Source organism: Podarcis pityusensis (assembly GCF_964106645.2).
Source record: "Podarcis pityusensis genome assembly, chromosome: 8".
NCBI lineage: Eukaryota > Metazoa > Chordata > Lepidosauria > Squamata > Lacertidae > Podarcis > Podarcis pityusensis.
In genome coordinates this window covers 70,078,655-70,323,736 of record NC_138033.1, presented here as the reverse complement: position 1 = coordinate 70,323,736, position 245,082 = coordinate 70,078,655, and the positions used below count along the sequence as shown (strand labels likewise).

The 245,082-nt window shown below is 45.1% G+C and overlaps 1 protein-coding gene and 2 long non-coding RNA genes across 5 annotated transcripts; 2 read left to right on the top strand and 1 right to left on the bottom strand.

Moving 5' to 3' along the window:
- Positions 1 to 1,568: 1,568 nt before the first annotated feature.
- On the top strand, positions 1,569 to 233,970 carry LOC308482783 (uncharacterized protein). The gene is made up of 12 exons (XM_081016291.1): positions 1,569 to 1,661; positions 3,179 to 3,289; positions 5,664 to 5,787; positions 8,661 to 8,851; positions 32,004 to 32,122; positions 33,256 to 33,332; positions 70,694 to 70,770; positions 161,620 to 161,654; positions 194,562 to 194,736; positions 199,143 to 199,341; positions 199,525 to 199,678; positions 233,794 to 233,970. The coding sequence occupies exons 2-11, from the start codon at positions 3,202 to 3,204 to the stop codon at positions 199,628 to 199,630; spliced, it is 1,191 nt and encodes a 396-aa protein (XP_080872417.1). The 5' UTR covers positions 1,569 to 1,661; positions 3,179 to 3,201; the 3' UTR covers positions 199,631 to 199,678; positions 233,794 to 233,970.
- LOC308482822 lies at positions 37,329 to 47,399 on the bottom strand. Of its 3 annotated transcripts, XR_013989426.1 has the most exons (5): positions 46,658 to 47,399; positions 45,003 to 45,349; positions 42,471 to 42,615; positions 42,266 to 42,306; positions 37,329 to 37,504 (listed from the first exon to the last, which is right to left on the bottom strand). It is a non-coding gene; the product is annotated as an uncharacterized lncRNA (long non-coding RNA). The 3 variants fall into 3 exon arrangements; XR_013989424.1 differs by having other exon boundaries at positions 45,003 to 47,399; XR_013989425.1 differs by lacking the exon at positions 42,266 to 42,306 and having other exon boundaries at positions 45,003 to 47,399.
- Positions 91,631 to 100,032, top strand: LOC308482862. Its single transcript, XR_013989471.1, has 2 exons — positions 91,631 to 93,614; positions 99,901 to 100,032. It is a non-coding gene; the product is annotated as an uncharacterized lncRNA (long non-coding RNA).
- Positions 233,971 to 245,082: the final 11,112 nt, after the last annotated feature.

Below are 245,082 nucleotides of genomic sequence, written 5' to 3'. Positions count from 1 at the left end.
TCACAGATTGGCAGATGCCTTGTTACCTCCCTTGTTACTACCTTTGTAAGCCAACCTCCCATTTCAGTTTGGCCCTGGTTGTTTTTTCTTTATTTTTGTATGCCAGCATTATGTCGCCTGACATTCTCTCATTGGCACACCTGTCTCCCGCTTGCAAGGACTTTGCACAGTTTGCCATTGTTGACTCTCTTGCCACTGGCCCACCAATTGTAAGATCTTGGTCAGCAACTAATTGTTAACAGAGGCTGCATTTGTATGGTCTGGCACCAAAGAAGCCCTTCAAGGCTGCTTCCGAGCGTCTTAACCTTCCCGCTTTTACTGATAAAATAGTATCAATAAATAAAATGGATCAAAAAGCAGTGTGGTGGACAGTCTAATAGAGCATAATAGCATTCAGCTATTACACAATCTGGAATTCATTTTAAAAAAGTTTTTGCCAACTATCTATAAGCCGCACAATAAGTTTTGTTTCTTGGGCATCTGTAGGCAGAAGTAGCCTACTCTGATAACACCATCACCATAAAAGCCATGCTTTTTTGTTGTGTTTTTTTTCTGGTCTCCCCTTTTTTATTTATAGCATTTATATCTTGCCCTTTAGCTGAAAAGGCTCTCAGGATGACTTACAAACATGAGTACCCAGATGGCCCCTGTTCTCAGGCTCACAATCTAGAAAGACATGTTGCATGAGGAAAAAGGAAGGGGAGAGAGGAGGAAAGAGCACAGGCTCAAGTACTCAAAATTGCAGCCAAAGTCAGCGGTGTCTTGCTTCTCCCTCCCATTCTCCCTCATCTTCCTTCAGAGGCTGCCAGCCAAAGGAACCATGACATTTACAGGATTTCAGCAGGAAGTTACAGAGCATGCAGTGATTGGAATGAAAGCAATATGCCCACCCCAAAACTTTTGCAGGTGCAGGTGGTATTGAATGTGGGAATCACAAATAACCATCCCAGTCCCAGCATAAGCACAAATCATCATGAATGCATTTAAAAAAAGGATATTGGGGGGAGGGGGAAGTTTATGCTATCAGAGGTGTCTATAACTCTCAACTCTCCCCAAACTATTCTATTTACAGGCCATTTTTGTTTATTTAAAAGCATTTATAAACTAATTATTAAAAAATTTCTAAGCAGTGCACAGCACATGAAAACAAAACAGAAATTCAAACACATAAATCAGGGTTCAATCCTACGGGTCATGGAGAGGCTGGGTAAAAGGATACATGTGATGCTACTGGTGGTTGCAGAAGGAAGGGCATTCCATAGTACAGGGGCAATAGCAAAAAATGGCCGTTTTCAGGTCACTGGTATAATGGCGTAATCCTGGGCTGCTGTTCTGACTCCCCTTTGCCCTCCCCCAGTCCTCGCTGCCTTGCTTCTCCCGCTCCACACATTCACATCAGTTTTGGAATAGTGTTTCTAAAGACGCCCCCAAGGGCCACCCGCTCTGCTATTGCGCCTGGTTTAATCCCTTCTTTCTGTAGTCACCCATGTTGCAGTCTAAAATTGAAACCAATATATATCCCCCCCCCCCTCTCTCTGTTTTCTTTTTCTCCTTCTATTTGAAGGGACAGTGGAGAAATGACACATTCAACGGACAGGGCTCTATAATCCATTGTTCAGGTGTCATCTATGATGGACTGTGGCTCAATGGCTACCCTGTTGGTATGTACTTTGATTATGCAACCAGGTTCATAATGAGACTTCTGCATAATGCCCTTCCTTTCAGCCTATTGATGCATACAGTTGGGCCTCAGTGCTGGCATCGTTTTTATCCCTGGGACGTGTCACTCATAAAGAGCAAAAACACTAGTGAGCCCTTTGCATGGAGGGATCTGGCAGAGGGGTAGAAATCCATTAATGGAACGGAATGAGAAGCCACAATATGAAAATGCTGCGCGGGGTGTGTGTATTTTTTTTAAATTATGTTTCTGAAAAAATCTTCCTTGTTTCCCTGCTGCATAATTTGTGTGCTGAGCATGGGGAAAGCTTTTGTAACTTTGACAACAATTGGTGTTGGGCCCAGTGGTGGCTTGTCCATTATGGCAAATGGAGCGTTGCCTCACCAACCTCAGCCTACCTTCAGTTGGCTCCCACCTGCCTGCCTTCTTCCTTACAACCAATCAAGAGGCGACACTGCCTCTGTCATTGGCTCTGGCTCCACCTACTGTTGGTCTCCCTGTCTTCTGCTCCACCAGCACGTGTGGAAAAAGTGCTGGCTTCCAAGTGGGTGTGAATAATGTGTGCCCATATTTAAATTCAAGAGAGAGGTGAGTGAAAGTATTGGTTCCAGTATTGTATAAATGTCAGGGATTCTGGAGCTTGGATTGGGAACTACAGGGTTTCAGATTGGAGCTGCCATGGCTTCTTAGGATCAGGTCTTCTTCAGGTGCAGAAGGCCAGTGTCAGCTCTTATAGTGTGAAATCTCCAGAATGGTCTGGTGTGATATGCATTGCCTGGCATTCTCCCTTTGCAGAGCAGCACATTCCCATCGCCTTGGAGGCCTTGAGCCAGAGAACACAACCTGGATTCTGGCACAGCTGATGGGGAGGCTAAGCGGGGGGTTCAGGTAACCATCTCTCCAGATGGCGCTGGTCTGTTGAATGAACTTCTACTCAGGTTTGAAGGGCTCACTGAACCTAGGTCTGAATCCTAAGTGATCCTGAAATCATCCCCACCACTCAGGGAGAGGTGGTAGCTCGCTGGTAGATCTCATGCTTTGTATGCAGAAGGTTCCCAGTTCAATCCTTGGCATTTCCAGGTAGGGTGGCAGTAGACCTCTGTCTGAGACCCTCTAGAGCTGCCACCGATCAGAAGAGCCAATACTGACCTCAATGTACCAAGGGTCTAGGGGTTGTATCAAATTATGTTATACTCATTGACCCAGTGAAATGAATGAACCTACGTTAGTCACATCTGCTAACTTTGAGGGATCTACTCTGAGCTGGACTAGAATTGGATACAACACACTGATCTGATTTCATCTTCCTATGCATATGTGTGTTGCAGGGTAGTAGTTAACTAAATTTTACTCAGAGTAGACTCATTGAAATTAATAAATATGACTAAGTTAGGTCCATTAATTTCAGTAAGTCTACTTTGAATAAAAGGTAAGTTGAACACCACTCCCAGTTTGGTTTTTCAGCAAACTGACTAACCAAGATATGTTGAATGTTTGCAGGACAAGCAAAGAAGATTGTGATTATGGGACCAGAGGTTACTGAGATAGTGCAAGGGTCTTCCCATACATTTCAAGTCCAGCTGGAAAACGAGAAAGGAGAGGTTTGTGAAAGTAAGAACTTTTTTATTTAACTAAGTTCTACTCAGAGTAGACCTGTTGAAATTAATGGACCTAGCTCAGTCATTAACTTCAGTGGGTCTGCTCTGAGTACACCTAGCATGGGATACAACCCAATGTTGTGCTGTGGAAAAGACTTCTCACAATCTTGAAGAGAAATCAAAAAACCAAGGACCCAGCATTCTTTTCTTAAAAAAAAGAATTATGGGGATATTTAATCATTTATGTACACCTTAATGCCAAAATAGGCTTCTAAGCAGTTTATAAAGTATAGTATGTGTACTGAAATACATACTAGTACATAACAATTGTGTTAAATTTTGTTATCGGGCTTTTAAAGGGCCTTGGATCAAAAGGCAGTTTGCGTACTGTTTCTTTTGCATCAACTGTAGTCACGCACACACAAACATACCAGAAAGCAGGTTGAGACTGGGTAGATATCTAAAAATACAAATGTGTAAGCTGAAAAACTTTGGAAGCGTAGATTCTGCCAAAATTTGTCTTGGGGCATATCTACACTACAAATGTGGACAAATATCAACTGGTTTAATTGCCGTGACTTTCAACCTTGGAACCCTGAAAATTGTTGTTTTGTGCTGGTCTTCATGAGCCCCAATCCCTCCCGGAAACTACAGTTCCTGGGGTTACTTTGCTGGGATTTATGACCACAGCAGATGGTGGAGATGATCTAACCCTTCTGCTCAGTGGATGAATTCAGTATGGGTTGTAATGTCCATACACAGACACACTTGTTAAGTGTTAGGTGGTTCAGGGCCAAGATAACCCTTATGAGACTGTGTACACATTACAGGTAGGTAGCCGTGTTGGTCTGCTGTAGTCAAAACAAAATAAAAAAATTCCTTCCAGTAGCACCTTAGAGACCAACTAAGTTTGTTACTGCTATGAGCTTTCGTGTGCATGCACACTTCTTCAGATACACATTGTACATTTAAAGCTCTTGACTTCTCAAAAAGAATCCTAGGAACTGTAGTTTGTTAAGTTTGCTGGAAACTGTAGCCCTGCAAGGGGTAAGCCACAGTTCCCAGGATTCTTTGGTGGAAGCAATGTACTTTAAACGTATGGTGTGTGTGCAGGCTAAGTCCCTTTTTATGAATACTGGTTCCCATTTCTCGCTTTTCTTAGAGGCTTATGGTGATGATGTCTACTGTCTGTCAGCAAAAATACACCTCCCTTTATTAAAAACTCCTCTTCCCCCTCCTCCCCCCCTTTTTTTGTTCCAGTTGCTTTTGTTCTTTGGCCTCTCCAGCCAAGCTTCATGTTATCATTTGCCTCTTACTCCCAGAAAACCATGTTTAGTTCTGATTCACATAGTTCTCTTTCGTTTTTATTGGCATCTTAGCTCTTTGTATGTTCTCATTTATTGCTTCAGACTATTACAAAGGCAAAACTTTTCAATACGAACCTCTGACCAGAAAGAAAAAGGGGGGGGGGGAGAAGGAGGGAGGCTTTCTGTTAACAACAGAAAAATCATTTGTGCTTTGTATCCTTCCGATTCGGATTACTCTGAAGAAGTAAAGGTCACCTGCAGAACATTGTAATTAAATGAATATGACTAAGTACATTTTCCAGAAACGATGACAATTCTGTTGACGGTGGGCTTGTGTGTGTGTGTTTTCAGAGCTGGAAGGATGCTAAGTTACAATGCATTGTCTGGAATGTATGCCCACCTTCGTGCCTGGCATCACAGTTTGAATTAAAACACCTACTTCTTTCTTCTTAATGGGCAATCTGAAGTAACAGGACAATTACTACAATAGCGCAGCCTTCGCCCGCCTGATTCCCGGCAGTGCTGAATGGGGTTGATGAAAGTGCTAGTCCAAAGCCATCTGGAGGGCATGAGGCTGGCAAAGGCTTCAGCAGCGGAACATCTACAAATAGAATTGGAGTATTGGAAGGGATCCAGAAGGTCATCTAACCCACCCACCCCCCGAAATGCAGGAATCTCAACACATGGTCCTCCATTCAGTTTGAAACCATACTGGACCTTGCTACCATCCTCTGCCACGTGAACCTGCCCAAACTTTGGGGTCACATTCGGACTCTCTGTATTCCTCATGCCATCTGAAGTTGGGTGAAAGGTGACTGGGTTTAAATACAAATGTTCATGCAGATTTAAAATAATGATTCCTAGGTAAATGCGGAAAGAGGACAGAACCACCAAATGAAACACATGCAAAATTGACATGGACCATATCTAGCCTCTTTGTTGAAATCTGGATTTCACCTCAGGTCTCACCCCTGTCTCACTTTGTTCTGTGTGCAGATCAACAGTTAACACTGCAGCTGCCTGCAGAGAAAATAACTAAATAATGGTTTTATTTGCCCTCTGCTCTTTTTTGCTTGATAGATGAGAGTGGTCGACTGCTGGAGATCAGTGCTGGTATCCAAGCAGGCCAGCTTTCTGAAAGTTTAAAAACCATTTCATATGAGTTCCTTGAGCAAACTGGGAGGCAGCCAATCAAAAGCTCTTTGTAAGTAACATGGGGAAGAATTCATTCCGTTCATTCTTGTGACCCTAGACTCGTGTTATGGAGAAGCAACACGCTGAACAGCTCAAAGTGCTTCCTCGACGTGCTTTGGCTTCTCTTGAGCACATTCCAGGTCCTAAGTAATCCTCAACAACTAGCTGGATCTGGTTAAAATTCATGGGATAAGGCATGTGGAACACTGATAGGAATGGATGAATTTGTCAGTTTCGTTTCTCACAGTTTCTCATTTTTCCAGTCCTAAGTTTGGTATGCCACATTTCTGCATCGGTTTGTGGTGTTTTTGTTTTGTTTTGTTTAAACTCATTAAAATTTCTCAGCAGTTCAGTCTGCATTTCTCATAATTCCCCCCCAAACATGCATTCTTTATGTTAATTTTATTAATGTATACACATTTATCTGCATCACCCTCTTATATACACAGTCTAGGATGCTTTTTTTTTTTTTTTTTTTTTGGTTGGAGAACTGCATTTCAAAATTAGGAGAAGTGTAAATTTTGAAAGATGACTATGTTTTAGTTCCCATGTTGTTTTGGGAAATGTGAATTAGGAAGGATAGCGTAAAAATGAATGTCTCCCCCATCCTTAGTGAGCTGCTGAGGAAGCCTGAGGCCTGGGCTGTGAGCAGCTGTTTGGAGCCAGGCACCAGGAGTTGGAACTGAAGAGGGCAAATCAGCCAGGAATTAGGAGTGGGGAACAAGACTGGGAACACAGGGCATGTCAGGACTCCTTGGCATCTGGTGCTCTTTTGGTGTTTTGATTTCCTTTGATGGGCCACTTGGCATCTCAGCCATGTCATGGTAGGCTGGGCAAAGTTGGACCCTCCATTGCCAGAGGCCTCTAAGCAGAGACTGGACTGCCATTGGGGATGCTCTAACTCTAGATTGCCTACATCAGGGGTTCCCAAACTATGGTCCCTGGACCACCAGTGGTCCAAAACGTTCAGGTGGTATTATTGTACTACAGTTTGAAATCCACATAAATTGTAATGCAGTGCAGGGACGCGGGTGGCACTGTGCTCTAAACCACCAAGCCTCTTGGGCTTGCCTTTCGTAAGGTCGGCCATTCAAATCTGCATGACAGGATGAGCTCCCGTTGCTTTGTTCCAGCTCCTGCCAACCTAGCACTTTGAAAGCATACTGCCACAAGTAGATAAATAGGTACCACTGCAGTGGGAAGTTAATGGCATTTCTCTGTGCTCTGGCCTCCGTCACTCCGTGTTTACATGCGCCAGAAGTGGTTTAGTCATGCTGGCCGTATGACCTGGAAAAGCTGTCTGTGGACAAATGCCAGCTCTCTGCCTGAAAGCATAGATGAGCACTGTACCCCATAGTTGAATTCAACTGGACTTAACTGTCCAGGGATCCTTTACTTTCACCTTTACCTGCAATGCAGTACAGTATGCATTGTAATACCATAAAATACAGTATAAGGTATAAAGAAAGCAATAAAAATACAATTAAAGTTCATACATCATATAGCACAGTGCATTACAGCAGGGGTTGGCAAAGTTTTTGTGACTTGGGCCAGTTCATGGTCCCGCAGACGCCGCAGTGGGCCGGAGTGCGCACACATGCGCGCATGCATCCACAAATGCTATTTCTGGCATGGAGGAGGCGTGTGCAGCTTCCCATTGGCTGCAGGAGCTTCCTGCAACCAATGGGAAGCTGACCAGCATCGTGGAAGGCGGTCCCTGCTCTGCTCCTCACTGGTTTAGCACGGCGCACGGGAGCCAGCCGAGTGGGCAGCGGGGGTCCATGGGCCAGTTAAACGACCCCCATGAGCTGCTTGTGGTCCATGGGCCTTAGGTTGCCGACCCCTGCACTACAACAGGCAGAAAAATCATTGAGTGGCCCACCAACATGCTCATCAGTTTTCATGTGGTCCATGAGGGGAAAGGTTTAGGAACAACTGGCTTGCATCAAGCAGGGAAGTTGGACTAGAGGGCCTTCAAGATACCCTACAACTTTACGATTCTCTGATTCTAATGTGTACTTGCCCACCAGACAACACCTGAATATCCTTTATAAATTAGGATCACCTTAGATTGGTATGTTCTTTCCCTCTGTTGAGTGTGTATAACACTTTTCTGCCACTATACAGATTCTGTGAGTTGTAGCACTCTTTAATATTGGGGCACTCAAACAGAGTTGGGTTGCTAAGCTGTGAAAGCCTGGCACATAGTTTAGATTGAGAAAGGTATTTTCCACTCTTTCCCACCCTGTAAGAATAACAGCAGGCCATCAGCTTGGAATGCACTTTAAAAACACTGGCTAAAAAGGCTGTACTCCAGCCGATTTAAGTAGAATCCACCATCAAAATGAAACGAAGAATTTGTGCAACTGCTGGGGGGGATTTAACAAGGCTGTTGCAGTTGTTGGCTTATACTGCAGGTCACCAAGACCTAAGAAGCAAGAAGCAGGTCATCCCAACAACCTTGATGTACAGAGCTAGGGCCAAATGCCATCTTTTCCAAATCTGACGGACAAACTGCAGAGAGAGAGAGAAAGAGGGAGTGTTGGGTCTGTAACTTTCGTTTATTTTAACCCAAAAGAGCCACAGATGAGTCATAAAGCCCTTCTGCTTGGCATGCAGAAGGTCTTGAGTTCAGTTCCTGGCATCTCCCATATGAAAAGGATCTCAAAATGACAGTGTGCTGAGAAAGACTTTTGCCTGAGTCTTTGTGGAGAGCCACGGCTTGTCAGAATGGTTGGCCAGCATGGGCCAGCGATCTGATTCTGTACGAACTTCACATGTTCAGCCCTCCTAGTGTATCTCACATCAATTCTGAATCGCTTACTTTTAAGGTTTATGAAGCTTATCAGTGCAAAATAACGCCAATCCTGTTTCCTTTGGCAGCGGATTTGAGTATATTCCGTATCCTTTGATGACTGTCACGTCTGGAAGCCAGAAGCCGCAAGCTGCCCTGCCTGCTGTTGGTGAAAATCAACTTGCCCTGCTTGAACTGCTAATACCCCCAAGTGCCTTAGAACCAGAATCTGGATCAAAACCCCTGGGTGGTGCAGGAGATGCCCTTAGCAACCACTATGGTAAGTAGAGATCATAGATTTAGCTTGAGTGCTTGGCTTTTGCAGTTAAGAGAGAAACAAAAGGTATCTTCTACCCCCTCAGTGAAACAACTTGAGACGGCTTTTGTCATGCTAATGGGCAGCTTTAAAAGCATTTTGCAGGCTGTAGGAGATTTGTCATTGACATTCCTCATAATAATTTGAATAGATTTATTTTTAAAAATACGTTCCCCCCCCCCCCCCCGCATTAGACAGAATAGCCTTTGCTTGTTATGCAGCTTCTTTGGGTGGGTTTTTCCTTCTCTGATCAGTCAAAACATGCTGTTAAAAATGAATTAGGCAGGAAGTGTTCAGCGGTAACACCATATCGGCATTCTCATGTTGCTTTTGCTTGGGAACTATGCCAGTGTTGCAGGGAGAAGGAGGAGGAGGCATGTCGTGAAAGCACCAGTTTGCCTTTTGGAGTGGAGGCATGTATTGCTTTGTCTCTGAGGCCAAGGTGGAGATTCTGCTTAAAGCCCCTTTTTGTGCACATAAGGAAGCAAGAAGATCATTAACAAATAGAGCAGTTTTCCTTTGGGTTATAGTTAAGTCCTACTCAGAATAGGCCCATTAAAATGAATGGTCCTAAGTGGACCCATCACTTTCGCTGGGTCTGCTGTTGAGTAGGACTAGGAGACAGCCCTTTGATTCTCCTGCTCCTCTGTATGTCATCCATACATCTTTGCAAGCTTTAAGGGGAAAAAACAGCTATTTTGTCACCTGTTCCATGAAAGAAAAGAGGGGGATAGAATGAACATTTAAAGCAGTCTTTCTCAAATATTTTTAATTCATTCAGCTCCCCACCTTCCCACTTTAAAACTTATTCCACTTTCTAGGCCTTGCTGCCCAGGTAAACCTCAGTTCCGCGAGTGAGCATCTGGGAAAGAGCACATGTTCTGCAAGGATAAAAGTCACCTGTTTAATCCCTGCCCTCTCCAGATTAGCAGGTGATGGGGAAAGGCCTCTGCACTGGGTGGACTAACAGTCTGACTCAGATGAGTCAGTGTTAGAGCACCTGCTTTTCCTGCAGAAGGCCCCAGGTCTACCTAGCATATCCAGTTTTGAAAACCTCAGGTAGCAGATGATGGGAAAGATCCCTGCCTGAGATTCCAGATTGCTGCTGCCAGTCAGAGCAGCCAATACTAGATTAAGAGTTTGACTTGGTATAAGGAAGTTTCCTACAGTCATACCTGTTCTGGTGTTCAGCTGAGTGTCCACAGCCTGCTATGGCTGCATACAAAGATCTGTGGATTAGGGACACTAATCCCAACACTTGTATCAGAAAAGAAATAAAAACAGGAGACATCCGCTTCACACACAGCGTCAAGTACAAAACAGAAGCTCTTTCTGAACACCAGTATCAGTATAGTCATGCTGAGATGATGTGGCAATACAGGCTCCAGTATGGATCAGTGCAGATCTTTCAGGCACTCATCATTATCCATTTTAATTTTTAATTTATTTCTTTATTTTCTGCTTTGTGTAAGGAGCTCAGGATAGGATGCTTGGCTTTTCCATTCCTCCCTCCCATGCACTGTACCATGTGCAAATCAAATTTATTTAAGAAAATGTGTAAGACCCCTCCTCCACACCCTCCCTCTGTGCTTGTGTCACTAAGGGTAGCATACAAATAAAATAAATAAATTACAGAATACATTAGAAACTCACAAGTTTCACTGCCTGAAATTCGGTGGGGAGTTCTGTAGCAACCTCAGAGATAGCCTTCTCCTGTGTCCCAACCAGCCATGCCTCTACCATGGTTTGGATGGCTGCCAGTCACAATGGCTACCTCCATTGTCAATATGCCTCTGATTACCAGTTGCTGTGAGTCACAATTGGGGAGGGTGCTGTTGCGCCCAGGTCCCGCTTTCAGGATTCCCATTGGGGTACCTGGTTGGTCAATGGGAGAACAGGATGATGGGCCTTTGGTGGGCCTTTGGCCTGATCCACCAGGGCTATTCTAATGTTATTTCTGGGAAGACAGAACAGCTGTTGTAAATAAGGATGTCAAGTGCTTCCATGGTTGAGCACCCACCAATGCTCTCGTTGCCACAAACTGTCTCAGCTAAAGTTTCCAGAGACTCATGCATATTTGCCCCACGGTGAATGCAGTGCAATAATTTGGTTTGTATGTTACTAAGGCACATGTAGCCATTGCAAGACCTGGCTTTGTTAGGAATGGATGTGGTTTGCCTATCAGGCTAGACTGGGAGAAGTAGTCTTGTCACAGCCACTCCTGCAGCTGCTGGAGGAGCAAAACCTGGTCTATCTATGCCCCCCCCCCCCGATGTCCTTTATATTATGCATTTGTGATGATTTGTGTTCATGATGGCATCAGTCCAATTATATATGATCCAGCTTTCAGCACTGCTTGTACCTCCGAAAGTTTGTGGGTTGATATACCGCTCTCTTTCCAATCAGTGCATGCCCATTAATTGACTCCCGAAATCCTGTAACTTCTTATACCACAAATGTCTCGGTTTATTTTTTGTCCCGCTTTTGTTGTGCTGTAGTGCAAGAGTTGCCTTTCTGGGTAGTTGTAATGCAGTAACATTGGGGCAGCCTCACAGAACAGCTAACAAAGCAGAATGATGTGTGAATGGTCCATTATAAATTCATCACTAATCCACTTTTATTGCATTTGCAAAAAAAAACAACCACCAGTCTGGAGGGTCCCTGTTACATTTGTATCTTATCCTTCCTCTAAGATGCTTAGGGCAGTGTGCATAGGATGTATCTCATGTTATTCTCACAACAGCCCTGCGAAGTAGGTTAAACTAAGAGAGGCTGACCAGCCTAGAGAGCTTAGTGACTGACCAGGGATTTTAACCCAGGTTTCTCAACAGTCCTAGCCAGACCTTCAAGCATCCTGCATCTCACTCTGCCCATGCGATGCATAATTTCATCTGAATTGCACCTCCAGTTTTGCCTCCATATACATTAAAGTGAATTGGTGTGAAATACCCAAACAATTTCAAGGGGGGGGCCAAATAGCTTTGCTAACTTTCTCTGGGTAAGGTGGGGAGGGGGGTCTGCACATCCGTGGTCTATTTATTTACCACCCCACGAGGGCCCCTTTTTCTTTCTACCTAAAATCCACCCACTCAGAGCTGTGTCTCAAGGTTTATTATAGTCCCAGTGAGTCAAACCTGCCTACTCATCTTATACATATATACATTCACAGCCTATATTGTTGTTTTGGTTTCCTAGAGGACATGAAGTAACAGATGAGCTAACACTTTTCTTTATAAATATGCCAGTATTATTTTACAGGCCAGTTATTCCTGGAATTATTCATGGGAGCCTGAATGCTGAGATCTTGGGAGTTGAATCAAAGTTTAATCACTTTGGTTTATTGTGAACTGTAATATTAAATCCACCCCATATAACTTGATACATTGTAAATACACGATTTGCATCTTAATACACTCAACTTGCTAACAAAGTGGAGAGAAACTGAGTGGTAGTTAAAATTGCATCTATCTTTGGACTCTGGAGAGTTTATTTTGATAGCCCCAACATGTGTGATATGCTCCGCTGGCCCCTCTTGCCAGCTTTGTTTTCGTCATACTGAATTCAGTTGGCTTTTGCTTCCCCCCGCTACCAAAATAAATGTTTATAAGAGCCCTTATTTAACACCTGACCCCCACTATTAAATTACCAGAAGATTTGGGTTATTAAATAAACGTGCCCTCTCTTGGTTTGATTCTCCCCTCCAGCGTGTTTTGTTAGGAACGTTTCAGATCAGGGATTAAAATGTATTTTCTTTGTGGGGAGAAGTACTGAAGCAGAGAGATTTAGGGTGTGCAAGACAGTAGGGATACTCTGCCCTGATACATGTAAATGTCACTTTGTGGGGGAACCATGGGATTGCTTTCTAGATTCGGAGGTGGTTTAAAAGGGACTTTGCACCTTGGATTTAACAGATCCAGGTGCAGCTCCCTGAGCTCCCCAAAATCACTCTTTGAGTGGACTCTTAGAAGCTGTTTTTTATGGGCTCTTCTACAGAATGAAATGTGCCTCCTGTCCAGGTAGGAGAAGGGTAGGAGTCAGGGGTGTCTGCAGGGTTTTTTTCCGTGGGGTTGGTTTTAGGTAAAGGTAAAGGGACCCCTGACCACTAGGTCCAGTCGTGACCGACTCTGGGGTTGCGGCGCTCATCTCACTTTAATGGGCGAGGGAGCCGGCATACAGCTTCCGGGTCATGTGGCCAGCGTGACTAAGCAGCTTCTGGCGAACCAGAGCAGCTCACGGAAATGCCGTTTACCTTCCCGCCGGAGCGGTACCTATTTATCTGTTACAATACTACAAATAATACTATACTACAAATAAGCATACATACGTACATCACTGAAATGTGGGAGCAAGGAAGTTTCTCACAAAACAAATGAGGAGAACAGTGCCAGCACACTTTGCCTCTTATATCTACAAATTATAGAAACTTTTAAAAATGGAATCTGGGAATCTGGGGTTAAGGTTCATGCGGTGGGGGAGGGGAAACTGAGCGCCTCCTTGCCTTCCGCCCCATGGATGCCCATGGTAAGAGCAATGAAGGGCTGTTTCTTCAGGGCTTTTAAACAGTGATCATAAACTTTGGATCCCACATATGTTCTTGGACTACAACTCCCATCATCCCTGGCCATTGGCTAAATTAGCTGGGGAGGACCTTAAACTTGGTGCCCTTGGGTAAGATGCTCTCAGTGGACATATAAAGCCTGTTGGTCCATCCAGCTTGATATTATATACATTTATTTATTAATTAAAATGTTTATATACTGCTATATCATAAAATATATAAAAAGTAAAAAAAAAAAAAAAAAGCATACAATATAAGCATAAAAAGTTAAACACAAAGATTGGTAAACCGTTGTGAGGGATGTACTCTTAATTTCCTGCATGAGCTTAGTGGAATAGAGAAGTTTTCAGCAGACATTTAAAAGTTGGCCCAAGAGGCGTCCGTTGAATCTTCATTCTCTTCTCTTGCACTCTGCCACCGCTCCTTCCCTATACTGCCTTGGTTTGCCTTGACTTGTTGCTAATATCACCTCCTGTAGAACCCCAGGAAAAGGGAGATAGAGAAGGCTGGAAGCAGCTGGCCCTTATCAGACTGCTTGGCCTATATCATTACAAAAGATGCATCTCCAAGGCCCCTTTAGGGAGCAACAAGGGCATGGGTGCTGTTCTCTGAGATTTTGGAGGGATTGGGTCTCTCTTGAGAGAGGTTCATCTGTAACCAGGGCGTGTATGTGTGTTCCAACTCAGCCTTCAGGGTCCATGTGGGATAGGCTGGATATGGGAAGGATGGAACTGATGGTCAGACCACTATATCGTAAAATTGGGGCTCCCAATGGAGCCTCCCCCCTCCCTGCTCCATAGGGATGCTGTGGATGCTTGAATGCAAACGAAACCTACCATTCATCTATTTGGATTTCAATTTCTTCCTCTATTAGCTTGTAAGCTCTGGCAGTAGTAGATTATTTCTTTCAACCAACTTGATTTGCACTTCAGTTCTTTTTCCAGCAAAGGCTTCATGGCTCGCTTTTGAGCAAAATGTTGGCACAATCTCAAAACACCTCAGGAATAACTTCTGCTGATGGGTAAATTATGAGGTCCTTGAGGCTTTCGTTCTCCCTGTTCTTTTAGTATGGTGGTAATAACACAGTAATGGAAAGGCATCCAGCCCCATGCACTATTGATGAACTGTCAGCAAAATGGAATTCTGAAAGGTTCTGAGAAACGGCACGGAGCTTTTGCTTTCAGAAATGGATGTGCTCGCCTGTTAGACGTTTCTAGTTTGGTAATGAAATCCAAGGCTGAATTAAAAGCCGCTCTGCTGCTGGAGGGGCCTCCTTGGTAACATTTACCAGTTACCTTGACTAAACTGGTTTTGTCCTGTGTGGTGGATGATCGGTTGGTTGTGTCCATCAGGAAGGGCAGTGCAGAAGGCAGAGAAGCCAACAGTAGATGGAGCCAGAGCTAATGACAGGCAGAGCCAACCAATTCTAGTTTTGCCCCATCTTCCTCCCTGCTGAGTTCCACAAGGGCAATACTGAGATGAAGGAAGCTGACAGGCAGGGCCACAACCTAGAATGGATGTAAGGCAGGTGGGTGGTGGGCTGGCTGAGGGCAGACTGAAGTTAGTGCATCAATGCCCTGTTTGCCCTAATAGATCAGCCTTCCCTGATAGCAATATAGGAAACTGCCTGGTACTAAGTTAGAGCTCAAGTTCATGTAACCCAATATTGTCTGCTCTGACTGGCAGCTGTAAAATGTTTTGGAACATTGTTTGTCTGGTCACCTCTTAAGAAATCATAACCAAATTTTGTGTGGTGGTTCCAAGGAGCAGGATTTTGTCTACCTCTGGATACAATTGGACACCATTTTGAATCAAGGTGGCATACAAAACCTTTTAAACTGCCCTGATTTTAACCACAGATTTCAAAATTGCAGTGGTTTTTTGTTTTTTCTTAGAATTCCTGAGCACTGCTGGGTATGAGGCTGTTAATTCTGAGTAAACTTTAAGCCAGCCATTCCTTGTTTTTTTTTTTACTTTCATGATCCTGCAACATATTAGTTGGGTTTTTCTACTGTCATCTGAATATTTTGTTCCCTTCAGCTTTTAAATGATAATAAATTTTTGTTTAAAGTGACTCCACCCCATTAACAAATGCACTCCAAGCAACGGCGGTGATCTGTTTGTTTTAGTCTTACATAGTACTAGTGGAATGATACACGCATACTGAGGGAGAATATTCCCCTTGCGGTCTTTGTGTTTTATAAAACAAAGTGCAACAGTACAGCCCGTTTCCAGGCACTGACAATAGCAACATGATTTTGCTGGCTGTCCAGTTCCTCTTAATCCATCTGTTTTAAAGTTTGGTTTATATCATTGTGTTTTCTGCTGCATCAGCTAAAATACTTCTCATACTTCTGGACCGAAGATGGCTGTTTTGTTACATGTCTTAAATTGTGTGGAATTTACGAGACTGAGAAATGAACGGTCAGTGGAAACCAGGGCTCCTAAACATGCTCCCCCCCCCCAAGTTCATGCCAACTTTGGGGTACATTTGGTGGGTGGTTTCAAAGGCAGCAGTTCTTAGAAATACTAAGTCAACAAGGCTATAAGAAATGCCAGAGAGGATCAGACCTGTGAGTCTTAGTTCTTGTTCTGCTTTCTTTGCAGCCTGCAAAGAAGTGCTTTAAGGCAGCTTTCAAAAAAGGGGGCAGGGAATGGCTGCATTCAAATTCAGGCTTAATAAACCAGAATACTCAGGAGTACTGTAGCCCTTTTCCTCCTGTATCAGTCCTCCCTACATGTGCGAACAAGAAGACAAGTCAGGAAACCACCATAAACCATAGCTTTCCATTACATCTGAACCAGAAAACTAAGCTAGTGGCTCCTACAAAAGTTATAATATGAAACCATGGTTTCAAGTTGGCTTACAAATCCTGGCTTGTTTGAAAGCCATGAACTATAGTAATGGAAAACCACAGTTAAGGCTGGGTGAATTTGTAAATTTCATTTTTTTCCAATTTTAAATTCAGTTCTCCACATTTCCACATCAGTTTGGATTTATTTGTTTTCTTCATGTGAAAATTCATCCCCATTTTAGTGGGAATTTCACCTGAACATAATGCCTTTTTTGGCGTGTTATTTTCACCAATGTCTGCATATTTCTACATGTTACTTGGCTGGGGAAGTGCATTGCCAAATTTGGGAAAAGTTCATATTTCCAAGGATGGCTGTATTACAGTTTGTGTATTGTTTCAGAAAGATGTGAATTAGGTAAGTCCACCTTTAAATGGGAGCCGATTCAAATGTCTCGCTCATCTCTATGTAGTTAACTATGGCTTCCTGGTTCTCTGCGCCTCCCTCCACCCCATGGCAGGGGTGAAAGAGGTGCCATGCCACGGCACCCAGTTTGTGTACATGGTGCCCCATCCATTTCTTTACTCTTTATAACATGAGGTAGGTTTGGTTGCAAGGCAGTGCGTGGCATACAGTTCCTGCTATAAGTTTTGTGTCTCAGGAAGGATTTTGAACCTGGGCCTTCCTGGTGCTAGTTTGACGCACTGACTTAGGGATTGCCAACCTTTTTTGGGCCAATGAGCATTTTTGCAAAAGGCGGGGTGGGAAATGCCATGGGCATCACACACCCACAAACGCACCCACCCACCAACTGCACTATCACACATGACAACTGTAGGATGTTTCTTCCAAGCCCAAGGGAGGGCCTCTGTAGGTGCCTGCCTATCTGTGGGCACTATGTTGGCGATCTCTCCTCTCCTGCTCTAACCACTGCACTACATCTTGGCCTGCATAGTTTCAGTTAATAGGATCTGTGGCATTGAATGTTGCTGTCCAGCAACTCTTGATGTGGCAAGTCTGAGTGAATTCAGGAGTTCTGGTACACAGAGAGTTGCACAGAGGATAAAGCTAACAGGAAACTAATAAATGCAGTGAATAAATGTTCAAAAAAATATATACGAATGGCTCTTCCAGGCATTCATGTCATTTTGGAGGTGACAATAGCTTGCCCCCTGTACCACTCACTGAATGTGTGAAGTTCCCTTCCTCTTCCTCTCCCCCCCCCCCCCCCCGCAATCCTACTTGACCTCCAGGTTTGAAGTAAAGGGGGAAATCCTATAATGCTGAAACTCTCACAGAGCTTTGGTTCCAAGCGTATTTTATTAAGCAGGGGAAATAGCTGGGGCTTCTCACATTTTGTGTTTTCTCTTTAAGGTTCTAGCTTTGAATCTCCTACTTTTATAGCAAATGGGTTCTCATAGATGGTACAAAAATAAAGTTCAAGTGCTATAAATCATAGGTACCAAAATATTAACCTGCGGCTCTGGGGTCATCTTTCTGGGCCCAACCATGTTCATTTTTGAAGTCAGTTTTAATTCCTCTGTGTTTGTGCCCCCCCCCCCCAGCACACACAGACACAGACTTATTTTCTGCCAATACCCTCTGGCCAGCATCAAAGCCCAGTGCACTCTCAAGTCCCTAGCGTTAAAATTATAAAATTGCCAATGTACGCTGCCTGAGGATAATCAGAGATTTTTCTGAAGGCTAAGCCTTCAGTTTTGACTACAGGCAAATGTAGAATGTTTGTGGCACCTCACCCTTTCCTTTTTGTCTTTGGGAATCATGAAAAGCAAATTCCATACAAATCGGCTTATTTCCTGTCATTGCTCATCTTCTGTGAAGACGCGCCAAACGTAGCTCATGACACTTCACCAACAATCCTCCTTCCATCTCTCTCCTAGCAATGGGAAATGTTTCTGATTTGGAGCACCTCCAGATGACCTATTTATTGAGCATCCATTGTGATTTGCTTGTGCAAAGCTTACACCGGGGTTAGACTATATCTGGTATTCACTGAGTACTCCTTCTGATTTTTGTGCAGAGCAAATGTATGACAATGAGCATTCAGCCTATATTCAGTTTGATTTGTTTGTGAGGTATTTATATGTCTTCCTGTTAATCATCTCGTTTATCCCACACTTTTCAATGCATGTCCCTATCACTTCCAACTGCAAAAAGTCAATTTCTTTTTTAAAGTGGATTTGTTGCACCAGGGCGCCAGAGCTCTTTAACCCACTTTAATTGTGCCAGCCTAAATTTACAGTGTGCACTTGAATTCCTCGCTCAAAATAGTGGCAGTCCGAATGCACCATTGAACTTTACAAAAAACCACTACTTATTCTTCACTACCCACACAAGTTGTTCACAGTTATTGGGTTAGATTGAAAGATCCCGCTAGCAAAGTTTGTTTTCCACCCACAAAAGGGCTGCTTCAGGCTCCATTGCAGAAATGTTGTGTGAGCTAAGTGGGGCAGGAAACTGCCAGATGGTGTCCAGGGCCATAGCTCATTGGTAGAGCATCTGATTTTTCATGCAGAAGGTCCCAGGTTTAATCCCCAGCACCTCCAGATAAGGCTGGGAATTGTCCCCTGTCTGAAACCCTGGACAGCTGCTGCCTGTCCATGTAGACCAGGGGTAGGCAACCTAAGGCCCATAGGCCACAAGCGGCCCACGGGGGTTGTTTAACCGGCCCAGGAGCCACCCCCGAAATGAGCTGCCTGCTCAGCGAGTCCCCACGCACTGCGCTAAACCAGCACAGCTCGCGGACTTGCTTCCATGGCTCCGGAAATCGCGTATGCGCATGCGCAGATGCCGGAAATCATGTCTGCGCAGACCCAGACATCGGAATTCATGGGCGCATGCGCTCACGTGCATGTGCAGTCTGGCCCACTGAGGGATCTCCTCTGGAGTGAACTGGCCCAGGAGAGGTAAACCTTGCCGACCCCTGATAGACTGAGCTAGGTGGACCAGTGATCTGACTCCATCTCAGACAGTTTCCTAAGTAATCCTAAATCCAGAGAACCTCCTCTATTTGTGCAAGGCTATGAAGAAGCTCCCACAAGAGCTTTTTAAAATTTATCACCCAAAGAAGTTATATGTGACAGCCTGGGGGTTTCCTTTCCTTATTAACTGTTACTCTCCAGGGTTTCTTGAGATGCCAGAGATTGAATTTGGGACCTTCAACATGCAAAGCATGGACTGTACAACTGAGCTGTGGTTCCTCCTCAGATAGAACAAGAGGCGGGTCTGAATGTTAGCTTCCCCAAAGGCATCTGGCTAACCGCACTTGGAAATCAACACTGAACTCCATGGATCCTTTGATCCCATAGGGATTTTCTTAATCTGGTGTCCTTCTGGCAATATAGCCAAAGATTGAACTGACCCTTGGGGACGGCCAGTTGAATAAACCCACTCCTGAACATTCTCGCTCCATCTCCTTGCAAAATGTCTAAAGATGGGGAAGGGCTGCAATATTGAGAAAATCTTTTGTGCTCAGGCTTTGCTTCTTTTTTTTGGTGGGTTCTAAAACCAGGAGGGGTCCTGTATGAATCACATGAGTGTTCTGTCCTCCTACAACAGATTAATCTTCTATCAGAAAGTAAAGTTGTGCCATATGCTTTTCTCTGTACGTTTCATTTGGCACGTGGAGTCGTCCACTTACCCATCATCAGTCCAGCTGCTGCATGTTGCTTTACTCCTTGTGCTTTAGGAGGTTTCCCGTCCCTCGTTTTCTCTCTTTTCATATATTTTTTTAAAAATTAAATATTTGTGTAATCCATCTTGGGAATAGGATGGGCTATAAATCTCTAAGAAACTCCATGCCTAGTACAAATTATCTTCAGGAATGTCTAGAAATACATTTAGCCTACTGGAAAGGATTGTAGGCTTGGAGAACACAGGGTGATTACACAGTGCTTGCACTGAAGGAAACAAAACAAAGCAAAATGTGAGCGCTTTGAGACTGTTGCTGTTTTGTGGAAGGAATTCAAACACACCACAGAACTTTAGGTTTTGTGCAATTAAAGTTGATTAAAGTCTTTTGTCACCCTAGCACAACGAATCTCCTTTTTGTAATTTACAAAAAATGCTAGTGGTTGGAGGGTCCCGAAGCAGAGGTGGGCAGAGCGATTAATGTAAACTTTGCCGCTGTAATGTAGGCCAGTTTCTGCAGAAACACACAGCCCTCTCTGCCCTCCTTCCAGGCAAGCAGGAAGCATTATCAGAGTTCAAGGACACATTCCAGTCAGGCAAAAACACTCAAGGGAGGTACAAAGTAGGGCCTATGAGGGGCAAGGCCTGGCAAGAGTGTCATGGGAAGACAGACGTCTGGATGGTTACATTTAGCTCCCAGGCCTGAGGGTCCCTATCACCGAGTTAAACATAGCAGCCCATCAAATAAACCTCCTTAGTATGTTGCCAGTCTGGGACTGCAAAAACAGATGTTGTCAAACAGCCAGCAGGCTGAGTTACATAGCTAGTAGTCTGCAATCAGCTTGGCAGTTCAAAAGTTGTGCAGACCTGCCATAGAGCTCTGACTACATGGCAGCTGTTTATGCTCCTGCTTGAGTACTCTGGGCCTGATTCAAGCATGTAGATTCATCACTCAGTTGCTCAGGCATGTAGATTCATAGCCGAACCATGATCTCACATGCCTCAAACAGTCATTACTAGCACAAATCTCCCACATCATCTTCTGTCGCCGCTTTTTATCGCAAGCTGTTTGAAAATTGTCATCTTCTTGTGAATCACCCACTATGGACACTGGGTTATATATCAAGTGTTAGCCCTACTCCAAATAGGCCCATTGAAATGAATGGACATAACTAACCTGGGTTGATTAATTTCAGTGGGTCTACTCTGAGAAGGACTTAGTTGGAGACAGCCCATTGGAAATATCCTGGAATGGGTAGAGGACCATGGAAGAGTAATACAGTAGTACCTCGGGTTAAGTACTTTATTCGTTCTGGAGGTCTGTTCTTAACCTGAAGCACCACTTTAGCTAATGGGGCCGCTGCGCTGCCAGAGCACAATTTCTTTTCTCATCCTGAAGCAAAGTTCTTAACCCAAGGTACTATTTCTGGGTTAGCGGAGTCTGTAACCTGAAGCGTATGTAACCTGAAGCGTATGTAACCCGAGGTACCACTGTAGAGCATGATACCAAAAAAAAGAAAGAAAAAGAGATAGAGAGAGAGAGTTAAGGGCATGAATGCAGGAATAAATCAAAGAGAAAAGGTGCCCCAAGCGCCCAAAATCTTTTATTACTGTCCAATGCATTTTGGAAAGAAAAACTTCCTTAGGGAATTTTATTAACAACCTGCAAAAATATATTACTGCAGCTTCCCCCTTTTGCCAAATGGAACTGCCCCATAGACTTGGTCTATGAAACCTCTTGTCTTGTATTTATAGGTAGATAACACATTTACACTTATAGAAGCTTTTAAAAAAAAATTGCCCACTCCCAGCCCCCCCTGCAAATGTGCAATGTGTGTCCGCATGCCAAATTGGGTCTTTGACCCGGGTGAAATGAAGCTGAATTTTGCCCCTGCCTTGTGACACTCCCTCCTATGAATCCCATCACATTTGGGGATATTAGGCTGATGCATCCTTCATTTGCACCTTTGAAGGGTTAACACTTATAAAATTCTTTCTCAATCTCTATTCTCCGCCCCCGCTTCTGTTTCCTTTCCTTAAGATTTTTCAAGGGTTAAGGAGTTCACCTTCCATCTGTGGTTTACTTGGTCATAATATTTGTTTAAATAAGTATAGGGCAATGCTGGGGAATCTTTGTAGCAGGCAGAGAGGAAGGGTGAAGTCCAGTGTGCAAGTTTCTATCTGGAAAGCCCAGAAATCTCCATGATCTGGCCCTGCTGCTGCACAGATCTGTCTGAAAGGATTAAGCATGTCGAGGCCTGGAGTGCCTTTTACAATAACGTCGTTGCGCCTACATTTATTTCTCCTTTGTTTGACTATATGTCCAAACAAGCTTGCGAGAGTTCCCCTGTCTGCGACCTTTTTGTACACTTTGGTAATCTCCTTTTCTCCACTGAAACAAAGCTAAAAAGTGATGATTAATCTGTTTGCTGATTTTCGCAATTGGAGGAACAACAACTCAGGAGTAATTCTTTGCTTCACTCTGTTAACAGAGGAATGGGGAATGGCAGAAAGCATGCTGATGATGGTGATAAAAAAGTGTGGGATGTGTCTGAAGCAAACCCCCCGCCCCCCAATTACCTCTATTTAATGAAGCATTGTTTTTGGAGACAGATCATTCAAATCACTGCTTTACATGTTTGAATGGTGCTTTTAAAAATATTCATAGTGTAGAGAAAGCGGATAGGGTAAAATTAATCTCCCCGTGATACTAGAACTCATGTCAGCCCAGTGAAGCAAAATGTTGGACAGACAGAAGAAAGTACCGTATTTTTTGCTCTATAAGACTCACTTTTTCCCTCCTAAAAAGTAAGGGGAAATGTGTGTGCGTCTTATGGAGCGAATGCAGGCTGCACAGCTATCCCAGAAGCCAGAACAGCAAGAGGGATTGCTGCTTTCGGTGCGCAGCGTTCCCTCTTGCTGTTCTGGCTTCTGGGATTCAGAATATTTTTTTTCTTGTTTTCCTCCTCCAAAAACTAGGTGCGTCTTGTGGTGTGGTGCGTCTTATAGAGTGAAAAATACTAGGTGCGTGTTGTGGTCTGGTGCGTCTTATAGAGCGAAAAATACGGTACTTTTTCACATAGCACAGAGTTAAACCATGGAATTTGCTCCCGCGGCATATATTGATGGCCAACAACCTGTGTGGCTTTAAAACAGTTAGGAGGAACATTTAGTCCTCCAGTTGTTGCTGAATCACAACATCCATCACCCCTTGCCATTGGACATGCTTCCTGTGGCTGATGTGGGTTCAGCAACATCTGGAGGGCTACAGGCTCCCCACACCTGCTTTAAAAGATGATTGGATGAAGTCAAGGAGGATTAGGCTATCAGTGCCAACTAGCCACAATGGCTATGTTTTACCTTCACTGCTTGAGGCAGTAACCTCTGAATACCAGTTGATGGGAATCACAAGTGGGGAGAGCAGTGTTGCGTTCAGGTCCTGCTTGCAGGTTTCTTGTTGTCATCTGTCTGGCTACTTAGAGAACAGGATGCTGAGTTAGCTGTGCCTTTCACCTGATCTATCCAGGTTATATTCTTATATCTTAAGACATCTACTTCCCCTCCCCACTTGAATACTTCTGCAACATATGGTCAATGGGAGGATGGATTTAACTCTGGAAGCTTTCAGCTGCTTTTTCTGGAGCTGGTTTATACTTTGTCGCAAAGCGTGACTCCCCACTGCATAGGCATTAAACTTTTTATCCTCTGTTCACCAAGAGAGACTGGCACGCTTTTTGCTCCATAGTGATATCTCCCAAAAGAGATGGTGCAGAAAAGGGGAACCAAATTGATCGGAAAAAAGAGCAAATCCCCCTCTGGGAAAGGCTACAACATTTGGGACTTCTTTTAGTTTGGGGAAAGGCTGGTAAACTTGGGAATAAGTTTTTCTGCCTCCTAACAATGGAACCCAGATTGTAATTGCAGTCAGAGAAGAAATTGGGGAAGTTGCAATGCTCACCTCTTCTTCTGGGTGAACATTGCAAGCACCCAGCGTTCACACCTGGACCCTAAGAGCTTTGCAAGCATCCCTGTGAATCAACCCCAGCTCCCTTAAGAGTGTATCAGCATCTGGCCTATAATCTGCTGCAACTTTCAAGGGTGAATTGAGGAACTGATGAACGCCTAATATTTTGGCCCTGAGCTGTCATACCCACATGAGCATAAGAAGTTAAGAAGAGACTGCTGGTTCAGGCCAAAGGCCCATCTAGTCCCGCATCCTGTTCTCACTGTGGCCTGTGGGAAGCCCACCAACAGGATTTTTGTATCCAATGTTAATGCTACCCAGAGTAGACACACTGAAGCTAATGGACTGTTGATTTCAATTGGGGTGTGTGTGTATATCTCTATCTCTATCTCTATCTCTATCTCTATATCTCTATCTCTATCTCTATCTCTAATCTATCTTTATTGCGGTCCATAGACCCACAAAACAGTTTCTAAACAAGATACAGTTAAGACAACCAAACAACAACAGGCAAAAGAGACTGAGGTAGTCATTTTGTTATGTCTAGAGCATGATGTTCTTTGTTTCTTGCGACCTCTGAAAGAAACTTTGCCATGGTCAGTATAATATCATTTGACCTATCCTCCAGAAGGTATTTAATATGGGAGGCTTCAGATTTTCCCGGCAAATTTGCTAGTAAGGGTTTGATCAGTTGATTCCTTTCTTCCTCATACTGCCCACAATGCAGTAGGATATGGTTCATGCAACCGACGTCCTGAGAACATAAACAAAGCCTATTCTGATAGGGGATGCCTCTCAGCCTACTATTTAGAACTTCTGATGGAAATAAATTTAATCTAGTTTTGGTAAATAAACGCTGATAGGTGGGTACGGACAAATTCCTAAGATATGAGGCTAACTGAAAGTCGTGCTTGTATTGGATTCCAGCTGCATTCAGGCAACAGGTTACATTGGATCTGGATCGGTCTACTCTGAGTTGGACTTAGTTGGCTACAATTCAGAGTCTGAAAGGACCCCTTTCAGCATCCCTAATGGCCATCGAACCTTTGCCTAAAAACCTGTAATAAAGGAAAGTCTACTATCTTCCAAGGCAGTCTGTTCCATTGCTGACTAGCTCATACTGCCAGGGAGTTCTTTTTGATGTTTCATCTAAATCCTCCCTGCCCCCTCTTATAATTTGAATCTTTGGTTCAGGTCCTACCTTCTGGATATGTTGAATAATATTGGATGTATAATGTGTACAGCATTGGAAGAATCTCAGCTCAATAGTTCCGAGTAGACAGGACTTAACTGTTTTGTGGGGTTTTGTTTTTTTAAATAGCTTTCCCTGCTCCTTTTTCTTTTCCCCCTTCCCTCCCAACCTCCTGCCTGGCAGAAACTCTCCAATTGGTTGCTCTGCATTTCCTTTCAAATGGGAAAGAAGAAGAAAAACATCTCTCTTGCATCTGGAACCACGCCAGATACTCTAAACCCTATTTTGGTTAAATTACAGTACCCAGATTTTTAGCAACAAAACGCATTGATTTTATATTCAAAAAGATTTTTATATTTAGTCTGTTAACCTTTTGTAATTCCCACCCACTGCTTTTAAACTGCAGAATGTTTTTTTTTTTTTTTTAATGCTAATTGTTGTCAGTAGGGTATCAGCCACAGCCCCTTAGCAATTTAAACTCATTGAATTGTAATGCAGGTGCTGATAATTGGAGGACTGCTATTGTTTTCCTGGCAATGGGGAATATGTTTCAAACAATTCCTTGCAAATTGGATTTGAGACCATGAAAAAAAACATAGTTTAAAGATAACTTTAGCTTCCAATTTAGAAAGTGCAGGGGGGTAGGGACAGGGAGCAGCTGCACAAGCTAGTGTGGTCCTCTGAGGCTTTGTCTCTCTTGTTCAGGCTGAGCACACCAAATGGGGTAGCCAATATGGTACCCTCCAGATGACTCGTCAGGCTGGCTGGGGCTGATGAGAGTCGGAGTCCAATAACATCTGGAGGGCACTGTGTTGGCTGTCTCTTTGTTAAGCCCATTAATGTGTGTGGGAGACAAAAGAAGTCTTTTGAAAGAGGATTGTCCCCACTTTACAGGAGCTATACTTAGGAAGCTTCGTTACACTGAGCAAAATCAGCTAGCTCAGTCACGTCTACACATAATGGCAGTGGCTCTCCTGGATTGCAGGCAAGGGGGTCTCTTCCAGCCTTTACTGGGAGATGCCAAGCGTTTAAGCTGGGACCTCTTGCATGCATATCAGATGGTCTAACTGTCAACCGTTGTGCTTCTGTTAGGACTTTGGGTTATCTCCAGCTATGTCCCACTCGAAGCAGAGCCATTAACATTAATGAACCTAAGTTAGTCATGCCCATTCATTTCAGTGGGTCTACACTTAGTAGAACTAACATTGGGTACCACCCACAGGGGCACAGAAAGCTGCCTTATATTGCACCAGATCTCTCTGATATTGTAGATCCATCTTGCTGAGTATTGTCTGCACCATTCATGTCCAACCAGTCGATCACGATCTACCGGTCGATCGCGGGGCGTCCCTGGTCAATCACATGATCCTGATCAATCACCCCCCCCCCAAGTCTTGCAGTCTCTTGGGAGTTGGACATGCCTAGTCTACACTGAGTGGCAGTGGCTGTCCAAGATTTCAGGAAGGGAATATTCCTAGCCCTCCTAGACCTTCTGCATGCAAAAGCAGATGCTGTCCCACTAAGCTGTAAGAAGAGCCAAATCTCTGTGCTTAACCTCCACACTGACATGCTCGCTTTCTGTGGGCAGGGAGCTTTTTTGTGTGTGTGGCTGAACAGTGAGTAATTTTTCCGACAAGCAGACCTGCAATCTGAAGTAGTGAAGTCCAGGCAAAGCTTCACCACTCAGTTCTACTGGTTGTATAAACTTGCACTGGCACCTGTAGCAGTTTCCCCCTTCTTTTACTGTTCTTGGTTTTCATATGTTAGATAAGATCCACACAGACCAAACATTATGAGGATGGAATGGTAACTTTGGCCCCCTTCATTTCCTTGCTTTCATCAAATAAAGTTACACCCTTGCTTTGACGTACCATTGAGGTTTCTTTTGTGTGTTAATTGACGTTGGCTTTGTAAGACTCGGTGGAATGTAATTTTATAGGGAGATGTTTGATTGAAATCTCAGCCTTCGTTGTTTTGTGCTTTTTCAGCCAATGCTCAAAAGCCAACTATTTGTTAAATCTTTTGCCTGTGTTTTACATTAAGGGAAAGCTGGGGTTTCCTATTGGAAACATGAAGTGTACTTTCTCTATGGAAAACCTAACAATTTGACTTCGGTTCATTTGTAATATAGCTGTAGCTCAGTGGCAAAACATCTGCCTGGCATGCAGAAAGCCCCAGGTTCATTCCCCAGCATCTCTTGGCAGGACTGGGATTGTCCCTTGCCTGAAATCCCAGAGAGCTGCTGCCAGTCAGTGCAGAGCTAGGTGGCTCAGTGGTCTGGCTCAGTATAAGGCAGTTTTCTATGACAGAATATTGTACTGCACCCTGACATTCAAAAATGAGAGCTTCCTTCATGGTTTCCAGCTAGCCATAACCTTTTCCAGGCAGGATAACCAATTCTATCTACCACCACCTTCAGTTTATATTTGTATTTTTTCCAACCAACCTGAAACATTTTGTGCTTGTGAAGCATGTTCATGCTGCATGGAGCTGTGAGGGGAGGGGGCTGCCTGCTTCAATTGTTTTTTAGGAAGATTTTTGTATGTCTGCAAACTTCAGGGTTTTCCTGACCATACTGATACTAGTAGTTGCAGCAGCAGCATTAACAAACTGCCTTTCATTTTAAGATGAGATATATTTTTCTAGTTTCTCTAGAGAGAGCGTTAGGTCCTCCAAGAAACTGGAGGACAAATTTTGACACAGGACTAGAAATTTTGAGTGGACTCATTTCGTTTCCCAACTGGTAGGCACAGGGCCGCTCAAGTTTGGTTTTAGAGGGGGGAAGTAGGGCCTGTAACAAAAGGTTGCAGTTGGCGTGTTCTGGCTCTGGGTTCCAGGCAGCCATGCTGTATTCTAGAATACTCTTTTCCATTCCCTTTCTCCTCTAGTTTTCTGTCCCTCCCGCCTCACATTTCTCAGTGGTTCGGTTGTGGCTCCACCTCTGCCAGCTCTCAGCAGCTTAGCTCACTACAGTGGTACCTTGGTTGTCAAACGTAATCCGTTCTGGAAGTCCGTTCGACTTCCAAAATGTTCGACAACCAAGGTGCAAAGGGCAGTCGGCAAAGTCAATGGAGAAAAAAGGGGGGGGGGACGCAACGGAAGCTGTTCAACTTCCGAGGCCCGCTTGAAACCGGAATCAATTACTTCTGGGTTTTCGGAGTTCAGGTTCCGAAACGTTCAGCTTCCAAGATGCTCAAAAACAGAGGTACCACTCTATTAGAAGGAGTGATTATTGTGATGATTTAATACCAAGGATATCATAACTGAAACGACCTGGCATGAGCTTCACTGACATGCAAAACGCTTCAATGAACCATGAGTTGCACCCATGCTTCTTTTGTAACATGGGCCCCGTGGATGGGTTATGCCTTGCAGGAAATACTATTCTCCCAAGGCAACCTTCCCCAACATGGTGCCACCAAAGGAGGTTGGTGACGGCTGCTCCATAGCTTTTGGTTGTGTGTCCATGCTTCTCACTCCTTTCCCCACCTTCCTCATTAGTTAGCTGACATTTATTGGTAATTGAATCAAGCATTAAAGGCTAATGCACTGTGTCTGGTCACCTTTAAATAAGACACAACTGCCGCTCCCAAGGACCAGTCACCCTAACTCACCCCCTCGCACCCTTTTTAAGGAAGAAAGTATTACAACATTCAGACCAGCCCATCAACAGCCAATAATTCTTTATGCTCCATTATTAGAAGGTGTGCCTACCGTTTAACAATAATGACTCTAACGCCCTAAGTTATAGATGTTTATAGCTATTTCTCCTTTCACGCCATCCCTTTTTCCTCTCTTCCTCCTCCTAGTTTTATGCCCTACACAGGTTATTAGCATGTTGTAATTGAGTTGGTCATAAAAAAAAGATAATTAATTGACATTTCACTCCCAGAGAGGTCAAACTGCCCCATCTTCTGCAGTCATTATGAGACTAGTCATTCTGCTCCTGCTTCCTCCACTCCATTCCACCCCCCCCCCCAAGGTGATGGAATGACCTTTATCTTGCTGATCAAGACATAATTGTTGTAATAAAAATAGACACAGAGGGTGGATTTCAGGAGTGGCACTCCTGAGATGGGAGTCTCCAATTAAACTGGGTTTTATCGTGAGCTGCGGGCAGCTGTCAGATGGGAGGCAGGAGCTGGGAAGAGAGAGTTACGTGAAGGATGCAGATCTGACACACTGCAACCAGGGAGGCATTGTTTCTCAGGCAGAGTCCCAGTCTAGCCTTTCATACCCTTCCTGTCTGAGAGGATCCAATGTCTAGCCTGCACAGCTGAGCCTAGTTCAGAACCTGAGAGTACGTCACTGCCCAGGGAAAGGCTCCAATCTATAGCTCTGGTTGCAACCCTGGTGGCTCTTTGCACACAGCACATGTAAACAGATCCAAGAGTGGACAATCACTACAGGGCAGAATTAGGGAGGCTAGAAAGCAGTGGTTTCTGTTCTGACCTGACTTCATCACAATCAGTGCTGTTTCTGTTCTGCTGAAGTTCAGTTTCCATCTATACTATGCTATACTATATAATACTATGCTATTCTTCTTCTTGTCTGCTATTTAACATTATTTACGTAACTTACAAATTCAATGTAATTAATGATGCAATTCTTTCCACACCGTTCATTTCAATGCCAGGGAAGCACAATTTAAAGGGGGGAGTGGTCATCAACTACATATTATTTGCAGACTAAAAACAACAACAACTGATCGGTATTCACTGGATTTATTTCCATTCCAAACATGAGACCGAATGAGCAAACCCCAGCAATTTCCTCTTCCATTTCTATGTTCATCAGAATTCTCTGACAATCCCGGAGAGCATGAAGTTGAGGGCTTTGGTAGCAACCCAGAGAGCAACTGAACATGTTGCTCAGACTAATAGGGAAGACAGCAGGATCTGAGAGTTTATATTGGACAGTAGCATATGATTGGCCTTTGGGGGCATGTAGCAGATTCTGGGATATTAATGCAAAATGTCCCAGCTTTCGTTCCCAGTGACAGAAGGGATCTGATTCAAAAGGCCACTGGTTTGAGCCTGCATGCCACTTGCCACCTGTGCCAGCATACAGCCATCCTCTTAAGCCAGCTCATGTACTAGTGGTGGACCTTGGGGTCTCAAATTTCAGCAGTGCCCTGTGCAACACTAAAATCCAGCACCCTCACCTCCCATGTTCCAATCAAAATCATAATTGCGCCACCCCCGAGGCTTGGCACCCAGTGCAACCAAACTGGTTGCGCTGCCCTAAATCCACCTCTGCATGTACACAAATCAGTTCCCTGGGTGACATCTTGTTGATGCTGGCAGAACATTACTCTTTGTCCTGTCCATTCTCTCACTTCATTGGCCAAAAGAAAGGTTACTTTTCCTGCACCCAGCATAGTGAAATTTCACATTGTTAAGTTCTGCACAACTTTCCATGGTGTCTCCACCTGATCGTTTTAAAAGTTCGCCTTTCCACTTTTGCAAGGACGTTCTTTTAACACCTCTCTCTTCATTAGCTTTCGCTGTACTAGCAGTATTTATGTTCTGAGCAATGAATGGGAACCATATTGCTTACAGCATAATTTCCAATTTCTTAATGCACTAATAGTTTTCAATAAAGATTTCGCAGCTGCTAACTCCTGATTTGCCTTGTCTAATGGTGGTGCGATATGCTTTTAAAGAAAGTATCAAACTAATACTGTGCAGTTGGGGGGAGGGGGAGGAAATCAAGGTTACCCAGGTGTGGCATGGTGTCAGGGTTCAGACCTGTCCAACCCCAAAGGGAGCTGTTAAGGGCCCCGACCTTCACAGATGCATTATTTAGGCAGTATTGATAACGATATAACAAGCATGGGAAGCTGTGGTCCTTCCAAGTGTTGCTGAACTACAACTTCCAGCAGCTCCAATAAGCACAGCCAATGTCCAAGGATTATGGGAGCTGCAGCTCAGCAACACCTGGAGAGCCACAGTTTCCTCACACCTGTGATAAAGTATCCTATGTCGCTGGAAGTTCCAGCTTCACTCTCTCTTGGAGCTGGGTGACTGTTAGTGGCACTGTGGTGAACCTAGGTCTTGTATATATTTGTTCACTAGAATGGGTTCATGGAATCTATAGAATTGAAACTATTGTGCAGCAACTGAAGCTACCATTCCACATTACAAGTACCCAACTGGCAACCAGTACCACCCAAACATAACATGGCTTCCATGTCAGCCTGAACCCAATTGTGAATGTTTCTGGGTTGCTTGGAAGGACCATGCAAAAGCTCCATTGCTACAGATGGTCACACTCTTTATGCAGAGGCCGGAGTGCATCACCTTGCCCATGAGGAACATATGAGTGTTGACACATACATAGGGCTTCAATCTCTACCTTGCAAGATAGTTGCTAAGAAAACTGGGGGGGGGGGGAGAGAAGAGAACCAGGCATGGTGCCTTTTGCGCTTTGGGGGAATACTCGGGTTAAATATGCTTCAGGTTGAGCACTTTTGGGTTGTGCTCCGCGGCAACCCAGAAGTAACAGAACACGTTACTTCTGGGTTTCGCCGCATGCGCAGACAGTCAGAATGATGTCACGCGCATGCACGGAAGCGGCGAATTGCGACCCGCGGATGCGGGTTGCGTTTGCTTCAGGATGCGAACAGAGATCCGGAACAGATCCCATTCGTATCCAGAGGTACCACTGTACTGAATTTTATAAATACTGTTGGAGATATTGCTGGAGTAAATCACAGCTGCTGAGAGCTTAGATACAACATGCTAATTTTCCATTCCACTGTTATATTCAAGGTGACTTTTATAAAGGGACCCAAAGCTTGCAGTAGAGAGCCACAAGCATTTCTTGTGTCTTGTTTCATTTACCTTCCCCTGCAACAGACTTAATATTATTTATTTAAGTTTTGATCACTCATTAAACACAACAGGAAAATAGATAGATGCTTCCCTTGACTATACATTGTTCTTTGTTTATATAGAAAATGAAAGTGGCTGTTTCCGAAGAGTTGAGCGCGGCTGTGCCATTTTCAGTAGCATCACCCTTGCACCTCTTCCAGGAGATCCTCGACCTGCTGTGCAGTCAGATGAGCCAAATGAAGTAAGGAAAGCCAGCTACACTTGTGGACACAACAGTTCACATCCACATTTCATTGCCATTTCATTATCTGGCAGTAGTCCAGATTGGAAGCTCCTCCTCCCTAACACCCAGAAGGAAGAATGTCTTACCCAGAAGTGGCTTGCTGAGCAGGGCAAAAAAACCCTGCTACCCTAACTTCCTGGCAGGAAGGTCACCGTTGCTTATCAGGAGGGGTGAAGCAGTTATTGAGCCAGATTGGTTTTGCTGGTGTGTTTGCACTGCAGTGACCTCCTCACCAGCTCCCCCACCTTCAGGTAAGCTACAGCGACTCACCTCCCAGGAAACTAGAGTATTGGCTCCACGAAACCTGCCTCAAAGAGTGCATAGCAGGTTCCAGTGATGGCACCTGCAGCCCCACCCCCTTCAAAACATTCTGGTGTGGTCCTTCATACAATGCAGAGTTCTCGCAGTTCCCACCGATACTCTAGGCGACTGTGTGAAATTAAATGACTACCAGACCCAGTGTCCTGGTGTTTGTCCAAATGTTTGTCAGACCACTGCTTGTTGCCGCTGCCCCCAAATAAGTCAAAAGAGGAGGGGACCCACAAAAGAGCTCTTACCCCATGGCCTCTCAGAATTGAAGCCAACCTCACCAGATGCATACATACATACATACATAGCAACTTTATTTGCATTAGCCATTAACCATAGCAATAAAATAAAATACAGTGTACTGAGGATAGAGCTAAATGCTTAGCTATACAAAAGACATTCTAGAGCAGTGGTTCTCAACCTGTGGGTCCCCAGATGTTGTTGGACTACAACTCCCATCACGCCTCAGCTCTGGCATTGCTAGCTAGGGGTGATGGGAGTTGTAGTTCAACAACATCTGGGGACCCACAGGTTGAGAAAGGCTGTTCTAGAGGTTTACATCAGTACCAATGGGGTCCAGTATCTTATAGCATGTGCAATCCCTTATGCTTGCCCTAAGAAGACATGTTCTGTAGAGCCAGCATAGTGCGTGGGTAGACGGCGGAACTTGGGAACATGAGTTCGGAACCCTGGTTAGTCATAAAGCTCACTGGGTGACCTTGAACCAGATCTTGATCTCTCCTATATTTAGAATTTATTATCTAAACCTCTTACTCATGCAGAAAGGGAGCAAAAAGGCAAGTGTCAAGACCATTGCAGAGAAAATTACTGCTTCCCAGGAGACGGTTGGAGATAGCAGGTATGTTCCCATCTCCCACTTCTCAGATGGATGCTTTTTCATTCATGTCTGTGACCCTGCTTTCTCAACAAACTACATCAAACTGCCTTTTGTATTTCAAGTAAAACATTTTCAGATTGTTAAAAGATTGAAACCAAGGTGTCATCTTGCCTAGTGGTGAGTGAGCTGCACTCCCAACCTACTGCCTTAAAAAAAAAAAAAGATCCCCTATGGACTCATTGTTGTGTTTTGAATTTGTGAAGCAAGAATGTGTACTCAGGATCACATCATCATTAAGTCAGAACTAATCACTAACAGTAAACTTGTGCTGTTTCTTAAACACATAAGAAATCCTTTCCTGAGCCAAAGTTAACTTAGTCTGGGATTCTTTTCAGTAATTCCAACAACCACTGGGTGGTCGACCAGAAATTGGCCAATAGGATCGCTCTGATTCATTATCTCTCTTCTGTCCATCAATTCCCTGCCTCTGCCCCTGCCCCATCCCCACGCCATAAGTATTCATTTATTTCTAAGCCTCCTTAGATGTCTTTCCAGTTATATGGTGCTCAGTGCCACTTTCAGGGTAATGCATTAATTGCCTTATAGACTGAAGGATCCCATGGTGATTGCAAACTGAACACGAGTCAGTTGTGTGATGCGGCTTCAGAAAAATCTAATGCAGTTTTAGGTTGCATTAATAGAACCATAATTTCCAAGTGGCAGGCAGTAAGAATGCCACTTTATTGTTGAAGGAGGTTGAAGGAAATCATGAACATCCACAGAGGTGCGAAAGCAGCTGAATGAGCCATAATCTCTAGATTCCCAGTTTTCAGTTCCTGCCTTCCTATCTATCTAATCTATATCTATCTATCTATCTATCTATCTATCTATCTATCATCTATCATCTATCTATCTATCTATCTATCTATCTAAAAAGTTTCTATCCTTTGTAGAACCTGAGATATGAGGCAATCCATACAGGTCATGGTCTCCTCATTTGTTTTATGAGAAATTAGCCTACACTTAGCTTTCAGTGTTCTTAGCAGGGAGGCTGGTCAGCTTCTTCAACCCATGAATTTCAGAACCCCCACAACAGCATCCCCCACAGCTATCCTAACCCCATATGCATATGCATTGATTTTCACTTAATCAGACTGCCACTAACCAGTCCCTCTTCTGCTAACCATTCTGCTGTTCACAACAGAGCCAATCATCACCCATCACTATGTGTGGCCAGCAGGTCCCACACATGTCTCCAGGGGGTGGGGATGGGAATGAACTTTAAGGGGGGCAATGACATACACTCTTCCATAGAAAAGGCTAAGGTAGGGTGTCAGGACTCTACACTCCTCCTTCTCCCCCCCCCTTCTGATTGGTCAGTCAACATCTATCAAAGGACATTGTGAATGGCCCCAACCTGCAAGCTGTAGGTGATTGAGGTATTTACATCTTTCCCTGGAAGTCATCACACAGATGGAGTTACTGCAGTCAGTGAAAGAGCAGATGAGGGAGAGAAACTCAACCGACACCAGGCAGGACTTGTTCTGGCTATTGTATTTCAGTCCAGTTTATTTCAGCAAGTCATGGAGGCTTGGGATCCAGTGGAGGTGGGATGAAAAGAGGAAGAATGTCAATGGCAACCACAGAGTAGAGTGGGGTGGCATTCTATCCTTCCTCCCCTTAGTTACATTTAAGAGGTAGCTGCCCAGAGCGGCTGGGGCAACTCAGTTAGGTGGGCAAAGTAAAAATAATAAATTTATTTAATTATTATAGTTGAGGGGTTTTTATTCTCGTTCTGGCACACTAGAAAAAGAGACATAGCTCCCTTAAGCTTTGTCAGCTTGGTGAGTTGTTGTTGTTTTCCCCCTCCCTTGGGTTGTATTGTGGCTTCAAAGCATTGCTGGTGTGTTTGTGTTCTTATTAAAAATGAGCCTTGCGATTCTCCGTAGCATTTCCTGGAGTGGAGGTTTCCATGGAGACTCTACTCCAGGAAATGCCTTGGTTTGCATTTTCAAAGAACCCTTGTCGCTCCCCAGCCTTGCCCGACAGATGTTTGTGTTCTTAAGAAAGAGTCTTGGAGTTGTGATTTTCCGTACTGGGTTTCCCTGGAGTCTAAACTAGTATGCAAAACTAGCAACTGTAGTCAAAGCCCACCTGCATAACTCTACAATTTCCTGTATCTGTCTATCTTTGAAACAGATACATTCTGATGCTAGTTAAACATTGAAGAGCTGGCTTGCCTCCTTGCCACGGGCATGTGAAGAGGTATGTGTGCGTTGCAACCATGTAGAACACAAAGACCCCAATTGTTTATTTCAGGAAGCATTCTAACAGAACATAGATGTGTCAGAAGCTGCCTTATATTGAGTCAGACCATTGTCCATCTGGGTCCCCATTTTCTACACTGACTGGCCATGGCTGGCCAGGATTTCAATCAGGGTACAATTCTTAGCCGTATGTGGACATGCCAGGAACCTTTTGCATACAAAACAGATGCTCTACTGAACTATGGTCCCATTTACTTTGCTGTAAATGATGCTGGGGAAGAGATTCATACGTGTGGTACAAAACTGTTCATCAGAATGGAAATGACATCAAATACTGTCTGGCACAGCCCCTGGTAACCTAGATGTAATGGGTTTAGGGGTTGCTCGTGCGTAAGTTGCCGCCACTCCTGGCTAGGTTACCTGGTTGAACCCTTTCTGACCGGACAGCCTCTAGCTTCGTGGCTGTCTCAGTCGCTGGCAGAATCTGTCAGTGGGCGTTTCTTGAACTTCTTCCAGCACAAAAGTTCCTTGACGCCTAGTCTCCGCCTAGTCTCCCTGCGCGGAAGCCTTCTGCGCAGGGAGGGTGTGGGCAGCGGAGGACCCGTACTCTCTCCGCTGGTCTCCGGCGAGGAGTCTTGGAGCCTCCTCTCTGATTCCCCCATCTGCCCCCCTTCTCCACTGGTGTTACGCTGATTTCCTTCCCCAGCGGACAGGCTGCCTCTCTCCCTACTGAGACCCTCTCCGGCATCCCTCTGGAGCCTTCCCTCCGCCTCTAGCTCCGATGGCAGTTCCCTGACACTAGATTTCTCCATTTATTAAGAAAATTATGAATCAGTTTATCTAGCAAGATATACTGTTACCCACAGAGAACTGTGTTATTTTTCCAGAAATGTTGGTATCATTCTAATGTGTAAGAAAGGAGATGTTTAAGTGCTCAAATCGGGAGAAATGCCCCTTCTCAAATGACAAACTGTTTCCAATAAACCTATGCCAGTTCATTCAAGTTCTCAAGCATACTTTTGATTTTCACAGAGTTACTGTTGGGTGGTTTGGAGCACCCCAAAATCATGTGCCTGATAAATGAAGATTCTGTGTATGTGTGTGTGATAGAGAGAGAGAGAGAGAGAGAGAGAGAGAGAAGAATGACTTAAGACAACTTCACACATTGCAGTATAACATACACTATCATATTTGAAGCTATTTCTCTTTCCTCTTTTTTTGCATCAATTTCTTATCCGAGGGACAGGCAACATATTGCCCTCCAGATATCGCTGAACTACAGGTCCCATCATCCTTCACCATTGGCCATGCTGGCTGTGGTTAATGGGAGTTGAAGTCCAACCATATCTGGAGGGCACCACATTGATTAGTGCTTCCTTAGCCATACATTAAGTTCTGTAGGGGAGCCCTACTAATAGTTCCATCCTTTACCTGAGTCACAATAGGGTCTTCTCAGTCATGGCTCCTTGATTTGTGGGATTCCCTCCAGCTGGAAATGCTCTCACTCGCCTCATTGACGTAATGTTCTGTTCAACTTATGAGGGTTGACGAATTGATTGTGGTGTTTCTTACGTATTGTGGTGGTGCTGATTTTCCCTATGACATGCTTTCAGTTTGCGGTTTTATTTCTGATGTTTTATTTTTATTATTTTATTGTCAATTGTTCACTGCTCCAAGAACTTTTGTGGAAGGGCGGTCTGCAAATACAGTAAATAATAATTTCTCTTTCTCATATCTTCTTGCTTTCCAGCTCCTGCTTTCTCTTTTCTTTGATTGCAGGTTTGGTTGGGACTTTCTGTTTCTTTTTGTGTCTCTCAAAACAGAAGCAACTACAGCAACATGAAAATGGATTGTTTAAAGCATCTTTATTGTCCTCTTCCTCTGTGCACTTCAGGATGTGGTCTCCCTTTTATCCTTAAAATAACCCTGCAAAATAGTTAGGCAGAGAGTGAGAGAGCGCACCAAAGCATCACCTACTAAGCTTTGTGGCTTGAACCCAGGAATCTGCACTCTAAATCTAACCACTGGACCACACTCAACCCTTCGCTTTACTACTTCTTTCTGATATGGCTGCAGTAGCATTCCCTTCCGTTTTGGCTGCAGAAAATATGGTATATCAGTGCCGTTAATTACTGTCAGAAGCACAGGCAACTTCCTAAGATTATGAGGCACGTATTGCTGATAAGAACAGTTCAACAGTGGCACCAATTACTTTGCTGGGGGCTGAGGTCTTCAAGCAAAGTATGGACTGCTATCTCTTCAGGTGCTCTAGCTCTGAATTTCCTGCATCAAGCAAAGAGCCAGACTTTATTAGTCTTCTTCAACTTGGTGCCCTATAGATATTTTGAACTAGAATGACCATCATCCTTGACCATTGGCCATGCTGGCTGGGATTGATGAGAGTTTGGGTCCAAAATATGGAGGAGGGTTGGGGAATGTTTGACTAGATGTCCTAAAAGGTTCCCCCCAACTCTTTGGTTACCACCTAGTCCAGCATTCCCCAAACCCATATCCTCCATGACTCTCTGCAAGGGCCTAATGAGCTGCTTGCCATGTATGTTTGTGAAAATTTTCTATCTTTTTACTACCTGGCCATCTCTCTGCAACAGTCCTCTCTGCAACAGCCACCCAATTTAAGATCCTTTGTTTGCATGTTAAATAGAAAGCTCAGCTTTCAGATGCGAGGTGTAACCTCAAACTTCCCATAGTTTTTTACACAGCCTTAGCTGCATTTGCTGAAATTTGCTGCACTGTGTGGCTGGAACATGGATCAAGTGTGTGGGAGGGGTTGAAAAATGTAGAGATGAAAAAATTGATCAAGCTTAAAGTGTGGCTTTTAACAAACAAGGGACACTTCAGATCACAGTGATTGGCAGTAGAGAAATTAATTCCTGGAGTGGGGACACACAAGCATCACATTTATGCCTACTGTGGTAAATACCTCTATGCACCTACTGAAATTCCAAGAATCTTAAAGAAGTGATCACAGCTCAAGAACACCATCTCCCCCTCCCCGCCCCCCCAAATACCCAAATATTAGCTTGCTTGTGGCTAAAAAGGAAGCCAGTTCCATGAAAGAAATGGAAACTAAGATTTTGCAGTTTGAATTACATCTTTTAGAAGCCGGCCAGCAGCATTATTTCGGACATCCCAGAGGTTTCTAATTCCCACTAACAGAGAGGGTCCTCTGGAGTACTTGAGGACACACTGTGACCAGCTGGCTACACACTCTGTTGATAAAGTTTCTCAACTTTGGAGTAACCTTGACTCCACAGTTCTTGTAGTTTCAGATTTACCCAGTGCCAGAGTTGGTGGTGTGTTGTGGGATCAGTTTCAACTTTTGCAGTCAGCTGATGTGGACAAGGTGCTGCAGGTATGCAGTCTGGGGTTTCCCCCCAGATTTAGATTTGTCCTACTGAAGGCCCAGGTAGACACTCTGGCAAGAAGCGCCTTTTAGCAACTGCACATGCTACAACAGCTATGGCCGTTCCTGGGCGGGGAGAGCTTGACCACGGTAGTTCATGCATTGGTGCCTTAAATATTAGATCACAGCAATGTGCTTTACGTGAAGCTTCCCTTCCATTTGATCCAGAAGCTGCAGTTAGTGTATAATGCTGCAGCATAACTACCGACAGGAGTGAGACCTTGTCAGCATATAGCACCTCTACTCAGAGATCTGCACTGGTTGCTGATTTGCTACTGGGCCAAGTTTAAGTTGTTAATATTAGTATATAAAGGCATCAATTGCTTGAAGCCAGTTTACTCGTGGGATTGCCTTTCTTCGTATGTGCCCACTCAACGGCTTTGATCTGTGGAACTTACACTGTTACAAGTGCCACACAATATTCATTATGCACTTGTAAGAAATGTATATTTTAGTGTGGCAGCCCCTATACTTCAGGAACTACCTGCATATTGACATCAGGCAAATGCCTCACTGTATTCTTTCTGGCAACTGTTTATAACATTTTTGTTTAGGCAAGCCTAGCTAGGCACATAGAAATTGATGTGTTTTCATATTTTTTAGTTTACAGCTGATTTTAATCGCTTTTTAAAAAATTACATGTTTTTAATTGATCATTTAAAAACTTATTGTCAGCCACTTATTGTTTCATTCAAGTGGTATATAATTTTTGTTACATAAATAAGATTTTCTAGCCACAACATTATCTGTCACAGTCAGGTTCTCGTGTAGGGATGCTCTAGAAATTTGTTCTTTGCAAATTTTTATAATTGCCTTGAACTGATACACACATCCCAATCTAGATCTCTGAATGCAGTTCTCCAGATTTCACCTATGACTTTTGCAATGCTGTTCTCATATTTTTCTTTAAAAAATGAACCCAAAATGCATATAAAAATGCGCACTTTAGGATAAATTATTTGAAACTGCATTCTTTGAGAGTACATTTAAAAATGGGTACTTTGTAATAATAATAACCATATTTTGCGCAAAATATGGTCTGAAGCTCAACATCAAAAAAACGAAGATCATGGCCACTAGGCCCATCACCTCCTGGCAAATAGAAGGGGAAGAAATGGAGGCAGTGAGAGATTTTACTTTCTTGGGCTCCATGATCACTGCAGATGGTGACAGCAGCCACGAAATTAAAAGACGCCTGCTCCTTGGGAGAAAGGCGATGGCAAACCTAGACAACATCTTAAAAAGCAGAGACATCACCTTGCCAACAAAGGTCCGTATAGTAAAAGCCATGGTTTTCCCAGTAGTGATGTATGGAAGTGAGAGCTGGACCATAAAGAAGGCTGATCGCCGAAGAATTGATGCTTTTGAACTGTGGTGCTGGAGGAGACTCTTGAGAGTCCCATGGACTGCAAGAAGATCAAACCTATCCATTCTTAAGGAAATCAGCCCTGAGTGCTCACTGGAAGGACAGATCGTGAAGCTGAGGCTCCAATACTTTGGCCACCTCATGAGAAGAGAAGACTCCCTGGAAAAGACCCTGATGTTGGGAAAGATGGAGGGCACAAGAAGAAGGGGACGACAGAGGACAAGATAGTTAGACAGTGTTCTCGAAGCTACAAACATGAGTTTGACCAAACTGGGGGAGGCGGTGGAAGATAGGAGTGCCTGGCGTGCTCTGGTCCATGGAGTCATGAAGAGTCGGACACAACTAAACGACTAAACAACAACAATAATAATAACAATAAAGTTCAATAATACTTAAAATACCAACTTTTGTGTGGCACTCAGCAGGGAGGAGGATGGGGACAAAACTAGTATTAGAGACATCACCTTGCCAACAAAGGTCCGTATAGTTAAAGCTATACTTTTCCCAGTAGTGATGTACGGAAGTGAGAGCTGGACCATAAAGAAGGCTGATCACCGAAGAATTGATGCTTTTGAATTATGGTGCTGGAGGAGACTCTTGAGAGTCCCATGGACTGCAAGAAGATCAAACGTATCCATTCTTAAGGAAATGAGCCCTGAGTGCTCACTGGAAGGACAGATCCTGAAGCTGAGGCTCCAATAATTTGGCCACGTCATGAGAAGAGAAGACTCCCTGGAAAAGACCCTGATGTTGGGAAAGATGGAGGGCACAAGGAGAAGGGGACGACAGAGGACAAGATGGTTGGATAGTGTTCTCGAAGCTACCAGCATGAGTTTGACTAAACTGCGGGAGGCAGTGGAAGACAGAAGTGCCTGGCGTGCTCTGGTCCATGGGGTCACGAAGAGTCGGACATGACTAAACAACTAAACAACATTCTGCAATGCCAGTCTCAATGGGCATCAGCCCCCAGTGGACTACATCAGTTCTGTAGCCACATCAAGTCCACCAGTCCTCTCTAAACAGCTTGCCAAGTCTTGTCAAGTTGTTGCTGAAGGGATCAACATATTTTTTCTAATATCCTCCTTCAGATCGCAAACAGGGACTCACATGACTGAATGCTCTGACATAAACAAGCAAAAAGCTGAGGCTTGAACCTTTCACCCTGATATACTTCATATCTAGGTGGAGGGAAGTTTTCTATGGAGAAGCATTCTATCGTGCATTGCATGGGGTTTGGACTAGATGATCCTTGTGGTCCCTTCCAGCTCTACAATTCTATGTGTTTCCCTGTATACAGTTTGGTAGACACTGGTACAGTAGGCGTTAACTTTGAGGCAGCTAGGCTGGAGCTGACTCCTCTAAACTTTCAAGTAGCACTGTTGTACACTGCTCCTAAGCCTTTGACAGGGTTAAGAACTTAGGAAGCTGCCTTACAATGAGTCTGGCCAATGGTTCTTCTAGTTTTATATATGTTAAAGGTAATATAAGTTGAGTGGTGAACATGCGCAACAACCAGAAGAGGGAATTGGGCACACTTTCCAGCCAATATGCATACTCTCCAACAGGCCTTGGGGAATGTGCACATCTCAATGGCACTTTGGAGGAATGTGCATGACTCCCTCTTCATGAACAGATTATCTGCATATTCTCCATGAAGCCTGGTAAATGTGCACAGGGAGCAGCTGCTATGCATATTAACTATTCAACTTACATTGCGCCTAAGATATACAGTGACAAGCAGCAGCTCTGCAGGTTTTCAGATGGATGCCAGGATTGAACGTGGGACTTTGTTCATGCAAAAGTAGATCATTTACGACTGATCTATGGTCCTTCCGAAAGGGTTAAAACTGTGCCATTTTCTTGTGCTGAAAGAAATCCCTTCCCCCATACACCTTACCTCCAGAATAGACCCAAAATATGAAGAATCAGCTCACAGATCTACAGAAACACAAGCAAATATTAGGAGTAATTGCAGTTTTTTGATTCAGAGCAGGACAGCAGCAGAACGATTAGTCATTACAGTTCACTTCACAAGAAGAATGAATGGCTGATGCAGCTACAATTATATTCCCTGCTCAGTGTGCGCACAAAAGGAAACTCACCAGGAAGATCTAATTAGTATCTCTTTAGCAGACACTACTTCTGTAGTAGCAGAAGTGAATGAAGAAGCCTCATTTTGGAGCAGGTGTCCAACTGGCTTTCCCTCTGTCTGTAAGGTGTACACAGGTACTTGGAGCTCTTGGTTTGCTTAATTAGGGAGACAAAGTAGTAATTTCCCTGATTTGTTTTACAGCAGTCTTACATCTGAAGGATCTCTGCTATTTATCACATCTAGCACTTTTTCTCTCTGTAAGGTTACCTGCATTCATCATCTCAACAGCCCCATTAAGAAGATAATCATCATTTCCATTTGAGGAAAGATGGGCCATTATGCTGCACAGCATCCATGGGCACCCACCTCAGTGAGAATTGCACTGTTGGTTTTTTTAGCTTTCAGACAGTTGGAGGAGTACTATAGGCTGCATTTTCACAGACTGATGCTATGTATTGATTTCACTTGCAGCAGGGGATGGGGAACCTTCTACAGCTACTGGTGGGCAGGACCCTAATGGAAAAGTGGGTGGAGCAGTGAATGAAGATTTTACCATCATACAGAAGGCTAGTTTCTATACACAATCACACACCCCTTTCTATCCTCCACCCAGGCAAGCAAGAAGCAGTATCAGACTTCAAGGACACTTTCCAGCCAGACTAAAATAGGGAAGGTGCAAAGCAGAGTCAATGAGGGGTGTAGCCTGGGAACATTCTAAGGACCAGATAGAGAGGCCTGGAGGGCTGCATATGCTCCCCCCTCCAGACATTCCCTTCGGGGCACCCATAGAACTCTAGGTTAACCCTATACTTACCAAATATGCTGACAGTTAAAATGAAAATAAAGAATATCCCTATTTTATATACAATCAGTCCAGGACAGTAAAATCCAATTCCTTTGTGACTGACATAGGGGTACCTCTTTGACGTACTGTACCCTGAGAATGTTTTGGACTGAACATGACTGAATGCCGTCTTGTAGTAGACCATACTATTCTGGATGTATGAGTGTATGATTTGTGGGATCCCAAAGCTTATTTTGGGGTGCATATTCCTAGGTCTTTATTTGCTATCATCAGATGTCTTCACACATTCCTGAATGTTGCACACACACAAAAATGACTGGAGAAAAGAATTGCATACCTTGAAAGGTATGGTAATATGATATAGGGTATTCAGAAGCTTACTTTGGAGTTTGGGGACATATAAACCTTAGTTCTTTAAAAATGTTTTGATTGAGCTGCATTTTGAACTTTTGTGCAAATAAGGAACTATTAATCAACTTCAGTACTGTGTGAAATTCACACTTCTAGACCCCCACAAAAGGAACAGCAACATTTTATGTGTAGTACTCTCCTGAGTTCTTTACAGTATGGCTGTGGAATGTCTTCTAGAGAGGTGTTTGGAAACAGAAAAAGAAAAAAAAGGGGGGGGGGAGACACCAGCAGTATCCTAAGAAGCAGAGCTGCCAAAATACTTCAGTTTTGCATAAACTGTTGTCCTTCTTCCCAATATTATAAATGAACCATGAGGATTCAGGCAAAATGTAGGGCTGCAAATGTGCTTAGTTGAGATAATACTCAACAGACGGAGGAGGCACAGAGAAGGAACATAGTGGAGAGAGTGAAAGAATCCATCCGCCCTAGACAGTAATAGAGGGGAAGGAATCAGGTTGCAATGGAATGTGGTTGGGAAGATAAAAATCATTGGAAGAGCTGTCACCTACTTAAAAAACCTACATGTAGATTAGCTAGGCAATGCAATGTGGCAATGGAAGCATCTGTCACCATAGAAAATGGATCAGGAATACAAAATACTTTTTTTAAAAGCACACCCACATTTGGAGAGATAAATGAGAAGTCAATAAATAAATGAGAAAGGGAGAAATGTAAATAATAGCATAAGTGCTATCTAGAAATCAAAAGAAGGAATGTAGAATATCAGGAAGTTTAGACAGGCTCCAGCCAACCTTCTTTCTATCAATATTTCTTTTTCTTCCCTCTGACGTGCTTCAGGGCACATCAAGATTGCATAGGCTTGCGTGCTTCCAGTCTTCAGGTCAAAGAGCATTCTTAAGCATCCACCCTTACAGACTACCATTTAGAAACATCATTTTCTGTTGCTTGAAGTCCCTGATCATTCAGAGGTATGTCAGCTGACTACCTTTGATTTCCCAAACCTGCCAACTCATCAGAATCTCATTTCTAACAATTGTAAAATGAAAAGTTGGGCTGCTGTAGACTGCTGGCTTTGGGGCCATCTGCAGCCATAGCTGAATCCCGATCTGGAGGCTGTATTCCTTGGAAATAAAATTCTATTGATTAGACAGTGGGTGAAGATCAGGCTCCACACCTGGCCAACCCAGAGGCTTCATTTGTGCCTGCCAGTCACAGCAGCTGATGCTGCGTAAGAACATAAGAACAACTATGCTGGATCAGGCCAAAGGACCATCTAGTTCAGCATCCTAATCTCTCAGTGGCCAACCAGGAGCCCCAATGGGAATACCAACAAGCCAGACATGAATGCAACAGCACGCTTCTTACTTATGATTCTCTATCCAGCGGTATTCAGAGGCCTCCAACAATGCAGGGAGAACATAGCCATTGTGGCCAGCAGCCATTAATGGCCTCACCTTCCATGAATTTGCCCAGTCCTCTTAAAGCTGTCCAAGTTGGTGGCCATCACTACCTCCCATGGAAGCAAACTCCACTGCTTAACCATGTGCATTGTGAAGAAGTGTCCTGAATCTTCCCACATTCATTGTTGTTGGATGCTCCTGGGTTTTTTGTATTATGAGAGGGAGAGAAACATTTCCCTGTCCACTTTCTCCACACCATGTATGATGTTTTACATTTCTATCATGTCCCCTCTTACTTGCCTTTTCTCTAAACTAAAAAAGAAGAAGCCCCGAATGAGTATATCTTCATCTAAAAGGCTGTGGGCCTAGGAGGTGAGGGGACTGGGAGTTGCTATCCCTCTCCATTACATTTGTGTCTGAAACACTACACCCTCAGTATGTTCATTTGGTTCTCATTACTTTCCAGCTAAGGATGGAGTAAGCAGCCTACTCCTGTCACATTTCAGTTTTGCTAGAGTTCAGTCACAGGTCTGCCTTGTCCCATTTTCTGTAGACTTTTTTTGTTTGTTTGTAAGAAAGCACAAAAAAAATGTGTTTAGATTTTACACATTTTGTACCTCCTCCATAAAAAAACACATTTGGGGGGGGGGTTCAACTAAGTTCTACTCAGAGTAGACCTATTGAAATAATAGACTTAATCTAGTCATGTCCATTAATATTAATGGGTCTACTTTGAGTAGGATTAACATTGAATACAGCCCTTTGGATGTATTTTTTATGGGGAAGGCTTTTTAAATAATAATTATTATTATTTATGTAATAAAGTGCAAGGTTTCCAAGAAGAACAAAGAGAACCAAACCAGAGACAATTACAACTTAATTCATATAAACATTTAGTATGTGTACAATTACTACTCCCAGCTCAATATATATATTGAGATATATATAAAAATGTATATTTATACATTTTTTATCAAAACTTTGTGAGCCCATAACATATATTGAGAAATAATCCTTTTTTTTCTACAGTGTTCTATAAAAACACACCATCTTGAACAAAAACTGTCCTGCCTTTGACTTTGTTCTCTAGATGTAGCAAAGTACGTTGACTTTGCCATCAAAGCGTAATCTAATATTTTGTCATTTTGCCATAAGTTTAAGGGTGTTGTTACCACCTATTAAAGTCCAACTTTTTTTTAATTTGCCATAAACAGCATCCAAAACTCCAGTGAAGTTGGGGTTTGCCTTCCAATCCACAAGGAAGTTATTCTGACTGGTTCAGTCCCATGTGAAAAGCAAACTAAACCCATTCTTCTTCCAGCCCTAATTCCAGCCCTGCGCCTCAAAAGTGAAGGGAGAGCAGCTTGCTCACAAGAGGAGAGAATGAGGGCTGCCATTTCTCTCCAGGGTACCTGCTCTGGCTCTGTGAAGGCAAAAACGCAGGCAAGAGCAACATCACAGGGCTGAGATAAAAAAAAAGGCGGGAAAACTGAGACCTCATGGAACCATTTTAAGGTTTGACTAACAATTTCTTCGCTGCTCTCTTGGTATCCATGAATTCTAGTTGCTGCAGGGTCATTGTTGTTGTTAATTAGGTAATTAATTACCTAATTTACATACCACTTATTTGCCAGTTGGTGGCTGCTGGAAAAGCAATGGACTAGTGGCTGTGAAACTGTGGTCGAAGAAGGCCGCAGGCCCTCGTGGCATTCAAAATGGCGTCTGCTTGTGGTGAAGGGTTGCAGAGTGCCATAAACTGGCCTAACCATGCCAAGGATGGGCTTCTGCAGCTGAGAAGCTGCTATGTCCCTCTCTGGGGGCAAGGAAAAGGAGGTGAGGAGAGATGTGGAGCTGTCTGATTTCCCACTCCAAGCATGGGAAAGGGAGAAAGCTATGCACAGGATACTGCGCCAGAAGAGAGGAAAGACTTGACTCCTCAGGGATGCTGTTTTTGCTTGGGATTCAGCTCACCGCCAAACCATGGCCCCAAGTCCCTGACTAAAATGGCGCTCCTCTCTCCACAAACAAACAAGCACCTGAAGCAAAATTTGAATTGTTTCGCAGTAGCTCCGGATGCCAGAACCCAGCCGACTGTTAAATCATTGGGGGCCGGCCTGGGAGCCGAGGGGAAATGTCGCCACTAGGTGTTGTTCTTGCAATATGATGCATTTCCCAGAAGTAAAGACTGTCATAGGAACGTGGGAAGCTGCCTGATACTGAATCAGACAGTTGGTCCATCTTGCTCAGTCCTGCCTACACGGGCTGGCAGCATCTCTCCAGGATTTCAGACAGGGAATCTTTCCTAGCCCTGCCTGGAAGTGCCAGGAACTGAACCCAGCACCTCCTGCAAGCAAAGTACTTGTTCTGCTGAAGCCTTATTTACCTAGGGATCCATCAGCCACGCCATCCCCGGACCTTGGAGGGAACAAAAGTACCAGGAAAGCAAAATCTTCTTTGGAGAAAAAGTTTATTGAAATCTGTGCACAGAGACAATATCTGTACACAGAGACAACCAGCTGGATAGCTCCTGAAAATATACTGGCTGTAAAGCAAGACACTTCAGCAAACTTTCTTATACTCTCTGAGCACTCTTCCCCCCTCCCATACCTTCTCAAATTATTCCCTTACATGGCACATCTATATTGCTTGCTAAACACATTTTATTGCTTGCTAAACATTCCTGTCTTTCTATTTTGCTTGCTAAACACATTTTATTGCTTGCTAAACATTCCTCCCCTCTCCTTTGTACACGTGTCTTTTCTCATCTTTGCATTAGTAAGCATAAGACAGGAAAAGGGGCCTCTTTAGCAGGCCTGGTTAAATCTGCACTTTTGACCCGCCAGCCAAATTTAGTAGGTCTGGTTAGTTATTGCTAACAGCAGCGGTTTCTTGCTAGCTGGCTAGGCAGGAAACGAACTTTTGACCTGTCAGCCAAATTTTGCAAGCAGTCACTGGCGGTGTGCTAACTGTCTGGCCAAAATTTGCAGAAGTAAGATTAGCACAGGATTAGCACAGGAATTTACTGCAGATAGTATTTGAGAGCAACCTTTCTTAGGTACAGAGTTCTAAGCACAGAAAATATTGAGAGAAACCTTTTCCCATCTCCCTTTACTCCCTCCTCTTCTTTTGAACAATCTATTACTTAGATTCGTTCTGGGGTAGGGGTCTATATTCTCTCATTACAGCAATCACGCGAGGTCCCATCATGCGAGACATCATCTTTCCCATCATATTCTGCAAGCAGTGCATCAAGCAGGGAATACAAAAGCAAAAAAGCAATAGAAGCATTATTGGGCCTATCACCATACTAAATATCCTCCCCATCCATCCACCATCGGGCAACCAAGAATATAACCAATTCCATGGATCACCTTCTGTAGTTTTTAGCGGGTTTTCAGCTATCATTGTTTCCATGTGGTCAATTGTGGCCGAAATGCTGACATTATTATCTGGGATAAACATACAGCAATGAAAATGAACTAGCACACAAACTCCTCTCTATGTTGAAGATGTTACCAATGGGAATTCCATGTAGCATCAAACCTGGCCATTTAGCATAAGGTGGCATGTGCATACACAGCCAATAATTGGAAAGATTTAGCATTGTGGTGAACTTCCTCAAGGGTGAGAGCCTACCGGTGAGCTGATGCTCCCACTATGTGGGTCAACTTTTCTACTAACCCTGTTGGGTGGATTGAACTCTCGTGCTGCCTCCCTACTGACCAGAGCATATGGAAGCTGAAATCCTGGGGTGGCAATTCTTACTGGCACTTGTTTAGCAATTTCAATGCACACCTGGTTAAGGCTCCCACCCCTGCAATACTTGCATTAAGATAGGTTCCGTCCCATCTAACGCCTGGATTAAGATTAGAACCTGGTCCATCAGATGAGGTTGGTATAGTAACCTCATCAAACCCCTGTTTCCAGTAGTCAATGAGCACGCCATCTCTTACCACCGGCAAGACGAACCAGTCGTAGCAGAGGCCAGCAGGCCAGTAAGGGCGGTATGGCTCGGTAGGGTCAGGGCTGTGGGGCATAGAGCAAATCAATACAGAATATAACAGAAAAAAAAGGAAAAGAGAAAGTCCTTATGAAAGTATTAAATGTCCTGGTGGACTTCCTGGATCAGTCCCGGCACGGGTTTTCACGTTGGGGACGCTGCCCGCGGGCGTCCCTCCCATCCATTTCTTCAGCTGTGCGTTGAGATATATCAGCAGAGCGGTCATCAGCGGAGGGTCTGGAGATGGTCAGCCGAAGGGGTTAATCAGGATTTAACTGCACAGTTCAATCTATAGTGGTCACTCTGGTGTGGTGGACCCAAGGGGTGATGCCGGCGAATTTCACGGCGGTGGGTGTGGAGAGCAGGACGGTATAAGGTTCCAGCACGGTTGTTGCTGCGTCCGTGCCCAATCGTTTACCCACACTTCATCACCTGGCTCGAACTGATGCAGCCAACACACAGGGGTTGCGAGCCTGGGTCCACCTGTCGAGACAAAAGAAAACTCGGAAGAATATCTGGACTTAATTATTCAATTGCATATCCTGACCAGCATGTGGGGACAACATTCTGACATATGGGACCGGTCTCCCAAGCACAATTTCAAAGGGTGACAGGTGGGTTCACTTTGACGGGAGACTGCGGACCCTGAGTAATGCCAAGGGCAACATGGTCACCCAATTAGACCCGGTTTCCTGTGTCAGCTTGGACAGCTGATTCTTTAGAGTCCTGTTCATTCTCTCTACCTTTCCAGAACTCTGGGGTCTATAAGCAGTATGCAGCTTCCAGTTGATCTGGAGCGCTTTTGCCAGTCCCTGTAGGACTGCATGAACAAATGCTGGTCCATTGTCAGATCCTATGGACCTTGGCAATCCATAGCGAGGGATGATTTCCCTAAGCAGGCACCTGGTTACTTCAAATGCCTTTTCAGTCTTTGTTGGCCATGCTTCGGCCCATCTGGTGTAGGTGCACACTGCCACCAGCAGGTAGCGGTGTAGTCCACAACGGGGTAATTCAGTAAAGTCCACGACAAGATCTTCCATAGGTGCAGTTCCACTATGCTGAATCCCTGGGGGAGCCAGTGGTCCGGCTCTGGGATTATTCTTTTGACACAGCAGGCATTTCCTGGAAATCTGGGCTGCCAGTTGGTAGAGGTGGGCTATATAGAAGCATTTCTCCAGCTGCTTGGTTGTAGCATCTGGTCCTATGTGGGTTGAATCATGGTATCTCTGAGTAACCTGCCGAGAAAGGGACTCTGGAATCCATATCCTGTCATCAGGGGTAAGGTACCATCCTTCTTTGGACAATGTCAGCTCCTGAGCGTCTGCAGTGTCCCTTTCCTGCTTCGTATAAGCTGGCTTGTCAGTGGTGCTTAAAATTTCTTCTGGGACCAGTGCTCCAATAACTGAGGCGGGGGCCAGTTCTTGGGCTGCTTCCTTGGCCACTCTGTCTGCCAATCGGTTTCCTCTGGCCACTTCTCCTGGTCCAGTCTTGTGTCCATAACAATGGATAACTGCCACTGCCTCGGGCTCCCATACAGCATCCAGAAGGTTCAACAAGGCTTGTGGGTGGGCCACCTGGCTTCCTCTGGAGGTAAGCAAACCTCTTTCTTTCCATAAGGCTCCATGGGCATGTAAAGTCAGGAATGCATACTTAGAATCTGTATAAAAGTTTATCTTCTGTCCCTTTGCCAGGCTCAGGGCTCTGGTAAGCGCAGTTAGCTCTGCCAGCTGGGCCGATGTTCCAGGCGGGAGTGACTTTGCTTCGATCACCTGGTCTTCCAGGGCTACCACTGCATAACCTGCCTTCCGGTGTCCAGCCTCAATGAAGCTGCTTCCATCCATAAACCATGATGGCCACTGGGGGTCTGCTTCATCTTTAAGGTCAGGCCTGCTAGAATACACTTCATCCATTACTTCAATGCAATCATGCGTGGGCTCCTCACCTACTCCTACCGGTAATAGGGCAGCTGGGTTGAGGGTTGTGGTGACTTGGAATTTCTAACGCGGATGTAGTAGCATCTGACATTTCCTCATTTTAGCCTGGGAGAGGAAATAGGTGCCTTTTGGCAGATGGCACGCTGACTCTTTCCTAAGCGGCCTCGCCCTCCTCTTCTTCTTCTAATGGTGGACCTCCCGTCTTCAGGGCCATCAACTTCTTTGCCTGGTACTTCTCCTTTTTTCTTCTGGGCCTCTTCCTCTCTCTGATTATAAGTGGTTTGGGCTATTTTCTAACATCCATTTCAGGGTGTGGCCCATCTGGATTTTTCGGCAAATATCGGGCGCTGCTTGGGCTACAAAGGCAGTTTTTATGATAGGGGCATGGATATACTGGCGGTAGGCTTCCTTCAGCTTCTTTAAGTAGGCTCCAGGGGCCTCCTCTGTTCCTTGCACTATTTCTCTGGCCTCCACAAAGTTGGTGGGTTTTCTGGCTGCCCTCCTCATGCCATTTAAGACATTCTGGCGATAAGTGGTGAGGGTATTTTGCCCTTCAATGGTCTGATAATCCCAATTCAGTGTAGTTTCAGGATATCCTGTTGCAACAGCTTGATCTCCTGCCCCCTGCGTTCTCATGTGTGCTCGGGCTTCAGCATGAATTCGCCTATCCTCCTCTGTAGCTAGCAGGGCATCCATCAAATATTGCACATCATAAAAAGTGGGGTAGTATGTTTTAAAAAAAATTCCCTCAAACAGCTTAATGATTTTGGCAGGGTTTTCTTCAAATGAAGGGTTTTGGTTCCTCCAATTACAAACATCTGCACTAGAGAAGGGGACATGTTGAACTGTATAAGTTCTATTGGGCACCACCCCGTTAGGTCCCGTGGGGGCCGGAGGGTCATACACTCTATGGAGAGGCATCACTCTGGCCGCGCCCTTTTCCTGTGCTTCATGTGCCCTATGGAGGGTCACTCTTTTCACTGCCTTCCCCACTCTTTCTGCCACTTTCTTCTCTGTTCCCCTACACATCCCGCTGTTTTTAACATATGGGGACTGACGTCCACTTCTCCTGCATAAGGTTCCACATACTTTCTCAAACGTTCTGCCTGTTCTTATTATCACCTATCAACTTAACTAATCTTTTTACAAATTCCTCATCCTCACCATCCTCTTCTCGTTCCTCCCTTTCTCCATCCTCGCCCAGGTCTACCAATGCATTGTCCACGGGATTGGGGGCTGGGCCATCTGTTCCCTGTGGCGGGGGTGGTGCCAGGGCTGTTGCCGGGGCATGAGGTGGTGGGGCATCAAAACTTTTATCTTCTTCCCTCTCTGAATCCTGGAGGACTGGGGGGTTGTCCTCCTGTCTTCCTGACTGAGCAGATACGGCTGCCTGAGACTTTTTGGCAGCATGACTTCAGCCAGGAGGGGGGGGGGGTTCTGTTCCACATTGGTCTTCCATGTGGAAATGTAGGGGATTTGATCAGGGTGGACATTCAAAATGTTCTGATATAATGGATTAATGAGTTGCAAATCAAGGGTCCTGATGGACGGCCAATTTGTTATTTTGGGGTGGGCCAATCTAATTTACACAATGTCCTCATCCTCCCCTCTCATCAGCTTGAATCCCCAAAAGCATTTCAAAGGGGTACTTTTACTTTGGCCAGAACCCATTTCTTCCAGATACTTCACACACAACAGACCTACAATCGCTCGGCCAAGGGGACACTAAGCCCTGGCCCACACTTGACAATTCAGCCACTAGAGTATCTTGACATGCAACATACAACATACAAAACACACCAATATAATTTCAACATGTAACACACTAAACACACCAAAATAATTTCAGCATGCAATACACAAAACACACCAAAATAATTTTCCCTCCTTCTTCTGTTCCAAATTTTTGCTGGTGGCACTCTCCTGCACAACCAATCCCCTTATTCCTGGTGGCTGGCACTCTACTGCGCAACCAATCCCCTTATTCCTGGTGGCTGGCACTCTACTGCCCAACCAGGTGAGGCTGATCAGACCTCGCCCCCCTTTTCCTTGGGGGCCCACGCCCTTTCCCTTGGGCTTACCTTTTTCCGCTGCGGACCTGTCCCCTCGGCGCCGTCCTCTTTGTTTTTCTCCCTCAACAAGATGTCTCCACTGCAGGACAGTGTGGCTGGCTCCCCCCACGAAACAGGTGGGGTGCGCACGGGAGCCTGCAAACGCTGCTGAGCTGTTCACCTTGGTTGAGCCTGGCCCTCCGGTCCGTATTGGGGAGAGGGCTTATCCCGGACGAGCCCCCAAAGAAATGAAGCCTTATTTACCTAGGGATCCATCAGCCACGCCATCCCCGGACCTTGGAGGGAACAAAAGTACCAGGAAAGCAAAATCTTCTTTGGAGAAAAAGTTTATTGAAATCTGTGCACAGAGACAATATCTGTACACAGAGACAACCAGCTGGATAGCTCCTGAAAATATACTGGCTGTAAAGCAAGACACTTCAGCAAACTTTCTTATACTCTCTGAGCACTCTTCCCCCCTCCCATACCTTCTCAAATTATTCCCTTACATGGCACATCTATATTGCTTGCTAAACACATTTTATTGCTTGCTAAACATTCCTGTCTTTCTATTTTGCTTGCTAAACACATTTTATTGCTTGCTAAACATTCCTCCCCTCTCCTTTGTACACGTGTCTTTTCTCATCTTTGCATTAGTAAGCATAAGACAGGAAAAGGGGCCTCTTTAGCAGGCCTGGTTAAATCTGCACTTTTGACCCGCCAGCCAAATTTAGTAGGTCTGGTTAGTTATTGCTAACAGCAGCGGTTTCTTGCTAGCTGGCTAGGCAGGAAACGAACTTTTGACCTGTCAGCCAAATTTTGCAAGCAGTCACTGGCGGTGTGCTAACTGTCTGGCCAAAATTTGCAGAAGTAAGATTAGCACAGGATTAGCACAGGAATTTACTGCAGATAGTATTTGAGAGCAACCTTTCTTAGGTACAGAGTTCTAAGCACAGAAAATATTGAGAGAAACCTTTTCCCATCTCCCTTTACTGCCACAGAGCATGTGTGAGAACATCCCACTCCAGAACCCCTAAGAAGCAAAATTTATGGTAAGTTCACATTTTCCTGTTCCCTTGTGCGTCTGAAGATGGCACTGTGACCTTTGCACACACTGGGTTCAAGCCTGAGAGTAGCTGTGGGGAACCTTTTTGGCCCTCTAAATGTTGCTGAACTACAGCTCCCATCAGCTCCAGCAAGCATGGCCGATTTATATTATTATTTATTAAATTTGTATGCCGCCCTTCATCCAAAGATAAGTGGGCAGATTACAACATAAAAAACCCATCTATCTATCTATCTATCTATCTATCTAAACATAACAGCAAAGTGATGACAGTCATTCTGTGTTGTTTGTTTCCAGCACTCGGTATTCTGACATTTCCACTGAGCTATCACAGTTGATAGATCTGTATCCCACAATATTTGCCAAATCCCCAGCTCAGCCTTCTAAGTGCCCATCGTAAGTGTGGAGTTGATGCCAGAGTCTAAATTTGATTGTGAGTTTAATTCATTTTGAACTGGCAGCTTGAATGAGAAACCTCTATAATCAATGCTAGTTCAATGTCTGGGCCAAAGTTTAAGGCACGGAGGTCGCCTTGTGCACTTGTAGCTGTCTCTTGCATTGATCTTCTTCCTTTATAACCTACAGTAAGCATGCCGTTTGGCTCATTTATTAACCTCACCTACATATCAATCTTCGCCTGCGATGGCAGTTCTTCCGTTATCATCTGGTAGATTTCAGACAATGGAAGTGATTGAAACAGGAACTCCCACATTCCTAGGAAGATTAAGAGTGACACATCACCCTGTAATTTTGGGAGTTGTGCAATGGTTGTTCATTTGCATCAGAAGGGTAGGTGTGGATTGTGTTGCATTGTTCCATGTTATATATATATATTTAAAAAGAGAAGAAAAATAACTTCTGAAATATCTTCTTTGACTCATAGATATTACATATTCCTAATAAGTTATGGTGGCATAATTTTAGAAGCAATAAGTTCTTTTCCCCAAACTAAAATGGAATGTCATTGCTATCTGCAAGGTTAACGTTATGATGCCTTGTAAGACTGTAGCTGCTGTACAGGAGGGGCCATAGAGCATCTGCTTTGCATTCAGAAAGTGCCAGGTTCAATTCTTGACATCTCCAGATAGAACTGAGAGAATCCACTCCTTGAAACTGGAGAGTTGCTGCCAGTCAGTGTCAGCAATATTGGGCTAGGTGGATGCAGATTAAGGCGGCTTCCTATGTTCTGAAAAGTTACTAGCCCCTGTGTTAATCTATTTTGGCCTTGTATTAGCAAAACTGATTTTCTTTTTAAAGTCCGTGGCTGTTGTCCAGAAGCTCACATGAATGTGTTTTATTCTCCCTTTTAGTCTCTTTTTTTCCAGCCTCCAAGTGAAATCCCTCCCCATACATATTGACATAAGCCACTCTATATACCAGGGGTAGCCGACATGGTACATTCCAGATGTTGTGAACTACAACTCCCGTCATCTCTGACCCTAGGCCACGCTGGCTGGGGCTAATGGCAGTTGGAGTTCAGCAACATCAGGAGAGTCCACATTGTCCTATAAGATGGTATTATGGTATGAATCCACATTTCAGGATTTTCCGTGCTTTTCAGATCTGAGCTTCCAATTAAAATATTGTAAAGTAAGTTCAACACGTCCACAAACCATAACTCTGGTATCTACAGTCAGAATCAATAAGAGTGTTGGCAGCTGGCTTTCTGTCAGGGTAGGCTATCATGACCCCAAGCCTCTTAGGGTTTTCCATGTTCAGGAAATCAAATGTACAGAGAGAGAGAGACAAGCAGAGAGCCTGCAAGCATAGCTGCATGCTCTAGCAGGAACGAGGTTTTATTGACAGAGTGACATTCCCAGTGAATTGAGATGTAAAATGCAGTTCCAAATGGACCATATTTATATCCTGGCACAAAGCCATTGCTCGATTGGTGTTACAATTTTGTTCTATGCAGCATGAGATATGGCCTCATAGAAGTCTGTTTCTGGTTGAACAGATGCACATGCCTTCTCCTTAAGACAGCCTTCTGAGCCTGATGCCCTCCAGATGTTGCTGGAATCCAGGTCTCATCAGACCCCAGACAGCAGGGCCAGTGGTCAGGGATGACAGGAATTGTAGTTCTGGTGGGCACCAGGTTGAGGATGATAACAGTATTTCCTGCAGGGAATAACCCACCCATGGGCCCCATGCTGCAAGGAATCATGGTTAAATGAAGGTGGGTTGTAGTTGTTTGCATGTTCAGTGTGACATTACATTACCTGGAAAGTTCCATTTCTGAAAAGCACTCAACTGTTTTGGTAACAGGCCAGTGAGGTCCATTTTGGTGATGCCTATGCCAAACCTCTTACAATTATACAATTTTAAACTTTTTGAGTCCACGGCTCAAAATGCGCATGGGACATGACTTAGCTGATGATCTAGATAAGCCCTGCGATGTCCCAATGGGATATATGGAAGAAAGCAGCCTCTTAAGAATGCAGACGCCAATCCATGTAGTCATGACTAAGTTTCTTTTGGCATGGCAACGGCATTTTCCTAGGCTGCACACACCATTTGAAAAGCATGCATGTTTAAGACACGAGTCACAGCCGAATGGAAAATTGGCACGTGCAGTCCCCAAGACATACCTTTTTTTTGCCCCCTCCTTTGAAATATATTTTAGAAAAGAAAAAAGATTGCCATCCTTATTTTCATATATTGTTTTAAGTAAATTGAACTCAGCTGTGGCAGCTGAGGGCATTTGTTGTTTTTCCATAGCAAAGATTGCTAAGCATCAGAGCAAAATGTGGAGCCAATAAAAGAAAAAGTCATCTCAGTGAGTTTCATGCTGCCATCTTACTTTACTTTTAAAAATGTGATCGCCCCCTGCCTCACTCTTTCACACACACATAGAGCTAAGCCATCTGATTCAGGCGGAGAAATGCTTTGTGCCTATGGAATTTCTGTAATGTGGTCAAAAACATAGCAAGTTCCCAAATTATTTTATTCTGGCAGCTGCTGCCTCTGATGAAAGTTGATTTAGTGAGCATAGGGTGGGAAGGGGAAAGCCTTGCAGGGCCAGTGTGGTGTAGTGCAGACTTTTCCAACCTTGGATCCTATGGCTTTTTTGGACTGCAACTCTCATCAGCCCCAGCCAGCACACTCTGAAACAACCCCAGGGTCCTAGGATAGGAAAGGCTGGTGTTGCAGATAAGTTGTCAGGCAAAAACAGTGAGGCCTGTGCTCCTCTATTCACCACTCAGCCACAAAGCTGTGTTATGTTGGGCCAGTTGCTGTCTCTTAGCCTAACCTACCTCACTGGGTTGTTGTGAGGATAAAATGCAATAATCTCTTTTGCCTTGAGCTTCTTGAAGGAAGGGGAGGATACAGTTGTGATAAATATCTCTGTGAGTTTTGGAAATGGAAGTGGGATGAAAGGAGGCAGGTGTTGGAGTCTTGGGCTTGAACAGCTGCAGCTTAGCATAGCTGAGACTATGTGTGCTCGGGCTTCAGCACTGCCCGACTTCCAGCACAGAAGGGAAAGGCTGTAGCTCATTGGCAGAGCATCCATTTTGCGTACAAGTTCCCATGTTCACTCTCCGGCATCTCCAGGTAGGCATGGGAGATGCTCTTGCCTGAAGCCCTGGAGAGTTGCTGCCAGTCAGTGTGGACAAAAGTGTGATAAAAGGACCAATGTTCTGACTCCATATAAGGCAGCTTCCCGTGTTCTTAAGGATTGCATAATCGGTATCTGTGTGGACCCGCAACACAAGTTAGCATTTTGCAGCATTTGCTGAGGCCCACATCACAGCAGGGCCCCCAGTGCTGACCTCAGAGCATCCCTGATCCTGCCTCTGCTTGCCTGGAGAGCCACTGCCAGTCAGTGTAGGCAACACTGAGCTAGATGGATCAATAGCCTGACTTCATATTAGGCAGGCTCCTGTGTTCCTTGGTCTGGCCCCAGCCCCAAGGATTTCGGGTACAGCTGTCCACAATCCCAGCCCAGCTCTTAACAGCGACAGAGGAAATATTGTCTCTTCAACATGCTTATTCTCAGCAGCCTTTAATTACCTGTTTTGTCTTGGGGAAAATGCTGCCACTTGCAGAACCCAGTCGAGCACCAAAGCCTAATCCAATCAGCTTGATGATGTATGCAAAAAAGAAAAAAAAAATCCCTGGAAAATGACCTTGTGCATAATTACTCATTTGACGACTGTTAGCGAATGACACAAACGGAATCCGACACACATTGTAAGGCATTAATGAGTGCTTTCCTCCTCTTTCTCCCCCTCTCCCATGCTCTTCTTGCACGGAAAAAAAATGTTTTAATTAAGACTTCCTTGATTAGTCATTTAATCAGTCATTAGGCCAATACAGATGGAGTCAATTATTTTTTTAACACTTGAATAGATACTTGATGCTACTGCAAAACGATGCACACATTTATTTATTTTATTTTATGTTGGATCCTCAGCAATTGTGTTGCAGTAGATGGGACAGTAACAATATCTGTTCTAGAAAGCTGAGCTCCAATCTACTGTTGTTATCAGTGATGTGGCTGCAAGTCACCCAAACACGGCTTCACTTCCAAACCCAGGAGTGTTGTTGTTGTTGTTGTTGTTGTTGTCAGTAGTAGTAGTAGTAGTAGAAGAAGAAGAAGAAGTAGAATAAGGGCTGGAGTCAGGCATAGGTCAGCAACAAAAACAATAAATCACTAGAGGCCAGTGCAGTTAAATCTTTATTCATGGAAACACACCACAGCTCAGGCCTAGTGGTCTCAGCAACTCTTTCTAGGAGTTGCCCCACTGAAGCAGTTGCGGGGAGAGCATTCTACAACAGGGAACTGCCACTGTGAAGGCCCTATCATGGGTCAACACCAACCAGGCAGACCACAGTGGTGGCACCACCAAGGCTCACCTGCTGATAGTAAGGTCCAATAAAGGACTCTTTTCAATACCTGGGTCCCAAGCCATTTAGGTATGTTAGTACTTATACATTGAATTAGGCCTGGTAGCTCACTGGCAGCAGCGTAGCACTTTCAGGACCAATGACTCACAGTCCTATCAAGCTGCCCAGCTAACAAGCCTAGCAGCCACTTTAGATACACCAGGTTCAGACGCCCGGCCATCTCCAAGGGCAGCTCCACATACAGTGCATTACAGTAGTCCAGAAAAATGACTCATTGCCAATCATCTTCTATCATAGAATATTTGGATTGGAAATAACCTTAGAGATAATCTAGCCCAATCAGTTACTCAGCATGGGATGCAAATACAGCATCCCTGATTGATGGCCATCCAGCTGCTGCTTAAATACCTCCAGCGAGGAGAGCTCACCCCTCCTCAAGGCAATCTGTTCCACTGTCATGCAACTCTAGCTGAAATATGCTTCCCTGCAGTTTCCATCCATTTTTTCCACCTAGTTCTGCCCTCTGGAGCAACAAACAACAAGTCTTCCCCATCCTTCTGCATGGCAACCCTTCAGATACTGTTAATCTGCAAGATATAGAGACTAAGAGGACCACTCTACTTAAACATTGGCTCACTTCAGCCGTAGTATTTTGTTCAGAACTGTGGAGTGTCTTCTGGCATATGTAAAGACTAACAGGTTCATGGCTGATGCTATCATGAGTCTTTCTGAGGCAGTCATCTCAAGCGACACTCTGGGAGGAGTAGCAGATTTGGATCTGGGTTCCCCACCTGCCTCCCTGCCTCCTCCCTGCTTACTTGCAGTGGTGACACTCCCTCTGCGGGCAGGGAGCAGTTTCTTCATCCCTTTCTATCCTCCATTCAGCAAGTACTCACCTTATCCCCAAGGCCCTTGGAGTCCCTTCCAACCCTACAGTTCTATGATTCTATGATTATATGCCTCTTCCATTCTGCCAGCCTCTCCCTCTCTCCTTGCACTATGGCTTACTAGCTGGAGACTGAAGCTGCTCACTTACAAAGCCAAGAGCAGCATGGGATTTGAGCAGGACTCTGTGAGTTAGTGGTTTGATGGAGGTACAGAAAGGAAGGGAAAGGAAGGTACCATGAAATGAGGAAGAGAAATGCTGTTGTGTGCAGTGTGCAAGGTTTCTGCTTCTAATCTATCTTAACAGGGTGCCAGAAGAGCAAATTGTAAAGTACTTTGTACACACAGGAAAAAAAGCTACTAAGAGAAATGTTAGTGGACAGTACCAGATGCCACAGAGGAAGTGTACAAAAAAGTAGCCAATAATTCATCTCCCCATTTGCTCACCCATGAGCGGCACTTGTTGTTTGCAGATGCCCATCTGCTGTGTTCTTGTTTCTGAACAAAAATACAAAAAAAAGTTGCATTTTTAGTTGTCTGTTGATTCTGGATTCTTATCCCTCCCCTCTCTTTTCCATCTTTCTGGGCATATGTGGCATTTTAAAAAGAATTCAGAAACAAAATTGTAGATCGATCCCCACATCTTTTTCATACACACATCTCCTCACCAGTGGTTTTTCCAGCAGTTTTAAATTCTTTTAAATGAAGATTCTGTTGCCTGAATCTGGTCCTTCTGCATACAAAGCATTACCACACTGAACTATTTTACCTTATTTTGTTATTTAAGGTATTTTTATACTGCCCTTCCAACAAATATTCCCATAGTGGTTTATTTAATTCTACCCAGAGAACATTCTTCCCCAAATTTGTGCCCTCTAGATGTTTTGAACTACAGCTTCTACATACTCCAGCCAGTCTGAGTGGTGGTCAGGATTGTTAGGACCAACGCACCTGAAAGGTGCCTGGGTGAGAAAGACCACCACAGATTATGTAGCCTTCCACTTTTTCCTAGGTTATATACTGTAAGTGGATGTATGAGGTACAGGTGGTCTTGCATTCTGGCAGGGAGCTAGCCAAAATGGCCTTTTCGTCTCTTCCAAACACATGATTAAGGTACTGCAGGTATCCCCCCCTAAACTTGTGCACAATCGACTCAGGTGTGATCTCGTATATTGTGCGGTGCCTGGAAATAAATAAATAATATAATTCATACCAGGAATGCAGGGAGAGAGCTGGAGAATCGTGGCTCACGAGGTGACCCTGCCCAGATCCTGAAGAGTGAGGGCGGAGAAGAGACTGGAGGAACAATGGGGTTTGTTTAGGCTGCTCCGCCTAACAGCTGATGCGTGCGGTAGTGCAGCAGGAGCAGCCGCTTTTCTGCACATCTTCCAGCCTCCAGCCAGCCACAGAGCTTCAATTCCCGTTGTGGATATTTTTGGTATAATATTTTTGAGATGGATTGGAGAGAAAGTGGGAGAGAGGGCATTTAAAGGGTGTTTAGAGGGTGCTGCCGACTTACAGGATTTTCACTTATGTGCGCAGGGCACACATAAATGGGTATTTTCGACTAGGGCTACACACAGCACCCCTCCCCTCCTTCACTGGACCTTCATCCCCACCAAAAGGTATAGGAATAATTTCTGTGACTTTCATGGGCTCCCTCTTTCAGGTGGGTGTGATACTTACAATTTGAGAAGGTGGCCGGATGGTCTTCCCACCTTTTTTTCTTACAACATTGAGCAAAATAATGCCACTATGTGATGGTCCCCTAGAGGAACCTATCTTTTTTCTCTGTGCATTGCTGCTGGGAAGCACATTACACCATCCCATAATGACATTCCCAGGGTCAATGTGGCGTTTGCCACAGTCATTCTTAAGAGATGCCTAACCCAACCAACAGTTGGCTTACCTTTGTTTAACCAAGTTAATGACTGCTGTGGACCTTGAAATGCTAAGTATTACTATCACCAAAGCTGTCATTGCTGTTTTTTCCATTAGATGAAAAGTAGCTTTGATTATTAGGAAACATTTATAAGATCAGCATCTTTATGCACCCGTTCTAGATAGGGACATTCTGAATGAGAGGCATTGCGCTGGGCTTAGAGCAGAGCTTTCCAAATTTTTCATGTTGGTGACACACTTTTAAACATGCATCATTTTGCGACACAGTAATTCAGTTTTACTAGCAAACTGGAGGTTAAACTAACCCTTTTCCAGCCCCGGTAGGAGCTTGGGGAGTGTTTGCACAACACACTTATGCGCTGCAGCCAACACACTAACATGTCATGACACACAGGTTGGAAAGTTCTGGTTTAGAGTGTTGAACTAAGACATGGGAGACTAGGGTTCAAATCCCTGCTTATCCATTAAGTTCACTTGGTGGAATTTGGGCCAGACACAGTCTCTCAGCCTTGTCTACTTGCTGTGTATGCCACCTTGAACTGCTTGCAGGAAAGGTGCAATATAAATGTCATAAATACATAAATGAACATTCTCAAGTCTTGGATCTCCATAAATTCAAAAAGCCTGATGGAAAGAGAATTCAAGACTGGTCTTCATTCAGACAGGGCTTCCTTGGGCTAGGAGTGAGCAGAGAGCTGTTTTGTGGCTGGATGTTGAAAAAGAAAAGCATTTAAGTGTGTAGTGCTACACATGTCTTCTCAAAAGTAATTGCGTATAGAAATCAGCCTAACAATGATGTCCTACGTGTGTTTTCTCTGAAGTAAGGCACATTAAATTCATGGTGGCTTACTCCCAGTATAGGATTTCAGCCTAAAGTTTGCAAACACACCCACACATAACCCCTGCAAATACTCACCCAAAATAATCTGCCTTTAGCAATGGAAGCTTAATGGAAGCAACTTCTGCTTTGTTGCAGTGACTTTGCCCACTCTGAAGAAGTACTTTAAGGAGCTGTCCAACTTTTAAGATTTCCCTGGCCTACCACGACATCCAAGACCCTGCCATGTCGTAATTTTTCCCCCCTTGGGCGTGTCATTTTCATAGTAGTTTGAAGGAAGGAGGAATAATAGAATGTGTGTGCGTGTATCTCCTGCCTTTATATACTTTTCTTAAGAAAAAAAGGTTTTAAGATTTGAAAAATGAGCCCTGTCTTGTCTGAGCAAGGAATAATAAATAAAAGCAGGTGTGAAGGGTTGGAATCGAAAACAGATGGATATGAAGGATGTGATCCGACTTCCCTACGGCTTCAGTCTTTAATCCCTGTGGCTTAGTGTGAATACTTCCCCCCTGATGCAATGCAGAAATAATAAATGGAGCAGAGCATATGGAGTGTGGGGGGGTCTCTTAATGGCTAAACAAGGGGGCAGGGATTGGGAGGGGTGGTGAACGAAGTTAACCCTTTCAGAGGCAGCTGCTCTGATTCCCTCCTCTATGCAGCCCCCTTCCTGGTGTGCCCCTGGCCATAATTATATAACACAAAAGCTGTAGAGTGAGAAAAGAGGAAGAACCTTCATGAGGAAAACAGGCCTTGGAAGCAACAGAAGCACTGTAATACTTCACTTCCTTATTGTTTATATTTCATGGACTGAACACTAGTGCACAAGCATGAAGGTTCTCCTACCTTGATCTTGAGAGCCAGTGTGGTGTAGTTGTTAGACTAGAATCAGTGAGACCCAGATTCAAATCCCCTACTCAGTCACGAAGCTCAGTGGGAGACTTTAAGCTAGTCACCATCTTTCAGACTAACCTTCTTTATAGCACTGTCAGGAGGATAAATTATATTGGTCTCTACAGCCACAGCAGGTGCTGTGGTTTGACTTCATCGCTGAAGGTACACTCTTCCATTATGTCCTTTATGTCCCAAGAAAGACAGATGCCACCCAGCCTTGCATCTTCCTTTTGAAGGAAGTGGCTGGAGTCCTGGGACAGGGCAGAGAAACAGGCACTTCTGAGAATGTGGTGGGCCTGTGAAGTTTGCTTTTCCTGTCTTCTCCATGTCCATAGAGACTGAGATAGAGTAGGCACCAGCTCAGCATCTGACTTATTCTCAATCGCCTCCCCAGAAAGAGAAAACTCTTTACTATCAGGAGTATGTGCCAGAAGCAGCTCCAGAGTAAGAGGTGTCTGACTAGAGGGATCCACGGGGGCAGAACTTCTGTCAACCCATTTGATTCCTCCCCTGGATTTCCTTACTTATAGATCACCAGCCCTTGCCTCATGGATTAAATGAGGAGGGGGAGAACATACACACCACTGTGAACTCCTTGGAGAAAAAGGTGGGATATAAATGCAATAAAATAAAAAGAAAGAAAGAAAATAAAAAATTGAACCCACAACTTCCAACACATTTGGCATTCTCCTAATCACTACATTCTTGTCTAACACCCTTGGGTCCACAATGATTTCACTAATGGGAAAAGGAATATATATATATGGTAAGGAGTTGGCCAAATGTATGAAATGAAAGCAGTTTCATTTCTTGAAAGCTCCCCCTCCCCCCAGCAGTTTAAGAGAGAGAGAGAGAGAGAGAGAGAGAGAGAGAGAGAGAGAGAGAGAGAGGTGTAATGTCATAAAGTCCTACATTAATCCAGAGTTTAAATATGATTTAGGCAACTAATATTCTTGCTTCCATCTTCCGTGCCTTGAAGGGACCACTCCTTTGCAAATGCAATCTATGCTAATGGATGGTTAAGCTCTTCTAGAGGAAAATTAATCTGGAGGAACTAAAAATGCAGCATTACACTGAAGAAGGCAGAATATATTCAGCAGCTAGGAATGTACCCAGCCCTAGTAGTAAACTAAGTTGATTTCTGGGTGGCTTTGCTATAAGGAGGTACAAAAGTCAGTGGCGGCTGGTAGGGTGGAAGTCAGTGATACCAACAGTATGCCAGTGATAGCTCAAGGATGGTCTAGGGCAGACTGATGTTGGTGGGGCAAAGTTCACTGAATTATAATGCTGGAAGGAACAACCAAGAGCACTGATAGTCAACTCAGTGTTTTGTGGTAGACTTCACTAAATCTAAGCCATATTGAATGGATATCTGTGCAACACCCTCAGGAATAAAAGTCTCCAATTACTTACTTACTTACTTACTTACCTGCCTACCTACCTACCTACCTACGTACTCGTATTTTTAGCCTTTTCCACTACCTCAGGCATCAGGCAAGTACGGTAACTGCCCTTCAGAAACCTAAAAATCTTTTTGCATTGTCAGTGCCAGTTTTGGATAACCTGTTAGGGCACTCACAGCCATCATAGAGAGCTGAATGAGGGATCAAATCAAAGTACCAAACACATAGATTTGTGGAACAGTTGTAGTTTGGGCAATTCACCTCAAATCTGGCAACCTTAATAAATCCTAAGGTAAACACAGGCCTGCAGTCTAGGGAATACTCATAAATATTGAAGTGAGACCTCCCCAGCAGTTCCTAAACTAGGGATAGTGAATTTGTGGCCCTCAAGATGTTGTTTGGCTACGACTTTCTCTAGTCCCAGCCAGCATGGTCTGTGGGTATGGATGATGGGTTGTTGTTGTTTAGTCGTTTAGTCGTGTCCGACTCTTCGTGACCCCATGGACCAGAGCACGCCAGGCACTCCTGTCTTCCACTGCCTCCCGCAGTTTGGTCAAACTCATGCTGGTACTTCAACAACACTGTCCAACCATCTTGTCCTCTGTCGTCCCCTTCTCCTTGTGCCCTCCATCTTTCCCAACATCAGGGTCTTTTCCAGGGAGTCTTCTCTTCTCATGAGGTGGCCAAAGTATTGGAGCCTCAGCTTCACGATCTGTCCTTCCAGTGAGCATTCAGGACTGATTTCCTTAAGAATGGATAGGTTTGATCTTCTTGCAGTCCATGGGACTCTCAAGAGTCTCCTCCAGCACCATCATTCAAAAGCATCAATTCTTCGGCGATCAGCCTTCTTTATGGTCCAGCTCTCACTTGGGAGTTGTAGTCTAATAACACCCGGAGGACCATGACTTTCTCATATCTGTCTTAAAGTAGTATGAAATAGATATGAACATATTGGCTTGGTTCACACATCATGGAAAGCCAAACTATGTTAACCAGGACCATGCAAACTTCTGGAATCCTGAGAGGGGCTTGCAGCTGCTTTGCTGCTCACCTGTCTTTTTTTTCTCCCTCACTGTGCTGAACTAAGCCAAGGTTTGACATAAGAAGTCCGGAGTTGAATAAGGGTTTGGGGAAAAATACATTTTGCCTTGGCTATTTGAAAATGCGGCAAATGTAAATACGTTGAGAACTTACAAATGAGTATTCACTTTCACTTACAAACTTCACTGACAAAGAATGGACTTGATGAGTCATTGCCTTATCCTGTAACAGCAGCAATAAATAAAAATATATACTTCCCTAAATTTTGTTCATCCTGTTGCCTTTTTCTGTTGTTTTCTCTTGTTTTCAATGACTTTTCTTGCGGAACTTAGTGACTCATGGAATTGCAGTTGTTTTGCATGCTGCTGTGGATTAAAGGTTTGAGAGTGTGAAGCAGAAAGTTGCTGCTTCAAATTTCACCGCTGCCATGAACCTAACTAGGCAGACTTAAGCAAGCCACCATTTTCTTAGCCTTAGCTTTCCTACCTGTAACATTGAGATGGTGATCTGTCTTACTATGCATCGTGCATCAAGGATGGAGAATCAGTGGCCCTCTAGACGTTGCTGGATTACAGTTCCCATCATTTCTGACCTTTGGCCATGCCAGCTGAGACTGATGGGAATTGGAGTTTAGGGCCACTGGTTCTCCATCCTATTCTCCATAAACATTGGCTACTCATGACTACTCTGGGGTATCTTGGCTCCTTTAACACGTGAATAGATAATATGAAGCTGCCTTTATATTTAGTCCATCTAGCCCAGGATTGTCTGCTCTGCTAACAGAGCAGGAACTGTCTCCATTACTTCTTACCCAATCCATTGTAACTGGGAGATTCCATTTATGATGGACCTCAAAATGAACATAGATTATGTTTGAAATTAACTCGGTACCAAAGTTGAAGGATTCAATATAGACAGAATGAATGGCAAAACAAACAGACTTTTGGATCAACATGGAACAAGATATTTTTTCATTGGAAACGAGCACGCCTTTTCCAGGCAGTTCGTGACACTGGAGAGATTCCTCCCTGGAGAGGTTCCAGCTGGTTAGAAAAAGAGTTTTTTCACTAAGATGTGTGAGAGGCATGAGTAGGATTATCACCTTTGGATGTGTTGGTGTAATTTGTTCTATGTACATCAGCCTTCCCCATCCTGGTGCCCTCCAGATGTTGAGGACTACAGCGCCCATCAGTTCCAGACATCATGGTTGCTTAAGTTGTAGCCTAGAACACAAACTGTATGTATTTTCGCATGAGTGTAGAATCAGTCTTATCCTATCTCTGTAAAATTATACATCAGCAGGACTTCCAGCTGTTCTAGCTGGTGCAGAGCTAGTGTAACATAGGTTTAAAGACTGGCCAGTCTCTGGTTAAAATCTCTTCTCTGTATGAATTCACCACATGGCCTTAGGCAACTTACTGTCTCTAGCTCTCTTTTAACTTCCCAAATCGTGGACAGTTCAACCATTTGCTGGAGCAAATTGAGTAGGACCATCAAGGACTTTATTGAGACAATAATGAAACCCCATCCTGTGGTGTTCACAGTCACTAACACCTGCACAACTGTATGAATGAAGTCCCTCCACAATAACTTTGCCTCCCAAATTACTAATAATGTAGAACTAAGCCACAACTTGGAGGGGGATAGGAGGCAGGAGATTTATGAAAAACTTCACAGCCCATGAAACCCCACCTGCCTGGGCCAGACTTGGATGTCTTTTTGTGGGTTGTCAAGACATTTTCATTCCACCAAGTTTTTATTTTACAGTGGTACCTTGGGTCAAGAACTTAATTCATTCTGGAGGTCCGTTCTTAACCTGAAACTGTTCTTAACCTGAAGCACCACTTTAGCTAATCGGGCCTCCTGCTGCTGCTGCGCTGCCGGAGCATGATTTCTGTTCTCATCTTGAAGCAAAGTTCTTAACCCGAGGTACTCTTTCTGGGTTAGCGGAGTCTGTAACCTGAAGCGTCTGTAACCTAAAGCATTTGTAACCTGAAGCGTCTGTAACCCAAGGTACCACTGTACTTACCAATCTTTTATTAATCCTGTTTCTGGATTTGTTTTATTTGTTTAATCTTGTTTTAATGCTCTGATTTTAATAGTGAAGATATAGTAATTGTTGTAAGCCACTTTTTGGGCGGGGGTGTGTGGGCCAAAAGGTGGTATATAGTTTGTGTGTATGTACATATATAGTGTTGGACTTGGGAGCAAAGAGACCAAGGTTTGCATCCAGTTAATCCTTCTCAGAGTGGACCCCACTGAAGTTAACAAGCAAGTCCATGACTAAATCAGGGTGATGGAGTTCTATGGGGTGGTGCCCCCACAATGCCCTGCTTGCCTGTCCCTGTCACTGCCACCAGGGTTCAGTAAGCAAAGCTTTAGCCGGGGGTGGAGGCAGTAATGGGACAGGCCACCCCTCCAGCCACTATGTCTCCATCAGCCAAACCTCATACAGCTGCTTTGAGGGTTTTGTTTTTTTTTTTTTGTTTGTTTTGCTTTGCTTTGCTTTGTTTTTTAAACAAAACATCCCATCTAGTCCACCCTGAGTACTTTGGAGAAAAGGTAGGATACCAGTATGATAGACAGATATAAATAATATTGAAGAATGCAGGGCAGCTTGATTTTTAGCTCAGGGAATTCATGCATGCTATTGTTTTCACATTTTAATCCTTCCCTTCAAAATCTACTTATGCACATTACTTTTGAACTCTTTTCTTGTTCTCTATTTATTTGTTCAGCCCTCCAGAGGCTCTATAAAAAAAATAAAAAATTGTCAGATTCTTGTAAACTCTTTTATTTCTTCTAATGCTGGCAAACTATCAGGCTTCAGTTATTCTTAGTGCTAAATTATTTATCTTCTTTCCCCTCCAAGCTGTGATTTCTGAATCTTTTACTTGTCCTCTGGGAGATAAGCAAAGCCTATTTCTTGCCCCTTTACCTTCACCCCCCTTTTAAAAATCAAGCAGGAGTGTGTCTCTCTTTATGTAAGGAAAAGCAGAATAAATTATTCCTACTAAGTAGGCTACCAACGTTTATAGAACAGTTTATTCAGATGTAAGCCCCATTGGGTTAAATGGGACTTACTCCCTGGTAAGTGATTGTAGGATTGCAGCCTAAGTCTGTTATTCTGTAAACACTAGCCTGGGAGTAAGCCCCATGGAGAAAATGGATCGAGAAAACTTTCTCCCTTTCTCATAGCGCTGGAAATCTGGGACATCCAATGAGGTTGAATTTTGGAAGATTTGGGACAGACAAAATATCTTCTTTACACTGCACATAGTTAAACCTAGGTGGCTTTAAAAGAGGAGTACACAAATTCATGGAGGATAAGGTTATCAGACTGACTACAAACCATAACAGCTATGTTCTACCTGTGCCATCGAAGGCTGTATGCTTCTGAACACCAGTTGCTAGCAACCACAAGATGAGAGAGTGTTGTTGTGCTCAGGTCCTGCTTGTGGGCTTCCCATAAAGGCATCTGACTGCAAATGTGAGAATGGAATGCTGGACTAGATATGGCCCCTTTGGCCTGATCCATCAGGCTCTTTTTATGTTCTTGCATGTATAGTATCACACTGTACACCAGTTAATCAGTCAGGTGAACCATCCTGTCTCTTCCACTCTTCCTTCACATTATGAGATTAATTACTTAAAACTCATAAAAGGGTTTGCAGGGCACTGCCAATCAGCTGATTGACAACACCTGCAAACCCTTCTGCATAGCACTCTCTGAGCTGTGCAATCCCAACAAGCAGCTGATCATCAGGCTGACTGCTAGGCTGTCTCATCCCTGACCCCGGCCTGTGTGCAAGCAGAGAGGAAGAATGCGTGGGTGCACTGGCAAAGGAAGAGGCTGCGGGGGAAGCGCACCGCCCCTGGCAGCTCAATCCCGGTGGGGTGCCATCACGGCTGTCCCCCCGCCCATGCTGGGCGCCATGCCCCCAGGACAAGTGCCATGTCCCTATGGGCGGTGCGCAGTTCCCCCAGGACACGTTCCACGCACCCAGGACACGCGCCAGGCCCATCCCTGCCTGCTCTCTGCCCCCAGTGCCGGAGCATGAAGCTCTGCCACTGCATGGGTGGGATGCCCAGTGGCCACCGCCGGCTACAGGCCAGGGACAGCCGGGTGGCCACTCACCTGCTACTGCTCATGATCCTGCACCGCAGGTTCTGCTGCTGGACAGGCCTCAAATGGCAGCTGCCGAGCTGTGTGGCAGCCGAGTCCTAGCTAGCGCCATTACTTCAAATGCTGGGACTGGACAGGTGGGATTGTGAGGGAGGCACAAGCGCTTCATGCTTTCGCTGTTCACCATCTGTCCCACTGACCTGCACTCCAGACACATGCGGCGGACATGCAGCGGACCTGGGGACGTGGCCCTGCATACAAGCAGAGGCCTCTGCATACCTAGAGATGGAAGCATGATGGGCGGCATATATTGCGAAATAGTTAAATAATATGCTGCACCATCCCAAAAGAAAGTGGTGCCCAGTGCAGACCGCCCTGCCCACCCTCAGCTAGCTCTGCTACTGCACTGCCACCTGGGTGCAGAAAAACAGGGGGAAAAAGAAAACGGGTTGCCATATGTCCTCAAAATTCCTGACATCTCTTAAAATTCAAAAAAAACCCTTCCCCCCCCCCCCGCCGTTTTAGGCGTCCAATTTCCTGGCATGTCCAGAGTTTTCTGGACATATGGCAAGCCTATGTGCCACAGTATGCAGCGCAGTTGATAAGCAGTTGGCTATTGGCAGCACAGCTGAGACACTATCACCTCACTTTTTCTCCATCATCTTCTGCAGGTCTGAAGGGGAAGCTGAAGGATGGAAGGGTTCTAGAGCAAGCCATAATCATCAGAAAGTCACTGCAGCACCACCAGGTATAATTTCTCATTCTCAAGCTCTCTCGTCTCTTCCATATTTTGTGCAAATCACTGCTCCCCCCTCAAAAAAAAGTTGTTAATTTCAGGAGCAAAGTCACAGAGGTCAGGATGATGCAAGGGTGAAAAACTTGTTTTCATCAGTTCTGCACTTGAATGGTCCTGAGGGGATTTTGTTTCAAAGCATCTTTATTTCGGTGTCTTCGCAAGGTGATTCATTCATCATTCCATGACAATTTAGGCTCCTCTGTTAAGAATCGTGATTCCCTCCATTCCTGAATTGCTGTTTGTTTGGTGGGTGCTAGCTGTAACATTATTTTTCCTGTTTGATCCAATTGTAAGGAAGGTTATGGGAGCCTTTTAAATTCCCAGTCCCTGCAACACCAATAAGTAAGCCAAGCAGTATGGGAAAGAGTTCAAAGAAACTGCAAGGTGGACTTTGATTTGCAAATTTCTAGGGCTTCCATATCCAAGGTTTATAAGCCAAGACTGGGTTCTCATAAGCAAGCATAAACAGCATTGGGTACCTCTGAAACGGCTTTGAGCTTCCTATTCTACTGTGCAGTCCTAATCTTGTCTACTGAGAGGTAAGTCCTAATGAAGTCAATGAAGCTTACTCCCAGATCAGTGGACTTAGGATTGCAGCCACATATCTTGTAAACAAGAGAGTGCCTTTGCCTACTGCCCCTGACTTGCAGTATTTATTTAAAAGCATTTATAAGGAAGGGCATTGCACTATACAGGGGCAATAGCAGAAAATGCCTGTTTTTGAGTCATTGCCCTAGGTATTCTATAGGGTGCAGTGCCACAGGCAGAATTTCCACATATTATCTAAAGTCATGTTCTGAGTGCAAAATGGTAGCCAAAGTTAATGCCGTTAACTTTTAATTAAGCACATTTTGAAGATGGTAGATGAGAAGCCAGATAGCAGCCTGTTCAGAGGCTTGGTGAGGGCAGCAGGCTAGGCAGAAGAATGTCCTTGCACTGTGCCTGTAAAGTAAAGGGCACTTGGCCACCAAATATTTCTGGTGGTAGCTGTAAAGAGAAAACCAGGCAAGCAACATTAGCCAGAAACAACCAGCAGGATTTTTGTATAACAATTTTGGATGAGAATAGTCTTCCTGAGCAGTAAAAGGGGATGTTAGAATAGCCTTCAGCCATTCTTTTCTCTCCCCCAGGGTGCCCAGAAAAATCATGTTAGCCGCCCTGCCAGCAATACTACTGTGGTAACAAGTGGCTGAGTAAGGCAAGAATGGTACTGGGGCTGGCTGATGATATTCTGCTTGCAAGGGGAGGGGGAACAACACATCAGAAAAACAGTCAATCCTGCACAGATTCTGCCCAAACTTGTTCATGCATTTGGAGCCTTGTTCTTCTAGCATGTTATATGCGACATACAGTTCTTTGCTTTTTGTCCCTTGCACTGATCTTGGCAAGTGTTTTTAAAAAGTCATATTGTCCTGCTTTTGCGAGTGCTGGTTCCTATATAGACGCTGAGCCCAGATTCCATATTGATAGCTGCAACATGACGTTCTTTTCTCCCTGTTTTTTAAATGTCAGCCTGTTTTTGGAACAGATGGGAGGGGAAGCGAGAGAGAGGAAGGCTCGTGTACACAAAATCCTAACTGCAACCTTCTCAAAGTGTGGGGCGGAACAGCTCACACATACGCACATGATAAGTGAGCTGGTGGGGAGGGTTTTTTCCTATTATTATCTTTCTGTCCCGGCTCTTGTTCCTGGAGCAGGTTTGGCCATATAAGAGAAAAGGACCATGCATGGGAGATTGGTAGAAATGTCTTTTAATCATGAGAGCTTAATGGAACCATCCCATGTTCCGAGGCAGTAAACCACTAAATAGCACCTGTTGCCTTCGTGCCCTGCTTTTAGACTTCCCAGAAGCCATATGGCCAGCCATTGCTGCAAACAGGAAGCCAGAGTAGATGGAGCCTCAGTCTGATCCAGCAAACTGTTACTATAATTTCAAAAAAAGGTTGTTAGGTAAATGTATGGAAGGTGGAGGTATCAACCACTATTTTTCCATGGCAGCTACGTAAATGGAACCTTCATATACAGAGGCAGTCTGGCTTTGAACTGAAGCTGCTGTGGGGTCAAGCAGTGTTTGGCAAGGGGTGGGGGCTGCTTTCATTCCATGTTTATGGGCTTCCCAGAAGTATTAGGGCTGGCTGTTACCGAGAAGAGGAGGCTGGGTCAGAGGGACCCTTGATCTGATTCAGCAGAGTTCTCCTTGTATTCTTATTTGGGCCAAGGGGATTATCCTGTGTTTTCATTCATTTTATTTTTATTTAGATCACTGACCATTTATTTGAAGGATTGAGAGAAACACACGCACAAGCTTCACCCCCCCCCCAATGCTCCCAAAGTAGCTTACAAGGGTCAGTACTACAATCCCTGTCTTTAGGCTTACAATCTGGAAGACATGACACAGAAAGAAAAAAGAATGGGGAGGGAGGAGGAATGCAATGGTAATGGTTCTTAACAGTAAAATTCTTATAACAGCAGTTGTAATGGGAAGCAATTCAAGGAAAGGAGGAGCCAGAAAATTGCTAGTCTCTCAGCTGAAGGAAAGCCCTGCTTTCCTTTGCTGCTTCTGTTAAATCGATGTAATGATTGCTTCTGGGTGGCAGGTAATGGAGGGAGGAGCCTGATGTCAATGGCTTCTCAGCAGAGTTAATAGTGACCCTGCCTGGAGTCACTTATTCCATGCTTGTGCAATGGAACTCTATCAGAATCAGAACCCCCGCCGCCCCGCCTGAAAACCTCAGTTTTCAGCGAAAAAGAAAGAGGAGGGGAGTATCATAATCAACAACAACAATAACTTTCTAGCCTTTTATACCTGCAAAGATGGGTAGGCTATGCCTGGTGAAATATCAGAAGCTGAAAAGAGAGATGAGCTGGTTCTCCATCAGTCAAGAGGCATAGGTTCAATTCACATACAATTCCTTGCGAGCAAGCCTGCAAACCCTGTGGTTAGCAGAAGCTAAATAAACTATTCAAATTGTATGCAAATATACACATGCCACGTCGCATAATTTTTCAGGTCACAGAATTCACCTCTTTTGTTTCTTGGCACAAAATGTAGATTCCCCCCCCCCCCCTTCTCTTAGCAAATAGTATGTGCAACATCTTAGAATAATGAATGAAGGGGCTATCTGCCCAGATGCCAGTTCACGATTTCTTAAGCTCTTTTATGGAATGACCATGATTTTTTTTCACTTATGCCTGACTGTTGCCCACAAATGTTTCAGAGGGGCTTGCATATGGCTCCTTCCACTACCACATCTTTAAGATAAGGTTTTGGTGGTGGTTGAGACCAAGCCAAGGGCTTAATGAATATGCAGCACTGGCAAGGAAATTTATTTATTCTTTATTTACTGCATTTGTATCCCACTCCCCCCCCCCCACAAGGAGCTAGGAGGTGGGAAACATGGTTCCCCTCTCCTCATTTAATCCCTACAACAACCCTATGAGAGGCTGAGAAGCAGTGACTGGCTTAAGGTCACCCAGTAAGCCTCACAGTCGAGTGAGGATGTGAACCTTGGTCTCCCAGATATTAGTCTGATACTCTAACCATTACACCACACTGACTCATATGGTTTTCATGGGCTACGTCTATTGCCTGCCAGCTCCACACAAGTTTAGATTGTAGGGAATGAAACCATCTGGCCTGGTGCTCGCTCTCTCTCTCTCTCTCTCTCTCTCTCTCTCTCTCTCTCTTAGCTCTGAGGAATGTCTTCCATATAAGCTGAATGCCCAAACTTGCTTCTCAAATGTTATACTCTTTGTGATCGACATCTTCTATTTGGCAGAATCTTAGGTGGTTCCCTTAAGGTACTGTGCTCGCTGGGGATTGAACAGCATGAGCAAATGGATTTCCTTCCCCCACAAGGCCAACAAAAGATTGAGGGGGCAGGGGAACCACTGAGGACATGTCTGCAAATTTAAAGCTACCCACACATACTTCTCAATACCTTTCTATAAGTACAGTTCCTTAACAGAAGCACTGACAATTAAACCACTTCAAAACCGGTTTGTTATGTTATAGGTTTAATGTGGGGTGCCTCTTGCTCACAGCAAGGAATTATGGAGGGATAAGACCTGAGAAACCTCTGAGGCCCCCTCAGCTTACATATTGTTAGTTCTGAGTAGGCATTTTTTGAGACTATTTATGGGCATCAGGAAGGTGGCCAACAGAAGAAAATATCAGAGTAGATCTGTGCATGTAAGTAATTAAGGGGGAAATAATGGATTGTTCAAATGGATATGTGGAAGCAATCTCTTAATACAATCAGGAATGATCTCATAGCTCCTTTAACACAGGAATTGGAGGGGGGGGAGATGCATTCCTGAGCTCATTTCTCTGTTTTTTCCAATTCATACCATGGCAAAAGAAAGAAAGAAAGAAAGAAAAAATCTGGAAAAACAATGTTGTTGATGATTGACTCTTTGGCAGCAACATACAATTTCTCTCTCTAGGGATGGGAGAGAAATTCAGTTCAGATTTTTAATGCAAACCTATCTAATCTGCATTTCCCCCCAAAATATACGTGAACAAAATCCCTTATTAAGGAACATCACTGAGATATGGGCGAAAGATAAAGGAAAAATATACCAGTAAATTCCCCACCAGCTCTGTTGGTGATGATAGAAGATTTCCCAGTAAATTTTAAAAAGGAAATTGAAAAAAGAAGCGAAAGAAGAAAATACTTAAAATAAAGGAATGAGTGGAGAAAAGGAGAAGCAAATAACAAATAAAAGAAGCTCTAACAGGAAGTAAAATAACTTGGTTTAACAGTGTACAACTGATGCAATGGACAAAGAAGTGGTTATGGGGAAATAAATGCAAAGAATAGACAAAATTTGAAAAAATGATAATAAAAAGGGAAGATAAAGAAGAAAATAAAGTTTTTTATAAAAGGGGAAACCAGTGAAATTTATAAAATATTAGTAGAAATGGGGGATCAACAAGATCAATTAAAAGAGGTGGGGAGGAAGGAGAAAATAGGGCAGATAAATAGTCAAAGCTAGGGGAAAATATGGTAGAATACGTGCAAACTTTTTGGCAAAGGGTGTTTAAGGAGATAACAAAAATCACAGGGTTAAAGTTGACTGAAACTCCAGAGGTAGCATTGTTATCAGTTTATGAAGGGGTGGAAAGTTTGCAGGCTAGGAAGGACTTGCTCACAAAATTATTGACAGCTGCACTAGCTATTGTAGCTAGGGAGTGGAAGGGGCAAGCTGAATATAAAATAGAAGAATGGTATAAAGAGGTGTGGAATATAGCTATTAATGATAAATTAACATGTGCTATTAAGGTAAATCAGGGAATATACAGAAGAAATTATTTTGAGGAGATATGGAAGGTATTTGTAGAATTTGTACTGTTAACGGAAAGGGGTCAAACCATCGCAAGAGGTGTTAAAATTTTGGGAGGTTGGATAGTTATAATGGAATGGTCTCGGGGGTGGGGTGCACATTTTTATTTTTATTTATTATAAATAAATACATAAATAAATACATAAAAATATGTGAACCGAAAACACAGGTATCATTGGAAATTTGTTCTTCTCTGAATTTTGTGACACAGTTCTCAAACCGCATAATGTGCATAAATATGTATATAGTATGAGAAAGCAGACATAAAAGTACCTACTTTAGCAAAAATACATAGTATTAGGGAAACCTTTTTTAAAAAATGTGCATATCAAGATGAAATGGCAAACAAAGCTGTATATAAGAAAAATTTGCACTAGAATGCTGGTGAATTTTCAGGATGACTTAAAAATAGTAATTCTCAAATTGATGCAGAAATGTGAAGAGCTGAACTTAAAACTGGGAAAATGACAAACTTAGACAAATTGAAATTGACAGATTCATCTGTCCCTTCTAGTCTTACTACACAAGAGTTGGAGGGACATGAAGGTTTTGACACTCTAATGTTTACATGGAATTCAGGGTTGCGCTATTCTTTTTCATGATGTTCTTGTTAGGCCTGTTAGCTTCACTTCTAAAAGCTTGAACATTTATAGTAATTAGACAATCGGAAATGTTTACTGAAGTAATAATTGCATTGCAGTTAGGAATTAAACAGAGAGAAAAAGTGGCAAAAACCTCCCGTACACCTGACACTGTTTCTGCAGATAGTTTCTCATCAATGTGACCCAGTTCCAGTAAAACTCAATGGAAGTGCATTGACTTCAATAGGCAGCAGATTGCAGCATCCAATTAAGTCCTGCTTTGAGTAGACCCATTGAAATGAATTGGTTTACGTTTGCTTAAACAATTTATATACTTCTTAACTACAATAGTCTCTTAAGTGGTGTGCATAGAAATACAACACAGAAAAGGTAAAGGTTAAGAAAACTTTAACAATAATACTTCTATTAAAATGCTGCAGTAGGTGCTGGAAGTTGAACAGGGAAGGGGCTTCTGACTTTAACTGGAAGGGAGTTCCATAAAATTGAGCCCACAATACTGAACACAGAAAGGCCCCTGGTGGATCCAAGCCATGGAGGACCACTAAGAGTCGTGTCCATGAATTGCATGACTAACATTGGATACAGTCCAAAGCACTCACTCTGTAATAAACCCTCTTTAGATGGGGCAGTGCTAATTTTACTCCACCCCCTCAGTATGGAGATGCAAACTGTGTAACAGTCCAAAATGCCTCTATAACAGGCAGTATAAAACATAATATAATATGCACATATTTATTAATATTCATTTATTTTTTATTATTTATTTCTATACCACTCTTCATCCAAAGATCACAGGGTGGTTTACAATATAAAAACACAAAAATACATAGCATAGCAACAAACAAACAAAATTAACACACACAAACCCAGTTTGAAAGGCCATAGATGCTTTAATTAGTCAAAGGCCTGGCTATAGATGAATATTTTTGCTTGGTATCTTAAGATGTATAATGATGGCACCAGGTAATCCTCTATGGGGCGAGCATTTCACAAACAGGGAGCCACCACAGAAAAGGCCCGTTCTTGTGTTGCTGTTCTCCAGACCTCTTGCAGAGGAGGCACACGAAGAAAGGCTTCAGATGATGATTGCAGGGTTCGGACCAGCACATATGGGGAGAGGCAATTCTTGAGGTATCGAACCATTCAAGGCTTTATAGTACAAAACCAACACTTTGAATTGGGTCCAGAAACTGATTGGCAGCCAATGCAGTTGGGCCGGGATTGATGCTATATGCTCAAACCATGGAGAGCAATCTGGCAGCTGAATTTTGCACCAGCTGTAGTTTCTGAACCATCTTCAGAAGCAGCCCCACATGCAACGTATTGCAGTAATCTAGCCAAAAGGTTACCAGAGCATAGAGCATAAGGTTGTTGTTGTTTTTAAGTACGATGGGGGGAGACAGAGGAGGAATGAGGGGCAGCAGAGGGAGGCGGAGAAGGAGGACAGCAGTGCTACCACCATCACGAAGCGAATGAAGGAGACTGCAACAGAGCCACAGTCCTGTCTTGGACAGCACAGTCCCTTGCCCCGTTCCTGCATTTCTGACTGTTGCTACAGTTGCAGAGGTGTTAACTCTCATCTAAAATAAGACAAAATCTCATTGCATATTTTCCCTCCGAGTTAGGGGGCTCCTAGCCCAGGTGTCCTGGCCCCCGTCCAGCTCTTGGAATAACATATTCCTTCCTTTTAATCCCCATGTAATATGGATTGCGTGCAGTATTCTTTACTGCCAGGCTGGAGAACCTTCTGTAATGTTGCATTTCACACCAGAGGAAGCCCTATTTGAGCTCTGCTTCGCCCCGTACTTTAAGCCATTTGTAAAATGCTTTGACAGCCCTCAGCAGAACAGCCATTGATATCGCAAGGGTTATCGTTCCTCCTCCCCCCCCCCAGCTGCTGGCAGCACTTTCTAAGACCTGTAAGCTTTATTTGACAAAGCACCTGGCAGTTTTCATCCTAGTGTGACTTCAACAGAATGGCCTATATAGGCTGCTGGAGACCAAATGAACAATGCTGTCTTGTGAATAACATAGCATTAACAGGGTGGTATATTAACATTATGTAATCTCTTAACATTTAAAAAAAAGCTGTTCTAAGAGCTGGCGTAGCTTAGAGCAGTAGTCTTAAACCTTTTCAGACCAGGGACCTACCTTTAACCCAGACATGCATTCGGCAACACAGTTCTTAATTTTTTAAAACCCATATGTTTATATGGTGTTGGTTCTGCTGTTGTGGTCCATATTGGATCAGGCTACCACCCAGTAGTGCAGGGCGGGATGTCAAAGCAGGAGTCGGGAGCAGGGCAGCAAAAACTCACAGCAAGGTGTAAGTGAAGTTAACTATTTATTCAAAGGAACAAAACAGCTCAGGCTTAGCAAACACAGTAACTCATCCCAGTAGGTCTTGCCCCAATGAGGCAGTTGCGAGGACTGAAGGACCTTGCCTTCCCACAGCTCTCTAAGTCTCCTCCTGCCCAGGGTCCTTCTCAAGCAGCCTGAGACTTCTTCGTCTTGTTTGTCTTTGCCCTTCCCTCTTCATACCACTTGGGGTTCTGGGAGACCAGGGCATGGGGGGGGGGGAGCTGGTTGCAGCAGGAGGGGAGGACACCCTGGCTTCTTCAGCACCCTGTCTGATATCTGCCTCTTGCCTGCCCCCCTCTTCTCCAGCCTCTGCTTCTACCTCCGCTTCTAGGCAGCTGTCTGCAGGAGCCTCCTGCTGCTCACTAAGCCTTGTTACCTCTTCAGCTTCCGACACCTCCTCCTCCTCCCAATCTCCCCCCTCTTCTCCCTCTGGCCACTCAGTCATCCCAACACCAATCCACTGCCTCTGACCTTTCTTCCCTTGGGAGTTGCCCAGCTGGTGCCTCCCTCCAGACTTCTCTATGTCATAGAATCATAGAAGTTTAGAGTTGGAAGTGGGTAGAGGAACTAATTTAATTTTCCTCTTACAGTAGGCTACTATCAAGACACACTCATACACACACACCCATCTCTCTCCTCCATCTGAACAAGCAAGATGCATTATCAGAGTTCAAGGACACATTGCAGCCAGGCGAAAACACCCACTGAGGATGTGATGCACAGCCAGTGAGGGGTGTGGTCCGTGGAGAAGTGATGTGACTAGTGGAGAGTTCTGAGGGCCAAATAGAGAGGCCTGGAGTGTCGCATTTGGCCCATGTGCCTAATGATCCCCACCCCTGTCCTTCAAGCTTAAAGTATCCAGGAGAAGGGCCAGATTGGCAGGGTTGGAACACTGAACAGCAACAACTTCTGCTAAAGGATGGGAGTGTGCTGTGGTAGTTTGTTGCAGACTCCACCTGTGTTAAACATATTTTGGAAAGCACATTGGAAATCGGGCAACAGGACTGCAGTGGGGAGGCTAGAGATCTCTTTTATAACGAAGGGCTCTCAAGTCATAGCCCTCAGGAGACCTGGCAACAGCAGTGGCCTCTGTCAGTTATCGGCCAGGGAGGTAACCCTTTCCAATTGAAAGGATTTTCCACATGCTGTGAAATTCCAGGTTTGTAGGAGCTTTCTTACATATTCTGGCACCAAAATATGTAGAAGATTAATGGGTCACAAAGGAGCGGTAACAGGAACTGAGCTGTTTCTAGGGCAACAAAACATTCCCCCCACCACCACTTTTTGTTCCTTATTCACTTTTATATTGTAATGATACCTGTCGCTTTGAAATTCTCCAGCCATTTTGCAGCCAATAAATGGGGCAAACAAATTTCTTTCCTGAAGGTCCTTTGTTCGTAAGCCTTCGTATTTAAACCAAGAAGGCAGCACTCCTTTGAACTAGACCTTGAATCAAATTTTGCTGCAGAGTGTTAGTGGATCTAAACTTGTCTCTCAGAGCATGTGCAAAGGGGAGCTGAATGGAAGCAGTATTCAGGCACTGCTGGAAAACTGGTTAGGTTGTCAGGAGAGCTATGGTTTTGCTTCGAGACTAGTTCTGCCTCCTGAGTGCTTGTTTCTTAGCCTGTACATTTGAAAATGAACAGATTGTTGCAAAGACAGCAGAAGCGTTGTGTGTCCTATCCTCAATGTAACATTTCTTAAATTAAAATGTATTGCTTTTTAATAACCATTTAGAGCGTATGGTAGTTTGTGCATGATAGCTTGCAAGTTCAGATATAGAAACTTGTTACAATAGTCATTGGCCGCAGAAAGACAGGTGACACTTGCTGCTTATGTGTGAGATGACTAATTCATTCATAGTTTAAAAGCATGATCGTCTCTATGTAGTTTTCCAGGTAATTGCACTCCAGGGTCCTACTCTACAGCAAACATAGTGTAACAGTTAATCCATCCCTGCACATTAATTCCCAGCTTTTCTTTATATATTTCAGGAGAGTATGTAATTATGGTCCATGAAGTGACTTCACCTCCATTCCTAGGCCAGCATCTCCCACCTGCATTCAAGCTCTTGAGGGTTATGCCAAAGAGAGGCAAAAGTGCAGGTTCTGAAAAGGAAACAAAAAAAGATGTTGTCAATTGAAGAAAAGAAATTGAAAGATGTGACCACGACTATGCCTAGCTGGACACAGGTGAACTATTTCCCCTTTATAGCTGTGACAATTGATTATTACTATAATATCCCCACCCTCAACACCAATAGTTAAAATTTGATCCCCATAAAACTGGCTATAAAATGAGAAATTCGAAGCAAAGAAACAGAAAACTTCTGGTTCTATTGGATATTCTTTCAGATGAACTGTAGTTAATTCATACTGTTATTATAGGCCAGTGATTCTTATTCTTGCAAGCCAATTGCTACTTTTTACCATTATGTAAGCTGTGCATTTGAAAAACAAAAACAAAAAAAATGATGCATGTGTGCAACAGTTTGGTCACATAACCATGGACCATAAAGCCCAGCAAAGCAGATGGTCAACCAACAGCCAAAAACGTACATCGCAGATTACATTTATGACTGCTGCACTTGCGCCCTAATTGCATGTTTGCAGAGAGATAGCTTTGCTCTTTAAAAAAGAGCTCTTGATCACCCAGTACATTTTTCTTTAAAAAAATAATAATAATCGCCCACTACAAGATGGCAAGCAGAAAACTGCCAACAATCTTGAAAAGTGTCTCCTGTCATCATCAAAAGAGGATCTGAAACTGGTTTAATTATTCAAAAAATAAAGCCCCAGCTGAACAGGCCAGAAATGTATCTGAGCAATTATGGTGGAGGAGGAATGGTGAGTAGATCTGTTTGGAACATATTTGTGTCTGGCAGCAGCCGGTGTTGGAGACGCAACGTGCTCAGCCGTGTTGGATGAGCAGTTCAAGACTCAACAGTGCGTCATGGCAAAGATAGCCAAGTGAGAGTTGAGCTGCATGCAACAGTGAAGTCCTTTGGTACTGTATCACTTCAGTGTGTGTGTTAACCCATGTTTAAAAGGTTCTTGCATTGTAGGGTTGAGAAAGACCCTTGCCAGGGACCCTGGAGCATTGCTATCAGATGGAATGGGCTATACTGGGCCCATGGGCTGACTCATAATAAGACAGCCTCATATGATGAAAGGAGGCATGGCTTAGTGGTAAGAGTGTTTGCCTTAAATGCAAAAAATATCCCTGATTCAATTTCCAAGCATCTCCAGTGAAAAAGTGACAGGGTATTCTTTTTGAGGTGAGGCGCCTCAAATGTAAACAGTATTCCAGATCTGCATGACTTGGAAAACTGTGTACAGTTCTACTCAGTACTATTTTTCTAGAAAAAAAGAGGTGCTGAAACTCACCATGAGCGCCTCCCTCATTATCTTAGAGTGGCACCTACCTGAGAGGTGCTGGAACTGAGTTCCTTTGAGTTCCAACTGGGGGGAAAAGCCCTGGTTCTACTTGTTTCACTTCAAAAAGGGATCTCTTACAGCTGGAAAAGGTTCAGATAAGGGAAACTGAAAAGATCAAGGGGGTTGGAGCTGGTCGCCCATGAAGAAATGTTACAACATTGGGGGCTTTTTAGAAAAATGGTGAGTAAGGGAGGATGTGATAGAGATGTGTAAGATTATGCATAGTGTAGGGGAAAAATGAGTAGGGAGACTTTCCCCCTCCTTTATTAATACTAGAACTTGGGGCCATTCAGTGAATCTGAATGTTGGAAGTTTCAGGACAGACTTCACACAGTTCATAGTTAACTATGGAGTTTGTTTCTACAAAATGTAACGATGGCTACCACCTTGGGTGACTCTAGCAAAGGATTAGACAAATTCACGGAGGATAAGGCTTCCAATGGCTACTAGCCATGTTGGCTATGTTCTATCTCCAGTGTAGGAAGTCTCTGAATACCACTTGATGGGAATCACAAATAGGGGGAGTTGCTGTTATGCTCAGGTCCTGCTTGTGGGCTTCCCATATGCATTTGGTTGGCCACTGTGAGAAAAGGAATGCTGAGTTAATGGTGCATTTTGGTCTGGGCCCTTCTTGTGTTGTATCATGTTTGAAGGTACCACTGTCTCCCCCCAAGAAGACAGTCTTTTACTAATCCACAACCTCTAAATACATATTTCCTTTTGTGTTTGAGAGATTTTGATTTTTAGCAATGAAAGACCTGCCAATTTTACAGGGCTTCTGTAGGATTAAAGAATGCAGAAACGAAGCCCGATGAATCCACACCAATGAGCATACACAAAAGAATAACTGGTAAAACAGCAAACCACACTTGGCAAGGGAAGAGTTTATTCCACCACCCTGAAGTGCTTGTGGCAGCCCACAAGTTGTGAGCAATAACATCTGTGTTTGTCATTATCATTGTCCCCCTGCTGCCAGTGTTTTGTGAGGAAGGGAGTGCAGTTAAGAGAGATGAATGGTGATATATATTAACTTGATGGATAGCAATACAGATTTACTCAAAACTTCCTGGCAGCTAATATTGTGTGGCTCCTGTTAATTTAACGTAAGAAGAGCTGTGTTGGATCAGGCCAAAGGCCCATCTAATCCAGCATCCTATTCTCACAGTGGCCTGTCAGATGCCCCAGTCGGAAGTCCGCAAACAGGACCTGAGTGCAACAACAACTCTCCCCACTCATCATTCCCATCAGGTGGTATTCAGAGGCGTACTGTCCCTGACAGTGGAGGAATAACGTAGCCATTGTGTCTAGTGGCCCCAATGCCTTATAAACACCAGTTACACCTATGGAGAAGAAAGTATAGTTAAAAAGCAAATACAGAACTACAAGATAGAGGCTGGGTGACAACGTGGTGCTGCAAAGAATTTTGGGGCAGGCAAAAGGTCCAGAGAAGAGGCAGCTGCCAAAACTTATTGCTTATGACAAGGCAAGGTCATATAATCTGTGATATTCTGGTCATTTATTTGTTCATTGTAACTGGGGCCATGGTCATCTCACAAAACAGAAAACTCTGGATTTTTCTTCCACATACACAAATGTCCATGGTACAAATTACATATCGCTTTACGTACAGTAAAAATTATAGTGTACTTAAATATGACAAACATGGGATTATTAACACATAAATTTTCTATATAGGTACATGTGGGATTTGCAACACAATGTTGCAGTGTGGAGTGGTACTGTCCAGGATTCCAACCATCTGTATCGTCTATCAAGTGTATTCCATTTCCCCTTCTGCATTCCACAGTGCTCTGTTTCCCCCTCACCTCCAACAAGCAGTCAGCTTTCCATACTACAGATCATGTTCAGTCCTCACTGAACTGTTTTGTGTGGGTTGGCCCCCTTTTAAACTTCTTTTAAAAATAATTTTTCTGCAAACATAGGGGTTGCCCTAAACCAGCTGATATCCTCCATTTGTGGTGCCATTTTGCCTACATAAGAATTGTCCCTTCAAAAATGTGTTCAATATGCTATATAAGATGCTGCTCATCAGGGACATGTGATTGTCTAACTCCCTATTCAGTGTGCCAAGCTTTGCCTTCATAGTGTGTGAAGCGGTCTGTTGTGCACCCTCATTTTGGCATTTTTCAGGACAACCTTTGACATCCTAGTTCAAAAGACTTCATATAGTATACGAGCATCCTCCTAGCCAACTTTGCTCAGGAATTCTAAGAAACAAAACAAAACAAAAAAACCAAAACAAAACTAGTGCAGTTTTTAAATTGGTGGTTAAAATCAGTGCAGTTTTGAAAGGTTCAGCCTGCCACTATAATTCCAAATGGCATCCAGTTGTACCCAAACATAGAGGAGGACCTGCTCCTTAATCTCAGGAACCATCATGCAAAATTTGGTTACAGTATTTTAAGATGTGTCCAAATGCATAGCAAAAAAGACAAATGACTATCCAAAATACAAATATAGATCACACATGAGAAAGATGAGGAAGAGAGTAGGAAGGGTCAACGTTTAGCATACAGGTTTTTCCTAATGGGGAAAATAGCAGCCTCAGGGAGGGTGATTGTCATCAAGAGTTCTCCCTGTGCTGCATTCATAAGTCTGGATCTCCCCTCCCTGGGGCTGATGTTTTCAGAGGCTTATTCACACATCTCCATCAGTACATCTAGTCCGGGTTTCCATGAATACACACAAACTAATGTGATGCTAATTAACATTAGGTGCATTCAGAATCTGGAGTATAAATCTAATAAATAAATGCTGATGATTATGATAATGATTAATCAGTGAAACAGGCATATGTACTAGGGATGCATAGCTAGCCTTCTGCTTTTAAATATCTGCTTTTGCAGTTTTTTGCAATTTAATCTAACCTTAAATAATATATCCAACATTGTACTGGAAAATACTAAGAGATAGCATTGCAGGGTTGTGTGGTTGGTCAGACGCTCTGTGTGTATCTTAGTTTCTCTTATCTTAGTACACAGAGAGAGACTGACAGCCCAAATGATGTACAATGCCATCTCTTAGCATTTTCCAGTACATACAGAACCTTCAAAAAGTATGCAATAGATTCTGCAAGACTAAGCAGTCAATATATTATCCAAAGAGGAGATTAATTTGGGAAGGACACTGGTTAGAAGGTTGACAGAAGCTAGGTTTAGCACTCCTGGTTTTATCTGTCTGTAATATGACGGTGCTTTCTCTCACAGGCATGCACACGCACACAAGCGCATATATCCCGGAATGCTCTGCACACTTTCTGGAGACTAGAAACAGCTGCTCTTCATTGCAGACCCCTTGCTCCTTTTTTCCTGATCTTTTAGAAGACCAAATCTGAGAAGTGTGATGGAAACCTGACATACATTACTGGCGTTTACTACAGGATGGACTTAGTAGTGATCTGTTGCTTTTTTGCCAAAGGCTGTTAAAATGCATTCTTCAAGAGGAGACCGATTAAGTTAAAAACACATTATTAGTAAATGTTAAAAGTAAACAAAGTAAGCAATAGTTTACACCAGTCTTTGGTCTGAATAACTGCCCCTGTCCTCTGTCAGCTCCTATCAGCTTTCTGACTCCCCACCCCTCACCCCCACAGCTGAGCAGCTGTCTCTGATAAAGATGCATTCTGGGCCTTGCTTGACCACACTCAGAGGCCACAAGGCAGGATGGACTCAAGACCAGCAAACAAATGCTTAAAAAACCCCAAAAGCTTTCAGGATTATGATTACAGATGGCTGTATAGTTCACAATTCCATCAGAGCATGCATTTGCATGTGTGAACACACACAAACAAATCTCCAAAATGTGGCATAAGGTACAGAATCCAAGTCAGGAAGGTATCATAGCATTGGGGTAGAGTAGTGCAATTTGCATTTGTCTGGAACATACACAACCCTGCTTTAGACATGAACAGGTCAAGTGAAATAACCAGGATTTCAGGGTGTGCTGGAAGAGCACTTTTTGATTTAATGTGAAAATCAATTCTGACTCAAATTCAGCCAATCACCATGTAGAACAGAAAGTGCTCTAGGCAAAGGCTGGTGAAAACTAAGTGGTTTTAGCCTACATATTTTGTTCAAATATTCTATGCAGACTTGTCCTAAAACTTTTTGGGGGACGTTTAACCCAGGCATGGGAAAATATCGTTTTTTGTAGCATAAAAGAGAGAAAATGAAGATCAAAAACACCACAAAGAAAGAAAACACACTCATGAAAATGTTTTCAAGTTACTTTATGTTACTCTTACTATGCCCAGCCTTCCTTAACATTATTATCCTTCTCACTTTTATTTCTCATTAGATCCCCTCCTTTATCTCTCCATTTCTCCCCTCAAAAAAATAATAGTATTGCAAATCTTGGCTTAAATCTGCATTCTCAGCACAATGAGAGCTCTGTCAGCCCATGATGAGGTCTGGCATCACCCTGGATGCTATCCAGACTAATCCATCCCAGATCCCAGGGAACTGCTCCTTTCCAGCATAGTTAGACCCATGGCAATAATAGGACTCTGCTGTGAGAGATAACAGCAGTTCTCTTCTCATTGGGGTTAGAACGTGGATCTGTTGACAGCATTTAACTGGTACAACACAGCTGGGATCTGTCTGATATTTTGAAGCATTGCAGCCTTCATTAAAAATGCAATTACATTTTCCCTGCACCCCACATCCTTGCTAGGGGCAGGGCATAGTTTCCTCCATACTTTCCAAAAGAAGTGGAGGCAAGTTGATGCAAGCCTTCTATTCTTCACTTCAGCACACACACGGTCCCTACTAATGTGGTCCTGTCAAGCGTTGTTGTTGTTGTTCTTAAAATATCTATACTGCCCTTCATCTGAGATTCACAGGATGTCTTACAATATAAAAACACAAAAATACACACCATAGTAACAAACAAAAATAATACCATCACCACCCTGACCACAGTTTAAAAGGCCATAAATTGTTTAATTAGCCAATGGAACTGGAGAAACTAGTGGGTGGGTATGCTCATCAGGGGCAGCCAATCCTGCAAGCCAGGTCTGAGCAGAAGGTAAATTGGTATCTACAGGTAGGGATGTCAAAGAATTTGAACAAAAATGGAAATGAGAGCAGAAATTGCCCAAATTCTCTTATTTGTCCCATGTCTGGAATGGAAATTAATGCAGTGAATACAATCAGAATTTGCTGCTGTTGTTGCTGCTTTCAGTCTGCAAACAGTGTGTAACTAAAAGAATTTTGTTCCCACTAGCATAGTGTTTTGTTCGCACTTAAATGAATGGGCTGGAATAACGTAATGACAATATAATTGCATAATTCATGTGATTAATAACATAAATTATGCAAGTTACATATTTTAGTACAGTGGCCAGTGAAACAAACAGCGTATTTTTTGACTGGTGAAGGTGAACTGCAGCAAAACGGAAACAGTGCTGCATGTGATCAATGCAGGGCAGAAGGAAAATGATGGCTTCCTATATTGTTAAAGCAATTCACTGTATAATCTGCTGGAAATTAGCAAAGGTTTCTAATTCCCACTCGTTTATCAATAGCAAGAGTGAAATGCCTTTTCTTCTGTCTAAATTTGGCTTTTAGAATCCCCAATCTGCTGCAACTTGAATGTGATTTGTACACATTTCAGTATAAGGCATGTGAGGTGCAGTCAGAAGCTGGCTCCTTCCCCCATGCCACCATTTTGCAGCTGGCTTTCACTGGTGGGTTTTGGGGTTCTATTGGGAAAAAACAAAGTTGACCCCACCAGCCTAAAGCTTGGCCCCACACCCAGTGCACACAAACTATCAAAGCACTGAACATCAAAAGACAACATCTAAACCCAGCTGGAAGTTCCAGAAGATCCTCCAAATTGGGCTTTAGTAAGTCGGGGGAAGGTGTTCCACAGGTTTACTGCTCTGCACAAAATCTGGCATACACATGTTGCCTTGGGGGACCTTTGTCCCCCCCCCCCCCCCAACTTCAGCGTGATTTGTAGTGATGCCCATAATTTCCTTTTGGTTATGCTAAAGTGAATGTAAAATGCTACCAACACACATTCAACAGAGCTGTTTTTGCTCCCACCCTATTTTTCAAAAGTCCTGTGTTGTTTTTTTTAAAACAAAACCCCTATTGATGTCAGAAATGGTACATCAGACTGGGTTGATTTGTGTCCCAAGTGTATGCCTGCTTCCCCGCTGCATTTTCAAGATCTTGTAGACACACACTAAAAAGGGGAAAATAAAGGTTTATTGCAGAGAGAACAGATAAATAGTGTGCCATGATTGAGCAAAAGTGGAGGGGGGGCGCATGCAGGGTGCTTGGAAACTAGAAAACAAATTGTTCCAAAAGCTGGAGTTGACATCACTTGTGTTGTGTGTGTTTTGTTCCTACAAGGCAAAGCTTTTTGTCTCTTAGGTAGCGCATGGACACTGTGGTTGCCATGGTAAGGTACATGGCTTGGTTTTTAAAAAAATTATGAACACTATAAATAGTCATCTTGTTTGTTGGCCAAGACCGTAAGTGAGAGATACTCTAGTCAGACAGGTGCTCCAGTCAAAGCCATGAAAGGAAAGGTTACACGGATGTTTACCAAAAGCAAGTGATGTTGGATGATGCTTTGCTGGGTGATATTTCAGTGGTTGTTTCTGTGTGTGGCTGTTCACAGAGGAACACCATCTACTTATCTACTTGTTACTCTGGAAGACTTCTAATTCCACATATCTATATGCGAACAAGTTCCCCGTTTGTTGTTTGTGCTATATTACATTCATAGAGTAACGGGGCCAAATGAAGACATTTTGCTGCCTGACAGAAAGGGCAGGACCCCATTCTATCTACATAAACCAACCAGACTAGCAGTTGAATCTCCAATACTGGCAATGGGACAGCATCTTCCACCACATCTAAGGGCTCATCCAGACTTCCTTTTGCACTGTGCTTTCCAGGCACAGGCTTGTGCTTTAAATCTCTGCTTCCGAATGGTGTGTGTGTGTGTTTCCCTGTGCTTTCCTCAAGAAAACCCATGTTTTACCACTGAATCAGAGCAAATGGCAATCTGACTTGAACCCCTTGGTTTGCCAAGTCCTTGGTGAATCACTTTGGATCCCACTTCCTGCCCCCATTTGGCTGCATCTTTACCCCTAGCCCATGCCTTTATTAACATTCAGATCCCTCACTCCTGGACTTATATCCTAGTCTTGGGGGTGAGCTAAGGGAGCCTGATGTTGCTACAGAGCACTGGCCTTAGCCCAGCGAATGAAATCTGATGTGGTTGCGTTCTGGAGATCATCATCAGCTAATTGAGACCTCAGCACGATGGACAAGGGGCTGTGAAGTCCAAGTGTGAATTTAATCCCCAGAGTCAGAATTTTGGATTAGAACGGCATTGCATCAATCAATTAAAGGAAAAGAAAAGTCTACTACCCGCAATCCTGGCATCCATTCCAGTACCCAAGCAGAGATTTTGGAATGTTAACCTCCCAGTGTCACTCTAAGACTGTTTCAGACTTGTCTCTCTGTAAATCACATCCGAGCTGCAGCAACATCTGTAGGAAATTTAACAAAACTATTTGCTGAGAAACATTGGCCTAAATCATTCTCTCCCCCACCCCTCCCCCTCTCTCTCAGAAGTTTGTGAAAACTGCTTGCTGCTTCTTTCATGCATGACACTGCAGGACAGGCAAGAGGATATAGAAAATGCACCGTCTTTGAGATGGGAAAATATGCTCAAACCATCTTGCCCCAGTGAGCAACCTGCTTGCTGAATTCTGTATCAGCTGAAGTTTCCAAACCATCCTCAGAGGCAGCCCTACATATAGCGTGTTGCAGCAATCAAACCTAGAGGTTACCAGAGCATAGACAACAGAAGTTAGGCTATCCCTGTTCAGATTGGGGAGGAGTGCTGGGCCACCAGCCAAAGGTGATGAAAGGCACTCCGTGCCACTGAGGCCACCTGAGCATCAAGTGACATCAGTGGATCCAGAACTAATGGATCCCCAAGCTATGTACCCGCTACTTCAGAGGGAGTGCAACCCCATCAAGAGCAGGCAACCTCCCATCAATCCAGTTGAGGGAACCACCCACTAACCGTGTCTGTCTTATCTGAATTGAGCTTTAGTTTGTTGACTCTCATCTAGTCCATTACCAAGGCAAGACAACAGTCCAGAACATCCACTGCAGCATCTGCAGCATCTGCAGATGCAAAAGAGAAGTAGAACTGTGTGTCATTAGCATATTGCTGAAAATCCACTCCAAAGCTCTAGATGACCCCACTTGGCAGTTTCATGTAGACATTAAACACCTTCTCCAAGACCAGCTCTATCAGCTCTGGAACGCCAGGAACATACACACTAGATTCCCCCCAACCCCAACTGGATCTCTATAGACTATAGCAGCTCCCCCTGCCTGACCCTCAAGTCTGCCCTGATGCTGCCCTGAGTACCAAGGTGGGCACAGCTGGGTGAGACCATCTCCACCCCACTCACTAACCCAGGTCTCACTCAGCCTCCTCATCCATAATCAGATCATGTATGAGAGAGGTCTTACTCAGAGCTGATCTGGCATTCAGCAATAGTAGCTGCAAACCCAAGGACCGGCTGATAGGACAACTGCAATTCTGCAGGTTTGAGGATGGGCTGTCACATGGTTGTTGGGATATTACGGAGAGTGGGAGAGCTAGGTATGCCTCTTGAATTCACTGGAGGAAATGTGGGGTTTAAATGCAATAATATGGAAATAAGTTAGGAGAAAAACATGCCTCTGAGCAAAGCAGCAGTTTTTCTGACCCTCTTTTATTCTGGCTCTGAACTAATAGCATCAACTGCACCATTGGGTCATAGTTTTCCTCTCCCAGTGTGTTCTTGGAAATGCTGGCAACAAGCATTTCCTTTCTTCTTACTTGTTGATAACTGTTCTGGCTCCGATCACCAAGAAATGCTAATACAGAGAGGTGGGGTTTTTTCATTATTATTATTATTAGCATCATTATTAATTTTTAGCGTGTGTGTGTGTGCGCGCACACACACACACACACACACACTGGAGAACACCTGCAGAAGATGACGGCTTGAGAAAAGCTTTGGAACCTATTTCCACTTTGGAACAAATACTTTGAAAAATATGAGAGGGGGAAAAAACCCATAGCTGTGGTTTCCTAGGAGCCATAAATTTGATTTCACAAGCCATCCCTTTCCTTGTCTACCCTCCAGCTTTTGTCTGTGCTAAGCTTTTCAAGGCGGGAAAAGACTAATGCTTTCATTCTGGCTTCGTGTGCACTTGCCTCGTTTTTAACAATGGAATTTTGCAGTCACCAATGAAGCTTGCCAAAGTCAACCTTCTGATGTGCGCAATTTAATTTGGAGAGGATGAAGGGGGTGGGGTGGGGGGTTCTGACATCCATTCCCATGGTTGGAGGGCTCCTTTCCCATGAATGCACTGGACAAAAAAAGAGAGAGAGAGAGAGAGACCTGATGGAACAGAAACAACATCTTTACCAGAGAGCTCAAAGGTGTGACTTTTATTGCGATACAAGAAGGAAAGAAAAGTCAAGGGTTAGTTGCAAAAAATATGGGGACTGGGGGAGGAAAGCCTATGAAGTCATCCTACCAGTTGTCTTGCCAGTGCTTACTTGATCCTGCAGAGTATTCTCTATTTGCTGGTCTAAGCTTTAGTAATGATGCTCTTATAACGATGTTCTTGTAAGAGAATTGGACAAATTCATGAAGGATAAGGCTATCAATAGCTGCTAGCCATGATGGTTATGCTCTGCCTCCACTGTCAGAGGCAGCATTGCTTCTGAATACCAGTTGCTGGGAAAACATGGTTGGAGAGAAGGGTCTTGCTCCTATGTCCTGCTTGCGAGTTTTATACAGGCATCCAGATGGCCACTATGAGAAACGGATGTTGGGCTAGATAGATAGAGCACTGACCTCATCCAGCAGCCTCTTCTTAGGTTCTTGTTTTTAACTAGATGTTGGAGAAATTCATGGAGAACAAGATTGTTTCCAGTTGCAGTGCCAAGTTGACTTTTATAGAGACTGATCAATGCAGTTTCCCAGTAAAGCATCAAGCCTAGCATCTAGCAGGCTAACATCTAGTGATGTCTATGTTCTGTCTCCATGGTTGGCAGCAGTATGCCTCTGAATACCAGTTCCTGGGATTCACAAGTGAGGAGAATTGCAGGCTTTCTATAGGCATCTGGTTGGCCACTATGAGAACAAGACACTGGACTAAATGGACTATACTGCCTGGCAGTGGCTCTCTAAGGTGCTTGGCATTCCTTTCTTAGCCCTCTAACCTGGAGATGCCAGGTATTGAGTGTGGGACCTTCGGCAGCCAAAGGAGATGCTCTACTGCTGAGCTAAGGCCCTTCTCAAAGGACCTTACTTCTTGGAGTCAGAATTCCCCCTCAGTCAGTCCATGAGAACATTTTACCTGCTCTAAAGACCTCACTATTTAGCCTTGTCACCATGGAAACCTGGCACAACCCACTGTGTTCTGCTTACTGACTTCTGCTCCAGACCAGACCTCTCCTGTTCCCATGTGCTTCCTCTACATAGCTGGGCTTATAGTATTCCGCAACAGCACCTTGAACACACTGAGCGCAAGTGATTTGAATGGGTTAACATTGGGAATCTGTCATTGGCAGCCCTGTGGGACTAGAGATGAAGGGGAGGTGTGTGTGGTTGTGGGAGAGCTTCTGAGAAGATGGAAGGCTTCCAGCTCCAAGAGGCTGCAAGGTTCAGCCTGAGGCAGATGAAGCCACCTCCAAAGCCCTCCCTTCTCCGTTCCCCACAAGTTGCTTCCAGCACCACATAGCTAAACATCTGGAGCTGAGAGTGATCAGCACTGTTTCCTTAGCAAAAGAAAAAAATAGAAAACCAACCCAGAACATTTCTGATGGCGGGGGAATTCCTGCAGTTCAGCTTCAGCCAAGAAAACAGCCGAAGGAACTTTAGATTCGGCATTGCTCCCTCTTTGCTTTTTTCAAGAAGAGGAGACAAGAGTCTAGCATCCTGGTCTCCCCTCCACCACTGGAGGCATGTCTACCCATGCAAGAGAATGAGGTGGGGGAACAGATCACACCATTTCCAGATGCAGTTGAAGGGTTCCAGTTCTGAAGGGTTCTCCACATTTCTTAAATGGCTCCCACAAAGAAAAACCAGCAAAACAGGGAGAAAATTGCTATCCCAGGTCATTACTAGTGTGATCGTCTGCAGGGTTTTTTAAAAAAACAACAACAGGGAAATATACAACTGTAATCCCTCAGCTGTAGCCTGAAGCAGTATAGCCTATCATTACCTCTCTTGATACTCTACTCTGTGTACTCAGGCCAGTGCTGAAAGGTGAAGGGCCTAATGTCACATTTCATTAGACAGGGGCCAGCAAACTTTTTCAGCAGGGGACCGGTCCACTGTCCCTCAGACCTTGTGGGGCCCAGACTGTATGGGGGGGGGGTGAATTCCTCTGCCCCACAAATAACCCAGAGATGCATTTTAAATAAAAGCACACATTCTACTCATGTAAAAACACGCTGATTCCTGGACCATCCGTGGGCCGGATTTAGAAGGCGATCAGGCCGGATCTGGCCCCCGGGCCTTGGTTTGCCTACCCATGCATATATTAGAACATAAGAATGTATGAAGAGCATGCTGGATCAAGCCAATGGCACATCTAGTCCAGCCTCCTGTTCTGAAATTCTGAACCAAAAACAAAAACAAGCAAAGGGCCTTTGGTTAGAAATAGATGTTACTCTGATTGTCACCTAAATCCAGGAGTAAGGGAGCTGCCTTAGGTGGCAGATGGTGCTGAAGGATCGAAGCTGTGTGTGCCACTTGGCCTGCCATGCATCTCCTAATTTGCCCTCAGGTACGTTGGTGGACACAGTCACTTCACCAGCGTGGACCACCAGTTGAAATAAGATTTAGCTGCCAGTTCAGTTGGCTTCTCTGCATGGTGTGTGGAGATTAAGCAGCCATCCTGTCCTTTGCTTCAAGGAGGAAAATTGTTTTGGGACAGTTGTAGTACCAGCAGCATCACTTTCTTGGAGGTACCATTGGAAGTGCTACAATAGATATATTTTGATAGGATGTTGGTGTAATATTTATTTATTTACTTACTTACTTACCACCCATCTGATTGGGTTCACCCAGACACTCTGGGTGGCTTCTAACAAATTAAAACACAATACTGTAGTGTATAGTACGATGCTTGTCCTTTTTGAGCAGGCACAGATTTGTTAAGTGTCAAGCCCAGTAGCAACTAATGAAGGGCTATAGCTCAGTGGTAGAGCATCTGCTTTGCATACAAGAGGTCCCAGGTCCAATCCCTGGCATTTCCATATAGGGCTGGAAGGAAACCCTGTCTGAAACCTTGGGAAGCTGTTGTCAGAGTAGACAATACTGAACTAAGGCCGTATGCTAAGGCAGCTTCCTGTGTTTAGAGGATAGGTGACCACAACTAGGCCCTATGTTTAAACCCTGTCTGAAACTTCAGAGAGCCACTGCCTGTCAGTGTAGACAGTACAGAGCAAGATGGGCCAATGATCTGATGCAGTATAAGGCAGCTTCCTATGAACCCAACTCTGTGTCAAGCTTTTCATCTTCAGTGGGGGGGGGGGGGGAGATCACTGAAATTTAGGCACAAAACTATGGAGTCCAGCTGTCTACATGGATCCCAGTTGCACTCAAATCAAGCCCATTTGGCGAGTCACTTTGCATTATGCTTGTAGCATTCATAGGTTTGGACCATTGCTTGCAATCCTAGTTACAAAGATCATTGAGACTTAACACTTTGCCACAAGGCAGGAACTTCGACACCAACATATGCAACGTACTGCAGCTGGGGAAGAGACAGGCTACATTGGGTAATGGTTTTAGCAGAGCAATAAGCTGTAGATGACTCAGACAAGCTAAGCCACTCACTATAAGATGGTCTTATAGGAGAACAATATTTTATTTGGATGCAGGCAGAGATGAATTTTTTTGGCCCTGATCTTTTTCCGATGCTTGCAGAACCAGCACTCAGTGTTTCCACCTTACTGCAAGAAAGCTGAGTTGTTAACAGCTTCCAGGTCAAATAGCAGCTGCAGAAGTGGGCAGTTTTCATCCAGAAAATGCCTGTCAGGGAAAGAGTTAACTTTCCCACCCACCTTGCACTGCAGCCCCAGTGGAGGAGAGGAGGGGAAAGGATGTGGGACAAATGCTTTAAAGCAGGGGTGGGAAAATGCCTGCAGGCTTTGGGCCTTATTTCCTTATGGGCAACCTCTCAAGGGCCACGTGTCAATGGTGGGTGGGGCCACATGCAAAATATGAGTGGAGCAATAGATGTAAGACTTAACCTTTCAACAGTAGGCAAAGTCAGATGTTTCTCACACTTCTCCATCCAACAGAGCAAGAGGCATTGTCACAGTTCAAGGAGACATTCTGGCCAGTAACAGACTCAAGGAGGGCATAGAGTAGGTCTGGTGTAGGGTGTGCCTGGAGGAAAGGAATTTAGCCAGGGGAGAGGGTTGAGGGCCGGATAGAAAGGGTTGGAGGGTTGCATTTGGCCACTGGGCCTGATCTTTGCAAACCCTGTTTTAAAGTTGATTGGGGTTTGGTTTTTTTACCCTGAGAGGGCAGGTATCAAGTGGCTTAAAACCAAATACCTATGCAGTTCTTTCTTATTCTTTCTTTCCTTCACAGTAGGTTTTTTGCATTCAAGAAGTATCTGTTGGGAGGAGACATGTGATTGCAGCAATGTTATTTGCTAGTCACATTGAAATGGAAAAGCAGTATTTCTCACTTGAGAAAAGTCATTTGCCATTTCTTGTCTCATATTTTTATTTTTGGGGGTAGTGCATGTATTACTCCAACAATTGGGGGATTTTTGAGCGACTGCCAAGCATTTTAAAACGCACTGCGTAGGATTGGTGATAACTTAGGCTAGAGGAGCACATCTGTTAGTTAGAGTGTGTAAGATTCTATCTGCATCAACCCATTTCTGCATAATCCAGAGGTGCTGTTTCACATTACAGTGGTGGATTGGTGGCAGGGAGGTCAAGAAGTTTCCATTCTGTGAACAAGAGCTAGTACAGTAGTAGAGAGAGCTAATGCTGCAGAGTGGATAAGATCCTGAGCTAGGAATAAAAATACCCCCAACTGCCTGACACGGCTGTTACAAGGATTACAGAGTTCATGAATGTGAAATGCATTGAACCCTACAGCAAAGCACTACATCACGGTTTGGGAAACGTCTTTTTTTTTTTAGCCCCAAGAGCCACATTCCCTTGTAGGCAACCTTCCAGGGTTTGTATACTAGTAGTGGGTAGAGCCAGAGGCAAAAAAAAAAATGGATGGAAAAATTTATGTGACTCTTACCATTCCACAGTAGGCTACATTTCAACCACACACACACACAGAGAGAGGGGGGGGGGGGCAAATGAGAGATACTAACACAGCTCAAGGGCAAATTCCAGCCAAGGAAAAGCACTTGAGGAGGGTTCAAGAAACCAAACTGGTGAAGGGTGTAGCCTGGGAAGAACCCTAAGGATGTGTAACATTAAGATGGGAGAATTTGTTATCACTGGAGTAGTCCCTTCCAGTTAAATGCCTTTATTAAACAAGAATAGAGTTTGGACTTTATTAGGAAGGTAGGCAATTACAGTGGTGCCTCGCAAGACGAAAAGAATCCATTCCGCGAGTCTCTTCGTCTTGCGGGTTTTTTCGTCTTGCGAAGCAAGCCCATTAGAGGTTTAGCGGCTTAGCGCTACAGTATTAGCGGCTTAGCCGGCTTAAAGATCAGATGATAAGCGGCTTAACGATCAGCTGATAAGCGGCTTAGCATCAGCTGTTAAGCGGTTTAAAGATCAGCTGATAAGCGGCTTAGCATCAGCTGTTAAGCGGCTTAAAGATCAGCTGATAAGCGGCTTAGCCATCAGCTGATAAGCGGCTTAGCATCAGCTGTTAAGCGGCTTAAAGATCAGCTGATAAGCGGCTTAGCATCAGCTGTTAAGCGGTTTAGCGGCTTGGGAAAAAGGGGGGGGGGAACCCCGCAGGAACTCGCAAGACATTTTCGTCTTGCGAAGCAAGCACATAGGAAATTTGTTTTGCGAAGCACCTCCAAAACGGAAAACCCTTTCGTCTAGCGGGTTTTCTGTCTTGCGAGGCATTCGTCTTGCGGGTCACCACTGTATCTGGTATCACTGAAGAAGAAAAAGTGGTGTTGCTATTATCTTACAAAATAAATACTTGGTTGTCCAAGAGGAAATATGAAATCATGAGGAATGGTATATTATTGTAAAAATAGCAAGGCAAGGCAGGATATGACGTTGGGTGATTTATGTGCCCCAAATTCTGATCAAGAAGTACAGTGGTACCTCAGGTTACATACGCTTCAGGTTACATATGCTTCAGGTTATAGACTCCACTAACCCAGAAATAGTGCTCCAGGTTAAGAACTTTGCTTCAGGATGAGAACAGAAATTGTGCTTTGGCGGCGCGGCGGCAGCAGGAGGCTCCATTAGCTAAAGTGGTGCTTCAGGTTAAGAACAGTTTCAGGTTAAGAACGGACCTCCGGAACGAATTAAGTACTTAACACGAGGTACCACTGTAGTTTAACATCCCTTTATCAGGAAACTTGAAGAACTTTCTTAAAGAAAAATGATTGTGTGTTGAGACCCCGAAACCACCCCCTCGTTGAAGAATAACACACACAAGGACACAGATATTGAGTTAATGTTATTGGGCAAAATTTGGCCACAACTTTATTGATTGATTACAGAATGTGAGCGGTATTGGCTTAGGCACTGAATGGATCCGACTATATCTGACTCCTACCCGTTGTGCACGGAGTCCAGTAAGGGTAAATCATCAGTAGGGGGAGCCCTGTCGATGCATACCAATTCAAGCTCCCCCGGGTGTTCCCATCAGGGTTGTGTCATGGCCCTAGCCCCGCCCCGGGCTTCAGACAAGATCCACACCCCCGGATTCCTTTAACAGAATACCCTTAAGCTCGGAGGGGCAGGTGATGGCCACACCTCCCCTCCCCCCTCATAAGGTCATACAATGCCTAACCACCACCCTAACAAAGTTGTGATGATTGCTACGAGGTAGGCGAAAACCAAATGGCCTGTGCCAATTTGCCAAGTGGAAAAATTCCTACCAGGCCCCTCAACGGCGACCAACCAAGGTCCATAGCAAGGCCAATGACTAAAACCAGCAAAATAGGGAGGGAGGGCAGGAGACTGAGGAAGCGAGCCAAGAGGAAGCCCCTGGCTCGCACCTCAGCTTAAATGTTCCCGGCCACACCCCCACCAGCCAGCGGATTGGCTGGCTGGTCGCTGATGCGGCCGGGATCCCCCAGGCAACGCGGGACTTCGTCCCCTCCCCTGGAGGAGAGTGGGTGGCCATGAGGTCCACCTCAACTCCTCCCCACGTTGAAGTGGAGTGGATTTACTTTAATGGAATCCAGTATAAAAGTTAGGAAAGAACTTCAACAACCATCTAATTGTTGCATGAATATTCTTTAATGCTAATGTTAAACTTTGACTTTTTATTATTGAGCAAGTAACTCTTACAAGGATAATGTGTTATTTTTGTTGTTGTTATTCCACCCATTTTAGTTTTAAAGATTTCAAAGAATGAAATTTACCTAATGACTTTTTTGGTCACATCCCAATCTGATGTTTTCTCAGAAAATACTACTTAAACAGCGGATGCATAAAGCAATTATTGTAGAGTTCTCTACAATTTTTTTTCTCAAATGAATGTCACCCCTGATGTAAACTGTTCAAATATACGGGATGTAAATAAAGCAGTTATCAGAGTTGTTCTAAAAGGACACCTTAAATTTTAAAACAACTGAGGGTTGTGCTTGAAGAACAATTAATTTCATAAATAAATAAGAAAGCAATGAATTCAGGATTACAGGGGCAATTAATGGGACTTCGGATGTAATTATACATTAGAAGAATGTGTGAAATAGCTTTTGTTATAATTTTTAAGTAGAAAAATCTACTTAAAGTTTTTAAAAGGCAATAAACTGGGAAAACGTTTAGCAAGAGTATCTGGGTTGCAACAGGAAAGATTAATTCCATTTATGAAATATGGTGGTAAAATTTAAAATACCCCAGAAAGTTAAGTAGTTTCATTTTATTACTGGAATTTGAATTTATCGCTTCACTGTGATTAAAAAATTGAGAATTGTATTCAACCAAGGTTTGCTCAAGGGTAGACCCATTAGAATTAATGGATCTAAGTTAGCCAGTGACCACTAATTTAAATGTGTCTAGTCTGAGTAGAACTAACACTGGATTTAATGCTAATCAATCTTATTTTTTTCTCTATCACTTTCTATTCTTAAATTTTCTAGTGATGATTTTCAGTTTCTAGAATCCCGTTTCTTCAGATGAAGTTAAACAGACTGCCAAGAAAACTAGAATTAACAAATCACCAAGCCCAGATGGATTTCCTCCTCAATATTATAAAATATTTGAAGACGCGGTGTCTGAACCATTACTTTACTTAATAATCTAAATAAGTGTAGGTCAGCCAAAATCTTGAAATGAGACAAGGGCATTATTAATCCCAGGTCAGAATCCAAATAGACCTAGTTCATACATACCAACTGCAATATTAAATCAGATACTTCAAATTTGGGCAGTTATATTTGGTAGGAGATGGGTACATTTAATAATAAAACAGATAAGATTACAGCCTAGGTGCTACTACCAATAAAGCCTTGCCATGTGCCATTGCCAGCCACAGTTCTGATTTTATGGAAGGACACATAAAACAAATGTTGGACATCTCCACAAGTGGTCAGGTTTGTAGGGGGTATCCTAGTGTATATGATTTTGCTGTATACTCAAAACCGTCAGCAGCTCTTGTAGGATATCCACCAGAGAAAGGTTTTCCCATCATCTGCTGCCTGATCCTTTTAACTGGAGATGCCGAGAATTTAACCTGGGACATCTTCTGCATGCAATTTAGGTGCTCTACCATTGAGCTACTGATTCTTCCCTGCCATGTGCCATTGCTTCTAGGGAGCCTGCTCAGTTCATGTTGGGGCAACGGCAAGGCTCAGCAAGATTGACCAGCAGGTCCTACAAACCAGGCGACGTACAAGCAGTGCAGCAGCAGGCTTTAGGGCAGACATCCAAGGGTCTAGAGAGTAAGCAACAGAATTGGGGTGGGAGGAGCCACTCTAGGCAACTTCATTGGAGCCATGTGTGAGTGGCTAGCATGACTAGAAGCAAAAGTAGGCGGAGCAATGGTTGTAATTTTGTTTTAGTCCTTCCCCTTCTGGGCCAGTTAAGTACCAAAAAAAAAAGATAGGTGGATAGATAGAACCATGGCTGTGGCTGAACTCTTGTTTTAAGGCTTGGTAGAGATTCAGATTCCCTAATCTTACTAATTTGCTTATTTCAAATATTTCTATACCACTGTTCATCAGAAAAGATTGCAAAAAAAATTAAAGTAAAATAATAAAAAATTAAATGCAGTAGGTTGTATCCAATGCTAGTCCTACTTAGAGTAGACCAATTGAAGTTAGTGGACATGACTACCTTATAGGCCCATGGATTTCAGTGAGCCTACTGTGGGTAGGATTTAGCTGGACACAACACAGCATCGAAAACAAAATTCATAAATAATGCAATACATACATTTTCAAAATCTATAAAATAGGATTCTGCTTTTAGAAGATCCATACAATTACACCTCTGCTAACACACCCATGCTTAAATCAACCTACACCTGTGCACATCTTCCTGCACACCCTTTCACTCTCAGCAATTACCTTTTTAAAAAATAAAATTTTTATTTATTTTCACACTTAAACGTTTTAAATTTGAAGCAGTAAATAAACCACCAAAAATAAAATGAAAATGAAAATAGAAAATAAAATATTCACTCTCTCAACGATTACCGATCCAAACAATCCCAATGGTACCTGTGCACAAGAGAATCACACTACAGCGCAGCCCAACACTACCAGGCTAAAATCAAAATCTAATCTAGGACTCCACAAACCCCAATAAAAACCTCATGCCATTCTCCCAAACACTCATTCGCTTGCACAAAAGGGTATTTATTGCCTGTGGCCAAGGAACCCATCTCCTGCTGTCGTATTCAGCCACCAATCCTGAGCTCCCATGTGTTTCCAACACCTCCTTCAGCTGTCCCACGCATACACCCTGGGACAGCCCATGTGCTCCTGTAACTCATCATCCCCAGCCTGAAGCAGAGAGAAAAGTCTTCCCTCCCTTTTATTTCATTATCAGTGATTTTATTATTGCTACAAAACAGCATTTTAAGTGCATTTGCTCTTGACTGCAGGATTCTTAAAACAAGGTTTAAGCATAAAGTAGCAAATAATCTGTGCTTTGTAGTTGATTAAAAAAAGGGGGGGAGTCTCCTGTTGCTTAAGTAACTGGATTCCTCCAAAACAATTCACAAAACAACCATTTTGACTTAAGCCAGTATTTATTTTCTTAGATACATGGGAGGGGGAGGGAGTCTGTTTAGGGACTATAATTGGTGGCTGACCATCAACATTTTGACTCCTATTTGTAAACTAAAAGGAACATTGCTTGATTTTTAAGTTTATACACTTCTTCCTGATTTAAAAATAAAATTGTCCCCAGAAGGCACAGTAGGGATAAAAGCAAGATTTCCCAGTGACAGATATCAGAAAACCGGGGATAAACCCAGACAAGTGGAGTGTATGCAATGGTAGAGTTTTCCGTGACTAAATGCAGTATCAAGTATTAATGTGCTCCAAACACAGTGTACTGGTTTTCTTCTCCTTGGAAAGCTTCTTCGTTCCTCTTCTTACCAATCTAAACCCTGAAAGCCTCCTCTACATTCCTTGAGTTGCCATGGATATTAATGGGTTTCTTGCATGTGGGTACATCTTTAAAAATGAAACTCAGCGGTAGCAAAAGAAAAAAGAAAAAGAAAACCCCAATTGCCACTGTTCTTTCTCCTCATACAACCTTGTCTTGGCTGGGTATTTATTTTTCCTCTTTTTCTGCTTTCTACTGGCAGCAGTATGTGTGTGTGTGTGTGTGTGTGTGTGTGTGTGTAGAACGTTTGGAGTTTGTTGAGAAAATATCTCCTTCACATCCGGCCTAGCTTTTTCCTTCCGCCAGTTGGTCCCACCGTTATATAAGCTCAGACATGGAAAAGCAGCTCTCTTGCCATCACTAGCTGACATCCTTTAACCTTTCATTCTCTGAGAGGGGAGGCGCAGAGACGTGTTCCATCATGTTTCAAATATCTTCGGATTCTTCCCATGTACCACTCTGACGAAGCTTGTCCTGGTTTTCATTAGAAACAGATTTGCTTACGAATCATTGTTTTGGAGGGTTGTGTCTCTCTCTGTGTGTTGTGTTTTAGTCCTCTAGGTTGCTGTTTATGCTTTTCAAAGTTTGCTCCTTCTCGTTTTCTTGTTCCTTTTGCGGTGGTGTGCACTGAAGCCAGAGGGGACCCTTCCAAAAAAGGAATAAGTCACCTTTCTCTTAATCAGCAGGTGATGTCTCAATGGGTGGCTGAAATTCCATGAAACCGACAAAAAAACATGGTTCTGCCCACCCCACCCCCTTTCCCTGGAACATTTCTCCCCTTTTTAATTGAAACCATTCTCTTCTTAAAGTCTTTGTAGGTTGGGAAAGGGGAGGAGGGAAGACAGAGAGATATCTTATTCTCTTGAAATAAATGGAAAGCCCGTGCTCTGCAAACAATGAAGAATTTTGGCTGCAAATGACTCTTTCGGTCTTTTTCTGTACAAAACGTACATGGGAGAAATTACCAGAGCAGGCAGAGGCTTGCTGCTTGCCTGTAGTCAACTTCCCACCATGGAAATGTTGCCAATGCTGGTCCTACTCAGAGTAGACCTACTAAAGTTAACAGACTTAACCTATTTAGGTCTTTTAATTTCAATGGGTCTGTGCTGAGTCAAACTTAGTTTGATACAACCCTTGGAACTAGTTTACACGAATGCATTTTCAGCCACAGTGCCTTAAGGGGCAGCGTCAGCACAAGCACCAGGGACCCAGTGTCCCAGCAGGACTCTTTCCTGATGCCAGCCCTGAGTAGCATGTCCATGTTACTGTTTTACCAAGGACAGTCCTCTGCTTGAAGAGCTCTCCAGTCCAAGTCTAGTTTAAAGAGAATGAACCTAAGAAGGGAGAAGGGCAGGAGGGTAGCTTTGAAGTTACCCACCAAATAGTTATCAGCAACAAACAGCAGACCAAGCAGGTGTGCAGGCCACCTGGTCACTGTTGTTGCACTATGGTGAGATACTGGGTGGCCTCCAACCCTAGTTCTACTCAGAGTAGGCCCATTGAAGCTAATGAACATGACTAACTTGGATCCATTAATTTCAATGGTTAGTACGTAACTAAATCCAATGCATTAAGTTAGTCACGTCCATGCAGATCAGTATCCTCTTTTGTGAGTGATATGTTTCCTCTTCTGAGTCCCAATCTGACCTGGGACTCAAGAGAAAAAGAAAGCACCCTGGCCTCTGCCATCGACTAAGGGAGGAGTGGGAATCCTCCTTCAGGACAGCCTTTTAGAAGCTGCATTCCAGTGGTGGGCAGGGCCAGCAGTAAAAGTGGGCAGAGCAATTAAAGTAAAATTTACCTCTGCGTGTTCAGCGCAGGTTGGGCACCCTCTGGGTCCTATATCTCACCCTCTTATTTATTTGGGGTTTTCCCCCTTCTGGAACATGTCCTACATTTGCACCTATACATATAAATTAACACATGAATATGAATGCCCTGAGCCTTTTAACATCACTCCTGCCTCAGGATATTCCACAGTGAACTTGGAAATGTGGATAGTTGTTTTTTGTTTTTTTTTAAAGCATCAATTCTAACCCGCCCTTCAAGCCTAAGTAATCTTCAGGATAGCTGACAATTAAAGAAATGAATTAAAACAACAGTCATCAATATTAAAATATAAAACAACAAAATGTTAAAAATAGAAGTAGTTCGTGAAGAACATGAACTCGAAGCCAGGAGGGTAAAAACAAATAATAACTTCAACTTGCTTCAGTGCTGGAATGTGAGTTCTAACCTGGGACACCAAAGCAGAATGTGGAGTAAAGGCATGTCATGCCTTGCCTCTGCTTAGCTTTGAATACAGTTGGCTGCTTTGCAGGCTGTAGCAACAGTAACACTCAAGTTGAAACTGGTTTTTAAAACAACATACACAGAGAAAATGCATATATATCTAAAGGTGTACGAGATGGATGTGACTCTAGACAGAGAAGTTCTAACCATCAGAAAAACATGTTTCCAATCGACAAGCTGTTAAACATTCACATTGGTGTCACTGTGCTTTTTCAGAGAGAGCTGCGGGGGGCTCAGTCTGTACCAAGGGTACAGCATTAAGTGAGATTTAGCCTTTCCTCCCATACAGGCTCCCCACAAAATTAATCTCCCCTGAAGGTGTTGTTGGAAATGGAACCAGCATGGAAGTCTGAAGCTGCTCACCTGATGCAAAAAAAGAATAAATAATAACCAGCATTTTAGTGTATTCCTAATATAATGCATTTGTGTACACATTCTACCATAGGAAATACCGTATTTTTTGCCCTATAGGACACACTTTTCCCCCTCCAAAAATGAAGGGGAAATGTGTATGCGTCCTATGGGGCGAATGCAGGCTTTCGCTGAAGCCTGGAGAGCAAGAGGGGTCAGTGTGCACCGACCCCTCTCGCTCTCCAGGCTTCGCGCAGCTCTCCGCAAAGCGCGGGAGCCCGGCGCTGGGCTCCCGCGGCTTGCGGAGAGTTGCCTGCATGCTGAAGCCTGGGCACGCTGAGCTCAGTGCGCCCAGACTTCGTGCAGCTCTCTGCAAGGTGCGGGAGCACGGTGCTGGGCTCCCACGCCTTGCAGAGAGTTGCCTGTTCTGGGGGCTGGGGTCGGGGGAAGCTCGGGCTTCCCCCCCCCCAGCCCCGTGCCTGGGGGGGAAATAAAATTTTTTCCCTTTATTCCCCCCCCCAAAAAAAACCTAGGTGCGTCTTATGGGACGGTGCGTCCTATAGGGCGAAAAATACGGTAATTTTTAGTACACATAATGTGGGAGGAGAACTGCATTGTAAAATTCAGAGAAGTGAGAATCTCAAAGGAGAGCTGTGTTTTGGTTTGCATATTGTTTCAGGAAATGTGAATGAGGAAAATTTGCCTTTAAAAGCGAACTGAGGTTAATGTTTTCCCCATCCCTCCTGATGCACTTGGAAGGAGGAGGTAGTGTCAGTTCTGCAAGGCTAAACCAGCTGGAGTGTCAGATGGACTCTGCCAGTGCATCCATACATAGCCCTGACCTCACCGCTGCTTTGCCCTTCTTCTTCCAAGTGTGCCACAGCAATAAGATGGACAGGAAGCTATTGTTGCTGTTTTGCCCCACTAGGCAAGCTGCTCCAGGTGGGAACCATTCACCCCATGGTAGCCACTCAGCCATTGCCCCCCAAAAGTGGAAATGCATCACTAAAAAAAAAAGTGGACAAAAGAGAGCACAGATTTGGGTAACATTTGCATATGCTCAGATATCTGAAGCGCTTGAAGAAGCTGGGTATGTTTAGCCTGGAAAAGAGGAGACTGAGAGGAGATATTATAGTCATTTACAAATATCTTAAGGACTGCCACATGGAAAAGGGAACAAGCTTGTTTTCTCCTGCTGTGGAGGGTAAGGCTGGAACACAAGTTACAAGAAAGGAGATTCTGACTGAACGTCAGAAAAAACTTTCTGACAATAAGAGCTGTTCGGCAGTGGAACAGACTCCCACAAGAGGTGGTGGACCTTCCTTGGAGGTTTTTATGCAGAGGTTGGAAGGCCATCTGTCATGGATGCTTTAGCTGAGATTCCTGCACTGCAGGGGTTTGGACTAGATGACCCTTGGGTTTCTTCCAACTCTACAATGCTGTGATCTGTATCTGTTATACAAAAAGATGCAAGTTCAGAAATAATTACTACAATTTAAATAGAAATACAGTAGATCATATGAGCATAGTGAGGGAACCTGACCAGGTGACCTATGTACCTGCTCAGACTACTACCCAGGTGCCGGTTATTGATACATACAGTGGCGGACCATTGGGTCTCACATTTCAGCGGCACTTTGTGCGATGCCAGAATTCAGCTTCCTGCCCGCCTCTCACTTTCCATTCTTCATCATAGTTGTGGCACCCACAAGGCTCTGCACCCAGTGCAAACCAGTCACACTCTCCTAAATCTGCCACCGATGTACAACATCAAAGTTAACCCTGCTTTCCCTTCTTGGGGTTCTTTGTCTTTAACCCAAACCTGAACAGCAAAGCACAGACAATGCCTTCAAATACCCACAAATAACTCTTCAAAGGGTAGGAGGGATGCGAGAGCACCCTTCATTTGTCTTATCCTGTTATAATAGTTTTATTGCTTTTACATGTTGCAAATCATCAATGAACAGTAAAACAAACAAAAACAAACCCTTGCCCTCTCCGGGAGATGAGATTACAGATTACAGTGAGGCCAGCAACCCTTAGAACAATACAATTTAAGTCATTTGTCCAAATGCATAAACAAATTATAGTTTAAAATTACAATACTTCCCTTCATTCTTCTAGCTGAGCTTTTTAAAAAATAAAATAAAAATTCAATGCTCAGGCCCCTAACTCATATGTACAGTTAGTGAGAGCACCTTTAAAACCTACGAGTTTGAGAGGGCTTTATTTGGGGCCCCCTATGTTGTGATCTTTTGTTATTTTATATGGTTTTATTTCCTGATTTCTTCATGGCATTTTATTGTAGATTTTGTTTTAATAAGCCGTTCACCACTTCTGAAGCCTCTGAGCGGCATATTTTAACAAGTTGGTACGGGTGATGATAATGATGATAATGGTGGTGCTGATACTATCCTCTGACGGCTCCTCATATGGAAGAACATTCAGGACAGATAAAATAAGATCCTTTGCACAGCGCATAGCTAAACTATGGAACTCGCTTCCACAGGAGGCTGTGACGGCCACCAACCTAGATGGCTTTAAAAGGAAAGGGTCATCAGTGGCTACTAGCCATGACGGCTCTGCTCTTCCTCCACTGTCAGAGGCAGTACTCATCCTGCAACTTCCTGCTAAATACCATAACTCTTTATACCACAAATGATCTGGTTTATTTTTTCTCTCCCACTTTTGGTTGTGCTATAGCAACTATAATGTGGTAGCATTGGGGAAGCATCACAGAACAAAACTAAACCAGGATAAATTCACTGGCAATGCACTGTTACTGTGTCAAGAACATGTTGCAGAAGGCACTGCTGTTGTTCTTCAGAACTACCTCCCTAGCCAATCGTTCATCAAAAGACTTTTGGTTTCTACTATTTTTAAACACCCACCATAGCAGTCTCAGGATTTGCCTTGCAAATTGAATGGGAGGCATTGACTGCCCATGCCATAGGAATGCAATTTGGAGTCAAGTCATCTTGGGGGTGCCCTTATAAACTAATGGATTTGGACTTTTCATTGCAGAAATCATTACCATGAAAATATATTTTTGACATTACTGGCTTGTGAATCAATAGGGTGTTGTTTTGGAGTATTTCTGCAATTAACCGGTGCATGCACGTGTTTAGGGGGACACTTGATTGAGATTTGTCTTTTATTTGAGCCATCACGGTTCTGGGGTGTCCTTTCATTTTTGGAACTTTGAGCTGGCTAGCAACCCTACACTGCAAGTTCCCATTAGCGTCAGCAATCTGCATCTCCAGGCTTCTTGGGTTTCAGCTCCATGCTTCATCCTCCATTTGTCCTGATTAGTGAAATAATGCTCATGTGGTGAGCTCCAGAGCCATAAAGCACTACAGAACTGCTAACTGCTGGTCTTATTATTGTTATCAATGGGGCGTCTCACACTCTATAACAGCTCATAAGAAAGAAACTGCTCATAGGCAGAAGGCAATGAAGGCTGAATTCAGTCTCCTGAGTGACTCAAGTAGTTGTGCTTTGCTCGATGCAGTGCTGGGGAGGTAATTAGCTAGAAGGGATCTGAAGATTTGCCTTTACCTTGTTGACTTATTATTAATTATTAAATTTGTTGGTCATAATTTTACCAAAGTAACTGAAAGTAAACTGAAAGTAAACATATACATGAAAACTGACATAAAAGCAAACAAAGAAAATAAAAAAGACAATTCTGATTCTAAAATATGGCTTAAAACATCCCACCCACTCAAGGAGGCCATAAAAGTCAAAGGCCTGGGGGGGGGCGGGGAAGGTTTCCCTGGCGCCTACAGGTGTATCTATATTAATGGCACCAGGTAAGCCTCCCTGAGGAAAGCATTCTGCAAACAGGGATCCGTCACCGAAAAGGCCTGTCTTATTTCATATACCGATTTAGGCCCTTGATCCATTTAAGTCAGTATTGTCTACACTGATTTGAAGCAGCTCTCTTAGATTGGGAACATTCCCAGCCCTAGCTGGAGCTGTTGGGACTTGAACCTGGTACCTTCTGTCTACAAAGCTTGCAACCTACGTCTGAGTTTCAACCAGGCCCATGTAGAGTTTGTCTGAGGCCTGGGGCGGGAATCTTGTTAGAATAAAGTTATAAACTTAAACAAAAAAGCATTCAGTGCCTTGTGCCTCCCCCTGGCCAGCTTAGCCCTCCAAAGCCCTGGGCAAGGGTACCTGGCTGTCTACCGGCTTGGCTTCAACTCTCCTTCTGCCACCATCCAATTGTATTTATTGTCTGGGCCTAATGAAATGTAATTCTGGGTGTACTGGATCCCACAGTTTCTGCTTCCTTGAAGGGCTGTAGTGGTAGAGCATCAGCTTTGCATGCAGAAGTTCTCCAAGTAGGGCCAGGGGAGAACCCTCTCTAAAATACTGGAGGGCTGCTGCCAGTATAAGGCATCTTCCTATGTTTCTCGCTCCCAGGAACCATCCAAGTACCAAGTTGTCCAATGCACTGCTCTACCAGAGTTACAATCCTTTCAGGTTCACAGTCCGTTGTGATGCTGAGTCCTGAGATCTAGGATTCCTCAACAATAGCTGGAATGTGTTAAGGGGCTTCAGGCATATTCATGTAGACCAAAGAAATGGTGAGACTTAAGAGTGTTATTCAGAATCAACCATAGGAGTCTCAGGGGGGCATTTGGCTCTTGGCATTTCTTTAGGGAAAGGACTGTGGCTTAGTGAAGAGCACCTGCTTTGCATGCAGAAGGATCAGTTCTCGCCATCTTCAGGAAGGATTGGAAGAGACTCCTGCCTGAAACTCTGGAGACCCACTGTCATTCAAAACTGGCAGTACTGTATGATGTGTTATACTGCAGCCTCCTTTGTTTGTTAGGAGCAATTGCAGCACAGTGGTAGAGCATTTGCTTTATATGCATAAAGACACAGGGTCTGATTTCTATAATCTCCAAGTATGGCTGGGAAAATTCCTTGCCAAAGCCCTAGACAGCTTCTTCTGCCAGTCAGTGTAGACAATACTGAACTAGGTGGACCCATGCTCTGACTCTGCATAAGACAGCTTCTTTAAAATTTGGGGGAAGATGGTAGCTCCATGTAGTCATAGCAAATGGTCCCAGGTTCTGATATCTTCAGGTAGGGCTGGGAAAGATTGTTCATGCCTGAAACCTGGAGAGCTGCTGCCAGTTGGTGTAGACATTACTGAGTGAGATTGGCCAAGGGTCTGACTTGGTATAAGGCAGCTTCCTTGCGTCATAAGGGAAGGCCTGCAGCTCAGTTGCACAGCATCTTCCTTGCATGCCTAAGGTCCCAGGCTCAATACACACACCTCCGGGTGGACTGGAAAAGGCTCCCTGAAGAGCTGCTTCCAATCAGAGTGAGCTAGATAGTCCCAAGTGTTTGGTTCAGTATAAGGCACCTTCCTTATGGTGTAGTGGTTAAGAGCGGTAGTCTCGTAATCTGGGGAGCCGGGTTCGCGTCTCCGCTCCTCCACATGCATCTGCTGGGTGACCTTGGGCCAGTCACACTTCTTTGAAGTCTCTCAGCCCCACTCACCTCACAGAGTGTTTGTTGTGGGGGAGGAAGGGAAAGGAGAATGTTAGCTGCTTTGAGACTCCTTCAGGTAGTGATAAAGCGGGATATCAAATCCAAACTCCTCTTCTTCTTCTTCTTCTTCTTCTTCCTCCTTCTTTGTCCTGAATGCACCATGCCCAGCGATACTGCTAAGGGAAGGGGGGGAAATGTCTTCATTTCCTCTCTTCCTTCTATTTACCAATTAAAAATAGTTCCACCAGAGAGGCTTCCCAAGAATTTTTTTTTTAAACCCAACCAACATCTGGCTGGCAGAAGCACTGTGTCAGCAGACAGCACCAATTATGCTCAGGCTGAACAACAACTTAATTACTGATGAGGCGGCTCCTCTGACAAAAGGGAGCCACTCTCAGCCGTATAAATTCTCTGACTGAACTCATCCCTTTGTGTGTGTGTTGGGGGGGGGGAGCGGATTTTAAAACCATTTCCGAAATAAAGCAACAACCAGCCTTCTCGCTTCAAGACCATAGGAAGCTGAGCCAAAATAAAGACAAAGCTCCTAACACTCTCAAGTGGGCCTCCCTGCCTGACTCTTGGCTTTGGGACAGTTGGAAGAGCAAGGACACAGGAAGCAGACCTTAGAAATACACAGAGTAACCTTGGGCCAGTTAACTATCACTCACCCCGACCTACTTTTTCAGGATTGTTCAAAGAATAAAATGGAAGCAAGCATTCCACCAGGATGCAGCAGAAGGAGAGGTGGGGAGCAGGGCCACCCAGTCGACCCTGTTTTATCAGGCACCTCCCTCCCTGGAACTGCCATGAAGTTAGAGCAGAGGGAAATGGGCTGTTTTGTTATCTCTGCCAAAAGTCTGCCTGCCTTTAGCTTTTCTTCTGCCTTAGCTGTAACATGGCAGTTACAGCTTCCACCCCTGCCCTCCTGCGAGGGCTCTGCGTGTTTAGCAACCAACACACCTCACATTTAAGCAAAGATACAAAGACCTGCTGCAAGTAAACAGGCCTGGAGACCAGCAGGCTAACAACGAATACCCTAATACGGAGCTGAACCATAATAAAGTGATGGTGCAGGAAACTGCGGAAGCAGGGATGAGAGAGACAGCAGTCTCAAGGGACGTAGAGAAGGAACGGACATTTCCACTAGCCATCTTGCTAGAAATGAACTCTCCCAAGAGATGAGTTGTTGTGGGCATCATTGTTGTTTGCTGGGAGGGAGAACCCTGCCACCAGGAGTAGTGTTAATTAGTGTTATGTCAATTCAAGAGAACAGGGAAGGATTGATACACATCTGCTCTTTGGCCTATCTTGAAAAAGAAAAATAATAAACCTGCAAAGACTCTGAATGAGGGAACATTGGAGAATTTGGAAAACTTTGCCTTACCCCCAGCTTTAAACAGTTCTTAGCTGTCACAGCTGGGTTAGCATTACAAAACATCTGGTGACAGCAAATAAAAAGGCCAGCCACTGTGCAGTGTTGCCTCTGCCACTCCATGAATGCTGCATTGAGATGGAGCACTCTTCCCACTTTGGATGCAAGACAAATGTATCATCTCTAGGTAACATGAGCAACCATTGCAGAAAATGGGTTTTTGACATAACTTTGGAGTGTTTTTCTAACATGGAGAGGCCCCCAGAGGCAATTAACAATAAACACAACATCCATTTCCAAGTTTTGTTCCACGTCACCAGTAGGAAGAGTAGAGGCATGGCAAGTAATCTATTAGTTTGTTTTCTTACATGTCATGGAACCCGGCATGGCATGCATGTTGCTCCCAGGTGGTTACCCACCCAGGTACCGACCAGATGCACAACTGCTTAGTTTCAGCAAAGTGGTGAACTTTTCATTCTTCAGACAATACTCTAGCAGATATGTATCAGGCAAAATAACAATGCAAATTCAACCTCATGTTCAGTGAGGTGGTAAAATTGTGCCTGGGGTGTGCCATTTCCCAAAATGGGAAGAAACAGAGAAATCCCTGCACAAAAGTGATGACACAAATATGTTTGTGTGTATTTATAGGCAAACTTACCTAACTGCACTTTCTGAAATAATATGCGAACCAGAATGTAGCCATCCTTCAAAATTTGCTCTTCTATTAATTTTGTAATGCAGTCCTCCAGCCAACACAAATCTCTGAAAAACATACCTGTACCTTTAATAGTTATGTAGGGGGTGTTTCAGTAGATATGCCTTGCATGGCTAAAAACTATGATGGACATATTAGTTTGTTTTTGGTTCATGTCAGTTTCATGTGCATTCATCCCTAATTCCTTCCCTTTCCTCCTTTATCTGCAAAATAAATAAATAAATAAAAATCTGTACAAAGATTTGTCTTGAAATATTTAGTTCAGTGATAAAATGTATAATTAAATACACATTTCAATCCATTCAATTTATTACAGTCAATCGACCATGAAATGCATATTTAAATACTTGTTTTATCTTAATGTACATATTTCTAAATGTATATCATCCTAAAAATCACGTTTTAATGCATTTTTCTACCTTCTTTGAGCCAATAGCTCTGAAGAAATTTAAAATCTGCAGTATAATTACTTCGTGATCCACACATTAGTCCAGGAGGTATGGATCAGGGTCAAGAATGACTCCTTCAGCACCTTCAGAATCAGATCCAGGATGGAAGGCTCTGGTGGAAGATGACGAAGAATAGGAGGATGAGTCAGAAACAGATGGAAGCCCTTCCCTCTCCCTGAACACATCTGGCCCCAATGTCGAGTCCCACTTGCTCCCTCCCATATGTGGGGGAGAGCACTGTCAAAGTTTGGGGAGAGCTCTGAGCGCCAGCCTCGTGTCACCAAGCAGGATGCAGAGGGGGAAGCAGGTCTCACATTCTCTCAGGACAAGGAAGGAGATGCCCCCCACCCAGACGTAGCACCCGCTTGTAGGCCATATATTTCCACAGGGATAGAGACTCAAGGAACTAAGGGGTGTGCCCCACCTCAGCTTTAAAGCTTGGTGGGAGGGGCATGGAAAACTTCTTGTAACAACTTCTCACCTCCCATGCACTGTTCCTGCACTCATGAACCTTGTCCACTGCTCCTAGGCCAGGAGCATCCCCACCAACCCTTCACCCTGTGAGGGCTCTGGGAATGGATTAGCTCCTGCTGCTGAGTCTGTACCATTACTCTGCTTTAATGAAGATCGCTTCTTTGCTTACAAGTAAGAGTACCTGCTGCTTCATTTGGGGGGCGGAAGCCAGGACAGTTCACTTCCGAATTCACGGAAATCAAATTCCTCAAGCATCTCTAATCAGCCACACCTTCTGAAATTCCCAGAGCCCTGACGCCTTTTGCATCCGGCCACCTTGGTAGCTTGTTGTCTTTCTTCTTCTTTACGGAAAGCCAAGCAACCTCAGTGCATGCCAAGCTGTGGTTTGCAGATTTTGGAGCAGGAAGGGAACAGTCACAGCCCAGTGGCTCAAGGACTCCCAGAATCAAGGCCTATTCTTCCCTGCAAAGAAGCTAATTGTCCACAAATGCCGCTGCTGCTACCAGGGCCACACAGGCCAATTATCTCATAAGTAGCAGCAATAAAGACGACTCAAACAGCTGGCAAGCAGCCTGGTTTCCGGATTCCGGCATCTGAGCCATTAACGTTACGGATGAAGCACTATGATGGGGGGCGGGGGGAGGCAGGGCAGCCATTAGCCATTCTGAGAAGCCCATCCAGCTGGGAGAGGAGAGAAAAGGGAGGGGGAACCATCATGAAACACAGAAGGAGGAGGGAGGGAGACTTGGCAAGTCCCAAGTCACTGTTTCATTTGCTTTCTCCAACCCAAGAGGTCAACTTCCCTCCACAATGAACCAGCAAAGAGATTCTGTGCCTTTTGATGTTTCCAAGTAAGGAGTCGGAGCAGGAGGGGTTTGGTTTTCCAAATGTGGAAACGGCTGCAGAGGAAAGTTTCAGCCGTGCTCAAAAATTGAGGGAGGAGGCAGGCAATCAGCCGCGTGCTGACTTCCGTAAATGACAAGAGAATCTTGTCAGAGGCTGTCACTGTCAGAAGCAGAATGCCTCTAAATGCCATTCGCTGGGAATTGCAAGTGGGGAGATTATATACTGTTGCACCCAGGTCCTGCTTGCTTCCCAGAAGCATCTGTTGGGTCCCTATAAGAACAGGATGTTGGACTAGATGGGCCTTTGGCCTGATGCAGCAGAACTTCTGTTAAAATCAGTGCCCTGGAAAAGATACAGGATTTGGGGAGATGGATCACAGCCCAGTGGCAGAGCACTTGCTTTGCATACTGAAGGTCTCCACTTAAAGAATGAACCAGGCAGCAGGACTCGGAAATACCTCTGCCCAAAGCCCTGGAGGGTTGAAAAACCCTTGCACACAGCAAGAGAATGCTGCATACTTCATTCAGTAAGCGAAGATAGGGTGGGCTACTTGGGAATGCAAGCCCTTTTTAAAAAAAAAAAGAAAAAGCTTGAGAAACACTAAAGGTAAAGGGTAAAGGGGACCCCTGACCATTAGGTCCAGTCGTGACCGACTCTGGGGTTGCGGTGCTCATCTCGCTTTATTGGCCGAGGGAGCCGGCGTACAGCTTCCGGGTCATGTGGCCAGCATGACTAAGCCGCTTCTGGCGAACCAGAGCAGCGCACAAAAACGCCATTTACCTTCCTGCTGGAACGGTACCTATTTATTTACTTGCACTTTGATGTGCTTTCGAACTGCTAGGTTGGCAGGAGCAGGGACCGAGCAACAGTTGCTCACCCCGTCGCGGGGATTCGAACCGCCGACCTTCTGATCAGCAAGTCCTAGGCTCTGTGGCTTAACCCACAGCGCCACCTGCGTCCCTGGGAAACACTGGTTTGAGTTAAATCATACAGCCAGCAGGGTGAGAAGCTTCCTTTGGTTGTAGCTCATTGGTAGACCACACGTCTGGCATGCAGAATGTCCCAAGTTCAGTCCTTGGCATCTCCACTTAAGGGAAAGGATCAGAGATCAGGTGATGGGAAAGACCTCTGCTTGCAAACTTGGAGATCCATGGCCAGTCAGACTAGACAGTACTGGACCATTAAGCAAAACATGACTGTCCTGAGTGTTCCGTCTGACTGCACATGCTTGATGTGATGCCCTAATGCTGTTCAAAGAACAATGCTGTTTGTGGGGATGGATGAATTGCCAATTTAGGTTTCTCTCAGTTTCTTATTTTTCCAGTCTTAAGGTTCAGTTCACCAAATTTGCATATTAGTTTGCTTTTAAAAAAACCACCTCACAAAAATTTTCCAGCTTTTTAATGAACATTTCTTCTAATAGCCACAGTTTGGTATACTGTTTTGAATTTTTGCAAGCTTTTTTTTTTGCAACATAATGCATTTTTGAATGCCATTTCCACTAATACGTGCATTTTAATATCAACGTTTATGCTGACATTTTTGGTTTGGCGAACTACACTGCAAAATTAAAAATTGAATCATCATGAAAATCCATCAGCATTTTTGTGTGCATTTCTGCTAATACACACATTTTTGAAGCATTTCCCCTCTATTGGAGAACTGCATTGCAAGAATCATAGAAGGGCAAATTTTGAAAGACAGATGGTTTCTATTCATATATTGTTTTGGGAAGTGCAAATTAAGTGGGGTCTGCTTGCAAATGCAAGCTAAATCAGCTCCCCCCCTTCCTTAGCTGTTAGAATTTACAATAAGATATAAGGAAACATAATAGAGTATTGACACTATGTATTATGGAAAATGATAATGGCACAGAGAAACTGGTTTCACTTGGTTGGTTTCTACTCAGAGTAGACCCATAGAAACAAATGCATTTAATTGGCTTGTGTCCATTAACTTCAGGGCTTGATCAAGACATTTTGGCACCTGAGATGGACCCCAAAATGGTGCCCCCTCTCCCTGCCAGGGAAGAAGGGGCGACAGAAGTTCTACACCAGGAAAAATGGGGGAAGATCGACATTGGGATCTGCTGCCCCTGTGGATCCTGCCGCCTGAGGCAGTTGCCTCAACTGGCCTCACAGGTGGGCCTGCTCTGATTAATTTCATTGAGTCAACTCTGAGTAGCCCTAGCATTGGCTGGAACCCATTGTAATTTATGTTAGACTGTTAGAAATCTATTAAGAGTATTTTTAGATTCAAACCGGCAGGTTCCCCTGCTGTTCCTCCATTCCTACCTTGCCTCCTCTTTCCCTCTACCGCATGTGGAAGACCCAAACTATGATTGCTCCACCTTCAAAATGCCTAGTGAGATGTTGGGATAAACACTTGCTGAGTATACCTGCTCAAACTTGATGTGGAGAAATGGCAACAAACAGGCTTAAGCAAGGCCTTGGTTGTTCCTGCTGTTGTTGCCTGCTTATTCTTTGTTTTTCTTTCATTCCCCTCCCCCATCCCTTTTAAACAATGCAAACCGCACTGGCTTTGTACACAACACACATGTGTGTGTCTGTTTTCGTTCCAAGTGTCACGGGGTGCGGGCCACAAGGCAAACCCAAAGCAGATGCCCTTGTGGAACAAACCAAATGCCAAGTATGAATTATTGTTAACATATGTACCTACACTGTAATAGTAAATGGTAGAAGTGGGGAATGCTAAGAGCCTCCTCTGTCCATCAAACAGAACACTATGGCAAAGAAAGCCCACCAGTTGCATTTGTATTCCAAAGCAGGCCACAAGCAAAAAATTCATAATTTGGACATTCTGTGAGGGGGTTGTACGGGGGTGGGGTGGGGCAGACGGGACAGGACAGGACCAAATTTTATTTCCTTCCCTCGTATTCCTGGCTTGCTTTCAGAATAGCAATGCATAAAATTGCATGTTAGGACCAGAATGCATCTCTGTTTATAAAGCTTTGCCAGTGGGAACTCCCAACAAAATGTTGTGGCGGGGAGGGCTCAGTGTTATGGATTCCAGATACTCTGCTCCATTTTGCTGGACTTACAATATCATTCGAAGCCGTTGGCCATACCGGCTGGGACTTTTGGAAGTTGGGAGTCCAACAACCTCCAGCGGGCAGAAGAGGCACCTCGCAATACATGACACAAATTTATTTATGAAATTTGTTTGTCATAAGCAATCTAATGTTGTTGTTTTTTTCGGTATGTAATACCAAATGAAAAGAGTGCAAAACATTATTAATTAATAGTGTTTATTCTGTAATATCATAAAAAGGACACTGTTCTGGATTATCCAATAGGCAGATTAAGTGCATGCTTAGGGCACCAGCAAAGCAGGGGCACAAAAAATAAGAGATATTTTATTTTTTAAAAAAAGAATTAGACACTTGATATTTCAAAGAAAAGCACATCATAGAAAAAATCAGAACTTTGCTAGATTTCCTTACTCTTTTGTGGTTTAGCATTGTTTTTGTTTTGAATACTACACAAGGAGCACTAGAATCTTTTCAGTGCTTAGTGCCCCTAAAGGTCTTGCTCTAGCCTTGATGCAACTTTCCCCATCTATCTGAAAGGTGAACACCAATTGAGGGTGAAATGCCTAGGTAAGAAGAAGGAGGAGGAGGAGGAGCACTGATGAGGCCCAACCTTGTCTTCCTGCCTTCTGCATTTCCAGTGGAGGCGGGACACACAAAGAAGGGTCTCAGGTGACGGACCTACTAAATTCACGTGGGGACAGGCAGTGTGATGGCCTGAGAATCTGATTCAGAGGCTGAATCGGAGGAATCCCAGCCTGCACAGGAGTCCCCGCCTCCAGGGCCGGCTGAGCGATGGGCAGGGCCTTGAATCTGAAGGGCCTGCACCTGTGCCGGATCCTCAGGAGCAGACACCAGATGAATCCACTCTGGCTCCGGGGGTGATTGAGGACCCATTGCCTGCAGGTGCTCCTCTCCCAGCCCGGTCAGGGGAAGGTGAGGCTGCCTCTGGGTCCAGTAACCCTCCAGCCTCTCCTGAGCTGCAGAGGCTCAGGGCAGAGAGGCGGAGGGAACTAAGTTCTATCAGGAGGAGTGCTCGCCTTAAGGCCGGGAGAGGCGGGTCACCTGTGGGCCAGGACCGCCCTATGCCTCAGAGGAGATAAAGGCCAGTCAGCCCAGTCCCAGGTTGTGGGAGCAACATCGCTGGAAACCTGTTCCTGCCAGCACCCTGACCTGCTCTTCTGGAGTTCCTGACCACGCCCGGCTCCTTGCTTTGGACCCCGCTTCACCCTTGACAGACAGCCTCCAGACCCTCGACCCAGGACCGGACTCAGACCACGCCACATGGTAACCCCCCCGGGACCAGCACAGGCAGTCATGAAGCTATTGTCGTACAGATCCGCATAGAGCTTTACAGTTTAAAGCCAATGCTTGAATTGATCCTGGAGACTTAACACTTCACACTTCTTTGAATTTTACAACACAGTTCTCCAACATAAGAACATAAGAAGAGCCTGCTGGATCAGGCCAATGGCCCATCTAGTCCAGCCTCCTCTTCTCACAGTAGCCAACCAGATACCTTTGGGAAACTCACAAGCAGGATCTGAGCACATGAGCACTCTCTCCTCCTGTGGTCTCTAGCAAATGGTATTCGGAAGTATTACTTCCTGACTGTGGAAACAGAGCTTAGCTATCATGGCTTGTAGCCATTGATAGCCTTCTCCTCCATGATTTTTCCCACTCTTCTTTTAAAACCATTCAAAGGGGTGGGCCCTCATTGCCTCCTGTGGAAGCAAGTTCCATAGTTTTGACTATGCGCTGTGTGCAGTGGCGGAGGAAGCTGCTCGGGTGCCCAGGGTGATGCACCCAGGGGCAAGCCGCCCATAGGGGTGGGGCCTCCAGAGTCTGCCTGCCTCCTCCCACTCAGCTGCCCTACAGCTGGGCAGGGGGAGGTAGCAGGCGGACCGTTTGGGCAGCGCGGAGTCTGTGTGCTCCCAAGCCACTGCGTCTCTCCCAGGAGAGACATGGCTCTGGTGCACTGCAAGCCCCACGGTGAGTGTCGCCTGGCATTTTGTCACCCCCCTTAGTGGTAATACCCAGGTCGGACAGCACCCACCGCACCCCCCTTTCTCTGCCCCTGACTGTGTGAAGAAGTGCTTTCTTTTGTCTGTCCTGAATCTTCAATGTTCTTCAATCTTCACTAGATATGGACTCATGGATGTTCTAGTGTTATGCGAAAGTGGGGAGGGTTCACTATCCACTTTCTCAGTGCCATGCATAGTTTTATAAACTTATATTGGTTGGCCTCTGACTCGCTTTTTTTCTAAACTAAAGAGTCCCAAACGCTGCAATCTTTGCTCATGCGGGAATTGTTCCATCTCCTCAATCATCTGGGTTGCCCTTTTATGAATCTTTTCCAACTCTACAACAAAAAGCATACATACAGAATGTATGTTAGGGGGAAGTGTGCAGAAAAAAAATGTGTATATTAGTGAAACCAATGAACAAAAGATGCATGATATCCGGGGAATTCACTTGCAATGATATGTATCTCAGGAAAAGTTACAAGCAAAAGTGCATAGGAGAGATGTGCACAAAAATTCACAACCTCATGCAGAAACAGAGCAAACTGAATTTAAGTTTGGGGGAAATGGGATTTGAATTGACTGATTTGCCCATCCCTAGTTGTGAGATGTATAAGCGTCATCTAAAAACAAAGAAATTAATGCATTCCAATGCAACCGTGTGCAGATTAGTCTTTCAATTGGTTAAACCTTGTAGGTTTACTCAAGTTAAGATTTCTTTCGGTTGGGTGACAAAAACACTCAAAGCATAATAAAGATGAGTGCCCATCTGAGCATGTGTTACATTGCCCTCGTCACCGAGATGCATCAAGTACTTGGCATGAGGCGTGAAGGTTTCTTGGTTTCATGTCGGAGGATGTGGCTTTCACCTCCCTTTTGCCTGCCTTTCCCTTTTCTGGTTTTAGAAATAAATCACTGCATTAGAGCTATAATCTGGGGCCTGATGGCATTCCCATGAATCATGCGATGAGATTTGCTGAGCATCACAAGGAATTTCAGACACGGGATATACAACAGTTGTTTTCCTTATGTGACACTTCTAAACATCTTGGCTTTGTTTGTAGGGCCACCAGTTGATATGTTCAGCCTGTTCAGAATAGTTTTCCTCTTGCCTGTAACTAGTAGGTCATATTTCAAAGTGGAATCCAATATAATGACAACTCTGAACTGCTCTTTATTTGTTCTGGTTTCCTCTCTTTTACCACATCAACTCCATGTTAAAAACAACAACATAAAAAACATAAGAGCCGCGCCAGATCTGGCTGAAGGCCCACCCTAGTCCAGCATCCTGTTCCCAACATCTAGCTCCTAACTCTGCTGATCACTGGCCCCCTTTTCCAGCTCAGGCATTTCTTGGGTCCCTGATTTTGCCTTCCTCACCCTGCTTGGGTCATCAAGCTCCAAATCCCTGATCTCTTATTCCCCTCCTCAGGATCCCCCCATCACCTCCATGACATCTTGGTGGGGCTCATAGACACAGGTATAAGAACAAGGTTAAGAACATTATTAGAGCCAAGGCTAGGCTTCTTTTGGGGTCTGCCTGGACCCAACTATCAAATACTACAAACACAGAAAGAAATGATAAAATGAAAGCAACTGAGCTTTGTAGTTAGGGAACATACCCAAATGCCAGCAAGACATATAGCACGATATAACAATATGGGTCAGGTTAAGAAAGATGTAGCATATTTTTTTTTCCCCAGGAAGATTTTGGATCAGGAAATGAGCAACATGTATGGTGAAATTGTGAGAAAATGAAAGATTTGTTTTTAATTGGGGGGCGGGGAGAGAAAGTGACTGCAGTCATAAATATCAGTACTGTATCCATCCCAGGAAATCCACTTGCATTCTCATTAGGATGCAAAAAGAATATGGTGCTAATAACCTGTTCTGGAAAAGTTGTAATTTACCAATTGCTGACAGAATGAAATTACTATCAAACAGGAAAATGCTGATGGTCTGTAAATATCAAACTGGTTAAACAGGTAGAGAATAATCTTTATTTGGTTATGCTAACACACTCATTAGGCCCCATCCTCACTATACACTTAAAGCTCTATTATACCTCTTTAAAAACAGTCCTGTCTTCCCGCAAGGAATCTTGGGAATGGTAGAGTTGTTAAGAGTGCTGAGAGTTCTTAAGAGACCCCTATTCCCCTCACAGAACCAATCCCTGTTCCCAGGGAACTCTGGGAATTGCAGCCATGACTGTTAAGAGTGGTATCATAGTGCTTCAAATGTGTTGAGTGGATGTGGCCTTAACAAGAAGCCCGGGGAAGGAATAATAGAAACATAAAATTGTTGGAAGGGGCCATGAGGGTCATCTATAGTCCAACCCCCCTACAGTGTAGAGATCTTTTGCTCAACGTGGGGCTCAAACCCACAACCCTGAGATTAAAAGTCTCGTGCTCTACCGATTGAGCTATCCCAGGTCTGAGTTTGCTTAATCGTTTAGATCGGGATCTTGTTGTTAAAACTTGCAATGAAGATTACCATAAAAATATTCCTTTGATGATTTTGGATCAAGAATGATGCAACATGAGATCATATCTTGGTGCATGATGAGTGATGGTTTTCAGCTATTTGTTTATTTATTGCATTTATATATTGCCTTCCTGCCAAGGCACCCAGGATAGGTTTTTTTTACAATTTAAATTCTAAAACAAGTACATAATATAAAACAAAGGCTGGCAGAGTCCTATCATTCCAACTGGGAGCTGGTGATACAGTGGTACCTCGGGTTAAGTACTTAATTCGTTCCAGAGGTCTATACTTAACCTGAAACTGTTCTTAACCTGAAGCACCACTTTAGCTAATGGGGCCTCCTGCTGCTGCCACACCACCGGAGCACGATTTCTGTTCTCAACCTGAAGCAAACTTTTTAACCTGAAGCACTATTTCTGGGTTAGCGGAGTCTGTAACCTGAAGCGTATGTAACCTGAAGCGTATGTAACCCGAGGTACCACTGTATTTGTGCTCCTTGGTCTGGGCTCTCTTGTGCTATGTCATATAACAAAGGGTTTTTTATTTTATTTTATTTTTAAGAAGTTACTAGAAAGCTGAGACTTCCCCTGGAACATATGCTATCTTTCAATCTGCACATTCACTTCCCCAATCTCCTTCCTTCCTATTCCTGTCTCTCTCTCCTAGGCAGAGCCCTGTTCTAGTGCTGTTGTCCAAGAGGGAGGGGGGAGAAGAGAGAAACTGATCAGTGGCTGTCTCCCTGTGACCCTTTAAATCTGAGCCTTGTGGGACAAGGAAGAGTGGAGGGGGGCAGCTTCCTGTAGCCAACAGCTGCTAGGATTTCAGGGTTGAGGATCTGATTTCTCCCCCCATGAAAAGTTCCATTGTCTCCAGCATGGGCTGTGAAATATTTCCTTGCTGAGTGACAGTGAGTGGACAGGCAGGTGGATGAATGGAGATGGGGGTCTCACATGGAATCATACACACCAGTGGCAAGTTTGGAAGGGTAAGTGTGAGTATTGGAGAAGGCTCTTCTGTATCTGGAAGGAAGGCTTCTCTGTTGAGAAGGGAGGCTGTGCGTTTCACACGATCCCCTCTAACAGGAGCACTAGGTTTGCCTGCATTGCAGTCCTCTGTTTGAACAGCTATTAGAGGACCATTCCCTATATGCATAGCGTAAAGATCGCAAACGCAGGCCAGATTAGCATCGGAAGATAGGAGTGTTGTCCATGGCAAAAACAGGTGTGTGCACAAGCATTCATATGAAAGTGTGTACACATGTAGACTTGTACTGCTCAGCTATTATGTACATAGGCTGTGCACTTGTTGAACATTATATGTGAATAACTGTACAAGTGTGCATCTCAACGATTTGTGTGTGCAGGTACACAGCTTGTACACTTGTTGAACGTAAAATGTGTGAATTCCTGCTGGGTGACTGCTTTTCCTTGCAAAGTGTGTTACATGGCCGGTTGCTCATTCACAATTTCACATTGGCAGATAACATAAGAGCCCATAGTGTTGCAGCAGTCAGAGGGTTGTGTAAAGGTAAAGGTACCCCTGACCATTAGGTCCAGTCGTGGCTGACTCTGGGGTTGCAGCGCTCATCTTGCTTTATTGGCCGAGAGAGCCAGCGTACAGCTTCCGGGTCATGTGGCCAGCATAACTAAGCCGCTTCTGGTGAACCAGAGCAGCGCACGGAAACGCTGTTTATCTTCCTGCCGGAGCGGTACCTTTTTATCTACTTGCACTTTGATGTGCTTTCGAACTGCTAGGTTGGCAGGAGCAGGGACTGAGCAACAGGAGCTCACCCCGTCGCGGGGATTTGAACTGCCGACCTTCCGATCAGCAAGTCCTAGGCTCTGTGGTTTAACCCACAGCGCCACCCGCATCCCTAGAGGGTTGTGTAGTTTCTGTAAATTCAAAAGAAGAAGTTAGAGTGCCAAGCTAGGACCTGGGAGCATAGGATTCAAATACCTTCTCATCCATAAAACTCCCGGAATGTGACCTTGGGGCCAGTCACTGCCTCTCAGCCTAACCTACCTCACAGGGTTGTTGTGAGGCTAAAATGAAGAGGCGGGGAGAACCACTTATGCCACCTTAAGCTCCTTGGAGGAAGTGAAATAAATAAACTGAACCCAACAACAGGAGAGCTTCCCAAATCCATGGCACCTCTGTTTCCACTTCCGGTCGCAATAAAAACCAGTACAAGGGGAGAGCAATAAGAGCAACAAAAAAAGTGAATCACGAAACAAATAATACCCTTAACGATGAAAACAAATTGACTACACACACAAAAAAATACCTGCTTGCTCACCCAAGTTCCCTCCCTACACTGGCAATTTCAGCCCCTTAATGTTGGAACTCAGAGACCATATTTTGCTTTGTTTTTGTCCTGGAAAGCTGCAGCAGAGATCAAGTTATTTGCAAGTTCCAGCAGGTAGGCAAGAGAGAAAGTGGGAAGGGAACAAAACTGCTGAGTGAGGAAATTTCCCTCTCTCTCTCTCCTTCTCTCTGTCCCTGTCCCCCCCCCCCCTTCTTTCTATTTCAGGGTACTTCAAAGGTTTCCTCTCAATTGTCCTGGGTTATGATGAGCTCAGGGCAAACTTAATTAACATAATGAGTGGCAATGAAGCTGCTTAATTGATTGGCACGCTGGTGCCCCTGTATTCCTTTGCGGAAATAGGCATGGAGCAGCAATTATAAAAGGAAGGCACTGTGCCACGGTATCTAACCCATCCAGGAGCCAAACAACCAAAGCACTCATTATCTTACACACCCTGCTTTGGCATGCACACACAGACACACACAAGCACAGCTCGCTGCCCTCCACAATATTTTTTTAAAAAACAACAACACAATTTCCCTTTGTCAAATTATATCTCCTTTGGCTTCAAGATGCAAATAATCACTGCATCCATCACCACCTCAATAATATACATAAATGAACATGAATATCCTTCAGAAATACTGATATCCTTCAGAAACACCATAAAAACAAACAATAAAGACATCATTAAGAAATGGAGTAACCGTAGAACTATTTAGCACAGGGATAGCCAACATATCCTCTAGATGTTCTTGGACTACGGCTCTAATCAGCCAGCACAGTCAGTCACCAGAAATGATGGGATTTGTAGTCCGAGAACATCTACAAGGCACCACATTGTCTACGCCTGGATTTTAGCAAATGCAATAGGCTAAGAAGAGTTTCTGTTTATATGTACAAGGACTGCTAGACTAGACTGGGAGCTATTCAGGGCCTAAGCTCCTCTCAACCCGGGTACAGCATTCTTTCTTTGTTTTGTTTTGTTTTGTTTAGCTAATTTATGCATCACTTCTTATTTATATTGGACTTGAAACACTTTGTGTGTGTTTGTACAATGTTGATGTGACTGTGCTGGATGCGGCTGATGGGGGTTGTGATCTAAACTATCTGGAGGGCACCAGGTTGGGGAAGGCTGGCCAGGGAATTGCAGCCCTGTGCTAGGTGGTCCACTATGGCCTGTCCAGAGAGATCTGTAGTGAACCGTAGTTCACCTCCCAATACAACACATCCCAGCACTGAGTCTGGGGGTGCAAAACGTTGAGCACTTTGCAGAAAGACTCCCCCTTTTTCATTTCCCTGTCTCAGTGTGCACATTTTAAGATAAAGGTTCTCAAGATAAAGGTTGGGGGTGGGGGGGCATGAGAAACTCAACCCATCTTCATGAGGCGTCTGTCTCTGCCTTTTCATGTGGCTAATTGCTTTATTAAGTCAGCCTTCCAAAGAGAAGACAGAGGACGAAAGAAGCGGGATTAGCTTTTATTCAAACTCCCCATAGGTAAGTCTGTCGGGATATATTGTGGCACAAAACGAGGAACTGCCTCTCACTCTGGATTTGTTTGAAGCCATAATCCATTAATCTTTATCATGCTTCACTTCTTCAGCCTCCTGCTAAGCTCTCTCCCTCCCAGGTGGGTCTGGGAATACATAGGCTTGCCAACTACACCTCTTTGTGTGGCAGACCACTCATATAAGGCAGCTCTTTCTTCCCACCATTCCTATGCCTTATCTATGCCCCACCCCACAAGTTTGTGTTTGTGTAGGTATAGTTAATCTAAAGCACTACCGTAGGGCTTTCAACACTGACGTTGCGTAACAGAATTCCCTGGATGTACAGTTCTGATTTGTTATCTGTTTTTAAGGGACCAGGTAACAAGCACTGCAACACATAGGAACATGCTGAATCAGATCCTTGGTCCATCTAGTTCAGTATTGTCTCCACTGACTGGCAGCAGCTCTCCAGGGTTTCAGGCGAGGGGCATTCCCAGACCTACCTGGAGATGTGAGGATTGGACCTAGGACCTTCTGCATGAGAATCAGGTGCTCTGCCACTGAGCTGTGGCCCTTCAGTCTTGTTTTCTTGTTTGATATTTATGTATATTGGGTAGTAGCCAACAGAGCTACACAGCTGCACTCAGCTCTCACCTGTGGCTCCCAGAATCTGTCAGCATGCAACAGGGGCACACCCTGGGAATGGCTTCGATCAGCTGGTTAAACCAGGCTAGGGTAGCTGATGGCTCTCAAACCCTCGGTGAGTCAGGGACTTCTGCATGCAAAGACAGGCTCCAGTGGATTGAGTGGATGAGACCAATAGTAGACACAACGGTCAAGAAGGCGGTTTCTGCACATGCTGTAAGAGGAAATTTAGGGGCAGATTAGGCTCAGCAACCTGGGAAGGTAGGAGAAGAAAGGTCCAGGAGAAGAAAAACTCTGATCCCTAAACCAATACCTAAAAGCAATCAATTCACTTAGATGATGGAATGAAAAAAGAGAAAGGGCTCATAACTCTGTGTCAGACCATGTGCTTTGCATGTAGAAAGTCCCAAGTGCAATCTTGGATGTCAAGTGGAATGGTGACGGGAAAGACCTTTCCCTGCCTGAGACCCTGGGGAGCCACTGCCAGTTAGAGACAATTCTGGATCAGATGGACAAATAGAATAATTGACTCGTAGAATCACAGAGTTGGAATAATAGTGCGGCAGAATAGCCAGTGGCAGAATGGATGAACATGTGGTGATTGGGGTTGATGGGTGTCCAAAATGGCCATGCTGGCTGAGGCCAATACAAATTGGAGTCCAAAAACATTTGGAGCGTAGTGAAGGCTGCCCTATTTCAACAGAAGGGAGGGGGTGGAGTTGGGCTACACTTTAAATTAATTTAGTGTGTTAGTTTATAAGCTGCTTAATAGCCAGATAGCTTCTAAGTGGTTTGGTAAAACATAAAAACCCATTGCACAACATTGTTGAAATGCAGGTGTGTGTGTGTGTTTAACAAAGCCATGATCAAAATACACAAGAGGAGAGTGCACTGTTAATTCACCAAGCATGAGTGCAACGTGCCAGGCAGTTAAGATAAGCAGGATATTATGGAACAAACGAAGCAGAGACAAAAGATAGTTAATTGAACTTTTCTTGTTTTTAGGACAAGCCTGTGGCTCTCCAGATGCTGTTGGATTCCAACTTCATTCAACCCCAGCCAGCATGGTCAATGGCCAAGGGTGATTGAAGTCAGAGTTCAGCTACATCTGGAGAAGGGCCACAGGTTCGTCTTCCCTGTTGTGGGATAATTTGGCAGAAACCTCCTGATTAGGCTACAGAAGTTTCAGACCTTTGCAAGAACCCTGGCTTATGTATGCCTTGCAGACACAGAGGCTGTATCCAGTGCTAGTTGTACTCAGAGTAGACTCATTGAAGTTAATGGACACCACTAACTTATTAACTTCATTGGTTCTTCTCTGGGTAGAACCTAGTTGGCTACAAACCATAACCCACCCACCCCCGATACACTCTAGTGTTCCAACAGTATCTTCACTGGCACATGTTTATTACATCATACCTGTTGAACACTACGGTAATCTCTTTGCAGTGACATCACACACACACAAATTCTCCCACCAAAAGCCTTTGTTGGCTAGGCTCCATCTACGAGCCTGTTCCCACTGAGAGAGCATGCATAAGGTGACCATAAAGAAAGGGGTCTTTCTTCAATGTTTGGTTTTGTGGTGGGAAAAAGAGCATAGTTTTGTTCAAATGGGACCTAATAACTCCTAAAGTGCCCCATAAAAGAGCAGCAACTTGAGTCTCAGCTTGGCAATAATTTTGGCAAGCAGAGGGGAATGAGGAAACCTTTATAAAAAATGGCAACTGCTCAAGGCGGTATATCCCCAACCAGCAGTGACAAGCTGAAACAATACCAAGGAATTTCGATAATGAAGAGCACATGCTTGAACATTTGAAAGGGGGGGGGGAGAGAGAGAGAAAGTAGTTGCTTTCTGCTACGCTTGGCATTTAGAGTAAGAAACCAAGTTTGCAAATATCCCAAGGAGCGGCTAAGGAATGACCAAACCGGTCAATTTCAGTTTCTCTTCATTTCCCAATCTTAAATTCAGCTTCTCTGCATTTTGGGAGCAATTTGTGATTTAAAAAAAAAATCCTTAAGAAAATCCATCAACATTGCTTACTTGCTTTTTTATTCCTAAACTGCTTAATATTTAAAAAAATCTCTAAGCAGTGTACACTATGTACCATGTAAAAAACATCCATTAAAACAAAAATATACAGCCTAAAATCAATAAAACAGTATATTAAAAAGCAGCATATAAAAGCAAACATAACAGATCCAAGGAGTGCAAACACATATAACAGGGTGCAGTCTTATGTGTAAAAAGATGTTGTTGTTTAGTCGTTTAGTCGTGTCCGACTCTTCGTGACTCCATGGACCAGAGCACACCAGGCACTCCTATCTTCCACTGCCTCCCGCAGTTTGGTCAAACTCATGCTGGTAGCTTCGAGAATACTATCCAACCCTCTCGTCCTCTGCCGTCCCCTTCTCCTTGTGCCCTCCATCTTTCCCAACATCAGGGTCTTTTCCAGGGAGTCTTCTCTTCTCATGACGTGGCCAAAGTATTGGAGCCTCAGCTTCAGGATCTGTCCTTCCAGTGAGCACTCAGGGCTGATTTCCTTAAGAATGGATAGGTTTGATCTTCTTGCAGTCCATGGGAGTCTCAAGAGTCTCCTCCAGCACCATAACTCAAAAGCATCAATTCTTCGGCGATCAGCCTTCTTTATGGTCCAGCTCTCACTTCCATACATCACTACGGGGAAAACCATGGCTTTTACTATACGGACCTTTGTTGGCAAGGTGATGTCTCTGCTTTTTAAGATGCTGTCTAGGTTTGTCACCCGGGCAAAAAGATACGTCTTTATAAGATGTCTTAAGCACCTGATGGTTGCTGCTTCATGTATGTCAGAGAGAACGGCATCCTATACTACGGGGCAACAGCAGAAAATGCCCATTTTCAGGTCATTACCAGCCTATGACGTTCTGTGGTGCCAGAAGTTCCGAAACTGATCTAAGCCAGAAGTTCCGAAACTGTTGTTTGTGAACTGAACTTCATTCAGGTGGTACACAACATAGCTGTGGTTGAAGACAGGAGATGGGACATCCGTCGCATCAAATATATTCTATTTTCTTGTTTTACGATTTGAATCCTATTGAATGCAGATGGTCATACAATGCATGAGACATTTAAAAAGCACAGAAATACAGTGCAATCAAACATCATATAGCACCTAGCACAATTGCTACAACAGACAGAAAAGCCATTAAGTGGTCCACCAAGGCCCTCAGCAATTTTCCAGTGGTCTGTGGGAAAAGCAGCTTAGAAACCACTTAAAAGTTTAACAGGTCTATGCAGGGGGGCAGAAGTTTCTCTTGTTGAACTGGGGCCTGTGTTGTACTGCTTCAGGAAATGAGGTAGAGGAGGAAGGGATTGCATAAAGGAATAATGCTCTGCATGTATATAGAAAATGAGCATGTCAGGGAGAAAAGCTTAGCCATTCATGAGCAGAAATGTTTTCATCAGGGGGTGGTTTCTCGGTTTCTAATATAAATAGTTCTGTACACATTGGGTGGAGAACTTCATCACAAAATCCAGATACTATAGGTATAAATTTCAAAGGATAACTGTATGTAGAAATGCCATGATGCACCTGTAGCAGCAAAATTGGACATCTTCATTTGCCCCAGCTGCAACAAAACATGTCTCTCCTGAATCAGTCTTTACAGCCACAGCAGGCGATGTAACTCTCCAATGGTTTGACTTCACCCCCAAAGGCACACTCCTTCATTGTCTCCCGAGACAAGCAGATGCCAAAAACAACAAAACTGTTTGGTGTGAATGTAGCCATGAGGGAACAGGGAATTTTATCCAGGGCAACTGCCACCTGTTGAGATTTCCTCTTCTGCATATCTATTAAAAGGTGCAGCAACCATGCCCTGTTTTTCACCTGGTCACTCTACTTGTGTCCTACTGGAGTTTTAAAGTAGGGTTAGGGAAACTATTTCAGCTCAAGGGCCATGTTTCCTTCTGGGCAACATTCCCGGGTTCACATTCCAATGGTGGGTGGAGCCAGAAGCCAAAAGTGGGCAGAGCCACAAATGTAAAGATTACCTTTGTACTGTAAGCTAATTTATGCACACCCTTCTCCGTCTTTCATCCAGGCAAGCAAAAAGCATTATTAGAGTTCAAGGACATATACCAGCCAGGCAAAAAAAACCAAGCCAGCCTCTGTTGTGTTTCTGCATGGAACTTTTTTTTTTTTTTAAGCTTAACTTGGAGGAAAAACAAAAAACACAGTTTGTCCACATGCAAAGGGAGATGCAGCTGAAAAGGTTATTCTTGTAGCTTTCCCCACCACTTCAGAACTAGCTACACTGGCAAAAATTATTCAGTTATTAAATACAGTGGTACCTCATGTTAAGTACTTAATTCGTTCCGGAGGTCCGTTCTTAACCTGAAACTGTTCTTAACCTGAAGCACCACTTTAGCTAATGGGGCCTCCCGCTGCCGCCATGCCGCCAGAGCACGATTTCTGTTCTCATCCTGAAGCAAAGTTCTTAACCTGAGGTACAATTTCTGGGTTTGCGGAGTCTGTAACCTGAAGCGTATGTAACCTGAAGCGTATGTAACCCGAAGTACCACTGTATACAGGTGGGTTTTCCTCCTTGCCTTATGATTCCCCTACCAAATGCCAGACACCAGGATTCCACAGGCAATACAAATCTGCGTCAGAACATTCATGAGTGGCTTGTTTTCACATGAGCCCTTTTGAATTGAAGGAGCTCCATCGACTAGTGAAGCAGCCTGGCTTCCAGGAGAGACCATACAAGGTATTGAGGGGAGGTGGAATCTCTCTCTCCCCTTTTGTCTCTTGCCTGGGATATGATCCAAAGGGTTGGCTGGTAGGTATAGGGTTTGGAGTGGCGGGGAAGCCTCTTAATTGCTAAACCCAAACTTTAAGAATGTTTCTGGACATTTTGACTCGGATAGCGGGGGGTGAACACACACACTGTCTCCACAACTGGTAGCTAATGTTTCCCAGGCCCTTAGAGTATGCCTACACCAGAAGCGTAAGACCTGTTTTACACTAATATAACTGTTATAACTTCCCTCAAAGAATTCTGGGGGTTGGTGTTTGGTGAAGATAGTGAAATACTTCTTGGTTTCAGGACAGGGAACCTACCGACCTCCAGAAGTTGCTGGACTGCAGCCCCCACCATGCCTGACTACTGGCCATGCTGACTGTGGCTGGTGGGAGTTCAAGTCCAACAGCATAGTTTCTCCATCCTTGGTTACAGTTTGTAGTAAGACAGATCAGGAATGGAAAGCCTTTATTCTTACAGGATCTACTTTGCGTTTACTGGAACCCCAAGGTCCACCTGGTGCAAAATAGTAGCTGGAACGTAGCTTGGTACAACATTTAAGGGTGTGGGGAAATGTATCTGGCCAGCGAAGTGGATCCTGACTTCTACATGCCCCCTGCAGCATACTTTACAGGTGGGAAAGGCCACCCAACTATCAATCAGGATAGTCAGGTGAAGCAATTCCCTTTGCAGACCATCTCTGCTCCTCTGATGAGTTCTGACTGGGATCTTACCATTGGAGCTGATGTCAGCAGGTTCTGAATTTAAAAGGCACCAAACATAAGCCCGCTTGCAGAAGAACCATCAGGAGCTCCTGATAGTTCCTTCGCAGGCACCCGACAGCTGGCATCATGTGATGTGAGCAAGGGATGGCTGGGGGAAAATGGCAAGGCAAATTAACTTCCATCCAGGCAACAAAGAGGCAGTGTCAGATTTCAAGGATGCATATCAACCGGACAGAAACACGGGGTGTGGAGCAGGGTCAGTGAGGGTTGTGTGGTGCCAGGGGTCAGAGAGAAGAGAGCGGCTTGGAGGGCCACATTTGGCCCCCAGGTCTTTGCTTCCCCTGGCCCGGTGTACAGAGCTGCTGCAACCTAAGGCAATAATAATGAATTATCCAGGAAGCTGATTTTGAAATCCCCTTAAATACCACTGGGGGTGGTGGGGAGAGAAGAGGAAACAGATTGGGAAAAAGTCACCCTGCTTGTTATTATGTTCAGGAGCCATCCTGCAGCAATCTCTCTGTGTCCCTCTGTTTCACTTTATCTTCTCCCTCTCAAGTTAGCAGAGTAAAACAAAAACAAAAAACCAACAGGCTTTAAATGTTGGCCTCCTCAGTAGGGCGAGGGCAACCACATGTTCCCTGCTCATTAAAAAGGGATTCGCAGAGTGTGCGGCTTTGCAGGGGGCTGGCGTATTAGGCTAATCGTTATTGCAGCGAGCCAAGTAGATGGCTGGGTTTGTTCCTTTTTAGGATTGCCTGATTATGCTCCCGCAGAGCTTATTATATCCAGGGCTATAAAAGCTTGAGCTGGGCTTCCTTAGGGTGGGCACAGATGGTTGCCAAGGTTGGCACAAGTCGATATAAGTAGGACTGTGTGTGTTCTGCCCCAGATATGGAATTCCACATCTTAAAATGGCTGAATTCCACCACCACCCTTCTGCATATATTAGGCAAATGGTGCACCACACGCAGTCGGGTGTGTTGCTCGGGCGCATTGGATGCTGGGAGATTAATGTGAGTTGGCCACAACTTTGTTGGTTACAGCTTATCAGAGGTTGGCACAGCAATCTCCTGTCAAGTGTCACTCCCACTACTGCTTGCAGCCACAACCTTCAGAGAGTTATCTGTGGCATGGACCACTCTTGGGTGCGTAGTGGTGGCAAAACTGCCTTCCCAGCTCAGATTGAAACCTTGGTGCGGCACCCAAAGCCTTCACTAATGCTTGCGTTCACTGGACTTCACAGTGCCTTCCCCACCTGCCGTGAAGATGTTGCAGTGAGCGCCACTGTGGTGTAGTGGTTAAGAGAGTTGGACTGGAACCCAAGAAACCAAGGTTCAAATCTCCAATTCAGCCATGAAGCTCACTGGGTGACCTTGGGCCAACCTCAGCCTAGCCTAACTCACAGGGTGTTGTGGGGATGGAATGAGGAGGTGAAGAACCATGTACAACACATTCAGCTCCTTAGAGAAAAAGGTGGGATATGAACAAGAACATAAGAAGAGACTGATTGATCAGGCCAATGGCCCATTTAGACCAGCATCCTGTTCTGACAGGGGCCAGCCAGAAGCCTCTGGGAAACCACAAGCAGGCTTCAAGCTCAAGAACACTCTCCCCTCCTGTGGTTTCTAGCAACTGGTACAGTGGTACCTCGGGTTACATATGCTTCAGGTTACATACGCTTCAGGTTACAGACTCCGCTAATCCAGAAATAGTGCTTCAGCTTAAGAACTTTGCTTCAGGATGAGAACAGAAAGCGTGCTCCGGTGGCGCGGCAGCAGGAGGCCCTATTAGCTAAAGTGGTGCTTCAGGTTAAGAACAGTTTCAGGTTAAGAACAGACCTCTGGAACGAATTAAGTACTTAACCCGAGGTACCACTGTATTCAGAAGCATTACTGCCTCGCAACTGTGGAGGGAGAACATAGCCATCATAGCCAATAACCTTCAGCAACCCCTTTCTCCATGAAATGCAATAAATAAGATTGTGGCTAGAGTGTTGGACTAATCCAATCTTTCCCAACCTGTTGGACTCCCAACTCCCATCATCGCTGGGTATTGGTCATGCTGGCTGGGGCTGGTGTAGTCCAAAACATCTGGAAGGTGCCAGGTTGCCAAAGGCTAAGCCTGGGAGACCAGGGTTCAAATCCAGACACAGCCATGAACCTCAGGCCGCCAGTCACCTTCTCTTAGCCTAAGCTACCTTGCTGGCTTGTTTTGAAGATAAAATGGGGAAGGAAAGAACCAAGTATTTGAGCTCCTTGGGGGAAAGGTGGGGTGTAAATTTGACAATAAATAAATGTGGCAAGTTACAACTCAGTTGCAGCGTTATTTGGAGGATGCCCTAATTCACTTCTAAGTAAGGGAACAGAAAAAGGCCCCCAAACAGTGCACATTACACATTACGTTTTTCTTTTTTTCTTTCGCAAGGGAATAGGCTGTCCAGGGAACATACACAGGAAACTGCCTCATGCTGCGTCAGACCATTGGTCCATCTAACTTAGTATTGTCTACACTGACTGGCAGCAGCTCTCTAGGGGTTTAGGCAGGTGTCTCTCCCAGCCCTACCTGGAGATGCCAGGGACTGAGCCTGGGACCTTCTGCTTGCAAAGCAGATGCATTGCAATTGAGCTATGGCATCTTGGCTTACAGCAGGGACAGGATTCCCTATTGAGTCAAGGCAACTGCGCTTCACCTTGAAGCCTCCCTCCTCTCCACTCTTCAGACAACAGCCTCCAGAAGAGCTGTCTCAGCTGCTCTGCTGTGCTCTGCTCTGAGCGCCTCTCCTCTCTCCCTCTCCCTCTCTCCCCGATAGCTTCACACTTAGTGCTCTTGGCAGCCACGCTGTTTAGGAAATTATACCAAACTAGAGACATAACATAGACATTGCAAATAGCGCTGTTTACATTCCTGCAGAGAGAGCTGCAGCAAAAACTGCCAGAGCCCGTACGCTCCGATGAATGAGGCGCGTGAGGTTCACAAGTTTTTAAATATATTGCACTTTGGGGGGTGGGGGTTTGTGTGTATGCGTGTGTGTTTGCTGTCGTTTACTATTCATAGGATGCTTTTTTGAGTGCTAACAGGCACTTTTCAGCTCCGTGGGATGTGATGCAAAAGGTAGGCCCCCAACACACACATAGACACACACTCAAATGTGAACAGCATCACTTTAGGTGAACGAGGTATTCATAGTAGGGATGCTCAAGCATTTCGTTCAGTTGTCATTTTTCAATAAACTGACCTGATTCATACTTCTCAGTCTTAAATGCAGATTGGAAGGTAGTTAATCTTCATCACTTGTCATTGTCAACTGCTGGTATTCAGAGGCATGCTACCTTCCGACACCAGAGGTAGACCATAGGCATCATGGCTAGTAACCAATGATAGCTTTATCCTCCATACATTTATTTAAAACCCTTTTCCAGTTATTCAGCCTGGTGGCCATCAAGATCCCAATAACTCTTTTCTCCATAGTCACTGCCAGTTTGGAACCCATTAGCGTACATATAGTAATGTTATTTTTATTTATATGCTGTTTACCTGCCAAAATAGCTTCCAATCAGCCTACAAGTGTAAAATCGTTTGCAAAATCCATACGTAATTAAAATGCACAACAAAACAATTCCATGAAAGCATTGAAAACATAAATAAATAATAAAAAGCATGAACATACAAACAGTTAAAAGAGCTATAAAAACTATGCAAAGAACTGTAGAGTTGGAAGGTGCCCCGAGGGTCATTTAGTCCAAATTAGATCACAAAGTTCAAGTTCTGGGGGAATGCTTGCCTCAATAGGTGTGTCTTCCAAGAGCCAGCGGGATGCCAATACAGATGGGACCTCTCGTATTTTAGCAGGAAGGACATTCCACAATACCAGTGCCAAAAGTGAAACCTGCCTCTGTGTTACCACAAGCCAATAACCATCAGGCCATGGCAAAACTAAGCAGGTTCCATTTGCTGATCTTACTGCCCTTACTGGGCAGTGGATTTTAGAAATTATTATTTTTTCCTGCTGAGAAATTGGTTGCTAGTCCTTGTTATCCACATCTGGTAGAGGGCTGTACAATTCAAAATAGGTACATGTGACTATTAAAGAAGTACCATGTGGTCTGCTCTGCTACACCGTACTAGTGCAGAGGAAGTTTCTTTGGCCAGTGTGGGCAGTCTCCTAACATCTTCACTCCTTTGAGTGATGATGCATAAATGGAACCTCCCACCTGAAATCCATTGTGATACTATGTCATGATCCCTAGAAGAGGCAGTCACCCCATGTAGAAGGCATGGGATTACCAATTATCTCTCTTGCTGTATTATTTATTTATCACCTTCCACACGTGCCTAAAAGCAATGTAAAACAACACGGAAAACAGCAGCAGTTAATTTTTAAAAACAATTCAAAGTAGACACCCATGGCCAAGCTGGGAAAACCCACCAGAAAAAAAACTATATTCAATTGTTCTCTGAAACTGCAGATAGTGGTTGCCTGTCGTGTCTTGACAAGGATACTGTTCCACATAACAGGGCAGCCACACTGGAAGCCTTGCTCTAAGTTACTGCAGAGCAGCTTCTGATATCTTAGGAACTTGCAGGACAAGCTCCCCACAGACTGCAGTGACCTACTAAGTGCCTGGACACTGAGGTCCAGCACTGAGGGCCTTCTGGCAGTTCCCTCACTGCGAGAAGCCAAGTTACAGGGAACCAGGCAGAGGGCCTTCTCGGTAGTGGCACCCGCCCTGTGGAACACCCTCCCACCAGATGTCAAAGAGAAGAACAACTACCAGACTTTTAGAAGACATCTGAAGGCACCCTTGTTTAGGGAAGCTTTTAATGTTTAATGGACCACTGTATTTTAATATTTTGTTGGAAGCCGCCCAGAGTGGCTAGGGAAACCCAGCCAGATGAGTGGGGTATAAATATATTATTATTATTATTATTATTATTATTATTATTATTAGGATAAGGCGGTCTCTCAGGTAACCTGGACCTGAGCAGCATAGAGATCTTAGATTATCTTTTAGTACCAACACCCTGAATTTGGCCTGGGAGCAGACCGGCAGGAAGCTCAAATCCCGCAAGCAAGGTGATAAGTTTGACCCCACAAGCAACCTAGCCGCCATGTTCTGCACCAGCTGCAACCTCTGAACCACCCCCAAGGGCAGCCCCACATAGAGAACATGGCAATAACCCATCCTTGTTCCAAGGATAAAACAGAAAGCTCGCTGGCTCTTAGATATTTTCAACTTACCAACTGAAACCAAGTCTGTAACCTTGTTCTAATTTCAGTTTGATTGCCTATTGAGAGTGTCTGATTATTCTTTAAGAGTCACTTTGGAATGAAGCCTGAAGGTACAATATAAAATAATTGAACCGAGTGTAAAGCCCCAGCTGGTAACCTTGTCAGTCATGTGAGCAGAGATCTTGTATCCATAATTTAGGGAGCCACAGATGTGGAGGGGATTCGACTAATATTGGTTAAAAAAAAAACCAAAAGCCTGTTCAAGACTCTCGTCTTACCAAACAAGGTAGTCTTTAATCAAATTAATGTACCAATGGGCTGCCACCCACTGGAGCAGCAACTTTGGAGTAGGGGCTCAATTTATTCCTCACTTTATCACAGTATGAACTTGAGGAATTACTTCCAAGAGACTAATTAACATGTTATACTGAAATGCGCCCATAATTACTGCAAATGGGGAGAATTGATTCTCTTCTTTTGTCCTCCCCACCCCCAGCCTTCTTTTCGCCTTCAATTGTTTCTAAATGGCTTGCAGAAATGGTTTTCAGCCCAGTGAGGAAACTTTAAACCAAGAAAAGGGGTAGTGTTGAAGGCCCTTTTTAGAACTAGTAGTAAATATTGCTTATTAGAGATAAAATTAGGGGGTTAAATGCTTTGAGCAAGGTTTGTGGGTGGCTTCATGGATTGTGATGTTTAGCTAGAGCTTTGTTCTCACTAGGATGAGGGAGAAATTCAGGCTGGTTTGCATCCCGAGTCTCCCTTCTCAAAAACAAATTTCTGAACCAAAACACAGCCATCCTTCAAAAGTTACACTTCTCCAAATCTTGCCATGTTGCTCTCCAATAACAAAAAGGGGGACAAAAATGTGTCTATTACAGGGATATGTGCATAAACATGCACATATTAGTGAAAAGAACATTAAAATGCTTCATATTACAGCAAATTACTTGCAAAAAATGTGTGTATTTGGCAAAATTGCATACAAAACCTGATTTGCCTATTAGGAGACATGAGCACTAAAATGCTGGTGAATTTTCACGAGGGCTTAAACAATAATCACAAACTGCTGCGGGAAATGTGAATTTAAAGTGGGGACAAATGAGAAAACTGACAGAAACTGAAAGTGACAAATGTGCCCATTCTTAATTCTGACAAACCATTCTTATTTCTAAAATTGCAACGTGGAGGGCATTTATAACACATTGGGCCCAATTCACTTCATGTTGTCCTATGCCAGCAGCACATTAGAGCAAGAGCATAGTGTGGCTTCTTCAGGGGACAGTCTCAGTGGGTTATGGTCTTTATAATTTAGCTAGTGTTCAATCCTTGTGGCAGTGGCATTTGCCATTCTTCTGGGTTTTATTGTGTGCTGCTCATTGGTCCATGAACTGCCATGTAGAATAATAGATTTACAGAATTGCGGAGTTGGAAGGGATCCCAAGGGTCATCTAGTAACGCTGGAATCGCAGCTAAAGAATCCCTGACAGATGGCCATCCAACCTCTGCTTAAAAACCTCCAGCAAAGGAGAGTCCACCCACCATCTTCCAAAGTCCGTTCCACTGTTAGACGGCTCTTACTGTTAGAAAGTTCTTCCTAATGCACCTAGTGCTGCAGCAATAAAACTGCTAGCACATTTGCAAAGCTAAGCAGGGTCAGGTATGGTTTCAAATTGGATGGGAGATTGCACGTTGAGATTCCTGCATGGCAAGGGGTTGGACTAGATGATCCAACTCTACAATTCTATGATAAATTTAGGTTTGCATAATTAACATGAATTAAAGAGCTTTGATGCTCTGGTGCAACAAACCCACTATCTATGATAATGCTCAGCCGCAGTCTCCTTTCTTGTCATTTGAATCCATTGGTCTGGGTCCTGCCCTCTGGAGTAGCAGAAAACAAGCTTGCTCCATGCTACCTTTTGAAGCCACTAGTCTCTGAGCTCCTCCAGGCAACCTGTTTATTGAACATTCATTTTGAATTGCTTGCACAGAGTTTACATGAAGGTTAGACAATGTCTTTATTGAGCATTCATTCAGGTTTCCTTGCAGAGAGGTTATATGACAAGGAACATTCATTCTGATTTGCTTGCAGGGTGCATTCATTCATTCATTTAACAAAATTCTTATACTGCTTAACTGTAAATAAAACCTCTAGGTGGTTTACAAAGAATATATGTCTTACCATTAATCATTTGTTCACCCCACACTATTCAGTGCAATTTCCCCATCAGTTTCCTAACAACAAAAAAGTTTCTTTGGGGTTATTTAAGTGAATTTGTTACCATAGGACAACAGCACTTTAATTGCCATTAATTGCACACATCAAATTTCTGATATGCACTTGAATCCCTCTCCCCAAATACTCACAGTCTGGAACGGGCCTCTTTGTCTGGATATCATACCAACCCAGTGCCATTAATGTTAGTCAAAATAAATATCAATGCCTCCTAAAATTTACTGCAGGTAACATACTTGAAGAGTGGGGAATCCTCTGTTCTGTATACAAAATGGATCAAGACTTTTCAAGCAAACGACAAGATATTTGAAAAGGTTTTTTTATTTTAAAAAAATACCGGTCAATTAATCAACCTTTATAAAAATGATCCCAAATCAGGCACTAAGTTACAGTCAAACAAATACCGTTTGTAGTTTACAGGCCAGCAAATGACTATTAGGAATAACATCACATCCAAAAACTAAGATGTGTGTGTGCACATTTACAATATTGCTGAGTGCCAATCTGGTTGGGAAATTGATTTTAACCATCCGGTTCATAGTAGTACATGCTGATGCACAGAATTTTACCACTCTGAAAGCAATTCATTAGTGGAGTTTGAAAAAAGGAGGGAGGTGTAGAAGTTATCAGATCTGCCTGGGATTTTAGTTGAAATAGGTGTGATATATAAACCTTTGATGTCCTTAGCAGATACTTTCCAGATACCCTCACATACAAAGGGTAGGAAAGTGGCAATTGGAGAAAACCCCTTTGCTGTGATTATCCCTGCATATGGAATTTATGCCCAAGGTAGACATGCCCAGGGGCGAAGGAAGGGGTGCGGTGCGGTGGGTGTGGATTGCCCCGGGTTTCACCACTGAGGAGGGTGACAAAATGCTGGGCAGCACTCACCGCGGGGCCTGCATCGCGCCCAAGTCACACGTCTCTCCGTTCTGCCCAAACAGTCCGCCCACTGCCTCCCCCCCCCCCCCGGTAGGGCAGCTGAGTGGGAGGAGGCAGGCAGACTCTGGAGGCCCCACAGTGTGCCCCGCCTCTATGGGTAGCTCGCACCGCCCTGCGCACCGCCCAAGGCACCCGGGCAGCTTCCTCCGCCGCTGGAAATGCCTAGCACCACATTTTAACGAACTTTTATGACCTACACAAAGTCTTTCCTGTTTGGAGGGCACCAAGTTAGTCAAGGCCTACATGGACCTATGCTCTTATCTAACTGGGCTGTTATTATCTTCTTAAACACAACAAAAAGCAAAAGCAGAAAATCGTGGAGTAGCCAGTAATTTTAAGAAATGAGTTGAGTTCTGCATTAGAAGCTGGGATGGGGCAAATTGAACCACAGAGTGTGCTGTTGTGAAGATCCATCTGGCTTGGGCTGTCATAATGTTCAAGGATTTCCAGTCCCAAAGCAGGTTGATGCTCCTTATTTACAGCAGAGCTGTAGGAAAAGAGGAAACTGCCTCACACTGAGTCAAACCTATAGGCCTATCCAGCTCAGTATTGTCTACACTGATCAGCAGTGGCTTTACAGGGTTTCAGACAGGGAGTCTTTCCCAGCCCTACCTGGAAATGCTAGGGACTGAACCTGGGACCTTCTGTGTGCAAAGCTGGTGCTCTACCCCTGAAATGCAGTGAATAGTGTGTCTTCACCACCATCTGTGTCTCTGCGGTTGTGCCACCAAAACGGTAGCTTTCAAATGAGAATAGAAAGAGAGGGCTGTGTGCCACTCCATTCCTCCCTTTGCTCTGGTGGCTTGTACTATTCAGGAATCTAGATCAAGCCTCCGCAAGTGTCTTGGCAGACAGACAGATATGGGAATGGCCACAGCTCTCCTATGCTAGCTTTCCAACCCCGCAGGCAAGTACCAGCTCCTTTCAAACTCTGGTCTCACTTGCCATACAATTGGATCAAGTAGATGGGAGGGAATTCTCTCCCACTGCTCTGTGGAGCAGACCCCACACAGAGAACGTATTAGCTTGCTTGACAACACACTGCAAAAAAAAAAGGGCTGCTGCCCAGATCTCCTCTCTCCTCTTGGGCAAAGTTTAGCAGTAATGCCACACAGCTTAAAATCCGAGCATAGAATTTGCTTGCTTCAGGGTTTGTTTTGACTGCCAAAAGATGAACTCGATTGTCTTTGCCTTCTGTTCCAGATAACTATGTAGGCTCATAGGCTATGTTTAGAATCACCTTGTTGCAAAAAAGAAAAAAAAAGCCCCAAACCCAAAAGCAGGTCAGTAAAGAATCACGTGGTTTAGTCCTCTTTTAGTGCATGTACATTAAGAAAAAGAGATATGTTTAATTTATTCTTTGGAAATCTGCCCTCAGTAAGGGGAGGGGATGTTTTATTTGCTTTAATACTTTGAGACTGAAGGCAGTTTCCAGAAGGAAAGAAAAAGGAGGAAAGAAAAGGGGTGGGTGAGATTAATTCAAACATGTAAATAAGTTTTCTGCAGGCATTTGGTCAAATGGTATGTTACTATGGCATCTTGGAAACCTCCTTATTTAGCAGAGTGGTGTGTATGTGTGTGTTGCTAAGATGCAAAGCTGAATCACAAAAACAATTGGCCCAACTCGACTGGCAGAAATAAGGTCACTGTTCAAACAAAATGGGAAGTACAATTTATGCATTTCTCTCTCTCTCTCTCTCTCTCTCTCTCTCCCCCTCCCTCTCTCTCTCTCTGTAAAATGAAGGGGCAAACTTGAATATACAATTCCTTTTTGTTGTTGCCCCTTTTTCTACCCCCTCAAAAAAGCAATACCATGTAACAACAACAACAACAACATTCTGGTCCTCCCCACCAAGAGCTGTGTATTCATCTAAAATGCCCACTTTCATGGTCACCATAAGCTTAGTGACAAAGCATCTGCTTTGCATGCGGAAGGTGTCCATTCAGTCCTTGGCATCTCCACGTAAGGGTGGAGCCCTTGTCTGAAGCCCTGGAGAGCTGCTTCCAGTCCGTGTAGACACTACTGAGTTAGATGGGCTAATGGTCTCACTCAGTATAAGGCAGCTTCCTCTGATCAACCTTTTCCAACCTTGGCTGCACCTTCAGCCCCAGCTGGATCTGCCTGACTTTCCTGCCCTCTCTTCTTCATTTTATCCCTCTTCTCTTTCAGTCATATGCCACTGATGCAACGTCGAGGCCCACACCACCAGTTCTTGGTCCCAAGCCATACCAGGTGAAGTTCTCTTTCTGCTTCTCCTTTTAACAAACCCATTGGCTGGCTAGCCTCCAGGGAGATATTCAAAAGCAAGAGAGAATATAGCTCCCCTTGCCAATGCATTTCTGTTTTGTAAAAATCCTTGGCATGGTGCCATCAGCTAGAGCTGGTGGCAGTGCCGACACCTTGAATCCCACACCCCGCCCTGAAAAAATGTATTGTCTCCCAGCATCCCCATCTTGTTTGCTGAACCGCTTTAAGGAAACGGTTGCCAGCCATCCCATTGATGCTGTTAAAACCACCCTCCCCCGTTGATAGCTCCCTGTTCATGCCCCAGCTGGTATTCCTTGGAACTCTGCCTTGGGATCTTGCCATGTATTCTTTGTGCCACGTCATTCGCTATTCCTTCCACAACCCGCTCGCATTAGCTTCTATTGTTACTCTGCGCCATTGTTAATTCCAGCTTGTTGGCTGCTTTTATTTTCAACATCCCCCACCCCCACCCCACCGCTCCCTTGAACTATCTTCTGTTAAGATTCATTTCCTCCAAGTGTGACAAAAACAGCTCTCGCCTTGATTTTCACAGGGCTCTCCTCAAATGCATCCCGACGGAAGAATCGGAACAAATCCTATGTTTCTCCTTGCTCTCTAGAAAGCACCTCCAAATTATACTCTGTGGGTCTGCGTTCGATGATAGACACATGTGTAAGCTTCTTTATGCACAGAGAGAGGAGTGGGGGGGCTGTTTGGAGTAGGGACGGTCGGATCTGTGAGTTTCTGCTTCTCCCGGTTCCTTATTTTTTCAGCTTTATGTTCAGTTTTATACATTTCCATGTCAGTTAGAATTTTTTTTAAGTCCTCGTGAGAATTTGTCAGCATTTAAGTGTGCATTTCTACTAATATGCACATTTTTGTATGCAGTTTTGCCTAATGTATCCAGAGAAACTACAATGTAAAAACCAAGGCTTGTTCTTGGCTTCCCAATCATGATTTGCTTGAAGGAAAAACAAACCACAAGTCCTGGTTCAGACGTTCTACTAAGTCAGGACTTGTGGTTTGTTGCTCCTGGCAAGTCAAAGGGCAGAGTGCCCAGCAAGCAATCTATGCTTTTAACAAACTAAACAACGGCTTAGCGTTTTCTGCAAATTTGGCCAACGTCTGCTGTCTACATGCTCTGGTTCTTCATTCCATTATTGCATATACATATGTGCTGTATGTATTTTATGCTGTGAACTGCCCTGTGATCTTTGGATAAAGGGATCAATATATAAACATTGCAGAATTCAGAGTAGTGCCGCTCTTAAAGGATAGTTACGTTTCGGTTTGTGTGACATTTTGGAAAGTGCAAATTAGGTGGGTTTGCATTAAAATGTGCTGTATTTCTCCACCGTTCCCAACCTGAAGTGTGGGGGCCACTTTGTTCCATTGTTGTTGCCATACTCTTAGGGTTGAAGGACTGGAGGCATAGCCAAGGATAAAATTGGCATGCAAAAGTTTCGGCAGACAAAGGGCCAGTCTTCACACAATAGGGGAAGGGGAAGTAAGGCAGTCACTGGCCAGAACAACAAGCAAGCTGGCAAGCAACTTGGTCAGCGCACTAAAAGCAAGCTTTTCAGACTGAAGAACCAGGCCAGAGGAATCTTGACCTTAATAAGGGCATGTGAAGCCCCCTTATAACACCTGACAACAGTTGAGTCAGTAGATGCAGTGCCTCCTTCTGGCCAGCTCCACTGGTGGAGTCCAAGAACAGGAAGACTTGAGCCCCAGGTAGCTCACAAAGATGTGCCTCAACTTCTGAACCCAATTTTAACAGGACATTATCTAATTTGCACTTTATGAAACAGTGTTTGAACCGAAACACAATTACCCTTCAAAATTTGCCCTTCTCTGAATTTGTGGTGCAGTTCTCCAAGTCAAACAATGTGCACGGAAAAAGCATATATTTGGGGAAAGTGTGCCTAAAAAATGCATTCATTGGTGAAAACAAAATACAAAAATAGATCGTATATGAGGAAATTCCTTGCAAAATGTGTGTGTTATTCAACACTGCATTCAAAAACATTTCTGTTCGTACTACGATGCTGACATTTTCATGAGAATTTTTTTAAAATTGCAAATTACTGCAGAAACATGGATGACTGGTTTTAAGATGGGAGAAAAAGTCAATCTGAAACCAACAGATTTGTCAACCCCTTCTAGGAACAGATAAGAGTTAATTTTGGTTAAAAGACTTCATTTGAAAAGGCTTTTTACTGGGCAATGGCATCTGGAGAGAGAGAAGGAGGGAGGGAGGGAGGGAGGGAGCATACACTATGCCAGAGCTTTGGGAGGGGTGGCATAGAGAAGGGAGAGAAAACAATTGCTCACAGTGAGTCACTTATAATAAGGTGCAAATTATATTAAAGGAAGAAAGCTGCTGCCTGGGTTTAAGAAAATAATGTGTCGGGGGGGGGGGGTGTTAACAGCCACAGCCCTTGAATTCTTTTTAACGGCTTTCTAAAATATGCTATCTGTTACAATGTCAGGTTTGCAACAGGATTTTCCCAGGATCAGGTCCTTCCTTTTACTTTCTGAATTTGGAGAAGTATAAAAACATGTAATTTGAAGAGTGGAGAAGTGTCCTTGAGAGTCGCCTAGTCCAGCCCCTTCAGCCCAACCTAAGTTCAGGAATCTTGCAGCTCTAGCGCCCCTGACAGATGGCCACCTGCTTGCCAAGTGTGAGAACAAAGTGCTGGATTAGATGGGTCTTTGGCTTGATCCTCCAGAGCCCTCCTTACATTCTTATGAGTAACAGTGTGGGAGGGCTGTTGCCTTCGTGCCTTGCCTATGAGCCTCCTGGAACCATATGACTGGCCACTGTGGGAAGCAGTGTGGATAAGCTTGGGGCTTTGACAAAGGTGCCTATCTTTCTTTCTTTCTGTCTGTCTGTCTGTCTGTCTGTCTTGTCTATCTATCTATCCAGTGCTTTTTTTTCTAAAAAAAATGTTTAGGGGTACTCTCATTTTGACTGAAGAAAATAACCATTTTATTGTTCAAATCAGGGAAAATAAATACAGTATATGGACAAAAGTACAAAGATTCACAAAATGTTTAGGGGTATGCATACCCCTCCGTCCCCCCAGACAAAGCACTATATTTGTCTGTCTGTCTGTCTGTCTATCTAGTGTCTGTCTGTCTATCTACAGTATCTATATCTAATATTACCAATAGTCATACCTCAGGTTACAGATGCTTCGTTTTGCGCAACTTCATTTTTTTTAATTAATATTTATTGCATTTTAAAGGGTTACAAAAAGAAAGAGTTAAAAAACAGCATATTTAAGAAATACAAAACATCACATCACGATAATATCAAAAAAAGAAGAAACAAGGGAAAAAAAGAGAAAAAAAGAAAAAATACAATAAATCTTCCCATAACTTATCTTTCATTTGCTTATTTCCTTGACCTCCTCACACCTCCCTTTTTTGTATTCTAGTTCAATTAGCTATTTCAGCAAATCCTTTCCACATTTCCAGTTTTTGTCCTCTATTCTATCTTAATATAATGTAACTTTACTTTCCCTCCTTCACCATTTAGCAATCTATTTTTCCTTAATCCTTTATAGCATTTATGCTAAAACCACATTATTTCATTCCAACATCCTTCTAACATTCCTTAATTTTACAATGTTTCTGTAAATAGTCTTTAAACTTTTTCCAATCTTCTTCCACCAACTCTTCTCCCTGGTCTCGGATTCTGCCAGTCATTTCCGCCAGTTCCATGTAGTCCATCACCTTCATCTGCCATTCTTCCCGGGTGGGTAGATCTTGTGTCTTCCAATACTTCGAGATAAGTATTCTTGCTGCTGTTGTGGCATACATAAAAAAAGTTCTATCCTTTTTTGACACCAATTGGCCGACCATGCCCAGGAGAAAGGCCTCTGGTTTCTTCAGAAAGGTATATTTAAATACCTTTTTCATTTCATTATAGATCATCTCCCAGAATGTCTTAATCCTTGGGCATGTCCACCAAAGGTGAAAAAATGTGCCTTCAGTCTCTTTACATTTCCAACATTTATTATCGGGCAAATGATATATTTTTGCAGGCTTGACTGGTGTCATGTACCACCTGTAGATCATTTTCATTATATTCTCTCTTAGGGCATTACATGCCGTAAACTTCATACCTGTGGTCCATAACTGTTCCCAGTCAGCCATCATAATATTATGTACTACATCTTGTGCCCATTTGATCATAGTTGATTTCACCGTTTCATCCTGAGTATTCCATTTCAACAGCAAGTTATACATTCTTGACAAGTTCTTAGTTTTGGGGTCTAACAGTTCTGTTTCCAATTTTGATTTTTCCACCTGGAAGCCAATTTTTTTATCCAAATTGTACGTCTCCATTATTTGGTAATAATGGAGCCAATCTCGCACTCTATTTTTTAGTTTTTCAAAACTCTGCAATTTTAATCTGTCTCCCTCTTGTACCAAAATTTCCCAGTATTTCGGCCAATTGGCCTCCATATTTAGCTTTTTCTGTGCCTTCGCTTCCATTGGTGACAGCCACCTTGGGGTTTTATTTTCAAGCAAGTCCTTATATCTTATCCAGACATTAAACAGTGCTTTTCTGACAATATGGTTTTTAAACGCTTTATGTGCTTTAATCTTATCATACCACAGATATGCATGCCACCCAAATACATTGTTAAAACCTTCTAGATCCAACACATCAGTATTTTCAAGAAGCAGCCATTCTCTCAGCCAACAAAACGCGGCCGATTCATAATAAAGTTTAAGGTCTGGCAGGGCAAATCCACCTCTTTCTTTAGCATCGGTTAATATCTTAAATTTTATTCGGGGCTTCTTGCCCTGCCAGACAAATCTAGAAATATCTCTCTGCCACTTCTTGAAACAATCAATTTTATCCAAAATTTGCAATGTTTGGAACAGAAACAGCATCCTTGGCAATACATTCATTTTTATCGCAGCAATTCGGCCTAGCAATGATAACTTCAGATTTGACCATATTTCTAAATCCTTTTTCACTTCCGACCAGCATTTTTCATAGTTATCCTTAAATAAATTCACATTTTTAGCAGTCATGTTGACCCCTAGTATAATGGTATGGGGTTGCTCGTGCGTAAGTTGCCGCCTCTCCTGGCTATGTTGCCTTGTTAAACCTTTCTGTCTGGACAGCCCTTCAATTTGTGGCTGCCTCAGTCGCTAGCAGAATCCATCAGTGGGCGTTTCTTAAACCTTTTCCAACATAAAAGTTGTTTGACACCCAGTCTCCTCCTACTTTCTCTGCGCGGAAGTCTTCTGCGCAGGGAGGGCGTGGGTAACGGAGGACCAGTGCTCTCCCCGCTGGTGTCCGGTGAAGAGTCTGGGAGCCCTCTCGCCGATTCCCCCATCTGCCCCTCCTTATTCCTGGTGTTGCACTGAATTGCTTCCCCATCTGCTGAGCTGCCTCTCTCCCTTCTGGGCCCTTCTCCAGCATCATTAGAGAGTCTTCCCTCCACCTCTAGCTCCGATGTCAGTTCCCTGACATCCACCTCCCCCCCAGGACCCCCTCCACCCCCGGCCCAACCTGTTGATCCAACTTCGTCCCTTTCTTCGGCCGACGATGCGGGGAACCCCCGGAAGGAGCTGTCGTCATCCTCAGAGGATTCGAAGCCCGCTTCTCACCCGTTCTGACCCCTTCCCGCCGGGTGGGCCTCCCAGTCTGATTCTTCTTCCTCCGAAACCTCTCCTCCCTCCTCCTCGGAGGCAGGAAAACCCACAAAATCCTCTTCATCGTCTGTGGTTCCAAATTGCTCCTCCCAGAATCTCGCCAGTGGTTTGGGTTTGCCCGGGAACAGGCGGTGGAATTCCTCCACCAGATACCCGTCATCAATTGCCTCCGCGGGAACCCACGTGTTTTCCGACCCGGGTTCTCCCTCCCAAGCTACCAAGTACTCCACCTGGCGTCCTCGCCACCTTGAATCTAGTATTTCCGTGGCCAAGTGGTGGTGCTCCCTCTCTTCTACCTGCGGATGTGTGGTGACTTCTCCCTCTCGCCCCGGGAATTCCCACCCCTCCCTGTACGGTGAGAGTAGGGACCTATGGAACACCGGGTGTATTTTCATGCTGTCAGGCAACTTGAGCTTGAATGCCACGGGGTTCACCTGCTGTGTTACTTCAAACGGTCCCAGCCGCCTGGGCTGCAACTTCTTGCACCCCCCCTTAAAGGGTAACCCTTGGGTTGACAACCACACTCTGTCCCCCACCCGTATGGTCTCCCCTTCCCTACGGTGCTTGTCTGCCTGCATCTTGTAAATTTCCTTGGCCTGCTCCAAGTTCATCTTAAGTTGCTGGTGCAGGGCCTCCATTTCTTCCACAAACTGCTCTGCCGCAGGTACGCTCCAACTTTCCTCCCCACTCCCCGGGAAGGCCCTGGGGTGACACCCATAATTGGCCATGAACGGGCTCATTCCCGTGGACACATGTTCAGCGTTATTGTACGCAAATTCAGCCAGCGCTAGTTTCTCCACCCAATCGTTCTGCCTCTCGCTGACGTAACAGCGTAGGTATTGCTGGAGTATACTGTTCGCTCTTTCTGCTTGCCCGTTGGTTTCCGGGTGTCTCGCCGTCGAGAAGCCCACTTCGACCTGTAGCAAGCTCATGAGCTTCCTCCAGAACCAGGAAGTAAATTGTTTCCCGCGGTCGGAGATAACCCTCGAGGGAGCCCCATGCAACCTGAAGATGTGATCTACAAACAACCTGGCTGTTTCCTCTGCCGTAACCGCATGTGAGCAGGCTATAAAATGGCACATTTTTGTCAGTAAATCGACCACTACCATGACTGCTGTCTTTCCCTGGGACTTGGGCAGATTGGTCATAAAATCAATGGACACCACCTCCCAGGGTTTTCCCGGCGTAGGTAAGGGTTCCAGTAATCCTGCGGGGGCAGCCCGCTCCCCCTTTGCCCTTTGGCAGCGGTCGCAACCCCGTACATATTCCCGTACATCCTCCCTCACCCTGGGCCACCAGAACTGCCTGGTGACAAGCATCATGGTTTTGTGCTGTCCAAAGTGTCCAGCTGTGGGGTTGTCGTGGAGTTGTTTGAGTACCTTCCCCCGTAGGGTCTCCCCCGGTACATACAGCGCCCCCTTATAGTACAGCACCCCTTCCTTCTCCTCAAACCCTCCCTGGGTTTCTCTTCCGTCTCGGATTTCCCGGATTTAAGTTTGTGCGAACACGTCGTTTCTAGTGAGTCCGGCCAGTTCTCGTTTCCCCACCAAGATTCCCACACACACCCACCGGTCCTCGGGGATCACGTGTCGTATCTCCGGCGGCACCTCTCCTTCCCAGTACTCTGGCTTCCTGGAGAGAGCATCTGCTCTCACGTTTTCCTCCTCTGGTACGTATCGGATTTCGAAGGAAAACTTGGAGAACTCCTGTGCCCATCGAATCTGTCTCTGGTTGAGTACTCGTGCGGTCCTCCAGTATTCCAAGTTCTTGTGATCTGTACAAACCTGGATCTTGTGCTGCGCCCCTATTAGTAGATGGCGCCATCGACGAAACGCCGCATAGATCGCAAGCAGTTCACGGTCATACACAGTATAGTTTTGCTCCGATTTGCTCAGCTTTCGCGAGAAAAAGGCACACGGCTTCCATTCCTGCTTGCTCCTCCCTGGCTGCAAAAGAACCGCCCCAATGGCTCTGTCGGACGCGTCGGTCTCTAGCCTCATGGGTTTCTCCAGATCCACGTGCAGGAGCTGCTCTTCCGATGCGAACGCCTTCTTCAGTCTTTCAAAGGACTGCTGGGCTCCCTCTGTCCAGACGAACTTCCTTTTGCTACTGAGACAATCTGTGATGGGCGCTGTCAAGTGGGCGAAGTTCTTGATGAACTTCCTGTAGAAGTTGCTGAACCCTAGGAACCTCTGCACATCCTTCCGGGTTTTGGGAGCCTTCCACTCCAGCACTGTCTGCACCTTGCTTGGGTCCATCGCTAGGCCTTTGTCTGACAACCTGTACCCCAGAAACTCGACTTCTCTGGCGTGAAACTGACATTTTTCCAGTTTGACCCACAACTGGTGCTTCTGCTGTCGTTTTAGCACTTCCCTGATGTCCCTGACATGTTGCTCCTCATTGTCTGAATAGATTAAGACGTCGTCCAAGAAGGCTACGCAGTTCTTGTACAGCAGAGACCCCAGCACGTGGTGCATGGATGCTTGAAAACAGGCGGAGCCCGACTGTAATCCAAAAGGCATAACTAGGTACTCAAAGGCCCCTAGGGGTGTGAACATTGTGGTCTTCCATTCGTCCCCTTCCCTCATCCTAATCAAATTGTATGCTCCCCTGAGGTCCAGCTTGGTAAAAAATTTCCCTTGCCTCACCCGTGTTAAAATGTCGTCAATCCTGGGCATCGGGAAGGTCACGGGTTCCGACACCAAATTGACGGCCCTATAGTCCACAACGAGCCTGGGTTTATTTGTGTCCTTTTTGTCCACAAAGAACACCGGACTGCCCCCCACCGCTTTCGATTCTCTTATGAAGCCTCTTTTCAGGTTCTTGTCAATAAATTCCCGCAACTCCTTCATCTCCCTGTCCGACATGGCATACAGTTTACCCACCGGCAGCTGCGCCCCCGGGAGCAAGTTGATTTGGCAGTCAAAGGGCCTATGGGGGGGGTAGTCTATCCGCCTCCTTCTCGCTGAAGACCTCCTGCAGGTCAGCATATTGTGGTGGCACCTCCCCTTTCCGCTCCACAGCTATCCCAGCCACCCTGGCCACGGTCATTCTTGGGGTTTTCCCCCCTAGACAGTGTTCCAAACAGTAAGCGGACCCAAAGGTGACCGTCCTCTGATGCCACGCCACCACTGGATCATGTTGTGCTAGCCAGCTCATCCCTAATATTATTGGGGGCCCTGCCAGTGAGGCGACGTGAAAGGCGATGGTCTCCGAGTGCCTGGAAACCCTCATTCTCATTGGTGGGGTCTGGTGTGTCACTTCCCCTCCCAGCAGCTCTCTGCCATCAATGGTGGTTACTTGCAAGGGGAAATCTAAGGGCAGCAGGTGGAGCTGGTGCTCTAGTGCAAAGTCCTTGCTGAAGAAATTGCAGGAACTGCCTGAATCCAACTGCCTGAATCCTTTCACCTTGACTGGGTGCCCATTTGGGAGTTCTAGCACCACTTCTATGGCTATAGCCGCCCTGGGGGGGTCTGGTTGGGGCACTTCTATTGGTTGCTGGCCTGGCTGCTATGCCCACTGAGTGGCAGCCAAGCGTTGTCGTTTCCCGGCTCCTTTCCTTTTTCCACCTCCTCCTCACCCCCTGCAGCTCCCACCATTCCTTGCCAGGCCTTTCTTTGAGGGCAGACCCTGGCAAAATGTCCTGGCCGCTGGCAGAGGAAACACTTCTTATTAGTTTCCAATCCTTTCCCTCCTTCTTGCGACCGTCGCTGGAATTTGAAACCTCCCGCGCGCGCACCCCATCTATTTCCATTGGCTCCGCCGGCGGGGAAGGCTGCCTTGGTATTTCAGGAATGCGGTAGTCATGGTAACGTTGCTCTCTCCCTTCCCGCTTCTCCTGTGCCCGCGCTTCCTGCCTTACACCAATCGCAAGCACAGCCTTGGTCAGCTGATCCATCGACTGCGGGCGGGGTGCGCGGGAAAGCTCGTCCTTCACCGTTGGGGACAACCCCTCCTCGAACAACATTTGAATGGGTTCAGAGTCCAGTTCCCACCCGAGCCGGTGAACTAACATGGCAAAGCGTGACCAGTAGTCTCTAACTGACTGGTGCCCCTGTTTACAGTTCATCAGTTCCCGCCGAGTCACACTTTGCTGCACATCACTGGAGTACATTGCGTCCATCGCCTGGAAAAATTTCCTCAGGTCCTTCAAGGCGGCATTCTGCGTTGCCATTAGGGGCCTGATCCATTCCCTGGCCTCATCCTGCAGATGCCCAAAAATATAAGCCACCCGCTCCCCGTCGTCTGCAAAATCATTCTGCTGCAGTTCCAAAGCGTACTCTATTTCCGTCTGGAACGCACTATAGTCCTGAGGCTTCCCTCCAAATTTGTGTACCAGTCCCGGTACCTTCCTTGCTACGGGGGTGGGTCTGACCTGTGCATCTTGAGCCCGCCTTTCGTCCAGCCGCGCCGTTAGAAGAGCCACATGCTGCTCCAAATCTCGGTTCCTCTCCACCAGATTTTGCACTCCTGCTGCTCCCTCCGTGGCGCCAGCTTCTCCGGTTTTGCTCATGATGCTGCCTGCCGCTGTGCACAAGCAACGTCAGGGACTGACGGATTGCTATAATGGTATGGGGTTGCTCGTGCGTAAGTTGCCGCCTCTCCTGGCTATGTTGCCTTGTTAAACCTTTCTGTCTGGACAGCCCTTCAATTCGTGGCTGCCTCAGTCGCTAGCAGAATCCATCAGTGGGCGTTTCTTAAACCTTTTCCAACATAAAAGTTGTTTGACACCCAGTCTCCTCCTACTTTCTCTGCGCGGAAGTCTTCTGCGCAGGGAGGGCGTGGGTAACGGAGGACCAGTGCTCTCCCCACTGGTGTCCGGTGAAGAGTCTGGGAGCCCTCTCGCCGATTCCCCCATCTGCCCCTCCTTATTCCTGGTATTGCACTGAATTGCTTCCCCATCTGCTGAGCTGCCTCTCTCCCTGCTGGGCCCTTCTCCAGCATCATTAGAGAGCCTTCCCTCCACCTCTAGCTTCGATGTCAGTTCCCTGACACCTAGGTATTTCACTTTCTTGACCAATGTTAATCCTGTCTCCTTCTGAAACCTCTCTCTTAAAATCCCTGTCAGATTTTTCTCTAAAACCTTAGTTTTCATCTTATTCGGCTTAAAACCCGCAACCTGACCAAATTCTTGAATCAATTCCAATACTCTTTTAGTACTAGATTCTGGCTCATGTAATGTCAGTACCAAATCATCGGCAAATGCTTTCAATTTGTACTGTTTAACTCCAACTTGTATACCTTTAACCATTTGGTCCCTTCTAATCATGTTTAAGAGAACCTCCAAGACGGATATAAAAAGCAATGGGGAAATTGGGCAACCTTGTCGTGTTCCTTTCTCTATCTTAAATTCTTCCGTCACTACATTATTTACTATTAATTTAGCCTTTTGTTCTGAGTAAATTGCACCTATACCATTTCCAAAACCTTGGCCAACCCCCATCCCCTGTAAATTCTTCATCATAAAACTCCAGGAAATATTGTCAAAGGCTTTCTCCGCGTCCACAAATATCAAAACTGCTTTAGTGTTAATATTCACTTGTAATTTTTCTAAAATACTGATTATATTCCTCGTATTGTCAGACAAATGTCTGCCCGGGAGAAAGCCCACTTGATCTTTATGAATTTCTTCTACTAGTACTTTTTTTAATCTTTTAGCCAAAATGTCTGCAAAAATTTTATAATCCACATTAAGCAAAGATATGGGGCGGTAATTCTTGAGCTGTGTCTTTTCGGACTCTGTTTTCGGTATAAGTGTGATGTATGCTTCCTTCCACGACTCTGGTGCCCTTTTCCCTTCCAATATTTCATTACAGACTTCTTTTAATGGCTGTACTAACCATTCTTTCAAATATCTGTAATATCTTGAAGTCAAACCGTCCGGTCCTGGAGATTTACCCAATTGCATATTCTGGATGGCCCCTTCTACCTCCCGTTTTGCGCAACTTCAGGTTGCGCACCATGCCGAACCCGGAAGTACCAGAACAGGTTACTTCCAGGTTTCGGCACTTGCGCATGCAAAGAAGCGCCGAATCGCACTTGCGCAGACGCGGCACTGTGGGTTGCGAACGCTGCTGGTTGCGAACGTGCTTCCTGCACGGATCATGTTCGTAACCTGAGCGTCCACTGTACTTGATGGGGACAGACTATCATCAGCACTTAACTCCAGGGCTCAAAAGTCTGCTGTGGCTGCCCATACACTACCGAGCCAGGTTCAAGGTTCTTGTACAACTATGCACTTTTTGATGAAAGGCTTTCTTCAGTCTTGGGCTGGACAGCCATTCATATATAAGGCAAATCGAGGACTGTTCTCCATAATGCAGGACACATGGCCACCCATCTAAATTTCTAGATGTGCGTAGGGCTGCCATATGCCCAGACATTAATGTGATTTCAAAGGCAGAATTGACGTCTTGGGGAAATTCTGAAAGGTGTCGCTTTGTCCTGGAACTTGTCAATAAAAAAATCATGGGTTTTTGGGATGTTTTTGTAAAAATAAAAAAAAGCAGCTCCACAACTTTGGGGTTTGTCGGAAAAAAAGCTCAACAACGTTTGGGGTGTGCTGAGTTTTTTTAAAATATGTGGGTAACCTGTAACCCTCCAGATATTGCTGAACTACAACTCCCAGTATCCCTGCAACTGCAAATCCCAGCATCCCTGCAACTAGCCATACTTGTTGGGGCTGATGGGAGTCATAGTTCAGCAACATCTGGAGGGACAAGGATCCCCCGCACCTGTTCTAGCATCAGGTAGAAGCTTGACAGCAGCATTTTGAACTCACTGAAGTTTCTGGACTGTTTTTAATGGTAGTTTTTGGCATAGAAACAACAAAGAAGAAGGAAGAGGAGAGAGAAAGAGAGAGAATACACACACACACACACACACACACACATTTCAAATAAAAATTCATGACAGCTTTATGATTAACTGATTATAAAGGGAATTAAGCTTGCTGCTTCCCTTTGAGCACTTTTGAGGTGCCGTTCATGCTCAAATTAGAGCTGGCAGACAGGCTGGAGAGAGAGAGAGAGAGAGAGCACACACACACAAACAGTGCTCCTGGCTCTTGTGGCTGACACCGTTTCTGACAGCTCCAGTACATCCCTGACACCAATTTACAAAGATTGCAGCCGAAACAAAAACATTATCAGATCTGTAATTGTTCAAGACAAGGCCAAGGCCTTTCCCCTTGACGCCTTCTTGATGCCAGAACAGAACAGGGTGCGTCATGTTTCCCTAGTGCCCTGGCAGGAGCTCTCTTACGATATCAACATTTGATTTGCTGCTGCTTTTTTTGTGTGTGAGCAGGACTTACCCATAATATTAGCAGCAGCGGCACTGCTGACTTCTTAGCCTGCCTTAGGGGAGGGCCCTAACTCAGTGGTAGAGCACCTGCTTTGCATGCAGAAGGTTCCAGGTTCAATCCCTGGCATTTCCAGGTAGGGCTGCGAATAGCCATCATCTGAAACCCCGGAGAGGTGCTGCCAAGTCTGTGTAAGCAATACTGAGCCGAATGGACCCCAATGGTCTGACTTCTGCTCAGTGTAAATTAGCTTCCTATATTCTTGTATTGTCCTCTGTTTCCTGGCTCTTTCAGCTCCCCTTTCTGGAGAAAGATTCAGAGGTGCAAAGGAGGTAACTAGATAACATTCATGGGGGGGGGGGTGGATCTTGCCTTGAGTGCCGGGTCATGACCCGCCCAGGTGTGCAATTAAGGCATGCTTCCAGGTAAGGGGAGATCTTGATTGGCCTTTCCCAGTTAAGAGGGCCTAGTTGGGATGTATGTCATATAAGTCAGGCAGGAAAGGCATCTGTGTGGGGCTCCATAACACTGGTATAAACGCACATGTACGTCACTCACCAGTCCTTTTAAAAATACGGTTCTGGCCCCCACCACAATGCAACCTGTCCCTCTGGCATCCCTTGCGAACTCCGGAATGTAGCGTCTTTCCCTTCTCCCCTCCCTCCCTCCAACCACCGTGATATTATTGAATTGGCAGACCAAAAAATGCCAACAGATGCCACTGGGTATAAAGAGACAGGTGGTGCCGGTGCGTCAGAGAAGGGACTTCCTCCAGAAACATGGCACTTACTGAGGCATGTGGGCTGCCCGCTGCCTTGTGACATCTCTCTCCCTTTCCTTGTGAGACAGTCCTCCTGTCCGTCAGAGTAGGCATTCTGCCACTCCCACCAGGTGGCTATTGCAGAGGCAGAAAACAGATTTTATTTTATTTTTTGCCTGGAGTTCTGTGTCCTGCTCTAAGCCAGCAGATCTGGACTCTTGCGTTCTGTTTTGTTTTTGTCCCCCCCCCCCCGCTTTTTCAACCTAGGCTATTTTATTCGGTTCCATTTCCTTTTTTGTTGTTGGTTATGTCACGGGAAGATTTCTAGTTTCAGCAGGAGCTTGCTCAAGTAGTGACATCTTGTGCTGCCAATCTGTTGGTGTACTGCACATTCCCAAGCAAGAGGCAGACGTCAAACACACACACCCCCTAATGAAATTCACACAGGTGTGAATATTAATATTATTATTATTAATTATTATTATTAATAATAGAATTTATTGGTAACTTTACCTTGCCCAGGACAACCCATACTTAAAACCAACCAGATAACCCCCTCAGATTGAAACATTAGAACCAGGGGGGGACACACATCCCCCCCACTTCTAAAAGGCCACAGTTTGGGCTTATCCACACATTGTCTGGTTCTGCTTCTTTCCTCTGGGGAAAACTGCTCTTCAGGGCTCAGTCAGACAAGTGGCAGTTTGGGTTTTCCCAGATTGCCATTTGTTCCAATCTATCATTAAAAAGCAGGTTTTCCCTTGGAAAGAAGTGGGACAAGGGAAAAACCACTCTGACCCGTGTGGGTCAAGCAGAAAAATGCTTGGACCCATGTTTCTAGACAATGTACAAGTAGGAGTGTGGATAAGCCTTTAGTTAAAGGCCAAAGGCAGGCATCCCCAAACTTGGCCTCCAGATGTTTTGGGACTACAATTCCCATCATCCCTGACCACTGGCCCTGTTAGCTAGGGATGATGGGAGTTGTAGGCCTAAAACAGCTGGAGGGCCGAGTTTGGGGATACCTGTTATAGAGGAAAGTTTTTGCCTGGCACTTAAAGAGAGGTTGCATACCTTTTAATTTAGGCATGTCCAAATGTCACACTGAACAAAGTTTCAAGATGTCCCTGCGCATGTACAAGTGTCTGTGGGCAGAGGTGTACACTTGTTGACTTGTACAGGTCAACTATTTGTGTACACAGACTGCACACTCACTGAATGTTGCCTGTGAATATCTGTACAAGTGTGGAGCTCAGCTAATGTACACCTGCTGAGTGCAACTTGTGAACACACCTTACATCTCTCTCACACAAGAGCAGAAAAGGCACAGGAAAATGTTGACTCCACCCATATACAACAATGGCCAATGCCACCTAGTGACTAAAGTATATAATGATGCCATGCACCCATTAGGAACCTTTTGTGGAAATGCACAATTTAGAAACCTGTACATGTGTCTGAGGGTACTCTTCTATATACCCAGTGTCTTGGCTCCCAACCTCAGATACAGTAGGCTCTGCTCAAGGAAACCCAAATGTTTTACTGAAGAGGTCAGCACACTGTTTAAGCTCAGAGTACAGGCTGCAAGAGGGGAAGGACTGAGCTACAATGGTAGAGCATCTGCTTTGCAAGCAGACAGCCCCAGGTTCAATGCTGGCATCTCCAGGTGGGTCTGAGAGATTCCCTTGCCTGGAGAGCCACTGCCAGCCAGTGTAGGCAGTACTGAGCTGGACAGACCATCGCTCTGATTCAGTACGAGGAAGCTTCCTAAAGTAACCATGAGGGAGTTTTTTTCTCCATTTTTGAAAGGCTGTTTTTAAAAAAAAAGTTTCATCTTGAAAGCACTTTCTAGTGATGAAATCAGAAGGTGTTTCATCCAGAAAACTGTCATTTTAATATATATATATATATATATATTCTCATCCATTAATCTGCTCCAGGGCTTTTTTCCAGCTGGAACTCACAGGAACTCTGTTCCGGCACTTCTCAGGTGGGCACCATTGCCATTCTAAGAGAACAAGGGTGAGTTCCAGCTCCTCTTTTTCTAGAAAAACAGCACTGCATCGTTTGGGAGCTTGTGTTGGGAAAGTGGTGGTGTGCCACATCAAAGCCAGGAACTTTTGCCGCATTGTGGCCCCTTTTCACCTACACCGCCAACCCCCCCAGGGGACAACTCCACACAGACAGGCCCCTTTGAGACATCCCCCACTCCCTGCTTCTTCTTCTTTTTTGTCACACAGTTCTCAACTTCCTCAATCTAACAATCCTTGGTTTTGCTTGCTTGCTCCCCCCTCCGGCTCACCCACACCCAACTTGTTTTTCCTCCACTGCCATCTCCACACGGGGCTGCTTCTGTGGCCTGCTATTACGAGCTCCACTTTGCAAACCCACCAACTCTTGCAGCCTTGAAGGGTTCCAGGAAATGTAATTAAAGGCAGAATGTAGCCCCTGGAGATTTCTGAGGCGGTAAAGGGCACTCCCTCTCACCCTGAAACTCTCCATTCTTCTTCCCGCACACGCTTTAATCGGTTGCTAAGGCAGTGGCTGCGCTGAAAAACAGTTTGTTCCCTTTCTCCCTTTCTCTCTCTTTATTATTGTGTTTATGAGCAGGTGGAACATAAATTGCTTGTTTTTCCACACAAATAGCTAATAGGAAAGAGAGGAGGAAAGCGGGGAGATGGGGAGGGGTGAATGAAAGCGCCCCAGCACCACAACATGGCAAAAGGTGGTGGGTTTAAAAGGAAAACTTACTTGGGAGAACATTCCACAACTTGAGCATGAATAGACACACGGGGGATGACTGAGGTAAACAAAAGGCGGCCATGGAAGGCCAAGACCAGGTATTCAGAGGGTTGGTTGGGAGGGGAAGGGAAGAAGAATGAGGCACGTTGGTTGGGTCCTTTTCAGCCTGCAAGGCCAGCCAAGCTGAATGTGAGAGGCCTTCTTGAGCTCTTCTGCCTCGCTGTCGACGTCATTACCTTGACATTCGTGTGTGTTCCCAACAGCTCACAGAGCTGACGTTTGGCACGGCGCGTTTTACCATGTATTAGACACATTGCGCTGCTGAGGAAAACAAAAGCAGCTGAAGTGAAGAGTGTGTGGGAGTAAATGAATCACTTAAAAGTGTGTGTGTGTTTGTGTGGAGGGGTTGTTCTAGAAGAGAGCAGATCATCGCCATTCAGAGAGTTTGTTCTCGCCAGTGGGCAGCATTTCAAAAGATAGGCTTATCAGGGCCCTTGGCGGAAGATCATTTTGTCCTGTGATGTGGCGATACGTAGTCTTTGGTACATCTGGCGAATGCAAGCTTTTTGTGAGGAATCGTTTTTCCTCATGACTGATGCTATGGCTCGGAAAATAGAACATCCACGCCATATTTCCTTAACACCTACTCGGTTGGCAGAAGTGCAAGAAGGAAAGGGGGGTGGGATAAATTGGTCTCATAAGATGTCTGTCGATCTTTCTGCGATTATTTTTATTCTATCATAGATAAATGGGTCTGTGTCATTTACGACCCACTTATGGTGGCTAGGATCTCCTGTGACTCAAAAGACTGATAAGCAGGGGGTTTGGTGATGTCACAAATTCGCCATTCGTGATGTCAGAAGATGGTGATAGCACAGACTTGCCATATCTTGTTGGAGGGGAGGTATGATGCACTAGCAGTCTCATGCCCGCTTAATAATTCTTAAAAAACCTAAATAGAACCAGTACAGTTTTGAAATCAGTACAGGTTTGAAAGGGCCAGGCTGCCATCTTGATTCAAAATGACATTCAGTTATATCCAAATATAGATGGAAATCTTCTCTTTGATTGTGGGAGCCATCATGAAAAATTCAGTTACGACATCTTAAGATGTGTCCAAATGCAGAATGAGCAGACAAACCACTTTCTAGAATATATAGTAGATAGGTTAAGAACCTATCTACTGTGTGTAAAGCTGTGTGTACATGTGTAAAGCTTCGATGGATTAGGCTGAGGGCCCATCTAGGCCAGAATTCTGTTCTGACAGTGGCCACCCAGATGCTTATGGGAAGACTGCAAGCAGGACCTGAGCACAACAGCATTCTCAACACTTGTGATTCCCAATAGCTGGTGTTCAGTATCATACTGCCCTCCAACAGCAGAAGCAATATACAACCATCATGACTAGTAGCCTTTGCCATCCATCTCCTCTATAAATTTGTCTGACCACTTTTTAAAGCTATGCAACAAGGGTACAGTGAATAAGAATATACGGAGAGCCCTGCTGGGTTAGGCCACTGGCCCATCTAGACCAACATCATGTTCTCACAATGGCCAACCAGATGCCCATTATGAGAAGCCTGAAAGCAGGACCTAACAGCTCCATTTCCCACTTGTGGATTCCCATCAACTGGTATTCAAAAACACATTGCTTCCAACAGTGGAACTGGAATGCAGCCATTGTGACTGCAAGCAATGGCCAGCAACATTTTCTTGCAGGATACACTTGTATTTTATCATTATCTCTTCCTGCGGGGTTTGAGATCTACAGTTTTTCTTGTCTGTATTGAAAATTGCTGACATTCTTGTGATGTTACTTCAAATCATGAAATGACTGGGGTGGGGAGTATTTATTGAGGAATCCATTAATCTCAAGTATACCATATTTGTATAGCAACCAACCATCTTTGTATAGCAACCATCTCTGGCAGCTTTAGATACAAGTTCACAACAGTGCAAACCTTAAATAGAATTCTCCAAGTCCCATCCGCTGGCTTTAGCTGACTTATGCTCTCGAACCCATTTAGCAAGAGGATTAGAAACATTTGAGGCTATTAACTACCTTCCATCTATGTTGCAATTCCATTGGCTAGTAGAACATCATCTGGCAACCGGCTCCCAAGATCAGCTGTTCTTTGTTCAAAGAAAGAAATCCATTTTTACATCTTGATGAATACTGTATTAGTTCCTCATGCCATAAAGCCATAAGGTTGTTTCTTTTTTATCTCTGATTCTCAGAAGGAATTATTCAGCACTATTCCAAGCATGGCTAAAACCAGTTTGGTGGGTTTTCAGCTACAATACTGAGGACTGGCAACTTGAATTACAATGGAGGACAGTGGGAGGGCAGAGCAGGGAGGACCTCCTTATTGTTTTAAAAAAATATACATGGAGGGAGTTGCAGGTGGGGCTTGTGAATTATGTTAAGGAAGGACACACATACACCTTCCCCCTGCTAATTTGAGCACCACACTAGTAAGTTGCTTCCAGGGCTGATAAAAATTTTAAAGTGCAGGGATTGTGGGCTGAGCTACTAAAAACCTTTCAGAAATATTTTTTCTTTTATTGTTTTAAATTTTCAGATGCAGACAGGATGGGTGTTCTCTGTATATCACAGGTAAGGTCTCTATTACATTTTATGTTTGTAAATTATTAAAATTGTCTATAAGTGCACTCTGGAGATCAAAAAATATACGCTTCAAAGAAACCCACAGATACTGCCAAATAAAAAAGGGAAATTCTAGCCTCAACCCCCACCCATCCCTTAGAGAACAAGTGTTTCTGAAGAAAACGTTTCTTCCCCTTTTTCTTGTTGCTGTTGCTTTTTAGCATGGCAAATATGCAACCTTGGCATAGAATCTGCTGGGCTTGGTATGTTTTTATCTTGTTCACTTCAGTGGGCTGGATCAAGCCAAAAGTTGCAGTACTAACCCCACTTACCTGGGAGAGAGCCCCACTGAATATCTCTGATTTGACATGGTCAGGATTGCACTATAAGGAACGTAACCAACAAGTTTGTTTATTTATTTATAAAAAAAGTATTTCTGTACTGTCATAGGCTAAAACGTACCAAAGAGGGGTATAGTCTCAAATATACAACATCACTTAAAATAAATGCAGATAATCATTCAGGTGACTAATCAAAAATTTAAGCAATTGCAAAGGCCTGTCAGCACACAAAAATATATTCAAGAGATGCCTGAAAGTCAAGCATGAGGGTGCCTGCCGCATCTCTGCTGGAAGAGTGTTCCACAGCATGGGATGGGCAATGCAAAATGCCTTACTTCTGGCTGAGGCAAATCTGGCCCCAATCTGTGAAATGGGGGGGAAGGGGGGACAGCTAAGAGCGCTCCTCTGGATGATCTCAGTGAGTAGGACTAATGCTGGTATGTATTATTTTTGTTGGTGGATACACAGTTTTCATATTCTTATGTTTTACTTTCGGTTTACTGTATGACACTTTGGATTTTAAACGTGCATGGTGCTCTCTGTTTTGGGGACATTTTGTAAAAAGCAACAAACAAATATATAATAATGTATATACCACTAGTAAAAATAGACCCACTGAAATTAATGGACACAACTAACTTCGGTCCATTAATTTCAGTGGGTCAGTGTGTCTGGTTCTTTCATTATACAGCTTCTGGAGGCTGCTAAAGACACACCTCTTTGCCCTGGCTTGAGGTGTATATTTTAGGAGCACATTTTTATTTATTTATTTATTGGTTGTAAGTTGTTTTAAACTGCTTTTAATGTTGTGTTGCTGCAACCCACCCTGGGACCTTAAGGTGAAAGGCATGAAATAAATTTAAAACAAATATTACTTTGACTTAGAGACAACCCTAAGCTAGTTGAACTTGGGACCTGTTGAAATCAATGGTAGAAATGAGCCATGATTTAAGCCTAATTGATTTCAACTAAACCTAAGTGATGGGACGCGGGTGGCGCTGTGGGTAAAACCTCAGTGCCTAGTACTTGCCGATCGTCAGGTCGGCGGTTCGAATCCCCGCGGCGGGGTGCGCTCCCGTCGTTGGGTCCCAGCGCCTGCCAACCTAGCAGTTCGAAAGCACCCCCGGGTGCAAGTAGATAAATAGGGACCGCTTACTAGCGGGAAGGTAAACGGCGTTCCGTGTGCTGCGCTGGCTCGCCAGATGCAGCTTGTCACGCTGGCCACGTGACCCGGAAGTGTCTTCGGGCAGCGCTGGCCCCCGGCCTCTTAAGTGAGATGGGCGCACAACCCCAGAGGTACCCCTGCCTGTACAGGCCAGTCTTGCCAGACTCTAGGGTTGTGCGCTCATCTCACTCTATAGGCCGGGAGCCAGCGCTGTCCGAAGACACTTCCGGGTCACGTGGCCTGTGTGACAAGCTGCATCTGGCGAGCCAGCGCAGCACACGGAAACGCCGTTTACCTTCCCGCTAGTAAGCGGTCCCTATTTATCTACTTGCACCCGGGGGTGCTTTCAAACTGCTAGGTTGGCAGGCGCTGGGACCCAACGACAGGAGCGCACCCCGCCGCGGGGATTCGAATCGCCGACCTGACGATCAGCAAGTCCTAGGCACTGAGGTTTTACCCACAGCGCCACCCGCGTCCCACTACCTTTACCTTTAAACCTAAGTGAGCTAACTTAGGGTTGTATCTAATGTTAGTCCTCGCCAAAGGTTTATGAGTTCATTGCAATTAATGAACATGACTAAATTTGGTCCATTAATTTCAGTGGGTCTACTCAGAGTAAAAGTTAATTGGCTACAACCCTTCGTCTGGCTCTAACCCATTGGGAATTTCTTAAGCATGCGCTTAAGCTCTTTGCTCCCTCGTTGCTCTCATTAGAAAAGAGCTAACAAGAGCAACAAGAGCGCAAAGAGCTTAATGTTCTTTGGATTGTGCCTACTATTTCATGTAGACTCTTAGTAAATGACTTTTATTTAGTTTTAGAAAACAGAACAATATAGACAAAGTACATTAGAGTAATGTTCGCAATGGCATTTGGGGTCACATTACAAAAGTTCATGTAAGAGAATATCTGAAGAACTGCGCAGTAAGTCAGAATAAAATTTGTATGTCCAATAGAAGTTCTTAGGCACAGAATTATAGAGTTGAAAAGGATCCCTCCCAAGGGTCATCTAGCCCAACCTCTTGCAATGCAGGAATCACAGCTAAGCAGAATGTAGGCTGTTGAGATATGCCCTCCACAATGTAACTTGATTCATTGGAGGTTGTAGCAAATGTCCATCCTAGTTCACATAAATAAAAGGCCACCATCTTAACAACTGAAGAAAGTGTATGCGGTGCTGTTGTGTCAGTGGCAGACCTAAGGTAGTGCTAAGTGACTTAGCAGCTGGTCACCTGACCTACAGTCACCCCACATGACTCAGCCTACTACTCACCTACAGAGAGATATCAGAAGTAGATAGAATTTTACGGGTGATCAGGGCTAGCTGGATATAAAGGAGGATGTGAGGATCCCTCTGTATGAAGGCTATATCCTGACTCGGGGAGAAGACTGAATCTTGGTTGCAGGACAGGCAAGGAAAGAGAAGCCTTTGCTGTAATTGGTGTCCCATTCTGAATCTCTTTATTATTTATTAGTATGTATTTTACTATAGCTCTGCCCACATTAAAGTGCTAGTGTTACTATTTAAAACCCTAAATGGTTTGTGGGTGTTCAGGTTATTTGAAGAACCACTTTTACCCATATACACCTGCCCAGGCCTTATGATTGGCCTCATAGACTGTCTTCCTGCACTGGCTTTTAAAATCAGTCTGCTAGGTAGGCCCCAGAAACAGGGCCTTTTGGGTGTTGGTCCCATACCTGTGGAACCCACACACTTACTTCTAAATAGGCTCTAAAAACACCCTTCTTCCAGTATGATTTTAGTGAAGAAGCTATGCTGGTTTTTATTTTAGGTTTTTAAAATGTATTTTATGACTGCTCTTTCTAAAATGTTGGCTTTATATTGCTTCTTTTAAGCTATTCAGCGAATTTTATAAGAGTGTGGTGCTGGCATTTGGAATTATGTTTACTGCTGTTTCAGTAGGATTGCATTTCCTTGGAATTATGTTGTTGTTATTTTTATGTGAGCAGCCTTGGGAGCCTTCAGCCTTAAACACTGCCTACACCCTTGGGGGTGGGCAGTCTTGTAAACGAGGAAGGTAGCCTCTGTGTCAGGTTCTTCAGTGTCCTGGCCTTGAAGCTTGAGTTCTCCTTTTTTGGTGACCCATAGGAAGAATCTGAGTGAGAGAGGGAGTGCTGTGATCTGGGGAGGGGAGGGGCTTGTGGAAAACCCCAGGGGCCAAATGGAGAGGGCCTCCAATTCTAAGGTTCCCACACTTGTTCTAACTGTGTGAGTTGCATCCAGTGTTAGCCCTCCTCAGAGTAAAGGTAAAGGTAAATAGACCCCTGACCATTAGGTCCAGTCGTGACCGACTCTGGGGTTGCGGCGCTCATCTTGCTATATTGGCCGAGGGAGCCGGCATACAGCTTCTGGGTCATGTGGCCAGCATGACTAAGCCGCTTCTGGAGAACCAGAGCAGCGCACGGAAATGCCGTTTACCTTCCCGCCGGAGCGGTACCTATTTATCTACTTGCACTTTGTTGTGCTTTCGAACTGCTAGGTTGGCAGGAGCAGGGACCGAGCAACGGGAGCTCACCCCGTCACGGGGATTCGAACTGCCGACCTTCTGATCGGCAAGTCCTAGGCTCTGTGGTTTAACCCACAGCGCCACCCGCGTCCCTCCTCAGAGTACATCCACTGAAATTAATGGACAGGACCATTAATTCAAGTGGGTCTAGTAAAATTTAGTTGAATACAACCCTTTGCCTTCTTTGCACTTGACTCTGGTTGGTAGAACTCGGGTTTACAGTAGAAGACAAAGTAGACTGAACAAGCCTGAAGTCGGCCCAACCCTGACTTACTGCACTGCGGAAGCAAATTGAGGGGTGGAGGTGGGGAAAAAATCTCACTTTTGTATGCATGAAAACTGCCAAGATGACAATTTTTAACACTTACACGAGGCAAACTGTTGGGTTTCAAATTGGCAAACAACTTGTTATGACAGCACATTGATGGATCGCTTCATAAAGACAGAATGAATAAAAGGAGTCTCAGCTTGGGAAAGAAGAAGATTGTTAGCGATGGGGGCTGATCCTTCCACCGCTCAGCTGGTGCAAGGTCTGGATGGGAATACGTAGAAGATGGTGAGCATTCTGAGGTTCAGGGATAAAGGTAGCAATGCCTGTCCAAGGGAATTGGGGATACTTTTGGAGAAAGTGGACTAGCTCTGGTGATTATGGGAAAAGCTAATTGGGCGTCATGAGATCAGCTTCAAAGGTGTGAATTATGGGAGAGAGAGATGGCGTGAAACATTGACTGAGCTCAAAAAGAGGTTGGTCATCAGTGGCCACAGGCTGAAAAGGTACATAGAAGAGCTGTAGCTCAACGACAAAGTACAGGCTTCCATTGCGAAAGGTCACGGGTTCAGTCCCCAAGGGCATCTGTAGGTATGCCTGAAACCATGGAAAGTCGCTGTCAGTCACTGTAGACAATACTGGACCATTAGCCTCATTTTGTATAACACAGCTTCCTAAGTCCTCATCCCACAGCATTAGGTCCTCAAAGGCCAAAGCCAGTAGACTGAACTGGGATTTTAACCACCTCATTAACTAGTTGCATTTGTTTTTTCTGTTACCACCTCCAGTACCGGAAGTGAGTCAGGAACAACAACAACAAAAATGACTGAGAATATAGGGGAGAGGTAGGAAACTTTTTTCAGACTGAGGGTCACATTTCCTTCTGGACAACATTCTGGGAGCCACATGGCAGTGGTGGGTGGGACTAGAGGCAAAGTTGGGCGGAGCAGCAAATCTGAATTTTACCCTTGTGCACTAGACTCGTTTCAACACACACTTGCACAAACCCCTCTCTAGCTGCCATCCTGGGAAGCAAAAGGCATTATCAGGAGTTCAAGGGCATATTCCAGCCAGGCAAAAACACTTGTGGTGCAAAGCAGTGTCAGTGAGGGTTGTGCCCTGTGGTGAGTTCTGAGGGCCAGATAGAGTGGCTTGGAGGGCCACATTTGGCCCTTGGACCTGGGGTCCTCTATTGAAATAGGACATGAAAAATGAATGCAGGGAAGGGCCCCAAATGCTCCCTTCTTTTACTGAAGGGCCCCTACCCTGCTTTATAATTTTATTCATTTAAAATATTTATAGGCCACCTTTCAGGGGAAAGCCCTGCCAAAAGCAGTCCTTGTACATAAAATGAAAACATCTCATCCCAATAAAACTGATCCAATAAAATAGCGGTCCAAAAACATTTCACAGCTCAGCCCTTGTGTAATAAAAAAAGCCAATGAGTGAGCTAAACATATAAAAGAATTCCATGCCTACCACAGTCGGGTCTAGTTTGGCTGTAACTCACTCGGCTTTGAGGTGTGAATATGCCATTGGATGATGAACCTAGAACACAGAATGATGCACCTAGAACTTGAGACCAGAACCCACTTGGCAATATGACACATTTATGTAAATGTGTAATTAATCTGCCCAAGTGTAGGCAGAAACAGAGCCAATGACAGGCAGAGCCAACTAATTCTAGTTTTGTGCCCACCCTCTTCCCTCCTGAGTTCTACAAGGGGCAAGATGGAGACGGCAAGATGGAGGAGAGAGCTAACAGCCAATGGCTTCCTTTGGGCTGGCTTCATAAGAAGGGAGGCAGGTGGAGGCTGGCTGAGGGAAGACTAAGGTTGGCTGGGCAGAGCCTCATTTGCCCTAATAGGCCAGCTTCCATTGATACTTGTCCAGATTAATGCCTGCTGATACCGCAGGCACACAATCAGAAAAGGTATTCAGATTCCAGCTGTTCTGCTGATGATCTCTATCAGAACTTTCCCCCCTCTCTTTTTCTTTTTTCAATAATACTAAAATCTGTTTTCTCAGCCTTGCTTTGACCTTTAAACTTCTTCTCCTGCACAAGCCTTGGGGCGGCTGCTCCAGCTTTTAAATCATGTAAATGGCAGCATTACACCTACTTGCTGAATGATTAATTTGGCTTTGAATTGCTGCCTGACTTTGATAGGAAGGGGGAGGCAGGTCTCAAGGGTCTGATTATGTGAATCTTAGCTCAGTTGGGGGTGGGGAGAGAGGTGGGAAGGCTAATTAATTACACATTTACTATGGGGAATTTTTTTTTTAATGCCACCTAAGCTGCTATTTTTCTGTTGGGTGCAGCAACAAAGCGTAATTCCAAGTAAAACAGCTGCCAGGAAGCCTTTAACCCTTGAAGTTTGCTTGCAATACAGGATTTATTTATTTCTCTTTCTCTCACACACCTCAACCTCGCCTCCCCATCCAGTTCACCTGCATAGTTACTAAACACTAGACTGGAGACAAAATTTCTCCCTCATTTCTGATAACGTTCTGTTGTATTTTTGTGCTCTTCTTGAAAGAGACGGCCATTTTGTTGAATATTTTCTGCAATTTTTTCCCTTGTGGTGGCCGCCATTTCCTCCCTCAGTGCTCCAGAAGAATGCTGGGATGTTGTTGTGGGCAATGCAGTGGCAGCTGCTATTTGCTGCTGTAGCAGAACAGAAGAAGAAAAACCCTAAAAGAAGGTAATTCTGCAGTGTCTCAACCCTAGGAACTGTTGGAGAAATTTTCCTTGCCCCCTCCCCCAAACAGGAATACTCAACAAAATGGTGTCCCCAATATTGCTCCCTGAAAATGGGGTGGGAAAGCTGGGGATGCCAGTTTTCCTCAGTTATTAAACGAAAAACTCAATTTCTATGGTTAGTCATTAGTTACTGGTGTGGGGTTTTTCTGTTACGAGTGCTTTCATCTGGGAAGGTTTATATCCTGATCTTTTGCAGTAGCCATTTGGAATATTAATCCACCAGATGGAGCAGATGGAGCTCCAGCCTGCTCCAAGTTGGGTCACACCAGCACCACTTCTACCTTTCAAACATAAAGGATGATAATGATGCACTATGGCAGGGATGGGGAACCTCAGGTCCAGGGGCCAAGTTGTTCTATAGGCTTCTCTGTCTGGCCCTTAGAACTCTCCCCAGGCCACACCAACCACTGGCCCTGTTTTGCACCAAAATCGTCTTTTAATTAGTTGGAAGGTGTCCTACTTGGGATGTGTGTAGAAACTAGTTCCCTGAACAAAAGTAAATTTTGTTGCTTCACCTGCTCCACTGGCATGTGGCCCTCAGAAGATTGTCCAGAAGGAGATGTGGCCCTCAGGTTGAACAAGGTTTCCTACCCCTGCAGTCTCCCAAAACAATTCCAGCTCGTATGGAGTGGTGGTGTGTAAGGGTCAGGGGCCCCTAGAAAAAGGGGTGTTTGGCATCATATCTGAAAACAGAAGCCCATATAATTGATCCCTCACAACCTCTGGGTATGGTGTCACTTTGCATGGAATGGGATGTGGATTTATTGCATATACAGTGGTACCTCAGGTTACATACGCTTCAGGTTACATACGCTTCAGGTTACAGACTCTGCTAACCCAGAAATATTACTTCAGGTTAAGTACTTTGCTTCAGGATGAGAACAGAAATCGTGCTCCGGCGGCGCGGCGGCAGCGGGAGGCCCCATTAGCTAAAGTGCTGCTTCAGGTTAAGAACAGTTTCAGGTTAAGTATGGACCTCTGCAACGAATTAAGTACTTAACCTGAGGTACCACTGTAGATCTAATTAAAAAGCTGCTGCAAAGATGGAAGTAGCAGGATTTTGGACAGATACAGTGAAGGGGGGAAAGTATTTGAACACCTGCTAAATTTGCCCATTTGCCATCTGATGAAGAAATGACCAGTCCATAATTTTAATGGTAGGTTTATTGTAGCTGTGAGAGACAGAATAACAACAGGAAAACCCCCATAAACCCAGAAGACAAAAGTCAGAGATTGATGTGCATTATAATGAGTGAAATAAGTATTTGATCCCCTATCAACCAGCCAGATGTCAGGCTACCTGGTATCTTCACTGTATGTAAGGAGCTGAGATTAGAGACACCTGCTGTAAGGGAGAGGTCTTACCTGTAATCCCAGCTTGTTATAGTACCTGTACAAAAGACACCTGTTGACAGAAGCAATCAATCCAGCAGATTCCAAAGTAGCCATCATGACCAAGACCAAAGAGCTGTCCAAGGATGTCAGGGACAAGATTGTAGACCTGCACAAGGCTGGATTGGGCTACAAGACTATTGCCAAACAGTTTCATGAGAAGGTTACAACAGTTGGTGCAATAATTCGCAAATGGAAGAAACACAAAATAACTGTCAACCTCCCTCGGTCTGGTGCTCCATGCAAGATCTCATCTCGTGGAGTTGCAATGATCATGAGAACGGTGATGAAGCAGCCCACAACTACACAGGGGGAATTTGTCAATGATCTCAGGGCAGCTGGCACCATAGTCACCATGAAAACAGTTGGTAACACACTACGCCGTGAAGGACTGAGATCTTGCAAAGCCCGCAAAATCCCCTTTGCTTAAGACAGCCCATGTACAGACCCGTCTGCAGTTTGCCAATGCACATCTGAATGACCCAGAGGAGAACTGGGTGAAAGTGTTGTGGTCAGATGAGACCAATATCAAGCTCTTTGGCATCAACTCAACTCTCCGTGTTTGGAGGAGGAGGAATGCTACCTACGACCCCAAGAACACCATCCCCATCGTCAAACATGGAGGGGGACAAATTATGCTTTGGGGGTGTTTTTCTGCTAAGGGGACAGGACACCTTCACTGCATCGAAGGGACGATGATTGGGACCGTGTATCGTCAAATCTTGTGTGAGCACCTCCTTCTCTCAGCCAGGGCATTGAAAATGGGTCGAGGGTGGGTATTGCAGCATGACATTGACCCAAAACACACAGCCAAGGCAACAAAGGAGTGGCTCAGGAAGAAGCACATTAAGGTCCTGGAGTGGCCTAGCCAGTCTCCAGACCTTAATCCCATCAAAAATCTATGGAGGGAGCTGAAGGTTTGGATAGCTACACATCAGCCTCGAAATCTTACTGACTTGGAGAGGATCTGCAAAGAGGAGTGGGACAAAATACCTCCTGAGATGTGTGCAAACCTGGTGGCCACCTACAAGAAACGTCTGACCTCTGTAATTGCCAACAAGGGTTCTGCCACCAAGTACTAAGTCATCTTTTGCAAAGGGATCAAATACTTATTTCACTCATTATAATGCACATCAATCTCTGACTTTTGTCTTCTGGGTTTATGGGGGTTTTCCTGTTGTTATTCTGTCTCTCACAGCTACAATAAACCCACCATTAAAATTATGGCCTGGTCATTTCTTCATCAAATGGCCAATGGGCAAATTTAGCAGGGGATCAAATACTTTCCCCCCTCACTGTACAAAAGGGTTGTTCATTTTAAAAATGGATGGAAAGGGTGTGGTAAAAAGTCCTGGTGGAAAAGTTTAACATTTAAAAAATGGATTATTGAAATGGCAAATTGAAACTAATGTGCTTTCAGCAACATGGCACCTTTCCATCATGTATGCAAATAAGAACACTTCGCCATATGCGCCACTAGCAGATCAGGCTAAACTTTGAGTTAATATCGTCTAGTAGAATTGGGTCAATAACGACAAGTAGAATTGATGTGTGTGCTGTTGTGGCATCCATAAGTTCTGGAGAAACACAGATTTCAGACTGGCACCTAAAGGGACTTTGCATATAACAGCGGGATTCAGTCACATACTGGCAAATTCAGGTTTCGTCGTTACAGGTGACTGGGAGGTCTTGAGCAACAGACTTACTTCTCCAAAAGATTGGAAATTCTGCAGTAAGGAAAATGATGGGGTAATGCACTGGCAAGTGTGGGGTGGCGTTTGCTTTGACGCAACTTCATCTAACCTCCATAATGACAATCAGATCAGTCTGTCTGTCCCTCCAGAGTCCATTTTCAGTCCCTGTCTCTGCTGCTTAATCAACTTCAATCCCCACCCTCCCACCACATGCATCTATGGAGTTAACAGTTACAGGCAACTCTTAGTTCATGTGGGAGTTACAGTCTGGGAATAGCGCGTAAAGCCTAAAGACAAAATTGTGTACAATCAAAACACATAGGCTACTTTAGCAATTTCCAATGAAAGTAGTGTGGCTGGGCATCCAGACCCATTAATCCTCCATTCAGCCACCTTTCCTTGTGATTGGCAAGACCTAGCCAATCAGGAGTCCTTGGGACACAGCCAGTTGTACGAGAGGGGCATTCCTGGCCAATGCCCATAACCAATCATGTGCTTGCTGTGAAGTTGCAGCTTCGCCCAGTACAGGATGAACTCTTGACTGGTGCACCCCTCGCTCTCCTTAAGATGGGGGTACCTTGTACAATAAAGGAGGAGCAACGAAGTAGGAGGAGTAGCAGACACCAGAGACCAGGGGGAAGCAGGCAGCACCAGGTGCCTCAGCAAAGGTGAAATTCTCTCTTCTTTCTTGCTTTTACGGTCCCCGTTGCAAGGGAGGCATTACAGGATGTCAGAAAGGGGCTTCACTGCAGCTATAGCTCTTTCTTTCCCAAAGAGTAGCCAAGGAAGGGACAGTTCCACTTCTTTCTTGCTATTTATAAATGTCCCCTTTGCAAGCGAAGGATTGGAGGAGGGACTTCCCTGCAAGTAGTAGTCTTCTTTACCCACTCTGCATTCTTCTTTCTTACACCTTTGATGGCATATTTTCCTTCCCTTTTTTCCCGTTTCCCCCTGAACATTGGAAGCTGCCTTATATTGAGTCAGCTCAGTATTGTCTACATGGAACTGGCAGTAGTGCTCCAGGATTTCAGACAGTGGTTTCTCCCAGCCCTACCTGGAGATGCCAGAGATGATGAGGACGTTGGAGAAAAAAGGCTTGTTATATTACATTTCTATCCTGCCCAATGCAGTCCAGGATAGCAAACATGCAAGTAGTAAAAAATAAAACATTTATAAAACAATCCCAATATAGATGCAGGCTGGGAAAGATCTCTACTTAATATGCTTCCTGGAAAAGGAAGGTATTTAGTAGGTTCCAAAAAGACAACAGAAATGGTGCCTGTCTAATATTTAACAGGAGTGAATTCCGAAGGGTAGGTGCCACAACAGTCAAGACCCAATTCCTTTACAGTGCTACCTCAGGTTAAGAACTTAATTCGTTCTGGAGGTCCATTCTTAACCTGAAACTGTTCTTAACCTGAGGTACCACTTTAGCTAATGGAGCCTCCTGCTGCCACTGCGCCGCCACCACACAATTTCTGTTCTCATCCTGAAGCAAAGTTCTTAACCCGAGGAACTATTTCTGGGTTAGCAGAGTCTGTAACGTGAAGCATCTGTAACCTGAGGTTCCACTGTATTTTGCAGAACGGACCTCCTGATAAGATGCTATTGCAGGATGCCCTCTCCTGCAGAATGCAGCCATTGATTGAGTATATAAGGGGTAAGACAATCTTCCAAATATTGAACCTGAGTGCTTTTGCCCTCCCCTCCCCTTCCCCTTCCACCCTGCCCCCCAAAGGGGGAGAATATTGTCTTAATTCCCTCTTCTTTCTTGATTTTATGTTGCCCACCCCTGTTGCTCGTATTTGAAGATCGGGAATTTCCCTCAGCTAGAATTAATATTGCCCAATGTTTCTTGAGTGGGGCAGGGGCTCCTGTGGAAACTTATCTAGATCTAATGATTAAAAGACAAGACCCCCCAGGGTTGGAGGGTACACAGAGGAGGGGGAGGGAATAGGCTGAAATAATTATAACATGCCCTTCAGAAGGGAAAGGGATTAACAGCAGAATATAGGAGTGGTCTCTTTGATCTTCTGATATGTCTCCTCTCTCTGGGAGTTGTGTCTGTGTCCCAGTTTCCTGTGCAAAGCATTCTCTCCACCCAGGCCCTTTACTATTTTTGAGTATTAGAGATGGGGAACAAATGGTTAAACGGTCCACAGTAACTTAATTTAGCCAAAAGAAAATGGGAAAAGACAGGAAGGGGGGGCAATAAACTGCCTTGGTGAGGACTACATGCTTGAAGACACATGCTACTCACTGAGACCTGCCTTCTTTTTAAAAAAATAATAATATGGCACTAATAAACTAAACTTCTTTCCAGACTTCATATCGCTGGCTTATAAAGGCTAACAATCAGATTATAATATGTCTTTCCCTGCCTCTCCTTGTGTGTCACCTTCTGATTTTATGGGTATTTTCTTCTCTTCTTGCTCTTTCTCTTGAGGTTTGCTTTGGTGACTGAACAATAGATGCTTGAACATATTTCGACTCTTGTGATCTTTTGTTGTCTTCTCATAAGCAGTTTTTTTTAAAGCAGATGCCTTGTAAGGTGACTTTGCTTGCCTGTGAATGTCCTCCTTTTAATTACGCAACAAGGAACATAGGAAGGTGCCTTGTACTGTGTCAGACCAATGGTTTGTCCAGCTCAGCAGTGTCTACACTGACTGGAAGCAGCTTGCCAGGGTTACAGATAGGGTTGGGAATGTCCCCTTTCGTGAGATGCTGGGGACTGAACCTGCCATCTTTTGCATGCAAGGGACACGCCACTGAGCCATAGCAGCAGATCACTCATAGATCCTAAACATTCAAGAACTTAAGGCCTGCAGCTTCCAGCCAAGAATGTGAGCAGCTGGTGTGTCCTGGCTGGAAGCGATGCGTGGGCAGGTCTAACTCAAGTTTGTCAAATCAGTTTCATTTTGCCCTGGTCCTATTTTGTCCTAATTTCCTAGGAGAGTTTGCTTCTAAGCACTAAACTGGGAGCTGTCTGATTCCCCCTGGAATGCTAGAACTGCTTGCCGTGATGATGATATAATGCTGTTGACACCCACAACACAAATTTTGTGTGTCTATGTGTGCGCGCATGTGCACTTTGGCACCACAAAGTTTTGTGCCACAAAGAAGCCCTTCGTGCAGAATCAGCTTTTTCTAAAAATGACTGTCCACTATTTTAGTAGCTGGGAATTACTGTCCTTGCTGCTGAATTATCTCAAACTATTTTAATGCCCCAGGGAGACACTGGCCAGTCTCTCTTTCCACTGTACATGTATGGTCATTTTTGAGAAGGTGTCAAAGTTCCCTTTTATAGTCAGCACCCATTTTGCACAGTGAACACAGCTTAGTGAGCACACACTGTCTCCTTCACATCTAGCATTTTCTATATACTTGTAAGGGATTTAGTGGGGCAAACTAAACATCCCATTGCAACTGCATGAAGGGTCAGGCCCCTAATTGCACTGGGCAGTAGAACAGCTTGATCCTTTTCCTTCCAGTAGCTTTTCCTCTGAAGCACCACCACCCAGTTTCCCAGGCCCTTGCAAACACAGCTCTGGAACTCCACGCAGGGTAAAAGTAGGGGAGGGGGAAAGTGTCAGGGGTCACAGTCACATGATACATTTAAAGCTCTACAATACCACTTCAAGCAGTGAATGACTTGCCCCCAAAGAACCCTGGGACTTTGTTACAGGTGCTGAGAGTTGTTAGGAGACCCGCTATTCCCCTCTCAGGGCTACAATTCCTAGAGTTCCTTGTGAAGAGGGATTGATCATTAAACCACTCTGTCCCAGTGGGGGATCTCGGGCCTGGGGACTAAATGTGGCCCTCAAGGCCCCTCTATAACTGGCCATCTAAACTCTCTGCCCCCCCAACTCAGATTTAAGGTTAGAGTGCAGCAAAGGGTGGTGGGGAGCAGAACAAACACAGTTGGATGAACGCTGTTGTGCCTGTAAAGGTAAAGGGACCCCTGACCATTAGCTCTAGTCATGACTGACTCTGGAGTTGCGGTGCTCATCTCGCTTTATTGGCCGAGGGAGCCGGCGTACAGCTTCCAGGTCATGTGGCCAGCATGACTAAGCCGCTTCTGGAGAACCGGAGCAGCGCATGGAAACACCGTTTACCTTCCAGCCAGAGTGGTACCTATTTATCTACTTGTACTTTGACGTGCTTTCGAACTGCTAGGTTGGCAGGAGCAGGGACCGAGCAACGGGAGCTCACCCCGTCGCGGGGATTCGAATCGCCGACCTTCTGATTGGCAAGTCCTAGGCTCTGTGGTTTAACCCACAGCGCCACCCGTGTCCCTTGTTGTGCCTGTAGAAATAGGAGGAGTGTGTGGACTAAAGTATGATTAATTCAGCCCAATGTCGGCCACGGAGCTTCATGCTTTCGCATGGATTTGAACCAAGATCCCCCCACCCATCTCCACAAAACAGGGATGGGCAAATCTGTCGCTTCCATATCTCTTAAGTTTCCCATTTTTCCCAATCTCAAATTAAACTCTTTGCATTTCTTCATCAGTGTATGAATTATTATTTTGAAATCCTCATGAAAATTCATCAGCATTTTAGTGTGCATTTCCCCTAATAAACACTTTACTTTTTTTTTTTTTTTGGCAAAGCAGTTATCTCAAATATTATGCATTTTTGGTATGTTATTTTCATGGATCACTTTACTCCGGTGCCTGCATTTTTGTATAGGTTACTTGGCTGGAGAATCTGGTGAAGTGCGAATTTTGAAGGATGGCTCTGCTTTCGTTCACATACTGTTTCGGCAACTGTGAATTAGCTAAGCTTGCCTAACTGGGTCAAATTTCTCCCCACCTCTACCCTCCACACTCTGTCTGCTCTGTTGCCTCTTTCAGCCTATACCCTTTGTACTCTTCCTTGGTGCTGATCAGTGTTCCCTCTTGTGCTGAGCTCACCTGAAGCCTTCATTCTTTGTCTTCATTTCTAATTCACAGACCTCTTTTCTTTTGCCGTCTGCTCCACCTCCAACCTTTTCTAAGCGCATTGAGTGGTTTGCTTCCTAGGAAATGCTGGGCCCAGAGCATCTGCAGAGCTGTGTCTCTGCCAAAGGCTTTGAAGCAGGCTCTTTTTTGGATTCCTCTGCACTTGGCTGGCTTTCCTGCCATCCTCCCTCTCCTCAATCCTGATCTCCTGAGATTGAGCCCTGATTGGCAAATGCTTTGTCTGTAGAGTAGAAAATTTTGTCTAGGAGGCGAAATGGGCAAAGCTCTCTGCTTCCTATCAAAACAAATGTGGCATTCTAACAAGCTCCCCTGGAGCAACTTCTTCTTCTTCTTCTTCTTCTTCTTCTTCTTCTTCTTCTTCTTCTTCTTCTCTTCCCAAAACAACATGTGAACCAAAGTACGGGCTTTCTTCAAAATTGCAGTTCTTTGAATTTTGCAACGCAGTTCTTCAACCAAAAGTATGCGTATATTAGGAGAACATGTGCATGAACATTATTATTATTTATCAGATTTAGAGGCTTTCCTTTCTCCTAACCTAGAGAGGCAAACAACAAGAGATAAAACATCTTGAAAATAATTTCAGTACAGATGCAGACTGAGAAAGTTCTCAACAAAAGAGGATGACCTTCAGTAGGTGCTGAAAAGACAACAGAGATGATGCCTCTATAATATGTACAGGTGGGGCTACCTTTGAAGGTGACTCTTTATTAGAAGACACAAAGCCTGCTCAAAGGTGCCAGGTCTAAGGAGCACAGCAACTCTTCTCAGTAGGTTCCCCCCCCCCCATGAGACAGTTGTGGAGGCTGATGGTGGCACAGTGCTTTCCCATTTCACCCTGCTTGCTTTGCATGCTATGTGTTTTGCCTGGTGCTAATGAGCTTTGCTGTTTAGCCTCTGTGTTGTTTTTTCTGTAAATTAAATTAACACTGAGAGCATGTCTCAGTGGGTGTGCATTTGAGTGCCGATCATAACACAGTAGGGAGGTTGGGAGGAAGGCCTTCAGGACCCACCAAGCATATTCTGCCAAGAGGGCAGAGCTTACCCTTTGCATCCAAAACAGACCCTCTGTTTCCTTTTTACCTGCCCCGGAGCATCTTGAGCGGCTGTTGCTTGCCTCTTCTTGTGTGTGTAAACAGATTGAATGCTACTAGGCACAGCTGAGGCTCAGGAGGGGAATATAGATGCTCATGTGTGTACATGCACAGACACGGACACACACAAATTTGATTCAGCTCGCATTTAAAGGCAAACCTACCTAATTTATAAGGAAGTATGCAAATGGAACCGCAGCCTTCAGAATTCTCACCTCTCCAAATTTTGCAATGCACTTCTCCAGCAAAAAAAAAGTACATACTGAGGTCAAGTGTGCACAACAATGCATATAATACTGAAAATAGCATACAAGAATGCATTATATTAGGGGTAATTGCATACAAAAAATGTGTGCTATAGGGATAAAGGTAAAGGTACCCCTGACCGTTAGGTCCAGTCGCGGATGACTCTGGGGTTGCGGGCTCATCTCGCTCTATAGATAAATGTACATACAAATGCATATGAATTTTCATGAGACTGCAAACTGATGTAGAAATGTGAAGAACTGGCCTGAATACTAGGGAGTGGAGAAACTGAGAGAAACTGAAATGGACAGATTTGCTCATCTCTACACATGGTTCTAATGAGAGAAAAGAATGCTAATTGAAGGGAAATGAAATTGATCACAAGGCATTGGAGTGGAAATACACATTCCACTCTCTCCTTCTCACAAAACGTGCTTTCTGCAGCTGTAAGAGAAGCAGAAATTCAACAGGTGCAGGGGCAAAGAAGGCTGTATCTCTGCATTGCATCTGTTGCATTTCTTCCCTGCCATGTGCCTCTTATAGCACCTCTGCTGAGTGTGGTAGTAGGAAGATGATGCTTGTGATGTTGGTATGTCAGACTCACTGGCCTCCCTTACATTGTGCAGGGTACAACTGTTAGTTGTCTTCCGTGTTACTGAGGTCCGGTTGGCCCCAACCAGAAATTGGGCATTTAGTGTCACCACAAATCTGTACTATGCAACACTCTTTTGCCAGAGATTCAACAGGTATCATTCCTTTTGACTTTGGAGACAGTTTGTTTTGTATTCCAATAGGCTTAGGCAGTTGTTAACTATTTTCCTGAGAAGCCAGTCATTTTAATGATTGCTCTGTATAGCTTTTATTTTATTTTCTTAAATAATGCCCTGATGTTTTGTGAGAGGGCGGTATATAAATACAGTGGTACCTCGGGTTACATATGCTTCAGGTTACATACACTTCAGGTTACAGACTTCGCTAACCCAGAAATAGTACCTCAGGTTAAGAACTTTGCTTCAGGATAAGAACAGAAATCGTGCTCCGGCGGTGCAGCGGCAGCAGGAGGCCCCATTAGCCAAAGTGGTGCTTCAGGTTAAGAACAGTTTCAGGTTAAGAACGGACCTCCGGAACAAATTAAGTACTTAACCCAAGGTACCACTGTACATTTATAAGCAAACAGACATCTGGAGGACCACAGGTTCTAGGGCTGCCATATGTCCAGATTTTCCCGGACGTTACTGGGATTTCAAAGGCGAATTGAATTGACAGGGTGCCCTGGTTTTTACTTTTTGAAATATGGCAACCCTACAGGTTCCCTATTCCTGACATAGGGCAAACATGGTAGGTCCCAGGAAAGAGATTACAGCCCCTTTGCTCCTCTCCTGCTCCTCTTAGCTCAGCACAATAGCTAAGACAAGGGCTATCTTAGTCCAACTTACCGTATTTTTCGCTCTATAGGACACACTTTTCCCCCTCTAAAACAAGGTGCGTCCTATGGTCGCGTCCTATAGAGCGAAAAATCTGGTACTTGCCTGCTGCTCCTCTTGCTTGCTCATTTCAAATCCCAACCCCCGGCCACCACAAACCCTAGTTTGCTCACCTACCACCCCACTCACCTGCCCCTCCACCTGCCTGTTTCAGATTCTCCCCTTACCCCGGAGCATGTACAGGCTGTCACCAGTGTGACAATGGACTAGTGCAAATAGATATCACACATACACACACTTCTATATGTACATAGGAAGCTGCTGCCCTTATTGAGTCAGATCATTGCTCCATGTAACTCAGTATTTATTATCAGCACTGACTGACAGAAGCTGTCCAGGGTTTCAGACAGGGGACAATTCCCAGCTTTATATGCAGGTGCTGAGGGCTGAACCTGGAACCTTGAGCCACTGAGGTGCTGTACCCCTAACCTATGGTCCTTTCCCATGCACATTTATAAGGCACATCTAGAATTAATTCTGAATGCACACTTAACATGCACACTTAGAAATTTAAATTAACATAAATTTAAATAGAAACGCAGTACATCTCAACGTGTACCCATTTTCGAGATGGGGCATGTAACCCCAAAACCTGAGAGATAAGAACACTCACAGCCTTGCTCCCTTTGCTCCTGTGCAGAGAGAGGGCTCATGCAAGCAGCCATAACAAAACACATTCTCTCTGAATAGCAAATGCCACATGTAAAATGCAAAGCCACGCCATTCTGCCTTTATTCTCTGCAATGAAATGTATGGTTTTTGCCATTTAAAATGCACACACACAAACCGACAACTCTGTTCTTTGCCAAGGAAAAAGAGAAGGCAGCTGTCCCCATGATAAACTGTGGTACTCCTGCAAGTACAGTACATCTGCAGCAAAACAAAACAAGAAATGTTTGCTTTGCCAATTTATTTCCAGAGTTAGGAAGTTTTGCTGCTTAACTGTTTCTTTCCCACCACGGACCCCAAGAAGCCACTTGCTTTTGCTTCTAAATGCACAGTGCAGGAGGTGGGCCAATGCCTTGAGTACCAGCAGATGAATCCCAAAGCCCCTTTTGCCCCGCCTCCGCTTTCCCTGCACCCCCAGGGGATATTCCAGGCAGCCAGGAAGGAAGGGAGTGTATGTTCCAAAGAGGCAGCAGAGTGCAAAGTGGTTTGCAACTGACTGCCGAAGAGAGACTGTGCCAGAGCCTTTCGCCGGCTGGGCTTCTCCTTGGCTGCGGCCCAGTTGGGAACATGGAGCCGAGAGAGCTCCAAGGCCAGGGGACAAGTTCATCTTCCCACAGTCCCTGTCGCTTTCAAAGGTCAAGGCTCTGTGCATTGAAATAGGCATTAGTGGCTGATTGTTTCCCTCCCACTTCCTTTGCAATTTTGTTTGCCTGTTCCTCTGAGGGTCTGTTTCCTCCTCAGGGCAGAAGAACATTAGCACAGTGTGGCGGTCAGAGAGTTGGAATCCAGGGTTCTAATCTCCACTCAGCCATAAAGTCCAGTCACCAGCTCTCATTTTATCCTACCTAACAGTGTTGTTCTGATATTAATATGCAGATGTCTGTTTATATCAGACAGAACCAATGACAGGCACAACCAACTACTTCTAATTTTGTCTCCATCCTCCTGTCTACTGTGCTCTACAGAGACAACACTGGGACTAAGAAGAAGAAAACTGACAGCCAGTTCCACCACCCCAGTACAGGTTGCAAGTAAATATGTAGGTGGGTGGGGATTGGCTAGGAGCACACTGAGCTTTGTGAGGCAGTGCCCCATTTGCTCCAGTGGCCCAGTCTCCACTGAAGGGCCATGGCTCAGTAGTCTGCTTTGCTATGGAGAACTGATGCCAGTCAGTGCATATAGTACTGAACTAGATGGACCAATGGTCCTATTCAGTGTAAGGCAGCTTCCTTTGACACCACATTGAGCTCTGTGGAGAAAAGGTGTGATATAAAGGGTTCATGGCTGATGCTGCAAATGGCACCCATACATCCAGTCCTGGGAAAAACCAACAACCCCCACACACTGCATGTGAAGAGCCAGTGTGGTGTAGTGGTTAAGACTTGTAATCTGGAGAACTGGGTTTGATTCCCCACTCCTCCACATGCAGCTGCTGGGTGACTTTGGGCTAGTCACACTTCTCTGAAGTCTCTCAGCCTCACTCACCTCACAGAGTGTTTGTTGTGGGGGAGGAAGGGAAAGGAGAATGTTAGCCGCTTTGAGACTCCTAAGGGGAGTGAAAGGCAGGGTATCAAGTCCAAACTCGTCTTCTTCTTCTTATGTGTAACAGGAAGGAGCCCAAACCAGTTCCAAGTTGGGGGGGGGGGGCAGGCCAAGCATTTCTCTGTGCCTCCTCCTCCATTGGTGGGAAACACAACTCAGAGCAACACTAAGCATGTGAGTCCAGCTGCCATTTTTATTTCCCATAATGCCTGCAGTGTGCTGTTGCTCAGGAGCATTGTGGGAAATAAAAATGGCATCTGAACCATTTCATTGTGTAGTGTCATTGCTAGGGACATTCAGGCCACATTTCTTCCGAAGGGAGCAGCAGCTGCGCTGCTGAGCAAAGCCAAGCTACCACTTAGCTTCTTTTCTTTACTTTTTAAAGAAAAAACCTCAATTGCTCTGTTGAAATGTAAGTACACTCCCACCTAAAAGTGCTATGACACACACATACTCCATCTGTCTATATCTATCTATCTATCTATCTATCTATCTATCTATCTATATCTATTTATCTATCTTTAGGTGGAGTTTTTACACACATACTGCTCTCCCCAAAGTGTCAAGAAAAGTTGAGTTTAATAATTTGATCCAACACTTGTTGAATGTGCTTGGGTTATCACAGGCTGAGTCCCAGTAAGGCAGGTGTGGGGAGTCTCTAACCCAGGGGCCAGATATGGCCCTAGAAGCCTGTCCCAATAAAAGCACCTCCTCTCCAAACATCCCCCTCCCTCACCAGCCCTGCCTCAAGTGCTTTTACCAGACAGAATGTATCCTTCCACTGTGATGATAATTCTTGCTTGCTTTAACTAAAATTAAAATCAAACTGAATGAAAAATTGCCCAAATTCTTGCTGCAGAAGGAACTTAGTTCACATTCATTTCACCTGGAATTACAGGAGGTACATTCAGGTATAACCCAGATATTTTTGAATTAATCCAGTGGATTAGTTAAAATCTTAATTAGTTCATTCCGAGCACTGAGAGAAAGGAATAATGGATGTTCACTTGATTCTCAAAGGAAGCTTAGGACTGAGAGGCTCAGTAGAGAGGAATCTGTATTCCAAAAGGAGTTTTTGCCTGGGAAGGAATGGGGTGATAGTTGTAGGTGATCCATGAAAAGACCTAGTCTGCTCAAGGCCGTAGCAAAAATCTGTCTCCATCACACCAGTGTACCTCCTTTCCCACTACCATTAGTTGAAGAGCAGGCTGTTGAATTGGTGCGAGTCGTGCGACAATGCAGGAATGTTGGTGCATGTCTGTGAGTCCATGACACTGGCTAACTTGAGAGATAAGTTGAGCAAGCAAGCTATTTTTTTTTTTAGCTAGGGGTTTCCTTTGCACTCCAAATATCTCTCCTTCCGATTTTATCCCACCACCTGTTCTGGTGACACTTGCATTTTGTCATCTGCACGGACCTAGGAAGGCTCAGAATCCGAGCCAGATGGCTTGGGATCAAATATGCATGGAAACTCTTCCTGGTCCTGCTTTATGCCTGGAAGCAGAGTGTTTATCTGTGTCCGCTTCGTGATACTAATTAAATACACAGATATCCTACACAGACCCTCCCTCTCACTTCCTAAAATATTGGAGGAAGGGAGAACCAAATATAGGACCCTATATTTTGTCTCTGCATCTAAATAAGTCAATGGATGTCCCCATTGTTCAATTACCCCTCCCTTTCCTTAGACATTCAGCAATCTTTCAGGTGGAAGGTGGTCCTGGCAATGGCTGCGTGGATTGTGTGCAGTGGCGCTGAGCACTTGCAAGCCAAGCAGCAATTCTGCCGTCCCCCAAGCCCAGGGCCAAGAGGGCAAATGAGAGATTAGCAAGTGCTAGCATGCAAATTCATTTCCTATCTATAGGGATGGGTGGTTCTCATTTCTACAATCTTAAATTCAGTTCTCCACATTTCCACATTTTGTGATTTGTTTATTTTAAAATAGTCCACGTTCATCAGCATTTTAGTGTGAACTTCTCCTAAAATATGCATCTTTTGTGTGTGAGATTTTGCCATATATAAACATTTTTGCACATTTTTTTCAGAAATATGTGCGGTTTTATGAACACTATACCCAGTTTGTGCAGTTTTGTATGCATTTCTTGGCTGTAGAATTGCGCTCCAAAATTGTGAAAAGTGCAAATTTTGAAGGATAGCTGTGTTTCAGGTCACATATTGTTTTGGAAACTGTGAATTACGTTGGTTCACCTTTAAATGTGAACTGAATGAACACCCCCACATGCAAACACATCCCTACATATATGTATAGGCCACCCTATAACAAAAGTTATCACTACTGGCTACAGAATAAAAAGGAGCACGTTAAAATCACCCACAATGGAAAAGTTAATACTAATAAGTACATTGATAGGGGGTTTGGCTAGATGATATTTGATGTCATTCACAGTTCTCCATGGTTCCACTATTCTAACATGTCCAAGAATATGTGCATCTGGGACTTTAAATTCCTTCTGCCCCAATGGGCATAAAAGCATTCAGGATAACACATAACGCCTGTGTTTGCAGAAGTACAACATTAGGACTCAAAATCAACCCTACTGGGTTTTCCCAAATGCTTAAATTTCTTTTATGTATAATGGTGACTAGTGATTTTGATTCCCTAATTAATAAGCTTTTTAAAAAATCTGCTACATCATCTTTTTCTTAAACTCTTATGCCCACCCACACTTATGTGTTCTGGGTGCCATAATTTTTTATTGCTGGAACAGACAGTTTGGATTTTTACAAGACCACGAGGCATCAGATGGCTTGAGGACTAAAGTGTGGCAAGTGTGGTGGTTAGAGCTGGGGGGGGGCTTTTCAGCCCAAGGGCCACATGCCCTTCTGTGCCACCTTCTGTGGGCCACATGCCAGTGGTGGCCATGACCAGAGGCAAAAAGAGAGCAAAACAAGGAAAGCAAATGTTATCTTTCTTCAGTAGGCTAATTTCTACACACATTCACACTCCCCATCTGTATCCTCCATCCAGGCAAGCAAGAGTCATTATCAGAGTTCAAGGATTCACTCCAGCCAGGCAAAAATACTCAAGGAGGGTGCAAACCAGAGTCAATGAGGAGTATGACTTGGAGAGAAGGTGTGGGGTTGAGGGCCAGCCTGACGGGAGCTATTTGGTGATGGGCCCGAGGTTCTCTAGCCCTGTGCTAAAACAAATAAGAGCCTGCTGGGTCAAGCCAATGGTCCATCTAGTCCAGGAAAGTGTTTCTGAGGTGATAGCAAGCAGCAAACACCATTTCTGAACGCTTGTCGTTCCTGCTTGCAATTTTAACTGTGAGTCACGTGAAGGTGCAAGTCATGGGATATTAGGAAAATCCCTGCTTGATCTCCCATAGTGGGTTTTAAGTAAGCTCCCAAGGAGATAGCATTTGGAGATAGCAAGGTTTGTGAGGGTAGCATGTGGCTCTGGAAGACAGATGTCAAAGACTTTCCATCCCAACAGCCAGAGTTGCTTCTGAGGCTTTGTGACTGAAGTCACTTCCCCTTCCCCTACACCAGTTCTGCCTCTCATTTTATAACTTTGGTCTGCAAGTGGTTAGGGCTGCTTTGAACCACCCATAGCCTTTCATATTCATTGTGGGGCCCATACAGACATCCTTTTTTATTGTGCGTTCATGAAGATTTGTGCTCATGGTGGTATTGGAGCAGCTCTGTGTACTCCTGCTTTCAGAGGTGCATTTAGGGCAGGGCAGCCTGTTCCCCTGAGAAGTGTAGTTTGTTAAGGGAGCTTGGAATTACCACTCTGTGAAAGGTAAACTATGATTCCCAGGATTCTTTGGCAGGGTGGAAAGAACGTGCTTTAAATGTGTGTTGTGTACGCAACCTTTGACAGTTGGTGTCACCCAGGACTTGATTCCCCATTGTATAGCAATTTTTTAAATCACTTTAGTTCCTGCTCACATTACAGTGTTCTCTGTGCTCACCGCTGTCAGGGATTGAACTTGGGACCTTTCTGCCAGTTTCCACATGGGCTGTACCACTCAGCAATGTCTCCTCTCCATACCACATGCACCCTGTCAAATCAGTGGTCCATTCCATCCAGAACTGTTTATTATGATTGGTAGAGGCTCTCCAGTATGTCTGAGGCAAGGGTGCTCTCTACTGTAGTCTCTTTAGCTGGAGATGCCAAGTATTGGTCCTGGGACCTTTTGGGTGCAGAACACGCGCTCTGCTACCAAGCTATGGAAATAGAAATGAGGTTACACTATAAAATCAGAATTCAGTTCAAAATGCTTGCTGGATTATTATTATTATTATTGTTTTTAATTTCAGTAGGCAACGGAAGTTCAAAAGACCTCAATCTAAGCTGTTAAGGGCCTTGCAAATTAATACAAGAACTGTGAACCTGGGTAGGATATGGGTTTCACCATCCTTTCCACAAACTTTCCAGGAGCTTCTTATTGAAATTATATAAAATTAACTCCTGTTTCTCCAGCTCTCTGTCGGCACCCAGCAAGGAAATGGCAGTAACAAATCAGATACATCGGCAGCACATTCCGAGCTGCCTCCCCTGCAAAACTCCTGCCTGCCTCCTTTTTAAATCCTAAAAGCAAAATGCACCAATCTTTAGAGGGACAGCAGAAGGGAGAGGGAGGAGTTGGTCGGTTGAAAGGAGAAATACATTTAATCCCTTTAATATTTTAAAATTTAATTATTTCCAAATTAGGTTAGCGAGTCTGACAAGAATCCTGCATCTAAAGTACGGAGCCCAGGGGCAGCTTTGGAAAATGAGACGAGAAATTAATATAAAAAAAGGAACCCTTTCGCTTCAAGGCAGCAGACTGGAACACTGGCATTCCATTACTCTGTCTGTCTGCTGAATTCATTTAGCATCTGTGGCTTAAATAGAATAGCTCTAAAGAGGCATGCTGCAGGCTGCGCTTGGCTTGCTGAGGCATTTCCCTCTGGAGGAATCAAACCGCATCAGAAAGAGGGTTGCAATTAAAATAATTCGGTTTCCTGATAAGATAGCAAGAGGGTCAGACCAAAGGCCTGTCTAGTCCAGTGTTCCTCAGTCCCAAGCAGTAGACATCCACATGTCCCTGAGAAATCCACCAGCAGGATATAGCAGTCAGTTTATTTGTTGCTTTTTATTGTGCCCTTCTAAGGAGCTCAGGATAATGTACAACATGCTCTTCCTCCTCCCCATTTTATCCACAGAACAGCAACCCTGTGAGGTAGGTTAATCCGAGAGACCATGGTTGGCCCAAGGTCACGCCATGAGTTTCATGATTGTGGATGGATTTGAACTCAGGTCTCCTCTGTCCACATCCAACACTCCCACCAGTACTCCAATGGGAAACAGCCATCTGTTCCTGTTTGCTCAGAAAGGCATCCCACCCCTGAACACAAAGGTTGAATCTGGCCATTGATGGATATGACCTCCATTATTTATTAAGGTGGGGACTGCAACAAAATGTTGCAATTTGTCCATCTCTAAGTTGGGGGGGGGAGTATTTAATGGTCAAAAGCAGCACTTTAAAATTCAGTGCAGAAATTGATTGGAAGTCAGAGATAGAACAGCATAGCTATAATGTGACCATAATGCCCAGTCCCAGTTAGTAATTTAGTACTAGCATTCTGCACTAAATACAGTTTCCAAACAGTCTTCAAAGGAAGCCCCGCCTACAGTGATTTACAGTAGTCTAACTTGGAGTTTGCCATAGCATAGATATTTTAGCCTAGCCTATCTCTTGTCCAGATAGGGTTGCAGCTGGCAGACCAAGCAAAGCTTGGAAACAGCCACTGTGCTGTGGAACTGTGTCACTGTTATATAATCCAGTTAAAAGCAAGCGTTCCAACACAGAAGAAGGCCGGGTGTGTGTGTGTGGGTGTGTGTGTGTGGGTGTGTGCGCAACTGTAGGAAGGTTAAAGCAGAGGCAGCATTAATTTTGCAACAACAAGCAAAATTGCCTTGATTGCAGCAGCCCACTGCTTTTTAGTCTGTGTTGGAGATTATCTTAAAATGTTGCTCCTCTCCAGCCTGGCATAGATTTTTGGGTGATTCTGGGCCATCAAAGCTTTACAGCAGTTTCGGTTGTGATTATTACATAGACTCTTAATCCTGCTACTTGATGCTAGACAGCCAGCTGGAAGGAAAGGCAGGGGGCGGGGAGGAGAAAGATTCATATTTAATTACAAATGTTTCACTTCTGGGCATTTTCAGCAACATCTGGAGAGCAGGAGGATGAAAGATAACCAGCAGCACCTCCCACCAAGATCAGTTGTGTCAAGCTTCCTGTTCTAATCTGGCTGCTATCCCAAGATTTATCAACAGATACTAGAAAAATACCTTGCAAGTGTAAGGTAGCATAGGGAGCAGAGTCGTGGTTTACAATGGAGAATGGTGTTGATCTGAACATACCATTTTGCCTGTATTTTGAAATTAAGCAAATTCTCCACATTTGAAATCCACGATTCCAAATTTCTAAACAGAAATCATGTGCATGTATAAGTTTGCAGTGTTAATTGATTTAAATCTATTATCTATGTATATATCCTGTCAGGGAACTGCCATCGGAAGGAAGGGAAGTGAAAGGGCTCACACAGGTTGGGAGAGACTCAGCAGCTGAAGAGGGAACCAGTAGGGGGAGAGGAGCTGGGCTGAGGGAAAGGGAGCTGGAGGGATGGCTCAGAGACACTTCCAGCGAAAACAGTGGGGAGGTTTCAGGACCTCCTGTAGGGACACCCACTCCTCGCCGGAAACTGTCACGCAGAGAGTCCAGAAGACGTGTTTCCGTTAAGGAGCTTTTATGTTGGAAGCGATTCCGAAAGCAACCACTGTCGGAATCTGCCAGCGACTGACGGAGCCATGTTTAAGGGGCTCCGTTACAGACAGAGGTTTGCAAACTTGACCAAACTCTGAGGGACTAGGATTTTACACACAAGCAGCTCATCGTCCCATCACAGCATTCCGACAGTCTTCGTGAGCAGCTTGTGCAGGAGAAGGCATCATGAGCAACCCAGCCGGAACCGGAGAAGCAGGAGCTGGAGCGGGTCCAAGCCTGGAAGAAAGGTACCGGGTGTTGGAGGTCCAGCTAGCGCTGCAGACGGCGAGGCTTGAGGAGAGGAGGGCTCAGGATGCAGACAAAAAGGGGAAAGACACCCAGCTCGTCAGAAAGGTACCAGGATTGGTGCAGAAGTTTGGGGGGGAGCCCAAAGACTATCATGGCTTTCGGACAGAGATGCAATATGCCCTCAATCTGCAGTTTGATGAATTCCCTGACGAGGAATCAAGAGTGGCTTTCGTGATTGGGCATCTTGAAAAGGGGGCGAGAGACTGGGTTAGACCCCTGATGGCAGCGAATAGTGACGTCCTAAAGGACACGATGAAGTTCTTTCGCGCCATGGATCTGATGTTTTCCAGCGATATTGAACAGGGAGTGGTCCGCAGACAGTTAATGGCTTGCAAACAGGGGAGCCGATCTGTCCGTGAGTACTGGACTGAATTCACCATGTTGATCCATAAATTGGGGTGGGATCTATCGGCGGAACCCATTCAAATGCTTTTTGAAGAAGGGCTTTCTTCGGCTGTGAAAGACGAACTTTCCCGGGCGCCCAGGGCGGAGTCTATGGACCAGCTGACCAAATCAGCGCTGACCATAGGAGCGCGCCAGGAGGCGAGAGCATTGGAGAGGCGGGAAGGGAAGGGGGAACGTTGGAAGGAGTTCCGCATTCCAGACATTCCAGAGCCAACTTTCCCGCCGGCAGAGCCGATGGAAATCGGAACAGCGCGCGCGCGCGCAGTTTCAAAGCCCAGTGAGGGGGGAAAGAAGGAGGGAAAAGGCGCCCGGAAATGCTATCTCTGCCAACAGCCAGGTCACTTTGCCAGAGTCTGCCCCCAGAGGAAGGAATGGCAAGGGATGGTAGGAGCTGTGGAGGGAAGAGAGGAAGAAATACCGAAGCAAGTAAAAGCCAACGCCTGGCTGCCACCGTCGGGGCACAGCAGTCAGGCCAAAGAGCAGTGAAAGTGCCCACGCCAGAACCTCCTAAACCCGCCCTAGTGATAGAAGTGGCGCTAGAGCTGCCAAACGGACACCCTCTAAAGATAAAGGCGCTGTTGGACTCAGGCAGCTCCTGCAATTTCATGAGCAAAGAGTTTGCAGCTGAACACCAGATACAGACGATCCCTTTAAGCAACCCCCTGCAGGTGACCACGATCGATGGCAGGGAGCTGTTGGGAGGAGAAGTCAGCTTGCAGACCGTCCCAATGATAATGAAGGTGGCAAGGCACACCGAACTGATAGCGTTTAATGTGGCCACCTTGGGAGGAGCTCCCATTATATTGGGGATGAGCTGGCTAGCGTTACATGATCCGCTGGTGGGCTGGCATCAGAGAGTGGTTTCTTTTGGTTCAGCACATTGCTTAGAACACTGCAAAGAGGGAAAGGGTTTGGCAGGGGCCCAAGCCACCCTAGCAGGGACTGAAGTAACGGAGAACGTGAAGGTACCACGACAATACGCAGATCTCCGCGACGTCTTCAGCGAAAGGGAAGCTGACCAATTACCCCCGCATAGACCCTTTGACTGTCAAATCAATTTACTCCCTGGGGCACAGCTCCCTGTAGGCAAGCTGTACGCCATGTCAGACAGAGAGATGCAGGAGCTAAGAGAGTTCATTGACAAGAACCTGAAGAGAGGGTTCATCAGAGAGTCCAGGGCGGTGGGGGGCAGCCCAGTGTTTTTTGTGGATAAAAAAAACACGAACAAGCCGAGGCTTGTGTGTGACTTCAGGGCCTTAAATGCAGTGTCAGAACCAGTGGCTTTCCCTATGCCCAGGATTGACGACATTTTGACAAGGGTCAGGAAGGGAAAGATTTTTACTAAACTGGACCTAAGGGGGGCGTACAACCTGATACGAATAAGGAAGGGGGATGAATGGAAAACCACCATGTTCACCCCTTTGGGGGCATTTGAATATTTAGTTATGCCCTTCGGCCTACAAGGAGGCTCCGCGTGCTTTCAATCGTTTATGAACCACGTCCTGGGGCCTTTGCTTTACAAGAATTGTGTGGCCTTCTTAGACGACGTGTTGGTGTATTCTGAGAATGAGGAGCAGCATGTGAGAGACGTCAGAGAAGTGTTGAGCAGGCTGCAAGCCAACCAGCTGTGGGTGAAACTGGAGAAGTGTCAGTTTCATACCAAGGAGGTGGAATTCCTGGGGTATCGCCTGTCAGACAAGGGATTGGCCATGGATCCCGGCAAGGTCCAGGCGGTGCTGGAATGGAAAACACCCAAAACAAGGAAGGATGTGCAGAGGTTCCTAGGATTTGGGAACTTCTATCGTAAGTTCATCCGAAACTTTGCCCACCTGACGGCGCCCATTACGGACTGTCTCAGCAGTAAGAAGAAGTTCGTTTGGACTGAGGAGGCGGAGCGAGCATTTGAGGAACTAAAAAGGGCCTTCGCCTCGGAACAACAACTCCTGCATGTGGATTTACAAAAACCGATGAGAGTGGAAACTGACGCATCAGACAGAGCGATTGGGGCGGTGCTTCTGCAGCCAGGGAAGGAGGAGTCAGAGTGGAGACCGTGTGCCTTTTTTTCGCGAAAGCTGAACAAATCCGAGAGGAACTACACGGTGTATGACCGAGAACTACTAGCCATTCATGAGGCGTTCCGGAGATGGAGGCACCTGCTAATTGGCGCACAACATAAGGTGCAAGTGTGCACTGACCACAAGAACCTAGAGTATTGGAGGACGGCACGAGTGCTCAACCAACGGCAAGTGAGATGGGCCCAGGAGTTCTCCAAATTTAACTTTGAGATTTGTTACGTGCCAGGCCCAGAGAACATTAGGGCGGACGCTCTCTCACGCAAACCTGAATATTTGGAGGAGGAGGGAGCACCCGAAGAGAGACATGTCATTCCAGAGGACCGCTGGGTGTGTGGGGCGGCATTGGTGGGACAAAGAGAACTGGTAGAGGAAACAGAGAATGATGAATACGCCCAGAATAAGCTCAGAGGTCTTAGGGGTGAGGGAGAGGAACCAGGGGGTTTCGAGGAAAGAAATGGAGCTTTGTATTACAAAGGGGCACTGTATATCCCTGAAGGAGACTTAAGGGGGAGGGTACTCAAGCAGTTGCACGACAGCCCCACGGCGGGGCATTTTGGACAACACAAAACCATGTGGTTGGTCACCAGGGAATTTTGGTGGCCTAAGGTGAGGGAAGATGTACGGGAGTATGTAAGAGGGTGTGAGCAATGCCAGCGAGCCAAAGGGGAGAGGCGGGCACCGGCGGGGCTATTAGAACCCTTACCAACCCCAGAACGACCTTGGGAGGCAGTGTCGATAGATTTTATGACTGATCTGCCGAAGTCCAAGGGGAAAACAGCCATCATGGTGGTGGTAGACCTACTAACAAAGATGTGCCACTTTGTAGCCTGCTCGCATGCAGTCACGGCGGAAGAGACAGCGAAGTTATTTGTAGAACACATTTTTAGGTTGCACGGGGTGCCATTGAGGGTGGTCTCAGACCGAGGAAAACAATTTACTTCCAGGTTCTGGAGGAAGCTCATGAGCTTACTGCAGGTGGAGGTCAACTTTTCGACTGCCCGGCACCCTGAAACCAACGGGCAGGCGGAAAGAGCAAACGGGGTCCTCCAGCAATACCTGAGGTGTTATGTCAATGACAGAGAGAATGACTGGGTAGAAAAGTTGGCGCTGGCGGAATTTGCCTACAACAATGCCGAGAATGTGTCCACAGGGATGAGCCCCTTCTTGGCTAATTATGGGTGTCATCCCAGGGCTTTCCCAGGGGGAGAAGGGGAGAGATGGGGTGTCCCGGCAGCCGAGCATTTTGTAGAAGAAATGGAAGCAATCCATCGTCAGCTCCAACTCAACTTAGAAAGGGCGAAGGAAGAATACAAGAGGCAGGCAGACAAGAACCGAAGGGAAGGTGAAACCATAAGGGTGGGAGATAGGGTGTGGCTGTCAACCCAAGGGTTGCCGTTCAAAGGAGGTTGTAAGAAATTAAGACCCAGGAGATTGGGTCCCTTTGAGGTCATTCAACAGGTCAACCCAGTGGCTTTCAGGCTCCGGTTACCCAACCACATGAAACTGCACCCAGTATTTCACAGGTCGTTACTGTCACCGTATGAGGGGGGACGAGAAGGGATGGCCACTCGGGGACCGGTCATAGAAGAAAGGGAATGCAGCAGCCATGTGGCAGAAATCCTCGACGCCAGATGGAAGGGGGATCAGGTGGAGTATTTGGTAGCGTGGGAAGGAGAACCGGAGTCAGAAAACACTTGGGTAATGGCAGAAGATATCAATGACGAGGTATTGATAGAAACGTTCCATCAAAGGTTCCCAAGGAAACCTCAGCCTGTGGAGAGGTTCCGGAGGGAATACTTTGGGACCACCGATGAGGAGGAGGAGTTGGAAGGATTCTCGGAATCGGAAGGGGAAGGGGAGATGGACTCTGAGGAGGAGGAGTACTTCGAGACCAGGAACCGCAACAGGTGGAGAGAAGTGTTCGGGACATCGGAAGATGAAGGAAGTTCATTCCGGGGTTTTGCCTCCTCACCGCCCGTAGAGGAGGGGGCGAGAGGGGATGAAGGGGGCCCTGGAGGGGAGGTGGATGTCAGGGAACTGCCATCGGAAGGAAGGGAAGTGAAAGGGCTCACACAGGTTGGGAGAGACTCAGCAGCTGAAGAGGGAACCAGTAGGGGGAGAGGAGCTGGGCTGAGGGAAAGGGAGCTGGAGGGATGGCTCAGAGACACTTCCAGCGAAAACAGTGGGGAGGTTTCAGGACCTCCTGTAGGGACACCCACTCCTCGCCGGAAACTGTCACGCAGAGAGTCCAGAAGACGTGTTTCCGTTAAGGAGCTTTTATGTTGGAAGCGATTCCGAAAGCAACCACTGTCGGAATCTGCCAGCGACTGACGGAGCCATGTTTAAGGGGCTCCGTTACAGACAGAGGTTTGCAAACTTGACCAAACTCTGAGGGACTAGGATTTTACACACAAGCAGCTCATCGTCCCATCACATATCCATATCCCAGCCATAAAGTCCAATGTTTCAATTTGAGCAGCAATGTAAATACAACTTGGTGAAGGTGCATCAAAATGTATATAAATTTATGCCATTGTGGAAGCACACTTGCTGCATCATGTATAGATGTACCTACTCATCTCTAGGGTTTAGCTCAATAAAAATGTCTCTTTGTAGCAGAAGCTGGATGCCCACAACACTGATTGGCTAGTGTTTGTTATGTCACTTGTCCTTTCTGTTGAGCCTAGCATGGGTGGGTAAGCAAGGGCATTTGGGCAGCACCCGTGATAATAAATTTGTCCTCTGTGTTTCCAGTACATTTACAGTATGTATTTTTATTGCTGTATTTTCTTCCTTGGCATAAATCTTAGTCTGGAGTAAGTCCTGTTGAACAATGGTGTGACTTACTACTGAGTCAACATACAGAGAGTTGGCCTGTTAGTCAATTAATCACACAAGTTCACCTGTTCATTAGTCAATTAAGTTTGCATGTAAGAAAAAGGCGAGAGTTTTAAAAATAAAATAAAGCATACTTTGTTTTTGAGTTATGATGCACACATATGTCACCCTAAGCATCACCTTAGAAGTAGAGATTTCGTTTTCTCTCATTTTCTCATGAAAATTCATCAGTAGTTTAGTGGGCATTTCTCCTGATATGTATATTTTTGCTAGCAATTTCCCCTAAAATAATGCATTTCTGGTATTTTCATTTGTAAGTACTGTCATACCTCATGTTACGTTTGCTTCGTGTTACGTTTTTTCAGGTTGTGTACCACGGCGACACAGAAGTACCGGAAAGGGTTACTTCCAGGTTTCGCTGCTCGCGCATGGGCACAAGCGCCAAATTGCACCGCGCACCTGCGCAGATACAGTGCTTCAGGTTGCGGGCTTTTCATGTTGCAAACGGGCCTCTGGAATGGATCCCATTCGCAACCAGAGGTACCACTGTACACTTTCCCTTAATAAGCACATTTTGTACTCTTTCTATCTCTCTTTCTTTTGCTTGAGGAACTGCATTGCAAAAATTCAGAGAAGTGCAACTTTTGAAAGGTAGCTGTGTTTCATTTCTGCAGATTATTCTGAAAGAAGTGCGAAATAGATAGGATTGCACTAAAATGAGAATCGAATCAAATTTCTCCCCTTAACTCCAGGAAGCTTTCTTTTTCTTTTTTCTTTTCTAGAAAAAAGCAAAAAGAGATGTCTGAACCTCTGGACACCACTTATTGGAAACTTCAGGTGGGGAGAGTTGTGCTTGTGGACTTCCCATAATGGACATATGATTAGCAACCGTGATAATGTTTGCTTATTTATTATATTTGTTCGGCACCGTTTGCAAGATGTGCCAAAGTGACTTGCAAAATATTAAAATATAGAACTTACCCAGCATTCATTTAAAAGGCATAACCCAGAGTAGAACAGAGGAATAATAAAAGTGTTCATCCATCAACTATATCATTGTCTGCTAGCCACAAAAGGCTATCAATGGCTACTAGCCATGATTGCTATCCTCTACCTCCAGTTGCTGGAAGCCACAGGAGGGAAGGATGCTCTTGTGCCTGGTTCCTGCTTGCGAGTTTCCCCCAGGCATCTGATTGGACACTGTGAGGACAGAAGGCTGGACTAGATGGGCCGCTGGCCTGATCCAACAGCCAAGATTTACATTCGTTTACTTCCCTGAAATGCTGTCTTCACCATTAATGAACCTCTTCTTATAAAGCACCTCAAAGCAATTTCACATTGCAACATATATAAAACAATTGCAGGTATAAAAACAATTAAAACAACTGCCAGTACAAAAGCAGTTTCCATTCCGGCTGGGGATAGTAAATCTCTTAAAATGATTACTGAAAGAGGAAAGTCCTTCCTAGCCATGTCTACCTCATTGAACATCTGCTAGTGAGCATGTCTGGTTCTGTGTACAGGGCCTTACCACTGTAGGCACTTAATAAATGTGCAATATAGTTTATATTACAGTTACTAGTTGCTGGGCATGATTCTTCCCTCTGGACAGACACCTTTTGTCCCCTGTGCTTGGTGGGCAGCTAAGCTGGAATTGATCAAATGCCTGTCCTGTCACACTCTTCTCCCCCCCCCCAAAACCCTGTTTTATTTCAAGATTCTCCACTCTGTACACGAGGTTAGCTCACCTGTTCCGTGGCAGTCACAGCTTCAGCAAGCAAGCGTGGGTGTGCCTATGAGGAAAATTAATGGGAACCAGTTAGGTTTAGCAGGGAACCAGAACAATTAGGAGGTGACCTCCAGGAGCAGAAAATTGTCTTCCTATCAGGTAAACAAGCTCAGTCTCTGTTATAAGGAAAGTAAAACCATTGAAAGGGTGGGAGACTAGGTGAGCCTCCTGAGGCAATGGCAGCAATACCACAGATGATTTTTTTTCTTTTAGAATGATAGCACGAAAGGCCCCTTTCCTACCTGGTTATGCTGGAGAACAGGTTTGGTTTACAATTTTACCTGAATAACTATTTTAATGTAGGTATTATAAGTACAGGGAAGAAGGTGTTAAAAAAAATGGTGCCAGTATTCATATATTGGTGAAAGTGCTGTGGGTACCAGCTCAAAATGTCTGCCATGGGCAGCAGAAACTGAGGTTCCAATTACTCAGTACCAGGAAATATTGTCCCCCCAAAATCTCTGGATACTGTATACCTTTTACTGGAAAGGGAAAAAATAGATTAACCATATTTTTCTGTCTATAAGACTCCCCCATGTATAAGATGCCCCCTATTTTGGGGGACTCTGATTTAAGAAAATGGGGAAAGATCTATCCATGTATAAGATGCCCCCAAATTTTGGACATTATTTTCAAGGGGGGAAACCTAGTCTTATACACGGAAAAATAGGGTATATTAATCCAAGTCATAGTGTCTATTGGTCCTACTTTCCACAGGACTGTGCTCTTTTTGATGGGCTAATATTCCTCTTTCTGGTGGACAAACAATTCACTCTTGGAAGCTGTCATCTACATAAGGGCACAACAGTACTCTTCCTAATTGACATCACCAGGAACTTGTATTCACAGGTTGACTGGCTCTGATACTGGAGAGAGAACAACACCATTGTGGCTGGCAATCTCTGATAGCCTTACCTTCCACCTGGCCTACCCCATGATTTTTTTTCTAATCCTCTTTTAATGCCACCCAAGTTGGTGGCAATCGCTAACTTTGCAGTGTGAACGCCCTAGTTTAACTCTGTGCTATGTAAAGAATTACTTTATGTTTGGGGGGGGGGAGAGTTGCAGGGGTCTTGAAATTGCCCATCAACAGTTAGCACCTGGGTAACAGATTGAACAGACGCACAGTTGGCCTCGTCACTGTCAGATGTGTTGCAATTCTATTTAAATCATTATTTGTACATTTTCATTTACATATATAATTTTTCATATCCTCTCCTTTGGTGATGTGAAAGTAGGCCCTAGGCCCAATGTCTCTGAACTGAGCTTTAAAACTGGTTTCCGTAAACCATAGTTTAGATTAACCACATATTGGTAAACTCTGGTTAGTCAAAAAATAGAAATGAAAGCTTCCAATCTTATGGCCATGGTGGAGGAGAGGGTTAGGTGAAAGCACACAGTCCCATGGCTCATTCATGCAATGTTATTCTATAGATTTAGTTTTATGTTTGAACAAGACCTTATTAAGATATAACCATAAGAAAGCTGGGGAGGACTTGGCATAAAATTCTTAGGGTTCACCTTTGAAAGAAGCATTTGAAATTAGGTCAGCCTAAAACCTGCCCTAGCAACTTTTTATCTTGTTATAACTGTCAGAGGAGTGGAGAACTTGTCTACTGATCTGATTCAGTCTAGCAGACCATGTTTTGCAAGAACAATTTTAATCAGCTTGAGATTTCTTGCAAAGCGTTTTGCCTTTGAGCTCAGTTCTCAGACCACTGCCTTAATTTCTAGTCGTGTGCAAGAATAAAGGGGAGCACAGGGGAAGAAGAAGAAGAAAGGGGAGACGAAACCGGGAGGTCAGATTTCGGAGAGAGTAAGGAGAAGTAAATTAAAATTTTGTGTCTCCATGTTCAAAGTTGAGGAGCTGGCATGACTTGTGGAGTGCCACTCTGAGGCACACTTGTTGTGCATGCAAAACTATGCATAGACATGCTGCGAAGCACCACATGTAAGCCGACACAGTTTTGGAAGGATCAGAAAGCTTTTCTTTCGCAGCTGTACATTTCATGGATCCAAGTGTTTCCCTATCTTGTTGTCATCTAACGAACCACAGGTGGTGGCAGACACTGGAAAAAACCCAAAATCGTTGCGCAGATGGTGGGAAAGGAAAGGAGGGAAACTGCAGACATTGTTTCCAGACTCTGAAAGGCAGGGGTGGAGACTCTGGCAGCTGCAGCCCATAACGTCAGAGGCTGTGCTGGGTAGCTCAGGAAATGCTTAATTCTGCCTGAAGCCCAGAAACGTCTTTAGCTGGGGACAGCTTTAAAATGAAGCAGAGGCACGTCAGGAAGCAGGCCTAAGGCTGAGAGACAGCCAGCAGTTAAAATGCCTGCCAGCAAGCAGTGAAGTGCAAGTGGGGCACTGCCCCGCTGATCTCAGTCTAGGGATGGTGGGAGAAATTTTATTCGTTTTGTATTTAAAGGCAAGCCTACCTATTTTGCACTTTCTAGAACCAATATGAAATTTATTTACAAAATAAATAAACCTTTTGAAATTAATACCTCTCCAAATTTTGCAATGCATTTCTTAGAAACACATGCAAAAGTGAATACACTGGGGCAGAGTGTGCATATAAATGCATTCATTAGTGAAGGTGACATACAGAAATGCTTTAAATTGGGTGAAATTGTTTTGCAAAAATAGCATACAAAAAAAAGTCTACAATGGGATAAATTTGCCCCAAAATGCCAATGAATTTTTCTGACTTTTAAGGCGAGGAGCTGGTGTCAAAACAGAGAACTGGACTTAAGACCAGGGAAAACTAGAAGCGGAGATAAACAAAAACCAACAGATTTGCCTATCCCATCTTACAGCCAATCTTATGAGTAGACCTTGCTGCCAGCCTCCACATCCATAGTCCCAGTGTTGCCCTTGTAGAACTCAGCGAGGAGGTGGGAGAGGAAACTAGAATTAGTTGGCTTTGTCTTTCATTGGGTCTGGTGCCACCTACTGTTGATCTTCCTGCCCCTTCCTGCCCCACAAGTTCTGGTGGGCACTGGGCACTAATGCTAGCAAGTGTTCCTTCCTCCCAACTGCCCAGAAGTCAATGCTTAATCCGGAGCGGAGTCCCGAAGATGTTTGGTTGGCATCTTGTACACCTCCGCCCAGCAACCAAATGTATTGCTCTGCTTTTCTTTTTTTTGGACCACATCAGTGATGCCAAGATCCGAGTCTTGTCATCTGGGCAGCACAGGACCTCCACACGACCTGCCCAGGCTTGCGCCCCAGAGAGGTCACTCCAGTGCTGCTAATGCGCTAAAAACAATGCAGGAGGAAGCAGTTCTGAGTTACCAGTCTCTGCAGCCACAGCCGTTTGACTTCATCTGTAGAGGCACACTCCATTGTCTCTCAAGGTAGACGAATGCCAACAACAATGTTTCTCCTTTTTGTTGTTTTTTTTATATTTGTGCAAATCGCCTTGAACTTTTATTCTAATGCAAAGGTAGTTAAGAATATATATATATATAAATATATATATCTGTGATGTAAATAAGTGCCACCACTGCAATCTGTATGGGTTTCTGTTTGCAACCTAGGAGACCTCTGAATTCCACCTTCTTCCAGACTGCAATCCCAGATGCGCTACAAGACCCCCAGCGGGTATCTCTGCTTCTGAAATATGGCACTCGGGAGACTCCGTAGCCCACAGTTCCTTCTCCTCAGCTTCACTCCAGTCATGCTATAACCTGAGTAAGTAGCTCTGCAGATGCTTACCAGATGCTAACGTCTCACTACACTTCAGCAGGTTCCCCGATAACAATACTAGGGTGTTACTATGGTGATAACAGATTCACTAGAGGGCTGAATTAATCGAGCAGCTTTGCCTATTAGGATCTGTATAGTTACCATAGTGTTCATTCAAACAAACGTTCCATCACACTCAGGTTGTCGGGGTTTTTTATGACCAAACTGATCGTTTTACCACCGGGTTCCCCATCTCTTTGCGGACGGTTATTTTGCTGTCTAAGCAGGTCCTAATCAAATTAACCGATCTCTTCCTTTTCATTCTCCTGGGGTGGGGGGGTATAGCAGGGGATGACTTTTCTGCTTTCCCCAGCCCCCAGTAATGATAGAAAATGTGATGGCTTTGCCATTGCAATGTTAAAATGGAAATGGGGAAAAAACAACTCATTCCATAATCCCCACCCCCAGTCTCCATCTGCTTTTTAGCTGAGTTGATTCAGTGGTTGGTTGTGACCCGCTGAAATTGGTAAAAGGACGTTGGGAGTTTCATGGGATTTGGAACTGCATGGGCTGAGGCTGGAACCTAGCCTAGCCAGCTAGGACTGTTTTGTTCCTAGGGATGGGCCATAACTAAGTGACAGAGTGCTTGCTTTGCATGCAGAAGGTCTCAGGCACTAGCAGATGGTGTGGGAGGGCAGAGGCATGGTAAGTGGAGGTTGGTTCATCAGGGTAGAAGGGGGACTACAGTCTGCCTTCAGCCAGATGCCAGCTCCCTTGCCTTCTAACTTATAACCAATCTAGGAGGGTGGCAATGCCTACCAGCTTCCTCATCTTCAGAGCCAGTGTTACTGAGCAAAGAGGATGAGGACAAAACTAACATTTGTCGGCTCTCTCTGTCATTGCCTCTGATGCCAATGACAGTAGAGCTCCCTGGATCCCACCCTACCAATCTGAATGGGCACAAGCCATGGAAATGCCCTACCAACACCAACATCCCTGCAATGAGGCAGCAGGGTAGTGGTGGGACCACTTGCCACACAGACACACGGTAGAGGTTTGAGCAAAGCAGAGATGTAGAGAAATTGAGAGGGGGGAAGTGGTTATTTTAAACAGTGGCAGATGTTTGAGTAGACCTAGCAGGGGATAACATTGAGGGGGGAAATGGCAGCTTGAAACATGGTTTGAGTACAGTGAGAAGGGTGTTTCGAAAGGCTCTGTTTCGTTGGCTTCTGTGTTGTGCACATCTCTGCTATTTCTTCTTGTTAAAACTGATTTTTTCTTAAAAGATAACCCCTCGGTGTACCTGCTTTAATCAAAGCTCTGCTGTTGTTTAATAACACTATTTTTCTATCAGTGTTCCTCCACCCCCACTTGACTCAAAGTTCTGCCATTGTTTAAAACAGCCACTTTTTTCTTTTCAGTACATCTCCTTTCTCACTGTTCTCAAACTTCTCTCTCTTCCATTTCCTCAGCTGCCTCATGTGAAAAAGATAAAGAATGTGGGCTCCTCAAATATTCCATAGTACACTTCACACAATGCATTTCATTCCTGGTACCATGTGCTGTCTTCAACATGAAGTTCCAGATTCAGTAATTTAGTGTAGGTACTTTACTAACAAGGGACGTGGGGGGCGCTGTGGGTTAAACCACAGAGCCTAGGACTTGCCGCTCAGAAGGTTGGCGGTTCGAATCCCCGTGACGGGGTGAGCTCCCGTTGTTCGGTCCCTGCTCCTGCCAACCTAGCAGTTCAAAAGCACGTCAAAGTGCAAGTAGATAAATAGGTACCACTCTGGCGGGAAGGTAAACGGCGTTTCCGTGCGCTGCTCTGGTTCGCCAGAAGTGGCTTAGTTATGCTGTACGCCGGCTCCCTCGGCCAGTAAAGTGAGATGAGCGCTGCAACCCCAGAGTCGGCCACGACTGGACCTAATGGTCAGGGGTCCCTTTACCTTTACCTTTTACTTTACTAACAAGCGGATACCCATATATATATAAACAAATTTCATCAACTGAACATAATCTTCTCTAGCTGAGCAAACCAACTGACTTTCTTGCTCTTAAGATTCTATTTATCTTAAAATTACAGCAACATATATCTCATTGTGGTGGGATGTGCAAAGCAGAACAGGAGAGAGAGCCAGGCATGGAAATGGGGGTGTTCTATGTTCAAGGGAGCATTAAGCAAAGTGAGGAGCAGAGGAGAGGGGGAAAGGAAGTGAAAATGAGGGTGCAAAGAAAAGAATAAGGGATATCGGAATGGGGGTGAAGATGAAAGCAGGGGCATGAAATCTGAAGAATAGGAGGTTTCAAGGGGGGTTCCACATAAGGAGAGGGAGGACGAGGCAGGGACATGGTGGGTAGATGTGGACATGGTTGCAAACAGGGACGTCTTTAACATTGGGTGTAGTGGCGCGGCAAGCCAGGGCGCCAAGCAGTGGAGGGCGCCAGGAGGAGAGTCTGGGGAGAGGAGGGGGGGAGGTAAGCGAGGCGGAGCGGGGGCTTGGAGGCTGCATGCCTCCAGCACCCGTCGGAGACTCTACCACCACTCCCCCCATCCACTCTAACTCGAAAGATCCCTGCGCTTGAGGCTACACGCTGCCACTGCTGCCCCCAGCACCCCTCCCTCCTTCCCCTAATTTTCCACCGCCTTGCACGGAGCCTGCCTCCTCCCGCTGCCCCCACCATTTCTGCACTCCTTCACACGAACAGCGTTTCCTTCCCCCGCCCAATCCCCTCCCAGTCATGCTCTCTCCTCCCCACCCCCTCCTCCCCAATCAAGGACGGCAAGACTGCAGCTGAGTGAGTATGTTTCTCTGCTGCGGCTACGCGGACGGCCCAGCTCACTTCACCTGTCTGCCTCCTGTGCCACCCCCATTGCACCTGGTTGCCCAGCCCCACACCATGATCCCACCGCAGGAGCCGATGCCTGGCTGCACGCGCAGCAGCACAGGGCAGCAGCGCGAGGGCTGGAGCAGCCTTTCCTAAAAAAGGTCAACAACTCTGGGAAAGGATCTTTGCACCACGGCGCCGAATATGCTTAAGACGGCTCTGGTTGCAAATTGGGGCTGCATAATTGAATACAGAAGTGGAATTGGAAAGGGGTTTGGGAATTATTATTATTGTTGTTGTTATTATTATTATTATTATTATTATTATTATTATTATTATTTTATTATTTAAACCCCGCCCATCTAGCTGGGTTTCCCCAGCCACTCTGGGCAGCTTCCAACAAAATATTAAAATACAATAGCCATTCAGATGTTAAAAGCTTCCCTAAACAGGGTTGCCTTCAGATGTCTTCTAAAATCTGGTAGTTGTTTTTTCCTTTGACATCTGGTGGGAGGGTGTTCCACAGGGCAGGCGCCACTACCAAGAAGGCCCTCTGCCTGGTTCCCTGTAACTTGGCTTCTTGCAGTGAGGGAACCGCCAGAAGGCCCTCGGCGCTGGACCTCAGTGTCCGGGCAGAATAAGGTGGGTGGAGACGCTCCTTCAGGTATACTGGGCCGATGCCGTTTAGGGCTTTAAAGGTCAGCGCCAACCCTTTGAATTGTGCAAAGGTCAACAACTTTGGTCAGCCCTTTGGTCGGCCCTTGCGGCCCATCACTTCACCAAATCTTTCAAAAAAAGTTTGGACACCATGCGGTTAATGTGGGGTGAGAGTGACTAGTGAGTGGAGGGAGCAGGGGTACAGCCCCTATTACTGCATTCATGCATATGAGATGTTTCCGTTTTGCCTATTGTTTATATGTTTCGTAATTAAATAACCCCTTGCGAGTATGGTTTATAGTACCATGGGAAAGCAGCATACAAATAAATGGTGATGATGAAGAAAGCACCTTTAGCACCTTTAGCAATTATTCTTGTGAGGGCTTTGAGAGAAGGTCATCTTGCATATCCAAAAAAAAAGCAACGTGTGCAGCAATATCTCATTTCCTTGCCAGCGCTTTTAGGAATGCTCACTGGTATGGTTGTCCATGAGGTTGCTGCATCAACAAGCAACTGCTTGGGATCAGCGGTGAAACTTGTTCTAAGCCCATCCACTTCACCAGAGAGCAGCAGATGATGGCTTATCAGCAATGGGGCTGGCATGGGCTTGCTAGGGCCCCCTGGGGCTGATGCCAGTCAGCACATCATCTTCTGATTCCTTCTTTTTTTATAAAGGGGTTGACTGTGTTTTACTCAGAGTAGGCTTGCTGAAATTAATGGGCCTAACTTAGTTAATTTCCATGGGTTTACTCTGAGTAGGATTAACACTGGAAACAACCCATTAAAATTCATGGTTAGCTTAAGCCCATCAATTTCACTGGGTTTACTCTCAGCAGAACTTCTTTGGAGCTAACCCTTGTTACCCTTTTCTACAACACAACAGTAGCTGTTCCCAGGTAAATGGATTTACCATCAGAAGCAGAAGCAGGTCCCGTTTGTATTCCTGCAGTGATGGTTGTGGTTTTATTTAAGTGAGTAAAATGCAGAACCGCACATGGTCAAAAGTATTCTTCATTTTTTTAATCAGGGCAAACTATTTCTTGCTCTAATGCTTCAGGAATGTGGAAGCAGTTGTAAAGCTAGGAACTGGCGTGTGTGAGTATGATGAGAAAATATTAATTGTGTGCTTCGCAACCGAAGTAATACACACAGCGTCTAAAGGGGGCTCCTGTAAGATCATGAAGCCCAGGGTCCAAAATTAACTGCTTAGGAAGGGGGCTCTGTTATTGCTGTACCAATCCAGTGCTGCATGCTGTGAAGATGGCCTAACTTTTTTTTATTTTTTAGGCAGGCACAGGAGTGTGAAATACTGAGGATCAGGGTGCCAATTTAACTGAATTACATGCCTTGCATGTAGACAAGACCTCTTGAATCTTGCAGTGTGGGAGCCTATTGAGTCTGATGGTGATGAGCTGTCGGTAGAACCTTAGGCTTCAGGTTTTATGATTCCACACACCCCCTGCTCTCCCTCCCTTCCCCCACCTCCCCAAACCCTCCTACCCCCTTCTGCAATAACCATAATCGTCCCCTAGCCGGATGTGTGTGATTCATTTCACCATACCCAGTCAGTGCTTGCTGGCAGACGCTTCATTGGTATTCAGAGCAGCGGCCCGTCTGTCGCTCCTCCATGTGCTCCAGGTCTGGGATCCTCAGGGAGCCATGCAGCTGTCAAATTGACTTCCATCATTCCCTCCCTGAGCCGAGAGACAAATTATCCAGCCAGCTGTCAGACGAGACTCTGTGATCGAACCTGCAATTTCTAAGTGATAAAAAAACCAAAAAAACCCACCCGAACACTCCACGTCCCCAAAACTAAGCCAGCAAGCACTTTGCGGGAGGGTGGTGGCACAAGGAGGAGGGAGGGAGGGTTCGGCAGGTGGCAGGAAGGAGGAGGGTGTTTTTATCCCAGTTTCTTATTCTTCAGAGGTTATTAGCTGGGGCTGTGTGATGTCTTTGCAAAGAGGCGAACATAATGGTTTGGCAGGAGCCCCAGTTGACTCACAGTTGCATGCTGGTGAGGAACTGCGGCTTCCTCAAGAGACACAGTGGCATTTCAACACTGCCCAACTGAGGCAGGAGTTTTAACAGTGCTCAACTGTGCTCGCAGGAAGGGAACCTTTTGGCCCCTCTAGATGGGTGGAGTTTTCGTTTTTGCGAGTTGTGGAGGCAATAATAGCGCATTTGCGGCAGATTGATACTGGGCTGCCCACCCACTATTCTGCTGTATTAACTGTCCTGCAGTGCTTTGCTCGTGTTATTGCATTATTGCAGCGCAGAGGGTACTATGAAAGCAGGACAGCAACAAGCATATGGAAACCTCAGGTAAGGGATATCAGGAGGAGATTACAGTATGTTCACGGACTGGAGAATAATAGCAGCGTGGCTAACCCCCAAACTTTTGGTAATTGCTAACAGCATTGAAAACGGGATTGTGTATAACTGCCCCAATACCATACTGAGCACAAATCATGAATGAAAAATAAGAAGGGTGTCTGGTGGAGGGGCCCTTATACCTTTATACCACTGATCCAAGTGTGTCCTCTACATGATATGCATATTGGCGACACCTCGGCTCCACATGCACACTGTGCTTGAAAGAGCTCAATTATGAACCCTGCAGAGCCATCGTGGCACGTGTCAGTGTGTCCATTTTAAAATACCAGCTGAAGCGAGGAGGCTGAGGAAGTGGGGAGGTTGGAGATTAGTCACAGGCTATTACACTCCAAGAGGCGATAAGGGCAGAGGAGGAATTACTGGACAGTCGTTCTCCACTTGAGGCGGCCTCCTAATGCACGTATCATTCCTCAGATCGTGTCCGCCTCTCTCTCTCTCTCTCCCCTCCTGCCTGCTTCTGTCCGGCCTTGTGCTTTGAGGCATTTGCTGTTATCTTAGCCATACAAAGTGATTGTTAGGGAAGCGGACATGAGTGGGATGTGTCCCAAACGCAGCAACAGCATTTCAACAGCCTTTTAAAAGCGAAGGAGCCATTTCTCTCTGGCACCTTCTGCGTACAAAGTTCTCATCCTACCTTGCAACTGCCCTTGAGACTGAGGGAACCGAGGCTGGCTGATGAAGAGCTGCTCAAGGCCATGATAATAAGGAAATATTTGAACCCAAACCTTCCGGATCAGATCCAACTAGATCACATCCACACCGTCCATATAAAACACATGGCTTCCACACGAGAACTCCGGGAACTGTAGTTTGCTGCTCACAGAGCTACAATTCCCAGCACCCCAAAAATTATAGTTCCCGGGTTTCTTTTGAGGAAATCCATGTGCTCCGAATTTGTGGTGGGGATTAGTTCTATGTCTCATAGAAATCTCTGCGAAGTGAATTTGGTGGCAAGAGGGAGGGTGGGGGAGAGATCATTCTAAAGTCAAGTCAAGTCAGTGTTGGTGTCAGGAAGCCTGAGTAAAAATCCCTCCTCAGTTGTTGAAGTTCAATGAGCAACCTTGGGCCAGTCAGTATGACCTACCCTACAGGGTTGTTGTGAGAGCAAAAGTATGGGAAGAAAGAAGCCAAGTATGCTGTCTTGAGCTCCATGGAGGAAAGGCAGGATATAGACATCTAAAATAAACAAATTTCAGGTGGTTCTTTTCTGCCTGTGCAAAACTTTTCTGAATGGCAGGAAGTAATTTCTGTACTTGGGAGGCGGGGTTGGCGTGTGGCAGAGAAGCTCTTTGCAGAGAAAAGGGCAAAGGAGATGTTGCAGGCAACCATATAGGCTGTTTCCCTAGAGACTGAACAAAAGGATGTGAAAGGCTGGATTATGTTTGAACCCCCGGCGTTCCCTTCTCACTCAGGTTTCCAAGGTCATTGGTAATGTTTCCAGGGTGCAGACTCCCACGTCTCCCATGAGAACGAGAAAAGGGATCATCAGCTGGAGCACTGGCGGCTGGTAACATTTTGATTTGGTAAGGTTGTAATTTTTAACCTTGCTGTTTTCACCACAATAGGACACGGGCCGCACCTATTTAGGAAAGTGTGCCATTGCACATGTTCAGAGTGCCATTGCCTCATCACTAAAAATATATATAGTTGTACCTCATTTTATTGTGCATTGTTTTATTGCGGTTCATAGGTATTGCTCCAGGAAAAGGAAACCTGCCATGCCTCTGCTAGCCACGGGAGGGGAGCTAGCTAGAGCTGGACCTGCGTTTTTCCACTCCTGCCCCTGCAGGTCTGGCTTAATAGACTACAGTATAGTGTAAACATAACTTTTACATGCACTGGGAAACCAAAAGATGTGTGTGACTCAATTTATTGCAATATTCACAGTGGTCTGGAACCAAACCCACAGTATCTACAAGGTATGCCTGTATGTATGTATGTATGTATGTATGTTGTGTGTGTGTGTTTATTATTCCCTACACACCTATGGACGAGGGAAGAGTTTCCATGTAAAAGGGCCGAAGTGCAATTTTCAGACAAGATTAACTCCATACCTCTTATTTAGAAATTAAGCCGTACCACAGGATGTCAGTTCTTGGATTCATGTAGTGTTTACACCTGCGTGCTTAGAATCAAAGTATGATTGCAGTGTAGTTTAATGCTACTACATAGAGTTGTTCTTAATGCCTGAATCCTTCCATATTGGCTATAACGGCTTGACAAGATAGGCCTCGTAACAACAGATGGAGCAAGAGTCTTCCTACTTCAGGCTGACTTTCAGGCAGTCCGATCAGTCACTGGTTTTCCTGCTAAGAGATACATGGGCAGTACCTCCTTACCATTGCTATTCTTTTGGATTAGGATTGGCTGAGTGGTGCATAGAGGAGATTAACAGAAACGCTTCTATAAATTCAAGGTAGTATAAAATGTGTGTGCTGCAGGAACAAGTGTGTGGCTCTGATGTTTCGAGGATGTTGTTGTTGCTGTTTAATTGCTTTACAGTTCCATTGTAAGAGTTGTGCCCCAGTAGCTCCAATGAACCAGCCTCCCTTGAGCTGGAGCCTTCATATGCGTAAACCCACCCAACCAACTATGCTTGAAGGCTTAAATAGGGTTAGGTAAAGGGACCCCTGACCATTAGGTCCAGTCGTGGCCGACTCTGGGGTTGCAGTGCTCATCTTGCTTTATTGGCCAAGGGAGCCGGCGTACAGCTTCCGGGTCATGTGGCCAGCATGACTAAGCCGCTTCTGGCGAACCAGAGCAGTGCACGGAAACGCCGTTTACCTTCCCGCCGAAGCAGTACCTATTTATCTACTTGCACTTTGACGTGCTTTTGAACTGCTAGGTTGGCAGGACCAGGGACCGAGCAACGGGAGCTCACCCCGTCTCAGGGATTCGAACTGCCGACCTTCTGATCGGCAAGTCCTAGGCTCTGTGGTTTAACCCACAGCGCCACCCGTGTCCCCTTAAATAGGGCTACCCGCTACTGAATATGAGCAGGGTACTGACCTTGGCTGTGCATGCAGACCTAATCCATTCACTCTGCTTGAAGTGCCTCCAAACGGCCTGAAAAGATTGCTAAGATTTTCCTGTGATTTACACACACAGCCCTTGCACTTGGCAACCGGATGGAAATCGAGATATCACACCCTACATCCTTCCGTTTTCAAGATCGGGCATGAACTAGGTCATTGCTGCAGCTTTGAATTCTGCAGCCTACGAGCACAAGCGACTTCCCAGAAATGACCCACGACTGGGAGCAGTAGGCTGGAGTAGCAACAATTTCCTCTCAGCATGAACCTGCCAGACCTAGCCTCCTCCCCCACTGCCACCACCGCCACCAAGCTTTCTCTAGCTCTTTTTATGAAAACTAGGTCAGGGCTTTGAACTGCAAAAAGTCTCAGGGCTCCCTGTTTGTTTTATCACTGTCACCACCCAGCATAGCGGAACAACCTACCCGCCAGCCGCTTCCTCGTGGCTAGACAGAGCACACATGCCTTCGCTGCACACCTTAGAGATATAAATTAGAAACAGCTTTGCACAGAAAACAGCTCTCCTGTTTGGAAATTGTGTGAAGCAAGGGAGATTCTAATGACCCAGTGACGCTGCAGCAAAGCTCTTCTATCCATGGAGAGTTTCTTGAAAGCAATGAGGGGATAACAGGCTATGTGAAATATAGCTGTATCTATACAGGGGTGCCAGCTCCTGGGGGCTGGGCCCTTTTGGGCCCCTGAATATTTTGGGGGTGGGGGCTAGGCCCTCCCAATGTCCAAGGTGAAGCAGAGAGCTGAGTGTGGTGACAGACTCAAGTGAACGGCTCCCTCTTTTCTTCTTCTTGCTATGGAGGGGAAGGAGGGTTGAAGCAGCCTCCCACCACTGAAGCCACACAGTCATGTTCAGCCCCGTCCCCAGCTCCTCCTGACATCATGCATGTGCCGGTTCGCCACCCTCGCAAATGGCGCAAATGGCACGTCTGTATCTTATCTATCTATCCAATCAGATCCATGTTAGCAGAGAATGTGATCCTTAAAAAAAGTGGCTGCATACTCATCATACATTTAAAGCACGTGACTTCTGCAAAGAATCCTGGGAACTGTAGTTTACCCTTCAAAGAGCTACAATTCCCAGCACCCTTAACAAACTACAGTTCCTAGGATTCTTGGTGGGGGTGGGAGTGTGTGCACTTTTTAAATGTGTACGCAGCCAGAGTTTCCCTGGTCACACTTAGACTCCATTGGCACTTTACATTTTAAACAGTACTACTTTAAACAGCCATGATTTCCACCAAACAATCCTGGGAATGATAGTTTGTTAAGCATGCTGAGAGTTGCTTATTGCATTTATATCCCACCCTTTTCTCTAAGGAGCTCAAGGTAGCATTCATGGGTCTTCCTCTCCTCCTTTGACCTCCATAACAACCCTGTGAGGTAGGTTAGGCTGAGATGCAGTGACTGGCCAAAGGTCACTCAGTGAGCTTCACGTCCAAATGGGGATTTGAACCCCGTTCCTCAAGATCCCAGTCCAACAATCTAACCACTACACCACACTGGCTCTCAGCAATGGTGGTTGTGATTATTATGGTTGTGGTGATTTGGTGGCAATTTTATGCTAGGTAGGACTCCAAGCGGTGCAGGGATAGAACTGCTAGCACATTTGCAAAGCTAAGCAGGGTCCGGTACGGTTTCAAATTGGATGGGGGACTGTGTGTTGGGATTCCTGCATTGCAGGTGGTTGGATTAGATGACCCTCAGGGCCCCTTCCAACTCTACAATTCTACGATTCTAAGGGCTGAACTTTTGATGTGGTGCTTTGCCTTTCCATTCTTTACTCTGCTGGACTATAGATTTATATGTGTTTTATGCTTTTAACACTTGATGCTTTTTAGTAAACTTGGCATGGAGGGGTCCCTGTTGGACCAAAAGAGGGAGATATTAAAGAGTGCAAACAATATAAAGGTACATGCAGCAGGGCTGGAGAATCTTTTCATGGAGGATGGGGCTGTCAGTGGCTACTAGCCATGTTGACTATGTCCTACCTTCACTGTCAGAGGCTGTATGCTCCTGAATGACAATAATAATAACAATAATAACAATAATAACAATAATAACAATAATAACAATAATAATAATAATAATAATAATAATAATAATAATAATAATAATTTATTATTTATACCCCGCCCATCTGGCTGGGCTTCCCCGGCCACTCTGGGCGGCTTCCAAAAGAATATTAAAATACTATAATACATCAAACATTAAAAGCTTCCCGAAACAGGGCTGCCTTCAGATGTCTTCTAAAAGCCTGGTAGTTGTTGTTCTCTTTGACATCTGGTGGGAGGGTGTTCCACAGGGAAGGCGCCACTACCGAGAAGGCCCTCTGCCTGGTTCCCTGTAACTTGGCTTCTCGCAGTGAGGGAACCGCCAGAAGGCCCTCGGTGCTGGACCTCAGTGTCCGGGTAGAACGATGGGAGTGGAGACGCTCCTTCAGATATACTGGACCAAGGCCGTTTAGGGCTTTAAAGGTCAGCACCAACACTTTGAATTGTGCTCGGAAACGTACTGGGAGCCAATGTAGTTCTTTCAAGACCGGTGTTATGTGGTCTCTGCGGCCGCTCCCAGTCACCAGTCTAGCTGCCGCGTTCTGGATTAGTTGTAGTTTCCGGGTCACCTTCAAAGGTAGCCCCACGTAGAGCGCATTGCAGTAATCCAAGCGGGAGATAACCAGAGCATGCACCACTCTGGCGAGGCAGTCCGCAGGCAGATAGGGTCTCAGCCTGCGTACCAGATGGAGCTGGTAAACAGCTGCCCTGGACACAGATTTGACCTGTGCCTCCATGGACAGCTGTGAGTCCAAAATGACTCCCAGGCTGTGCACCTGGTCCTTCAGGGGCACAGTTACCCCATTCAGGACCAGGGAATCCTCCACACCTGCCTGCCTCCTGTCCCCCAAAAACAGTACTTCTGTCTTGTCAGGATTCAACCTCAATCTGTTAGCCGCCATCCAACCTCCAACCGCCTCCAGGCACTCACACAGGACCTTCACTGCCTTCACTGGTTCTGATTTGAAAGAGAGGTAGAGCTGGGTATCATCCGCATACTGATGAACACCCAGCCCAAATCCCCTGATGATCTCTCCCAGCGGCTTCATGTAGATGTTGAAAAGCATGGGGGAGAGGACAGAACCCTGAGGCACCCCACAAGTGAGGGCCCAGGGGTCTGAACACTCATCCCCCACCACCACTTTCTGAACACGGCCCAGGAGGAAGGAGCGGAACCACTGTATAACAGTGCCCCCAGCTCCCAGCCCCTCAAGACGGTCCAGAAGGATGTTATGGTCGATGGTATCAAACGCCGCTGAGAGATCCAGCAGAACTAGGAAACAGCTCTCACCTTTGTCCCTAGCCCGCCGGAGATCATCAACCAGTGCGACCAAGGCAGTTTCAGTCCCATGATGAGGCCTGAATCCCGACTGGAAGGGATCCAAATGGTCCGCTTCTTCCAGGCGTGCCTGGAGTTGTTCAGCAACCACTCGCTCAATCACCTTGCCCAAGAATGGAAGATTTGAGACTGGGCGATAGTTGGCTATCGTGGCCGCATCTAAAGATGGTTTTTTAAGAAGCGGTTTAATAACCGCCTCTTTCAGCGGGTCTGGGAAGGCTCCCTCACGGAGGGAAGAATTCACCACCCCACGAAGCCCATCGCCCAGTCCTTCCCGGCTAGCTTTTATAAGCCAAGATGGGCAAGGATCAAGGAGGCAAGTGGTTGGTTTCACTCGTCCAAGCAGCCTGTCCACATCCTCAGGGGTAACAGATTGGAAATGATCCCACACAACTTGACTAGAGAGGACTCTAGCACTCTCCCGCCCCGGCCCTGCTCCCACGGTGGAGTCTACCTCTTCTCGAATCTGAGCGACTTTATCTGCAAAAAACTTTGCAAAGTCATTGCAGGAGATCATGTGGCCCCTACTGGGCCCTGATGGAGCAGGTGGTTCCGCTAAATTGCGAACCACCTGAAAGAGTCTCCTGCTGCTGTTTTCCGCAGATGCAATAGAGGCGGTGAAGAAAGTCTTCTTCGCCGTCGCTATCGCCACTTGGTAGGCTCGACATTGAGCTCTAACCCGTGTCCGGTCAGATTCAGAATGGGTTATCCGCCACCGGCGCTCTAGCCGTCTCAACGATTGTTTCATTGCCCTCAGATCCGTGGAAAACCACGGGGCTGTCCGGACTCCATGCAATCGGAGAGGGCGCTTTGGAGCCAAACAGTCAATAGCCCTGGTTAACTCCACATTCCAGCGGGCCACCAGGGAATCAGCTGAAAGGCCATCAACATGGGATAAAACATCCCCTACCACTCTCTGGAAACCATTTGGATCCATTAAGTGGCGGGGGCGGACCATCTGAATCGGTCCCGCCTCCCCGCAGAGGGGAAGGGTCACGGAGAAGTCCAGTTGCACCAGGAAGTGATCTGACCATGGCACTTCTTTGGTTTCGCTTTTACTTAGTGTCAGATCACCAACATCCATAGAGGTGAACACCAGGTCTAAGACATGCCCGTGGCTATGAGTTGGGCCAGACTTATTCAGGGACAGCCCCATGGAGGCCATGCTTTCCACGAAGTCCCGAGCGGCCCCTTGTAAGGTCGTGTCGGCATGGATGTTAAAATCCCCTAGGACAACCAAACTAGGTGTCTCCAGGAGGACATCCGCCACGACCTGAAGCAGCTCGGGCAGGGAATCCTTGGTGCAGCGGGGAGGTCGGTACACCAATAGGAATCCTGTACTGCCCCTATTGCCCAACTTCCAGAACATGCACTCAGAGAACTGGGTCTTTCCAATAGGACGCCTGGTGCAAACTAATGACTTCCTAAAAATCACTGCAACCCCCCCTCCCCGCCCACAAGGCCTGGGTTGCTGTGCGTAAGAGAAACCTGGTGGACAAGCAGCGGCAAGGACGGGCCCATCTGCTTCATCCAACCAGGTCTCTGTCACACATGCCAGGTCAAATCCTCCATCCACAATCAGGTCGTGGATGGCAGAGGTTTTATTCATCATTGACCTGGCATTGCACAGCAACACTTTCAGGTCATGTGGGTTTCCCTTGTTGATTCCAGTATCCTTCCGGTCAGGACCAGACCTGGAGGCAGGGATAGTCCTTAAACAACGACTAAGCCTGCTTCCTCGGTAATGACATGGTCTGGTCTTAGCGTAACTCCTCCTCCTACCCGTGATCACTGAGATCGGTTGTCCGAGTGCATCCCCCCCTGTGGAACCTGCCCCAGCCATTTTGTTTGCTGGGACCCACTCCCAGGCAGCCCTGACCCCTCCCCTTAAAATCAAATTAAAGCCTATACAAAAAACAAACTCACAGAACAATAAAACTATAAAAACAAAAAACAAAGTTACAAACACAACATAATTAAATTAAACAAATTCCCACACCCAACTAAACACCCACCCCACCCCACACACCCGAGGCCTCCCTGGAGCCCCATAAGCTGCGGAGGCGAGTATGGGGCCCGCCCCCAGGCCCAAGGTGGAAAATGGGCTTCAAGGGGGAGCGGTCCTCCCCAAGACTCATAGGCAGAGCGGCAGCAGCGATGTCCCGAGGCCTCCTTGGAGCCTTATGTGCTGTGGTGGAGTATGGGGCCCGCCCCCAGGCCCAAGGTGGAAAATGGGCTTCAGGGGGGAGCGGTCCTCCCCAAGACTCATAGGCAGAGCGGCAGCAGCGATGTCCCGAGGCCTCCTTGGAGCCTTATATGCTGTGGTGGAGTATGGGGCCCGCCCCCCGGCCCAAGGTGGAAAAAGGGCTTCAGGGGGGAGCGGTCCTCCCCAAGACTCACCGGCAAAGCAACAGCAGCAATGTCCCGGGCCTCCTTGGAGCCTTATATGCTGTGGTGGAGTATGGGGCCCGCCCCCAGGCCCAAGGTGGAAAAAGGGCTTCAGGGGGGAGCGGTCCTCCCCACAAACTCACGGCAGAGCGGCAGCAGCAATCAGTTGATGGACCAGTTGATGGAAACCATAGGAGGGGAGAGTGCTCTTGTGCTCAGGCCCTGCTTCCCATTGGGACATCTAGTTGATCACTGTGAGAACAGGATGTTGGACTAGGTGGGCCATTGGCCTGATCCAGCAGGCTGTTCTTATGTTCTTATTTACTTGGGAGGAGTTGTTGTTGGCATTCGTCTGTCTTGGGGGACAATGGAGGAGTGTGACTTTCAGGGGTAAAATCAAACCACTGAAGAGTTACAGCGCCTGCTGTGGCTGTAGAGACTGATACGGGAGAGACACATTTTGCTGCAGTTGGGGCAAATGAAGGTGTCCAATTTTGCTGCTACTGGTGAACCATGGTGTTTCTTCTCTCTGCGCGCCTCCCAGCAGTCATTCCTCCTCTGGTCACTGCTATGGATACACAACCTGACAGTCTCCAGGCACTGTGGTCATCTGCAAGAGATTGATGTTGCCAGCCTTCATGTCTCGTTTGCAGACATCTTTGTAATGCAGATTTGGACTGCCAATGGGCCTGGTGCTTGAAGCCAGCTCCCCATAGAGTACGTCTTTGGGGATCCTGCCATATTCCATTCTGTGGACATGACCAAGCCAGTGTAGACGTCGCTGAGACAGGACTACGAACATGCTGGGAATGTGGACTTGGAAGAGCACATTTTGTTCTGCCCCGCGATGTACAAGGGGCACCTCTGCTCTCAGCATTCCTCTTGCAGCTGACACAGTGCAAAAATTATGTCGACTGTTGACCTCTCAGCTCTAAAGCCACATTGTGTTAGCAGGTGAATGTAATCTGTTGAGAACTACACAGCCAAAGGCTTTCCACACAATACCGAGCAGGGAAATTCCACGGTAGCTGTTACAATCATGATGGTCACCTTTGTTCTCATAGAGGGTCACAATGTGGGGGTCTTACATGTCTTGTGGTGTTGATCCTTTTTCCAACACTGCAAGAGAAGGCGCATCTTGAGAGAGGAATTGAAGCCAGCTTTCAGCACTCCTCTTGGAATTCTGTCCTGTCCTGGGGCTTTACCACATGCCTGAGAGTAGATGGCATTTTTCAGCCCGTCAAGGGAGGGAGGGACGTTCAGCTCTTCCAAGACAGGCAGAGTCTGGATGCTGTCAATCGCTGTGCCAGAGACCATGTTCTCCCACGGGTACAGTGGTGTGCCCATCATCTGCTTGCTGCAGTCTGTGATGATCTATCCTGACAAGGTGTTCAACAATGTCATTGTCCTGACTGTTGGTCCAAAGGCTTCCTTTATGCCTTTGTACATTTTCTGAATGTTGCCATTGTCAGCAGCGAGTTGAATGCTCCAACACAGATTTAGCCAGTAGTCACTGGAACATCACCTGCTGGGCATCACCCCTTGCCTTTGTCAGTGCAGCAAGCGTCTTTTCACAGGGCACGCGCTTGTAGTTCACAAGAGCCTCGCACTTTGCAGTGATAACAAGCTCCACGTCCTTTATGCCAGCATCAAACTAGTTGGGGATCTGTTGCTCTCTTTTGCCATAGGAGGACATAGCTGTGATATGGTTTCAGCTTGATTCAACGCAGGGCAGTTCAGTAGAGTTTGTTTGACGGAATCAGAGAACTGTTCACAAAGTTCAGGTATGACTGTTGAGGCAGTGTTAATTTCAAGCCACACATTCTGTTTTGTTCTATGAGCCCTCTGTGGATGGAGATGGATCTTGCTCACCTTCAGGGAATGATCCATGTTGAAGTTGGCACTGTGCCAGTCGCCTGCTGACAGTCAAGGCCAGTTGGTACCAGTGGCCTGACCTTGTGAGTAAGCCACTGAACTCAGTGGACTTCTGATCTGAATCATCCTGGCCTGTGATTTATCTGTTATTGTTCTCCAATTGAAAACCCATTCACGCAATTGCGAACTGTTTGAATAGCATCACATTTAGTTTTGACCTGAGGTTAAGATCTTATGAAACAGCAACAGATAAACCTGCACGGTATCTTCTAGGGCCAATTCATAGTCCCAGAACACTTTGTCAGACTTAAATGTTTTTTAAACAATGCCTGCGATGCAGCAAATTGTAGAGTCCGCTCTGCAGAGTAGCTATGGACATGAGTAAATTAAGACTTCTGTAAGCTTGAGTCAATAGCCATTCAATACCTACCTATCAAGCTTTAAACTGGTTTATTACTCATTGATTTTCCTCCCCCACCCCTCTCCCAAGTGTGAATTATACGACTTTTAGGCCAAGAATTAATTAAGGGAGCTCGTTTTTTTCTTAGAATGATGTTACTGAAACAAATGTATTGGAAGAGGCAGAGAGGATGTGTGATAAACACATTGCAAAGGTCTACATTTTATGAGCTGCTTTGCCTAAAATAGATGTAAATTTTTAGAAATAACTATTTCTAGATAGATTGATAGATAGCACTCACTTTTTAAGAGGGGCAAAAGCTATTACTTAGCTTGAATCACGGTATGATTAGATTTCACCAAGGGTCATGACCTTTGGTGGGATCATGAACAGGATTCAGTGGGTCACAGCCCATTTTGCTAAATGAGAGAGGGGAGTTAAAAATTAACTGAGAAACATTTTGAAGAGGATGTATTGCATCCAGAATTTGGGGGGCCTGTAAGATGGAAACACTTAGCCATTTGCATACAGATAGGTTCCCCCCACCCTATCTATAAATACCACAGGTGTGCCATGGATCACACAAATATTTTTCTAGAAAAAGAAGTGCAGGAATTCACCATGAGAGCCTCCCTTGTTCTCTTATAATGGCCATGGTGCCCACCTGAGAGGTGCTGAAACTGAGTTCTGGGGGGGGGGATAGCCCTGGTTCTCACCCTCCCAGTTTTAATCCCCACAACAACCCTGTGAAGTAGGTTAGGCTGAGAGGCATTGTCTGACTCAAGGTCACTCAGTCACCTTGATGGCCATGGGGATTTGAACCCTGGTCTTCCAGGTCCTGGTCCAGGCATAGGCAAACTCAGCCCTCCAGATGTTTTGGGACTACAACTCCCATTATCCCTAGCTAACAGGACCAGTGGTCAGGGATGATGGGAGTTGTAGTCCCAAAACATCTGGGGGGCCAAGTTTGCCTATGCCTGTCCTAGTCCAACATTCTAACCACTCCATCACAATGGCTCTCAATGACAGTGGTTGTAATGATTACTGTTGCAGTGATTTGATGGCGGTATAATGCTTGGTAAGAGCTGTAGCTATACTTTTGGTGTGGTGCTCTGTCTTTCCATTCTTTATGCTGCTGGATTGTAGATATGTATGCATGTGTTTTTTATGCTATTAAGCATGTTTAGTAAGCTGGCGTGGGGGTCCCTGTTGGATCAAAAGTAGGAGATATTGAAAGTTGCAAACCAAATAAAGGTATTTGCATCAGGGTTGGGGAATCTTTTTCATGGGGAATAAGGCTACTAATCCTGATGGCTGTGTCCTACCTCCACTGTGGGAGGCAGTTTGCTTCTGAGTATCAGTTTCTAGAAACCACAAGAAGGGAGAATGACCGTTGCACTCAGGGCTAGCTTGTGAGTTTTCCAGAGGCACCTGGGATGCTGGGATAGATGGGCCCTTGGCCTGTCCAGCAGGACTCCTCTCATGGTATCTGTGGCCTTCCTGATGTTGTTAGACTCCAAGTTCTATCAGCCTCAACCAGTGTGATTAGTGGTCAGGGATACTGGGAACTGCAGTCCAGCACCATCTGGGTTAACACACCCCTGTGTTCTGCTCTCTTGGTATCTCTCTTAACACCCTCCCCCTTTTAATGGTGTGTTTAGCATTTAGAAGGATCAAAATGCCTCTCTTTACATAACACTGCAGCTGCATTACGTAAAACAATTTGATGTCATCGCTTCCATAGCCAAACAGAATAATCATCTTCCTAAGAAAATGCCAGAGAACATTGGTCTCTCTCCCTTTCCTTTCTGTTTCCTTGATCCTCCATGGCTTGGCTAGCATCAAATATTATTCCTTCTCTTCCCACACTCTCTTAACTTGCTACCATACAGCTATTTGCACAGACCCCTTTTGGAGCTGCACCTTATGCCTGGAATCTATTCATTCTTTCCTGGCAACGACTGCTTGGCAGAAAGTGCCATTCATTACAACTTGGGTTTGTCTGCGGTTGAGCTTTTTTTCCAAACTTTTTTGAAAAAGCAGACTTGTTTGGTTGCCTTTGGTCATTCTGAGTGACAGGGAAGGAACTGAGGTGGTGGGATCAAAATGACCCTAAGCTAGGTCTGAATGCACACATGGGGGAAAACTGTAACCCAGCGGTAGAGCATCTGTCTTGCATGCACAAGGTCTTACGTTAACACAGGGCAGGGAATGTCCCTTGCCTGATACGCCGTGTCTGGAACCCTGGAAAGTCACTGCCAATCAGAGTAAGGTAAAGGTAAAGGGACCCCTGGTCCAGTCGTGACCAACTCTGGGGTTGCGCGCTCATCTCGCTCTATAGGCTGAGGGAGCCAGCGTTTGTCCGCAGACAGCTTCCGGGTCATGTGGCCAGCATGACTAAGCCACTTCTGGCGAACCAGAGCAGCACACGGAAACGCCGTTTACCTTCCCACCAGAGCGGTTCCTATTTATCTACTTGCACTTTGACGTGCTTTCGAACTGCTAGGTTGGCAAGAGCCAATCAGAGTAGTTCAGTTGTATTCAGCTTTTTCAGACCCAGGGCCCACCTTTAACCCAAACATGCATTTGGGGACCCACTTCGTGGTTTTCTACCATGTATTTATACCATGGTAATGGTGCTGTCAGGGACACGGGTGGCACTGTGGGTTAAACCACAGAGCCTAGGACTCGACGATCAGAAGGTCGGCAGTTCAAATCCCCGTAACGGGGTGAGCTCCCGTTGCTCGGTCCCTGCTCCTGCCAACCTAGCAGTTCGAAAGCACATCAAAGTGCAAGAAGATAAATAAGTACCACTCCAGCGGGAAGATAAACGGCGTTTCCGTGCACTGCTCTGGTTCGCCAGAAGTGGCTTACTCATGCTGGCCACATGACCCAGAAGCTGTATGCCGGCTCCCTCAGCCAATAAAGCGAGATGAGCGCTGCAACCCCGGAGTCGATCACAACTGGACCTAATGGTCAGGGGTCCCTTTACCTTAATGGTGCTGTCATGACCCACCTTGGGTTAGGCTAAGACACAGTAGTGGATCCTGACCCACCTATTGAACAACAGTGAAGAATATATTATATTATGCTTATTCCCAGCATCTGCACCTAAGGTGGTTGACTCACTTTGCCTAATGGTAGGGCCCAGCCATGGAGGATTGATGGAAAGATGCCAAGTATTATCTGTCTATCACAGTGTGCAGATAAGCCAGGTGTAATCAGTGTGCTTGGCAGCCGTGTAGAGATGACTGAGGCAAAGCAGAAACTGAAGCACACTGCATTGCTAAAAGAGTGACTGCTGATCCTGAAGTCATAGCTGTCTGCATGCTGCTGGCTGATCAGCTGCTGAGCTGGAGGAGAACCTGAAGGCATTCACACAGACCTGACCACCTTTGCCCTGGCAGCTGAATGCGTTGTGACTTTTAGGAGACAGGATATGACCCACCTGGGGGAGTGCAGAGTGGAGCGGAAACAGTGAGAAGCAAAACAGTACCACCAGAGCGAAGAAAGCGAAAGCTCCCTTGATTTGCTCTGTGGCTTGAGGTCTCAGCCCAGCTGTTTGAGGGTCTGACTCGCAGTTGTTAGTGGAAATCATGTCACTGCTGCCTGGTAACTTTGTCCTGTTACGAAGCTGCTAATTTCCTTCTTCCAGAACACCAAAAGGAGGCAAATCTTGGGTTGTGCTTCCAACCTAGAGCTGTATCTGTGACTGTGTTGTGTAAAGGGTTTAATGGTTTGTTCTTGCAGATTTGACTGTCGTAGCCATATTCAACACAGAATACACACACACACACACACACACACACACGTGTATGTATATATAGTTTTACTTCTAACAATGTTGATTTGTTTTTTAATGAATAATTTTTCTGTGTTTTCAGCAGTTCTCATTTTTATATGTAAGCCGCCTTGAATCTCATCAGGGGAATATAATATAATATAATATAATATAATATAATATAATATAATATAATTAATTTATATTCCATTCCATTTTTGATTATTATAAAATAATAACAATCCCCAACCACTGGCCATCCTGGCTGCAACTGCTGGAAGTTGAAAGCCATCAACACCTGGAGGTCCAGGGGCTCCTCATCCCTCTAGTAGCCCTTCCCCACTGATGAATCTCCAGCAGCCCGTATTCACAAACATACTTCCTGTGGATACTGTGTGACTCAAGCTCCAGTCATCGTTCCCCATGCTCAGTTATCATAAAAACTAAAGAGCATAAGAAGAGCCCTGCTGGATTGAGCCAAAGGCCTGTCTAGTCCAACATCTGTTCTCACAGTGGCCAAGCAGAGGCCTCTGGGAAGCCCACAAGCACAACTCGACTGCAACAGCAGCTCTCCTCACCTGGAACTGGTGTTCACTGGCATACTGCCTCCGACAGTGGAGATAGAACACAGCCATTGTGGCTAGTAGCCATTGGTGGCCTTCTCACGAATGAATATGTCTAATCCCCTTTTAAAGCCCTCCAAGTTGGAGGCTCTCTTGTTGGAGCACGTTCCATTGTTTAACTATGTGAAAGAAGTAATTTGTTTTGTCTGTCCTCAATCTTTCAACATTCAGCTTCACTTTTCTCCATCCACTTTCCCCATCCGTGCATAATTTTATACGCCACTGTTATATCGCTCCTTATTCACCTTTATTCTGAATTCAAAGCAACAAAATGCAACCATATGAATCAACCATACAGTCATACCTCGGGTTGAATGTGCTTCGGGATGAGCGCGTTCGAGTTGCACTCCGCGGCAACCTGGAAGTAACGGAGTGCGTTACTTCCAGGTTTCGCCGCTTGCGCATGCGCAGACGCTCAAAATGACGTCATGCGCAGAAGCGCCGAAATGTGATCCACGCATGCGCAGATGCGCGGACACGGGTTACGTTTGCTTTCAATAAAATAATAATAATAAATTTTATTTATATCCTGCCCTCCCCAGCCGAAGCCAGGCTCAGGGCGGCTAACAACAATAAAATAGTACAATATTCTAAAATCATTTCATTATAAAACTAATTCAAATCACATTGATGGCAACCATTGGGCTAGAGATCCGGAACGGATCACGTTCGCATTTAGAGGTACCACTGTATTGTTTAAGCCAGAATCCATCCAGCACTCATGGGAAAATGTGGTGTGATCTCTTAGATTAACCAAATGAAACTTTTAACACATGGCGTCATAGGTGTGTGACATCATACTGGGTTCATAAGGAAAGGGTTAACTAATTGTAAAATGACTAACCAATGGGAACCCAAGGGGCAGAGTTAACTGTGTATAAGGTTTAAGCACAGAGGGTTTTTTTGGAGGAGTTAGACTTAGGGTGGTTGAGAAGACAGTCTGGAGTTAGAAGAGACAGAGCAGATAAGTCTGTGGGTTGGGCTAGTCTGGTGTGAGAGAGTGAGAGAATTTGTTAAGAGGAGTCAGCCAAACAGTTGAGATAATCAGTCAGAAGGTATAAGGAAGGTATAGGCCTGTAAAGAAACTAAAGTTAAGATACTGACAGGAATATTATCTGAGAAACCATAAACTTGTTAATGTTTGTAAAATAAACTTGTTGGGTTTTTTTGGTTCACTTTTAACAACTGTCTGGACTCAGTGTTTTACCAGAGAGTAACGGGTTGGTGGCAGCGGGGAAGCGAGCACAGTGGTGGCACAGGGATCAATAGACCATTAAACGTCCGGGGACCCTGTGTGATTGCCACACAGGGGTTTGGACTAGATTACTCTTTGGAGTCCCTTCCAACTGTACAATTCTATGATAAAATCTGTAAGGCAGCATTTAGAATGAGCTAAAACTATTTGAATAACAGTAAAAAGCAATAGGAACACAACACTTTTTAAAAAGAGAGAGAGAGAGAGAGACCTTAAATAAGCAAGTCTTTTCTGCCTACCGGAAGGCCTCAAAAGTTGGGGACACATCTGCACATCTCCCTGCCCCAGGAGAGAATTGCCTTTATTTGAATTGGCTTTAAAAGGCAGGCAGGCAGCAACTCTGTGTACAAGACAGAAGTTGAAAGAGACGGGGAAGGAGACAGAGAGGGAACAAGAATGCTGAATTAATGACAGGGCTTACAGCTGGTTCAGTTTCCCCCTTTCTCAACTGGAGTTTCTTCAGGCAAACACGAGGCCTCTCGCTGAGGAATATTTGGCAGAAATCAAGCTATACTCATGCCAGCTCCCCCCCCCCCCTTTTTTATATATTTTCAAGGAAACTTCCTTCTCTTGCTCTCCTTTAATTCTCCACCACCACCCATCCACAGGACTTTGCAAGTGGCAGTGTTTAAAACAGAAAGATTTGCAAGGAGCTATCAATCATGGTGCTCGCAGGATATATCTCCTGGCGAAATTTTGCTGGGGCTTTCATAAATCAACATAGCTGGAATATTTGTGGCTGTCCCTGTGAGATTTATGCAGGTGGGAGATTAGAACCAGTCTGTCGTGTGTGTGTGTGTGTGTGTGTGTGTGTTGTTGTTGGTCGCTGAGGAAGTGGGGTAAGCATGAAGAGAAGTCTAGCGATAGAGGTGGGTGCAAGGCTGGTGTGCAGAAAGGGAAAGGATTTATTATAATATCAAAGGGTATTTAGAGATTTCAGAGAAGAGTAATTAGAGGGGAAAGTGTGTGCTTGTTCGCCTCTTTAATTTGGAGTCAGAGACTCTCATTTAGATGTGTCATTTGCAAATGAGTTTGCTGAGAAAGAAGCCTTGAAAGCATTTATCAAAGCTGTTGCTTATGCTGGGTTTCCCCTCCACTAATGAGTCCCTCTTTTCAAATTACCTCTACAGGTACAATGAAATTTATACAGGGTGTATTAAAACTCACGTTGGCTGTAACTTCCATGGACTTAATGCTCAAAAACCCCAGTGAATGGAGGTGACTTGATGCCCATACACCCATGATTCGATGGGCTGTATCCAACTAAGCTTAACTCACAGTAGACCCATTGAAAGTAATGGCCCTAACTTTGCTGTGTGCATTATCCAGTATGGGCTTATCCACTCTTCCTCTTGTCACACTTCTCCCCGCACCTCCCCCTGGGGAAACTGCTCTTTAGCTCTCAGTCAGGCAATTTGGGTTTTTGCTGGGTTGACATTTCCTCTGATTTAGAGCTAAAGAGGGGCAGCCACTCTCCCCACTTGTGATTCCCAGCAGCTGATATTCAGAGTCTCCAACAATGGAGATAGAACACAGTCGTCGTGAGTTGCAGCCACTGGCAGCCCTATCCTCCATGAAATGAATTTCCATGACTGGTGCATGCAGAAAAACTGGATCTGAGTGAGCCGTTTGTAAAAGATAAAGCCCCCTAGAAGGGGCAATGCTGCTGCAGAGCACCTCATATATTATGGGAAATGCTTATTCACAGAACCCTAATTAATAGTAGCCCTAAAGCGAGCAAGGGAGGCATTTGCTTTTTCAGTATAGCCATCCCTGTAATACGATTGCAACTTGTTTCTCCTTGCACAGTTAACAGCCGAGGCAGACCTGTGAGCCTCTGTGCTGCTAAGCTTTTACAGCCCAAGGCAAAAGCCACGGCTAAGCCACATGGAGGTCACTGCAGCAGCTGCCCTCCTGCCTCCTTATTAATGAGATCAACGCTGCTCCTGAGCTCAACCAGGGGTTGGTAGGTATCTGGGGAGCCTGTAAATTTCTGGCAGCCAATAAAATGCAGTTTGGTATGCTCACAACTTTAGATGATGGAGAAAGGGGAGGAGAAAGGGGAACCTCCTAACTCGCCCGGCAAAGCCATCCAAGCCACAGGTTGCGGCTCAGTTCCTCTTTCGTTTGCAAGTTCAGGGAGGAACTGAAATTATAAATTATTTTTTTTGGGGGGGGGTGTTTCTCCCAAGGTTCAGGTCAGACCTTCGCAACCCCACATTTGTTAAGGAAATGCAACTGCAGGGGCTGGTGGTGGGGCATCTGTAGGAACATAGAAAGCTGCCTCACACCTAGTCAGACTTGCTTGTCCATCTAGCTCAGTATTGCCTACACTGACTGGCAGTGACTCTCCAGGGTTTTAGATGGGGATGTCTCCTACCTGGAGATGCTGGGGATTGAACTTGGGACCTTTTGCGTGGAAAGCAAGTGCTCTGAGCTATGGTTTCTTCCCATAAAGGTAAAGGGACCCCTGACCATTAGGTCCAGTTGCGGATGACTCTGGGGTTGCAGCGCTCATCTCACTTTATTGGGCGAGGGAGCTGGCGTACAGCTTCTGGGCCATGTGGCCAGCATGACTAAGACACTTCTGGTGAACCAGAGCAGCGCACGGAAATGGCGTTTACCTTCCCGCCGGAGCGGTACCTATTTATCTACTTGCACTTTGACGTGCTTTCGAACTGCTAGGTGGGCAGGAGCTGGGACCGAGCAATGGGAGCTCACTCGGTCACAGGGATTCGAACCACCGACCTTCTGATCAGCAAGCTGTAGGCTCTGTGGTTTAACCCACAGCGCCACCCGCGTCCCATGTCTCCCCATAAGGAAGTGTAAAGGTGCTTAACCTTTTTCATGCGACTACTTTCCTGGTTTTTGGCTTCCTCTTGAGATATTGTCACCAAACTTGGCATGAGGCTTCTCAATGCACGGGCAGTGGCCCTTGTTGCCATTTAAACACTGGGCACCATTTTGAATCTTAAGTAGTAGAGCAAAGTGTGACTTGGCCTGCTTTTTGGCATGACAGAGCCAAACTTGCAAATTATACTACCCATTTAAAAATCACAGTATTTCTAAAAATTCCTGGGCCCTCCCTCCCAATAAGCTTTAATTCATTGCTATGTAAAAGCAAGGCCAGTTTGGGTTGAGGCACCAAGATGTGGTCCTTTTTCGCATTAGAATCTGATCTGAATGGAGAAGGGGAACCTTTCAAGCCATCAAAGGAGAACATGAATCACAAGCTATACCCCTAATGATAAGGGATAGTTTGACAGTCCCTACAGAGAGCCAGAAACAGAGGGCGGAAATAAAGAAAGGAGAAAAAACCGTACTTGATCTACACCAGCAAATATTGAATCCTTTGTTGTAATGATTCAGAGTAGGTTGTCACCTGTTATCAGAGCTGCTTCGTGAAAAGTATATCCACTGTAGTCCAAAGAGGCTAATGCAAAGTGGCAATGACACTCTTGGTTAGGTCAAGCTTTCATACACAATTACATTTTCGATTCCTCTTTGCCAGGTCCATAAAGTTGGTTTGGAGGGAGGCATTATTTGCTGAAAAAGAGAGTGGAGACCCCACCCATACTTCATTTTGCCTTCCAGTTCTTTTCTGTTCAGCAGCTATGACTCTGGAGCTCATAGATATTAGGGTTAGTTTAAGAAATGGTATTGGAGGCCCTTGCACTTGAATCACACCTGTGGCAAGAGCAGGTGTAGACATGGGGTCTTAGCAACAGAGCAGAGGGATGTGCCTTACACCACGTCAGACCATGAGTCTAGACAGCTCAGCAGTATCTACTGAGTGGCAGCAGCTCTCTAGGATCTCAGACAAGAGAGTTTCCCAAATCTGTCTGGAGATGCTCTGATACTGAAACATGGATCTTCTCAATAGGAACACAGGAAGCTGCCTTGTACCAAATCACACAATCAGTCCATTTAGCCCAGTGCTGTCTACACTGACTGGCAGTGGCTTTCCAAGACAGGAATCTTTCCAAGTTTTGTATGGAGTTGCCAACTGAACCTTCAGAATGCAAGACAGATGCTTTCCACTGAGCTGACGGAGCAAAATTAAGCTTTTCTTGCATTCCGATATCTTCACATACATTATCTCTGTAATCCTGACAACAAACTTATAGGGGATGCCATCTTTATCACCACCCCCATAGTGGGTATGTGTCAAGGGCTGGTGGCTTACCAGTGGCCAAGACACGGTTTGAACAGAGCTCTTTCTGGCTTACAGTTTATTATCAGAGCTATCTCACAGTACTAGTCTCAGTTACTACTATTACAGTGTTTGTTGGATTACAGTAGTATACTATAGTTTACCATAATATAGCATAGCATAGATTAGCAAAGTTAATGGCCCAGAATGGTTGGTAGTTCCATGGAAGCTAATGATTAGGAGATGGTCTCTTGATCACTGGGGATCTCTCAGGGTTTCAGAATGAGATGCCCAGCAGAGCTTTAAGATGGTAATACATGGAGGGGGCAGAGAGACAGGACAAGGAGCAGTTGGCATCTGGGACATTAACAAGATAAGAAACATAAAAACCAAATTGCTCTGAAAACACAGAAGAAAAATTAAACACACACACATACAAATAACCACAAAAGCAATCATCTTCTTTCTGAAAATGAATTCTATTCTGTACTTCTCTACTCAGAAGCAAGCCCTATTAAGTTCTCCCAAGTAAATGTGGATAGGATTGCAGCTGAGTTAGAAATCGTTGTTGGATCCAGTAGAGTTCTTTTTAAAAAAAATGATCAATCATATTTTAACTGACCAATTCACCATATTTAAAAGTTTCCAGATTGCCCAGATCACTTTTTGCTCTTTTAACGAAAACATAGAACTTAAAAATTTAGCCAACAATTTGGCTGCCTCTCACTGCAGAAAAAAAATACTGAAGAAATGACTCGGAGATTTCTTCTTCCATTCCTGATTACAGTAAAATACCAGATATCCTTTGAAAAAGGAAGAGCAAGCAAGCACTGCCCTCAGATTTCATCCTCAGTGATTAAAAATTGCCGCCACTAATTAAAATTGGCCCCAACCGTCAAGGAAAGCTTTAGTTGATTAATCTACCAGTTAAAACTTACAGCTCTCTAAATCGCACAATTAAAAAGAAAAGAAAAAAGAAATTCTTTTTTATATATAAAAAAGCAAGCCGGAACAGCCAGGCAGGCATCTTTATTACCATTTGCAATGCTTTTATTTCACCTTATTTTATTAGGAACTTCTGCCATTGCAATGGCTTCTCTCCCCTCATGGGCTTGCACCGAAGCTCAAGCAATTAACCAGCCTGATCACTCTCCATAAACCTGAAATAAACCGTGAAAGGGGGGAAGCAGCAAAACGTATTAACTCCTGACCCTTAACAAGAAGACTTGTCAATTGTATAGCAACATGGGGCTTGTCGCGGCCAGTCAGGGAGCACGGATAGGCTGCCTGATTAATTGGCTGGTCTCAGACGGGTGGATGTGTCCCCTGGCAATTAGCAGGTAGGCTGGATAAACTCCAGGAGAACAGTGTCCTGTGAAAAGTATTTTTTAAAAGAAAGAACCCCCCCCCCCGAAAAATAAAAATAAAGCATAGGATCCAAACCCTCTGAAAACAGCCTGTTTTAACTTTTGTAGTTCTGGCCTCAATCATTGCAGCAAATTTGTGTCTGTACAAAACTTACTCAGAGAGTCTGAGCCAATCTGCACATTAAGAAAAAGCATATGGTACTGCCCTCTTGGGAGTGTACCACTTTTGAATGCTGATGGGGGGAGCTCACATTTAAACGCTGCCCCACTTAAAGAAAACCTTCCTGGTACAATGGGGGGGTGGGACGCGGGTGGCGCTGTGGGTTAAACCACAGAGCCTAGGGCTTGCCGATCAGAAGGTTGGTGGTTCGAATCTCCATGACGGGGTGAGCTCCCGTTGCTCGGTCCCTGCTCCTGCCAACCTAGCAGTTCGAAAGCACGTCAAAGTGCAAGTAGATAAATAGGTACCACTCCGGCAGGAAGGTAAATGGCGTTTCCATGCGCTGCTCTGGTTCGCCAGAAGCAGCTTAGTCATGCTGGCCACATGACCCGGAAGCTGTACGCCGGCTCCCTCGGCCAATAAAGCGAGATGAGCGCTGCAACCCCAGAGTCGTCCACGACTGGACCTAATGGTCAGGGGTCCCTTTACCTTACAATGGGGGGTGGGGAGTTCAGTCTGGCAGAGAGAAAACTAGACTCCAGCCCTTTTGCCCAATGAAGGAACAGGGTGTAGTCAAAGGAAGGATTTGTTCAATTATACAATGCACCACATTTGTTTTTCAAAATGCTACAGTCCCAAGAAGACTGCACCACATCCCCCCTACTCTGAATATGTAGGTCTGCTTTGAGATGCACTCCCTGAGCTTATCATGTTTCCACATGCCCAGGGGCTGTGGACATGCATTTTCAAGAGTTCTGAAACACCGCTGAATTCCTTGTCTGGGCAAATGGCCTTGGCTAAGGTAGCAAACCTGTGATTGTTTAAACAAATCCTTACTAGGTATTATAGAGCATCACCAGTCCAAAGCGCATGCCATGAAACTCATGCCGGTGTAGAAATAGTGCAACTGCAATCAGTTTGCCATTCTCACGGGAACTGATAATAAATAGTTCAGTGGTAGAGTATCTGCTTTTCCCAGTTCCATTCCCTGACATCTCCAGGAAGGGCTGAACTAGACCACTGTCTTAAGACCCTGGAGAATCACTACAAGTCATTGTAAACAGTATTGAACCACATGGATTAATCTTGTGTGTAAAGCATCTTCTGGCAAAAAAAAAATAAAAAAAATGGGCACATGAGCAGTTAATTCCATCCCTACTGCAAAGCACACCTGGACTTCAAAACAGCTGATTGGATGCTTTTGTGTGCCCACCTTGCCCTTTTGGCAGGAAGCAAAGAATGAAAGAATATTAGCAGAATGCTTTGTTTTCAATACGCAAGACAATAACCCTTAATCACCTTGCCATGGTGTGGGTTTGGGTTTTTGAATTTTGCGAACAGTACGGCACTTCTTCTTTTTTTAGCTATTAAAAAACCCCACACCACCCCCAGTTATTACTTTCTGTTTGAAATGATATTTTGATTCTTACAAAATAGGCATTCCAAAATAATCTGTCTTGAAGGAGGGGTGGAGAAATCACAAATGCCCCAGTGACATAATACCTTTATTAGTCACAGTTTCCTGAGCAAGCTTTGGAGTTCTCCAGAAGACTTCCTCAGGCAAAATTTGAACAAAGCAAAAGAGTGTAAGAGTGTAAGTGTGTGTATATGTGTGTGAGAGAGAGAGAGCGCGCTCATGCTAGAGGAAAGGGAATGGTGTTTGCAATTCTTGAGGTAGAGTGTAGGAGGAGTCCTACAGACACTGAATTAAATTAGGTCGCTTCTAGATCCGGAGATGGCGGGGGAATTGGATTCAGTTCACAGTTAAAGGCAAATCTACCTGAATCACACTTTCGGAACAACATGTGAACAGCAAAACAGCCATATTTCAAAATGCCAATTTCCCCGAATTTTGCAATGCAGTTCTCTAGCTGAGTCATGTATACAAAAATGCATATACCAGGGTAAAGTGTGCATTTAAAAAATATGTATATTAATGAAAACAACATGCCAAGATGCATTATATTAGGGAACATTGCTCTGCAAAAATGTGTATAAGCAAAATTGCATAAAAACGGGGCACTAAAAAGCTGGTGAATGTTTAAGTAGGGATGCCGTACATCTGGAATTTCTCGGACATAGCCGGGATTCATCCGCCAAAAACAGCGTCTGGGCAGAATTTTCGAAAAGCAGCCAAAATGTCCGGGAAAATACGGGTGTATGGCAACCCATGTCAAAAGTGTAGTTCGGATTCTCTTGTGCCTGGATTTTCATTTTATGAAATATGGCAACCCTATGTGTAAGTGGACTTTTAAATAATAATAAAAATTGCAAGCTGATGTAGAAATGTGAGTTTAAGATTGGGGGGAAATGAGAAACAGAGAGAAATCGAAATTGACTTATTTGCCCATTCCTAGCTGTATGTGACAGCGGCTACTGTAGGGTGTATTTGTGTCCCATTTTGCAGAGGACCATCCTCTATTTGCAGTCATCCTCACTTTGAAAGGCTGATCTGGGTGGAACTTAAAGGTGACTGGGGAGGAGTCAATGTTAATGGTCCCCCGTGACTTGGATGCGAGACTCATATCCACCAGGAGTCAAGTGTTCAGTATTTTATGAAACTCCCTTCCAGTTAAGGATAGACAAGCTCCCTGCCTGTTGAACTTCCACCACCTACTAAAGACTTATTTTTTCTAATTCCAGCAGGGTTCTCAATTAAATTTTACTTGTATAGTTATAACTCATTTTTAATTTAATTGCACTGAGTCTCCTGCACACTTCTGAGGCCGCATTCAAACAGCACTTCATTCCATTTCCACCATGTTTCCCGAACTGTTAATTTCCACATTATATTTGATCTTTCACTGGATGTAAAAAGCCACTTCCGGAAGTATAGTGGAATATAGAGCCCAAAGTTAGCACTCGTTTCCATATAATCTGCAAATTGATTTTTTTTCCCCTGGAAGCCAATGACACAGAAATGATTGCTAAACTTGCTCTATAGAAGAGGCTTTTTACATCACGTGGAAGCTCAAATACAACGAGTTAGGAAAAAGTCATAAAAACAGAATAATACGGCCATGTGAATGCAGCATTAGAGACTGATTACAACCAAGTGGTCTACAAATTCTCAAAATAAATGAATGAAACCATACTTTCCTGCTGGATCTTGTATTTTGTTCAGGTCAAGGAGGAGAGAGCAAGCCTTCGGGCATCCAGGATGCAGCTTTGAAAACGTGTTAGTCAGGAGCCCCTGGATTCCAGCAAGGCATTACCACCAGGGCTTCTGCCTGTGAAGAAAGACAAGCCAAGGGCCCAGAGCAACTTCTTCAATTGCAGGAAGCTGATTGTGTGAGATACACCACCCTCCTCTGATCTGGATCATTTCAGTTGGTTCTTGTTTGGAGCTAGAGGAGCCAGCAGTGAAGCTGTTCAAGAGAGATGTGGAGAGCCCCCAAGGGAATACTTTTGAAAAGAACTGGGGAAATAGTTTCCCCAGCCACCAGACTAAGCCTCTTTTTTCTTTTTTTCTTTTTTGGACATATCTATGAATAGAGACTGTCACAAAATCGGGCAGATCCACACGTTGCATTTAAAGCAGATTCAACACACTTTTAAAGCACATGACAACCCCCCCCCCGAATCCTAGGAGCTGTTGTTTGTTCAGGGTGCTGAGAATTGTAGCTCTGTGAGGGCTAAACTGCAGTTCCTCTGATTCTTTGAGGGCAGTAATGTGCTTTAAAAGTGTGCTGAATCTGCTTTAAATGCATAGTGTGGAAGTCCACCAGTGAATTTAGGGAGATAACTTCCAGCGTCCTCATGGAACTACACATCCAAGCATTGGGAATATAGGGAGCTGTCTTATAGCAAGTCAGACTATTGGTCCCTCTGGCTCTGTATTGTCTACACTGGCTGGCAGCAACTCTCCAGGGTTTTGGATCATTCCCTGCCCTACTTGGAGATGCCAGGGATTGAACTGGTTCAAGAGCCTGGTACTTTTGCAGGGTAATCCTGAAAATCAGGTTATCCTGAATATATAAAACTTATGGCCTAGATATTAAAACTAGTGTTTATCTGCTTATGCAATCAAGTTGAAATTATATGTTCTTTTATGTGTAATTTTTTTTAAAAAAAATGTTATTTTAAAGGCACTAGTTCACCAAAAAATGCCTTCAGAGCAGTGTATAAAACATAAATGAGATACAATCTCCATATGCCAGCCTGAGGCCCTCTAGATGTTTTGAGCTACAACTCCCATGTGCTGGCTAGGGCTGATGAGAGCTGTAGTCCAAAACATATGGAGGGCACTAGGTTGGAAAAGCCTGCAGTATAGAAATAAAAATGTGGCAGAGGGAAGGGAACCCAGAACATCTATCTATCCAAGGCAGAACCTCTATCTATCCAAGAACAACAGCAATAAATTTTTCAGGGAAGTATACTGAATATTCACATATATATTCAGCTTCAGTCTTTGAAGGCAGGTCTATCAAACTGTGGGGAAAGTTTCCTTTACACTATGTCCAGGGTCACCCCCCAGTCCTCATTTGTTGCCAAATGCCACTTCAAAGAAGATAATCCACAACATGATATTCAATCATTTCAAAACAAAACAAAATCTCAATCTCTCTCACACACATACACATACTTTAAAGAAACTCTTAGGACTCTCAAATTCTCTCCAAAGCCAACGACTGCAGGCACACCATACATTTAAAGTGTGTTCATGCACACAAACCACCAAATCCTGGAAATTGCAGTTTACCACCTCACGGGGTTACATTTCCTTGCACTCATAGCAAACTACAGTTCCCAGAGTTCTTCAGCAGGGAAGACGTGCTTTAAATGAGCTTTATGCGTATGGTGTGTGTGCAGACGAAACCAGCTTTTCTCCTTAGATGATTGTGCTGGTGCTGTTCTGAAAGACCCACCCTCCTTTCCCCTGCTCCCCCCTCAAAAATACACTTTTATCTCTGAAGCCCCATGTCCCTTTTCTCCACGGACAAATTGCTGCTTGTTGCCGCTCAGATAACCAGCATCCATTCCCTGACGCCCTTCTCCTGCGAGTCGTCCAAGTCGCTGATAATTGGCATGGAAGTCGGGGCAGGCGGCGTGGCCTCCGGACTTCAGCTCCCTTGACCTCAGTCAAGTGGCTGTTATTTAGTTCAGCAGCAGCAAACCTGTTTGGAAAGCGTGGCACTACAGAAAACCCAAGAGCGTACGAGAGAGCACTCATGGTCGTTGAGAGTTTGTCTGCTGAGTTAAGAGAGCTTTGTGGCAAGCACCACTCAGGAAAAGCCGGTTGGGTATGATGTGTATATAGCTTTAAGAGGCCCAGCAAGTGTTACTTACTTACTTATTTATTCAGGTGATTTATATCCCACTTCAAGCTTCAAATAAGTCTCTAAGCTAGGAGCTGGGAACCTTCAGAAAATAAAACCCCAACCTGCCCAAGATTTTGCTGAGCTACATCTCCCATCAACCCCTCCAAATATGGCCAATTTGCCAAGGATGATGGGAGTTGTAGTTTGGCAACATCCTGGAGGGCCAAAGGTTCTCCACACCTGCACAAAGTGGTTTACAACACCCTAAACACACACACACACACACACACACAGAGAGAGAGAGAGAGAGAGAGAGAGAGAGTTATAATAAAAATTCCACATTTCAGAATGGCCAGACAAACAGCAGACAAACAGCAAACAAAACGAACAGCAAACAAACAGGAAACAAACCATCTGGCCCCAGGTGCAACCACTTCCCCTAATTCCCTCTCCACTGCCTCAAGCAATCAGCAAATGCAGCAGAAAAGAATGTTCTGGTTGACCCAGGTGAAATCACTCACCTCAAATTTCCTTTTGCTCGCAGGCTTGGACCAAGGCCTCTCCCTCTCTCTTTCGGCACAGGCCTTGGGACCGGTGGTACGGTGTCATGCCGCTCCTCGGAAGCAAGTTTCTCTTCCGGGGATTCTGTTGAGCAGTGACCTGGATCTCCTCTGACTTGCCTGAAGAGCAGAGTGCTGGGATGGACTGTGAAGCTGAATAGGTAAGCTTAACCCATCTTGCTGAAGGGACACTTGTAGGAAGGGAATAGGACTGGTTCCATATTTCCCAACATCTCACAGGTGAAAATAGGGGCACTTGAGGAGTTGTTCTAACACCCCTCTGCCCAGAGCCCATGCACACTCCAAAGTTATACAGTGGTACCTGGAACGGACGGGATCCGTTCCAGAGCTCTGGTTGGATCCCAAGGTTTCCACAACCGGAGGGACTGCTTCTGCGCATGGGCACATGGCGAAACCCGGAAAAATACTTCTGGGTTTGCCTCGTATGTATCCCGAACAATACGTAACCGGAGGTGAACATAAGTAGAGGTACCACTGTACAGTGGTACCTCGGGTTAAGTACTTAATTTGTTCCGGAGGTCTGTTCTTAACCTGAAACTGTTCTTAACCTGAAACACCACTTTAGCTAATGGGGCCTTCTGCTGCCGCCATGCTGCTGGAGCACGATTTCTGTTCTCATCCTGAAGCAAAGTTCTTAACCTGAAGCACTATTTCTGGGTTAGCGGAGTCTGTAACCTGAAGCATATGTAACCTGAAGCGTATGTAACCTGAGGTACCACTGTATGTTGTTGAAGGACCTCCATTAGCTGTTGGTATTCATTTACCCTGGCTTTCACCATTACCACTCTATTTATTTATCCTTTGTGTCCACATGTTTTTATTTTAGATGAATTCCTTTCTCCTTCCCCTTTATAGGGGAAGATTTCAGACTTGCATAAGGGGAGCTCTGCTGGATTAGGCCAATGGCCCATCCACTGCAGTATCCTGTTCTCATGGTCCACCAGATGCCTCTGAGAAGCCCTGCAAGCAGGACACGGGTGCAGCTGCACTTTCCCTGCTTGTGATGCTTAGCAGCTGGGCATACAGAGGCATACTGCCTCTGACAATGGAGGGAGAACGTAACCATTGTGACTAGTAGCCACTTTACCTCCATGCATTTGTCTTATCCCCTTCTGCAGCCATCCAAGTTGGTAGCCCTCACTGGCTCTATATGTCCTGAACCTTCCAGCAATTTGCTTCTTTGGGTGCCCCTGGGGCCTGGTATTCTGAGCAGGGAAAAGCTTATCCCTATCCACTTTCTCCACACTGTGCATAAATTTATAAGCCTCTGCTGTGTCCCATCCAGACTTGCCTTTTTTCCAAAACCAGTAAACTCCAAATGTTGTAACCTTTCCCCATTTGGGTGTTGCTCCAGCCCCCTGTTTGTTCTCCTTGCCCTTTTCTGAACCTTTTCCAGCTGCAGTTTCTTTGCTGATGTGCCCTGAGCAGAACTGTACAGTGAGCCTGCAACTTGCACACTTTTAAATTGTGTGCATTCCGCTTTATGTGCTGCGGGAGCGGGGGATTAAAAAGGGGGCTTTAAGGGGCAGGTTTCCAGGGGGAAAGACTTTAGCAATCCCACCTGCCATACGTGATTTTGGCTTTAGGCAAGATCCGCGGAACATAACACCCATGTAAGTTGCAGGCACAAAATATTCTGAACAATTCTTAGCACCCTTAATAAGCTTGCAGTTCATAGGTTTCCTGGGGGAAGTTGTGTACTTTAGCTGCGCATTAGATGTACTTTAAATGTCCAGTGTAGATCCGCCTACAGTGACCAGAATTGGAATGTTCTTAGGCCCCATGTTAGACAGGTACCTGGGGTAATATTGCAGTCCTAGGAGCAGCAAAACGTGTGTTGTTTGAGGGAGGGAGAGCTTGCCTTCTCCCCAAAATTTATTTGCCTAATGCCAGACAAGACCAAGTTAGCTAAGGAACGGAGGAAAAAATATTACCAAACCGGAAACTCACAAACCAGCTTTCCTAGCCCCACATCAATTTTCCTTTCTTGCACCTCTCCCATTTATACAAGACATATTTATGTTTCGCTTTGGCTTTGGGTCTTTAGAGGGCCTGGAGTTGACCCTTGTGCTCACTGCAGACATCACTGTGTCACGCTGCCAATTAACACTGAAGGAATCCTTTTAGCACAAACAGGAGGTCACCTCTTCCCTTTTCTGGCAGCCCCTCCTGATTGACGTGTGTCTAGTAGGGCCTCCTATAACAAGTCTTCCAACCTGCCTTCCCACCAAGGCGACAGACGTTTTGACCTCCCTGATTTAAGAAAGAGATGCTGGGGGAAGCGAAAGAGTTTATAGTGGGCTTTCTCTCTTCTAACAGCTAGTTGAAGGAGATGAAGGCTGCTGGATCAGGCAGAGCTTTGCTGCTAGGCCAGGCCAAAGGCCTATCTGGTCCAGCATCCTGCTCTCACAGTGGCCAGCCAAATGACCATGGGAAACCTGCAAGCAAGACGTCAGCACAACAGCACTTTCTCCACCTGCAATTCCCAACAACTAGTATACAAAGGCATACAGTGGTACCTCGAGTTACAGACGCTTCAGGTTACAGACTCCGCTAACCCAGAAATATTACCTCGGGTTAAGAACTTTACGTCAGGATGAGAACAGAAATCACGCGGCAGCAGCAGCGGGAGGCCCCATTAGCTGAAGTGGTGCTTCAGGTTAAGAACAGTTTCAGGTTAAGAACGGACCTCCGGAACGAATTAAGTTCTTAACCCGAGGTACCACTGTACCGCCTCCCAACAGTGGAAGTGGAACGTAGCCAGAGTAGCTTGTGGCCACAGATAGCTTTATCTTCCATCATCTAAATCTTCTTTTAAAGCCATCCATGTTGTTGGCCAGCACTACATCATGTAGGAGCAAATTCTATAGTTTATGCGCTGTGTGAAGAACTTTCATTTGCCTGTCTGACATTCAGCTTCGCTGAGGGCACCGAGTTCAAGTCTTACGAGATGGGGTGGAAAAACTTTTCTCTCTCTGCTTTCTCCACATCATGCATAATTTCGTACACCTCCATCACCCCTCCCCCTTACTTGCCTCCCCCCCCCCACCCAATCTAAAAAGCCCCAAATATTGTAACTTCTTTTCATAGGGGAGTTGCTCCATCCCCCCCTAACCATGACCCCACCCATACTATTAGAAGTAATCTTATGGGCTGGGACAATGCCACAGAAAAACTGGGAGGCCAGATAAGGAGTCCACCAGGGGCCCTTGACACTATATAGAAATTTCGCTATCCTTTTGGTAATGATAGAGAAGAAAACAGCGAAGCAAGTGGGTCTATTTTTGGAAGTCACTGCTTGTCTCCTTGGCGAGGTTTCTTTGTTTGGCTCATTAATAATATCTCAAGGTTGCCTTTTTGAAACAGAAACGTTCACAAGGTATTTTGCAAAATAAAAACACAAACCAACCCCTAAATATGTTATTACTATAAAATTAGAGCTGAGGATTAGAGGCAGTGGTTTGCGTAAGGCAGTCATCATCAACCTGGTGCCCTCCAGACGTTTTGGACTACAGTTCCCATCAGCCCCAGACAGCACAGAACAGCACCTTCTCTCCCAAGTCTGCATTAGCTTGTCCTTGGCCCATTACAACATCTGCACAATTCCCAAATAGGGAGCCAAGCCAAATGACTACAGCAGCACCAGTGGCGTTGAGGGGCCCAAGTGGTGTTGGGAAGGGCTGTCTGCACTGGAGGAGGGGGGCACTGAGGGCCATCTTCCTGGGGTCTGTCTGCATTGTCTAGGATGTTGGGCAAGGGTCTTTTCCAGCACTACCTGAAGCTGTTGGAGGTCGAACCTTGGCCTTACTGCCTACGAAGTGTGTGCTATATCCCTGAGCAGTGTCTGTTCACAAAGCTAGGTTGTGGGGACAGTCTGTTTGGTGATGAAATGCAGCACTTTGTACATGCTCAGGGAGCAGCCTTCTGCGTTACCCAAATAATAATTCTGTACTAAAGGGGTGTGTTTAAATTAGGGTGGCTGGCGCTATCCGTGCGAGAGATAGGCCTTTTTGTTTTTGCATTCCCGCAACTCACCTGAATTTTCATCCACTTCTGAGACATGGGCAAAGCTGAAAGCCTTGCAGGGACTGTGTAAAGAGGGGAGGGACGCAAAATTCACTGCCGCATGCTGTTCATTTCTACAGAGGCACTTTCCCCCAAGCTAGTGTGTACCTAAGTGGTGACTCATAACGACAAAGTTGGAAGAAATGTGGATTTCAGTGGGAAGAGCATCTCTGGTAAGCTGCCATTGAAGCATGCAGAGCCTGTGCCCACTTGGCGGGGGTCACTGTATCCCAAGCCGTTGCTTTGTTTTGAAGATCCGGAGAGCTGGACTCTCTCTCCCTTCCTCCCAGCAACACGCATGACAAATTGCAAGTCTCCTTTGCGCAGAGGAGAAAAGCTCTTTCCGACTGATTCACCTCTCCCGCTGTGCAGAGTCCAAGGCAAAGGATTCTGTTGGTTTTATTAAAAATGGCGGGGGAGGAAGAGTCAATTTGGCATCTGGGATCTGTGCTATCAAACCTTGTGCTGAGCTTGTTAAGCATGGGGGAGAGAGAGAAGACGGAGAAGGGATAGGAGAGCCATATTTTCAAATAACTGAAGGGCTGCCACATGGAAGATGGAGCAAGCTTGTTTTCTGCTCCTCCAGAGGGTAGGACCCAAGCCAAGGAATTCATATTGCAAGGAAGGAGATTCTGAATAAACATAAGGAAGAACTTTTCGACGGGAGGAACCGTTTGACAGTGGAACAGAATATCTTGGAATGTGGTGGACTCTCCTCCATTGGAGGTTTTTAAACAGCATTGGATGGCTGTCAGGGATTCTTTAGCCGTAATTCCTGCATCAGACAGTGTCTACTAGATGCCCCTTGGGGTCCCTTCCAACTATACAATTCTATGCTCTTGGGGCCCCATTCTAGATATCCTTTATGTTATGCCTTCATGATGATTTGTGCTGATGGTGGTATTGGGTTGCTTTTACAGAACCCCCTCTTTCAAAGCTGTTTGCTCCTGCAAAAGGTTTGGGGTGGACGTACTGCTTCATTATCAATCTGTGCATGGCATAGCTGTCAACTTTTCCCTTTTCTTGCGAGGAATCCTATTCGGAATAAGGGAATTTCCCTTTAAAAAAGGGAAACGTTGACAGCTATAGCCCTGTTGAAATCTTGTAACTGATTACGCCACAAATGTTCTGGTGGTGATTGTCTCATTTTTGCTGCGCTATAGGCAATAACTTAAAACGCCTATTTCACAGGTGGGAAGACTGAGGTCAAGAGATAAACAAACAGCAGAAGCTAATTTATTTTACTTGCCATTGTTATACCTTTGGGAGTAGGAAACTCTCAACATTCTGTTGCAAATCACCTACCACGGACCTACCAGGAATTTAAGCGGGAGGTGTTTGGAAGAATACTGGGTGACTGGATCCTTTCATCTCAAGGGCTCAGGGGAGTCTTTTGCATAGTACCCAGCCTGCTGCAGTGAAACTGCTGGGATGATTTAAGTGCCGTTGCTTTTATTGGCCAGTTTACAATTTGATAAATTCCTGGATCATCGGCAGAGCTGGGGGAGCCGGTAGTTTAGTTTTCTTGGCAGGGTTCTGCCTCCCATGTGTTTTGGTTCGCACCTATGCAAGATTTACCATTATTTCTCTCTAAATCTTAGCATGTTTGCTGGAGGAGCCAGTGTGTCATAAAGGTGTCTGCTAAACAGATGTTAGGTTCTCTGGAACTGCTAGGGAAGCCGTCTTTTATCCCGAGAAAATAGCTGAGATAAACAGGACTATCTGTAGGCAGCTTCAGCAAGTGCAGAAGTGGAGTCTAGGGTTGGAAAGCACAACCCCCCACTTCCCCACCACCACCCCAAACAACTGGCCGATCAAATATTGTAAATGAACCACAGTGTGGTGCAGCAGTTGGAGTGTTTGACTAGGATCTGGGAGACGGGGGTTCAAATCCCACCCTCGACAATGAAGCTGCCCAGGTGACTATGGGTAGGTCGCTATCTCTTACACCAGTGATGGCTAAACACTGCCCCCCAGCTGTTTTGGGGCTACAACTCCCGCCATCCCTAGCTAACAGGACCCAGTGGTCAGGGATGATGGGAATTGTAGTCCCAAAACAGCTGGAGGGCCGAGTTTGGCCATCACTGTCTTACACTAACCTCACAGGCTTGTTGAAATGATAGAATTGGGGGGATACAATTTGGACGCTAAAGAGCAGGTCCCCCCCCCCAAGGGGTAGCAAAGGAACAAAAGGAAATGTGGACAAACCCATAGTATTTGTATCCCATATTAACCAAGTAGACCCATTGAAATTCATGGCTGTTGGTGCCACTGGGTCTTCTCTGAGTAGAACTCATTGGGCCACAACCAACAATACTTGAACCATGTGAATATGTAAGATACTTAGCGTGTTGGAAGCACAGAGGCTGCATTACAGCATATTTAGGTGCCTCTGTTAAACATTTATGAAATTCCTTTCTTGCAGAGAATTTAGCCTCCAAACATAAATGTGATCATCATCAGCACAGTGGCAGTGACTTCTGGGGAGGTGGGCAGCGGTGGGCAGAGTTCAGTGCTTTCAATCCTTTGTCCTGCGGCAACCCATCTACCGTCTACCCCATAGCACTGTGTTGAGGACATTGTAAATCTTTCCTGACCCCAAATAATGTCTTCTGATCTTTCACCTTCAGTAGATTAAAAATAGCCCGAGAGTGACAGCTTTGGGTAATTTTATTTTATTTTTTAATCCATCAAATATTGCAGATAATCAACCATACAGGGAAGGTGTGTGGAGGGGGGAAGAGGAAAAGAGAGGAGAGGAGGGAAATGAAAAGGGAGGAAAGCATACAAGAGAAAGACCCAAAATTGAATGGTGTTTTGATGCTAATTTAGCTTTTCCCTGGAGTGTGCCCACTTTCTTGGGGAGAACATAAGAAAAGCCTTGCTCCATCAGGTCGAGGCAGGATCTGAGTGCAATGGCAATTCTCCCCAATTGTGACACCTAGCAGAAGCAGTTTTAGGGGAGCATGACCCGTTTGGTCGTCCTGGGCGCAGAGCCTTGGAGGCTCCGCAAGGGGATGCCATAACTAATATTTAGAATGGGGTGCGAGAGGTGGGGGCGCCAAATTTTGGCATCGCTACAGTTCAAGACCCCAAGGTCCACCACTGTTCCCAGCAACTGATGTTGAGAGGCATACATATGGTGGAGGTAGAATGAAGGCATCATGGCTAGAAGCCATTAACAGCTTTATCCTCCATTAATTTTGTCTAATCTCATTTTTAAAGCCGTAGAAGTTGGTGGCTGCCATGACCTCTTCTGGGAGGCTAATTTCATAGTGTTGACAATGCACTAAGTTGAAGAAAAGAGATTTTGACTAAACTTCAGGAAGAACTTTCTGACGGTGAGAGCTGTTTGACAGTAGAACGGAACTCCCTCGGGAGATGGCCTGCTCTCCATCACTGGAGGTTTTTAAAGCAGAAGCCAGCTGACCGTCTGTCATATAGGATCTAGTTGAGATTCTTGCTTTGCAGGGGGTTGGTCTAGATGGCCCTTAGGGTCCCCCCCAGCTCTACAGTTCTGCGAATCTGTCCAACATTCAGCTTCATCCAATGTCCATGGGTTCTAATATTATGAGAGAGGGGCAAAAACTTCCACTTCTCCCACACCAGGCACCTTCTGAAACCCACCACTCAGCCATGAAGCTCACTGGTTGACCTTGTGCCAGTCACTGTCCTTCAGCCTAACCTACCTCACAGGGTTGTGGTGGTGGTGGTGGGGAGAGCAGTGTTTGTCTCCTCCTACGTAAAGGTAAGAGGACCCCTGACCATTAGGTCCAGTCATGGCCGACTCTGGGGTTGCAGCGCTCATCTCGCTTTATTGGCTGAGGGAGCCGGCGTACAGCTTCCAAGTCATGTGGCCAGCATAACTAAGCCACTTCTGGTGAACCAGAGCAGCGCACGGAAATGCCGTTTACCTTCCCGCCGGAGCAGTACCTATTTATCTATTTGCACTTCGACGTGCTTTTGAACTGCTGGGTTGGCAGGAGCAGAGACCGAGCAAAGGGGGCTCACCCCATCGTGGGGATTCGAACCGCCAACCTTCTGACTGGCAAGTCCTAGACTCTGTGGTTTAACCCACAGCGCCACCCGCGTCCCTTTCCTCCTACTTAAAGGTAAAGGGACCCCTGACCATTAGGTCCAGTCGTGGCCGACTCTGGGGTTGCGGCGCTCATCTCGCTCTATAGGCCGAGGGAGTCAGCGTACAACTTCTGGGTCATGTGGCCAGCATGACTAAGTCGCTTCTGGCGAACCAGAGCAGCGCATGGAAACACCGTTTACCTTCCCGCCGGAGTGGTACCTATTTATCTACTCGCACTTTGACGTGCTTTCGAACTGCTAGGTAGCTCATGCTGCAACCGTAGGAGAATTGCTCCATCCCTTTCATCGTATTGGTTTCCCTTCTCTGAACCTTTTTCCAGGTCTATAATATCTTTTTTTGAGATGAGAATGAAAGCAGCGTCCCACAAAATTTACTAGCCTGCCCCCCCCAAGGTGACTAGCCTGCCAAGAGGCACATTGCCATGCTGACCTCAGAGGAAGTGCCAAACACTTGGATGGGGAATCCTCAGGTCCCCTTCCCAGGCCACACTCAACACTGGCCCTACTTCACATCCTGAGTCTTTTTGTCTGGCTAGAGCAATCCTTGAACTCTGACCATGCTTCTTGCTTGCCCTGGATGGACAAGGTAGAGCCTCAATGGAGCATAAAGAGCTGTGCGTGAAACTAGGAGGTTGCTCAGAAGGGAATTCAGCCCTCAGGATTAAAAAATGTTCCCCACCCTGTCCCTACCATTCTGCTCTGACTGTTATCACATCATTATCACATTATCATTATCGTATTCTTTTTATTTTGAGCCAGCCTCAATGCTGTGAATCAGTTGATTGGGCTGCCGAGGGGGAGTGTGTTAAACAAACCAAGGCTGAGGTGGCGAAATCCAGCTGATAGGTCTTGGTGACTACGTGTATTTATGGCCCACTTAGGGGAATTGCTGTCTATAAAACAGGACGCTCCCTGGCTTGATCCCGGTGTCAACAGTACTAAAGGCCACAATCTTGTGTGCCAGTCACCTCCTTCCGGTAGTCGGGAACACCTCGGGAGAGAGAGGCGCGCAGAGCACAGCCAGTCTCTGTAAACGGCAGGCAACTGGGCTGTAATTCAAGGAGCCGGCAAACAGGGAGGTGTCAGATGGTTTAAGGCACTGGCTTAATGGTGCCGTTTGTGCCCCACCTTGTCAACATAACCTCTTAACAGGTGTGGGGCAAAATTCCCAGCTCCTGAAAGACACCCTACAGGGCTTATCTAGCTAATGGGGGAACTCTGTAGCAACGTCCGATTAAAATCTACCTTTTTTTTTTTTGCTCATATGAAATCTCCTGAAAAGCCTGCCTCTTCCCAAGTGCAAGTCATTGAGAATTAGCATGACAGTCAGGTAATCTTATAGTATGCCTAAGCCAATCCCATAAAGATTCCACCGGGGTGTACGTCATCCAGATGGGCTTTATTATATCTGTCCTCCCCACCCCTTCACATTGACAGTGCCTTTAGAACTAGATTATTCACATTAACTATGACAGCCCTTGATTTTTATTTTATTTTTACTGGGGTGGGTGGGGGGGTGTTGGTACGCCTTCCTATCACCTTCAGCAAGTTTTATCTCTTTGCTGCAGATGTTCTCAGATGAATTTTGCTTAATATTCGGGGAAGTGGGGGTGGGGAGCAGATGGTTCGCTGGAGTTAGAAAGAAGCATATGTACCACTGAGGTGGTGATATCTGGGTTTAAGTAAAAAATAAATAAATAAAAATTAAAGAGTGGTGGTGGTGGGATTTAAATGAACAAGTGCATTCAAAACAAAGAGGGAAATCATCAAGCACAAATCATTTGTAGAATCATAGAACTGCAGAGTTGGAAGGGGCCACGAGGGTCTTCTAGTCCAACCCCTTGCAATGCAGGAATCTTTTGCCCAACGTGGGACTCGAACCCACAACTTTGAGATTAAGATGTGTGTGTGTGTGTGTGTGTGTGTGTGTGTGTGTGTGTTCGTGTTCGATTGAATCCAACCAAGGCCTACTCACAGCAGACCCACTGAAATTAATGGTCCTCATTTTGATTTGTCTATTCACTTCAGTAGGTTTACTCTGAGTAGACCTACGCTGGACACAATCCTTTGAATTTTTTTTCTGAGCTTTGGCTGCGGCAGAGTCATGAACCAATTTGTTTCTCCAAGGGACTTACATTGCAAGTGTGGGTTTCCCTTCCATCTGTCTTCACAAGAACAACCATGGACCAAGCTCATCCAATGAGCTGGGAAACAGAGCACCTAAAAAGTATGAGAGCCTAAGGATAATGGCCTAATGGTTAATCCAGCCCCGTTTTCTGCTCAGGTTGTACACTGATTTCCCAGTTACTTCTGTAAATATTTCCAACATATTGGGGACGGTTGCCCACATAATCGGGTGACGTTTTCAAAAAATGGTGGAGTCACGCTATTTTACATCCTAAACTCAGCTCTGCACTGCTCCATGTTTAAAGACTCAAATAATTTAGGGGCGAAAGGGGTCTCTGGGACATCTAGTCCAATCTCTTGCTCAATGCAGACCTGGCTCAACTGTGTACAGTGGTACCTCGGGTTACATACGTATAATGGTATGGGGTTGCTCATGCGTAAGTTGCCGCCTCTCCTGGCTATGTTGCCTTGTTAAACCTTTCTGTCTGGACAGCCCTTCACTTCGTGGCTGCCTCAGTCGCTAGCAGAATCCGTCAGTGGGTGTTTCTTAAACCTTTTCCAACATAAAAGTTGTTTGACACCCAGTCTCCTCCTACTTTCTCTGCGCGGAAGTCTTCTGCGCAGGGAGGGCGTGGGTAGCGGAGGACCAGTGCTCTCCCCGCTGGTGTCCGGTGAAGAGTCTGGGAGCCCTCTCTCCGATTCCCCCATCTGCCCCTCCTTATTCCTGGTGTTGCAGTGAATTGCTTCCCCATCTGCTGAGCTGCCTCTCTCCCTGCTGGGTCCTTCTCCAGCATCATTAGAGAGCCTCCCCTCCACCTCTAGCTCCGATGTCAGTTCCCTGACAATACGCTTCAGGTTACACGCTCCACTAACCCAGAAATGGTGCTTCAGGTTAAGAACTTTGCTTCAAGATAAAAACAGAAATCGTGCGGCGGTGGCACGGCGGCAGCAGGAGGCCCCAT

Coding starts and splice junctions, on each gene's coding strand:
- LOC308482783 (XM_081016291.1), top strand. CDS start 3,202: ATGGGACCAGAGGTTACTGAGATAGTGCAAGGGTCTTCCCATACATTT. Junction 3,290..5,663: donor GAAAGGAGAGGTTTGTGAAA/GTAAGAACTTTT, acceptor TTTGCTTGATAG/ATGAGAGTGGTCGACTGCTG. Junction 32,123..33,255: donor AGTCAGATGAGCCAAATGAA/GTAAGGAAAGCC, acceptor TTACTCATGCAG/AAAGGGAGCAAAAAGGCAAG.